The sequence below is a fragment of the Stylophora pistillata genome, chromosome 3 (genome assembly GCF_964205215.1).
Source record: "Stylophora pistillata chromosome 3, jaStyPist1.2, whole genome shotgun sequence".
In the NCBI taxonomy this organism is placed as follows: Eukaryota; Metazoa; Cnidaria; class Anthozoa; order Scleractinia; family Pocilloporidae; genus Stylophora; species Stylophora pistillata.
In genome coordinates this window covers 3,213,656-3,500,053 of record NC_142521.1, presented here as the reverse complement: position 1 = coordinate 3,500,053, position 286,398 = coordinate 3,213,656, and the positions used below count along the sequence as shown (strand labels likewise).

General features: G+C 38.9%; 17 protein-coding genes, 8 long non-coding RNA genes and 3 pseudogenes across 33 annotated transcripts in view; 25 read left to right on the top strand and 3 right to left on the bottom strand.

Annotated features, from left to right (window-relative positions):
- LOC148734132 (techylectin-5B-like) overlaps positions 1-22,536 on the top strand; it is a 78,475-nt gene extending 55,939 nt beyond the window's left edge. For 2 of the 4 annotated variants that reach the window (XM_088753702.1, XM_088753703.1), the window contains exons 2-5: positions 18,720-19,036; positions 19,904-20,053; positions 20,891-21,277; positions 21,793-22,536. In XM_088753702.1, coding sequence (XP_088609828.1) covers positions 18,730-19,036; positions 19,904-20,053; positions 20,891-21,277; positions 21,793-22,058 — 1,110 coding nt within the window. In that variant the 5' untranslated portion in view covers positions 18,720-18,729 and the 3' untranslated portion in view covers positions 22,059-22,536. Of the gene's footprint in view, positions 1-12,971; positions 13,188-14,166; positions 15,032-18,719; positions 19,037-19,903; positions 20,054-20,890; positions 21,278-21,792 lie in introns of those variants that run through there. The other 2 variants (XM_088753704.1, XM_088753701.1) reach the window with 2 other exon arrangements.
- LOC148734133 (tyrosine-protein kinase receptor torso-like) lies at positions 1,177-12,826 on the top strand. Of its 2 annotated transcripts, XM_088753685.1 has the most exons (13): positions 1,177-1,277; positions 2,933-3,028; positions 5,499-5,657; positions 6,506-6,542; positions 7,114-7,374; positions 7,801-8,239; positions 8,646-8,854; positions 9,504-9,688; positions 10,081-10,821; positions 11,237-11,448; positions 11,666-11,706; positions 11,964-12,060; positions 12,388-12,826. In XM_088753685.1, exons 3-13 carry the CDS (start codon positions 5,616-5,618, stop codon positions 12,578-12,580), a joined length of 2,457 nt encoding a protein of 818 aa, XP_088609811.1. In that variant the 5' UTR covers positions 1,177-1,277; positions 2,933-3,028; positions 5,499-5,615; the 3' UTR covers positions 12,581-12,826. The 2 variants fall into 2 exon arrangements, 1 of the variants encoding a protein (XP_088609811.1); XR_015998843.1 differs by lacking the exons at positions 1,177-1,277; positions 11,964-12,060; positions 12,388-12,826 and having other exon boundaries at positions 2,856-3,028; positions 11,237-11,524; positions 11,666-11,697.
- Positions 22,537-43,826: 21,290 nt separating the features above from the next.
- On the top strand, positions 43,827-44,776 carry LOC148734131 (uncharacterized). Its single transcript, XR_015998850.1, has 2 exons — positions 43,827-44,050; positions 44,415-44,776. It is a non-coding gene; the product is annotated as an uncharacterized LOC148734131 (long non-coding RNA).
- An 8,273-nt stretch (positions 44,777-53,049) lies between these two features.
- On the top strand, positions 53,050-55,951 carry LOC148734130 (microfibril-associated glycoprotein 4-like). Its single transcript, XM_088753714.1, has 4 exons — positions 53,050-53,417; positions 53,534-53,648; positions 53,946-54,326; positions 54,770-55,951. The coding sequence occupies exons 1-4, from the start codon at positions 53,196-53,198 to the stop codon at positions 55,033-55,035; spliced, it is 984 nt and encodes a 327-aa protein (XP_088609840.1). The 5' UTR covers positions 53,050-53,195; the 3' UTR covers positions 55,036-55,951.
- Positions 55,952-57,461: 1,510 nt separating this feature from the next.
- LOC148734129 (microfibril-associated glycoprotein 4-like) lies at positions 57,462-61,541 on the top strand. The gene is made up of 5 exons (XM_088751824.1): positions 57,462-57,501; positions 58,342-58,598; positions 58,682-58,796; positions 59,370-59,750; positions 60,623-61,541. The coding sequence occupies exons 1-5, from the start codon at positions 57,462-57,464 to the stop codon at positions 60,883-60,885; spliced, it is 1,056 nt and encodes a 351-aa protein (XP_088607950.1). The 3' UTR covers positions 60,886-61,541.
- A 791-nt stretch (positions 61,542-62,332) lies between these two features.
- LOC148734128 (tyrosine-protein kinase receptor torso-like) lies at positions 62,333-73,010 on the top strand. Its single transcript, XM_088753689.1, has 12 exons — positions 62,333-62,839; positions 65,221-65,285; positions 66,240-66,276; positions 66,844-67,104; positions 67,510-67,948; positions 68,354-68,562; positions 69,227-69,411; positions 69,841-70,578; positions 71,021-71,232; positions 71,450-71,490; positions 72,246-72,342; positions 72,655-73,010. Exons 2-12 carry the CDS (start codon positions 65,244-65,246, stop codon positions 72,782-72,784), a joined length of 2,391 nt encoding a protein of 796 aa, XP_088609815.1. The 5' UTR covers positions 62,333-62,839; positions 65,221-65,243; the 3' UTR covers positions 72,785-73,010.
- Positions 73,011-75,056: 2,046 nt separating this feature from the next.
- LOC148734127 (uncharacterized) lies at positions 75,057-84,649 on the top strand. 2 transcript variants are annotated; one of them, XM_088753697.1, is made up of 5 exons: positions 75,057-75,407; positions 79,178-79,494; positions 80,336-80,494; positions 82,508-82,602; positions 82,748-84,649. In XM_088753697.1, exons 2-5 carry the CDS (start codon positions 79,188-79,190, stop codon positions 83,411-83,413), a joined length of 1,227 nt encoding a protein of 408 aa, XP_088609823.1. In that variant the 5' UTR covers positions 75,057-75,407; positions 79,178-79,187; the 3' UTR covers positions 83,414-84,649. The 2 variants fall into 2 exon arrangements, with proteins under 2 accessions (XP_088609823.1, XP_088609824.1); XM_088753698.1 differs by having other exon boundaries at positions 75,061-75,407; positions 80,336-80,485; positions 82,748-84,648.
- A 2,263-nt stretch (positions 84,650-86,912) lies between these two features.
- On the top strand, positions 86,913-90,116 carry LOC148734126 (uncharacterized; annotated as a pseudogene).
- A 73-nt stretch (positions 90,117-90,189) lies between these two features.
- LOC148734125 (uncharacterized) lies at positions 90,190-92,496 on the top strand. Its single transcript, XM_088751823.1, has one exon. The coding sequence runs from the start codon at positions 90,190-90,192 to the stop codon at positions 92,494-92,496; it is 2,307 nt and encodes a 768-aa protein (XP_088607949.1).
- Positions 92,497-102,062: 9,566 nt separating this feature from the next.
- On the top strand, positions 102,063-103,006 carry LOC111346749 (putative transposon-derived protein F52C9.6). Its single transcript, XM_088751809.1, has 2 exons — positions 102,063-102,371; positions 102,671-103,006. Exons 1-2 carry the CDS (start codon positions 102,063-102,065, stop codon positions 103,004-103,006), a joined length of 645 nt encoding a protein of 214 aa, XP_088607935.1.
- Positions 103,007-105,194: 2,188 nt separating this feature from the next.
- LOC148734124 (uncharacterized) lies at positions 105,195-107,911 on the bottom strand. The gene is made up of 2 exons (XR_015998855.1): positions 107,724-107,911; positions 105,195-107,125 (listed from the first exon to the last, which is right to left on the bottom strand). It is a non-coding gene; the product is annotated as an uncharacterized LOC148734124 (long non-coding RNA).
- A 2,668-nt stretch (positions 107,912-110,579) lies between these two features.
- Positions 110,580-111,773, top strand: LOC148734123 (uncharacterized; annotated as a pseudogene).
- A 6,225-nt stretch (positions 111,774-117,998) lies between these two features.
- LOC148734122 (uncharacterized) lies at positions 117,999-119,555 on the bottom strand. The gene is made up of 2 exons (XR_015998853.1): positions 119,295-119,555; positions 117,999-118,458 (listed from the first exon to the last, which is right to left on the bottom strand). It is a non-coding gene; the product is annotated as an uncharacterized LOC148734122 (long non-coding RNA).
- Positions 119,556-120,558: 1,003 nt separating this feature from the next.
- LOC148734121 (uncharacterized) lies at positions 120,559-126,235 on the top strand. Its single transcript, XR_015998854.1, has 3 exons — positions 120,559-122,737; positions 125,549-125,613; positions 126,199-126,235. It is a non-coding gene; the product is annotated as an uncharacterized LOC148734121 (long non-coding RNA).
- A 606-nt stretch (positions 126,236-126,841) lies between these two features.
- LOC148734120 (uncharacterized) lies at positions 126,842-132,480 on the top strand. Its single transcript, XM_088753691.1, has 9 exons — positions 126,842-127,064; positions 127,425-127,914; positions 128,321-128,529; positions 129,163-129,347; positions 129,740-130,480; positions 130,896-131,107; positions 131,325-131,365; positions 131,623-131,719; positions 132,042-132,480. Exons 1-9 carry the CDS (start codon positions 126,857-126,859, stop codon positions 132,214-132,216), a joined length of 2,358 nt encoding a protein of 785 aa, XP_088609817.1. The 5' UTR covers positions 126,842-126,856; the 3' UTR covers positions 132,217-132,480.
- Positions 132,481-134,202: 1,722 nt separating this feature from the next.
- Positions 134,203-143,650, top strand: LOC111343914 (uncharacterized). The gene is made up of 5 exons (XM_088753699.1): positions 134,203-134,582; positions 138,250-138,566; positions 139,406-139,564; positions 141,582-141,676; positions 141,822-143,650. Exons 2-5 carry the CDS (start codon positions 138,260-138,262, stop codon positions 142,485-142,487), a joined length of 1,227 nt encoding a protein of 408 aa, XP_088609825.1. The 5' UTR covers positions 134,203-134,582; positions 138,250-138,259; the 3' UTR covers positions 142,488-143,650.
- Positions 143,651-150,512: 6,862 nt separating this feature from the next.
- Positions 150,513-156,988, top strand: LOC148734119 (uncharacterized; annotated as a pseudogene).
- A 5,890-nt stretch (positions 156,989-162,878) lies between these two features.
- LOC148734118 (uncharacterized) lies at positions 162,879-164,594 on the bottom strand. Its single transcript, XR_015998852.1, has 2 exons — positions 164,175-164,594; positions 162,879-163,338 (listed from the first exon to the last, which is right to left on the bottom strand). It is a non-coding gene; the product is annotated as an uncharacterized LOC148734118 (long non-coding RNA).
- A 1,597-nt stretch (positions 164,595-166,191) lies between these two features.
- Positions 166,192-180,273, top strand: LOC111341535 (tyrosine-protein kinase receptor torso). Of its 3 annotated transcripts, none has more exons than XR_015998846.1 (12): positions 166,192-168,487; positions 172,073-172,137; positions 173,027-173,063; positions 173,633-173,875; positions 174,276-174,714; positions 175,084-175,292; positions 175,951-176,135; positions 177,151-177,873; positions 178,318-178,529; positions 178,738-178,778; positions 179,041-179,206; positions 179,447-179,552. XR_015998846.1 is itself a non-coding variant. In XM_022948525.2 (12 exons), exons 2-12 carry the CDS (start codon positions 172,096-172,098, stop codon positions 179,589-179,591), a joined length of 2,373 nt encoding a protein of 790 aa, XP_022804260.2. In that variant the 5' UTR covers positions 168,015-168,487; positions 172,073-172,095; the 3' UTR covers positions 179,592-180,273. The 3 variants fall into 3 exon arrangements, 2 of the variants coding, with proteins under 2 accessions (XP_022804260.2, XP_088609816.1); XM_022948525.2 differs by having other exon boundaries at positions 168,015-168,487; positions 179,041-179,137; positions 179,447-180,273; XM_088753690.1 differs by having other exon boundaries at positions 168,015-168,487; positions 171,979-172,137; positions 179,041-179,137; positions 179,447-180,273.
- A 614-nt stretch (positions 180,274-180,887) lies between these two features.
- Positions 180,888-189,398, top strand: LOC111341549 (microfibril-associated glycoprotein 4). 2 transcript variants are annotated; one of them, XM_022948534.2, is made up of 6 exons: positions 180,888-180,968; positions 185,077-185,207; positions 186,268-186,583; positions 187,276-187,425; positions 187,943-188,329; positions 188,655-189,398. In XM_022948534.2, the coding sequence occupies exons 3-6, from the start codon at positions 186,274-186,276 to the stop codon at positions 188,918-188,920; spliced, it is 1,113 nt and encodes a 370-aa protein (XP_022804269.2). In that variant the 5' UTR covers positions 180,888-180,968; positions 185,077-185,207; positions 186,268-186,273; the 3' UTR covers positions 188,921-189,398. The 2 variants fall into 2 exon arrangements, with proteins under 2 accessions (XP_022804269.2, XP_022804268.2); XM_022948533.2 differs by lacking the exon at positions 180,888-180,968 and adding an exon at positions 184,019-184,118.
- A 22,809-nt stretch (positions 189,399-212,207) lies between these two features.
- On the top strand, positions 212,208-213,135 carry LOC148734117 (uncharacterized). Its single transcript, XR_015998847.1, has 2 exons — positions 212,208-212,409; positions 212,774-213,135. It is a non-coding gene; the product is annotated as an uncharacterized LOC148734117 (long non-coding RNA).
- A 10,899-nt stretch (positions 213,136-224,034) lies between these two features.
- Positions 224,035-224,982, top strand: LOC148734116 (uncharacterized). The gene is made up of 2 exons (XR_015998849.1): positions 224,035-224,256; positions 224,621-224,982. It is a non-coding gene; the product is annotated as an uncharacterized LOC148734116 (long non-coding RNA).
- Positions 224,983-233,059: 8,077 nt separating this feature from the next.
- Positions 233,060-233,702, top strand: LOC148734115 (protein glp-1-like). Its single transcript, XM_088751790.1, has 2 exons — positions 233,060-233,466; positions 233,583-233,702. Exons 1-2 carry the CDS (start codon positions 233,251-233,253, stop codon positions 233,700-233,702), a joined length of 336 nt encoding a protein of 111 aa, XP_088607916.1. The 5' UTR covers positions 233,060-233,250.
- Positions 233,703-233,733: 31 nt separating this feature from the next.
- On the top strand, positions 233,734-235,085 carry LOC148734114 (ficolin-1-like). The gene is made up of 2 exons (XM_088753712.1): positions 233,734-234,375; positions 234,820-235,085. Exons 1-2 carry the CDS (start codon positions 234,117-234,119, stop codon positions 235,083-235,085), a joined length of 525 nt encoding a protein of 174 aa, XP_088609838.1. The 5' UTR covers positions 233,734-234,116.
- Positions 235,086-237,176: 2,091 nt separating this feature from the next.
- On the top strand, positions 237,177-240,774 carry LOC148734113 (microfibril-associated glycoprotein 4-like). Its single transcript, XM_088753710.1, has 4 exons — positions 237,177-237,427; positions 237,511-237,625; positions 238,196-238,579; positions 239,456-240,774. The coding sequence occupies exons 1-4, from the start codon at positions 237,278-237,280 to the stop codon at positions 239,716-239,718; spliced, it is 912 nt and encodes a 303-aa protein (XP_088609836.1). The 5' UTR covers positions 237,177-237,277; the 3' UTR covers positions 239,719-240,774.
- A 148-nt stretch (positions 240,775-240,922) lies between these two features.
- On the top strand, positions 240,923-251,438 carry LOC111320528 (uncharacterized). The gene is given in 12 exon segments (XM_088753713.1): positions 240,923-241,668; positions 244,053-244,117; positions 245,072-245,108; positions 245,677-245,937; positions 246,351-246,789; positions 247,197-247,405; positions 248,070-248,254; positions 248,684-249,421; positions 249,864-250,075; positions 250,293-250,333; positions 250,591-250,687; positions 251,000-251,438. Coding segments are annotated over 11 exon segments (2,436 nt in total). The 5' UTR covers positions 240,923-241,668; positions 244,053-244,075; the 3' UTR covers positions 251,175-251,438.
- A 2,030-nt stretch (positions 251,439-253,468) lies between these two features.
- On the top strand, positions 253,469-261,210 carry LOC148734112 (microfibril-associated glycoprotein 4-like). The gene is made up of 5 exons (XM_088753705.1): positions 253,469-253,597; positions 257,401-257,717; positions 258,583-258,732; positions 259,569-259,955; positions 260,471-261,210. Exons 2-5 carry the CDS (start codon positions 257,411-257,413, stop codon positions 260,734-260,736), a joined length of 1,110 nt encoding a protein of 369 aa, XP_088609831.1. The 5' UTR covers positions 253,469-253,597; positions 257,401-257,410; the 3' UTR covers positions 260,737-261,210.
- A 21,361-nt stretch (positions 261,211-282,571) lies between these two features.
- Positions 282,572-283,522, top strand: LOC148734111 (uncharacterized). Its single transcript, XR_015999325.1, has 2 exons — positions 282,572-282,796; positions 283,161-283,522. It is a non-coding gene; the product is annotated as an uncharacterized LOC148734111 (long non-coding RNA).
- The last annotated feature ends 2,876 nt before the right edge of the window (positions 283,523-286,398 follow it).

Genomic DNA, 286,398 nt, shown 5'->3' with positions numbered 1-286,398 from the left:
ATGGCGTTTCTACTAGCCCTTTCAATATGAAGAATTCAAAATTCAAAAGAAATCCAGCGAGTTTTAAACGCTTGGCCGCGATTTTAACGCGTTATTTACCTGCGCGTAAGCACTCTTGGTAACTTTACAGAGATCGTCCTGCGCACCGCATTCCTCTCTTGTTGTTTTTCCATATTTGCACGCAGAAAATCTAGCCCCCCTCCCTCCCCCCTCCCAAAAGAGAGGAGAACTGTAAGTGGAAAAATAAATTAAAAAGGTAACACACTAAAAGTAGGGAACGATTTAGTCATTTTCACTGATCCTCATCAAATTTACACCAAGTGCTGTAAATATACGTAGATCTGCCAGTGCGAGGACTTCCAAATGCAAACTTAAATCGTACACTTTCAACGTAACAAAATCCTATTTATGACTTAAGTTTCCCTTAACAAATTCTGAATGAGGTTTTCCGCTACTTTATTGGTGCCAGTTTCTCGAAGCAAAATATAAATTTTCTTTCTGTGCTGGTAATTCTGGGAAATTTCTTCGATTTCTCATACAATACGGCATATTTGATATCTTAGAGCGCGGCATATTTGATAAAAATTGGAACCAAAAAAATCTTATTGCCTTCAACAGTGTAAACGTATTTCCAAATTGTACCTCATTTGTGAGCTGAACCCATAATCTCTGTGGAAATAACTAGCTTCATAAACCTTAGGATTTACCTGCGGGGTAACCAATCACACGATGTATACCTGCACATTTTTGTTATGGTCGGTTAATCAACATTGGGCAGCGGACTGCTCTGGTGACATATAATTTAGAGGCGCTGACTGTTTGCTAATTTTATGTGTCAGGAACTGCCGGTAACGCTCTTGGCTGGCAGTGCAACCACCCCTTCACCACCAGAGATCAAGATAATGATCACTGGGGTCAAAACTGCGCTATTCAGTTCAAAGGAGCCTGCTGGTACAATGCATGTCACCACTCGAATCTGAATGGCTTGTATCTTCGTGGCATTCACTCCTCCTTTGCTGATGGTGTGAACTGGTATCACTGGAAGCGATTTGGATACTCCTTGAAGAGAACCGAGATGAAAATAAGACCAATGAATTCCTGATCGTGCATGGCTTTCTTCAAGTGTTCGAATACCACGGACGCGCGACACGCGACACACGACACGGAACACACAACAAGGGCTTTGAACAACAGACTCTTTTCTGTATCTCTTTTTTTGTGGGGAAGGGTGAAATGTGCCAAACTCAAGCGAGACGGGAAGCACGTGACATGTGAAGGTACGACTATTTCGCTCAGTGACATAGGAAAATGTGATTCCCGCCTTGCTGGATACAGAAATGCTGTGCTCAATGCCTTGAATTAACCATACTGTCTAGATTTGAAGGCCATGGCCGAACCAGTTCCAGGGAATGCCTCGATAGTAGCGGGAGTTTGAATAAACGCCAGTTAGCGGTGGTCTGTCGCCGTCCATAAGATCTCCTACGGCCGTCTGTTGAGCCTGTGAGCGGGCTTTCGTGTTTCGGTTTTTTCCAACAGCACAGCCGCCTATTATACCATCAGCTGCCGCTTACGAAAAAAGTTATTGAAACCAGTACTCCTGAATAGTGGCAGCGAAGTGAAAGAGCAAGGGAGGCTTGGGTCGGGGCGGGTTGTTAGGCAACTCGACCTAGGCTTCCTCATTTTATCATTCCTCCGCTCTTTTCGCGCCCTTTTTTTTTTTTTTTTTTACCAACTCAACGCTTGAACAGCCTAGGTCGTGGCTTTTATTTCAAACTAATCCCGGAGAACTCAACACTTATATGAAACTGATATTTGATCAGGGCTCGGCCATTATAAACGGATCGTATCTTCCTGTGGTGATCCTGAAGACTTGTAATAACTCTTTATCCAATCCGCAGGATAAGCTAAATCAAGGCAGATGTGACCGAGTCGGGCTGACCATAAAACTCTAATCCCCTAACACCTCTATCTCGTTTCTTAATGCACTTAGGTGTGTCCTTTGTCATTAGAACTTGACCCTGGAATAATGTCTTTGGGCTCTAATATTTCCATACTTAGTGGTATGTTACTCTTTGCTTTTAACCGCCCATCGAGTTTACTTAAGTGAATTTAAGAAGCAGTTTTCGACCTCAAAGGAACCATTCACTTTAATGCTCATAACTCACTGAGTAAAAGCGCTGAAAGAAAAATACTGTTCTTCAGTAAATACAATTTGTTTTAGAATCGCATCATTGAATAAAATCTCGCATTCTGATTGGTCAACGAAGCGAGGTATTTAGCGTGGAATTGCGAGTTGAAAACGAGGCTAGGTGAAATTGTTTCGCATCTACGTAAGCATAACAATTTTAATTAATATTGTTTCCTTTTTTTTTCTCATTTTTATTCCGTGATGCGTTTCAACGAAAATCCATTATTTCACTCGTGAATTCCGCCTTAAATTGCACGCGAAAACCGATATCGCACGAATCTCGAAGCGATGAGTGCGATATCGGTTTTCGCGTGCAATTTAATGCGGAATTCCCTCGTCAAGTAATGAATTTTCCTGTAAAATGGAGTTATCGATGACGATGAGATTTGGTTCTTTTCTTTCCCTTACATGGTCAAGATATCGATCAAGTTAGTCGGTACGATTACTGGAAGCATCGATCAAGGAAGCATTTTCGCTTTTAGGGAGGGTTTTCTTCGGTTTCCTGGCAGCACTCAGGTTCTGATTGTTCACAACATTCTATAACAATCAAACTGCTAAACAAGAACAGGCGAGGACACAAGAAAACACAAGTTTACCCTATAACATTATCACCGTTATTATTATTATTGTTGTTATCGTCATTATTATCCTTATTTTAATTAATTTTTTTGCATTGTAAATGCTATAGAAATCTATATGAATTATTAATACAAGACAACTTAAGATCGTATTTTAATTATCAAGGAACAGCTTGCAAATGATTGTTTCGCACTATGAACGTTACGGCGATCTGATGTCCAAGATAACCGCGAGTACTTTCAAGACTGAGTCGTCGATAAGGTATTTCGAATTCATTCTCCATGGAGCCATAGTTATAACACATACGAGATAAGACAACTAGATATATAGATTCCCTTTTCAGCTTTACTATCTCATCAGTGGTATTCGGCTGATAGCCCTATCAAACAGCGTTTCATTAAGGGTTCAACTATTTGGCAAAGCAAAATAAACGATCTATAATTCAGGATCTAAATTTGAAATATAGGGTCAATTTTCTTGAAATTTCGGTTCTCTCCTAGATGGAAAACTCTTGAAAATGGCTTCTATTTGGCTCGCAAAGGTAGTAAACTGTCTTAAACTGAATACCTTAGGTTTTAAACGTGCGTACTTGTATTTATTTTTTGTTAGAAATGCTTTTGTTTACTACTTAATTTTACAGTGCTTTTGAGAGTCATAAAAAACTGAGGTCAGTTTCAATTGTCTGCAATCGTTAGGGAATCAGCTAGTTGGATTTTATGTAGTGTGCTCTTCAGAGATCACACAATGGGAACTTCAAGGGAAATTAAAACCATCTGCCGACATGTTCGATAGGAAAGAAGCTAATTGGGTTGTATATAGTGTGCTCTTCAAAGAAGATCACACAATGGGAACTTCAAGGAAAGTCGTAACCATCCGCCGACATGTCCTATATTTGGGATACTCCTATGATTTTTCGAACGTTTTGCTTACAGTTTCATTTTCGAGGACATTTGTAGAATAAGTTATTAGAACATCCATGTACATGTTCCATTTTGTGTTTTCAGTCGAAGCGATGGCTATCAACAAAATTTTTCAAGACGAAGAAGCGCTGAGTTATTCAGCTCGTCGTAAATAGACCAGAGAAAAACTGTGTCATTGAAACTTTTAAAGAAGAAAAGATTTCAGCAATTTTTAAGGTTGTACGTAAATTGCACCATTTCCTGTCGCCAAAGTCTCCATCTCAGCCCGGATTATGCGCCACGATACTTTAAAAAGCGATAAGATATGGTTTTGAACTGAAGCGAGAAAAAGGATTCAATACCCATTTTAAAAACGCGTGCAATTATCTACGTGGAATTGATAATAAGGTTGCTATGCAAAAACAAAAAAAAAAAAGCGTCTTTACTGATCTTGACTTTCATCTTCTGATCATATGCTTCCAGTGAGTATTTCTGCGAAAAGGTCGATTTCAAATTAAAAAAAGAACTAAGGTTCAGGCAAAATTTCACTGACAAATCGACACAGATGTAAAGGCTGAAACCGGCATAACCAAGCTGTCAATAGGTCAACATATGCAGTCTCGAATATGCAGCAGCCTCGACAGAAACACGAATTTTAATTGAGAACTCGGTATATCTCATTACAAGGCATATTCGCTTGTAAAAAACTTGCCTTATTGCTACGTTTCTCTTATATTCTTGACATTAAGTAAATGTTGTCTAAAAACTACCAGCCTCACGCCCGTTTCGAAATCAAAAGCATTACAAGAGCTGTTAGCTTCAAAGACCAGCCGACGAAAGGAAGAAGGAACGATATTAAGTTCTGAAGTGTCAAACGCCTTGATACACTGAATTTTATTAGTGATAGACAGAAATTTCAGTTTCTTATTAAAACTGATATCGAAACAAAGTCAAATGGATTTTCTTTTTAAACAAAACGCACAAAGAAGGATGCGGTTGCTGTATTTACATTCCGCGGCCATTTTGGCGGAGCGAGCCGAAATGTTTACAGAGTTCAACATGGAAAAGTGCCTGTTTTGTTTTTAGCTTGTTCAAAAATTCTCTTCTGCATTCTAAGTGGAGCTACTCATTTATTCTAGCGTTGTCGTCGTTTCGGGCGGCAGCTGGTACGGCGGAAGTTGTTCATTTTAAGATGAGCTGAATATTTGTGAAGTTTCGAAAACAGGAATCGCTCTCCTTGTTTCGGAAGTTTCTTTTGGCACAACTTTACGTTTTCATAAGCCACATGTCGGCCGAATTCTAAAGAGTTTTCATCCTTATTTTTGAGCCGCATGGGAGCATTCGTTTAGTTTTTAATTGACAGCCGTTATCTCGCTGGCCAATCAGATCATTTTAAAAATTGACATGATCCTCAATGTCAGTATAAATAAGCATGTCTTACAAGAAGATAAAGCACACACACGAGATCTTTGATCCTTTTTACAAAATAAGGGCTACATGTGGAAAAAAATGAAGAATTTGAGAGAAAACACTCAAAGAATGTATGAAGCAACGATTTGGCACCATTGAAACAAAAAAGTCTCTTCACATTCAGCAATACGCGCGCTCGCCTATTCATTCATCACTCTAAACTGCACAAGTAAAGTTAGTGTGGTCAGACAAGAAAATAAGACAAAACAATACAAATAACTTCGTACAATATTACAACAACGGTTAGTCCGAGGTTTAACATTTCCCAGAACAGCCAAACGAAGGAGGTCAATGAGCAGCTTATTTTGGCTAACAAAACAGCTATTTCTTTTCATGAAAGTTTTGTTTCTCTTTCTTCCAAGGGCTTGAACCTTTTTCAAAGATTTTCTGCTCCATGGTTATTTGATGACAATTTCTGTTTTTCACTGACCGCTATCACGTTCAATTCTTCATCGGATCCTGACTTCTGCGATATTACGATGGGAATACGACTTCATGTTTTAGTGGCCCTCATATTTCTGGTGAGTTTCTTAATTCATATTGTGGACAAAAACCATGCGCAACACTCAAAATGATCACAGTTAGCTAATTAGCTGAAAAGGGTTCTGTAATGTCTACAAAGTTTATTTAGTGTGAAGGTGTAGTCTGATCGTCCGGGTGAGTGTAGTCCTGAGAAGGACTGTTGTCGGTGGCAGTGACTGACGTTTCGACAACCTGTGCGGAAGTCATCATCAGAGTCACTTGACTCTGATGATGACTTCCACACAGGTTGTCGAAACGTCAGTCACTGCCACCGACAACAGTCCTTCTCAGGACTACACTCACCCGGACGATCAGACTACACCTTCACATGTTACCCCCGGGTTCAAACCATTTACTGCAAAGTTTATTTAGTTTTGATGAAGAACAAGTGTTTGTCAAAGTTCATAAACGTGTAACTACTTGATGCATGCATTGGTTCTCCTTTGCCGTAAGAGTGCTCCCGTCCTGTTAATCCCAACATAAATCCATTATATCCATCTATCTAACTGACTCACGACTAGAACCAAGATTTAAGCTTTTATTTTGTGCTGAGGTTATTTTCGACCTCGAATTCGAAGAGGACAAGATTTGCCTTTTTATGAGGCTTTCAAGTGTAATGACTGGTTAAAAATCTAGGAATGTAAAGTACATCGATGACTCTTTCAATTCAATGGAATTAAATAAATTCTGAAAGTGTAACAGCGATATAATGGTATCATCCACAGAAGGCAGTCATGTGTATCTCTGACTGTAGACAGAATCACTTGAAGACCTTGCCTCATTCCTGTTTATTAATTGAAATAAACCTGAAAAGTTTTCTGTTTTAGCCGATTTACTTACATTGCAGATTTACAAATACCCTGACGTTTCTGGAAACTCTCCAGGTATTAGAAAACACGTGTTTATGCTTTTGTAATGAAAGTATGTGACCAAAGACCAAACTAATCACATCGGTCAATCAGTGCAAAGGAAAAAAAAATCACAAGGAACTGAGAAAACTCAAAGTAAAATACAGTGAAACTATCTGAAGGGCGGGAAATACGGTTGACGAAGTTGCTGTCTGTTTTAGTTTTGAGCATGACTTAGTGAGAGACTGGCGAGAGTTTTTTTTTCAGCAATGAGAGAGCTAATATGAATGAAGCAACTGCAACTCAATCAAAGATTTCTCTCTGGTGTAATGTTATTGGTCAGTAAATGTGACTCCCTTTAGAACAAAAAACAATGATCCGGGCCAGGTCTTGAATATGGAAATTGCGATCAGGGGTCCACCGCAGTCATCACTGTCACGGCGGGGTTGCGCAAGCAGACAGTATGCGAGCTGAGACGAATGCTGAATTAGTGTCAAGGGAAAGATCATTTTATACGCCGATGAAAATCTTTCAAAAAAATTTCTTATGAAAATTAAGTATTTATAATTTTTTTGTTGTATTTATCTCTTTCTTTCTTTTTGTGTAGAATATCCCGGAAGTACCATGATGGTGTATTGGAGGCCATGTTCTGCCTCTGTGATTACTGTCTACAGCAGAAAAGTACCCTCAGAAGGCGACAAGTTAGATTGGAACGCTGTAAACGTATCGGAACATGAACGTAGTTATGCTCTTAACCTTAGTTGTAATACGGAGTATGAAATAGATGTCAAAGCTTGGAACTCTACGGCAGAGATGACCTCGGCGCTATTAAATCGCAGCAAGTCTCAGAAAGTGAGAACACCTGGAGGTAAAAAAAATATCATGAGGTTTTTCCTACCTTGCCAAGTCACGTGAAACGTCTGAGTGCAGTAAAATCGACTATAAAAGCCTTTTACTCACAATTATTTTGAAGAACTACTTACATTTCCCTGTCCTCGGTGTTGGTGTAATGAAAGAAAAATGGAATTTGTCCTATCTTTGCGACAACATTTCAAAGGAGTGACGGAAGAAATTAGATGTCGTTTAAATCTTTATCAAGGTAACCTGGTTTGCCATTCATATTCTTCAGAAAGTCAGTCTTGCCAATTTGTTCTTTTCTGGAGATCATTTCTGACCAACAACAACAACAACAACAAACAACAACAACAACAAAAAAAGCCCAGTTACTTCCTTTCGGAAAAAATGCTTACATTTGCAAGTTTTATTGATCAATTTTAAAATGTTTTCATTTCAGATAAACCGTCAGCTCCGATCATAGAAAACAAAGAAGTATACTTGACATCTAAGTGTGATGTGAACCTGAAGTGGAGTTCCCCAGACGACAATGGCTGCCCATTGACCATGTACACGATTCACTACAAAGATCTGCAATCTTCAAGTCAATATTATAAGATCAATGTTACCGTGGACACTACTTCGAGAGATCTCCCACCGCTAAAGTGCAACACTGAATACATCTTTAAAGTGACCGCTTGGAACGAATTGGGAGAAAGCGCTTACTCTGATGAATGGCGAATGAAAACAGGGACTTCAACTGATAATTTCACAGTACGAACACTCAGCATTGCTTTACCGTCAGCTTGCGGGCTCCTAATTCTCTCTACTTTTGGAATTGTTTGTTGGAGAAGGAGAAACAGAAAAACGAGGAAAAGTCGAGGCCATAAGTCCAGGTGGTAAGCTGGGACATCTCTATCAGTATCGCAAATAATCATGCTTCACTTTGGATAGGTTCTTTTCTGAAAAGAGTTAATTGCGCGCAAAAACATGAAATGTAGATAACACTTTTAAACAGGAGAAGTATCATAAAAATGCTACCATGGACACCAGGTGAGCATCAGTTTCAGCGGACTAACAGCTAGCTCACCCTTTAAAGTATCAAAAGGAACAAAAAACTTCAGGAAGAAATGGGGCAAATTAATACGAAGGGAGGGAGGGAGGTGAAGAGTAACCTGCTGACCGCTAACTTTTCCAAATGTTAATTATCTAATATTTTCAGGATGCTAAACCTTTTTATTTCTAAAATATGATATCTTATGGACAATTAAAGGCATTCCCTCATTAGGTGTATTTTTCTTTTAGGTCAAAATCCGACATTGTTCCTCTTCTTCTTAAGGAGATTCCACCCGAGCGGGTACTGTTTATGGAGGAACTGGGTCGAGGCGCTTTTGGCAAAGTCTATAAAGGCACTCTTAAAGAAATAGCGAAAGTTGAGGTGTTTTTTAAACCTCGAGAAGAAAGAGTAGTGGAACTTCGCGAAGGAAGAACAGTCGCAATTAAAGTCCTTCTAGGTAGGCGGAAAAAGAATCTATAAGTTCCCTCTGTAGGCAAATGGCTTTCTAACAATATTAACATGGGCTCATTAACAGACTGTAGCACTTCTTGATCCACATGCATCCTTTATAAGTGTGGATTCGTTTTTCATTTTAAGGGTTGCTGTGAACTCGAGAACACTTTTTCCACTCAGCGGATTGTGGCTTTCCAAAATGCTAGAAACAAATTCAAGGCCGTGTTCCAGGTTCCCTGATAGGCTGTTATACATTTGTGCAATAAGATAACCTATCTTTGCAGAAGACGTCTTTATCAATTTTCACAATTTTTCAAGTCATGGAAGGAATTAAAACATTCATGGACCTGAACAGTTTTGTTTACAGTTCCCTTAAGTGCAAATGTTTATATGAGAACTCTCGAAGCTTTCATTAGAACTAGGATTTCTGTATTTATCGAGTCTGCTAATTTGTAGGGGAATCCTAATTTTAGAGATCTAGTATTATTCTACTGATGCTCAAGCCTAATTTCAAATTTGACTTGCTCAAATTGGGAATAAAATTTACAGCACTACCTTCCTAGCTCTCCTAATTGTAAGTTGTGTTTGTGTCACTATTTTCTTTTTGGGTTTATTTGGGTGGCCGTTTAAACATTTCATTATTTTTCTGATAGAAAATGCTAGTGACGAAGGAAAGGAACTGTTTAAGAAAGAAATTGAGTTTATGAGCCGCGTTGGTTTTCACCGGAATATTCTCAACATGATTGGCTACTGGACGAGGTCAGAACCCATCATGCTCCTCTTGGAATATGTTCCACATGGAGATCTTCTTCAATGGCTAAGAAAAAGAAGCCGACAGGTGACGGAAGTTTGCTGCTTTAACACTGCTCTTTTATTAAAAAGTCTACTTTTCTGCTTGAAAAGCATAAGTTGTAAATCTATTCAATTTTCTTTTGATGAACGCAGAGGGATCGTTAAGGGAAAGAAGGGGGAGGTAGACAATCCTTCTCTTCCCAGGGGTTTTATTTCTGACTTCTGTCTTCAAGGAAATCCTTTGCTCAAACCATGCATAAGTAAAAATGATTAAAGATTCTAGTGAAGTAACAACTAGCTGATAACATTGGCAATTAAATGGACAATTGATATATCATTGGATAGTTCATTACATTTTCAATATATTTCTCATTAAAAGTGTGAAAGCAAGCTGAGTGCATTTTAACTCGCTCTGACGATGTGCGTCATAAATTGCAGATCAACTGCAAGAACGGCAGAGATGGAGTCATTCATGAGTCCGTGAAAGATATTTTTGCCACCTCAAAAATGTCAGAGAAGGATGCCTGTGATGAGGACGACGACAATACTGAAAAAGCCATCAAGAAAGAGAAATCAATGCCGAGAACCGAAAATGATCAAGAACTAATCTGCTCTTCGCAAATAGTCATCTCCGTAGATGAGGAACAATCCACTAAGGAGGAGAACGATCAAGTAATTTCACAAATGCCATGCGGGACGAACATGGCCTCCAAAGGTTTTGATAGGGCTCAGCCAACAACAGTTCAAGCTGTTACAGTGCAGCCTCAAGTTGTTAATACTTCTGGAAAAGCTTTAGAAAGTGGCAGAGGAGATCAATCAGAAAATACAGAAGAGAAAGAAGACGATAAAACCACGATCTCGTCCACAGCTGGGGAAGTTAGTGACGATACAACAAATCTTCCCGGTGGAATTTGCCACGAAAGTACAACTGAACACGTTTCGAACAGTGAGAACGCCGTGGAATATAACAAAGGCAAGGAAGGAAAAGTGAAAGATGAAATCATGTCAAACGGTGATGAAAAAAAAAATTCAACAGGAAGTCGAAATCCACGAAGTTTGCCAAAGCTCCCGCAAGAAAGAAAAACACAAAAGTCAGGGAAACAGCAAGGATTTGACAACGCCGTTGACTTCTCTGTTGACAATGTTCTTTGTTTTGCATGGCAAATAGCAAAAGGAATGGTATGTGCTTTGTTATGAGAACTTTCAGAAAGATCGTGAAAAGATAGAGAAACATATTCCCATATTGAAGTGATTGAAATCAAGCCGGAAGGAGGGAAGACCATGTTCCTTTAAATTCTCCAGTGATTCTCTTAAGCGCATAGATATCGACAGATTAATCATCAATGGAGCAGAGACTAATCGTCTCGCTCGGGTTTGTCAGTGAGCCTATATCTCCAAAAAGAGAAAAACTTAAAGAATAATTGGAGAGAGATACAGATAAGCTTATAAACGATACCTTATCTACGGCTTACCCATGGACACCTTCAGCGCAGAGGTTTTAAAAGAAGTGTACGCGCTCAGATTCTCTATGTTTACAAAACTGATTGTGAGTATGAGAAAAATTATTATTTGCTTCCGTTCTTTTTCCACACAGGCATACTTGACCAACAAAGGATTTGTCCATCGTGATCTGGCCGCGCGTAATATTCTTCTCGGTGAAGACAGAGTTGTGAAGATTGCTGATTTTGGCCTGTTACGTCACACTTATGGCGACATTTACGAAGTCAAGAACACCAAAAAACTGCCTATCAAATGGATGGCACTGGAGTCGTTAAATAACGGCACATACACTTCTAAGAGTGACGTGTGAGTAGTCACAGGCCTAGAGTATACTAGCAACTCAAAGAAATGAATTCAAAAGAAGCAATTGCATAAACCGAAGGTACTAATATAACAAGTTCAAAATTGTGTCAACTACTTACTGGAATACCATTAGGTAAAATACTTGGCTCGTTAATTATTCAAATTGAGACCTTTCTGAGTAGACTGAAATTTTATATTACTTACTCTTGTCTTTCTGCAGGTGGTCTTTCGGTATACTTCTTTGGGAACTGTGCACAATGGGTGAGTTATTACATTGCTTTAATTACATTAAAACAAAATGTAGCCAGTAGTTTATAGAATGACAGAGGCTATAAGTTTTCAACTGCTGTAATCATTATGCTAACTTTTCAAGTTCCTAGCTGCAATGCTGAGATCAAAGGAGGTTTGACGCTATTTTCCATTCGACCTAGACGCATATACTAAGCCATGTACGACTTGAGTTGAGATATCTTTTTTAAATCATCTTGAATACTTCTGTGTTCTCTTCTTTCATATAGGTGGCATTCCGTATCCTGGAATCAGTAACAGAGATTTGTACAGTAACCTGAAAACAGGGTATCGAATGAACAAGCCAGACATATGTTCGGACGAACTGTGAGCTTACAAATTCATCTATTACCTTCGTCATTAAGAATGAAATATTAAGCCCCAGTTACAAAGAATATCACTCACTCACTATATTTTTGGATAAAAAAACAAAAACAACAAAAAAAAAACACATACAACCATATGGTAAACGTGTTATCGCCATAGTACCATAGACTGGGTTAAGTGCATTTATTTCTTTAATAGAGCTTCACTTGTACTTAATTATTATATGCAAGTCGAGCGATATCGCTTTTATCTGTTTTAAGATTATGGATTTCATTTCGTTTAAAGCGTTGCTTCTTGACAATGATGCTGCGTATTTGTTCTTACCAGGTACGAGCTAATGCTTGACTGTTGGAAGGAGGATCCAAATGAGAGGCCATCTTTTGATCAGCTGCTGTCGAGAATGGAGACCATGATGACAAAGGACACTCCTTACTTGGATTTAAAAGAGGATGGTGAAGCTGATCCCTCCCACAGTGCGCCAAAATCTGAAAAAGATAGTTCAAATGTTATACATGATTAACATTTAGATGATGTAGCTTTCAAGATGCTACGAAGAGAATCGATAGGGTTGAATCGTAGGCACTGAAAACTTTTTTCTCAGAAATTTGATTCTTTAATTATATCTTTGTTTAAGAATTTTGGTTGTTTGAAGTCAGAGTATTAATAAAGAGAAAAAAGTTGTAGATTTGGAACGTACGTATTTTGAACGAGCTCCACGGGCTCCTTGACGCTACGTGGGTAAATAAAGTATTGATTGATTGATTGATTGTATAGAGTAATCGTTTTTGTGGAAGCAGGAAAAAAAGGAATTAGTTAACTTGCGATGAACAAGTATAGGCTCAAGTCAATTGCATTCAGTTCCTTGCAAAGCGGTCAATTTACGGTCTTGTCAGCGGGCTCCCTAGGCCACGCGGGTCGTTGAATTCCTTCACGTGCGAAATATGTTTTGCAAATAACCTCTACCGTTGATTTTCTACAACAGTTAAAACGGTAAAATTGTATATCATGGATATGCTCTTTTCTTTTGCCTGTATGTTGATTTTGCTTTAGTGAAGGCCGTTCAGGGATGCGAGGAACCTTAAAAAACGAATGAGCCGTTGAGGTGGGAAATATCCTCGTCGGGAAGTGTAAGTTACGGCTCAGAGTCAGGCTTTGATAAAAACAGTACAAGCATCTCCACAAACTTCACTCACCGTCACTTAAAACGTAGGGTTCGTCGAGTAAAGTAATTTTTAACTTGTTAAACCCTTAATCTATCTCGGCCAGCCATTAAAGCGTGGGAGAGATTCAGTTGCCGACATTTTACCTGTACATGTCTTTTTAAGGAAAGTTTTCTAAATTAAATTTCTAAATTTCTAAATTAAATTAAATTAAATTAAATTAAATTAAATATTGTTCACCAATGTACTACATGGATCAACGTCAGCTTTACGAACGTTGCCTGACTCCCAAACAACTAAAAAGACATCCCACATGTTTGGTTTCAAAATATTAACTAAATTATACGCTGCCACTCAACTGAATTATCAAAAGACATCATTTAAGTCGAAGCCTCAGACTCTTCAGAAAACCTTTCTTCGAATTGATCAAATTCTATTTATAATTCATCTATCGATGGTAGTTGCTCTGTCTTGTGTTTTCAGTTCATAATTGTCCTCTTGTAAACCGTTCCATTCTTAGATGCAGCCGATTCCCTGACCTTATACAACATTTCTGGACTGACCTAACAAAGGCCTTATCAAAGAGTGTAAGAGTCCCTTTCTGTAGCTATTCCGTCCATTTGAATTTGGAAAATTGGACCAGATGGATGATCTTATCTCTGCTTCAAATCGCTTTCAGACGCGGAGAAAAGTAACATCTAACCGTCAATTCCTAGCCTAGAAGAAAATTATGAAGGCTGAAAGTTTCTAAAGAAACTGTGGTGCTGCGTCGGTTGGGGTAACAAGATAATTGGTTATATCAACTAAGGTGAAATTGTAAATTGGCCACCGTAACGATTCGTTATGGTGGCCAATTCAAAATTTCAACTTAGCTGATATAACCAATTAGAAGAAAATTATTCCATATTTGTCAAGAAAGCCATTTCAAGTATAACAGCAGCTTGCAACAAATTCTATGACCGCAACGTTCCTTTTGGAATTACATGTGCCCTCGAAAATAAAAATTCAGAAATAAGGCACCGATTACCAATTGTTGCATCATTTATAACCTAATTCAGAACTAAAAATAACAATAGAACAAACGAAACTGGGCAAAAATGATTAAGAATTTGCTGCAGAAAAATATTTTTGGTAAGCTTCGAGTGTTTTTGAGTATGATAGAAGACAAATAAAGTGACAATAAACAAAATTTTTATTTAGATGGTAATTTCGTCGGGGACGTGACATGAGGCTTCGCATATACTCACATATGTTCCCAGTTGTTCACAATAATTTGAATGCCATGGAATTAGCCAATGGTCGGTGTGTCTGATCTTTCTGAATTCAGAAACGCAGCGGCTGAAGCCATGAAAAATAGATTGTTTTCTCTGATCCGCCCACCTTTCGCGATTGTTTATGCTATATGCTCAGATTGAGTAGCTAAAAACTTGGGAAAATATAAGAGTAATTAACGCTCGAGGAAAAATGTGACTAAATTAAATCTTCAGGCTGTTGAACGTTCTGAGGAGTACTCGTAATTTTGCTTCTTTTCCCTTGTTAACCTGTGCGAAAAACAAATATAAACTATTTGATGTTTTCACAATTTGGTTACAAACAAAAGGCTAAAACTGATGCTGCAGTGACAGCACTGTCATTCTCGCCTGCGCTTCGTATGGTGCTCTTTTGTTCTTACCACAGATCTTGACGTCATCTGTGATCTGTGACTGTGCGACAAAAGGAAAGAGAGTGGAATCAATTTGTTAATCTAACACAATCAGTTCTTCGGGCGTTGAACATCTTCAACCGTTCCAAAAAGAATTACGTTTTATTAGGTAAGGGAGAGACACTTCAATATTTTCTGCCTCACTGCATATTGTAATCCTTCATAACTAAAACCATTTATATATAGAATTATACGAGACTCTGTCGAGAGGGCAGATTTTCCTCAATTTTTTTTATCTTGAGTCTTTCAGTCTGAAACATCTGGCTGAGCGGACAATTCTATATTTCTAAAACTACAACTAATTAAAGGTAATATAACATAACAACATAACCTACAAGGAAATTAGTCTTCATCCATCAAGAAAGCATTTTAAGTGTAACAGCAGCTTGCAACAAATTTTATGACTTCTTAGACCTTTAACTATTGCGTCAAAGCTGACAGAAGGACACAAACGATGGTTTCGCCTCGAACCATATAAAATCCCGAGGGGGAAGTCGATTTTTGACCGCAAGCTTCCTTTGGGATTATAAGTACACTTGGAAATAAAAATTTAGAAATAAGGGACCGATTACCAATTTTTGCATCATTTATAACCAAATTCAGAACTAAAAATAACAGTAGAATAGACAAAGCTGGGCAAAAATAGTTAAGAATTTGCTGCAGAATATATACTTGGTAAGCTTTGGGTGTTTTTGAGTATGATGAAAGACATATTAAGATACAATGAACAAAATTTTTATTTAGATGGTAATTTCGTCAGGGATGTGACATGAGGCTTCGCATGTACTCACATCTGTTCCCAGTTGTTCACGATAATTTGAATGCCATGGAATTAGCGAGTGGTCGGTGTGTCTGATCTTTCAGAATTCAGAAACGCAGTGGCTGAAGTCATGCATAATAAATTGTTTTGTCTATAGAAGTATGAGAGAATCTGTGGAGGGGGCAGATTTTTCTCAATTTTTTAATATTGAGTCTTTCAACATGACAGACCTGGCTGAGGCGATTCTTTATTTCTAAAACTATAGCTGATTAAAACTTTGAACTAAGATGAGCTTCGTTAGATACTTACTGCAGATGCTTCTCAAATATTGCTCTGGTTCAGCAGAGCTGATTATACTTCTTGTTGCCTCAGTTTCGGTAAAATTAATTTTTTGAATTATCAATTTTTGATTTTCAAGTCGTTTCTGTTGATGGAAATTAAAGGTACGAATCCAGACACGCCTGAATTGTGCGCACCAAAGCTGCAAGGGACGCACCTTATTTTCCTGTATGTGTGTGTATGTGTGTGTGTGTGTGTGTGTGTGTGTGTGTGTGTGTGTGTGTGTGTGTGTATGTGTGTGTGTGCGTGTGTGTGTGTATGGAATTCGAATATTTTCTTTTATTTTTTATCCTTGGAGAAGGAAAATGCGATGAATCTTTACCGAGTTATGGCAAATTATCAGAGATACTCGTGTCACCGTATTCTAACCACGGTAAGGGTTTTCACGAAGTAAATCAACTGAATATTAAGTGGAAATTAACTATCAATCCTCGATTCCTCGCGCAATTTACTTACATTTGATTATTTTCTCAAGTCTCCCCTTACACCTTTAATTCATTCGTGCCCATTTCGAGGTGTTTGAAATTTACGCGAGCTCGAGTCTTTAGTCACCGTAAGTTCAGAAGAAGAAGTCGGAACACAACTGTCGCAGAGAATAAGCTCCCGGTGCGACTGAGCCGACTCGACTGAGCAAAATTGTACGTATGTGTAAAGAAATGAAATTGAGAACAAGGTGCTACGCGATAACAGTAAAATTCAAACTTCCCTTGATTCTGGGGCATGAGGAGATTTTGCGATTCTTCCTAATTTGCAAAATTATTCCATACGTTTGAAAGCGCACAAATATATATTTTACACCGAAACAACTTCTTGCGAAAACGCTCTTAATTTTTGAAAAGATGTTGCGAAGATAGATAGAGCTAGAAATACGAAAACAACGCAAAGTGACGAAACCATTTAAGTGCTCTTTATGACCAACATGTGATGCGATTGAAAGATCATTGCGTAAAATGTGAAAGCTAAAAAAAGGTCGAGGTGTGGAACGTTTAGTTTTTTGAATTGCTCTTCATTCCTTCTTAATTTTTTCCCTTTCTACAGCGTAATAGCATGGGATATTTTCAAGTTTCCTTGTCCTAATATGGGTGAAATGGCCTAAAAGTGGAATGATGAAACAATGTCAGTTATTGGAATTGTTTTCGCAACTTGTGACGTGGTATCAGGGCAGAGAAGACAATTGGCTCAAAAAGCTATAAAAATAGGGCTGGTCACCCCGTATCCTACTTTCTAGTTAGATAAACTTTATTTCGAGAGGATGGCACGGAGTAGTTCAAGTCAATAAGCTTGTGGCTCTCTATTTCAAAAATTCTAACAAGCAATGTACGTTAAATTCTGACGTAACTATCAATAAAAACTAGGAATATCTGTCTAATAAGAAGACGATCGAATTACGAGTAAAAATAAGATGTGATGAATTATATGTTAGACTATAAAATGATGCATTTTCTGTTGTAAATTAAGAAGGTTTTTTCTATAGTTGTTCTTAAAAGATTCTGATGATACAGAATTCCCGAGTTCTAGACTTATGCTATTCCAAAGTTTACAGGTAGTGACTGCGAATGATCTACCGCCTTCGGTCATACGATTAAATCTTGGGCAAATAAAATTAGTGTTGCTATATCTTGTAGGACGATTATGTTGCTGGCTATTAAGTATTAAAGAGCCTTCAGTACAAGGGGGTACTTCACGCTTGATAAGTTTGTACGCAAAGCAGCATTTAGCTATTTGAGATTCTTCATACAATGGGAGGCACTGAAGTGTATTGAACAGCTTGACATTAGACGCTTGGTTATCAGCATCAGAAATTACCCTGGCTGCTCGTTTCTGAAACTTTAAAACACGACCTAGACACTCCTTGCTAAAGCTAGTCGAGATCGATTGAGCTGACATAAAGCAGGACCGATCCAATCATAGAGTTATAGTACAATAATCAAACACAACAAATATATGAAATTCATATATCTGAACTGCGGTTATAGAAACGTATTTGTGCACGATCCTCGCAGTAAGAGCACTATTTAAGCAATAGTGGAAATCAGACCTGAAAAAATTAAGGCCTGTACGGGATTCGAACCGCTGACCTCTGCGATACTAGTGCAGCGCTCTACCAATAATCTTTGTGTCATGGGTAGGCAAGATCGTATCTTTTTCAATCAAGCCATCTCGTAATTGATCTTTGAGGCGAGACGTTTACCAGTAATGAGTATGGGTTTGGTCTTACTTTCGTTGATCGGAAGTTTGTTGGAAGCTGCCCATTCGGCAATTTCAACAACTGAGGAATTCAAGTTCTGCTCTAGTCTAACAATTGAGCTGTAATTCGCAAAGGAAGTCATCGTTGTATCGTCAGCGTACCAATCAATCGTAGATAAAGTAAGATAAAAGGGTAAGTCGTTGATAAAGACGATAAATAACAAAGGGCCGAGTATCTAAACCTCTACCCTAACCCTAAAAGATATAGCCTGTGTGCAAAACCTCCTTATTAGAGCTGCAGGACGCGTGTTCTCCGCCTACGAGAACATTTGAGACAAGTCGGAAAGAGACTTGTCAGTCTTACAGAACCCTCTCTTTCCCGTGGGCGTAAAACGCTCATACAGAAGCACTAATGATGAAGGCTTGCCCGCAAGAAACATTAGACCCTACCCTAAGGGCTCCTAAGTTTTGAATTTTCAAATTGAAAATTCTGCCGATGCAATATCAACAGGGGGAGTACGATGATGTGGAGAATTGCTCTTTATCTTCACCTCGCTATCATGATGAACTTGGGAACTGCTGATGATCAATGTACGGCCAGAATAGCTCCGATTGGAACAGCTCTTAAGGGCTTCATCTTCAAGGAGATAAATGTAACGGGCCCTTACATGTGTGATGTTGAGTGCGAACAAGAACGCATTTGCCAGAGCTATAATTACAATATCGAGGAGAAGATTTGTGAATTAAACAATCGTACGAAGGAGGCAAGGCCTGAAAATTTCCAAGCTGATCCTGCTCGGTTTTACGCCAAACGTTTGAACGGTAGAGGTGTGTATTTTCTTTTTAGAGCATGAAATGATTGTGAGATATTTATCGCTTTCTTCTGTGTTCCGTAGTGTCATGGCTAATTTGCTAGTGGTTATAAGCCAGACGTCACAAGAGGAGAGAACTCAACTTGTATCGATTGCGAATGTCGAACGACTAAGATACTCCGAAAAAACAACAACAACAATAACAACAAAAAAAAACAATTAGTAGAACTGGGAAACACCGGGTCAAAACTGGGTCAAGACGGAATTCTATTGTTACACTTTTCCTCTTTACAAAGATTCATAAATGATAAATTGACCCATCTCCTTTCGAAAAATAAAATACTCAAAGGCGAGTGCAACTAAAGTTGCGTTGAAATATTGGAGATCTCTCGGTGAAGCTTTTTACTGCGAAACGGCCGCAAGGGAGTTATCGCCGACAGAGATGAAGACATCCGAATAAATTATTAACTTTTTCTAGAAAATACCCTTTTTGCAATAATTTGTGCCCTTTTAAAGTTTTTAATTTCATATTTTTTAAGTGTAAGTTAAAATAATTTTTCTTTGATTGGATAAAACAACAACAACAACAACAAAAAAAAACAACAACAACAACAAGAACAACATTCGGCAATACTTTACCCGTGGAGGTTAGTACAGTCGAACGTCGATTATCAGGATATCAATTATCCGGACTTTTTCTCTTGTAACCTTAACTCGATAAGTATGGATGCCATATCATGTGGCGTGGAACTGCAAAGATCAAGCGAATTTCACATGAAAATATTCTAGACAGTGGTTTTATTTCGATCTTGCATGTACACTTTTTCAGCCCTTTCCCTTTAAAATTTATGGCAACTTGAAAGCCATGTCCATTTTATTTCAGTTCCTTTACGTACTATTCAGGAGTTACCAGCCCGGTCTTGTGGACAAATATTAAGCAGTGAAGGCACAAATTCCAAAGACGGCACGTATTGGTTGGATCGAGTTGGGAATGGGAAGGCACAGAAGAGGTACTGCAACATAGGCTCTATTGGTAAGGACACCCTGTTAAGCGAGAGTGAAGTATTTGTTGTTATGATTACATTGTAAAACGCGTAATAGATAAACAGCTTTAAAGAGGGTACCCTATACTTTTAACGTGAAGCGTGATTGTGCAATTTTTTTTTCTCTCGTATCGTGATTTAATTTATTCTATTCGTGAATCGTGGTTGAATGTAGTAAGATCTTTTCATGTCTACGTGAACGGATTTTTTTTATTTAAACGTGGCTCGTAAATTAAGGGCTGAATTAACTTGATTCGTGAACCATTTTGTTTTGCGTGATGAATTTCCGGCTATTTTATGGTTTTGGAAATGTATGTATTGTTCTCGGCTGTGGTCAGGTTTTGACAGGAGATGGACTTTATGGATCGATGAAAGTCATAAAACAGACAACTTATAGTTCTTAAACAAATAAAATAAGACAATGTGTAAAATAAGACTTGTCAAGACTAGAAAAAAGTAAAAATATTAATTCAACGTAATTGTCTCGAATTTCGCGTGAACGTGAGAGGGTGTTGGGTATTCGTGATGCGTGAAAAGGCCAAATATTTTTACGTGACTGAGTTTTGCAAAGGGATATAGGGGACCCTCTCTAAAGCATTTTCTGTATACTAGAGAGTTGATGGATGATTTTAAATCAAGTGACCCGAGCTAATCATACCATCTAAAATTGCTTCATGGTAGTCGCAAATTCAACCACTCAAACTTAGTTGTGAATAACCACAGGTTTTGCAGATGGGACAGTTCTAAGTCGTGTAAGTCTTGTTTGAATTATATATAGTGTTACTGAAAGGTGCCCTTTAATGAGGGTCTCTTACTTTCCTTTCAAGTGTTCAGAAACTGTGCTGAACTTTATAAACATCCTTATCGGCCAAGAACTGACGGTGTGTATACCATTAAACCTGACCAAATGTCTGCCTTTGATGTATACTGTGACCAAACAACTGCTGGCGGAGGATGGACAGTGTTCCAGAAGAGACTGGACGGCTCGGTTGATTTTTATCGTAACTGGAACGACTACAAACGAGGCTTTGGTGATCTGAATGGTGAATTTTGGCTCGGACTGGACAAGATTCACCGTCTGACCTCAGATAACAGCACCATACTGCGCGTAGACTTGGAAGACTTTGAAGGGAATACTCGATATGCTGAGTATAAAATGTTTGGTGTCAAGAGTGAAAATTACAAGTACAAAATGAGTTATGGTTCTTATTCAGGTAATCTGGTAACTTCCTTGTTATCATGTGATAGGTATACGGTCATTGGGGACGAATAAAACGGGACATTTCTTTGGGTTTATGATGCTTCTTAACCTAAAAGGAAAACATGGTGTGAACAATAAAATACATAAATTAAACAGGTTGATAGTAGAAAACGGAACAAAGAAGGGAAGAAATTCTTTTTTGGCTCTTGGAGCTTCTTAATTGCGTGGTTGGATACTCTACGTTAATCATAGAGACGATCAGAACGAAACATTTCTTTCGGTTTATGATGCTTCTTAACTTAAAAGGCGAACATGGTATGAAAAATAAAATAAATTAATTAAACACGCTGATAGAAAAAAGCAAAACAAAACAGGGTAGTAATTCTTCATCAGTTCATGGTTCTTCTTATCTGCGTGGTTGGATGCTCAGTGTTAAGCAAAGGGCAGTCAAATGCTCTGGAAACCAATTCATTTAAGGCCACTTTTTCCATCTTGAATAATTCCTCGTTTGTTGGTTGAATTTTCTAGGAGATGCAGGTAACTCTCTTTATTGGCATAGGAATAGGCCATTCTCCACTAGGGATCAAGATAATGATTATGACAAAGACGGTAACTGCGCTGTTGGGTTCAAAGGAGCCTGGTGGTACGACATTTGTCACGACTCGAATCTGAATGGTTTGTATCATCATGGACGCCACTCCTCCTTTGCTGATGGTGTGAACTGGTATCACTGGAAGGGACATCACTATTCGCTGAAGAGAACGGAAATGAAAATAAGACCAGTGGATTTCTAAATGTTCATGTTCTTAAGTGTTCAAGCACTGCATAATGTACAGTAGTTACTCAGAAAATACTGGCTCTGAACCATACCAAGGTATATCACGCATTTTTAATAGCCCATTTCCAAATTACCTTGGCCTCTCAGTTTCAAAGAGAGTCCTGGTGCTCATCCTTTCATATGATTACAAGTTTTCTTACACATGCAAATGAAACTCATTCTCATACGAATTGTTAACCACCAGGTCAGGGTTGGCATAACTTTTGACTGTAACCCCTAGTGTTTGATCAAGGAAAGCGTGACGTCACAAACGCGTTTACTTTTCCCTTGTCTAAACGCACGTATCGACGAATAAGAGTAATCTCTTTCCTTATAGAAACTTTTAGAAATCAGAACGCAACGTAACTTGAAACGAAACACAGCAAAGCAGTAGGAGAAAAGGAAAAAGATTATATGGGTGCTGCAAAATAAATTCAATGTTTTGGACTGCGTTACACTGTTTTGATTTGTCAATATTGCTTACCAACGTTCGCGGATCTTTATTACTTTATTGAGAATTACGGTCTAAACTTGTCTTCTATCCCAAAAGTGATCTTGATTACTGCGGGTCTTGTCCGAAACTGAAACGCTAACTATGATTTTCTTTCTAAAAAGCACTAATCACGGAGGCGTCAATCTGTTCAGAAAATATTTCGCAGCTTCTCTAGCTCGGAGGCAGTAACATTCAGCTTTAACGGATGCGGTTACACTGAGGGATACATGCTTTTCTTTTATTTATCTCTATGATCGTCGAGGAAGTGCGAAGCAGAAAATACCACAAGATGGCTGAAAAGGAATCTTTTTTCTCTATACAACTATTCTAGCCAAAGTTACAACTAGCTTGGTCTACTTAATTTCCTGAACACTTAGTTAAACTGATCTAAAAGAAATGAGCATCCTTAGAATCTTTTTTATGGATGTCGTAGACTACTCAGACCTCCTGGCCCATGCAGAAGCTTTGATGATCACCCACCACGGCTGATGCGTTTCTTATTTACGTTTTTCGTCTGTGAAAATGTTTGTATGAGTTGGGAATGGAGATGTGTTTTTCTTTTTACTCCTCTATCGCGTTGATCTGAATAAACGTTTAAAGAACGTATTTCTCTCATCAATTTACTAGTCATCATTCATATGATAAATTTTGGCTTTGTTTAAATGTTTTGCGCTTAGAATAAATTTGTCATCGTCACGTAAACGCCGAAGAGCATGGGTAAAATCATTCATAGATAGGACTCAAAGCTTTTGAAACAAGACTTAGAGAGGTTTTTTTTCAGAACTTAGCTAAAGCACTACGCAGTCGAGACAAGGAGCCTTTTTTTAACTCAAATAAGTCAACGAAAATCAGCAGTACTATGCTGAAATTAATATCGCTACCTTTTCAGAAGGGGAAATATTAGCATTAAATTTCGCAAGAAGGCTCTAAGGTTCCACATATTCTTAAGTGTTGTCGAAGGACGTAACGCGAGCTATGATACTTTAGTAAGGCATTCGTGAGTAAGCAACATCAGTGTTGAGGGAGTTGAACCTTTACATATACAGGCTTATTTCAAAATCTTTTTTAAGACCAGAAACTTTCGGCCCTTTGAGTTGAAACATTCCATTTAAACTGTCATAGGAAACTAGAAAGCAGCTGATATTCAAAACAGTAAATGAAAGAGGAGAATACATCGATCTCCTTGCGAAATCCAAGTGTGGAATTTCCTGTTTGACACATTATAATATTCCCGGAGGCGGAAGAACAGCTGGAGAAATAAGAAGTACGCAGTCGTGTTTCGACACCTGTGTTCTTACAACGTGGTTTCAAGTGCAAAGATCGTCTAACCAATCAGCGAACGACAAAATGTGACAGCTATGCTGAAGCTAGGGATGTAGGAAAGTTTGCAGAATCATTGTGTAGAGGGCTCATATTTCAACACGGAACAGCCCTGAGTTTGAGATCGAAGTTTAAAGATATATGGCACACTTAAAGTTTATCTGCGTACTGGTACTTCATTTTTTCATCTTATCGTCTTTGTTCACGCACGAAGAAGCTTTCACCTCCAATTATAGAGTCGGTAAAAGAACTTTCCAGGTAAATATTTGTTATATAATGCTTTTTACACAAGGGAGCTGGAATGTCAGACTAAGGAACTGTTTTTTTTCCGAGAATTGAACGGTCCGTTTGAAGTAATACACCGACCAATAGCAAGCTCTGAGAAGTACTGTAAGACTTTGAAGAGCTTTGTTTGGTGCCTGAACCTGTCTTTTTTTCTTGTTCGTCTTAAGCTTAAGGGCCTCGTTGAAAACCGTTCCCATTTGTTTGATATCTTCATTGAATATTCCAATGAGCAAGATATTTTTTTCTGAAAGATGAGTTAATCATTTTCCCATGAAATTATGTTAATGTTTTTTTCCTTTGTTATTAATCGCAGCTACAGCGAAAATTTGAGGTGGGATCGATAATCAAAAGTCGCATAATGGACTCAGGAACTGCGCGTATGCAGATACAGGAGGCAAAAGCAAAAGCCAATGGAACATGAAATTTTGGATCGACCAGGCCACTAGAAAATTGAGCATCACTTCATTTGACGTTTGCTGGCTTTTACTCACCGAATAGAGTTGCCGAAGCAAATAAGTTTAAGATTCCATTGCTGTTAGTTAAAGAGCCATAAGTTATGAAGAGGATTTTGATAAAGTAATGATAAACTTCCTTTAAGCTGTTAAAAATAAAACAAAAAACCCTTGTGGTTATCCATGAATACCTTACATAATTTCGGACGTCTATGGGGTAATGATGGCGGTCTGCCACGCAATATCGGCCTCTGTGTTTTTGCTATTTTTCTGGCTGACTGTGGATGAATACTCGTCTTGCAACACACCTAATTTATTAGTAATCAAACCTACAATCATTTTGTGCAAGCTGAATTCTGGAAAGGAATATGGTTTTCATAATTTGGAAGAACTTAGCTCTCGTCACTGCTGGTGTATGAGATACGCTGAGGTTGATACTTGCATTTTGGTAGACGATGTGGATGAATACTCGTCTGGCAACACACTTAACTTATCGATTATTAAACCTACAATCATTTTGTGCAAGCAGGACTCTGGAAAGGAAAGCGGTTTTAATAATTTAGAAGAACTCAGCTCTCGTCACTGCTGGTGCTTGAGAAACGTTGGGTAGATGATATGGTAATGTGCCCTGCATTTCTTAAACCTGCATTGTTTAAACCTGCTAATTCATTGTTCCATCATTTTGCCATCTTAAACAATAGCAAGTGCAAGCGTAAATAATTCTCTAACAGCCGAGTTTTATATTACGCTAATACGATGGCCACCAAACAGCTTTTACTTCTTTCGGGCGACGTTGAAACCAACCCCGGATGGCAAAGCGTGATTGACCTAACGGGAGATTATCTGCACGACTTCGCAAGGTCTGTTCACCAGAGATTAAACCTGAGTGTAGCACACATTAATATTCGCAGCCTTAGGAATGAAGTTGACGAGATAAAAATAGTGCTGCACATCTGCCGGTTTGACATTCTTGCGATTACTGAAACTCGCTTGGATCGGAAACTTTCCAATCGTCAACTCGAGATTGATAACTACAAGATTATCCGAAGGGACAGAGATGCTGACACCATCGGCGGTGGATGTTTATTCTACATCGCTAATCGGCATATATGCTCAACAGCGCTAAGCTCCTTGGAATCGAAGGACACTGAGGCTATGTGGCTTAAGACTCTGGTAAACTCGTTCGGTTTACGTCCATCCTCGCCTTAAACGAAGATCTTACGAGAATATCTCAGTGGTGCTGTAAAAACTCTCTTTTGATTAATCCGGACAAAACTAAGGTTCTAGCTGTTGGATTACCACAACTTTTAAAGAAACTGTCATCATTCAGTATAACACTTTTTGACAAGGAAATAACACCTATGCCTGTCGTTAAGGACTTGGGTGTTCTTCTCGACACACACCTCAGTTATAAACAACATATCACTGAGATTGCCTCTAAATGCTTTTTTAAATTGTACCAAATTAACAGAATCAAGCACCTCCTGGATAGGAAAACACTTCTGTTAGTAATAAATTCATTTGTCTTTAGTAAACTCCAATATTGTTCAACTGTCTGGAGTAATACCAGCAGCAGCAATATTGACAAGTTACAAAAAGTCCAAAACTTTGCTGGGCGAATCATTCTGGGACCAAGAAAGTATGACCATATTTCGGATGGGTTGCGATCGTTGAAATGGCTTCCTATTAGAGAGAAACTCATTCTAAATGACGCTACTATGATGCACAAATGTATTAACAAGCTTGTTCCAGACTATCTTGCTGATATGTTTAAATCACGTTCTCAAGTCCATAATAGACAAACTCGATCATCTGGTGCTTTGGATATACCTTTATGTCGCCTGTCAACAGGGCAGCGCTCCTTTGCTTTCAGAGGAGCCAAACTCTGGAACTCCTTGAATGATAACATTAAGTCCTTAAAATGCCCCAGGAATTTTAGACGTCATCTTGCAAATGTTTTATTAAGTTGATATATTATATTATTGATATATATTTTGTAATTATAATATTATTGTATTTACATTCTCAATTAATTTATATATTTGTATTTTTTTTTTATTTTTTTTTTTATTTTTTTTTTATTCTATTGAGCTGAAAAGCCCACTTAGGGAGCATCAATAAAGTGTATGTATGTATGTATGTATGTATTTATGTATGTATGTATTTTCATCGTAGGAACTGTTTATAGACCACCTTCAGATTCTCCATTCTTTGATAGATTTCAGGTCATACTCGAGAAACTCTGGATTAAACGCCGCAATGTAGTTATCATCGGCGACTTAAACTGCGATAGTACTTGTCTAACTGACGGTTTAATTTCCTCCACTTCTGGTCAAAAACTACAGGATTTGTTATCTCACTTTGACTGCACGGTTATCGATGATGAACCAACTAGGGTAACAAGGGTAACAAGTGATACGTCTACTCGGATTGACCTTGTAATAAGCAGCAAGCGTAACCTGATAAAGAAACACCACAACAATCGAGCTTGGAATCTCGGACCACCTGGTTTTACATGCATCAGTCCAAACAAGGATCAAGCGACCCACATGCAAGCTACAGTTAAAGAAACTGGAGAAAAGAACCCGAAAAAAATTTAGGTTTTAACGGGAATCAAACCTTCGCTGAAAATATTTTAGTTAGGTGATACCCACTCCGTGTATATTTCTGTTATTTCATTGGTTACTCGATGATGCAATTCCGTTTTTTTTTAATTAGTTGAGTCCTTCTCGTTCCTTTTCAGTTCGTAACTATTTTTCTCCCAGGTAGCTGGGCCAAAATTAAATTTTTTAGGCCAACAGCAATTTCTGCTCAATGGTAAATTAGTATAGGTAATCGCATGGGGCCGAGTAAAATTAAGGATTAATATCACATGTGTTTTCAGAAGTTGCTGAAATTGCCCGAGTCACGAAGCGACGAGGGAAATTTCTGCAACTTCTGAAAACACAAGTGATACTAATCCTTAATTTTACGAGGACCCATTGCGATTACTTGTTAATGAAATTGAGGGGAAAACTACGGAATTTCTGAATGCGCTCTTCAGTAATCAGTCATAGCCTGAAGCCATTTAAAGTTGCCAATCAATGGCCACAAACGCACCAATGAGCGGAATGAAATTTTATATTTGCACAAAGATACCAAGACTTTGTATAGGCTTTTGATTTTAGATATCTCTCCAGTGATGCCTGTATTACTTTCAGGCAGTCGGGCTCATATTCATCCCTGTTTTCTTTTCGTAACTCGGCATAAAACTGCGCCAGCGTTCGGTCGATGACATCGTTCTCGTACTCTTCTAAATTTGCTTGGAAGTTTCTTTCATTCGCCCACTTTTTAAAAACGTTCTTCCAGTACTCTGTGCTTTTCCTCGTGTTTTCGTTTTCACTCTTGTCTTTTAATTCTTCGATATATTCCTCGTCAACTATCTCGAAAGGAGACGCTATTGTTACAGAAAATCTTCAGCTGCAACAACTTTTCGATAGCATGAGCTGTTGCTAGGCAACCTGAGTACCAATCATGAGCTAGTAATTTTGCCCTCTTCTCAAGCAAAATTAAGAAAAATACCCTCTTCATTGACCAATCAGTATTCAGTAATTTTGTCTTCTATTTTATTACTAACAAAAACGGATTCTGAACATGAAAAGAATAAGATATCTGGCCAGTTGCTACAGTAAAACAAGGACAAGTCAAGTATGCACGTGTTCGTGACATAAACTTTACCTCTGCGAAGAAAATGAAAGCAGATCTAGATGCACTCTTAGACAGTCTGTCTGAGATGGCTGAAGATCTCCACACAGTTGACACAGATGCTAAATCTGTACGCCAGATCTTCAAACGGCATATTTAGTTAGAGCTTCATCAGTGTGATAATAAACTCTTGAAAAGGAGACAAAAGTCGGGACTTACGAGTAACAAAGGGGAGAATGCAATGAAAATCAATGTTAAGGATATTGAACGAAGGTAATCCAGTGTAACATTTTACTTTCTTGTCGTCACACTTTCGAAATTCATCCTCACTAGACGGCCGCTGCGTGGGCGATGGGTCTGGAGCAACAAGATAGTCAAACTCTTCTGTTTGAGCGCTGGAATCCACACACTTCGGAGGTTCTTCGACAAAACAGACATCATCAGAAACTTGCTGACCCTCTTCATTCAGTTTCTTCGCTGCGGCTTCCTCTGCCAGTACTCGTTCTCTCTCGAGTTACTTCTTCCGTTTCCTTTCTTTCTCGTTAGCTCTCCGGTCCCTTTCGGACGCTTGCTCGAGATTCTTTGTTGTAAGTTCTCGTTATGACCCAGCTTGGCAAGAGTACCATAATTATAACCCCATACATTAATTATGCACTTAGTCTTTGTTCAATGAAAACAATAGCGATAACAATAGAACTCCGCAGAGACTTGTAGTCTTTGTTTTAAAAATATGGATTTTTTTTTTCTATAAAGTCTTTTTTGAAACAGGGTAAATTTAGCGCGTTTTGGCTTTGCAAAACGAAAAACTCAAGTAGTTTTCCAGAGGTTTATAATTTTGAAATATAATTGAATGTTCAGTTTCGCTTTGAAAACGTATGGTTGGCCGGAAAATAACATGTCTACTGTCAGGGTGCAAGGTTTGCTCGGAAGCCTTTTAAGCTACCTTTACAAATAAAAATGTTTCGGGGAGAGAGCTTTCCGGCTTTAATTTGGAAAACGTCTGTTTTCTTTACCATCCACTCGCTAACAAATTGTTAAGTTAATGGAGGATTTTCCTGTAAATAAACTGGTAATTGTAGCCCTAAATCATTCGGGTTTTTGAGGCAGTCATTTTTCTATCTGTTAGAAAAAAAATAAAAATGTTATTGACCAGCATAGGTTGGTCCATATTGGGAAAAACTGTGCCCTCTGTCTTGAGTACCGCCCTTGGCCTACGGCCTCGGGCGGTATCCAAGACCACGGGCACAGTTTTCCCAATACAGACCTCCTGCTGGTCAATAACATATATTTAGTATATACTAAAACAGTGGATAGCATTGAAGGCGCGCTCTGATTGGCTAGTCAAACTCCGAATATCCTTTGCTATTTACCTCCGAGCAACTCGGGAAAAAATGGCGTCCCGGTTTGCATCCGTGACAAGCGAAGAAATCACTCAAATTAATTTTTGGTGGTGTGTATTATCTCACTGTTTTAGTATATATTAAAACAACTATTCACCTCATTGTCGGTGGTTAGTGCTGGATATTTACCTCGCCGCTTCGCGGCTCGGTAAATATTGCTCCAGTGAATCACAACGTTCACGAACTGATGTCTATAAAAATTTATTCAACTTCTTACTTTGTTAAACGAACACCATGAGAACTAAAATAAAAGTACAAACAAATTACAAACGAGATCGTGTAAATAATCAGATATAGATACATTTGATGCGACTCAAAAGTTACAAGACAAAGGAAAAATGATATTTTACAATTAACGGTACAATGATGTCATAAGCAACTTTCGCTTAAACTAAATTTTAAGTTATAACTTACTTCACAAAACGAGAAATCACAATTAAAGAAAGAAGGATACTATTTGCTTAATTAAATAAACTAAAAGGCGTAAATATATTGACCTTGGTGCCGCTATTACTAGAACAGTTAAAAAGAGTTTGAGCACGGCGGCTAAAACTTCGCTTTCAGTTGATAGATCTTGCGTTAACTGGTGACAAAAGAAAACAACGTAACCTTTATACAGCTTGCGGGTTGTCGCGGCGCTATTGTGAGCGCTTGCGATACGCGCGTGCAACAAATTAAAGGTTGCGCGCTGATGTTACGAGGCCGCGCGTGCAACTAAATTTAAAGTTCGCGCGCTGCTATATTGCGTCAGTTACAGTAAATATCTACCACTAACCACCTCCACTTCTGTGAATAGTTGTTAATTATCCGCCGTGTTATTTTCGCCGTGGTGGAAAGTGGCCTCTGACTTCCGCCGTGAAAAATTGGCGTTGTCTCGCTGTGAGTTGGCGTTGTCTTGTCGTGAGTTAGCGTTGTGTTGTCGTGAGTTCGTTGAGTTTTGCCGTGAATTGCGGTTGTCTTGCCGTGAGTTCGCTTTGTCTTGTTGTTAGTTTTGTTTTTGCCGAGACACTTATGGGCCACCGCAGTTCAGTCAACATCTGGCTGAGGCAAATCTGTATTTCTAAAATTATTATGGATAAAAACTTTAAACTTCGATGAGCCTCTCTTAACGTTGAATACCTACTGTAGGTACTTCTCAAATATTGTTCAAGCTCAGCAGCAGAACTGTATACTTCTCCTTACTTCATGTTTCGGCAAAATTTATTTCTTGAATTATCAATTTTTAGTTTTCATAGGAGATATTGGGCCTGAGGATACCCTTAGTTTTGGACTTTGCCAAGACCAGAAAAAGTTGTCTTTACTTAAGGGAGAGGTAAGGGAAGAAGTGAAGTGAAAAAGTTAAAATAGTTCAATATTCTTCAAGTCTGATAGATATCGAACACAACCCAGTTAATTGAATTTGCAGATGGCTTCTCGATTTGACACAGCAGCAATGCAAAGTTAGCTAATTAATTATGCCAAAAAACTCAGGAAATGGGGGTTTTCCCAGGGGGGGACCCTATATCCCCCTGGGAATTACATATTTTGAACTATTATTTTCACATATTTGTTAACTCATGATGCTTAGCATGTGTGCCAAGTTTGAGCCAAATCGGTGATTTGAGCGCTAATAAGGCAACTTGAAGTGATTTTATATGACTGAAGTGATAAAATCAAAGTTAGCAACAGTCTCTCCGTAAACCTTAAAAATATTTACAGAATCCCTTGCAGTAAACACAATAGTAATTTTGGTTACTTGTGTAGGCTCATAAGTCACCGTAGTCTAAAATATCCAGATTTCAAACCAATATAGCTAAAAATAATCAGACAGAATTACCACAACAATTATTGTTAAATTATACAGTCAAAGCTAGTGAATAAATAGCCAGGAACCAATTTAGCTTAAAATGTTTAGACAGAATTACCACAACAGTTAATGTCAAATTATATAGTCAAAGCTAGTGAATAAATAGCCAGGAAACCAATTTAGCTTAAAATGTTTGGACAGAATTATCACAACAGTTATTGTTAAATTATCCAGTCAAAGCTAGTGAATAAATAGCAAGGAAAACATTATGGGTTATATGCCCAACGTCAAACAAACCTATCAAAAATACACACATAAAGACACACATTTTTAATTTAAGAAAAGAGACGTGATTTACATAAAACTATCAATACATTTCCCACATAACTGATTAAAAATAACTTGATTATTTAATTATTTCACAAAGCCTCACAAATTAAAAAAATTGTTATCTCGGTAAACTTGTCTCCCATTTTCTTGCCACTTGCACTGTCAATTTTGGCATGAAAGTTGGGCAAGTCACATGCCTTTCCAACAGCATCCAAAATTGCTCGGTCCTTTTCAGGGACCAAACCAATTTGTTGTTCTCCTGCCTCAGTTAGACAAAACACTCCAATGCCATACTGAGAACCACATGCTAAGGTCTTTCTCCACTGTTGATCGGATGAGCAGGACGTTCTAAGCATTCAAGTTTTATCTTTCGCTTGGTAGCAGTATTACAGGTTTCAAAGCATTCATTGCTACCTCACAACTGTCCAGAAACTAACGAGTCACGACGAAATTCTCCAAGCTGATAACTGGCTCTGCAGTCTGCCATTTTAATTCTCCCAGCAACCTTTGCGCCGTTAACTAGTTTTTATGCTTCGAAGTTAGGAGTGGGACAACATTTTAAGGTTTCTCTTGCCAAGTACGCCCATGCTATCTGCTATTATCGAAAAATTTCCTTTACTTTACGTCGAATTTACCATTTCTTTCCGCAATGCAAGCAGGTAACCAGTCAATAGACACAAGGCGGACTTTTTCGATGGGTACGGATTGGAAAGAATGCAGGCCATAATGATAATCTACTCCACGAAGGAAAAGCACGTGCGTGGTGTTTTCATTGAAGCGGTCGCCCAGTTTAACTTTCAGAGTGAATTTTTTTTAAAGCTCTTTGATGATTTTTTTTTTCTTTGCACAGATAAATTAATTATTTCTCTGTACACTTTTCAGCAGGCTCGCGAGCACGTTATTCTCAGGTGCACTTTGGTCACGGGACAAACTTAAGTCACGTGATCAAATATTTCTAGCAGCCATGTTTGCTGTAAAAGGCTCTTCTTGGCTCAGAAGTAGTTCATGTATGTTGATCATCAAACTGACGAAGAAGAAATGTACAAAAGGACTATCAAAGTCTCAGGATAGATAAATATTAACGCCTTTAGTAGGTTCGTCGAGCTGCAAAGTTGAAATGTTTTCAGTTGGTCGAATACCATGGTGGAAGTAGCTAGTACAGATCAATAAGTTTATGCTGGAGAAATGGCCCACTTTCGTCATTCTTTTACTCTGGGTAAGTTAAGTGGATAAAATTTAGCTTCAGTCAAGTTTAGCTGACTTTTGATAATGTTATTTATACTGCTTAAGGTATAAGTGAGTGGCAAGAATTGAGCCTTGCTCCAGAATACCTTTCTATCGTTTTATCTTGATGATCTGATACTGTAGGTTTTATGTGATTCAATATTTATTATATCCTGATGATGATACACTGTGCCAAACCTTTTATAAACTTCAGTTCATCATGAAATACAAGACAGAAATTTTGTTGAAACAGGTAACTGTTTTAGTAAGAAAATGGAAGAGTATACAATGTCATATTTCCTACATCAGTGTTGCCTACACGTAGGAGTTACACATGCCAGCATAGGGGCTAGACAGGTGCATGACTATTTTCACATGGAGTTTCTTTGTATATATATGGAAGCCATTGCTCACCTCATAATAAAAATAATTAAACTACTAGTCCATCGCAGGGCTACCTCCCCCCTGCCAACCAGTACCCATATTAACTGGAAAAGGTAAGGCACTTTGAGCTTACAGTATCTTGCCCAAGAACATAATGAAATGCTCCAACACTAGACACCAAAGCTGGACTAATGTCGAGTCCAGTGCACTAACCATTCAGTCACCATGCCTCCTCCTCTAATCCTTACGATTAAAGTGGAATGAATGGGGTCAATTGGAATTAGGGTGGAACCCTTATAACATTGTGCAACCAATAGCGACTTAAGGCAAGTTAAGGCGACTTAAGACGACTTAAGGCATTTCACTTAAGGTCCCAGAGATGACACCACGCGAGATCAGCGCACTTTCTTTTATTTACATACAAACATACATACATAGGTTAATTGACCACTCCCCATAGGGGGCTTTTCAGGGTCAACACCCACCCATCCCACCCAGGGGAGGACATCCACCACACAGTAATCTCGTGCGTAGGAAATTAACGTCTCCTACCCCTAACCCTGCAGAAGACGGGGCCTACGGTTTATTCGTCCTTATTCGAGAAGATTAGAATATCTATCCATTTCTTGATTATAGAAAGGTAGCAAATTCTCCTCACTTATTTTAAGACCATGAGTATCAGTCCGACCGGGACTAGCTAGCTTTTATTTCTTGACATGACCGGGTGGGTAATTCTTTGATGGAGCCCAAAGGAGCTGAGATAAAATGTTCTAGGTTTAATATTTATGTACATCCTTCATTTAGTCAGTCAAATCGCTCCTACATTTGCAACCTTGCGTGAACAAACAAATTTGTTGTATTAAAGGGAAAAAAAAAGGAAAAAAATAATTACGATACGAAGTTGGTGTTCGCTTGATTCCAGACTTTGTTAACATGATTATAGGACAGATGTTGACGGAATTTCCAATGATTTATTTGGATATAAAAAGTCTCACAAAATATAACATTAAACTGCAAACTGGTATGGATAATTTATGATACTATGTGGCACCGAAAAGTAAACGAACGAATCAAACTGTAAAAAGTATCGATCTTGCGTCCTCATCTCTTGAGGGTCCCTTTAATTTTCCACATAAATATTAAACCTGGAACATTTTATCTCAGCTCTTTTGGGCTCCATCAAAGAGTTACCAGCCCGGTCATGTCAAGAAATAAAAGCTGGTGAAGGCAAAAACGCAATCAATGGGAGGTACTGGTTGGATCCAACTGACACTGGAAAGGAAGCTTTGTACCATTGCGACATGTTTCCTTTTGGTAAGTTGGTAACGACAAACTGAGCATTTGTTCATGAGAAAAGGATGAGACAGACCCCATTAAAAACTTCTCTATTAAAAATGGGGTTGGTTTTGGAAGTCGCGAACTAAATCCATGTTTGTCTTATCGTTCCCAAATTATCTTGTGGTCATGGTGGCTTATCATCTCTTCTAGCCAGACACTATGGTGAAATATACCGATATGGTTTCAAAATAGACGGTGTCTATACCATTAAACCGGATAACTTGCCTGGCTTTGAGGTATTTTGTGATCAGAAAACCGCTGGAGGAGGAGGATGGATAGTGTTCCAGAGGAGACGGGACGACTACAAATAAGGCTTTGGTGATCTCAATGGTGAATTTTGACTCGGACTGGACAAGATTCACCGTCTGACCTCAGATAGCAACACCATACTGCGCGTAGACTTGGAAGACTTTGAAAGGAATACTCGATATGCTGAGTATGACATGTTTGGTGTCAAGAGTGAAAATTACAAGTACGGAATGAGTCTTGGTTCTTATTTAGGTAATCTGGTAACTACCTTATTATCAAGTTATAGGTATACGGTCATTGGAGACGATTAAAACGGGATATTTCTTTCGGTTTATGATGCTTCTTAACCTAAAAGGCGATCATGATATGAAAAATAAAACGGATAAATTAAACACGCTGATAGCAAACAACGAAACAAAAAAGGGAAAAGTTACCGGATTTAATTAGTGACTTATCCAGACTGACAAATTTTTTCAACTCCAGAAAAGACCTTGACGTTGTCTTCACTCTTCGAGATATTACCGTTACTCAAATTATAAGTATTCTGAAGAGAGTTAGTCCAAATAAACCTGCTGGTATCGACAAGATTAATGCACGTGTACTCCGCTAGGCTGCACCAGTTGTCGCGCCGAGCATTGCAAGGATGCCGGATAAAGACGATAAACTATTCATTCTCAACCGGAACTTTTCCTAAACGTTGGAAAACAGACAGACAGACAGACGGACATCTATATTTATACAGGATAGCCCCTTCAGTGTAGTAAACACTGGTATCAACGGGGGTCCTGTTACCCACCCATCCCACCCCAGGGGAGGACATCCATCACACAGTAATCTCGTGCGTGGGAAATTAACGTCTCCTGCCCCTAACCCTGCAGGAGACGGGACCTCCATTTATTCGTCCCTATCCGAGAAGACTAGAATATCTAACCATTTCTTGATGTTAAAGAAAGGAAGCATATTCTTCTCAGTTAATTTTAAGACCCTGAGTGTTGGTCCGGCCGGTATTGAACTCTCGACCTCCCGCACAGCAGTCCGGCGCTCTCCCAATTGAGATAACCAGGCTATAGTTACCCCTTTAATCAAAAAAGAAGATGCAACCAATTCTTCTAGTTATTGTCCAATTTCTGCCCTGACTGTTTTATTTAAAGTTATAGAGCGTTTTGTTCATGATTCCTTGTATGACTTTCTTCAAGTGAACAACTTGATTTATTCCAGACAGTAAGGTTTTCCTAAGCATCATGGTACTGAGACTGCTCTGATTAGGATAGTGGATGAGCTCTTGTTGAACTTGGACAACAACACAGTGAATGGAGTACTACTCGATGACTACTGCAAAGCTTTCGACATGGTCGACCACAATTTATTGTTGATGAAGTTAGAGGCCTATGGCGTTACTGACAGAGCGTATAATTGGTGCCAGTCTTATCTTTCGGGTAGACGTCAGTTTGTCTGCATTGATAGAAAGAATTCTTCTTTGGCCTGTGTTAACCATGGGGTGCCACAAGGATCTATTTTGGGTCGTCTTTTCTTTATCGTATTTATCAATGATTTGCCACTTTATATCACAGCGCAGACAGATCTGTGTTCTGATGATATGACCATTACCTGCTCTGCCGACTATAAGTTTATGCATAACCTTGAACGTGACCTCAGTAATTCTGCAGCTGAAATCCAAAACTGGGCTGTGACAAATAAACTTCCCATTAATGTAGACAAGACAAATGTAATGATCGTGACTGGCAAGAGACTTGAATCCAAGTTGGATTTTCAACCATCAGTGAAGTTTAGTGATCATGAACTATTGGGAAATGTTTCTAATGCTACTCTGTTGGGTTTGGACATTGATAGTCAGCTATCGTTTAGTCAACATGTTGATAAAATTTGTAACAAGCTTTCGCAGCGTGTAGCGCTTCTTAGGTAGTCTCCCTCGCAGCCGTTGTTAGTCTCGTCACGGAACGCTCCTCCGAGCAAATGGGGAGAAGCGTAGCGTGACGAGACTAAAAACGGCGGCAAGGGAGACTATCTCTTAGGAAAAGATTATTGTATTACAACTTGATAATTCATCATCTAATTACCTACACTAGTGTTATCTGGTCATGTTGTGATAAAGAGTCTTTAAACAGAGTATTGAAGCCGTGCAAAAAAAGGGCGGCTAGGTTATTCTGTCTGCCGATACAGTTTCGCCATCTGAACGTTTATTCAATAAGTTAAAATGGATTCCTTTTTATGAAGAAAATAAGATAAGCTGTTGTTCTTTAGTTTTTAAACCTACTTAAGGTACCTTACCCAATAACTTAATTCAAAATTTTACTGTTAATAATCAAGTCCATTCTAGAAATACTAGGTATGCTAAATTTAACTTAGTTTTTCCAAAGTATATACGCGATACAGATAACAGTGTAGTCTAAATCATTTTACTATTTAGCTTAATATTTACTCTTATTTTTAATTGAGAGCCACAAGTTCATTAAGTTTTAGCTATTTAGTACTACCTTCTATAAATAAAGTGTTTACTCACTTACTTACTTACTTACTTACTTACTCACTAAGTAATTCATCTTCGGTTCGTGGTGCTTCTTAACTGCATGGTTGGATACTCTACGTTAAGCATGGGGCAAGCTAACTGCTTAAGAACCTTATGAATTCGTATAAGGCCACTTTTTCCTTCTAAATAATTCCTCGCTTTTGGTTTAATGTTTTAAGAAGTGCTGGTAACTCTCTTGGTCGGCATCGGGATAAACTATTCAGCACCGGAGATCAAGATATTGATAATAACATAGACAATAACTGGGCTCATGTGTACAAAGGAGCCTGGTGGTTCTGTTAATCTGAATGGTTTGTATTCAGTCGTGGATACCACCCCTCCTTTGCTGATGGTGTGAACTGGTATCACTGGAAGGAATTTCACCACTCGCTAAAGAGAACAGAGATGAAAATAAGACCAGTGGATTTCTAAATGTTCATGTCCTTAAGTGTTCAAGTACTACATAATGAACCTTACTAAGGTGTACCATGCATTTTTTACATGCAGCACATTTGGAATTACCTTTGGCCTCTTTTTTTTTAAAACGAGTCCTGGCGGGTGCTCTTGCTTTCATGCGATTATAAGTTTTCATACACATGCAAATTAAACTTATAGTCATGCGAATGGTTGAGCACCAGGCGTCGTTTTGAAAAAGAGGCCAAAAGGAATTCGGAAGTGGCCTATTAAACACGAAGGCGCGCTATAAAAGGAGAGGTGCCTTAGATGCCTCTGGACCATTTGTCAATCAAACGTCGTGTGATGTAGAACTCTAAGAGTCAAGTCAGCTTGAGCTATAGCTAATCCAAAGCAGTGAACAGAGGGCGCAATCCTCAAAATTGTTTTATGTCTTCATCACATTACATTCAAGAATTTTTGAGATTTGTATTTCCTTTCTCCAATGTAAACTGTCTTTATTTTTGGCGGTAAATTTGAAATCGAAGTGGGTGGTTCGCACGTTACATCATTACCACCATGCTGGTGGAAGTAAACATCTTATTAGCTCCTTTTGTTCGTCTACCAGGCATCTAAGGGACCTCTCCTTTTATAGCGCGCCTTCGTGTTTAAACATCAGTGCCATTTAGTTCTACCGTGACCTTACAAAGCGGAATTCATCGAATTCAATATCATTAAAGTAAAATATGTTCTTATTTTGCATTTATCGAGTTCAATTCAGTGAAGTTACATAAGGGTTGTGAATATCTCATTAGTATTTACTTCAGAGGGTAATGATTCTCTGGCGAGTAAAGCAAATGTGATCATGAAGTCACACTTGAACCTGTGCAACCTTTATTTTTTGTTTTTTCGGTAATTGGGGTTTTTCTCCAATGGTAAAATTTTAGCAAAAGAGGACTTTTTCCGTGTTTACGTAGCCTCCTCTGAACGCTAGGGGGCTTGGGAGAGTCTGAGAGTTAAGCAAACTTAGACTCATTCAAGAGTTGGCATAACTTTGGAGTGTAACCCCGAATATTTGACCAAGGAAAGCGTGACGTCACGACTGAGTTTACTTTCCCTCGTCTCAAAGCATCTATCGACGGATGAGACTAATCTCTTTCCTTTTAAAAAATTGAAATACGAGCCAACTTTTTTTTGCTAAGGTATTTTAGTTTCTCTCTGATGTTGCCCCGGCTTAGATCAAATTTCTCAAGTTAGTTGTAGCAAAAATATAAACCTAAAATTTATTGAGATTTTTATTAGCGTGTCACTGTTTTCATCCAAATAGGAAAATGTCGACTTTTTTCGCCTTTCTTTGTTCGACCTCCTAGATTGAAAGTCATCAAAAAATAACGCGAAAAGAAATGGTCTAGGTTATTTTTAGTGGCGCTGCCTCTGGTAAGAAAGGAATATTCTAGGCGAAGCACAAGGCGGAAGTACAGTCGACTCGTGGTAAATCGAACCTTGAAGGGAAATGGAAAAAGGTTCTAGTTATCGGAAATATCCATACAGTATATATTTTATTCAAATTAATTGTAAAGAAGTCAAGTGAATATGGAACATTTAGTCAGAACACCACGTAACTTGAAACAATACACAGCAAAGCGTTTGAGCGGTTGGAGAAAAGGGCGAAGATTATATGGCCTCTTCAGAATATATTCAATGTTTTGGACTGCAATCGCTGTTTGTTTTGATTTTTCACGTATTGAAAGACGTGGTTCTGGCGTTTTCGAGGGAAAAAGTGTGCATGGAATAACCATGAAACATAAAAATTACTTGTGACGAAAATTGCTTCGAGTTAACGGGAGATTCGAGTTATCGAGGGTTCAAGTTTCCCAAGGTAAACAAATTGCAGCCGACAAATGTATGAGGGAAACCAGGCAAAATCCATTTTGGTTCGTTAGCGAGGTTTCAAGTTATCGGGAGTCGACTGTGGTTTGGCAGTGCTTTTAGAGGAGGACATGGGCCGTGTTGGCTCGTCTCTCACGGCGTATTTGATGACGTAGTCTTTTGTTATGAAAAACCCGCTTCAGTTGGTATAACTATTTCTACTTCTCTTTTGCAGCAAATGTAAATTCTTTATTAAAATATCAGGTTTGAAAATCATAGCTAAGATTCCCAGCGTACGTTGAAGTGGAAGGCATCAATGGGATGATGGCTCTTACGGCTAACGTTTAAAATTTTGGTAATTTTATGTCTAACAGTAAATTTTTCTCCGTTTTGATTAAAAGAAACCTTTTCATGGTTAATTTTTTATGACTAGTGGTTAAAATTTGTCAATTTTTATACGCAAGTGCTAATTTTTTTTTCTGCTTTAAGCTAATTGAGACCCTTGCCCGGAGCCCATCCAGCCGAGGACTCCTGCCCTCCTATAAAGGTTTTTTTTTTTTTGTAGTTATTCCTCTATTTGTTAATGACACAATGTCATCTATTTCAAATGGGTTTCAGATGCTGGAAATAACGATTAAAATTCTCGTTCATTCTTGAATTTCAATGATACTGAAACAACAAAGGTGATAACTACAAATAGCATAATTCAGTAATCTCGCTCGTGATAACTTCATTTCAGCTTCAGCTTCATCGCAGAATATTCAGACTTTGTTCTTTCTTTAACAAGGATTTCAAATATTTCACCGCCAGTCCTGTACCCACAGGAAATGTAATCTATGATGGACAAAGAAGCACAGAGCGATTTCAAGCAGGTGGCGAAAAAAAAAAAATTACTTCTTGAAGGAGGTTGTCTTATTTGACGTGATACCGCTGCCACAAACTAGTCGTCTCAAAAATATTCTCACTAGATGTCAGTTTTTAATTCTGGCTTTCTTTAGGTTGTAAGTACAATTAAAACCAAAATTAAGAAAATTTCTTCGTTACAACTAAATGAAGAACTACAAATAACAATAAAATATGTTGAGAAAAACTAACAAAGAATTTTCTGTAGAATGACTTGGAAAGCTTTGGATGTGTATTTACTGATATAGGACCATCCAGAAGGCAACTTGCATGAATAATAAAAGGCTTTTCATGGCTAAATATATGAGGCTACCCATGTGTTCCTAGCTGTTTCTCGCTTTTTTTCATATCATGCAAAAATTATCTTTCCTGATCCTTCCACCTTTCCTGACTTTTCGTGCACTAGCTTGGGCTGAGTAACAAAATACTAAAAAAATAAGGTAGCAAGAGTCATCTACGCACAGGGGAAAAAATTTCTTGAATGAAATATATTACTTAAAGAGAAGTATGAGTAAAATTGGCAATCTTTACTTCTTCTGCCTTGTTAAAAACTATTAAATCCAAAAATTGACCATCTGATGTTTTTCCTTTTAACTTACAAACAAACGGCCAAAATAAAGACAGACGGCACTTTACTAATGTAAGTAGGAAGCTTTTCAAACTTTTCATCCTAGTTAATCCTAAATTGAGAGGTCCATAATTGCAAGGGACACGCGTCATTTTGTATTTAGAATGTTTTTTTCTATGGAAGTGAATTTTTTATTAATTATCCGTGGAGACGTCAGCTCAGAGCTAAGCCGACAAGTCATAAGCAAAAGTGTTCCCAGTCACACCTGAAGCAATTGGTTTTAAAGGTACATCGGCGTCATGCGGAATCCACGGTAAACCGTATGTGCCAATAACCAACGATGAATTAAACAAACACAAATAAAAAATGGACTGAGGCGTTTTCAAAACACCTTGTTTAAGTAAGAACTAAAGAATAATCCAGCTTTTCTCTATTGATCCGCTCAAAGCAGGCTAGATTTAAGGTACAAAGAAAAAACAAAAGATTATGAGGTTTTGCCTGAGCTGAGAATGTAAATTGGCTGTCTAAGAGTTTTTGGAGCTAAAGTTCCGAGCGGTAGTCCTCCGCCAGAGGAATTGTGGGTTGTGTGCGTTTTATGTACGGAGAATGGAGCTACGCCATTGATGGGAACATGGTAAAGAGGAAAACAAGAATAAATTAGTCGAATGAAACCGAAAAAGAAGCTGTCTGTCGTGTCTAAGATCTTTTAACATGTCCAAAGACATATCACCTTCCAACGGAGACAACAGGATAATCATAGATGTCCAAATACATTGTTAATCTCCGACTAAACTAAAACCATGCATGTGCTTATTTATACTTCCGTTGCACAATCAAATTTCGGTATTTACTACAAATCACAGAAACGCAAGAGTCCACTTGATTAATACTGAAATCCCTAATTTTCTACAAGTTAACACCCGTCTCACTCGTCTTTTGTTATTCAAAAGACAGGTGAGAAATGTCTTGTGTGTAAATGTTATTTTCTTAAGCTAGAATTAAATTTCGATTCCCGGGTTAATACATGCACGTACATGCGATAGGCCGCAAACCAATATAGGATCTTTCTGTTTTTATTATTTTTTCGGGCGTTCTTATATCGAAGCAGTCAACTGAAATGATTACATGAAGGAAGTTACCGAGGTAACGTGCGATCGTAGCCTAAAGAATAATCTCAATTTTGGAAACGAGCACGTGGCAATTAAAAGACCTTAGAGAAAGATAAAAACTATAACGATAAGTTTCGCTTTGAATCGCAACTACGTCACATAATCACAAAAATGATGAGTCAACCTAACCAGAAAATATTTCGCAGCTTCTCTAGAAAGTAGTAGCATTCAGCTTTAACGGTAGCGGTTATATTGAGATTATACATGTTTTTCTTTTATTTATCTCGATGATCATCGACGTAATACGGAACAGAGAATACCGCAAGATGGCTGAAAAGGATTCTTTGTTTTCCTATACAACTGATTCTAACCAAGTTACAACCAGCTTGGTCTACGTGGTCAACTGATCTTAAAAAAAAATTAGCATCTTTACAATTGTTTAATGGATGTCGTCGACTAATCAGACCTCCTGGCTCCTGCAGAAGCTTTGATAATAACCCACTACAGCTGATGCAGTTTCTTACCTTTTTTTGCGTTTTTCGTTTGTGAAAATGTTTGCACGAGTTGAGAGTGGAGATGAGTTTTTCTTTTTACTCTTCAATCGCGATGATCTGCACAAACGTTCAAAGAACAATATTTCTTTGCCATTCTCTTATCAATTTACTAATCACCATTCATTTGGTAAATTTGGCTCTAAGTTGAAATGTTTTGCGCTTTGACTAAAGTTGTTTAAATAGTCACGTTAACGCCGAAGAACATGGTTAAAACTATTGACAGATAGGACTCAAAGGTTTTGAAACAAGACTTAAGAGGTTTTTTTCAGAAATTAGCAAAAGCACTACTACCTAATCGAGACAAGGAGCCTTTTTTACTCAAATGTTGACTTAAAAGAATCAACTAAAATCAGCAGTACTCTGCCAAAATTTATATCTTTACCTTTTCAGAAGAGGAAATTTTAGCATAAAATTTCGCAATAAGGCTCTAAGGTTTCGCATATTCTTATACTTTGGCAATGTGTTCGTGGGTAAGCAACATCAGCCTTGAGGGAGTTGAACCTTTACATATAGAGGCTTATTTCAAAATCTTTTTTAAGACCAGAAACTCTCGGTCATTCGAGTTTAAAACGCAATTTAAGCTGTCATGGAAAACTAGAAAGCAGTTGATATTCAAAACAGTAAATGAAAGAGAAGAATCCATCGATCTCCTTGCGAAATCCAAGTGTGGAATTTCCTGTTTGACACAACGTAGATAATATTCCCGGAGGCACTCGTGAATGGGAAGAACAGCTGGAGAAACAAGATGTACGCAGTCGTGTTTCGCCAACTGTGTTCTCACAACATGGTCTCATTTGCAAAGATTGTCTTAACCAATCAGCGAACAACAAATGTGACAGCTATGCTGAAGCCAGGGGTGTAGGAAATTTTGCAGAATCATCGTGTAGAGGGCTCATATATCAACACGAAACACCACACATTCAAGTCAGTCTCGCCACCTTAATCTTGCATAACTCTGAGTTTGAGATCCAAGTTTAAAGACAAATGGCGCACTTAAAGTTTATGTGCGTACTGGTACTTCATTATTTCATCTTTTCGTCTTTGTTTGCGCGCGAAGAAGCTTACAGTACGTATAACAAAGTCGGTAATAGAACTTTCAAGGTAAATATTTGTTATAAAATGTTTTGTACACAGGGGAGGGAACTCGAATGTCAGACTAAGGATCTGTTTTCATAAAAATGTCCTTCAGTCAACTGAGAATTTAACGGTCCGTCGTAAGTAATACATCGACCGAGAGCAAGCTCTGAGAAGTACTTTAAGGCTTTCAAGGGATTTGCGGTTTGATGCCTAAAGGTGTCTTTTTTTCTTGTTCGTCTTAAGCTTATATTAAGAGACTCACTGAAAACCAGTCTCATTTGTTTGCATGAATTGATGAGTAGTAGTTAATGGTTTATTCAGTACCTTAATAGCGACATGGATCCCATGAAATGAAGTTGATTTTTATTTTCTGTGTTATGAATCGCAGCTACAACGAAAACTTGAGGTGGGACCGATGATCAAAAGTCGCGTAATGGACTCAGAAACTGCGCGTGCGCAGATACAGAAGACAAAAGCTGAGGACAGTGGAACATGGAATTTTGGATCGACCAGGCCACTAGAGAATTGAGGATCACTTCATTTCACGTTTGCTGGTTTAACCTATGGAATAGAATTACCGAAGCAAATAAGTTTAAAATTCGATTGCTGTTAGTTAAAGAGCCATAAGTTATGGAAAGATTTTGATATCATAAGAATAGAATGGACTTATAAAGTAATGAATGAACTTCCTGTAAGTTGTAAAAAAACCATTGTGGTTATCCATGAATAAATGAAATAATTTCGAACGTCTATGGTGTTTGGGCATCTAATATCAGTTTTTATAAAAGGCAATGATGTAATTTAGCTTTCTTTCAGAGACTTAAACTTTTTTTAATGCGTTTATTATGCCATGTGCCAATCAGTATAAACTTCAAGTTTACGTATAAATAAAGTTTATTACACAGCAGACGAGAAAAGATAAATACGGTCTGAGTTAGTTGGCTTAAAGCATTGATTTCCATTGAATTAAAAAAAATTACGCCTCTTCAGATAATGTGCTTGAGTTAAGCACATTATCTGAACAGTGCGAGTCACGCGTGAAAGAAGGAGCGCGAAAAAAAATTGTGTTTTCGCACTCTTCCTTCGCGCGTGACTGGCGTTTCGCGTTCGCCCAGCACTTGTCTCCTTTCGCCAGTAAAACTAAAAAAAATTACGCCCGGTGGACAGGTTATATAGGTCTGACTTTACTCTTGAGTGCATCCTCGTAAAATTTTGATGATGATCAGAAATCTCTGTGGAGGGTTCACCAGTGTTCTATTTGTTGACCCAAGCAAGCTAAGGCCTTTTTGACATTTATTCCAATGAAGAGGAAATTTACCTTTGACACTTCAAGACCTTCACACCTCCAAATTCTCAGATAATGTTTATCTCAAAATAGCGTAATTTCTCCATACATTCCTGTACTTTATTGGATTTAAATATAGAGGCAAGACCGTACAACACAGATAAGTTTAATTTGGCTAAAACGAAATTTCCGTTCTTTAGAAGAAAACCCGAAAGGTTTCTTTTCTCTCCCATGTCCGATTACACGTCCACTACATTACAAGTTACCATTTCTTTGGACTCTGTTTTTTCTATTGTTTTAATTATATCGTTTTGAAAATTATGCGTTGTATTTCCCCACAGTACAAGTAACAGTCCAGTGTCAGTTTGAATCACCCTCGAAGTCAACGGCAAAGTGGCATAAACCTGTCTTTGCATCCCTTTCGTGATCTAAAGCGCCTTTCATATTGAAAACGTCGGTTAACTCTTTTTTCTATGGATTCTTTGTCACGCCTTTCGGGCACGAAGTCGTCCGAGGCTTTGTTTATGTCGCTTTCCTCATCTACGTCAAGGAGCCCACGCAAATGCTCAGCTTCCAAGCCCAGGAACAGAACGAGAATGATACAAGCCATGAGAAGACTGGAACGAGCCAACATCAGGCAGAGAAATTATTCAAACCACGAAAATGGATTAGTTATTCTGCGAATAGCTATAAGGTGAGTGAGAAATGGGAATCAACTCAGATGATTTACACAGATTTCATATCATTTCGGGAACTGTTTGACGTAATTAAACAAGCTTGCCTTAGTTTGAAAAAATGCAATGTACCAACAAAACTTGACCGATTCATTCTCGTAACTGAACGGTAGCGGACACTTTGATGGACAAGGTAAGCTGTTATATCCTCATGTGATCTGAGTCGAAGTTAACAACTGAAGGACGTGTAAACCAGAAAAAAAGACGATCTTCTCATTCAAGACACAATGAAAGAAATTTTAGAAAAGGAGCCTGAAAAAATTCAGTTTTTGACTGGAATCAAACCTTAAAGTTTGCTGAAAAGACTCTAGTGGGCGATACTACCAACTGAGCTACGCAGCCACATGTCGAAAATGAGGCAAATTTTAGAGGCGGTTTCCTCATAGAGAAATCTTTGTCATCATAAGTTAATTTGATCTAGTCACAATTAATGTCAAGTTTTTTTTAAAATTTCTTTAATAATCATGTGCTTGCGAAGGTAATTGTTAATGAAGTGTAATTCATCTACTGTTCTAAGGAGTTGCGAGATGATATTAAAGCCACTGAAAGTATGCCGCAGATCAGAGCTTATCAAGATTTTATGAGAAGATATAAAACTGAAGTTGCGTGAAATCCTTAAAATTGGAGATATTAACGTTTTCTGCCAACTTTCCAGTAACAATAACTGGCAAGTACTCCCAGACTGGCAGCGGCGAAGTTTTCAAGGGGTATTTTTGCAGAAATTAACGAGACATTCAAAGAATGTTCTAAATGTCCATGATAAGCTTAACCCTTTTCCAGTAGGCAAAAAAACCTTATAATTTGGCCATACAAACTTAGGCTCACTTTGTTTGTCGTTATATGAAGTATCCCTTACAATATTTGCGGTTTTGAGACATCGTAAATTCAGACTTTGGGGTAAAGGTAAAGGTAAAGGTCTCTATTTCTCTAAACAACATACGTGTTTAGTTACAATTTTTTAAAGGTTGAAATCAGACAGGCGCCTCTGGCAGCCGTGTTTAGTCCGTAGCGATTTCACCTACCCACCCAACCCACCCCAGGGAGGACATCCATCACACAGTAATCTCGTGCGTGGAAAATTAACGTCTCCTACCCCAACCCTGCAGGAGACGGGACCTCCATTTATTCGTCCCTATCCGAGAAGACTAGAATATCTAACCATTTCTTGATGTTAAAGAAAGGAAGCATATTCTCCTCAATTAATTTTAAGACCCTGAGTGTTGGTCCGGCCGGTATTGAACTCTCGACCTCCCGCACAGCAGTCCGGCACTCTCCCAATTGAGCTAACCAGGCGGCGGTAGCCTGAATGGTCACGTGACCTAGATCACCCGCTCGTGTTTGGACTGGATGGGTTCAAATCGACTCGTTTTCTCGCGTTTATAAGTGTTTTTCGAGCCATTTTCCCTCTACACAAGCCCTCAGGACAGCATCATTGAGCTGGAATGTGGGCAGAGGTAAGCCCCTGAAAGAAAACAGAGGTGAGAGGTGGTTTCATATAGACTGGACCGCCAAAATGCTTTCATGCAAGCTTGGCGAGTTCACAAGTGAAGTCGTGTCTCTGGCCCATCTGTGGATGGCTACCAGGACCTACCAAGGCTTTTTGGGCCAGTTTTGAGTGGCAAAAGTCTCGATCGAGGTGATATTTTGCTGGTAGGACTGGGTGGCCCGACACTGCAAATAATTTGTTAAAATGGAAATGTGAGGTGTTGCCTTCTCGAGTTGTGGTGGAATTTCCCAGAGTTCTTTTCGGTCATAAACGAGGCAAAGGTTGTGTTTGCGACACCAGCTTTCGTCAATAACATAGACGATAATTGTGCTCATGTTTACAAAGGAGCCTGGTGGTACTATGCGAACCTGAATGGTTTGTATTCAGTCGTGGATACCACCCCTCTTTTGCTGATGGTGTGAACTGGTATCACTGGAAGGGATTTCACTACTCGCTAAAGAGAACAGAGATGAAAATAAGAACAGTGGATTTCTAACTGATCATGTCCTTAAGTGTTCAAGTACAGCATAATGAACCTTACTAAGGTATACCATGCATTTTTAACATGCAGCACATTTCGAATTACCTTTGGCCTCTTTTTTTAAAGTGAGTTCTGGTGCTCTTCCTTTCATGTGATTATAAGTTTTCATACACAGGAAATTAAACTCATATTCATGCGAATGGTTGAGCACCAGGCCTCGTTTTGAAAAAGAGGCCAAAAGTAATTCGGAAGTGGCCTATTAAATATCAGTACTATCAGTACCATTTAGTTCTACCTTCACGCCACAAAGCGGAATTCATCTAATTCAATATGATTAAGTAAAATATGTTCTTATCTTGTATTTATGGAGTTCAATTTAGTGAAGTTACATGAGGTTGTGAATATCTAATATTTACTCGAGAGAGAGTAATGTTTCTCTGGCGAGTAAAGCAAACTTGAAGCCACACTTAAACCTGTGCAATCTTTATTTTTCTTTTTTCGGTAATTGGAGTTTTGTCTAATGGTAAAATTTTAGCAATAAAAGACTTTTTCCGTGTTTACGTAACCTCATCTAAACGCTTGGGGAGTTGGGAGGATCTGAGAGTTAAGCAAACTGAGGCTAGGTTTACACTAGAGGAGAGTTTTCCGGATTCGTAAATGTTTCCGGATTCATCAATTTTGGAGTATTCGGATTCGTAGGCGTTTACACTGAAAGGATATTCGGATTCCTGACGGTTTACACACAACGACAACACCGGGAACATTCGAAATGGAATGGTTACCAAGCCCAGTGTTGTTTCGTCGTTCGATCGACAAAGTGAAAATGCCTCCCCCAAAAAAGGCTAGAGTAGATCCAGGTGCCACTGAGGCAAATTTGAGTTGGACATATGCCAAGCAGTCTACGTCGACGGCGATTAAGTGTGGCTGACGTTAAACTTCCTTGCAATAATAATTTGCGTTTCTTCAGAAATACTGCGGTACACATGATAAAATTTATCGCCTGAACCTGCAACAAGATTAGGCAACCGGAGACCGCCAGCAATGTAAGCACCAGATCCATTTTGGTTTCACCGCAAACTCAAAAGATTGCAGGCGGATATGATATCCGGATTCGAGAAAAAAAGCGGTTACACGACAAAACTTTCCGGATTCAAAAGTTATCGGATTCAAAGTTCCCACTTTAAATTCCGGATTCAAAATCTCCGGAGACACGACCAAACCGGGAAGTTTTTATTTCGGATTCGTCCACGTTCGTGTAAAGGGCAGAATGAATCTGGTACTAAAACGTTTCGGATTCATCACGAATCCGGAACAATTTCCTCTAGTGTAAACCTAGTCTTTAAATTCCGGATTCAAAATCTCCGGAGATACGACCAAACCGGGAAGTTTTTACTTCGGATTCGTCCACTTTCGTGTAAAGGGCAGAATGAATCCGGTACTAAAACGTTTCGGATTCATCACGAATCCGGAACAATTTCTTCTAGTGTAAACATAGTCTAAGACTAGGTTTACACTAGAGGAGAGTTTTCCGGATTCGTAAATGTTTCCGGATTCATCGATTTTGGAGTATTCGGATTCGTAGGCGTTTACACTGAAAGGATATTCGGATTCCTGACCGTTTACACACAACGACAACTCCGGGAACATTAGAAATGGAATGGTTACCAAGCCCAGTGTTGTTTTGTCGTTCGATCGACAAAGTGAAAATGCCTCCCCCAAAAAGGCTGGAGTAGATCCAGATGCCACTGAGGCAAATTTGAGTTGGACAGATGCCAAGACATCTACGTCGTCGGCGATTAAGTGTAGCTTACGTTAAACTTCCTTGCAATAATAACTTGCGTTTCCTCAGAAATACTGCGGTACACATGATAACATTTATCGCCTGAACCTACAACAAGATTAGGCAACCGGATATCGCCAGAAATGTTAGCACTGGATCCTCCATTTTGGTTTCACCGCAAACTCAAAAGATTGCAGGCGGATATGATATCCGGATTCGAGAAAAAAAGCGGTTACACGACAAAGCTTTCCGGATTCAAAAGTTATCGGGTTCAAAGTTCCCACTTTAAATTCCAGATTCAAAATCTCCGGAGACACGACCAATCCAGGGAGTTTTTATTTCGGATTCGTCCACTTTCGTGTAAATGGCAAAATAAATCCGGTACTAAAACGTTTCGGATTCATCACGAATCCGGAACAATTTCCTCTAGTGTAAACCTAGTCTAAATATATCGCGGCTCTCATTTGAAATCCCCAAAGTGCAAATATGATTTAAAAAGTGACAGAAATGCCCTATTTTTAAAGCTGGTAATGTTTAAACAGAGCGTAAAGCAAACGAAAATGTAATAACAGTGAGAATTTTAACGAGCAGTTTCAATGACGATTGTCATACAAGATGTGAAACCAGCTATTGAAAGTGCCACCCAAGATGACTTTTTTTATGATGACAAAAGCAGAAAGAAAACTTAGTTTTTGATTATAACAAAACACCTGAGGTACAACAAGGTCTTTTGGTCAACCTTTTTAATAAATCTTTTCCACTGTTCCGCCTGATTTTAAACCGAATCCTTAATAAAAATATTAACCCAAAAAACAGAAGGCATGATTACAACTGAAAAGTTTCCTTGAGATTTTATTGCTTTCATTGTCATTAAAATTTAAGACTTCGTTTGCTAAAATGATCTTCAGCAAAACCTCCGGCAAACTTTTCCGTCTCCGCACAAAAGACAACAAGCTTTATTTTCACTAATAAGTTTCTAATGAAAACGCATCAGTGAGAGCGAACTATTCCGGCTACGTTTCTAAACAGCTTCGGCATGGTTTGATATGATCTGTTAAGTATTTCTCTGTGGGACATAAACCTTTAAAACTTTGAAAAAGAAGCGTTTTTCCTTAATTCTGAAGTGGACAAGTATGATATTAACAGTTATTTGTCTGAAAAAAGTTAGATTGCCACGCCAGGACAGCACCTCATTGCTCGTCTTCATAAATTGATTAAGTGGACTAGTTATCTTCTGAAGCACGATTCTCCGCTGGAATTAACAAGCGATTATCTATTCGATTCACGCTTTGGTGAGATATTTCTCTTGCTGGACCGCTGATGAACGGCTCCTCTTGATCTTGGGCGTTCATGCTTCAGTTATTCTGTTTTTACTAACGACGCTTATAGATGAAATCTTGCTGGAATGAGAATCTTCTAAGAATGTAGATCTGCTAGTGACTTTGTAAAATGTCCTAGCAAAATCACGGTTTAATGTACTCTGTACTGCTTATATCATTTCTAAAGCATGTATGTGGACATTTCTGTAGATATTTAGCCTGAGAAGACTAGTCATACCCAAGTTGTAAAAGTTTTTGGCAAAAATTCAACTGTGAAGCGTTTTTAACTGACTATTAATTTTTTTTCCTGGTTGTGTTAGGTATTGCTAGTCAACATATTACACTTTGCAGCAGGAAGTTGTTACAAATTGCTTAGACCGGCAATCATTACAAAATTCTGCAGTCTTAACTACAAAATACGTAGCTCTCTGTTATTCCAAATTGCTGCAATACCTATCAAAAATACGTACGCTTTTACAAAATGCCGTAACTGTCATTACAAAATGCCTATATGTTCTTACAAAATGCATCGTTACTACAAAATGCCGCGGAACGGCGCCCGAGGATAGACGGGAATGCCTATGTGTGACACCTGCCGAAAGGGAGATACTCATTGCGTGTTTCTAGTGACAGATAATGTATTTCCAATACAATATCGAGATTGTGGCCACGACTAACATCCTTTTTATTTTGATTGGAAACAATTTCACACCTTGTTCTTGCACTGGTGAGTATCATAAGAAGTACTATTCGCTAGGGGAACATATTTACTTGAAATGTAGAGGTATCATGAAGTCTATTTACACTTATCAACTATTCTCCTCCGCAAAACTGAGACAAACAATGGAGAAAAGTAATCAAATTTCGGCCTATATGTTCATTACAAAGATTTTTCCTCTGTGAGCCTCAGATACGCCTCTGATGATGTCCGTAGTTACACTGTTGTTTGCTCAGTCATGGAATGGAGATAACTAGTCCAGTTAATTACTTGGTTTATCTGATAAATCGGATAATTCATCGGTCGGTAAGCAAGAAATCAAGAAGAAAAAAACAGGACAAAAATTTAAAAAATTAGAAAATGATATAGAAAGGTAGATTGGTATTTTGTAAACGTTATTAATCAGTATTTCAAGAAGTTTGGCTTTACGAAATAGCTTTAGTATCAGATGCGTTCGATCGTTTACATAATTAATTACGTCTCGCTCAATGTCGCGGTTGACGTAAGTACTTAACAAAAATAGACTAGCCATTCTTAGAGGGAAGACGATTTTCTTTAAGTTATGTATGATAGACTTACGATCTTCAGTACACGAAATGAAAAGGTACGTATTTGGGTAACGAGTTGATGCTCAAAGGCTAAAGGAAAACGCCAAAAGATAGCTGTAATCCAGGCTTTAACTGGATTTTACCCAAGCCTCCAATAATTTGTCACCTTCTAACATATTTAACTTATTCACTTATCAAGCTAATATTCATCTCCATAAGACAAGATCATCTTCAAGAGGCGACTATTTAGTTGAAAGTTCAAGATTAGATATACAAAAAAGGGCATTTTCAAGAAATGGTGTTAGAATCTGGAATAGCTTGTCTTGTGAAGTGCGCCAGCTATCAAAATACAATTTTAAGAGTAAAATTCATGATTTCCTCCTCCAGAGACTCGAAAAATTTGACGATTATATTGATTTGTCTACTTTAATAGTACAACTATAAGACCCCAGCTTGTTCTGTTCTCTTGCCATATCTTAAATGTATTAATGTAGTTGTAATTTGTCTACGGAATTTTGAATCTCTTATACCCTGTAAATATTTTTATTTTATAATATACGTATCAAACACTGCCGCCTCGGCTAGCCTTTGCTAACCGCGGGCAGTGCATATTTTTTGTAATAATAATAATAATAATAATAATAATAATAATAATGAATAATAAATAAATAATTCTGCTTGGGCTCCAGGTGGATTGTTTTGATCGCAGTTGGAGACAACTGATCGCCTATGATTTACCTCAAGTTCTATTCGTAAAAGAATATTGCATCTTTTTTGTTAAAGGTGACGAATGTCGCAACATCATTTTCAAACCGCCAATGATAAACAAGGCATTGAAAGATCATGTGATCAAGAGTGCAGAAGTGTCTGATGCAAGGCGCTGCCGAGTGATGTGTTATACGGAGCCTAGCTGTGTGTCCATCAATGTTGGACCCTTGGAGGGAGGAAAACTCAAATGCGAGTTGAACAACGCCACTGCTGAAAACCAGTTCAAGATATCTTTTGAGAATAAACCAACCTATACCTTTTTCGCTATTGAGGTAAAATTTAAGAGAGATCGTTGCATATCAAGATATTATTTCATGTTCTCTTGTTGCAAGTGTACGAATCTGAAGTCTAAATTTAATTTGCTACTATTGTTTTTCTTTTTTACCAGAATCCCTGCAGCAGCAGTCCCTGTTTGAACAATGGAACTTGTCAAGCTGGATTCACTAGGAAAGGTTTTCGATGTCTCTGTCGGAATGGATTCACTGGAGAATACTGCAGTGAAGGTTAAAGAAGTTTGTCAAGAGTGGCTTGTGAATAAGAGAAAACTAAGAGGACTAAAAATACCCATAGTTCTCTGACCAGAAATTGCACCAAAAAACACTTTTTCAAATCGCTCTGAGCTTACGTGCGCGAAACAATTCTCTTCTATGGCTAATAGATGGCTAATGGCCAATTAGCGCGCTTATTAAGCTACAATACGTAACCTTATTCTTTACTGCAGTGATGCATTCTACTGTTAGCGAAATACACAAACGAATCCATGAGATGAAATAGTATTATCATGTTTACACGCTTTCTAGTTTACAGAAACTGTGCTGAAATCTTCAAATCAGGGGCAACAAGAGACGGTGTTTATATCATCGGACCCGACAATTTTTCTACCTTTGAGGTGTTCTGTGATCAAAGAACAGCTGGTGGAGGATGGACAGTGTTCCAAAAGAGACAGGACGGCTCGGTTGATTTCTACCGCTACTGGGCCGATTACAAGCTTGGTTTTGGAAATTTGATTGGTGAGTTTTGGCTCGGACTGGAAAAGATTCATCTTCTCACCCCAGATAATAACAATATGCTGCGTGTAGACTTGGAAGACTTTGAAGGGGATACTGCTTATGCTGAGTATAACATGTTTGGTGTTATGAGTGAGGATGACAAGTACAAGCTGATCTTTGGTTCCTACTCAGGTAATCCGATAAATAAGCTCCTCAGCTTCTACCCCGTAAGACTGTAAGAACCTAGCATCGGTCTAGAATTGAAATGATAAAAAAGAATAAACAAATAGGTTTAATCCTTCCACAGAAAATCATTCACACTTTTCTGACCGCCGAAAGTGTCTGAAAGCCCGGCAAAGAATATTTATTTTCCTAAAACGTGAAGAGAAGAAAGTGGAGAGCCTGCGAAGAAGGATATAAAATAATAAGAGAAAAGGAAAGATACGAAAAGATATCCAAATCTTTTTCGAAAGTGCATGACTTTTATATAGCAGATGGTAGGATTCCAAATCTTAATCACTGGGCAGTCACGTGAACTCGCTTTTTGGAAAAGTTCAAATAAGGTTTTAGCCTCATTTGTTCTGTTACTGTTCTATCTAAAATATTTACTCCTTTTTGATGATTCTTTATCTCAGGAAATACTGGTAACTCTCTTGGCTGGCATAATAATCGGTCCTTCTCCACCAGAGATCAAGATAATGATTATTGCATCTGTAACTGTGCCACTTCATTCAAAGGAGCTTGGTGGTACAGCGGATGTCACTTTTGGAATCTGAATGGCTTGTATCATCATGGCGGAAAGCACGCCTCCTACGCTGATGGCGTCAACTGGAGGCACTGGAAGGGACATTACTACTCCTTGAAAAGAACCGAAATGAAAACGAGGCCCATTGATTTCTAATCTCGGCGATTATCTTCTCCAACAAAACCTAGCTAATATCACGCGTATCGAATCCGAGTCCCGTAAATCGTTGCGAAAACATGTGCCCATTATCTTTCGGTTTGCAAATGTTTAAAATCGCCAACTAGTAATTAAAGAGTGTTGTGAGGTATCCTAAAGAAAGCATCATTTTGAAATAAATCAACTTTTAAATTGAAAAATAAGCATAGCTTTCAGTATGGACTTGAGCAATTTATGAGTAGGTTGTGTTTGCCAGCTCGCTAAATAAAAGATATTTCTTGGTTGTGCACATACTGTCCTATAAGAAAAAATACGTAGTTTTTTCAGCCAGTTTGTAGATATAGCAGTTAGACATAAGCAGTGAAGTGAAATGTTATGAGTTGGAAACTTAAGGTTTCTGTTGATCTTGCATGAAACGAGCCGATTGTTTTGATTGATTGGTTGTTAAGCGGGATCTTAAAAAAAAAGGTTACCTAATCGTTCGAAAGTTGTCTTGAAATCATCTTCAAAATTCGACTATTACGCCATGGATGCGACCATTTTAAAAACTACTTGGTTACTTAGCTGCACACCAATCACATGGCAGGAACTGTTCGGCACTATCTACAAGCACCTGCTACTTTGGTTGTTTTATCTGAGAAATCATTCAGTCCGCCAAAAGATGAATGAAAGAGAAATGAGACTTGTCATGTCACATAGCTCGTTTTAGCTCGTTTGAAGACAATGGTTAACTCTGCAATGAGACGAAAGCTGCATATTAAGGTTTCACGAAACATAAAGAATGTCTGGAAAATAATGCAAAATTATTATCATAGCTCTCGTGATTTCTTTTATATATATACTGAACCAATCAGTGTTCGGTTTTGTATGTTAAATGCATCTAAACAGTGATTCTTGTCTTATCATGCTGGGGTTCGTAAAGTCATAGAAAATGTTATTCGCCACAGAAACTCCGAGAATAAAATTATGTTTTGTGGTAAAGAAAACACCTGCTTCTTATCTGCTAATAGACCAGCGGACGCCTAAAGGAGAATGGGAATGCTGAAATTAACATCTGCTGCTGTAGAGAGACACCCACTGGGTGTTTTTAATCACATTATCTCACACCCACTGGGTGTTTTTAATCACATTATCTCACACCCACTGGGTGTTTTTAATCACATTATCTCACACCCACTGGGTGTTTTTAATCACATTATCTCACACCCACTGGGTGTTTTTACTCACATTATCTCACACCCACTGGGTGTTTTTAATCACATTATCTCACACCCACTGGGTGTTTTTAATCACATTATCTCACACCCACTGGGTGTTTTTAATCACATTATCTCACACCCACTGGGTGTTTTTAATCACATTATCTCACACCCACTGGGTGTTTTTACTCACATTATCTCACACCCACTGGGTGTTTTTACTCACATTATCTCACACCTACTATGTTTTTAGTCACATTATCTCACACCCACTGGGTGTTTTTAATCACATTATCTCACACCCACTGGGTGTTTTTAATCACATTATCTCACACCCACTGGGTGTTTTTAATCACATTATCTCACACCCACTGGGTGTTTTTACTCACATTATCTCACACCCACTGGGTGTTTTTACTCACATTATCTCACACCCACTGGGTGTTTTTAATCACATTATCTCACACCCACTGGGTGTTTTTAATCACATTATCTCACACCCACTGGGTGTTTTTACTCACATTATCTCACACCCACTGGGTGTTTTTACTCACATTATCTCACACCCACTGGGTGTTTTTAATCACATTATCTCACACCCACTGGGTGTTTTTACTCACATTATCTCACACCCACTGGGTGTTTTTAATCACATTATCTCACACCCACTGGGTGTTTTTAATCACATTATCTCACACCCACTGGGTGTTTTTAATCACATTATCTCATACCCACTGGGTGTTTTTAATCACATTATCTCACACCCACTGGGTGTTTTTAATCACATTATCTCACACCCACTGGGTGTTTTTAATCACATTATCTCACACCCACTGGGTGTTTTTAATCACATTATCTCACACCCACTGGGTGTTTTTAATCACATTATCTCACACCCACTGGGTGTTTTTAATCACATTATCTCACACCCACTGGGTGTTTTTAATCACATTATCTCACACCCACTGGGTGTTTTTAATCACATTATCTCACACCCACTGGGTGTTTTTAATCACATTATCTCACACCCACTGGGTGTTTTTAATCACATTATCTCACACCCACTGGGTGTTTTTAATCACATTATCTCACACCCACTGGGTGTTTTTAATCACATTATCTCACACCCACTGGGTGTTTTTAATCACATTATCTCACACCCACTGGGTGTTTTTAATCACATTATCTCACACCTACTATGTTTTTAGTCACATTATCTCAAATAACATGTTGTATCACTTGTCAATTCGATATCGGAATTATGACCGTAAGTAAGATTCTTTACATTTTGGTCGGGAATATTTTCCTCCTGTATTCTTGCACCGGTGAGTATATGACATTTAAAAAGTTTTCCACTATGAAAGACCGTTTTACTTTCCAATCTCTCGATTAATTTAAGATGTACCATGTAGCCGTTAACAGTTACAACTGACAATACTTAGTTATCCCTAAATTAAAGCGGGTAATTATGTTAGAATGAGTCTCTGCCCAGAACTCAAGGTAAAGAAACACAGAGAACAAAACTCAATCAGTTTTTGGCTTCTTTAACATAAGTTGTCACCTTGAACATGCTTCCTCCGTTAGCCTTCGATGCATCACTAACATTGTGTAATCAAACTAACGCTGGCTCGATCTCACATACATTACAGATTAACTAACGTAAAACAGAGGCATATACAATTTAGGAGAAAACGAAACGGTCGATAAACTTATTATAGAATTAAGAAAAACTGAAATATCTCCATAAAAAACCCTCTACAGTATTTTGGTTTGAGATTTCTATTTTGCGGCATTTTCACAATCCAAGAATTACTAACAGGATGGTGAAACAAGATGAAAACATTTGTTGAATTTAGCGGCTGAAACGAAAACAAAAACATTGGGAGAGTAAACTGAGAACTGGTAATAAATACGACAAATCAATTGAAAGGATGATCCTAAGTACAAATGAAGTGTTTTCAGGAAATTAAACCTAGGAAGTTAAGAAGGCAGGAATTGGACCCTTACATCGAACGGGCTCGAGGAAAAATGCTTCAACCGATTTCTTAGGTTCTATTACACAGTAATCTATCGTTCGTAAAAGGATACTGTATATTTTTTGATACAGGTAACGATTGTCGCAACATCATTTTCAAAAAGCCAATTATAGGCAAGGCATTGAAAGATCATGTGATAAAGAGAGTAGAGGTAGCTAATGCAAGGAGCTGCCGAGTGATGTGTTATATGGAACCCAGCTGTGTGTCCATCAATGTCGGACCCTTGGAGGGAGGGAAAAACAGATGTGAGCTAAACAACGCTACTGTTAAAAACCAGTTTACGTTCTCTCTTGAAAATAGATCAGCATACACCTTCTATGCTATCGAGGTAAAATTTTACAAACATTGCTGCCTATATACGAATTTGGAAACTAGATTTCGTTTTCTATGAACTGAATTTTTCTTTACCAGAATCCCTGCAGTAGCAGTCCCTGTTTGAACAATGGCACCTGTCAAGCTGGTTTCACCAGTAAAGGTTTTCGATGTCTCTGTGGGCGTAGATTCACCGGAGAATACTGCGATAAAGGTGAAAGAAGTTTTTCAAAAGCTGCGTTTGTTAATCCAAATCTCTTTATACACCTAACACCCTGCATAGCAGGCGTCATGATTTCCTGGCGAGCGAGTGGTAGATATCCCAATGCAATATTTAACAATTTTTCACCGAAGCGGAAGTGAATAGTGGTGGATATTCGACCACTTTCGCCGACACTGAGGTACATTAGTATAAGCCACACAGAACCAAACCGAACCTCTTTTAAATTAGTGCCAAGCACTGTAAATGGCGGTTATTGACCAATTTACTTTCTGAAAGAGACGACAACAACAAAAAAACTTTGCTTTGTAAAACTCTTTGAGGACTAAAACCAAAACATCACGTGAGAAGCCTAATGACTCCCGGCAGAGCATGAACCGGTATGATATGAATCAGTTTTGCATTAGTTATTACCAAGTCACCAACTATGAAAGAACACAAATTTAACCTTGATGTTGTCATGAGTCGCTTTATTTTCTTTTATTTTTACCATTGCATTCGGCTACAAAAAAATTCATTACCGAATCCATAAAATGCAGAAAATCATCATGTTTACTCAATTTTTAGTTTACAGGAACTGCGCTGAAATCTACAAATCAGGGAAAACAAGAGACGGTGTGTACAAGATCAGTCCTGATAATTTTCTAGCTTTTGAGGTATTTGGTGACCAGACAGCAGCCGGAGGGGGATGGACAGTGTTCCAGAAGAGACTGGACGGCTCGGTTGATTTTTACCGCGACTGGAAGGACTACAAACGAGGCTTTGGTGATCTGAATGGTGAATTTTGGCTCGGACTGGACAAGATTCACCGTCTGACCTCAGATAGTAGTACCATACTGCGCGTAGACTTGGAAGACATTGAAGGAAACACTGCTTATGCTGAATATGACATGTTTGGTGTTATGAGTGAAAATGACAAGTACAAGTTGACCTGTGGCTCTTACTCAGGTGATTTTTAATAATATTATGTTTCCCAAAAGGACAGAGTCTCTAGTTTCATTCTTAGCTTTTGCATGGTTGTCAGTTAGTGGAGACGACCCAAAAAGCTTACTCCTGACGAGGGTGTAGTAGTTAAAAAAATTCAGTAGAAGAATAGGACAATCTTTATCCCGCACTAATTTGCTGCATTCCTCTCTGGTTGTTTTTCCATATTTGCACGCAGAAAATCCAGTCCCCCTGCCCCCTCCCAAAAAAGACCCTCCCCCTCCCAAAAGAGAAGAGAACTATAAGTGAAAAAATAAATTAAAAAGTTAAAACACTAAAAGCAGGGAACGATTTAGTCATTTTCACTGATCCTCATCCAAATTTACATTAAGTGCTGTAAATATACGTAGATCTGCAAGAACTTCCAGATACAAACTTAGATCGTACACGTTCAACGTAAGAAAATCCTATTTATGACTTAAGTTTCCCTCAACAAATTCTGAATGAGGTTTTCCGCTTCTTTATTGGTGCCATTTTCTCGAAGCAAACTATAAATTTTCTTTCTCTGCTGGTAATTCTGGGAAATTTCTTCGATTTCTTATACAATATTTGATAGCTTACAGCGTGGCATATTTGATAGAAATTGGAACCGAAAAATCTTATTGCCTTCAATAGTGTAAACGTATTTCCAAATTGTACCTCATTTGTGAGCTGAACCCATAATCTCTGTGGGAATAACTAGCTTCATAAACCTTAGGATTTACCTGCGGGGTGACCAATCACACGATGCATACTTGCACATTTTTGTTATGGTCAGTTAATCAACATTGGGCAGCGGACTGCTCTGGTGACATATAATTTAGAGGCGCTGACTGTTTGCTTATTTTATGTGTCAGGAACTGCCGGTAACGCTCTTGGCTGGCAGTGCAACCACCCCTTCACCACCAGAGATCAAGATAATGATCACTGGGGTCATAACTGCGCCATTCAGTACAAAGGAGCCTGCTGGTACAATGCATGTCACCATTCGAATCTGAATGGCTTGTATCTTCGTGGCATTCACTCCTCCTTTGCTGATGGTGTGAACTGGTATCACTGGAAGCGATACAGATACTCCTTGAAGAGAACCGAGATGAAAATCAGAGCAATGAATTCCTGATCGTGCATGGCTTTCTTCAAGTGTTCGAATACCTCGTACGCACGACACGCGACACGAAACACGCGACACGCAGCACGCAACACACAACAAGGGCTTTGAACAATAGACTCTTTTCTCTATCTTTCCTTTTTTTGTGGGGGAGGGGGGTGGAAAGGGTGAAATGTGCCAAACTCAAGCGAAACGGGAAGCACGTGACATGTGAAAGTACAATCATTTCGGTCAGTGACATAGGAAAATCTGATTCCCACCTTGCTGGATACGGAAATGATGTGTTCAATGCTTGAGTTAACCATACTATCTAGATTTGAAGGCCATAGCTAACCATTTCCAAGGAATGCCTCGATAGTAGCGGGGGTTTGAATAAACGCCACTTACCGATGGTCTGTCGCCGTCCATAAGATCTCCCACGGCCGTCTGTTGATCCTGTGAGCAGGCTTTCGCGTTTGGGTTTTTTCCAACGGCACTGCCGCCTATTGTACCATCGGCTGCCGCTTACGAAAAAAGTTATTGAAACCAGTACTCCTGGATAGTAGCAGCGATGTGAAAGAGCAAGGGAGGCTTGGGTCTGGGCGGGTTGTTAAGCAACTCGACCTAGGCCTCCTCATTTTATCATTCCTCCGCTCTTTTCGCGCCTTTTTTTTTTTTTTTTTTACAAACTCAACGCTTGAACAGCCTAGGTCGTGGCTTTTATTTCAAACTAATCCCGGAGAACTCAACACTTATATGAAACCGATATTTGATCAGGGCTCGGCCATTATAAACGGATCGTATCTTTCTGTGGTGATCCTGAAGACTTGTAATAACTCTTTCAGTCCAATGCGCTGGATAAGCTAAATCAAGGCAGATGTGACCGAGTCGGGCTGACCATAAAACTGTAATCTCCAAACACCTCTATCTCCTTTCTGAATACACTTAGGTATGTCCTTTGTCATTAGAACTTGACCCTGTAATAATATCTTTGGGCTCTAACATTTCCATACTTAGTGGTATGTTACTCTTTGTTTTATGCGCCCATCGAGTTTACTTAAGTGAATTTAAGAAGCAGTTTTCGACCTCAAAGGAACCATTCACTTTAATGCTCGTAACTGACTTAGTAAAAGCGCTGAAAGAAAAATACTGTTCTTCAGTGAATACACTTTGTTTTAGAATCGCATCATTGAATAAAATCTCGCATTCTGATTGGTCAACGAAGCGAGGTATTTAGCGTGGAATTGCGAGTTGAAAACGAGGCTAAGTGAAATTGTTTCGCATCTACGTAAGCAGAACAATTTTAAGGAATGTTGTTTCCTTTTTTTTCCTCATTTTCATTCCATTATGCGATTCAAGGAAAATCCATTACTTCACTCGTGAACTCCGCATTAAATTGCACGCGAAAACCGATATCGCACGAATCTCGAAGCGATGAGTGCGATATCGGTCTTCGCGTGCAATTTAATGCGGAATTCCCTCGTCAAGTAATGAATTTTCCTGTAAAATGGAGTTATCGATAACGATGAAATTTGGTTTTTTTTCTTTCCCTTACATGGTCAAGATATCGATCAAGTTAGTCGGTACGATTACTGGAAGCATCGATCAAGGAAGTATTTTCGCTTTTACGAAGGGTTTTCTTCGGTTTCCTGGCAACACTTAGTTTCTGATTGCTCACATCATTCTATAACAATCAAACTGCTAAATAAGAACAGGCGAGGACACAAGAAAACGCAAGTTTACCCTATAACATTATCATCGTTATTATTATTATTGTTGTTATCGTCATTGTTATCATTATTTTAATTAATTTTTTTGCATTGTAAATGCGATAAAAATCTATATGAATTATTAATACAAGACAACTTAAGATCGTATTTTAATTGTCAAGGAACAGCTTGCAAATGACTGTTTCGCACTAGGAACGCTACGGCGATCTGATGTCCAAGATAACCGCGAGTATTTTCTAGACTGAGTCGTCGATAAGGTATTTCGAATTCATTCTCTATGCAGCCGTAGTTATGACACATACGAGATAAGAAAACTAGATATGTAGATTCCCTTTTCAGCTTTACTATCTCATCAGGGGTTTTTTAGCTGATAGCCATATCAAATAGCGTTTCATTGCTAACATTAAAAGGTAGTAAACTGTCTTAAACTGAATACCTTACGTTTTAAACGTGCGTGCTTGTATTTATTTTTTGTTAGACTTAACTTTTGTTTACTACTTAATTTTACAGTGCTTTTGAGAGTCATATTGAAAACTGAAGTAAATTTCAATCATTGTCTGCAATCGTTAGGGAATAAGCTAGTTGGGTTTTATATAGTGTGCTCTTCAGAGAAGATCACACAATGGGAACTTCAAGGAAAGTTGTAACCATCTGCCGACATGTCCTATATTTGGGATACTCCTATGATTTTTCGAACGTTTTGCTTACAGTTTCATTTTCAAAGCCATTTGTAGAATAAGTGATTAGAACATCCATGTACATGTTCCATTTTGTGTTTTCAGTCAAAGCGATGGCTATCAACAAAAATTAACAAGACGAAGAAGCGCTGAGTTATTCAGTTCGTCGTCAATAGACCAGAGAAAAACGGTGTCATTGAAACTTTTAAAGAAGAAAAGTTTTCAGCGATTTTTAAGGTTGTACGTAAATTGCACCATTTCCTGCCGCCAAAATCTCTATCTCAGCCCGGATTATGCGCCACGATACTTTAAAAAGCGATAAAAATATGGTTTTTGAACTGAAGCGAGAAAAAGGATTCCATACCCATTTTAAAAACGCGTGCAATTATCTACGCGGAATTAATAACAAGGTTGCAATGCAAAAAAAAAAAAAAAATAATAATAATAAAAAACGTCTTTACTGATCTTGACTTTCATCTTCTCATCATATACCTCTAGTGAGAATTTCTGCGAAAAGGTAGATTTCAAATTGAAAAAAAGTATGTGAGTCAAAATGAACTAAGGTTCAGGCGGAATTTCACTGACAAATCAACACAGATGTAAAGGGTGAAACCGGCGTAACCATGCTGTCAATAAGTCAACATATGCAGTCTCGAATATGCTGCCTCGATAGAAACACGAATTATAATAGAGAACTCGGTATATCTCATTACAAGGCATATATTTACTTGTAAAAAACTGGCCTTATTCCTGCGTTTCTCCTATATTGTTGACATTAAGTAAATGTTATCTAAAGACTACCAGCCTCACTCCCGTTTCGAAATAAAAAGCATTACAAGAGCTGTTAGCTTCAAAGACCAGCCGACGAAAGGAAGAAGGAACGATATTAAGTATTGAACTGTCGAACGCCTTGATACACAGAATTGTACTCATGATGGACAGAAACTTAAGTTTCGTAGTAAAATTGATATCGAAACAAAATCAAATGGATTTTCTTTTTAAACAAAACGCACAAAGAAGGATGCGGTTGCTGTATTTGCATTCCGCGGCCATTTTGGCAGAGCGAGCCGAAATGTTTACAGAGTTCAACAAGGAAAACTGCCTGTTTTGTTTTCAGCTTGCTCGAAAATTCTCTTCTGCATTCTAAGTGGAGTTACTCATTTATTCTAACGTTGTCGTCGTTTCGGGCGGCAGCTGGTACGGCGGAAGTTGTTCATTTTAAGATGAGCTGAATATTTGTGAAGTTTCGAAAACAGGAATCGCTCTCCTTGTTTCGGAAGTTTCTTTTGGCATAACTTTATGTTTTCTAAAGCCACATGTCGGCCGAATTTTAAAGAGTTTTTTTATCCTTATTTTTGAGCCGCATGGGAGCATTCGTTTAGTTTTTGACTGACGGCCGTTGTCTCGCTGGCCAATCAGATCATTTTAAAAATTGACTTGATCCTCAATGTCAGTATAAATAAGCATGTCTTACAAGAAGATAAAACACACACACGAGATCTTTGATCCTTTTTACAAAATAAGGCGACATGTGGAAAAAAATGAAGAATTTGAAAGAAAACACTCAAAGAATGTAGGAAGCAACGATTTGGCATCATTGATACAAAAAAAAAGTCTCTTCACATCAGCGATGCGTGCGCTTGCCTATTCATTTATCACTCTAAACTGTACAAGTAAAGTTAATGTGGTCAGACTAGAAAAATAAGACAAAACAATACAAATAACTTCGAAGAATATTACAACAACGGCTAGTCCGAAGTTTAACATTTCCCACAACAGCCAAACGAAGGAGGTCAATGAGCAGCTTATTTTGGCCAACAAAACCGCTATTTCTTTTCATGAAAGTTGTGTCTCTATTTCTTCCAAGGGCTTGAACCTTTTTTAAAGATTTTCTGCTCTATGGTTATTTGATGACAATTTCTGTTTGTCACTGACCGCTATCACGTTCAATTCTTCATCAGATCCTGACTTCTGCGATATTACGATGGAACTAGGACTTCATGTTTTAGTGGCCCTCGTATTTGTGGTGAGTTTCTCAATTCACATTGTAGACAAAAACCATGCGCAACACTCAAAATGATTACAGTTAGTTAATTAGCTGAGAAGGGTTCTGTAATGTCTACTAAGTTTATTTAGATACAATGAATATATTAAGTTCATATATTTTGAACTGCGGTATTAAATACGTATAATGCACGATCCTTCGCAGTAGATAGCGCAATTTATGCAATAGCGAAAATCAGACCTGAAAAAAATCAGGCCTGTACGGGATTCGAACCGCTGACCTCTGCGATACTAGTGCAGCGCTCTACCAATTGAGCTAACAAGCCAACTGGGAGCAGGCCGTTAAGTTGATTCGTAATAAACCCGTGATGATAAATCAGATACAATGAATATATGAAGTTCATATGATTTGAATCCTGCACAGGCCTGATTTTTTTTAGGTCTGATTTTTCTGATTTTATCCACTGCGAAGGATCATGCATCATGCGTAAGCTTATTTAGTTTTGATAAAGAAAAAGTGTTTGTCAAAGTTCTCAAACATGTAGCTACTTAATGTATGCATTGGTTCTCCTTTGGCGTAAGAGTGCTCCAGTCCTGTTAATCCCAACATAAATCCATTATATCCATCTATCTAACCGACTCACGACTAGAACCAAGATTTAAGCTTTTATTTTGTGCTGGGGTTATTTTCGACCTCGAATTCGAAGAGGACAAGATTTGTCTTTTTGTGAGGCTTTCAAGCGTAATGAATGGTTAAAAATCTAGGAATGTAAAGTACATCGATGACTCTTTCAAATTAATGGAATTAAATAAATTTTGAAAGTGTAACAGCGATATAATGGTATCATCCACAGAAGGCAGTCATGTGTATCTCTGACTGTAGACAGAATCACTTGAAGACCTTGCCTCATTCCTGTTTATTAATTTAACTAAACCTGAAAAGTTTTCTGCTTTAGCTGATTTACTTACATTGCAGATTTACGAATATTCTGACGTTTCTGGAAACTCTCCAGGTATTAGAAAACACGTCTTTATGCTTTTGTAATGAAAGTATATGACCAAAGACCAAAGTAATCACATCGGCCAATCAGTGCAAAGGAAAAAAATCACAAGGAATTGAGAAAACTCCAAGTAAAATAGAGTGAAACTATCTGAAGGGCTCGAATATGGTTGACGATGCTGCTGCCTGTTTTAGTTTTGAGCATGATTGAGTGAGAGACTGGCGAGAGTTTTTTTGCACCAATGAGAGAGCTAATATGAATGAAGCAACTGCAACTCAATCCAAGATTTCTCTCTGGTTTAATGTTATTGATCAGTAAATGTGGCTCCCTTTAGAACAAAAAACAATGATCCAAGCCAGGTCTCGAATATGGAAATTGCGATCAGGAGTCTACCGCAGTCATCACTGTCAGGGCGAGGTTGCGCAAGCAGACAGTATGCGAGCTGAGACGGATGCTGAATTAGTGTCAAGGGAAAGATCATTTTATATGCCGAAGAAAATCTTTCAAAAAAAGCCCTTCTGAAAATTAATTATTTATAATTTTTTTGTTGTATTTATCTCTTTCTTTCTTTTTGTGTAGAATATCCCGGAAATACCGTGGTAGTGTATTGGAGGCCATGTTCTGCCTCTGTGATGACTATCTACAGCAGAAAAGTACCCTCAGAAGGCGACAAGTTAGATTGGAACGCTGTAAACGTATCGGAACATGAACGAAGTTATGCTCTTAACCTTAGTTGTAATACGGAGTATGAAATAGATGTCAACGCTTGGAACTCTACTGCAGAGATGACCTCGGCGCCATTAAATCACAGCAACTCTCAGAAAGTGGAAACACCTGGAGGTAAAAAAAAAGTCATGAGGGTTTCCTACCTTGCCAAGTCACGTGAAACGTCTGAGTGCAGTAAAATCGACAATAAAAGCCTTTTACTCAAAACTATTTTGAAGAACTACTTACATTTCCCTGTTCTCGGTGTTGGTGTAATGAAAGAAAAATGGAATTTGTCCTATCTTTGCGACAACATTTCAAAGAAGTTGACGGGAGAAATTAGGTGTAGTTTGAATCTTTATCAAGGTAACTTGGTTTGCCATTCATATGATTTAGAGAGTCAGTTTTGCCAATTTGTTCTTTTCTGGAGATCATTTCTGACCAACAATAAAAAAAAAAAAAAATCCGAGTTACTTCCTTTCGGAAAAATGCTTACATTTGCAAGTTTTATTGATGAATTTTAAAATGTTTTCATTTCAGATAAACCGTCAGCTCCGGTCATAAAAAACAAAGAAGTACACTTGGCATCTAAGTGTGATGTGAACCTCAAGTGGAGCTCCCCAGACGACAATGGCTGCCCATTGATCATGTACACGATTTACTACAGAGAACTTCAATCTTCAAATCAACAGTATAGAATCAATGTTACCGTGGATACTACTTCGAAAGATCTCCCTTCGTTAAAGTGCAACACTGAATACATCTTTGAAGTGACTGCTTGGAACGAATTGGGACAAAGCGGTCCCTCTGATGAATGGCGAATGAAAACAGCGACTTTGACTGATAAGTTCCTGGTACGAACACTCAGCATTGCTCTACCATCAGCTTGCGGGCTCCTTTTTCTCTCTGCTTTTGGAATTGTTTGTTGGAGAAAGAAAAGCAGAAAAACGAGGAAAAGTCGAGGCCATAAGTCCAGGTGGTAAGCTAAGACATCTTTATCAGTATCGCAGATAGTCATGCGTCGCTTTGGATAAGGTTCTTTTCTGAAAAGAGTTAATTGCAAAGAAATGAAATGTAGATGACATTTTTAAAGAGAAGAAGTATTATAAAAATGCTACCCTTGACACCAGGTGAGAACCAGTTTCAGCGGATCAACAGCTAGCTCACTCTCTCAAGTATCAAAAGGCATTATAAACTTCAGGAAGAAACGGGGCGTATCAATACGAAAGGAGGGGAGGGAGGTGAAGAGTAACCCACTGACAGTTAACTTTTCCAAATGTTATTTATCTAATACTTTTAGGATACCAAGCCTTTTTATTTCTAAAATAAGGTATCTTATAGACAATTAAAGGCATTCTCTCAGCAGGTTTTTTTCCTCTTTTAGGTCAAAATCCGACATTGTTCCCCTCCTTCTTAGGGAGATTCCACCCGAGCGGGTAACGTTTATGGAGGAGCTGGGTCGAGGCGCTTTTGGCAAAGTCCACAAAGGCACTCTTAAAGAATTACCGAAAGTTGAGGTGTTTTTCAAACCTCGAGAAGAAAGAGTAACGGAACTTCCCGAAGGAAGAACAGTCGCAATTAAAGTCCTTCTCGGTAGGCGCAAAAAGAATCTATAAGTTCCCTTTGTAGCCAAGTGACTTACTAATACTATTAACAGAGTGTAGCACTTCTTGACTCACGTGCATCCTTTATAAGTGAGGGTTTATATTTCATTTTAAGGCTTGCATCCTCCGGCGAATTCGAGAACACGTTTTCCACTCAGTGGATTGTGGCTTTCCAAACTGCTAGAAACAAAAGTGACCCTTCTGTTTTGGAGGGTAATGCAATAAAATCTACAACAGGGTTTGATACATTTGTACAGTAAGATAACCTCTCTTTGCGGCAGACTTCTTCATTAGTTTTCAAGAGGTCTCAAGTCATGGAAGGAATTAAAACATTCATCGACCTGAACAGTTTTGTTTGCAGTTCCTTTAACTGCAAATGTTTCTATGAGAACACTTGAAGCCTTCATCATAACTAGGATTTCTATATTTATTGAGTCTACTGATTTGTCCGGGAACCATAATTTTAGAGATTTCATGGTATTATGCTACTGATGCTTAAGCCTAATTTAAAAGTCGACTTGCTCAAATTGGGAATAAAACTCACAGCAATACCTTCCTAACTCTCCTAATTGTGAGTTATATTTGTGTCATTTTTTTCTTTTTTTGGATTTATGTAAGTCATATTTTAAACATTTCATGTATTTTTCTGACAGAAAACGCTAGTGACGAAGGAAAGGAACTGTTTAAGAAAGAAATTGAGTTTATGAGGCGCGTTGGTTTTCACCGGAATATTCTCAACATGATTGGCTACTGGACGAGGTCAGAACCCTTCATGCTCCTCCTGGAATATGTTCCACATGGAGATCTTCTTCAATGGCTGAGAAAAAGAAGCCGACAGGTGACGGAAGTTTGCTGCGTTAACACTGTTCTTCTATTAAGAAATTTACTTTCCTAGTTGAAAAGCGCAAGTTGTAAATCTATTCAAAGCATTTTTCAAACTGACCGAAATAATTGGCAAGAGACAGGAAATTTTCTTTTGATGAATGCAGAGAGATTGGGGAGAAGGGGGAGGTAGATAATCCTTTTCTTCCCAGCGCTTTTGTTTTTGACTTCTGTCTTCAAGGAAATCCTTTGCTCAAACCATGCATGGGCAAAAATTATTAAAGATTGAGCGGAGTAACAAATAGCTGATAACACTGACAATTAAATGGAGAATTGATATATCATTGGAAAGTCCATTACATTTTTAATACATTTCTCATTAAAAGTGTTAAAGCAAACTGAGTGCATTTTAACTCGTCCCGATGATGTGTGTCATAAATTGTAGATCAACTGCAAGAACGGCATAGATGGGGTCATTCATGAATCCGTGACAGATGTTTTCGTCACCTCAAAAATGTCAGAGAAGGATGCCTTTAATGAGGACTACGACAATATCGAAAAAGTCATGAAGAAAGAGAAATCAGAGCCGAGAACCGAAAATGACCAAGGATTAATCAGCTCTTCACAAATAGCCATATCTGTGAAAGAGGAACAATCCACTAAAAGCGATCAAGTGATTTCACAAATGCCATGTGGGACGAACATGGCCTACAAAGGTTCTGATAGGGCTCAGCCAACAACACTTCAAGCTGTTAAAGCGCAGCCTCAACTTGTAAATACTTCTGGAAAAGCTTTAGGAAGTGGGAAACGAGATCAAGCAGAAAATATAAAGGAGATAGAAGACGACGAAACCGCGATCTCGTCGACGGCTGGTGAAGTTAGTCACAACACAACAAATCTTCCTGGTGGAATTTGCCACGAAAGTATAACTGAACACGATTCGATCAGTGAGAACGCCGCGGAAGATAACAAAAGCGATGAAGGAAAAGTGAAAGATGAAACCACTTCAAACACTGATGAAAAAGAAAATTCAACACGAAATCCGCGACATGCACGAAGTTTGCCAAAGCCCCCCCGAGAAAGAGAAACGCAAAAGTCAATGGAACAGCAAGGATTTGACAACGAAGTTGACTTCTCTGTGGACAATGTTCTTTGTTTTGCATGGCAAATAGCAAAAGGAATGGTATGTGCTCTGTTATGAAAACATTTAAAAGATCTTTAAAAGATAGAGAAACATATTCACATATTAAAGTGATTGAAATCAAGCCGGAAGGAGACAAGACTATGTTCCTTTAAATTCTCTAGTGGTTCTCTTAAGCGCTCAGATGTCGACAGATTAATCATCAATGGAGCAGAGACTAATAGTTTCGCTCGGGTTTGTCAGTGAGCCTCTCTCTCCAAAAAGAGAAGCACTTGAAGAATAATTGGAGTGAGAAACACCAGGCTTAAAAAAGATCCCGTATCTACGGCTTACCCAGTGACACCTTCAGCGCATAGGTTCTAAAAGAAGTGTACTAAGCACTCAGTCTGAGTTTTTTCGCGATCGAATATGGATGCTCTATGTTGACAAAACTGATTGTGAGTATGAGCAAATTATTATTTGCTTCTGTTCTATTTCCACACAGGAATACTTGGCCAACAAAGAATTTGTCCATCGTGATCTGGCCGCACGTAATATTCTCCTTGGTGAAGACAGAGTTGTGAAGATTGCTGATTTTGGCCTTCTACGTCACACTTATGGCGACATATACGAAGTCCAGAACGCTAAAAAACTGCCTATTAAATGGATGGCGCTTGAGTCATTAATTAACGGCATATACACTTCTAAGAGTGACGTGTGAGTAGTCACAAGCTTAGAGTATACTAGCAACTCAGTGAAATTAATTCAAAAGAAGCACTTGCATAAACCGAAGGTACTAATGTTACAAGTTCAAAATTGTGTCAGCTACTTACTGAAATACCATCAGATTAAATACTTGGCTCGTTAATTATTCAAATTGAGAGCCTTCTGAGTAGACTGAAATTTTATATTACCTCCTGTTCTCTTTCTGTAGGTGGTCTTTCGGTGTACTTCTTTGGGAACTGTGCACAATGGGTAAGTTGTATATGAGAACGATCCTTCGCAGTAAAGCACTATTTGAGCAATAGTGAAAATCAGACCTGAAAAAAATTTCAGGCCTGTACGGGATTCGAACCACTGACCTCTGCGATACTAGTGCAGCGCTCTACCAATTGAGCTAACAAGCCAACTGGGAGCAGGCCATCAAATTAATTCGATATAAACCCGTAGATGATAAATCAAACAACAACAAACATATGAAACATATGTGTGAACTGCGGTTATGAGACGTGGGTTACGGGTTTATGTCGAATTAATTTGATGGCCTGCTCCCAGTTGGCTTGTTAGCTCAATTGGTAGAGCGCTGCACTAGTATCGCAGAGGTCAGTGGTTCGAATCCCGTACAGACCTGAAATTTTTTTCAGGTCTGATTTTCACTATTGCTCAAATAGTGCTTTACTGCGAAGGATCGTTCTCATATACGTCTCATAACCGCAGTTCACACATATGTTTCATATGTTTGTTGTTGAATGGGTAAGTTATAACATTGCTTTAATCACATTAAAACAAAATGTAGCCAGTAGTTTAAAGAATGACAGAAGCTATAAGTTTTCAGCAGCTGTAATTATTATGCTAACTTTTCAAGTTCCAAGCTACAATGCCGAGATCAAAGGAGGTTTTACGCTATTTTCCATTCGACCTAGATGCATATACTAAGCCATGGACGACTTGAGTTGAGAAATATTTTTTAAATAATCTTGAATACTTCTGAGTTCTCTTCTTTCATATAGGTGGCATTCCGTATCCTGGAATCAGTAACAGAGATTTGTACAGTAACCTGAAAACAGGATATCGAATGAGCAAGCCAGACATATGTTCCGACGAACTGTGAGCTTACAAATTCATCTATTACCTTCGTCATTAAGAGTGATTTATTAAGCCCCAGTTACAAAGAATATCACCCACTCACTATAATTTTGGATAAAAAAAAAATCACATACAACTTTGTGGTAAACGTGTTATCGCCATGGTACCATAGACTGAGTTAAGTGCATTTATTTCTGTTATAGAGCTTCACTTTGTACAAAATTATTATCTGCAAGTCGAGCGATATCGCTTTAATCTGTTTTTAGATTATTGATTTCATTTCGTTTAAAGCATTGCTTCTTGACAATGATGCAGAGTATTTGTTCATACCAGGTACAAGCTAATGCTTGACTGTTGGAAGGAGGATCCAAATGAGAGGCCATCTTTTGATCAGCTGCTGTCGAGAATGGAGACCATGATGATGAAGGACACTCCTTACTTGGATTTAAAAGAGGATGTTTAAGCTGATCCCTCCCACAGTGCACCAAAATCTGAAAAAGATAGTTAAAATGTTATACATGATTAACATTTAGATGATGTAGCTTTCAAGATGCTACGAAGAGAATCGATAGGGTTGAATCGTAGGCACTGAAAACTTTTTTCTCAGAAATTTGATTCTTTAATTATATCTTTGTTTAAGAATTTTGGTTGTTTGAAGTCAGAGTATTAATAAAGATTAAAAAGTTGTAGATTTGGCACGTACGTATTTTGAACGAGCTCCACGGGCTCCTTGACGCTACGTGGGTAAATGAAGTATCGCTCCGACGAAGGGCTAACGCTCGAAACGTCAGCTTTTGTAATCATTACGGTGGCCAATTTACCATTTCAACTTTTGTTGATATATCCAAATTATTTCGTTACTCCCACCGACGCAGCCCCAAACAGTTTCTTTCGAAACTATCAGTCTTTATTTAAATGAAGTATCGATTGATTGATTGATTGTATAGAGTAATCGTTTTTGTTGAAGCAGGAAAAAAAGGAATTAGTTAACTTGCAATCAACAAGTATAGGCTCAAGTCAATTGCATTCAGTTCCTTGCAAAGCGGTCAATTTACGGGCTTGTCAGCGGACTCCCTAGGCCACGCGGTCGTTGAATTCCTTCACGCGCGAAATATGTTTTGCAAATAACCTCTACCGTTGATTTTCTACAACAGTTAAAACGTTAAAATTGTATATCATGGATATGCTCTTTTCTTTTGCCTGTATGTTGATTTTGCTTTGGTGAAGACCGTTCTGGGATGCGAGGAACCTTAAAAACGAATGAGCCGTTGAGGTGGGAAATATCCTCGTCGGGAAGTGTAAGTTACGGCTCAGAGTCAAGCTTTGATAAAAACAGTACAAGCATCTCCACAAACTTCACTCACCGTCACTTAAAACGTAGGGTTCGTCGAGTAAAGTAATTTTTAACTTGTCAAACCCTAAATCTATCTCAGCCAGCCATTAAAGCGTGGGAAAGATTCAGTTGCCGACATTTTTCCGCTACATGTCTTTTTAAGGAAAGTTTTCGCCATATTATTCACCAATGTACTACATGGATCAACATCGGCTTTACGAACGTTGCCTGACTCCCAAACAACTAAAAAGACATCCCACATGTTTGGTTTCAAAATATTAACTAAATTATACGCTGCCACTCAACTGAATTATCAAAAGACATCATTTAAGTCGAAGCCTCAGACTCTTCAGAAAACCTTTCTTCGAATCGATCAAATTCTATTTATAATTCATCTATGGATCGTAGTTGCTCTGTCTTGTGTTTTCAGTTCATAATTGTCCTCTTGTAAACCGTTCCATTCTTAGATGCAGCCGATTCCCTGACCTTATATGACATTTCTGGACTGACCTAACAAAGGCCTTATCAAAGAGCGTAAGAGTCCTTTTCTGTTGCTATTCCGTCCATTTGATAATGGAAAATTGGACTAGATGAATGATCTTATCTCTGTTTCAAATCGCTTTCAGAGGCGGAGAAAAGTAACATCTAACCGTCAATTCCTAACCTAGAAGAAAATTATGAAGGCTGAAAGTTTCTAAAGAAACTGTGGTGCTGCGTCGGTAGGGGTAACAAGATAATTGTTTATATCAACTAAGTTGAAATTGTAAATTGGCCACCATAACGATTCGTTATGGTGGCCAATTTACAATTTCAACTTAGTTGATATAACCAATTAGAAGAAAATTATTCCATATTTGTCAAGAAAGCCATTTCAAGTATAACAGCAGCTTGCAACAAATTCTATGACCGCAAGGTTCCTTTTGGAATTACATGTGCCCTCGAAAATAAAAATTAAGAAATAAGGCACCGATTACCAATTGTTGCATCATTTATAAATTCAGAACTAAAAATAACAATAGAACAAACGAAACTGGGCAAAAATGATTAAGAATTTGCTGCAGAAAATATACTTTGTAAGCTTCGGGTGTTTTTGAGTATGATGGAAGACAAATAAAGTGACAATAAACAAAATTTTTAATTAGATGGTAATTTCGTCGGGGACGTGACAAGAGGCTTCGCATATACTCACATATGTTCCCAGTTGTTCAAAATAATTTGAATGCCATGGCATTAGCCAATGGTCGGTGTGTCTGATCTTTCTGAATTCAGAAACGCAGCGGCTGAAGCCATGAAAAATAGATTGTTTTCTCTGATCCGCCCACCTTTCGCGATTGTTTATGCTATATGCTTAGACTGAGTAGCTAAAAACTTGGGAAAATATAAAAGCAATTAACGCTCGAGGAAAAATGTGACTAAATTAAATCTTCAGGCTGTTGAACGTTCTGAGGAGTACTCGTAATTTTGCTTCTTTTCCCTTGTTATCCTGTGCGAAAAAAAAATATAAACCATTTGATGTTTTCACAATTTGGTTACAAACAAAAGGCTAAAACTGATGCTGCAGTGACAGCACTGTCACTCTCGCCTGCGCTTCGTATGGTGCTCTTTTGTTCTTACCACAGATCATGACGTCATCTGTGATTTGTGACTGTGCGACAAAAGGAAAGAGAGTGGAATCAATTTGTTAATCTAACACAATCCGTTCTTCGGGCGTTGAACATCTTCAACCCTTCCAAAAAGAATTACGTTTTATAAGGTAAGGAAGAGACACTTAAATATTTTCTGCCTCACTGCATATTCTAATCCTTTATAACTAAAACCATTTATATATAGAATTATAGGAGACTCTGTCGAGAGGGCAGATTTTCCTCAATTTTTTTGATCTTGAGTCTTTCAATTTGAAAGATCTGGCTAAGCGGACAATTCTATATTTCTAAAACTATAACTAATCAAAGGTAACATAACATATTAACATAACCTACAAGGAAATTAGTCTTCATCCATCATGAAAGCATTTTAACGGTGTAACAGCAGGTTGCAACAAATTTTATGACTTCTTGGACCTTTAACTATTGCGTCAAAGCTGACAGAAGGACACAAACGATGGTTTCGCCTCGAACCATATAAAATCCCGAGGGGAAGTCGATTTTTCACCGCAAGCTTCCTTTGGGATTATAAGTACACTTGGAAATAAAAATTTAGAAATAAGGGACCGATTACCAATTTTTACATCATTTATAACAAAATTCAGAGCGAAAAATAACAGTAGAAGAAACAAAGCTGGTCAAAAATAGTTAAGAATTTACTGCAGAATATATAATTGGTAAACTTTGGGTGTTTTTGAGTATGATGAAAGACATATCAAGATACAATGAACAAAATTTTTATTTAGATGGTAATTTCGTCAGGGATGTGACATGAGGCTTCGCATGTACTCACATCTTTTCCCAGTTGTTCACGATAATTTGAATGCCATGGAATTAGCGGGTGGTCGGTGTGTCTGATCTTTTAGAATTCAGAAACGCAGTGGCTGAAGTCATGCAAAATAAATTGTTTTTTATATAGAATTACGAGAGAATCTGTGGAGAGGGCAGATTTTTCTCAATTTTTTAATATTGAGTCTTTCAACATGAGAGACCTGGCTGAGGCGATTCTATATTTCTAAAACTATAGCTGATTAAAACTTTGAACTAAGATGAGCTTCTTTTGACGTTAGATACTTACTGCAGATGCTTCTCAAATATTGCTCAAGCTCCGCAGAGCTGATTCTACTTCTACTTGCCTCAGTTTCGGTAAAATTAATTTTTTGAATTATCAATTTTTGATTTTCAAGTCGTTTCTGTTGAAGGAAATTTAAGGTACGAATCCGGACGCGCCTGAATTGTGCGCACCAAAGCTGTAAGGGACGCGCCTTATTTTTCTGTGTGTGTGTATGTGTGTGTGTGTGTGTGTGTATGTGCATGTGTGTGTGTGTGTGTGTGTGTGTGTGTGTGTGTGTGTGTGCGTGCGTGTGTGTGTGTATGGAATTCGAATACTTTCGTTTATTTTTTATCCTTGGAGAAGGAAAATGCGATGAATCTTTACCGAGTTATGGAAAATTATCAGAAATACTCGTCTCATTATATTCTAACCACAGTAAGGGGTTCTCACGGGGTAAATCAACTGAATATTAAGTGAAAATGAACTATCAATCCTCGATTCCTCGCGCAATTTCCTTACATTTCATTATTTTCTCAAGTCTCCCCTTACACCTTTGATTCATTCGTAGCCATTTCGAGGTGTTTGAAATTTACGCGAGCTCGAGTCTTTAGTCACCGTAAGTTCAGAAGAAGAAGTCGGAACACAGCTGTCACAGAGAATAAGCTCCCGGTGCGACTGAGCCGACTCGACTGAGCAAAATTTTACGTATGTGTAAAGAAATGAAATTATGAACATTGCTCAGTACTTAGTTTATATGAGAACAAGGTGCTACGCGATAACAGTAAAATTCAAACTTCCCTTGATTCTGGGGCATGAGGAGATTTTGTGATTCTTCCTCATTTGAAAAATCACTCCATACGTTTGAAAATGTAAACGTGTTTTAAAAATGTATAGCGCCCAAATTTATATTTTACACCAAAACAACTTCTTGCGAAAACGCTCTTAATTTGTGAAAAGATATTACGAAGATAGATAGAACTAGAAATACGAAAACAGCACAAAGTGACGAAACCAGTTAAGTGTTCCTTATGACCAACATGTGATGCGATTGAAAGATCGTTGCGTAAAATGTGAAAGCTGAAAGAAGGTCGAAGTTTGGAACGTTTATTTTTTTGAATTGCTCTTCATTCCTTCTTAACTTTTTCCCTTTCTACAGCGTAATAGCATGGGATATTTTTCAAGTTTCCTTGTCCTAATATGGGTGAAGTGGCCTAAAAGTGGAATGATGAAACAATGTCAATTATTGGAATTTTTTTCGCAACTTGTGACGTGGTATCAGGGCAGAGAAGACAATTGGCTCAAAAAGCTATAAAAGATAGGGCAGGTCACCCCGTATCCTACTTTCTAGACAGATAAACTTTATTTAGAGAGGGTGGCACTGAATAGTTCAAGTCAATAAACTTGTGGCTCTCTGTTTAAAAAATTCTAACAAGCAATGCAGGCAATGTATGTTGAATTCTGACGTAACTATCAATAAAAACTAGTAATATCTGTCTAATAAGAAGACGATCGAATTACGGGTAAAAATAAAATGTGATGAATTATATGTTAGACTATAAAATGATGCATTTTCTGTTGTACATTAAGAAGGTTGTTTCTATAACTGTTCTTAAAAGATTCTGATGATACAGAATTCCCGAGTTCTAGACTTAAGCTATTCCAAAGCTTACAGGGAGTGACTGCGAATGATCTACCGCCTTCGGTCATACGATTAAATCTTGGGCAAATAAATTAGTGTTGTTATATCTTGTAGGACGATTATGTTGCTGGCTATTAAGTATTAAGGAGCCTTCAGTATAAAGGGGTACTACACGCTTGATGAGTTTGTACGCAACGCAGCAATTAGCTATTTTAGATTCTTCATCCAAATGGGAGGCTCTGAAGTGTATTGAACAGCTTGGCATTAGACGCTTGGTTATCAGCATCAGAAATTACCCTGGCTGCTCGTTTCTGAAACTTTAAAACACGACCTAGACACTCCTTGCTACAGCTAGTCCAGATCGATTGAGCTGACATAAAGCAGGACCGATCTAATCATAGAGTTATAGTACAATAATCAAACACAACAAATATATGAAATTCATATATCTGAACTGCGGTTATAGAAACGTATTTGTGCACGATCCTCGCAGTAAGAGCACTATTTAAGCAATAGTGGAAATCAGACCTGAAAAAATTCAGGCCTGTACGGGATTCGAACCGCTGACCTCTGCGATACTAGTGCAGCGCTCTACCAATAATCTTTGTGTCATGGGCAGGCAAGATCATATCTTTTTCAATCAAGCCATCTCGTAATTGATCTTTGAGGCGAGACGTTTACCAGTAATGAGTATGGATTTGGCCTTGCTTTCGTTGATTGGAAGTTTGTTGGAAGCTACCCATTCGGCAATTTCAACAACTGAGGAATTCAAGTTCTGCTCTAGTCTAACAATTGAGCTGTAATTCGCAAAGGAAGTCATCGATGTATCGTCAGCGTACAAATCAATCGTAGATGAAGTAAGATAAAAGGGTAAGTCGTTGATGAAGACGATAATAACAAAGGGCCGAGTATCTAAACCTCTACCCTAACCCTAAAAGATATAGCTTGTGTGCAAAACCTCCTTATTAGCGCTGCAGGACGCGTGTTCTCCGCCCACGAGAACATTTGAGACAAGTCGGAAAGAGATTTGTCAGTCTTGCAGACCTCTCTCTTTCCCGCGGGCGTAAAACGCTCATACAGAAGCACTAATGATGAAGGCTTGCCCGCAAGAAACATTAGACCCTACCCTAAGGGCTCCTAAGTTTTGAATTTTCAAACTGAAAATTCTGCCGATGCAATATCAACAGGGGGAGTACGATGATGTGGAGAATTGCTCTTTATCTTCACCTCGCTCTCATGATGAACTTGGGAACTGCTGACGATCAATGTACGGCCAGAATAGCTCCGATTGGAACAGCTCTTAAGGGCCTCTTCTTCAAGAAGATAAATGTAACGGGCCCTTACATGTGTGATGTTGAGTGCGAACAAGAACGCATTTGCCAGAGCTATAATTACAATATCGAGGAGAAGATTTGTGAATTAAACAATCGTACGAAGGAGGCAAGGCCTGAAAATTTCCAAGCTGATCCTGCTCGGTTTTACGCCAAACGTTTGAACGGTAGAGGTGTGTATTTTCTTTTTAGAGCATGAAATGATTGTGAGATATTTATCGCTTTCTTCTGTCTTCAGTAGTGTCACGGCTAATTTGCTAGTGGCTATAAGCCAGACGTCACAAGAGGAGAGAACTCAACTTGTATCGATTGCGAATGTCGAACGACTAAAATACTCAGAAAAAAAAAAAAAAAAAAAACAACAAGTAGAACTGGGAAACATCGGGTCAAAACTGGGTCAAGACAGAATCATATTGTTACACTTTTTCTCGTCACAATGATTCATAAATGATAAATTGACCCACCTCCTTTCGAAAAATACAGTACTCAAAGGCGAGTGCAATTAAAGTTGCGTTGAAATATTAGAGATCTTTCGGTGAAGCTTTTTACCGCGAAACGGCCGCAAGGGAGTTATCGCCGACAGAGATGAAGAAACCCGAATAAATTATTAACCCTTTTTAGAAAATACCCCTTTTGCAATAATTTGTGCCCTTTTAAAGTTTTTAATTTCATATTTTTTAAGAGTAAGCTAAAATTATTTTTCTGTGATTGGATAAAAAAACAAAAACAACAACAACAAGAACAACATTAGGTCATATTTTACCCGTGGAGGTTAGTACAGTCGAACCTCGATTATCCGGATATCAATGATCCGGATTTTGTCTCTTGTAACCTTAACTCGTTAGAAGCTAATTATGGACGCCATATCATGTGGCAAGGAACTGCAAAGATCAAGCGAATTTCACAGGAAAATATTCTAGACAGTGGTTTTGTTTCGATCTTGCATGTACACTTTTTCAGCCCTTTCTATTTAAAATTTATGGCAACTTGAAAGCCATGTCCATTTTATCTCAGTTCCTTTAGGTACTATTCAGGAGTTACCAGCCGAGTCTTGTATAGAAATATTAAGAAGTGACGGCGCAAATTCCAGAAACGACGAGTATTGGTTGGATCAATCAGGGAATGGGAAGGCACAGAAGAGATACTGTGACATAAGCTCTATTGGTAAAGAGGGTGAAGTATTTGTTTTAATGATTACATTGTAAAACGCATAATAGATAAACAACTTTAAAGAGGGTCCTCTATACTTTAAACGTGAAGGGTGATTGCGGAATTTTTTTTCTCGCGTATCGTGATTTAATTCTATCTCGTCTGCCCCAGGGATCCCATGAGATAGCTAGGCACATGCGCATAACCAGTGCTTTTCGCGCGCAAATCAGGTTAGCGCGGTGACTACTTATGCGAAGAAAATCTTCTATTTTTACCTTCAAGTTTCTTAATATCGGGTCTGCAATAAGATCACTGGGTAGAAAACACCTAGAATGACTACACCAGGTTTGGAACCCGATATTGAGTGCTCGAACGATGCTGTAGACCAACCTTTACAGAACACCATGGCGGCGATCCTCAGAGGACTTAACGATACTTTGGCACAATTGACCAAAGCTTCAGAAAAGCAGACAGCGACGCTCACCAGTCTTAAAGACAACATCCTCCTTCGTCCTGAATCAGACGAGGAGGCAGAAAAGGAAGACTCAAACATGAGCAATACACAACTAAATAGTACTGCCACGTTAAATAATGTGCTCGACCCTAGCGGCTCTTGCGTGGTGAAAGAATCTGCTGGCTCTGACTCAGAAAAGCAGAATGATGTCCTCGAAAGCCTGACTCAGGCATTTGTACAGACCAACGATAAATCTCCTGCCATAACAGAGAACGTTGCCAGCCAGTCTAATTGATAATATGGCCTCTGGAGGTCTTTCACCAGAAACGGTGAAGGAAAGAGTTGATAAATACCCTCCACCAGAAAACTGTAAGTTCCTGTGTACTACAACAATTAACGAGGAGGTTTGGGATCTGCTTCCCAGGAGGAGCAGAACAGTTGACCTTGCTTTTCCGAAGGTGCAAGAATTGCTTGTTCAGGGTTTATCATCCCTGTCGATTTTGGGGGACCAGTTGGTAAAAGACCTTCAAACTGGCAAACCCACTGACGTCCGTCAGGTCCTGGACCAGGTCATGGACAGCATTGCCCTTGTGGCTAATGCCAAATGCAATTATAAACTTAATATGAAACGACGAGAGCTAATCAAGCCCGACCTCAACCCCCCTTTCACAAGGTTTTGCAAAGAGGACATCAAGCCCTCTATTTGGGGATGAATTGTCAAAACATCTAAAGGATAAGGCAGACGCAAAGAAGGCGGGCCAGCAGATGCAGAGGACCTCTGACACTCGCACATCCAGCCATAACTATCTAAAGGCTGGGAGGCAGAAATTTCGACGCACAAATTTCAAACCATACCACTGGACATCTACTGGCCAGAAAACATCTCAGACACGCCCTTTTTTAGGGTACAGCCAGGGACACAAGAGTGCCCCGAAAAAACCCAGCCAATCCAACAACAAAGATTAAACGACAACCAGGGGAGGAAACATCCTAAATCATTTATGGATGGGGATTATTTGCATCAAATGGTCCGTATTTTTTCAGCAGGACAGCTGAAGAACCATGTTGGTTCCTGGGAATCCGTCTGCGCGTTATCCGATGCATGAACTGATTAAAAAACGGCCGCACTCTGTCGGCTCAAATTTCGCCAAGAAACATAGGGAAGGCGAGACCGTCGCAGAAGTCGTTACAGTCTATCAGATTGTAACGATATGCCCATCCAGAAAGTCGTAGAATAAGATTAAGCTGTCCATGTATTGTTATTAAAAACACGGAAAAGATGGGCAATTTTTTATCTATGTGTCTATACCCTGAGATGCGAATGCTTTCATCCAAAAAGCTGTAAAGTGAAAATGTTTAGAAATAGAAATCAATCGAAGTAGAGAGATTAGAAAAGGGGTTATTTCAGTACTAGCGGTGCTCTTAAAAAAACTGGAAAATGCATCAAGAAGAAAAAAGTTAGGTTTGAAAACTCTCGTAACTAGAAGGCAAAAAAAGTGGCTTCAAAGCCGTAATACTGGAATTAAATGAGAATATACTCCACTGAGGCGAACTTTAATGTTGTTGTTGGATTTATTCTACAGTCGCCGACTCATGTGGTAAAGTGGCTCAAATAATGAATAGGAAGCAGTTACTGGATGGCGTGTACTGGCTAAAAATTGAGAATGTGGAATTACAGGTAAGCAATGAAAGTAAAGAAAGGGTAAAGCACGATTTGAATATGTACCAGTATTGCAGGTGAAAGTTAAAATAACCAAGCCTTTTAAACCCACCTATGCTTGGCGGTGCAAACAAATTAAACTTCGATGTTCTTTCTTTAATAGGTTTACTGCCACATGGCTGACAACAACCAAGGCTGGACTCTTATCGCTCGATTTTCAAACAGCGATGGCAAGAATTGGATGCGTGACGATGGGAGATGGTGGTATGACCGGCCAACTGCTACTGGAACAACAAATAACCCATCCATGAACGACGATATGATCTCACCAGCATTTTGGTTGGTCAGCGGTAGAGAAATAAAGATCACGCGCAGTGATGACCCCAGCCACACTCCTCTGTTGCAGACCACAGGTAACTGTTTGGGTGGTCAAACATTCCGATCTAAAATCACAAGTTACGGAGACTTCAGAAATGGTAAAGTCTGGGCCAGTGATCAGTGTCTGGGAAATTGTATGATTCAATATGGCGGACAGTACAAGTCAACAGACGGGTTTCAACAGGCTGAGTGCAGTGGAAACATCCAAAGCGCCAACAGGATCGGCTTCTGGTGTGCCTGGGGTACTGGTGATGGATCAGTGATAATGATTGGTGGAGGAGGAATTAGCTGTGGACGTGCTGATCATGGGATTGGAATCACAGAAAAAGACGCTGCTTCTTTTGTTCTCCATGGAAGCAGTGAACATGAAGGTGAATATGACTTTGGTTATAGTGCTCAATATGGACACCCTCCATCACAGTCCTACTCGTTGAACTTATGGATCGGCTAAAAATAATCAGGCCTTTAATTTTTCAAACTTAGTTCAGAACTGAATAACTTTGTGGAGGATGAACTTATTCATTTAATGTCACATTGTAATCCAAGTTAAAAGAGCAGTTTAAAATGGTCAGTAATAGCGCATCTTTCTCCTCTCGTAACAAAGTGAAAATAACTTGACCATCACCTTGGTCGCAATGCTTTAATCTTTAAACATTCTGTGATCTGTTCAATCAACAAATTAATTGCCATTAGAACTTTCCGAGAAAATCGAATTCAGTAGAATTACTTTAAGTCAGACTTACAACTCATCGATCCTTCAAGGAAAAGGGAAGTACTAGTTGACGATTGTTTATTGATGTCAGAGATAAAATATGCAAGATATGTTAAATTGTTTAATCAGTCATTTCATTAAGAATTTCTGAAACTATATCGCGTACTTCGTGTTTTATTAGATTGGTAGAAATAATTAAATTACAAGATGAATAAATAAACGATGTGATAAATATATAAAACGCTTTGAAATGAAGAAAAGGTCTGAGGTTCCTTGATGTATAGTATCCACCAACAGTGTGTAAAATACAATGAATATATGAAGTTCATATATTTTGAACTGCGGTTTTAGATACGTATGATGCACGATATTCGCAGTAGAGAGTGCTATTTATGCAATTGCAAAAATCAGACCTTAAAAAAAAAAAAAAAAAAAAAAAAATCAGGCCTGTACGGGATTCGAACCACTGACCTCTGCGATACTAGTGCAGCGCTCTACCAATTGAGCTAACAAGCCAACTGGGAACAGGTTGTTAAGTTTATTCTTAATAAACCCGTGATGATAAATCAGATACGATGAATATGTAAAGTTCATATATTTTGAACTGCGGTTTTAGATACGTATGATGCACGATCCTCGCAGTAGAGAGTGCTATTTATGCAATAGCGAAAATCAGGCCTGTACGGGATGTACAGTAGCAAGTAGGATAAATATTGTAAGGAATATACAACCTTTTTTAGAGACACGTTTCGGCATGCTTATGCCATTTTCAATCAATGAGTAACTGAACGTGAGTAGATGAATAAAATATTTACAGTATGATGTAATACAAAAGCGGGTACTAATTACAGTGTGACAACAAACATGAAATTGAAGGTGTGAACTAAAATGCTAGAAAAGTGTTATAAAGCTGTAATTGTTTGTTGGGTTCAGGTTTGATCTTATTTAAATAAAAAAGCTTCTTTGAGTTTTAAATCAATTGAGTTGCTGGAAAAATCCAGAATGCGAAAGCAAGAAAGGGAGTATTTGTTGTTACAAGAAGGAGATGTGTTAAAATGCTTAACAATATGCGAGTTTTTATCGCTTTCCGTGCGCTCTTTTATCGTAGTAGAGAAGTGGCGACTAGTTTCGCCAATATAACGGGAGTTACATCCCGCACAAGAAAATCGAAAAGCTACCATAGATTTTAGAGCAACAGGAGTACGATCTTTAACACTGAACATGTTTTTAATTTTGAAAGAAGTGAAAACTAGTTTGATATTTAGGTCCGATTTACAGAAGCGCTTAGTGAGTTGTCGGAGTTTAAGGTTCGCTATTTTAGAATAATAGCCGACAAAAGGCAGTTTAAATTAAAGTGCCCCTGAGATCAAAATTTTCGTACATCATTTTTTCCCATTTTCATGTTCAGTGTGTCTCCTTCACCTAATCTGCCAAATTTCACTTTAGACCGAGCACCAAAAATATCTTTATATTCGGGCCGTTAAATTCACGATTTCGCTTCCGCTATCATTTGATCATGTTCCGGAAGTTGATCGCAAGACTCAGAGGAAGTGACGTCAAAGGCTCAACGCGAAAATCTTACATGGCAAAATGTCGTCTCCTCTACTAACTATGAGCAAACATAACAGAATGCTTTACTGTATTCTTACAAAAACTAAACAAAAATGACTGGGCATCGATGCGTAATTCAAAGCTGAAGTAATCGTGCAGACCATGCTGCAGGTATCTCTCTCCATCGGAGCCTTGCAAATAGATCAGAGCGGGAAAAACAGATGCGATTTGTGCGACCTCGCCGAGTAAATTCAAGAAATATTTGCGATCTACTCCGAACACTTCTCGGAAGACTGTTTCGAGAGATCTGTGTACTTTGAAGGATCTAGGCGAAGAATTCTGTCGGGTTCAGTGCCTACCGTTCAAGAAGAGAGGGAGAAGGAAAACCGTCCTCAGTGCGATCTCGTCGCCGGAAAGCGAAGTCTACGAACCTCCATGGATTTTGTCACCTTTACATATGAGCTGATCAATATCCACCTTTAACGACTCTCTGGCAGAATACCTTACACAAAGGAAAGTACTCGGTGAACATTGTAAACAAGAATGATAAAATTGCCGAGTTGAGGATTGAGATTTCTGACCTCAAAAAGCTCACTTTTATACAAAAGAGATGAAAAATATAATTCTGTGCTCTGATTCTAAAAAAATCTGGCTTTTATATCAGCGAAAGCAGAACAAACAGCTTAAGACACAGAGCGTAAAAACACTTTATGCAAATGTAGGCTTGCAGCCAAAAAAACCGAGAAAATGAAAATTTCTTTAAAAACCTGTCAAACTATCAACCATCTGACAGCCAAGTCAGCGTGCTATCAAAGGGTCTCAAATTCATCCCAAATCGGGCCAGCTTTTACGAGATTTATTCGCAAGACGAATGCGCCTCCGTTACACCTTTCACGGACAAAACAAAGAACCACTTCTGTTTCATATCGAACCAAAGGCCACCGGCTGAGTCTTCTATCGCCCCTCAGAGCTACTTGGGAAATTGTCATAACGCTACTTGCAGACTGCATCTAAGCCAAAAAATACTTTGTAACGCAACGAGGTCACGGCTCTAAAAGAGTTGAAACAAACTCTGCTTTAAACCTCACTGAAGCAACACAATAGTCATAATGAATAAGACAAAAAAAAACAAAAGAGGCCAAAGTGCAACTCAACAACAGAGTTTACTTCAAACCTCTCAAAGCACCGATAGCAAAAAACACGTAGGAAAGGGTTAATGAGATCATTGACCAAACGCATCGGGGAAAACACATTGATGGAGATGACTCTCACAAACTCCCAATTTCCGCCTTCGGATACACAATTAGCCATTGCCGAAAAATATATTTACTAATCACCCGATCATTTCTTACAAAAAGGGAAAATCCCTTACGACAAGCAAAAATACAGTTCGAAGGCGATAAAGCTGTCCCTCCCGCTTCCTGTACATCTATTTATCTATTTATTTTTGCGTTGCTATGTGAATTGACAGGTCGGTTCGTTGCTATGGGCGAGTGTTTTTCAACAGCGAGTCGAGTTGAGTTTTGGAGTATTGCGAGCGAATAAAGTGATTAAAATATACAAATATCGAACCAGCCGAGTATAAATTGTCGTTCGTCACCGACATTTGGTCCTTCGAGCCGGATACTGGGCGAAGTCAAGTGAAATATCGCCGAGTCAAGCTGTAAGTCACCTGAGTACATGTAACTGCGTGAATTATTATTATCGAGCCGTGTGGTTAAATACTGTGAAGATTCATTCAAGTTGCATTAAGATGAATGCCTCGAACAAAGGAGAAAACAAAACACCACGACTGTTTTCGCCAAGTGAGTCCACTAATTCAAGTAAACGTTCCGTTTTAAGAAAGAAATTGCAAGCCGAGAAGTTAGCCCTTGAACTAAAAATAGCCGAAGAAACGTTCGCAAATGAGATCGAATTTCTGCGAGCCGAACAACAGCAGCGTGCAAAGCTTTTGGAACTTCAAAAGAAAGCTGAAGAATCAAGATTGGAATATGAGTTCGAAGATACCATCGCCCAGGAAGAAGGTATGTCAAATAAAGGCGATATTGATGAAGAGTTGAATGAATTACCTGTAGACGGTGTGAACGATCGGGTCTCGCGCTTAGACCTGGGAATTACTGAAAACACTGTTGTCGAAAAACCTGACAACGAGGAAATTAAATCCATTAAACCAGAGGTCGTTACAGACGTCTCTAGTCAACCCTGTAAAAAGGAGAGATGTGAATCATCTATTGCTAAAGTTCAAGCTGAGTTGAAAACCTCTGCCACAGGAAACCTTAGCATGCAGACGTTGAAGACAGATCAGTTGTTTGAGAAAATACTGCCATACTTTGTGAAAATCGTTAAACCAAATTTGCAGAAATTTAATGGAAATCCACTAGAGTACTCAAAATTTAAAGCAGCATTTAACGTTGAAGTGAATAAAAGGGAGGTTTACGATGCAATAGAGAAGCTTAAATTTCTACTAGATTCTGTGGAAGGAAGTGCAAGATCATATCTAGCGAAATTCATGCCAGGTTCAGACAAATACGAGGAGGCATGGACTACGCTTCAGGAGCGTTTTGGCCGTGTAGACACAGTTGTGTCAGCTGGAAAGAAGCGTATTGACCAATTTCCGACCATAGTAAAAGAAAATAGTATGCAGACCAGGCAGTATCAAGAAATGGTTTCTGAGTTGATAGGCATTTTAAAGGAGCACGACTTCCTTCATGAGCTTAATTCGCAAGTCCCTGAAGCAACTGTTGCAAAACTACCTGCACGCCTATGCTGTAGATTGGCTGAGTTTGTTGAAGGAAAACCAAAGTTGTCAACGTGGGATTCATTTGCAAATTGGCTGGAAAAAGAGGCAAAAATCAGCGAGTCCAAGCAGCGGTGGATGCCAGAGAAGAGAGAGTGGAAGCGTTTAGATACATCTAAAGTTGATAGGCGTAGGTCAGCTGACAAATCACAATCTGGGCTGTTTGTAGGAGCCACAGGAGAAGCTTTACGCACCAGCTGCCGAACTAAGAGGTGCCCAGTTCACCAGTCCACTAATCACACTTTGCAGGAGTGCAAAAGGTTTAAAGGAATGTTGCCTAACGAAAAGGTGAAAGTTGTTGAGGAACACAAACTCTGCTTATGTTGTTTATTACCCGATCATCGTCTGAGTAAATGCCGTAGTAGGAATAGATGCAAAATTGAGAACTGCGACATGCGTCATCATACCCTCGTACATGAAGTCGACTTGAAATTTATTGAACGAGCAAAAGCGAAACGCGAATCTGAACGAGTGCCAGATGTTGAAAGTGAGCCTGCACAAGTATCCTTGGAAGGTGAAGACTCATCACCATGTCAGGCTGTGGAGCCCCACGAAGGGTATCGCCAGTCAGCGTACGCAGGTTGTGAAGCTGGTGGTCCCGCATTGGTGGAAGTACTTCCCATAGTTGTCTTTCGAGAAACACGAAAACAACAAGTGATGGCATTGCGTGACTGAGGCTGTAACACAACACTAATAGATGAAAGTTTAGCACTCTCACTCGGACTTCACGGCAAAGAGGTAGATCTTGAAATTCAAGGAGTAAATGTGCGGAAGGTGTTTACTTCCCAGCACATCACGAAATGCCATGTGGCACGAGTCGGAAGAGAAGAAGTTCAGTATTCCTTGCGAGATGTGAAAACAATCCCTGGCCTGAATGGTCCGGATCAGAAGTTGAAGTGGTCAACAATCAAGCAAGAGTATCAGCACCTGAAGGACTTGGACTTACGTGACACCGACACAGGTCCAGTGCAGCTCATAATTGGAACTAGCAACTCTGATTTGATTCTACCAAAAGAAATTGTTAAACCCTCTGGTCAACCAGAAATTGACAGATTGCCTTATGCAGTTGAAACCCTACTTGGATGGGCGGTGACTAACTGGTTACCTGGCGAGCGAGGAGTAGTTTCTCCATACAATGGGTTCAAGGTATACGAAAGAAGTTCAGTTGAAGATGAGGAGCTGAAGCAGCTGGTCGTGGCTCAGTCAGAGATAGAAACGTTAGGTGTGGTGAAGCCAGCAGATCCAACTCGTTCAATTGAGGATAAGCGAGCATTGTCACTAATGGAAAAGACAACCTTTAAGAATGCGAATGAAGATGCATACGAGTCAGGCCTACTTTGGAGGGAAGAGGAACCGTCTCTACCCAACAATTACGAAATGGCAAAGAAGAGGCTGCAATCCCTAGAGAAGAAGTTTGAGAGCTGTCCTGAGGTCAGAGAGAGATATGCAAAATCAATCCAGGATGACATTGAGAAAGGCTATGTGAAGAAACTGAGTGAAGAGGAAGTGCAGTGCGATAGTAAAGTGACTTGGTACTTACCACACAGATTTGTCATTAACCCCAAGAAACCTGATCGTCTCAGAAGAGTTTACGATGCATCTGCAAAATTTATGGGACAAAGTTTGAACGATAAGATCTATACAGGGCCAGATCTTCTGTCCTCTCTGTTTGGAGTCTTCCTCAGGTTTTGCGAAGGAAGAATTGCATTGGCTGCTGATGTGAAAGAAATGTACCATATGCTTCGCCTCCCTGACCATGACAAGCCGGCGATGAGATTCCTATGGAGGGACTCTCTAAGAGAAGAACCGACTGTGTATCAGTTCGAGAGCACAGTGTTTGAAGAAGTGTCTGCACCATCTAGAGCGAACTATAGTATGAGGCGAAATGCTGATGAGAATGGCAGAGATTTACCTCTGGGTGTGAAAACAGTCTACAAGCACTTTTATATGGATGATGGCCTACCATCAACAGATTCTCGTGAAGAGGCTATTGAAATGCGGAAGCAGATGACGGAGTTACTACGCCGTGGGGGTTTCCACTTGCACAAGTGGCTGACGAATGACCCAGACGTCTTGGCGACGATCCCGGAGTAAGATAGGTCTCCGAGATTCCTCGAGCTGAGTGAAGACAAGTTGCCAACAGACAGAACTTTGGGCGTCATTTGGGATGCCCAGGAAGATCTTGAGCCAAGCATTCTCTGTTTGGGATCCACGAGGACTCCTCCTCCCATTCACTATCAGAAGTAAGATCATCTTGCAGAATCTGAATCGTGTGAAGTACGGGTGGGATGATGAGTTGAAAGAAGTTGATCTTCGAGAGTGGCGTGAATGGCACAGGGAAGCAGAGAAGCTTGACGAAGTGAGAACTCCAATAACTTTACTTCAAGAACAGAAACCTAACCGAGCAACCGCAGTTCACGTATTTTGTGACGCCAGTCAGGATGCCTATGGCGCGTGTGCGTACCTAAGACGTGCGTATACAGATGATACAGTAGAGTGTGGTCTTATTGCTGGAAAAGGCCGTGTTGCCCCTTTAAAGTTACAGTCTATCTGCCGACTGGAGCTCATGGGAGCTCTAGTAGCCGTGCGATTAGCTCAAACACTGGTGAGAGAAATGACCATTAAGATAGAGAAGATAATCTTCTGGAGTGACTCCACCACAGTCTTCCATTGGATCCGCCAGATAAGTTCCACGTATAAAGCATTCGTCGGCAACCGGGTGTCTGAGATTCACACAGTTATGAGCAATCTGGAGGCCACGCTGGGGGCGGGCACAGTGAGTTGGAGATATGTACCTACAGAGGTTAATCCTGCAGATGACATCTCCCGTGGGCTAAGTCCCACAGAACTTTGCAAGGGTTTTCGTTACAGTAGTGGACCCAAGTTCCTGTATGAATCAGCAGAACTGTGGCCAGAGAATAAAGTTGACGCACCCTCCGAGATAAATGAAGCAAATGAAAGGAAGAAGGGAAGATGGGCTGGAGCATCTCAGGAGAATGAGATCCTGTTAGGATGGAAGAAGTATTCTTCTCTGACCAAACTAAGAAGAGTTACAGCTTATGTGATGCGATTCGCAAACAATGCAAGAATTAAGAAGGAAGCGCGTCTACTGGGAACACTTACTTCGAGGGAACTGAGAGCTGCTCAGAATTATTTGGTGAAGAGGGCACAATTTGAGTCATTCAGCGTAGATATACAGTGTCTAGAGATGGGTAAGGAGATCCACAAGAGAAGTAGAATCAAATCTCTTGATCCGCAGATGGAAGATGGATTCTTAGTTGTTGGTGGAAGACTGCAGAGAGCACAATACTTACCATACAAGGTACGACATCCCAAAATAATTGACTCACACCATGAGCTTGCACAGCTAATTGCGGAGGAAGTACATCGTATCTACCATCACCCGCCAACTGAACACTTGCATAATCAAATCAGGCAGGAGTATTGGATTATTCATGGTCGTCAGGTGGTGCGGAACGTGAAGTTCAAGTGTAACTACTGTTTTCACCAGACAGTAAAACCTCAAGAGCAACGAATGGGAAGTCTACCTGAGTGCAGACTTGAGCCAGGAATGGTGTTCAGGCACACTGGGGTTGACTTTTTTGGACCTATGTTAGTTAAGGAAAGACGCAATGAGATTAAAGTGTATGGTTGTTTGTTCACTTGCATGAGCACAAGAGCATGCCACCTCGAACTTGTGGATGATCTTTCAACAGATCATTTCATTATGGCATTGAAGAGATTCATTGCGCGACGTGGACGACCGCAGAGCATCCACAGCGATAATGGAACAAACTTCGTTGGTGCAAATAATGAGTTGCGGAAATGCATTAAACTACTGGATGAAGAAAGAATACAAAACTTCTGTGCACCCAAGGAAATTGAGTGGAAATTTCAGCCTCCTAGCGCCCCGCACTTTGGAGGAGCGTGGGAGAGACTGGTACAGTGTACAAAGAAGACGCTGAAGGCAATTCTGACACACAGGACAGTTTCCAAAGAAGTGCTAAGAACTGCTCTAGTTGAAGCAGAAGGTATACTAAACAGTCGACCGATTACTCATGTGTCCAATGATGCAGGGGATATTGAATCATTAACCCCAAATCATTTCTTGCTGTTGCGGTCGAATCCGAGTTACGAAGATGCGGAAGTTAGTGATAGAGAGATCAACTCGACGAAGATGTGGAGACGGTCCCAAGCGCTAGCAAACTTCTTTTGGAGACGTTTTACCAAGGAATACCTTCCTAGCCTCACAGAGAGGAAGAAGTGGAAAGAGAAGAAACAGAACCTCAAAGAAGGAGATGTTGTCCTAGTTGCTGAGCCAAATCATCCGCGAGGAGTATGGCCGTTGGGCAGAATCGTATCAACTCATCCTGGGCGAGATGGGTTAGTTCGAGAAGTTACAGTCCATACTCAGCACGGAGAGTACAAGAGACCGATTACTAAACTTTGTTTATTAGAGGAAGCGGAAGTGTAGAACTGTTAATCGTCTCGACAAACGTTGTGTCTCGACTAGGGGCGGGGATGTCCCTCCCGCTTCCTGTACATTTATTTATCTATTTATTTTTGCGTTGCTATGTGAATTGACAGGTCGGTTCCTTGCTATGGGAGAGTGTTTTTCAACAGCGAGTCGAGTTGAGTTTTGGAGTATTGCGAGCGAATAAAGTGATTAAAATATACAAATATCGAACCAGCCGAGTATAAATTGTCGTTCGTCATCGACAAAAGCGATACGACCACAAAAGCCACATGGAGAGTCCGTGCCGTTCTGTGTTTATCTTTTTTCGCATGACAAAAATTCATCGTTTGTCACCGCAAAACTATCCACAGAAGCTTCAGATGGTTTCTGGGACAATTCATCGTCTGAAAAAATCGCCATTTCCTGACTGACAACGAAACAGTTCTCAAAAAAGTAATATGTGTGATTCTCTGTGCAACGAACAAAGAGAGTTGCGACAAAGCAAAGCATAAGTTTGTTGAGCCTTTGACGTCATGATGACGTTTTTGCGAGCTCGGCTGGAACATGTTTTCAGCAATGGCGGACGATTTTTGGACGAATTTGAAGCGTTAAAAATTGGTCATCGAAGGTTTGTTTTGAGTTTTTAATGGCAAAAAGGGTCTTAACTTGACCCAATTCAACATTGCGTGAACAATTTAGGCCAAAATAAAATGGTCAATTTTCGTCTCAGGGGCACTTTAACGTGTATTATTGTCGTCAATGTTCCGGCTATTTTGAGAGGAGGACCCGTCAAGATACCGCTTGAAAGTTCCTTCAATAATATGCGAAGGAAAAGAATTACGTTTTAAAGTGTCGGAACGTTTCTTAAGATCGTTTTGAACACCGGAAGAGGTGTTGTTGATTTTGTAGATACGGTCAATAAGACTTTGGATTAGGCCAATTTTGTAACATGATGGAATAAAACTGAAGAAATTTGTTACGAGACCAGTGTAGGTTTTTTATGAAAAACTGAAAAAACACAATGACTCGAAGAGTTGTCGATAAATATATCAAGAAAGGAGAGTTCACCATCATGCTTTTTTTCGAAAGTGAATTTTATGTTGGGGTGCCGTGAATGGCAGATATTAGATCTGAGCCCGCGTAAAAGCGGTTTTGTGTGAAGATGCACGGAATCGAGGCACTTGGGCCAAACGCTTGGTAAATTCTCAAAGGTATCACTGTATATTTCAAGATAACTCGCATTTTACGCAATGTTTTTACTTTTATCGACAATCTGAAGCATTCAAAAGGCAAAGATAGCAATGGTTAGACATTGTAACGCATTTGGATGCAACAACCGGAGCGATAAACCACATTGCAAGCATCTTTCGTGGCATTCACTGCCACTGAGCAACAAGAAACTTCTGGCGACTTGGTTAGTCAAGATTAAATGGGAAAACACGCCCGTAAGTAAAAAATTCTTTTATGCAGTGAACATTTTGAAAAGGAAGACTTTTCCAAGTCATATGCTGGCCGGAAAGTAAGTCTTAAGTCAGACTCAGTTCCGACAATATTCAGTTTCTCCGAACAGAAAACCAAAAGGAAGGCTCCGAAGGCAAGACGCTCGATTGATGATGACTTTCCGGTCAAGATGTTGCAGTGTGGTTTATCGCTCCGGTTGTTGCATCCGAATGCAATACAATGTCTAACCATTGCTATCGTTGCCTTTTGAATGCTTCAGATTCTCGATAAAAGTAAAAAAAAATAGCGTAAGATGCGAGTTGTTTTTAAATATACAGTGTTACCTTTGAGAATTTACATAGCCTTTGGCCCAAGTGCCTCAATTCCGTGCATCTTTAAACAAAACCGCTTTTACGCGGGCTCAGATCTAATATCTGCCATTAATGTCATCAAAAAATGTCATCGCATCCTGTTCATTGTGGAAGACACAAAAAGTGTTGTCAACATAACGCCTATAAAGTAGAAGGCGAGTCAAATGGTTAATATTATTTAGCCATGTTTCCTCGTGGAAACCAAGAAAAAGATTAGCTAGAATGGGTGCTAACGGAGAACCCATCGCTACCCCATCAACTTGATCATAAAATTCTCCATTAAAAAGAAAATGAGTCTCAGCTGTAGCGAATGAAAACAGTTTAAGGTCGGATTTTTTTATCGAAAATTTAGGTTCATGCTTGAAAATAAGATCAACAGCAATATCGATAGTTTCATTTAACGGAATATTGGTAAAAAGATTTTCAACATCAAAGGAAATGAGACACTTGTTGTTGAGATCGAAACTGCTGAGCTCTTCAACAAAAGAGAATAAATCTGTGACGATTACTTGTTAGGTAAAAGTGGGGCGAGAAGAGAACTTAAGAGCCCCTGACTGTAAACATCGAGAATCGCTGGCCAAGCTGAAAAATCGAAAATTCTGATAATTTTCCTGGAAAACCCTTTTAGGGAGATGTATTAGAAAAAATATTTCAAAGTCTGAAAAATCAAATGTTTCCGGGAAAATGGGGGAAAACGAAAATTCGGGTTTTTACCTAATTAATTATGCAAAAAATACAGTAAAATTGAGCAACTTTAGTGTGCTAGTACTGAAGGAGGATGTTTCGTAAGAATCGGAGATGTTTTTACTTGAAAACATAATTCAGTTGATTTTTATTTATGGCACTTTTAGGAGCTTTGGTTTAATTTTAAAAATTACAAGATTTTTTAGCAAAGTACTCTCAAACACTTGTTGCAAAAAGCGAAAATTCGAGCAACTTCAAGCCTTCAAAACGCGTCTTGGTATGTGAGAAATCATGTCAAAATGCATGCTGGCACAAAGTTTGGTCCTTATACTAAAATAATATGAAATAAAAAATTTGGGTAATTCAGAAAAGTGCCGGCAAAATACAAGAGTTTACGACGCAATGTGGCCAAGGTCATGAATTTGCATGATACAAATCAGTTCTAGAAATCGTACTTGAGAGCTACGAAGTAAACAAGATAGTCAAAGTTGGTTAAAACAATTATTTGATATGGAAACGATATGAAATTATACAATAAAAAAGCCATAGACATTGCTGAAGAGGGCTGTAAATTGATGTGTAGATACGAAATTTTCTGTTAATTTGAATTGCAGAAGACTTTGTTATTGTTGACTTACTATTTCAACAGCACTACCTACACCTAACTATAGATAAGGGCCGCTGTATATTTCACCATTTTTGTTGACTAGGTGTTTATTCTGGACATTATTCTTAGTTGAATAGCTACGTTTTCTGCAACTGCGATAATATTTCTTTTGAAATATCTTGCATATCTTGAAAAATGTTGTGCGAGTAAACAAAGTCACGCAACACCGCATGCTTCTGCTGTGTAGTTTTTCACCCAAGATAACAGCCCAACTATCTTATCTTTCGGAAAAAGAGCCACATTTCTGTCACGAAAATTGATAAAAAGGACTTATGTCACGGTAACAATTATACCGTGTTGCAGTCTGGGCGATAATTCTCTATGATGTAATCACGGTCTTTTTGTTAAAGGTAAACACGTGCGAGGTTTTTCACGGAGCATAAAAAGAAAACGATGTCATTCTGTAGCTTTGCTTCTCTTCTTGGGGGGGGGGGGGGGGGGGCTTGTGGTGCAAGTTCTGGGATTCGTGTAGTGACTAGTGTTAGACAGTCTCGGGGAACGCGAAACTGTTCCCCCACGCAAAAGAAGATTAATGACATCAGTTTTCTGAACAACTTCAGATTTTATCCTGGTGGAATGAGGGTGTGGCAGACATTTGATAAAGGCCCCGGCAAATGCATCTCTTTGGAAGGAACAAATGGTAGACTTTACGTTATATCCTCTTTCCAGTTTCTAGCTATAATGTAGCGTGATCTCTCTTTAGTTTTGAGACTGAGAAATTCGGCGAGGGAAAGCTTGAAATCAAGATCACTTGAAAACATCAATTTCGAACGCTATACTGGAAAAAGAAACTTCTACTTTATTTAGGTAGCAGTGGGCAAGCTGCACCTAGCGCTATTTTCGCTGTGGGAAACGCACCAAATCTCGCTCTGGACAATTTTTAGGTGTGTTTGATTTTGTCGTTAATCATCTTTCATGTTAATATTTTCCACAGAACACCATTAACAAAATATTCCCTCGGCGAATTTAAAGAGATCGCCTCAAGGAGAAAACTTAAAGAGCCTACTAAGTGAAGCCTACCGGCCGTGAAGCGAAAGGCGATGTTCAAGTGTTTCCACGTCCAAAAGGGGGCGGCACGCGTAGTTTCCAAAGGCATTCTTCTCTGGAAAAGCAATTCGCGTTCAGAATATGCACAAAGACGGTTGAAAGGGAGACATTTCTTGATAAAGCGAAGGTTAAATATGCCGCAAGGCTCGAGGAAGGTTCAAGTTCCGTGCCAACTATTCCTCTACCTCTTGAATCCTGTTCTCGTGGCACTGAAGGCTTCGCTTTCATACAAGTTAAGAAAGCTTACCGGTTTAACGAAAAGCAACGAGAATATCTGGCTGTTAGATTTACCATCAAACAAGAAAGTGGCAAAAAGGTCGACGCGGAAATGGTTGCAACAGAAATGAGAAGAGCAAAGGGATCGAAAGGGAAGCGCTTGTTCAGTGTCTCCGAGTTTTTGGCGACTCAACAAGTAACTTCATTTTCTCCAGAATGGCACCAAAATGAAACAGCAGACAGCCCTCTGCGCACAAGCTGTAACTGAGGAAGATCTGGTTGCTATGGAGGAAGAGTTTAATTTGTCAAATGCTAAGGAGTCTATTTTTGAGCAGTTAAATTAAAGTGTAACCTGGGGTTGATCAGAGAAAAAAGACATCTTACATCGTTCTGCTCGAAGACCTTGTTAAATGCTGCTCATGCAGTGCAGTTTAACAGGCAAATGGCAAAAGGCTGCATCAAAAAAATTGAGTTTTATATGAACGTTGATATAAAATGGGGGCCATCTAGCATATTTTAGATCGGAGGAGCCATTTTAGTTCACGCGTAGTGTGAGCTCATTGACACCAACTTATCAATGAGGGTCCTGGGGCCTCCCCTCCGAGGAGAGCCTCCTTTTGTCTGTTTCTTAGTACGCCTTTCTTTGTTCAGAAAGACTGCTAGATAGGGTGTCCTGGGATATGCTCCCTCCCACGCAATTTTTTGAAATCTAGAGCTTCTGAAATCACCGGAAACGCGCTTCAGTCCTAGGAAAATTTGTCAACTTTTTTTTAATTACAAAGATTAAAATAAATAATAATGATAATAATAAATTGTTCTTGGTGGGGTTACAGCCCACTCAACCCCATAGCTCCGCGGTCCCCGGCGCAAACCGGAAATGAAAAAGTCCCCTTCGAACCGCACTTGGCAGTCAGCCTGAAGTCAAACAGGAACAGGCCGGCGAGATGTTGTTCGATAAAGACTCATTAAAGAGTTTATACAAATAATTTAAAACGAGATAAATAGGACTGGATGCTTTAGAATGGAGTTTTGACGAAATAAAGGATCGTGTCCGCTTTACTCGGCAACTTCACCTTTGATCCAACGTGACAATTGTCACGCAATTGAAACATTTTGCTTTTCCTCAAGACAGTATCGAGATAAAAAACAAAAACCTCATTGGCTTGAAAAAGAATTAACCGCTATTAAATACTGGTAATTATTCTTGTACATTTTATGTTGAAGCCGTCAAAAGAGCCCTTCCTACACCAGAACCGTTAGGCGGTACGATTTCTACAACTAATTTGCATCATGCAAATTCGTGGCTTCTGGCCACAGTGTGTCGCAAAGCTTTATGTTTTGCCGGCACGTTTCTGAATTACCCAAATTCTTTATTACATATTATTTTAGTATAAGGACCAAACCTTGTGCGAGCATGTAGTTTGACATGATGCCAAACATACCAAGACACGTTTTGAAGGTTTGAAGCTGGTCGATTTTTCGCTTTTTGCAACAAGCATTTGACAGCACTTAGTTAAAAAATCATATAGATTTTAAAATAAAACCAAAGCTCCTTAAAATGCCACAGATAAAAGTCACATTAATATACTTTGAAGTAAAAACACTCCCGATTTCTTACAAAACATCCTTCTTTAGTACTAGCACGCTAAAGTTGCTCAATTTTACTGTATTTTTTGCATAATTAATTAGGTAAAAACCCGAATTTTCGTTTTTCCCCATTTCCTCGGACACATTTTATTTTTCAAACTTTGAAATATTTTTTTTTGAATATATCTCTCTAAAGGAGTTTTCCAGGCAAATTATCAGAATTTTCGATTTTTTTAGCCTGGCCAGCAATTCTCTATATTTACAGTCACGGCTTCTTAAATACTTTGCTAAATTATAATTATAAGCTCCAACAGAAGATACAAAAGGTCTAAGAGGTGGTTGATTGTGATTTTCACGTTTCTTATGTAATTATAATTTTGGAAGGCCATACAAATTTGCTGGTTGTGAACCCTTGGGAAAAATCTTAGTATATGTATCATTATCAATAGAATGAAAAACGAGCACGATGGTAGACTCTCCTTTCTTGATATATTTATCGACAACTCTTCGAATCATTGTGTTTTTTCAGTTTTTCATAAAAAAACCTACACTGGTCTCCTAACAAATTTCTTCAGTTTTATTCCATCATGCTACAAAATTGGCCTAATCCAAAGTCTTATAGACCGTATCTACAAAATCAACAACACCTCCTCCGGTCTTCAAAACGATCAACTTTCCGACACTTTAAAACATAATTCTTTTCCTTCGCATATTATTGAAAGAACTTTCAAGCGGCATCTTGACGGGTCCTCCTCTCAAAATAGCCGGAACATTGATGACAATAATACACGTTACTTTAAACCCCCTTTTGTCGGCTATTATTTAAACAATAGAGTGTTTTAGTCGAGGAACTATCGCCTGATAGTTGCCCCGCGGAAATTTGATGGTTTTAAAACAAATATGGCAGTTTTAAGAACATCAAATTTCCAAGGGGCAACTATCAGACCGATAGTTCCGAGACATAAACACTATTGTTTTTATTGTTCACCGCTAAATTTTCTTCCGCGCCTACAGCTTGTCACAAATTTCAATAATTCGCAACCGTAGATAGGCTAAATAATACGTTATACCTGTCAGAATTGAAAAGTCATTGTTTTTCGATCTGCCTAACTTCGCGGCTGTCAAACTATTGAAAACTTTTCACGGATGAGTACCATCAATCCAGGTATTTTCCGCGGACGGGCACTATCCATCCGGGTATTTTCCGCGGGCGGGCACTATAGGCTGATAGTGTCTCTCCACGGATGAACACTATCACGTCACGTGATCGATTTAAACCAATAAGAACCGGAGAAAATTTAGTAGTGAAGTATAATCTAAAATAGCGAATCTTAAACTCCGACAACTCACTAAGCGCTTCTGTAAATCGGACCTGAATATCAAACTAGTTTTCTAGTCGGTTCTTCCTTGCCACGGAGTCTACTTCTGAATCTGTCAAGTACTGTGTGCTTCATGGAGCGCAACATGGAGTACACATTAAACAAACTCACGCGCAGGCGTTCATTTCATCACATCAACTCATTCAACATTATTTATAGCAAGTCTGCCGGCGATCAAGGATTGGCGAAGGGGGCAGGCTCGTGAGGCTGGGAGCCCCTAGTCATGAACTGGCACGTGCAGCGGGAACACTCAACTATAATGTCGTTCAAGTTTAGGAACTGAAGTGGGGAAACTGGTCCGGCAGCGGTGTTCTCACTGAGCAGTCCTTTTCAGGATCCACTCTGCTCACCCCATCAGGGGAGGGGGTTAGAAAAGGTGCCCAAAACATAGCCTACTTTATTTAATCTGCCTGGGAGGCCGCACCCAGGAGAGCACCACTTACAGCAGTAGGAAAAGAAAAGAAAAATTTAAGACATTACAATTTGGAACTTGGAACATACGCACATTCATGGACACAAACACGAACAGGCCAGAAAGAAGAAAAGCATTTTTGGCTCGAGAACTAAAGAGGTTTGACTTTGATATTGTTGCCCTCAGTGAGACCAGGAGAGCAGAAAAAGGCAAACTTAGGGAAGAATAAGGCAACTACACTTTTTTCTGGAAGGGTAAGGCACTAGATCAGCCGGGAATACATGGAGTAGGTTTTGCCATAAGAAATGACCTGCTTACCAAACTGACTGAACAACCAGTGGGAATCAATGTGAGACTTATGACCTTAAGAATTGGCTTGGAAAGAAATCAGAATGCAACAGTAACAAGTGCTTATGCGCCAACTCTTGATGCTGAATAGGAAGTTAAAGAGGCCTTTTATGCTGACTTGGATGAGTCCATTTCTGCCACACCAACTCAAGACAAACTCATCATACTAGGGGATTTTAATGCCAGAGTAGGAAGAGATCACAACATCTGGGAAGGTGTAATTTGAGAAAATGGAGTAGGGAAGGCTAATTCCAGTGGTAACATGCTACTAGCAAAATGTGCAGAGCATAACCTCCTAATTACCGACACTGTCTTCAGGCAAAGAGATTCAGTCAAAGTGTCATGGCAGCACCCAAAGTCAAAGCACTGGCACCTAATTGACTATGTGATAGTGAGAGTGACCAGCAAGATGTGCTTAGTACGAAGGCTGTCACTGCAGCGGATGAGTGCTGGATCGACCATCGGCTCATTTCATCAGTAATGCGACTCAAGCTCAAGGCTCTGAGCAAATGCCATAACAAGCCACAGAACAGAAAATACAATGTTACTGGCCTACCAGATGAGGAATGTATACAGAAATTAGTAAAGAAGCTGAAAGAGTATGCACCAGAATAACTACCTACAGATGTCACAGAACACTGGGAACAATTAAATTCTGTCATCAAAAAAACACGCGATGAGGTGCTTGGCTACCAAAACAGGAAACATAAAGACTAGTTTGATGAAAACAACTTGGAACTGCAACAGCTGATAGACAAAAAGAGAAATGCTTTTCTACAACTGAAACAAGACCCGAACTCTACTGTCAAGAAGCCCAGATATATGGAAGTTAAAGGTACTCTGCAAAGAAAAGAGAAATAAAAAATCAGTGGTGGAGGGAGAAGGCTGAAGAAGTACAAAGCTTAGCAGATCGAAATAATTTCAGAGCTTTCTTCAAGGCTACTAAAGAGGTATATGGCCCTTGTACGCAAGGCTAAGTTCCACTGAAAAGTAAAGATAGTACAACTGTTCTGAAAACCAACAAAGAAGTTAATGCCCGATGGAGAGAACATTCTGAAGGTCTATTTAATCAAGAGACCACATGCAATGCAGATGTGATCAACCTTATAACACAGCAGCCTATCAAACAGTCTCTGTGTGACACACCAACTCTAGATGAGGTAAAGAAGGCTATATTAAGAATGAACAGCAATAAAGCTGCCGGCCCAGATGGTATACCAGCTGAAATATATAAATATGGTGGTGAAAACTTACAAGAACAACTTCATCGGCTTATTATCAAAATCTGGGCAGAAGAAAAAATACCGCCTGAACTGAAAAATGCTAATATAGTTAAAATTTACAAGCGAAAGGGTAATCGGTCAGGATGTGGTAACTACAGAGGAATATCACTCTTAAGCACTGCCGGTAAGGTCCTATAAAGCGTACTTAATATGAGTCTCCAGGGTATCGCAAGGAAAATCCTTCCAGAAAGTCAATCAGGATTCAGACCAAATAGGGGAACAACTGACATGATCTTCTCTGTGAGACAACTTGAAGAAAAATGCATGGAACAGAACAAACCACTATACTTGGCATTCATCGACCTCACAAAGGCATTTGATATTGTTGCTAGAGAGCTGCTTTGGGATGTGCTGGCAAGATCTGGATGTCCTCGGAAATTTATTAATATGATAAAATTAATGCATGATCAGATGACAGCAACTGTGCTTGTAAATGATGGTGCTTCCGCACCGTTTGAAGTAAAGACAGGAGGGAAACAACGTTTTCCAAAGGCGCCGACACTGTTTTCCATCTTTATATCAGTCGTGCTCCTCATTGCATACCCAAGACTACCAGAACAGTTGATTGAAATTGCATTTCGCTTTTAGGGAAAACTCTTCAACTTGCGAAGATTACCGGTGCAAAAACTAAGATCTCTAAATCTGCAATGGTTGAATTCCAATATGCAGATGACAATGCCATAGCAGCACATACTGAGAAAGATCTACAAACTATACTGGATGCTTTTAACTAAGCATATACACAACTCTGCTTAAAGATAAATGCCAAGAAAACTCAAGTTCTCATCCAACCCTCTCCAAAAGACACAGTTAAAACTCCACCATCTATAAAAATTGGAGAAACAGTCCCGGAGAACGTGGATAACTTTACGTATCTCGGTAGCGCTTTATCTTCTCATGCAAATGTGGACACAGAAGTCAATCCTCGAATACAGCAAGCCGCTGCTGCTTTTGAGAAACTCCAGTCTAGAGTGTTTCAAGACCGAGACATAAGGTTAGACGCAAAAATCAAGGTGTATAAAGCCATAGTTGTAACCACCTTGCTATACGGATCTGAAACATGGACAATCTACCGCAGACACATAGCAGCCTAAGAAAAGTTCCAGCAACGATGTTTACGGAAAATGATGACCATTGAGTGGCAAGATAGGAGAAGTAATCTCAGTGTTTTGGAACAAGCAGCTATGTGTAGTGTGGAGAGTGTGATCGTGAGAAACCAGTTCAGATGGAGTGGCCATGTAGTGAGGATGGAAAACAATATACTGCCAAAACAGATGTTTTATAGAGAAATGAAAGAAGGTAAACGGGATGTAGGAGGGCAAAAGAGAAGATTCAAGGACGGCTGAAAAGTCACCTTAACCAGTGCGCTATTGACAATAAAAAATTGGGAAAATCTTGCTATGGACAGAACTATTTGAAGGAAAGCAATAAGAGATGGAGTGGAAAAGTTTGAGATTTTCGGCAACTTTTTAGAATTTTGGCAAGTTTTAGAATTTTCGGCAACTTTGGGCTTTTTGAGGTTCTTTGAAGCCACTTTCTTCACGTTTTGAGCAACATTGGTCAGTTTTCGATAAAAATTTATTCAATTTACTCTAAAATACGATAATTAGGGCCCCCTCCCATGGGTTGATTTTTGTGATGCCTTATCACGAGGTCAGCAGTTTCACGTTGCACGTTTTTTTAAGATGGCGGACAAGTACAGTGACTATTTGTTGATCAAGTGAAATGGAAAAAACCTCTGATATTATCACTGGAATTTGACAAACAAAGTTTTGATAAGAAGCAATGTGCGAATTTTTAATCTTTAACACCCAAAAAAGTACGAAAAGGAGAAAAATTTTGGCAACTTTTCGGCAACTTTTTCGAGATTCAGCAACTTTTCGACAACCTTTTGAAAAAAATAGCAAATTTTTGGCAACTTTTAGAACCTTTATCGGCAACTTTTTTGGGATTTATCAGCAAATTGTGTCTAGGCCTACAAAGTGGGGAATACATGTGTTTAGCAGTTAGTGTTCTGTGGAAGGAAAGCAAGACTACAAAGCTTTTCGTTGAAGGTAGGGTCACTTTTATGCTTTACAGTCCATTCAAAGGGTGACATTCGACAAGGTGGCCGCTTGATACAGGTTCTGCTACATGCTGTTCATTTTGTTTTCTGAGGGGTGCGACGATATCCTACATTGTTAAGTTAACAATTATGTAACTCGAAATAGCTGTAATCCAACCCGCCTATAGGGATGCGTTCACTTTCTTTGATTTGAATAGAGGTCAATCAATACACGTACCGATTGGCGTTCATTATTACCCCTATTCTATCTGTCTTCCCTACGGCTAAGCCAAGAAGAACGTGACACGGGAGAGGGGGTGTGAAATCTTCCCTCCACTTGAAGTTATTTTTTGTTTCCATTTCGAATATTGATTCTACAGTTACTGTCAGGCGCAAAGGAGACAAAAATGAGGAAAAGACTCAAGTGATCTCTGTATACGAAACTAAACAAATTGTGGCAAAAGGTATTATGATATCCATTGCGCCACACTGATTGACCAAAGTACCAGATCTTTTTCTTTCCCGTTCGAGGAAGGTACCGGGGCAGAAATAAATTGTGAAGCCCTCAGTTACCCGTCGTCTGTCATCACATGGAAACGCATACTCATGGCATTGCCAAGAGGTCGACATTCTGTTCATAACGGCACTTTAAGAATCCGTGACTTCTCCCAGACATTCCGGGCTGTACGTTTGTACTGGGCCGAACAAACCTGGATCCGTTTCAGCGACGATAGTGGCCCCGTTCGCCGATCACATAGTATGTCGGGTAACAAAACTAAGCCCGGCGAGGGTAGCCAGCGGCATGCAAGGACCAGGGAAACTCACTGGTTTGTTTGTCGACTGCAGGCCGCTGGCTACCCTCACCGGGGTTATTTTTGTTACCCGGCATACTATGCGATCGGCGAACGGGGCCACGATCGCTTCAACGAGACTAATTCGAAATTGGAAAGCCTATCGAACTGGAGATAAAAGCATCGCTAGTGAAAGATCTGTGGCAGGAATTGGGAATCGAGTGAATGGAAATGGAACTGCAACATCTCTGCTTTGATTTTCTGGAGGAATCGAGACTGGTGGTAGTTTTTTGGCGAAATTATTCGCTTCGGGCGACGGACACTTCTAAAATGGGTTTCCGGCCTTGTCTTAATTTTAGCAGTTGAACACCAAAATATCGCTAACTCGCCGAAGACGCTTCAAAATGGCCTGAGACGCTGGTAATCAACAAAGAAAAGAACAAGGCATTAAGGTAAGTCCATTTTATTTCAAAACAAGACATTTTTTCTCTCTTTCAAGGCAAACCGATAACATCCCATACAAACCTTTATAAATATGAAACGTTGCGCAACACTGTAAGAGTCACGTCCGCTTTTCTAGTAGTAAGCTTGGGCTGCCTGTGGTCCTACGGGCTCATCAAAATACGGCACATCTCCTAAAAATACTCAGCGCTACTACACAACAAAAGTCTAGTCTATATATACATATTCTCTTGCCGTACTCGGGGCTTGTCTGCTTCCACAATATATATTGATTTCGTTCCTTTTTGGACGGTTGTTTGAATGTATAAGAAATGCATTATAGTTCAATTAGTAGGATCTTTCTCGAGAAGAATTTCTAGAGATCTGAAATAGAGTTTCCTAAAACGGACATGAAAATGGCTCATACTTTCAAAAATACTTTCTTTTCAACTGAAAATTTTATTTCTGCTACGCAAAACTACTAGAGTACCGTAATGATTCGATTTTTGATTTCTAGGGCGCCTATTTACTCTTGGGTTACCTCAAGGGAGGGCGCTTACTGGAACTGAGGTTGCTTAAAAATGTAAGTTTCTTGTTTGAGAGACAGCAGAATGTGAAACAAACTTCGAGTTCTATTTGAAAAGGATAGAAAAGATTGGAAATTGAACGAACTTGTTTCACCCCTGGATCATTCCTTGCTTAAACGACTATAGCCATGCAATCGCCTCAGCATTTTAATACGGTATCTTTCGTTTGAAGGAACTGTGTACTGACATAATAGTTGAGAAACTGAGACCAAGACTACTGTTTTTGTGATAGGACTTTACCTGACCAATTAAAGGAAGATGGACCACGGCTGATCTCAATGTACATCTACTCTGTACAATGTTATGCCTGAAACAGAATAAGAGCGTTTATTGGAATATGGGGCGCTTATGTTATAGGGACGCTTATCAAAACGAGGGTGCATTCTAAATGGAGATGCCTATTAGAATAGAGGCGCTTATTACTAAAAAAAAATATTCAACGTTGGGGGCGCTTAGTAGAGAGGGAGCGCTTATTGGAAGGAGGGCGCGCGCTAAGTCGAATCATTACGGTACCCAAGCGCAAAGGCTTATGGACTAACATTAGACCACGAAAATAAGTGTACAAAAAAGGGGAATTTGAACTACTTCGAAGGACACCCATGATCATTGAATTTAAACAGCGGAAAGGTTAACAATGCAATCAAGGTTTACATTTCACTTGCTAGATTGATACCTGCTGGTCCATTACTGCTCCTAATTTGTTTGCTTTATGAAGGGACGATCTCACTTCATGCAGTTTACTGAGAATGAAAATACAACCTTTTCTCAAGGCTACTAATTAACAACAACCTCGAAAACTGGCTATTTGAAAGAAGGGAAACTAGAGAACTGACTGCCTCAAAGATGTTTTTAATTGCATCTATATCTTTCTTGGAAAAAAAAACCTTAATGCCAAAGAATCATCTTTAAAATAATAAGCGGGAGTTGTTATTGATAACTGATCTATTCTAAGCAGCATGGACTATGAAGCTGTATAATAAATAATTTACATGCTAAAAGAGCCAAATAGCATTTAATAATAGCTCTTGCAAATCACTTCCGATCTAGCCGATCAACCCACGCAGAGCGTTGTTCTCCTGTAGGGCATGAACCAATGCATGTTACTTCACGGCTAGAACAGCAATTATGCATCATGGTCTCGAATAGTTTGTAGAAAGTAGTCTTTTCCTTTGGTGTTAAACACTTTAAACGAGATTCAATGATTAAATGTTGTTACTTGAGAAGTTTGCACATGCGCTTACATCATTGCAATACTTTTCGTGGTATGGGCCTCCGCTTGTAACCAATGAATAATTAGTGCTAAATGAGTAGGCATGGAGTGTCACTCTGCGGCGCATTAGGGACGTCGACCTAAAACGTAGACACAATGGCGAAGCTGAGAAATACAAATTGCAAAACAAGGACACACTTTTGTTGATAGAATCTTACTGGTGGCTCCATATGTTTACCTACTATTTAGGCAGTCTCTTTAAAAGCGGTCTGATGCTTTTTGGGTAAAAACAGTGATCTTTGTTAATTTCAAAACAAGATTTCAAGAATTAAACTTAGTAAGTCACTTCAACGGATCTGCTTATTTCTTTTGTTATGTTTTGTTTTCTCACACGCGCAAATTTCGGTAAGGGGAGGTGTATTATATATATATATATATATTTTTAATTTTCATCCCACAGGAGAGGGGTTATAAACGTAGCTGAGAGGACATTGTAATTGTTGCATAATCAGCAATTCGCGCCGCCATTTACGTTTTTTCAAAATAGGATAGTTGTTACTCCTAGTTGTTACTCTAGTCTTTTCGTTGCCGCTTACAGCAATGATTACAAACGCTCGATCGGAGGGACGGGTTTGAACTAATGAAGAACCAACAAAAATACAAGCTTACAAAATGCATAAATATAAAACTGAGAGGCGGCTAAAGCGAACGCGATGAACATAATAACTGGGAACTTACATTGTATCGGCGCTGTAGGCCGCGAAAAGGCAACTCTAAACCAGATGTTCTCTTAAGACAAGATGTTCTCTCGACGAAATCAACGATGAAACTGAAAAGCTAGAATATTAACAACATGTAAATTATACCGAACGCGGGAAAGAAAGACAAAACGTATTACCGACGGAACGCTAATGAACTGCAATAAAATGCGGAGAATGCTAAATTCTACAATCGTTGCTAATTAGTGTACATTGTAGTGTGACCGTAATATATGCAGAATGCTAGCAGGTATAAAACTCGTGAATTTTAGCCCTACATTTTATTACTTGGATTAGTGTGTGCGCGAATAAAGAACTTTGTTTTTACAAAACCGAGTAGTTAACAGTAATAGCCAATAGCTGACAAAGTGCTATGGTATGCAAAGCATACTCTTCGAACTCAGAGAGTAAAATTCGTAGAGCTAGCATGTGCTGTCGTGTTGTGATGTTGTGTAAAAGGATAGGCAGCCATTAAATATAAAAACCGATGGGAAGAAAACTATTATTACACGTTATTACACTGGCGACGAGGATTTATTGAGCCCGTGGTTGTTAAATACCGCTTTAATTCTGCCGCTTGATCCCATGACGATCAAAATTCTCTCGCTCACCAATGGCAAAAGCGGTTCAAAAGCATCAAAATAGTATCCGACGCAGCTGACTGCAAAAGCAACAAACAACGCTGATTGTTTCTCCTTACTTACCCCGCGGCATCTGATATTCAACACGCCCGTTGACAAATGACCAAGTCATACTTGATGCCATAAAGCACTACCATATTGAGTTTGAAGCTAATACCCCCGTCCAACCTCACCCACCAAAACAAATCCACTTCTCACCTGGTGAAAGGGACATAATAAGTGAAGAAATATCTACACTTCTCCGTAAAGGAGTTTTGGAACAAACTGAATATGTAGAGGGGGACTTCCTCTCAACTATATTTGTGCGGCATAAAAAAAGATGGCAGCTACAGAATGATTTTAAATCTCAAACCTCTTAATGAATTTGTCTCGTACCACCATACCAAAATGGACACTATTCAAACAGCTCTTAAACTCATGCGTTCGGGGTGCTTTATGGCTTCAGTTGACCTTAAGGACGCATACTATTCTGTCCCTGTTGCTAAAGAGGACAGGAAATATTAAAAATTTGAGTTGCAAGGGAGTTATTATGAATACACATGCCTACCCAATGGCCTCGCTTGTGCCCTCAGGCTGTTCACAAAAATTTTAAAACCTGTTTACTCTCATATCAGATCAATGGGCCATCTTTGCATGGGGCACATAGATGACTCTTTCTTATTAGGATATGACTATGCTGCTTGTAAGAGGAATGTCCAGGACACGATTGACACATTCCAAACCCTGGGATTCGTAATTCATCCTGTGAAATCAGTTTTTATTCCCACACAAGAAATAGAATCTCTTGGGTTTTTACTTAGCAGTATTCTTATGACAACTAGACTTTCCCCTGCCAAAACTGCACGTCGCGTACGTATAGCCTGTCAGAATTTACTCATCTACCAAGCTTTAGTAAAACCTCACTTTGATTACCGTGACATTGTTTGGGGTAGCTGTGGGAAAACGCTACGAGACAAACTGCAGAAATTGCAGAATAGAGCAGCCCGTGTGTTGACATTCTCTAACTATGATGCTGATGCAACTGAGCTACTCGAGTTTTTAGGGTGGAAAAATCTTGCACGCCAGCAGGAAATCCATAAAGCAACCATGATGTTTAGATGTCTGCACGGGCTAGCTCCAAGGTATCTATATTCAAAGTTTACTCGGCGTGACTCTGCTTATGACCTCAGTGACTTTGAAAATAAGCTTAATGTTCCACTACCACGCACTAATTATTACAGAAAAAGCTTTAGCTACAATGGCGCCACATTATGGAACAGTCTACCACGCGATATAAGGAACACAGAGTCTCTGGGGTTATTCAAACGTAAGATCAATGACATTCTTTAAGTCTAACGCACGGCATTCACGGAAAACAGCTTTAGTGTTATAGTATGTAGTTTTAATTTTAAATATCTTAGTGTATGTGATATGTATTTTTATAGGCTTATGAATTGATCGTGTTTAAATAAAGATTAAATAGAAATAAATAGAAATAAACTACTCAAAACTGAGGTGACCATCAGAGAAACTGCCCACGTCATTAACTTGATAGTCTCAAGTCTACCTGCAGTGCAATTTGGAGAATTGTATTACAGGAATCTAGAAAAGAGTAAGGTCCTTGCACTGCAGGCTAGCAAGGGTAATTATGGTGGGCCATTAAATTTGTCTCAGGATGCCAAAGTAGATTTGTCTTGGTGGACAAATAATGTGGACTCTTCTTTTAAGAAGATTGTTCAGCCTAACCCTGACATGACCCTGACAACAGATGCCTCAACTAAGGGCTGGGGTGGCAGTGTATGAGGAACAGAAAACTCGTGGCCCTTGGAGTTTGGAGGAGCAAGGGTTTCATATTAACTACCTGGAGCTCAAAGCAGTTTGGTTAGGTCTCAAGTCTCTGTGTCATCACGTGAGACAGAAGCATATTAGGATTCAATCTGATAACACTACTACAGTAGCTTCTATCAATGCAATGGGGGCATCTAATCTGCAAATTGCAACAACATGGCCCGTAAAATTTGGCTGTGGTGTATTGAAAGGGAACTTTGGCTCAGTGCCAACCACATACCAGGCTCCATCAATGTAGTAGCTGACTCGGAATCTAGAGTATTCCACACCTCTACTGAATGGTCTCTACATCCAGATGTGTTTGATCACATTAATGAAATGTGGGGCCCTTTTGCAATAGATGTTTTTGCTTCCCGATGTAATTTTATAATACCTACGTATGTGTCTTGGAAACCAGACCCTAATGCAAAATGTGTAAATGCATTATTCATGCAATGGAAAGAACATTATTTTTATGCTTTTCCACCTTTCAGCCTGATAGCATTTTGTCTGCAAAAAGTAGAACAGGATCAAGTTACTGGTGTAATCTTAGTCCCTTTCTGGCAGACACAACCTTGGTTTACAACGCTCCTTCACCTTTTAATAGACAACCCAGTGTTGCTGTCTCAGCTGGACTATCTCTTGACACAACCTCACAACAATGCTCTACACCCCCTTCGCAAGCAGCTAAAGTTGATAGCTTGCAAGGTCTCGGGAAAAGCCTCCAGCAGCGCAACATATCAGAGAAGGCTGCAACAATCATCTTGCAGTCATAGTCAGATGGGACGCAGAATCAATATAAACTGTACATCAAGCAATGGATTGACTTTTGTTGTGAACGACAGGCTGATCCCTGTAACCCACCTTTAACCTCAGTATTGGATTTCTTGGTCAGCCTCCATGAGAAGGGCTTGAGCTACACTACCATTAACACTGCTCGTAGTGCCATATCAACAATTGCCCTTTCTGAAGACCAGAATACTATTGGTTGCCACCCACTTGTTTCTAGATTTATGAAAGGCATATACAAAGGCTCACCACCCGTTCCACGGTACCACTCGACTTGGGACGTTCAACCAGTGTCAAATTATCTGGCTTCCAAAAGCCCTGTGGATGGCCTTGACCTCAAAATATTGACCCACAGGCTGATTATGTTGATAGCTCTGGTGTCTGCACAAAGAGGACAGAGTCTTCACATCCCTGATATTGGACCAGGCTGTATGAAAGAACTTCCTGATGGTTACGAGTTCCTGCTTACTGCCCATATCAAACAGAGCAGGCCAGGCTACAAAGCACCTACAGTTGTTTTGAGAGCATACCCAGCCAATCTATCCCTTTGTGTTTGTACTTGCTTAAAAGATTATCTTAAGAGAACAAAGCCTCTCAGGGGTACGGAAACTAAACTTTTTGTCAGTTTTACTAAGCCATATAAACGGGTGTCCAGAGAGACTCTTTCTAGGTGGCTTCGCACTGTCATGATCTCTGCCGGGGTAGACACAACAATATTTAAGCCACACAGTACACGAGCAGCAGCTACTTTAAAGGCTAAAACAGCCTCTGTTCCAATCCAAGAAATCCTGTAGACTGCTGGGTGGTCATCATCGAAATGTTTTGATAAGTTTTATGACAAACCTGTGAAATCCTCCACATTTGCTTCCGCTATTCTCAAGACTGTTTATTCCTGAAATTGGACTTGTTGGCAAATGGTTTTTTGTACTACTAGCCTTAACGAAACATTTTCTAGACAGAATCTTTATTTAACATTTATGTTTCTTGACATTACTTTAATGTTACATACACCTGCATATGGTGTTTTAGGTTCCAATTGATACATAGATTGTAATACCTACATCACTCATTGCTCCTTTCCTCATGTTTTTTATTGTGGGGAGGATACTTATACCCTCAGTTGATATTTGTCATGTAAATCTGTTTGACTTACTACGTTTCAGTTAATAAACTGATTACAGTGATTCATCATTCAGTGTTTGTTCCTCATGTGACTGTCTTGGCTTTGAAATCTCATGGGATCCCTGGGGCAGTGCTGACGAGATAGAATTGAAAAATTAAACGAGACTTACCTGTAAGTTGAAGTCTGATTGGAATTCTATCGAGTCATCAAACTGCACCAAGGGATCACATGCCCACCCTTGGGCAACAAATCATACTTACATTTGATTTTACCCACCCATTTATTTGTAGTGCTATTGACATTACAGTTCTTATACAATCTACTTCATGGTGATCAGACTGTCACATTCGGCTGTAAATACTGGTTATGCGCATGCGTCTAGCAATCTCATGTGATCCCTTAGTGCAGTTTGATGATTCGATAGAATTCCAATCAAACTTCAACTTACAGGTAAGTCTCGTTTAATTTTTTAATTTTTTTTTTGTATTCGAGAATCGTGGTTGAAGGTAATAAGATCTTTTCATGTCCACGCAAACGGATTGTTTAATTTAAACGCGACTCGTGAATAAGGGCTGAATTAGCGTGATTCATGAAACATTTTGTTTTGCGTGATGAATATCCGGCTACCTTATGGTTTTGGAAATGTATGTATTGTTCTAGGATGTGGTTAGGTTTTGAGAGGAGATGGACTTGATATGGATCAATGTAAGTCATAAAACAGACAACTTATAGTTCTTAAACAAATAAAATAAGACTCCCGGTTAGCTCAATTGGTTAGACCGCTGGACTGCTGTGCGGGAGGTCGAGGTCGATGGTTCGAGCCCCGGCCGGACCAACACTCAAGGTCTTAAAATAATTGAGGAGAATGCGCTACCTTTCTATATAATATCAAGAAATGGATAGACATTCTAGTCTTCTCGGATAAGGACGAATAAACGGTAGGTCCCGTCTCCTGGATCTAGTAATTAGTTAATTTGGTTAGGCAGGGGACGTTAAAGAACACACTCACGAGATTACTGTGATGTGGTCTGGCCTGTTTACTGGGAATTGGGGGGAGGGGGCATCTTCAAATAAGTTTCCTTCGATTGTTTGTAAAATGCTGATGCAGTCCGGCCAAAGTCCCCCGAAAAGTGTTGTGATGCGCATTTGATCATATCCACATGTTAATTTGCGCAATACAAATATTAAATTATCACCATAATAAGAATATACTAAGAATATAATACTTGAGTTAAGGTTGTTATATTTATTTTGCTATATGCATCGGATTCGTGTTAGTTTTTATTATAATCAATGTCTTGATGGTCACATGTACACAACAGGATGGCATGATGGTTTGTCTTGAAAACGCTCCAATTTTGACACCGTTCGCGAAAGTCTCCGTTTTCATCAGCGGCTTTGGCATTTTAGTATGTACGATGGGCAAAAACGTGTCAAAAACGATGCGTTTTCAAACGAAATCGCATTGTGTGCATGGTGCCTCAGTTTGACCGGGCGGCAAAGTGCAGCCGCTCTAATTAGTTCGTTGTTTCAAAATAAAAACATCTGCATTAACTGTAAGAAGCTTTTTCTTTCAGCTGTTTTTGTTTGGGTTTGTTAGAGGATTGCAGTAGCAACCTAAACGATTTTGAATTTAATTCAATTTCAATTCTAAACAGAGTTTCGCAGCTGCGCAGAAGTGAAAGCATTTGGGTACTCTTCTGACGGCCATTACCTGCTTCATCTAAGCGACAGTTGCAAAGACCCAACGAGAATCTACTGCCATAATATGAGATCTAACACGCCGCAAGAGTTCATCACCCTTGAGTCTGGTACAGAGAACAACTTTGCTATTGTGTATGCGCAGATGCTCAGAAATAGGGGCGACTGTAGTGGTGCTGTGCAATCCACATTGTACTCATTTCGAGGCACCACTTACTTCAGCAAAGTGCGCCTTGATATCACAACCATGAAAATTTTGAGCAATGTTTCCACCTTCGCGCAGACTCAGGGAGGTAAAGACATCCCATATGGCAAAGCTGAGGATTGTTATTCGAGTAATTTCGGTAACTGCCGGAAAGGTCAGTTCAAGGTTGACTTTGACTTGAGCGTGACGAGACTTGGTGTTCGGAACTATGTGAACTGGAAATTATCGGGATGGCCGATAAGGTTGACGATGCCGGACTACCAGAAGTCGCCTGATGGTGCAGTGGTGTCTGCCAAGTGTGGAGGTGCATGTGGTTCATGTAAGCCATCTGAGGGATTTATCATATTGGAACCTTTGTGTTCTATTCCTGCTGGTAGGTATCAGGAATAAATTTTCCCCTTTTACAGCTTTCTTGACACAACTATGTTGTCGTGTGTTTATTCAGTAATAGATAACAGATGACGTCAACATTTGGTGAGAAGAAAAGTGGAAGTGGCGCCGAGTGTGTCACTGATTTTTTGTGATCTCTTACTGTCCTGACCCACGGCAATAGTGACGTCATCTCTGCCTGCCTCTCAGTTCGTCTGCATGTCTGTCTTTCTACCTGCATGCCTAACTTACTACAGAAAATGTTCAGAGGTGAAGTAAAAGCGAGAAAAACTTTAGAAAGCGCAAGAAAAGTCGAGTGAACAAGTCGCAATAGGTTTTAGTTCAGCAATCCTGCGTTTCTTTTGTCACACATTTAAAAAAACTTTCGGGAAAGTGGCTGTATGGCTGGCGGCTTTTCCAGCTCGTGTCAAAAAGGGTTTCCCCACACTGTTGACGTGTCATTTATTTGAATTTCTATTTCAGTTGTATACCACCATGGGAAAAATGCCTGGGGTGGTCATTACACGAGCGATGTCTGTCACCCAACACATGGCTGGATCAGAACAGTCGACACCAGGCTTAAAGTTGTTCCAGTAAACTACGTTCTTAAACCCACACAGGGAAAAGATCCCTACATGCTTTTCTATCGAAGAACAGATCTCATGCCTTAAGTTGGCAGGGCAGGGAAGGGAAGGGAAGGGAAGGGAAGGGAAGGGAAGGGAAGGGGGGGATGTCACTGGATCAGAACAGACGACACCAGGCTTAAAGTTGTTCCAGTAAACTACGTTCTTAAACCCACACAGGGAAAAGATCCCTACATGCTTTTCTATCGAAGAACAGATCTCATGCCTTAAGTTGGCAGGGCAGGGAAGGGAAGGGAAGGGAAGGGAAGGGAAGGGAAGGGAAGGGAAGGGGGGGATGTCACTGGATCAGAACAGACGACACCAGGCTTAAAGTTGTTCCAGTAAACTACGTTCTTAAACCCACACAGGGAAAAGATCCCTACATGCTTTTCTATCGAAGAACAGACCTCATGCCTTAAGTTGGCAGGGCAGGGAAGGGAAGGGAAGGGAAGGGGGGGATGTCACTGGATCAGAACAGAGGACACCAGGCTTAAAGTTGTTCCAGTAAACTACGTTCTTAAACCCACACAAGGAAAAGATCCCTACATGCTTTTCTATCGAAGAACAGACCTCATGCATTAAGTTGGCTGGGCAGGGAAGGGAAGGGGGGGGGGGGATGTCACTGGGAGAGGTTAGTAGCTTTAGAAAATGAAGCCGAGTTTACACTATCAAGATTTTCTTGAAAAGTTTCCGTGGTCGTTTCGGAGGGAAAACGTAACATTTTTCTGTTGATAAACATTTTATTTAGGAACACAGAACGCTTGCCCGTCAATATTCACTACGAGCTGGGAGATTTGTAATGGATGGAAATTTCGGAAGGAAATGCCTTTCAAAACAATATTTTCCCCTGTGAATTTTGGTTGACTGATAAATTTTGTTTGCTCGTGTATGCAGTAAACGATGTTTGCTTAGCATTCCTCTTGCAAGGCCAAGGGAAAATTGCATGTGTAAATTTGGCTGAACATTTTAGACATACTTGGTTATCTTTATAGCCGCTGGTCGGATCATGTTTTGTCACGCAATGCCTATGTGGATTGCGTAACGGACCAAGGAACGGCTTATTGGATAGCCTAATAGTAGGATCAGATGATCTATTTTAGGTACCACCAGTAAACATTTAGGGTTAGAAAACGTAAACTTACATTTTATCGATGGAACTTCCATAACACACTACGTAATTGACGTACATAACCATAACACAAGAGGTGAATAGTCGATTTAGTATGTACTAAAACAGTGAGATATAAATCACAAAAAGGTGATTCCAACTCATTTATTCCTGCAACGATTACATTATTTTTGGGGGCAAATCCCAAGCTAGTTGATCGAAGAATATCAGGAGTTTGAGTAGCCACTCAAAGCACTCCTTCAACGCTATCCACTGTTTAAGCATATACTAACGAGGCCTGTCGCGGTCACAACCAAGCACAGCAAAGCCCGCCAAGGTCAAACAAATTTTCGTTGTGATCTCGTTTCCAATAGAAATAAGGGACTAACGGAGACTTCTAAAGCATACTCCAAAGAATGTTCCCGGTGAGCTTTTCAGCAAAATATCTGTTCCATATCTTCAAGAAAATATAGAATTAATTCACGGCGCTGAAAACAACCGGGTGCAAATACTCTGAACGTATAATTTGGAGCCATACCTTCTTGACAAAAACTTCTCGAAAAGAATTGGAAAGAAGCAAAACCTTAAGTTTTAGGAAAAGATTAATATTATTCAGAGTTCTTTGAAGATACCTCTTAAAGACAAGTGTAGGTTAAGTAGCGTGGGATTGGAAATGATTGAGTGAAATTTATGAAAGAAAAAAAAGAGCCAAGCGAGTGCGAGACAGTAATAAAATTCTGATTCGTTGGGATAGGAAATGGAAATGGAAATGGAGATGGAAATGGATATGGAAATAGGAAATAGGACATTTTTATTAGCTGAAGTGTAATTTCCCAAGTCAATTGTAAAGGATAACTGAAATTCAATTTAAAAATCACCATGGACAATGACATGTAGATACGGAGATATAAAATGGAAGATGGCATTATTTTATAACTGTGGACAGTAGATCTAAATGTTTGTAAACAATGTCGATTTAGTAATTCGACAAGGCTGTTGCCTACAGCTTGAGGCCAGAAAAGGATTAAATCTTTGAAAACAGGAAAAAGGATATGATGTACTCTGAAACTGCTTGTCGAAGTCCTGTGGACGCTTGGAAAGCTGCTCTTATGACTAGAGTTCATCCTCATTAGTTACTAACTTCGAAACCAAATCGTCATGAAACAAGGATGTGTTGTGACGACATGGAATGAAGTGATGACTTCAAATCAAACATTTAATGTTTAGGAGAAAAAAACAAACAATGTAACTACAGTCGCACACGTTCTTGCAGAGGTGAACAAGTTTTGTGTAACTGAGGTAAAAGTTTTAACATCCAACACTCATTCGCGACTGGAATTACCAACGAACAGTACATTAAACACCATTTCTGGCAATCGCTAGTCATCCAAAACGAACATCGTGTCATGCGTGGAATTTTCACTGAGTTTGGCTAGTTAGCGCTATGATGGTCATAGTTTGAAAACAGGACCAAAAATTCGAAAGAGGGGTTTATATTTGTTGTAAAAACCTAAAAGTGGAGCAAACATAATAAGCCCTTCGGGAACTTGAAAGGGTAATATGCTATTAGTGCAAAGCTTTGCACCCTTCTGGATGGAAAGAAATGTATTTACCCGGGGTTAATATGTGTTTGTGAGGTGTTCGCGTCAAAGCGTCTCACGGTTTTTTACAGTGTCCTTGTTACAACTATTCAAACATTGATATTTGACTGAATAAATGACGCCTGTAAGACGTGTATGGATATGTCTCGTGTTATGACCCTTGGCTACTTGTATTGTGTGTGTGTGCGTGTGTGCGTGCGTACGTTCCTCTTCTCTTTTTGCAAAGCCCTTGATCGTCACTGGTATAACAAGCTTAGTGGTTGACAGTTCACTGCTAGTTTCCAAAATCGACTAGGCAACAATTCATATCGTTTTATTTCTCAAAAATTTACAAAGTTGGCATTTAACCTTAGTGACGATGTCCATAGCTTATTTAACTGAAATACATCTTCACTCCTTATGAACAGAATTCAAACATCAAGGATAGATACAAATCCGTTTTGGTTTGTTCATGATTAAAAGTTAACGCAGCGGTCGCTCGAAATATCTATGCTACTTCAGCCCTCTCCAACAAGTTCTTCTCCTCCTTCGTGCGACTAAGTGGGTAAGGTAGTTGAAGGGGTTCCCTCTTCGTCTCCATTCTTCTGCAGTCCTTCTAAACCTTTGGGGAGACTAGTATCTTCGACTTCGCTACCAGTTCCCTCGACGAATTCTTCATAAGTCGACTTTTCTTTGAAGGGTTTGCGACCCAGAAGGTCAATCACGTCCTCTCTATCAAGAACTTCTTTTTCCAAGAGTCGTAAGGCAATCTGTTAGGCAAAGAGATCAAGAAATACGTTTACGACATTGGCTAAGTAAGATGCAACCAGACGATAGTACAATCTCTGGTAATCAGCAAAAACTAACAACACATGGCCGAAGGAAAATCTTGAGGTCAGGCGGTCTGAACTGTCCTTAGAAGAGAATAATTGTTTTTTAGTTTAAGCCTAATAATCCTTTAAAAAAGAGTAATCAATAATAAGTTTTGATTCCAACGCTGATAGCCTCCGAACAACCTTTCTATCTCTTTTCCAACCTTTTTGTGGTATTTGGTAAACTGGCCAGTTGGGGTACTCTTAAATTGTTAGGGAGCAGCAGTCTTGTTACTTAATGATCCCATTCAACAAGGTAATAAAATTCGTTCAAAAAGACAGAAAAAGTAAAAACGGAATCTCAACTCATTTCTTACAGCCATGCGTATGGCGGGTCTTCTTATGGTTTTTATCAAAATGGAAGTTGTCAGTTTCTTAAGATCCCCCAAAAAGGAGGCTGAGTTAAACATATGCAAGTCATTCGCAGAAACAAAACTGTAATAGAGACCTTTCCTCTCGAAGCGGTCACGTCTAACCCTATTGATAACATAATGAACATAGCACGCATCGTCTGATTGGTCGGTTCAGTTTCCAAGCGGATGCTTTTTTCAGATTATAGAGCCGGCAGAGCCGGAATGTAACTAGTTACAAAAGTAATAGCACGCATTTTTCCGGGCTCTATAACGTGATAAAGCCACATCGGATGTTGGGACAACGCTCAGAAAGCTTATAAGTCTGAGATGATTTGGTTATAGAGCCCGGAAAAAAAGATTTTTAACCAGCTATTCCCCTACCTTTTCTACATCTTTCTTGTGTCTGGTGAGCAGATGAAATGTTCTTTCGTACGCTTTGTTGATGACTTCTCTGGCTTGTTCGTCTATGAGCTGTGCAGTCGCTTTGCTGTGGGGTTTATCAAAAGTGGGTTCTCCCTCGCGAGGCAAATCAAAAGACACGTTTCCAACCTTTCATTCATTAAATGTCGAAGGAAGGAATATTATTCTCGGCTAAGATTGCATTACTGGGAGAAGATAAATTTTCAGCAAGGTGCCCGTTTTGTGTTAAAATTTGAAACTTTCCAACGAAAAAAGATCAATCTGTGTCCCCACACTGAGAGCCGATGGAAAATACACACGAGCCAAAATATCAAACTGTGCTCCGAAGCCAACTTAAACAAGTCTTAAGTAAGACGGCCTCATCTTTCTGATATTGATGGCGTTTCAACTAGCCCTTTCAACATGAAGAATTCAAAATTCAAAATTCAAAAGAAATCCAGCGAGTTTTAAACGCTTGGCCGCGATTTTAACGCGTTATTTACCTGCGCATAAGCACTCTTGGTAACTTTACTGAGATCGTCCTGCGCACCGCATTCCTCTCTTGTTGTTTTTCCATATTTGCACGCAGAAAATCCAGCCCCCCTCCCTCCCCCCTCCCAAAAGAGAGGAGAACTGTAAGTGAAAAATAAATTAAAAAGGTAACACTCTAAAAGTAGGGAACGATTTGGTCATTTTCACTGATCCTCATCAAATTTACACCAAGCGCTGTAAATATACGTAGATCTGCCAGTGCGAGGACTTCCAAATACAAACTTAAATCGTACACGTTCAACGTAACAAAATCCTATTTATGACTTAAGTTTCCCTTAACAAATTCTGAATGAGGTTTTCCGCTACTTTACTGGTGCCAGTTTCTCGAAGCAAAATATAAATTTTCTTTCTGTGCTGGTAATTCTGGGAAATTTCTTCGATTTCTCATATAATGCGGCATATTTGATATCTTAGAGCGCGGCATATTTGATAGAAATTGGAACCGAAAAAATCTTATTGCCTTCAACAGTGTAAACGTATTTCCAAATTGTACCTCATTTGTGAGCTGAACCCATAATCTCTGTGGGAATAACTAGCTTCATAAATCTTAGGATTTACCTGCGGGGTAACCAATCACACGATGCATACCTGCACATTTTTGTTATGGTCAGTTAATCAACATTGGGCAGCGGACTGCTCTGGTGACATATAATTTAGAGGCGCTGACTGTTTGCTAATTTTATGTGTCAGGAACTGCCGGTAACGCTCTTGGCTGGCAGTGCAACCACCCCTTCACCACCAGAGATCAAGATAATGATCACTGGGGTCAAAACTGCGCCATTCAGTACAAAGGAGCCTGGTGGTACAATGCATGTCACCACTCGAATCTGAATGGCTTGTATCTTCGTGGCATTCACTCCTCCTTTGCTGATGGTGTGAACTGGTATCACTGGAAGCGATTTGGATACTCCTTGAAGAGAACCGAGATGAAAATAAGACCAATGAATTCCTGATCGTGCATGGCTTTCTTCAAGTGTTCGAATACCACGGACGCGCGACACGCGACACACGACACGCAACGCACAACAAGGGCTTTGAACAACTGACTCTTTTCTCTATCTTTTTTTTTGTGGGGGAAGGTGAAATGTGCCAAACTCAAGCGAGACGGGAAGCACGTGACATGTGAAGGTACGACCATTTCGCTCAGTGACATAGGAAAATGTGATTCCCGCCTTGCTGGATACAGAAATGCTGTGTTCAATGCCTTGAATTAACCATACTGTCTAGATTTGAAGGCCATGGCCGAACCAGTTCCAGGGAATGCCTCGATAGTGGCGGGGGTTTGAATAAACGCCAGTTACCGGTGGTCTGTCGCCGTCCATAAGATCTCCCACGGCCGTCTGTTGAGCCTGTGAGCGGGCTTTCGTGTTTCGGTTTTTTCCAACAGCACAGCCGCCTATTATACCATCGGCTGCCGCTTACGAAAAAAGTTATTGAAACCAGTACTCCTGAATAGTGGCAGCGAAGTGAAAGAGCTAGGGAGGCTTGGGTCGGGGCGGGTTGTTAAGCAACTCGACCTAGGCTTCCTCATTTCATCATTCCTCCGCTCTTTTCGCGCCCTTTTTTTTTTTTTTTTACAAACTCAACGCTTGAACAGCCTAGGTCGTGGCTTTTATTTCAAACTAATCCCGGAGAACTCAACACTTATATGAAACCGATATTTGATCAGGGCTCGGCCATTATAAACGAATCGTATCTTCCTGTGGTGATCCTGAAGACTTGTAATAACTCTTTATCCAATCCGCAGGATAAGCTAAATCAAGGCAGATGTGACCGAGTCGTGCTGACCATAAAACTGTAATCCCCAAACACCTCTATCTCGTTTCTTAATGCTCTTAGGTGTGTCCTTAGTCATTAGAACTTGACCCTGGAATAATGTCTTTGGGCTCTAATATTTCCATACTTAGTGGTATGTTACTCTTTGCTTTTATGCGCCCATCGAGTTTACTTAAGTGAATTTAAGAAGCAGTTTTCGACCTCAAAGGAACCATTCACTTTAATGCTCATAACTGACTGAGTAAAAGCGCTGAAAGAAAAATACTGTTCTTCAGTAAATACAATTTGTTTTAGAATTGCATCATTGAATAAAATCTCGCATTCTGATTGGTCAACGAAGCGAGGTATTTAGCGTGGAATTGCGAGTTGAAAACGAGGCTAAGTGAAATTGTTTCGCATCTACGTAAGCATAACAATTTTAAGTAATATTGTTTCCTTTTTTTTCTCATTTTTATTCCGTTATGCGATTCAAGGAAAATCCATTACTTCACTCGTGAATTCCGCATTAAATTGCGCGCGAAAACCGATATCGCACGAATCTCGAAGCGATGAGTGCGATATCGGTTTTCGCGTGCAATTTAATGCGGAATTCCCTCGTCAAGTAATGAATTTTCCTGTAAAATGGAGTTATCGATGACGATGAAATTTGGTTCTTTTCTTTCCATTACATGGTCAAGATATCGATCAAGTTAGTCGGTACGATTACTGGAAGCATTGATCAAGGAAGCATTTTCGCTTTTACGAAGGGTTTTCTTCGGTTTCCTGGCAACACTTAGGTTCTGATTGTTCACAACATTCTATAACAATCAAACTGCTAAATAAGAGGCGAGGACACAAGAAAACACAAGTTTACCCTATAACATTATCATCGTTATTATTATTATTGTTGTTATCGTCATTATAATCATTATTTTAATTATTTTTTTTGCATTGTAAATGCTATAAAAATCTATATGAATTATTAATACAAGACAACTTAAGATCGTGTTTTAATTGTCAAGGAACAGCTTGCAAATGACTGTTTCGCACTAGGAACGGTACGGCGATCTGATGTCCAAGATAACCGCGAGTATTTTCTAGACTGAGTCGTCGATAAGGTATTTGAATTCATTCTCTATACAGCCATAGTTATAACTCTTACGAGATAAGAAAACTAGATATGTAGATTCCCTTTTCAGCTTTACTATCTCATCAGGGGTATTCAGCTGATAGCCATATCAAACAGCGTTTCATTAAGGGTTCAACTATTTGGAAAAGCAAAATAAACGATCTATCATTCAGGATCTAAATTTGAAATATAGGGTCAATTTTCTCGAAATTTCGGTTTTCTTCTAGATGGAAAACTCTTGAAAATGACTTCTATTTGGCTCGCAAAGGTAGTAAACTGTCTTAAACTGAGTACCTTACGTTTTAAACGTGCGTGCTTGTATTTATTTTTTGTTAGACTTACTTTTGTTTAATACTTAGTTTTACAGTGCTTTTGAGAGTCATATTGAAAACTGAAGTAAATTTCAATTGTCTGCAATCGTCAGGGAATAAGCTAGTTGGGTTTTATATAGTGTGCCCTTCAGAGAAGATCACACAATGGGAACTTCAAGGGAAATTAAAACCATCTGCCGACATGTTCGATAGGGAAGAGGCTAGTTGGATTGAATATAGTGTGCTCTTCAGAGAAGACCACACAATGGGAACTTCAAGGAAAGTTGTAACCATCTGCCGACATGTCCAATATTTGGGATACTCCTATGATTTTTCGAACGTTTTGCTTGCAGTTTCATTTTCAAAGTCATTTGTAGAAGAAGTGATTAGAACATCCATGTACATTGTCCATTTTGTGTTTTCAGTCAAAGCGATGGCTATCAACAAAATTTTTCACGACGAAGAAGCGCTGAGTTATTCAGTTCGTCGTCAATAGACCAGAGAAAAACAGTGTCATTGAAACTTTTAAAGAAGAACAGTTTTCAGCGATTTTTAAGGTTGTACGTAAATTGCACCATTTCCTGTCGCCAAAATTTCCATCTCAGCCCGGATTATGCGCCACGATACTTCAAAAAGCGATAAAAATATGGTTTTGAACTGAAGCGAGAAAAAGGATTCCACACCCATTTTAAAAACGCGTTCAATTATCTACGTGGAATTAATAATAAGGTTGCTATGCAAAAAAAAAAAAAAACGTCTTTACTAATCTTGACTTTCATCTTCTCATCATATGCCTCTTGTGAGGTTTCTGCGAAAAGGTCGATTTCAAATCGAAAAAAAATGTGAGTCAAAATGAATTAAGGTTCAGGCGGAATTTCACTGACAAATCAACACAGATGTAAAGGGTGAAACCGACGAAACCACGCTGCCATAAGTCAACATATGCAGTCTCGAATATGCTGTCTCGACAGAAACACGAATTCTTAACGAGAACTCGATATATCTCATTACAAGGCATATTCACTTGTAAAAAACTGGGCTTATTCCTGCGTTTCTCTTATATTCTTGACATTAAGTAAATGTTATCTAAAGACTACCAGCCTCACTCCCGTTTCGAAATCAAAAGCATTACAAGAGCTGTTAGCTTCAAAGACCAGCCGACGAAAGGAAGAAGGAACGATATTAAGTTCTGAACTGTCGAACGCCTTGATACACTGAATTGTATTTATGATAGACAGAAATTTCAGTTTCTTAGTAAAACTGATATCGAAACAAAATCAAATGGATTTTCTTTTTAAACAAAACGCGCAAAGAAGGATGCGGTTGCTGTCTTTGCATTCCGCGGTCATTTTGGCAGAGCGAGCCGAAATGTTTACAGAGTTCAACATGGAAAAGTGCCTGTTTTGTTTTAGCTTGCTCGAAAATTCTCTTCTGCATTCTAAGTGGAGCTACTTATTTATTCTAACGTTGTCGTCGTTTCGGGCGGCAGCTGGTACGGCGGAAGTTGTTCATTTTAATTTGGATATATCAACAAAGTTGAAATGGTAAATTGGCCACCGTAATGATTACAAAAGCTACCGTAATGATTGGCCACCGTAATGATTAGCTTTTGTAATCATTACGGTGGCCAATTTACCATTTCAACTTTGTTGATATATCCAAATTATTTCGTTACTCCCACCGACGCAGCCCCAAACAGTTTCTTTCGAAACTATCAGCCTTTGTTCATTTTAAGATGAGCTGAATATTTGTGAAGTTTCGAAAACAGGAATCGCTCTCCTTGTTTCGGAAGTTTCTTTTGGCATAACTTTACGTTTTCTTAAGCCACATGTCGGCCGAATGTTAAAGAGTTTTTTTATCCTTATTTTTGAGCCGCATGGGAGAATTCGTTTAGTTTTTGATTGACAGCCGTTGTCTCGCTGGCCAAACAGATCATTTCAAAAATTGACCTGATCCTCAATGTCAGTATAAATAAGCATGTCTTAAAGAAGATGAAGCACACACACGAGATCTTTGATCCTGTTTACAAAATAAGGGCGTCATGTGGAAAAAAATTAAGAATTTGAAAGAAAACACTCAAAGAATGTATGAAGCAACGATTTGGCACCAATGAAACAAAAAAAAAAAAAGTCGCTTCACATTCAGCGATGCGTGCGCTTGCCTATTCATTCATCACTCTAAACTGCACAAGTAATTAAAGTTAATGTGGTCAGACAAGAAAAATAAGACAAAACAATAAAAATAACTTCGTAGAATATTACAACAACGGCTGGTCCGAGGTTTAACATTTAACATTTCCCAGAACAACCAAACGAAGGAGGTCAATGAGCAGCTTATTTTGGCTAACAAAACAGCTATTTCTTTTCATGAAAGTTTTGTCTCTCTTTCTTTCAAGGGCTTGAACCTTTTTTAAAGATTTTGTGCTCCATGGTTATTTGATGACAATTTCTGTTTGTCACTGACCGCTATCACGTTCAATTCTTCATCAGGTCCTGACTTCTGCGGTATTACGATGGGACTACGACTTCATGTTTTAGTGGCCCTCGTATTTCTGGTGAGTTTCTCAATTTACATTGTAGACAAAAACCATGCGCAACACTCAAAATGATCACAGTTAGCTAATTAGCTAAAAAGGGTTCTGTAATGTCTACTAAGTTTATTTGGTTTTGATAAAGAAAAAGTGTTTGTCAAAGTTCTCAAACATGTAACTACTTAATGCATGCATTGGTTTTCCTTTGCCGTAAGAGTGCTCCCGTCCTGTTAATCCCAACATAAATCCATTATATCCATCTATCTAACCGACTCACGACTAGAAACAAGATTTAAGCTTTTATTTTGTGCTGAGGTTATTTTCGACCTTGAATTCGAAGAGGACAAGATTTGCCTTTTTGTGAGGCGTTCAAGCGTAATGACTGGTTAAAAATCTAGGAATGTAAAGTACATCGATGACTCTTTCAATTCAATGGAATTAAGTAAATTCTGAAAGTGTAACAGCGATATAATGGTATCATCCACAGAAGGCAGTCATGTGTATCTCTGATTGTAGACGGAATCACTTGAAGACCTTGCCTCATTCCTGTTTATTAATTTAACTAAACCTGAAAAGTTTTCTGTTCTAGCTGATTTACTTACATTGCAGATTTACGAATATCCTGACGTTTCTGGAAACTCTCCAGGTATTAGAAAACACGTCTTTACGCTTTTCTAATGAAAGTATGTGACCAAAGACCAAACTAATCACATCGGCCAATCAGTGCAAAGGAAAAAGATCACAAGGAACTGAGAAAACTCAAAGTATAATACAGTGAAACTATCTGAAGGGCGGGATATACCGTTGACGAAGCTGCTGCCTGTTTTAGTTTTGAGCATGATTGAGTGAGAGACTGGCGAGAGTTTTTTTGCACCAATGAGAGAGCTAATATGAATGAAGCAACTGCAACTCAATCCAAGATTTCTCTCTGGTTTAATGTTATTAATCAGTAAATGTGGCTCCCTTTAGAACAAAAACCAATGATCCAGGCCAGGTCTCGAATATGGAAATTGCGATCAGGAGTCCACCGCAGTCATCACTGTCAGGGCGGGATTGCGCAAGCAGACAGTATGCGAGCTGAGACGAATGCTGAATTAGTATCAAGGGAAAGATCATTTTATATGCCGATGAAAATCTTTCAAAATAAGCCCTTATGAAAATTAATTATTTATAATTTTTTTGTTGTATTTATCTCTTTCTTTCTTTTTGTGTAGTATATCCCGGAAGAACCGTGATAGTGTATTGGAGGCCATGTTCTGCCTCTGTGATGACTATCTACAGCAGAAAAGTACACTCAGAAGTCGACTGGTTTGATTGGAACGTTGTAAACGTATTGGAACAGGAACGAAGTTATGCTCTTAACCTTGATTGTAATACGGAGTATAAAATAGATGTCAAAGCTTGGAACTCTACTGCAGAGATGACCTTGGCGCCATTAAATCACGGCAACTCTCAGAAAGTGATAACACCTGCAGGTAAAAAAAAAAGTCATGAGGTTTTTCCTACCTTGTCAAGTCACGTGAAACGTCTGAGTGCAGTAAAATCGACAATAAAAGCCTTTTACTCAAAAATATTTTGAAGAACTACTTACATTTCCCTATCCTCGGTGTTGGTGTAATGAAAGAAAAATGGAATTTGTCCTATCTTTGCGAAAACATTTCAAAGGAGTGACGGGAGAAATTCGGATGTGGTTTAAATCTTTATCAAGGTAACTTTCTGGAGATCATTTCTGACCAACAAAAAAAAAAAAAAAAAAAAACCCGAGTTACTTCCTTTCGGAATAATGCTTACATTTGCAAGTTTTATTGACCAATTCTAAAATGTTTTCATTTCAGGTAAACCGTCAGCTCCGGTCATAGAAAACAAAGAAGTATACTTGACATCTAAGTGTGATGTGAACCTGAAGTGGAGTTCCCCAGACGACAATGGCTGCCCATTGATCATGTACACGATTTACTACAGAGATCTTCAATCTTCAAGTCAATATTATAAAATCAATGTTCCCGTGGACACTACTTGGAGAGATCTCCCATCGCTAAAGTGCAACACCGAATACATCTTCAAAGTGACCGCTTGGAACGAATTGGGAGAAAGCGCTTACTCTGATGGATGGCGAATGAAAACAGGGACTTCAACTGATAATTTCTCTTACTCTGATGGATGGCGAATGAAAACAGGGACTTCAACTGATAATTTCTCAGTACGAACACTCAGCATTGCTTTACTGTCAGCTTGCGGGCTCCTAATTCTCTCTACTTTTGGAATTGTTTGTTGGAGAAGGAGAAACAGAAAAACGAGGAAAAGTCGAGACCATAAGTCCAGGTGGTAAGCTGGGACATCTCTATCAGTATCGCAAATAATCGTGCTTCGCTTTGGATAGGTTTTTTTCTGAAAAGAGTTAATTGCGCGCAAAAACATGAAATGTAGATAACACATTTAAAGAGGAGAAGTATCATAATAATGCTACCATGGACACTAGGTGAGCATCAGTTTCAGCGGACTAACAGCTAGCTCACCCTTTAAAGTATCAAAAGGAACTATAAACTTCAGGAAGAAATGGGGCAAATTAATACGAAGGGAGGGAGGGAGGTGAAGAGTAACCTGCTGACCGCTAACTTTTCCAAATGTTAATTATCTAATATTTTCAGGATGCTAAACCTTTTTATTTCTAAAATATGATATATCATAGACAATGAAAGGCATTCCCTCATTAGGTGTATTTTTCTTTTAGGTCAAAATCCGACATTGTTCCTCTTCTTCTTAAGGAGATTCCACCCGAGCGGGTACTGTTTATGGAGGAGCTGGGTCGAGGCGCTTTTGGCAAAGTCCATAAAGGCACTCTTAAAGAAATAGCGAAAGTTGAGGTGTTTTTTAAACCTCGAGAAGAAAGAGTAGTGGAACTTCGCGAAGGAAGAACAGTCGCAATTAAAGTCCTTCTAGGTAGGCGGAAAAAGAATCTATAAGTTCCCTCGTAGGCAAATGGCTTTCTAACAATATTAACATGAGCTCATTAACAGACTGTAGCACTTCTTGATCCACATGCATCCCTTATAAGTATGGATTCGTTTTTCATTTTAAGGCTTGCTGTGAACTCGAGAACACTTTTTCCACTCAGCGGATTGTGGCTTTCCAAAATGCTAGAAACAAATTCAAGGCCGTGTTCCAGGTTCCCTGATAGGCTGTTATACATTTGTGCAATAAGATAACCTTTCTTTGCAGAAGACGTCTTTATCAATTTTCACGATTTTTCAAGTCATGGAAGGAATTAAAACATTCATGGACCTGAACAGTTTTGTTTACAGTTCCCTTAAGTGCAAATGTTGATATGAGAACTCTCGAAGCTTTCATTAGAACTAGGATTTCTGTATTTATCGAGTCTGCTAATTTGTAGGGGAATCCTAATTTTAGAGATCTAGTATTATTCTACTGATGCTCAAGCCTAATTTCAAATTGGGAATAAAATTTACAGCACTACCTTTCTAGCTCTCCTAATTGTAAGCTGTGTTTGTGCCACTATTTTCTTTTTGGGTTTATTTGGGTGGTATTTTAAACATTTCATTATTTTTCTGATAGAAAATGCTAGTGACGAAGGAAAGGAACTGTTTAAGAAAGAAATTGAGTTTATGAGCCGCGTTGGTTTTCACCGGAATATTCTCAACATGATTGGCTACTGGACGAGGTCAGAACCCATCATGCTCGTCTTGGAATATGTTCCACATGGAGATCTTCTTCAATGGCTAAGAAAAAGTAGCCGACAGGTGACGGAAGTTTGCTGCTTTAACACTGCTCTTTTATTAAAAAGTCTACTTTTCTGCTTGAAAAGCATAAGTTGTAAATCTATTCAATTTTCTTTTGATGAACGCAGAGGGATCGTTTAGGGAAAGAAGGGGGAGTTAGACAATCCTTCTCTTCCCAGGGGTTTTATTTCTGACTTCTGTCTTCAAGGAAATCCTTTGCTCAAACCATGCATAGGTAAAAATGATTAAAGATTTGAGTGAAGTAACAACTAGCTGATAACATTGGCAATTAAATGGACAATTGATATATCATTGGATAGTTCATTACATTTTCAATATATTTCTCATTAAAAGTGTGAAAGCAAGCTGAGTGCAATTTAACTCGCTCTGACGATGTGCGTCATAAATTGCAGATCAACTGCAAGAACGGCAGAGATGGAGTCATTCATGAGTCCTTGAAAGATATTTTTGCCACCTCAAAAATGTCAGAGAAGGATGCCTGTGATGAGGACGACGACAATACTGAAAAAGCCATCAAGAAAGAGAAATCAATGCCGAGAACCGAAAATGATCAAGGACTAATCTGCTCTTCGCAAATAGTCATCTCCGTAGATGAGGAACAATCCACTAAAGAGGAGAACGATCAAGTAATTTCACAAATGCCATGCGGGACGAACATGGCCTCCAAAGGTTTTGATAGGGCTCAGCCAACAACAGTTCAAGCTGTTACAGTGCAGCCTCAAGTTGTTAATACTTCTGGAAAAGCTTTAGAAAGTGGCAGACGAGATCAATCAGAAAATACAGACGAGAAAGAAGACGATAAAACCACGATCTCGTCCACAGCTGGGGAAGTTAGTGACGATACAACAAATCTTCCCGGTGGAATTTGCCACGAAAGTACAACTGAACACGTTTCGAACAGTGAGAACGCCGTGGAATATAACAAAGGCAAGGAAGGAAAAGTGAAAGATGAAATCATGTCAAACGGTGATGAAAAAAAAAATTCAACAGGAAGTCGAAATCCACGAAGTTTGCCAAAGCTCCCGCAAGAAAGAAAAATACAAAAGTCAGGGGAACAGCAAGGATTTGACAACGCCGTTGACTTCTCTGTTGACAATGTTCTTTGTTTTGCATGGCAAATAGCAAAAGGAATGGTATGTGCTTTGTTATGAGAACTTTCAGAAAGATCGTGAAAAGATAGAGAAACATATTTCCATATTGAAGTGATTGAAATCAAGCCGGAAGAAGGCAAGACCATGTTCCTTTAAATTCTCCAGTGATTCTCTTAATCGCATAGATATCGACAAATTAATCGTCAATGGAGCAGAGACTAATCGTCTCGCTCGGGTTTGTCAGTGAGCCTATATCTCCAAAAAGAGAAAAACTTAAAGAATAATTGGAGAGAGATACAGATAAGCTTATAAACGATACCTTATCTACGGCTTACCCATGGACACCTTCAGCGCAGAGGTTTTAAAAGAAGTGTACGCGCTCAGATTCTCTTTGTTTACAAAACTGATTGTGAGTATGAGAAAAATTATTATTTGCTTCCGTTCTTTTTCCACACAGGCATACTTGACCAACAAAGGATTTGTCCATCGTGATCTGGCCGCGCGTAATATTCTTCTCGGTGAAGACAGAGTTGTGAAGATTGCTGGTTTTGGCCTGTTACGTCACACTTATGGCCAAATTTACGAAGTCAAGAACACCAAAAAACTGCCTATCAAATGGATGGCACTGGAGTCGTTAAATAACGGCGCATACACTTCTAAGAGTGACGTGTGAGTAGTCACAGGCCTAGAGTATACTAGCAACTCAAAGAAATGAATTCAAAAGAAGCAATTGCATAAACCGAAGGTACTAATATAACAGGTTAAAAATTGTGTCAACTACTTACTGGAATACCATTAGGTAAAATACTTGGCTCGTTAATTATTCAAATTGGGACCTTTCTGAGTAGACTGAAATTTTATATTACCTACTCTTGTCTTTCTGTAGGTGGTCTTTCGGTGTACTTCTTTGGGAAATGTGCACAATGGGTGAGTTATTACATTGCTTTAATTACATTAAAACAAAATGTAGCCAGTAGTTTATAGAATGACAGAGGCTATAAGTTTTCAACTGCTGTAATCATTATGCTAACTTTTCAAGTTCCTAGCTGCAATGCTGAGATCAAAGGAGGTTTGACGCTATTTTCCATTCGACCTAGACGCAGATACTAAGCCATGGACGACTTGAGTTGAGATATCTCTTTTAAATCATCTTGAATACTTCTGTGTACTCTTCTTTCATATAGGTGGCATTCCGTATCCTGGAATCAGTAACAGAGATTTGTACAGTAACCTGAAAACAGGATATCGAATGAACAAGCCAGACATATGTTCGGACGAACTGTGAGCTTACAAATTCATCTATTACCTTCGTCATTAAGAATGAAATATTAAGCCCCAGTTACAAAGAATATCACTCACTCACTATATTTTTGGATAAAAAAAAAAAAAAAAAAAACACATGCAACCATATGGTAAACGTGTTATCGCCATAGTACCATAGACTGGGTGTTAAGTGCATTTATTTCTTTTGTAGAGCTTCACTAGTACTAAATTATTATATGCAAGTCGAGCGATATCGCTTTTATCTGTTTTTAGATTATGGATTTCATTTCGTTTAAAGCGTTGCTTCTTGACAATGATGCTGCGTATTTGTTCTTACCAGGTACGAGCTAATGCTTGACTGTTGGAAGGAGGATCCAAATGAGAGGCCATCTTTTGATCAGCTGCTGTCGAGAATGGAGACCATGATGACAAAGGACACTCCTTACTTGGATTTAAAAGAGGATGGTAAAGCTGATCCCTCCCACAGTGCGCCAAAATCTGAAAAAGATAGTTAAAATGTTATACATGATTAACATTCAGATGACGTAGCTTTCAAGATGCTACGAAGAGAATCGATAGGGTTGAATCGTGAGCACTGAAAACTTTTTTCTCAGAAATTTGATTCTTTAATAATATCTTTGTTTAAGAATTTTGGTTGTTTGAAGTCAGAGTATTAATAAAGAGTAAAAAGTTGTAGATTTGGCACGTACGTATTTTGAACGAGCTCCACGGGCTCCTTGACGCTACGTGGGTAAATAAAGTATTGATTGATTGATTGATTGATTGTATAGAGTAATCGTTTTTGTGGAAGCAGGGAAAAAAGGAATTAGTTAACTTGCAATAAACAAGTATAGGCTCAAGTCAATTGCATTCAGTTCCTTGCAAAGCGGTCAATTTACGGTCTTGTCAGCGGGCTCCCTAGGCCACGCGGGTCGTTGAATTCCTTCACGTGCGAAATATGTTTTGCAAATAACCTCTACCGTTGATTTTCTACAACAGTTAAAACGGTAAGATTGTATATCATGGATATGCTCTTTTCTTTTGCCTGTATGTTAATTTTGCTTTAGTGAAGGCCGTTCAGGGATGCGAGGAACCTTAAAAAACGAATGAGCCGTTGAGGTGGGAAATATCCTCGTCGGGAAGTGTAAGTTACGGCTCAGAGTCAAGCTTTGATAAAAACAGTACAAGCATCTCCACAAACTTCACTCACCGTCACTTAAAACGTAGGGCTCGTCGAGTAAAGTAATTTTTAACTTGTCAAACCCTTAATCTATCTCGGCCAGCCATTAAAGCGTGGGAGAGATTCAGTTGCCGACATTTTTCCTGTACATGTCTTTTTAAGGAAAGTTTTCGCCATATTGTTCACCAATGTACTACATGGATCAACGTCGGCTTTACGAACGTTGCCTGACTCCCAAACGACTAAAAAGACATCCCACATGTTTGGTTTCAAAATATTAACTAAATTATACGCTGCCACTCAACTGAATTATCAAAAGACATCATTTAAGTCGAAGCCTCAGACTCTTCAGAAAACCTTTCTTCGAATTGATCAAATTATTGTCCTCTTGTAAACAGTTCCATTCTTAGATGCAGCCGATTCCCTGACCTTATATAACATTTCTGGACTGACCTAACAAAGGCCTTATCAAAGAGTGTAAGAGTCCCTTTCTGTAGCTATTCCGTCCATTTGAATTTGGAAAATTGGACCAGATGGATGATCTTATCTCTGCTTCAAATCGCTTTCAGACGCGGAGAAAAGTAACATCTAACCGTCAATTCCTAGCCTAGAAGAAAATTATGAAGGCTGAAAGTTTCTAAAGAAACTGTGGTGCTGCGTCGGTTGGGGTAACAAGATAATTGGTTATATCAACTAAGGTGAAATTGTAAATTGGCCACCGTAACGAGTCGTTATGGTGGCCAATTCACAATTTCAACTTAGCTGATATAACCAATTAGAAGAAAATTATTCCATATTTGTCAAGAAAGCCATTTCAAGTATAACAGCAGCTTGCAACAAATTCTATGACCGCAACGTTCCTTTTGGAATTACATGTGCCCTCGAAAATAAAAATTCAGAAATAAGGCACCGATTACCAATTGTTGCATCATTTATAACCTAATTCAGAACTAAAAATAACAATAGAACAAACGAAACTGGGCAAAAATGATTAAGAATTTGCTGCAGAAAAATATTTTTGGTAAGCTTCGAGTGTTTTTGAGTATGATAGAAGACAAATAAAGTGACAATAAACAAAATTTTTATTTAGATGGTAATTTCGTCGGGGACGTGACATGAGGCTTCGCATATACTCACATATGTTCCCAGTTGTTCACAATAATTTGAATGCCATGGAATTAGCCAATGGTCGGTGTGTCTGATCTTTCTGAATTCAGAAACGCAGCGGCTGAAGCCATGAAAAATAGATTGTTTTCTCTGATCCGCCCACCTTTCGCGATTGTTTATGCTATATGCTCAGATTGGGTAGCTAAAAACTTGGGAAAATATAAGAGTAATTAACGCTCGAGGAAAAATGTGACTAAATTAAATCTTCAGGCTGTTGAACGTTCTGAGGAGTACTCGTAATTTTGCTTCTTTTCCCTTGTTAACCTGTGCGAAAAACAAATATAAACTATTTGATGTTTTCACAATTTGGTTACAAACAAAAGGCTAAAACTGATGCTGCAGTGACAGCACTGTCATTCTCGCATGCGCTTCGTATGGTGCTCTTTTGTTCTTACCACAGATCTTGACGTCATCTATGATCTGTGACTGTGCGACAAAAGGAAAGAGAGTGGAATCAATTTGTTAATCTAACACAATCCGTTCTTCGGGCGTTGAACATCTTCAACCCTTCCAAAAAGAATGACGTTTTATTAGGTAAGGAAGAGACACTTAAATATTTTCTGCCTCACTGCATATTGTAATCCTTCATAACTAAAACCATTTATATATAGAATTATACGAGACTCTGTCGAGAGGGCAGATTTTCCTAAATTTTTTTTATCTTGAGTCTTTCAATTTGAAAGATCTGGCTGAGCGGACAATTCTATATTTCTAAAACTATAGCTAATTAAAGGTAATATAACATAACAACATAACCTACAAGGAAATTAGTCTTCATCCATCAAGAAAGCATTTTAAGTGTAACAGGAGCTTGCAACAAATTTTATGACTTCTTAGACCTTTAACTATTGCGTCAAAGCTGACAGAAGGACACAACCGATGGTTTCGCCTCGAACCATATAAAATCCCGAGGGGGAAGTCGATTTTTGACCGCAAGCTTCCTTTGGGATTATAAGTACACTTGGAAATAAAAATTTAGAAATAAGGGACCGATTACCAATTTTTGCATCATTTATAACCAAATTCAGAACTAAAAATAACAGTAGAATAGACAAAGCTGGGCAAAAATAGTTAAGAATTTGCTGCAGAATATATACTTGGTAAGCTTTGGGTGTTTTTGAGTATGATGAAAGACATATTAAGATACAATGAACAAAATTTTTATTTAGATGGTAATTTCGTCAGGGATGTGACATGAGGCTTCGCATGTACTCACATCTGTTCCCAGTTGTTCACGATAATTTGAATGCCATGGAATTAGCGAGTGGTCGGTGTGTCTGATCTTTCAGAATTCAGAAACGCAGTGGCTGAAGTCATGCAAAATAAATTGTTTTGTATATAGAAGTATGAGAGAATCTGTGGAGGGGGCAGATTTTTCTCAATTTTTTAATATTGAGTCTTTCAACATGACAGACCTGGCTGAGGCGATTCTATATTTCTAAAACTATAGCTGATTAAAACTTTAAACTAAGATGAGCTTCGTTAGATACTTACTGCAGATGCTTCTCAAATATTGCTCTGGTTGAGCAGAGCTGATTCTACTTCTTGTTGCCTCAGTTACGGTAAAATTAATTTTTTGAATTATCAATTTTTGATTTTCAAGTCGTTTCTGTTGATGGAAATTAAAGGTACGAATCCAGACACGCCTGAATTGTGCGCACCAAAGCTGCAAGGGACGCACCTTATTTTCCTGTGTGTGTATGTGTATGTGTGTATGTGTGTGTGTGTGTGTGTGTGTGTGTGTGCGTGTGTGTGTGTGTATGGAATTCGAATATTTTCTTTTATTTTTTATCCTTGGAGAAGGAAAATGCGATGAATCTTTACCAAGTTATGGCAAATTATCAGAAATATTCGTCTCACTATATTCTAACCACGGTAAGGGTTCTCACGGAGTGAATCAACTGAATATTAGTGGAAATTAACTATCAATCCTCGATTCCTCGCGCAATTTACTTACATTTCATTATTTTCTCAAGTCTCCCTTGACACCTTTGATTCATTCGTACCCATTTCGAGGTGTTTGAAATTTACGCGAGCTCGAGTCTTTAGTCACCGTAAGTTCAGAAGAAGAAGTCGGAACACAACTGTCGCAGAGAATAAGCTCCCGGTGCGACTGAGCCGACTCGACTGAGCAAAATTGTACGTATGTGTAAAGAAATGAAATTGAGAAGAAGGTGCTACGCGATAACAGTAAAATTCAAACTTCCCTTGATTCTGGGGCATGAGGAGATTTTGCGATTCTTCCTAATTTGCAAAATTATTCCATACGTTTGAAAGCGCACAAATTTATATTTTACACCGAAACAACTTCTTGCGAAAACGCTCTTAATTTTTGAAAAGATGTTGCGAAGATAGATAGAGCTAGAAATACGAAAACAGCGCAAAGTGACGAAACCATTTAAGTGCTCTTTATGACCAACATGTGATGCGATTGAAAGATCATTGCGTAAAATGTGAAAGCTAAAAAAAGGTCGAGGTTTGGAACGGTTATTTTTTTGAATTGCTCTTCATTCCTTCTTAATTTTTTCCCTTTCTACAGCGTAATAGCATGGGATATTTTTCAAGTTTCCTTGTCCTAATATGGGTGAAATGGCCTAAAAGTGGAATGATGAAACAATGTCAGTTATTGGAATTTTTTTCGCAACTTGTGACGTGGTATCAGGGCAGAGAAGACAATTGGCTCAAAAAGCTATAAAAAATAGGGCTGGTCACCCCGTATCCTACTTTCTAGTTAGATAAACTTTATTTAGAGAGGATGCCACGGAATAGTTCAAGTCAATAAGCTTGTGGCTCTCTATTTCAAAAATTCTAACAAGCAATGTACGTTGAATTCTGACGTAACTATCAATAAAAACTAGGAATATCTGTCTAATAAGAAGACGATCGAATTACGAGTAAAAATAAGATGTGATGAATTATATGTTAGACTATAAAATGATGCATTTTCTGTTGTAAATTAAGAAGGTTTTTTCTATAGTTGTTCTTAAAAGATTCTGATGATACAGAATTCCCTAGTTCTAGACTTATGCTATTCCAAAGTTTACAGGTAGTGACTGCGAATGATCTACCGCCTTCGGTCATACGATTAAATCTTGGGCAAATAAAATTAGTGTTGCTATATCTTGTAGGACGATTATGTTGCTGGCTATTAAGTATTAAAGAGCCTTCAGTATAAGGGGGTACTTCACGCTTGATAAGTTTGTACGCAAAGCAGCATTTAGCTATTTTAGATTCTTCATACAATGGGAGGCACTGAAGTGTATTGAACAGCTTGACATTAGACGCTTGGTTATCAGCATCAGAAATTACCCTGGCTGCTCGTTTCTGAAACTTTAAAACACGACCTAGACACTCCTTGCTACAGCTAGTCGAGATCGATTGAGCTGACATAAAGCAGGACCGATCCAATCATAGAGTTATAGTACAATAATCAAACACAACAAATATATGAAATTCATATATCTGAACTGCGGTTATAGAAACGTATTTGTGCACGATCCTCGCAGTAAGAGCACTATTTAAGCAATAGTGGAAATCAGACCTGAAAAAATTAAGGCCTGTACGGGATTCGAACCGCTGACCTCTGCGATACTAGTGCAGCGCTCTACCAATAATCTTTGTGTCATGGGTAGGCAAGATCGTATCTTTTTCAATCAAGCCATCTCGTAATTGATCTTTGAGGCGAGACGTTTACCAGTAATGAGTATGGATTTGGTCTTGCTTTCGTTGATCGGAAGTTTGTTGGAAGCTGCCCATTCGGCAATTTCAACAACTGAGGAATTCAAGTTCTGCTCTAGTCTAACAATTGAGCTGTAATTCGCAAAGGAAGTCATCGTTGTATCGTCAGCGTACAAATCAATCGTAGATGAAGTAAGATAAAAGGGTAAGTTGTTGATGAAGACGATAAATAACAAAGGGCCGAGTATGTAAACCTCTACCCTAACCCTAAAAGATATAGCCTGTGTGCAAAACCTCCTTATTAGCGCTGCAGGACGCGTGTTCTCCGCCCACGAGAACATTTGAGACAAGTCGGAAAGAGATTTGTCAGTCTTGCAGACCTCTCTCTTTCCCGCGAGCGTAAAACGCTCATACAGAAGCACTAATGATGAAGGCTTGCCCGCAAGAAACATTAGACCCTACCCTAAGGGCTCCTAAGTTTTGAATTTTTAAACTGAAAATTCTGCCGATGCAATATCAACAGGGGGAGTACGATGATGTGGAGAATTGCTCTTTATCTTCACCTCGCTCTCATGGTGAACTTGGGAACTGCTGATGATCAATGTACGGTCAGAATAGCTCCGTTTGGAACAGCTCTTAAGGGCCTCTTCTTCAAGAAGATAAATGTAATGGGCCCTTACATGTGTGATGTTGAGTGCGAACAAGAACTCATTTGCCAGAGCTATAATTACAATATCGAGGAGAAGATTTGTGAATTAAACAATCGTACGAAGGAGGCAAGGCCTGAAAATTTCCAAGCTGATCCTGCTCGGTTTTACGCCAAACGTTTGAACGGTAGAGGTGTGTATTTTCTTTTTAGAGCATGAAATGATTGTGAGATATTTATCGCTTTCTTCTGTCTTCAGTAGTGTCACGGCTAATTTGCTAGTGGCTATAAGCAAGACGTCACAAGAGGAGAGAACTCAACTTGTATCGATTGCGAATGTCGAACGACTAAGATACTCAGAAAAAAAAAAAAACAAAAACAACAAGTAGAACTGGGAAACATCGGGTCAAAACTGGGTCAAGACAGAATCATATTGTTACACTTTTTCTCTTCACAATGATTCATAAATGATAAATTGACCCACCTCCTTTCGAAAAATACAGTACTCAAAGGCGAGTGCAATTAAAGTTACGTTGAAATATTAGAGATCTTTCGGTGAAGCTTTTTACCGCGAAACGGCTGCAAGGGAGTTATCGCCGACAGAGATGAAGAAACCCGAATAAATTATTAACCTTTTTTAGAAAATACCTTTTTGCAATAATTTGTGCCCTTTTAAAGTTTTTAATTTCATATTTTTTAAGAATAAGCTAAAATTATTTTTTTGTGATTGGATAAAAAAACAAAAACAACAACAACAAGAACAACATTAGGTCATATTTTACCCGTGGAGGTTAGTACAGTCGAACCTCGATTATCCGGATATCAATGATCCGGATTTTGTCTCTTGTAACCTTAACTCGTTAGAAGCTAATTATGGACGCCATATCATGTGGCACGGAACTGCAAAGATCAAGCGAATTTCACAGGAAAATATTCTAGACAGTGGTTTTGTTTCGATCTTGCATGTACACTTTTTCAGCCCTTTCTATTTAAAATTTATGGCAACTTGAAAGCCATGTCCATTTTATCTCAGTTCCTTTAGGTAGTATTCAGGAGTTACCAGCCGAGTCTTGTATAGAAATATTAAGAAGTGAAGACGCAAATTCCAGAGACGGCAAGTATTGGTTGGATCTATCAGGGAATGGGAAGGCACAGAAGAGATACTGCGACATAAACTCTATTGATAAAGATGGTGAAGTATTTGTTTTAATGATTACATTGTAAAACGCATAATAGATAAACAACTTTAAAGAGGGTCCTCTATACTTTTTACGTGAAGGGTGATTGCGGAATTTTTTTTCTTGCGTATCGTGATTTAATTCTATCTCGTCTGCCCCAGGGATCCCATGAGATAGCTAGACACATGCGCATAACCAGTGCTTTTCGCGCGCAAATCAGTTTAGTACGGTGACTACTTATGCGAAGAAAATCTTCTATTTTTACCTTCAAGTTTCTTAATATCGGGTCTGCAATAAGATCACTGGGTAGAAAACACCTAGAATGACTACAACAGGTTTCGAACCCGATATTCAGTGCTCGAACGATGCTGTAGACCAACTTTCACAGAACACCACGGCGGCGATCCTCAGAGGACTTAACGATACTTTGGCACAATTGACCAAAGCTTCAGAAAAGCAGACAGCGACGCTCACCAGTCTTAAAGACGACATCCTCCTTCGTCCTGAATCAGACGAGGAGGCAGAAAAGGAAGACTCAAACATGAGCAATACACAACTAAATAGTACTGCCACGTTAAATAATGTGCTCGACCCTAGCGACTCTTGCGTGCTGAAAGAATCTGCTGGCTCTGACTCAGAAAAGCAGAATGATGTCCTCGAAAGCCTGACTCAGGCATTTGTACAGATCAACGATAAATCTCCTGCCATAACAGAGAACGTTGCCAGTCTAATTGATAATATGGCCTCTGGAGGTCTTTCACCAGAAACGGTGAAGGAAAGAGTTGATAAATACCCTCCACCAGAAAACTGTAAGTTCCTGTGTACTACAACAATTAACGAGGAGGTTTGGGATCTGCTTTCCAGGAGGAGCAGAACAGTTGACCTTGCTTTTCAGAAGGTGCAAGAATTGCTTGTTCAGGGTTTATCATCCCTGTCGATTTTGGGGGACCAGTTGGTAAAAGACCTTCAAACTGGCAAACCCACTGACGTCCGTCAGGTCCTGGACCAGGTCATGGACAGCATTGCCCTTGTGGCTAATGCCAAATGCAATTAGAAACTTAATATGAAACGACGAGAGCTAATCAAGCCCGACCTCAACCCCCCTTTCACAAGGTTTTGCAAAGAGGACATCAAGCCCTCTACAAAGCTATTTGGGGATGAATTGTCAAAACATCTAAAGGATAAGGCAGACGCAAAGAAGGCGGGCCAGCAGATGCAGAGGACCTCTGACACCCGCACATCCAGCCATAACTATCTAAAGGCTGGGAGGCAGAAATTTCGACGCTCAAATTTCAAACCATACCACTGGACATCTACTGGCCAGAAAACATCTCAGACACGCCCTTTTTTAGGGTACAGCCAGGGACACAAGAGTGCCCCGAAAAAACCCAGCCAATCCAACAACAAAGATTAAACGACAACCAGGGGAGGAAACATCCTAAATCATTTATGGATGGGGATTATTTGCATCAAATGGTCCGTATTTTTTCAGCAGGACAGCTGAAGAACCATGTTGGTTCCTGGGAATCCGTCTGCGCGTTATCAGATGCATGAACTGATTAAAAAACGGCCGCACTCTGTCGGCTCAAATTTCGCCAAGAAACATAGGGAAGGCGAGACCGTCGCAGAAGTCGTTACAGTCTATCAGATTGTAACGATATGCCCATCCAGAAAGTCGTAGAATAAGATTAAGCTGTCCATGTATTGTTATTAAAAACACGGAAAAGATGGGCAATTTTTTATCTATGTGTCTATACCCTGAGATGCGAATGCTTTCATCCAAAAAGCTGTAAAGTGAAAATGTTTAGAAATAGAAATCAATCGAAGTAGAGAGATTAGAAAAGGGGTTATTTCAGTACTAGCGGTGCTCTTAAAAAAACTGGAAAATGCATCAAGAAGAAAAAAGTTAGGTTTGAAAACTCTCGTAACTAGAAGGCAAAAAAAGTGGCTTCAAAGCCGTAATACTGGAATTAAATGAGAATATACTCCACTGAGGCGAACTTTAATGTTGTGGTTGGATTTATTCTACAGTCGCCGACTCATGTGGTAAAGTGGCTCAAATAATGAATAGGAAGCAGTTACTGGATGGCGTGTACTTGCTAAAAATTGAGAATGTGGAATTACAGGTAAGCAATGAAAGTAAAGAAAGGGTAAAGCACGATTTGAATATGTACCAGTATTGCAGGTAAAAGTTAAAATAACCAAGCCTTTTAAACCCACCTATGCTTGGCGGTGCAAACAAATTAAACTTCGATGTTCTTTCTTTAATAGGTTTACTGCCACATGGCTGACAACAACCAAGGCTGGACTCTTATCGCTCGATTTTCAAACAGCGATGGCAAGAATTGGATGCGTGACGATGGGAGATGGTGGTATGACCAGCCAACTGCTACTGGAACAACAAATAACCCATCCATGAACGACGATATGATCTCACCAGCATTTTGGTTGGTCAGCGGTAGAGAAATAAAGATCACGCGCAGTGATGACCCCAGCCACACTCCTCTGTTGCAGACCACAGGTAACTGTTTGGGTGGTCAAACATTCCGATCTAAAATCACAAGTTACGGAGACTTTAGAAATGGTAAAGTCTGGGCCAGTGATCAGTGTCTGGGAAATTGTATGATTCAATATGGCGGACAGTACAAGTCAACAGACGGGTTTCAACAGGCTGAGTGCAGTGGAAACATCCAAAGCGCCAACAGGATCGGCTTCTGGTGTGCCTGGGGTACTGGTGATGGATCAGTGATAATGATTGGTGGAGGAGGAATTAGCTGTGGACGTGCTGATCATGGGATTGGAATCACAGAAAAAGACGCTGCTTCTTTTGTTCTCCATGGAAGCGGTAAATATGAATCTGAATATGACTTTGGTTATAAGGCTAACACAGGAAACGCTCCATCACAGTCCTACTCGTTGAACTTATGGATCCGCTAAAAATAATCAGGCCTTTAATTTTTGAAACTAAGTTCAGAACTGAATAACTTTGTGGAGGATGAACTTATTCATTTAATGTCACATCGTAATCCAAGTTAGAAGAGCAGTTTAAATGGTCAGTAATAGCGCATCTTTCTCTTCTCGTAACAAAGTGAAAATAACTTCACCATCACCTTGGTCGCAATGCTTTAATCTTTAAACATTCTGTGATCTGTTCAATCAACAAACTAACTGCCTTTAGAACTTTTCGAGAAAATCGAATTCAGTAGAATTACTTTAAGTCAGACTTACAACTCATCGATCCTTCAAGGAAAAGGGAAGTACTAGTTGACGATTGTTTATTGATGTCAGAGATAAAATATGCAAGATATGTTAAATTGTTTAATCAGTCATTTCATTAAGAGTTTCTGAAACTATATCGCGTACTTCGTGTTTTATTAGATTGGTAGAAATTGTTAAATTACAAGATGAATAAATAAACGATGTGATAAATATATAAAACGCTTTGAAATGAAGAAAAGGTCTGAGGTTCCTTGATGTATAGTATCCACCGACAGTTTGTAAAATACGATGAATATATGAAGTTCATATATTTTGAACTGCGGTTTTAGATACGTATAATGCACGATCTTCGCAGTAGAGAGAGCTATTTATGCAATAGTGAAAATCAGACCTGAAAAAAAAAAAAAAAAAAAAAAAATCAGGCCTGTATGGGATTCGAACCACTGACCTCTGCGATACTAGTACAGCGCTCTACCAATTGAGCTAACAAGCCAACTGGGAGTAGGCCGTTAAGTTGATTCGTAATAAACCCGTGATGATAAATCAGATACGATGAATATATGAAGTTCATATATTTTGAACTGCGGTTTTAGATACTTATGATGCACGATCCTCGCAGTAGAGAGTGCTATTTATGGAATAGCGAAAATCAGGCCTGAAAAAATCAGGCCTGTACGGGATGTACAGTAGCAAGTAGGATAAATATTGTAAGGAATATACAACCTTTTTTAGAGACACGTTTCGGCATGCTTATGCCATTTTCAATCAATGAGTAACTGAACTTGAGTAGATGAATAAAATATTTACAGTATGATGTAATACAAAAGCGAGTACTAATTACAGCGTGACAACAAACATGAAATTAAAGTTGTGAACTAAAATGCTAGAAAAGTGTTATAATGCTGTAATAGCGCTGCGCGCCAGGTCTAAAAATAGATATGTCATCTTTGGATCCCCCGCTGGTTTAGGACAAACACTCGGAGTCTTTACAAAGACTTGTATGCGAAACGTGTCAGAAGCAAGACTATTTTCGCTCAAAAAATGCTCTAACTTTCTAAAATGGTTGCAGCTAGGCATTTTTGTTTGGGTACATGTAAGAGTGACTCAAGATATCCAGAAAGATTGCCAGATTCGCTTAATCTGCCTAAAGAAATGCTTAAAAACGGTCGGAAAGCCTTCATACCGTTCCCAAAGCCGAAGCATGCATGACTTGGAACTTTGTCAACGCCGGGTAAATGCGTGTTCTAGAAAGAATTTCTCAGTTGATAGTGTTAACTACAATACTTATATTTGTGCTGTACACTGAAATCCTTGACAAAAGCCTTTTCAAACCGCTTGTTTGGAAACGTTACATAGACGATGATCTTCTCGCTATGGAGTACAAACAAAGCAACAATAGAACGTTTCATTGAAAAAGCAAACAATCGTCATCCAACAATCAAATTTACGGCTGAAATTTCCGATAAGGAAACAACATTCCTGGACACTTACATCTATAATTATAAAGGCGAACGTTCGAAAAGGACGCAATCCTTGATGTGCGTATTCATTTTAAACAAATTGAGACATTTCAGTATACACACTATAGTTCCTGTCACCCACAAGGAGTTAAGAAAGGCTTAATAAAAGGAGAGGCCCTTAGACTTCTCAGAACAAACTCCTCTCAAACAATATTCGAAGAGAAAGTTGCAAATTTGAAAGCGCATTTGCAAAAGAGAGGCTACCCAGAGGCTCAAAGACATACTCGTGAGGGCCAAACTTTCAATAGGCTATTCAAAACACGCGCTGGGGAGTCGTGTAGGCCTGTCAACCCCCTTTTTACATTGAACTGTTAGATCCTTAAGTTTCACGCGATCGACTTTACTTTCCTTTAGTATCGTCGCCTGAAGCTATTTCCCATCATCTATACTTGAATGAACTACATAATGTTTTCCCGACTTGACGCAGTCACGAACACGTGCGATGAGGTCTGCTCATTTTCCGCTCAATTTCAAGCCTCTACACTTTAACCAACGCTTCAATTGTGTGTTTGTATAGTTCTCTTGGCCTTGCTCGAGCTTTGAGCCAGGAACAACGTCGTTTTGATTTAAAATACGAGCTTTAGAGGCGTTTGAACTAGAGATGGGCGCATCATCGCCCATATTCATTTACTCGAGAAGTCTGTTTGTTTGTCTTAATCGCTCTAGGGGGTCAAAATTTCGTGACGTCACAAACGCGCAGCGCCATTGTTTGTTAGGTTCAGGTTTGATCTTATAAAAAAGCTTCTTTGAGTTTTAAATCAATTGAGTTGTTGGCAAAATCCAGAATGCTAAAGCAAGAAAGGGAGTATTTGTTCTTACAAGAAGGAGATGTGTTAAAATGCTTAACAATATGCGAGTTTTTATCGCTTTCCGTGTGCTCTTTTATCCTAGTAGAGAAGTGGCGACTAGTTTCGCCAATATAACGGGAGTTACATCCCGCACAAGAAAATCAAAAAGCTACCATGGATTTTAGAGCATCAGGAGTACGATCTTTAACACTGAACATTGTTACGGTATTTTCCAAACCGCCAGAAAGATATAACTCGTACAACTCAACTACTTTATTGACTGACGTAATAACTACGAAGCGATATCGACAACCAGTACAATAACTATCTTTTTCACTTAGCTACGGAGCGATATAAATACTAATACAATCAGTATCCTTATAACTTAGAGCCCTTTACAAATAATATCACTTAAATCTCAGTGTACTACCGCACAACTCACAGTTCTCTTGAAAATCTTTAACAAAATGTCGACGTCCGTAATTCTTTCTCTCACGTAGCCTTCCACACGGCTTTCAATTCCAGTAAACAACTCTGTCCGGCTCTCGCTCCTCTGGGCTCTTCGCAACAGCAGTTATAGCTCACTAAAAGGCCTTCCTCTTTAAGCTAGCGTGACTCCTTATATATATTTCAGAAAAGTTCTAAAATGTTCTAGAGATCTGTAATATTGCTATTTTTAGAAATATTACACTATGATTACATCATAACAAAAATATGCTGAGTCACGGTTCTAGAAGGTTCTCCTTAAAGTTCTCGCTTAGTCATCATGACTAAATGTTCCAGAAACTTCTTCGTTCTATTTTTAATAATTACGTAACGCAACGCACTCTAGAAAAATATGGGCGCTCTCCATAACAACATGTTTTTAATTTTGAAAGAAATGAAAACTAGTTTGATATTTAGGTCCGATTTACAGAAGCGCTTAGTGAGTTGTCGGAGTTTAAGGTTCGCTATTTTAGAATAATAGCCGACAAAAGGCAGTTTAAATTAAAGTGCCCCTGAGATCAAAATTTTCGTACATCATTTTTTTCCATTTTCATGTTCAGTGTGTCTCCTTCACCTACTCTGCCAAATTTCACTTTAGACCGAGCACCAAAAATATCTTTTTTCGGGCCGTTAAATTCACGATTTCGCTTCCGCCATTATTTGATCATGTTCCGGAAGTTGATCGCAAGACTCAGAGGAAGTGACGTCAAAGGCTCAACGCGAAAATCTTACATGGCAAAATGTCAAGCAAACATAACAGAGTGCTTTACTGTATTCTTACAAAAACTAAACAAAAATTACTGGGCATCGATGCGTAATTCAAAGCTGAAGTAATCATGCAGGCCATGCTGCAGGTATTTCTCTCCATCGGAGCCTTGCAAGTAGATCAGAGCGGGAAAAACGGATGCGATTTGTGCGACCTCGCCGAGTAAACTTCAAGAAATATTTGCGATCTACTCCGAACACTTCTCGGAAGATTGTTTCGAGAGATCTGTGTACTTTGAAGGATCTAGGCGAAGAATTCTGTCGGGTTCAGTGCCTACCGTTCAAGAAGAGAAGGGAGAAGAAAAACCGTCCTCAGTGCGATCTCGTCGCCGGAAAGCGAAGTCTACGAACCTCCATGGATATTGTCACCTTCACGTATGAGCTCATCAATATCCACCTATACCAACTCTCTGGCAGAATACCTAACACAAAGGAAAGTACTTGGTGAACATTGTAAATAAGAATGATAAAATAGCCGAATTGGGGATTGAGATTTCTGACCTCAAAAAGCTCACTTTTATACAAAAGAGATGAAAAATATAATTGTGTGCTCTGATTCTAAAAAAAACTGGCTTTAATATCAGCGAAAGCAGAACAAACAGCTTAAGACACAGAGTGTAAAAACACTTTAAAATGTAGGCTTGCAGCCAAAAAAACCGAGAAAATGAAAATTTCTTCAAAAACCTGTCAAACTATCAACCATCTGACAGCCAAGTCAGCGTGCTATCAAAGGGTCTCAAATTCATCCCAACGCCCGTAACAAACGAATTTAAAATCGGGCCAGCTTTTGCTAGATTTATTCGCAAGACGAATGCGCCTCCGTTACACCTTTCGCGGACAAAACAAAGAACCACTTCTGTTTCATATCGAACTAAATGCCACCGGCTGAGTCTTCTATCGCCCTTCAGATCTACTTGGGAAATTGTCATAACGCTACTTGCGGACTGCATCTAAGCCAAAAAATACTTTGTAACGCAATGAGGTCACGGCTCTAAAAGAGTTGAAACAAACTCTGCTTTAAACCTCACCGAGGCAAAACAACAATAGTCATCATAAATAAGACAAAAAAAAACAAAAAAACAAAAGAGGCCAAAGTGCAACCCAACAACAGAGTTCACTTCAAACCTCTCAAAGCACCGATAGTAAAAAACACGTAGGAAAGGGTTAATGAGATCATTGACCAAACGCATCGGGGAAAACACATTGATGGCTTAGAAATGACTCTCACAAACTCCCAATTTCCGCCTTCGGATACACGATTAGCCATTGCCGAAAAATATTTTTACTAATCACCCGATCATTTCTTACAAAAAGGGAAAATCCCTTACGACAAGCAAAAATACAGTTCGAAGGCGATAAAGCGATACGACCACAAAAGCCACATAGAGAGTCCGTGCCGTTCTGTGTTTATCTTTTTTCGCATGGCAAAAATTCATCGTTTGTCACCGCAAAACTATCCACAGAAGCTTCAGATGGTTTCTGGGACAATTCATCGTCTGAAAAAGTCGCCATTTCCTGACTGACAACGAAACAGTTCTCAAAAAAGTAATATGTGTGATTCTCTGTGCAACGAACAAAGAGAGTTGTGACAAAGCAAAGCATAAGTTTCTTGAGCCTTTGACGTCATGATGACGTTTTTGCGAGCTCGGCTGGAACATGTTTTCAGCAATGGCGGACGATTTTTGGACGACTTTGAAGCGGTAAAATTTGGTCATCGAAGGTTTGTTTTGAGTTTTTAATGGCAAAAAGGGTCTTAACTTGACCCAATTCAATACTGTGTGAACAATTTAGGCCAAAATAAAATGGTCAATTTTCGTCTCAGGGGCACTTTAACGTGTATTATTGTCGTCAATGTTCCGGCTATTTTGAGAGGAGGACCCGTCAAGATACCGCTTGAAAGTTCCTTCAATAATATGCGAAGGAAAAGAATTACGTTTTAAAGTGTCGGAACGTTTCTTAAGATCGTTTTGAAGACCGGAAGAGGTGTTGTTGATTTTGTAGATACGGTCAATAAGAGTTTGGATAAGGCCAATTTTGTAGCATGATGGAATAAAACTGAAGAAATTTGTTAGGAGACCAGTGTAGGTTTTTTATGAAAAACTGAAAAAACACAATCATTCGAAGAGTCGTCGATAATTATATCGAGAAAGGATAGTTTACCATCATGCTCTTTTTCGAAAGTGAATTTTATGTTGGGGTGCCGTGAATTAATGTAATCAAAAAATGACATCGCATCCTGTTCATTGTGGAAGACACAAGAAGTGTCGTCAACATAACGCCTATAAAGTAGAAGGCGAGTCAAATGGTTAAAATTATTTAGCCATGTTTCCTCGTGGAAACCAAGAAAAAGATTAGCTAGGATGGGTGCTAAAGGAGAACCCATCGCTACCCCATCAACTTGATCATAAAATTCTCCATTAAAAAGAAAATGAGTCTCAGCTGTAGCGAATGAAAACAGTTTCTTAAGGTCGGATTTTTTTATCGAAAATTTAGGTTCATGCTTGAAAATAAGATCAACAGCAATATCGATGGTTTCATTTAACGGAATATTGGTAAAAGACTTTCAACATCAAAGGAAATGAGATACTTGTTGTTAAGATCGAAACTGCTGAGCTCTTCAACAAAAGAGAATGAATCTGTGACCGAATACTTGTTAGGTAAAAGTGGGGCGAGAAGAGAACTTAAATACTTGGCTAAACTATAATTATAAGCTCCAATAGAAGATACAATAGGTCTAAGAGGTGGTTGATTGTGATTTTCACGTTTCTTATGTAATTTGGGAAGGCCATACAATTTTGCTGGTTGTGAACCCTTGGGAAAAATCTTAGTATATGTATCATTATCAATAGAATGATAAAAGAGCATGATGGTAGACTCTAATTTCTTAATATATTTATCGACAACTCTTCGAATGATTGTGTTCTTTCAGTTTTTCATAAAAAAACCTACACTGGTCTCCTAACAAATTTCTTCAGTTTTATTCCATCATGCTACAAAATTGGCCTTATTCAAACTCTTATTGACCGTATCTACAAAATCAACAACACCTCCAGTCTTCAAAACGATCAACTTTCCGACACTTTAAAACACAATTCTTTTCCTTCGCATATTATTGAAAGAACTTTCAAGCGGCATCTTGACGGGTCCTCCTCTCAAAATAGCCGGAACATTGATGACAATAATACACGTTACTTTAAACTCCCTTTTGTCGGCTATTATTTAAACAATAGAGTGTTTCTGTCGAGGAACTATCGCCTGATAGTTGCCCCGCGGAAATTTGATGGTCTTAAAACAAATATGCTAGTTTTAAGAACATCAAATTTCCAAGGGGCAACTATCAGACCGATAGTTCCGAGACATAAACACTATTGTTTTTATTGTTCACCGCTAAATTTTCTCCCGCGCATACAGCTTGACACAAATTTCAATAATTCGCAACCGTAGATTGGCTAAATAATACGTTATACCTGTCAGAATTGAAAAGTCACTGTTTTCCGAACTGCCTAACTTCGCGGCTGTCAAACTATTCAAAACTTTTCACGGATGAGTGCCATCAATCCAGGTATTTTCCGCGGACGGGCACTATCGATCCGGGTATTTTCCGCAGGCGGGCACTATAGGCTGTTAGTGTCTCTCCACGGATGAACACTATCGCGTCACGTGATCGATTTAAACCAATAAGAACCGGAGAAAATTTAGTAGTGAACTATAATCTAAAATAGCGAATCTTAAACTCCGACAACTCACGAAGCGCTTCTGTAAATCGGACCTAAATATCAAACTAGTTTTCTAGTTGGTTCTTTCTTGCCACGGAGTCTACTTCTGAATCTGTCAAGTACTAGGGAGTTTAAGCAAATCACTACGGCTGGCGCTGCTACGGCTATCGTGGTTGACGAGGCTTGGGGAGAGTACGTCGCCGTAGCCCGCCAAAATTCAACTTTAAGCAACGCGAACTACAAACCTAGTACGGCTGAGAAGTTTAAAACCAATAAGCGTCTTCGCGATAATTTTTGCTCATCTAAAATCTCTAAACGACTTCGTTCAAAGAGACGAGGGATTTTATCTTACTTTGGTATGAGCAAGGGATTCTTAACGATGAAGAACCCCTGGTTTTGTACGAACAGTACAAGTCTCCAAGCTTAGACCTACCGTACAATGTACATCCACTTTTCGATCTGGACGAGATGGAAGATGATGAATGCCTTGCTGAATTTGGAGTGAAGAAGAGAGATATACCTGCACTCGCAGAAGCGCTTCAAATCCCAGACTGGATTACCTGTAATCAGCGGAGCAAAGCCGAGGGCACAGAAGCCCTTTGTATGCTGCTAAAGCGCTATGCTTACCCTTGCCGGTACAGTGATATGGTACCACGGTTCGCTCGTCCTGTCCCTGTTTTGAGCATGGTAACCAACGAATTGCTCGATTACATCTACACAGCTCATAGTCAACGAATTATCAATTGGAATCCTTCATTGTTGAACCAACCAGCTTTGCAAACCTATGCCTGAGTTATCTCCCAAAGAGTGTCACCATTACAGAACTGCTTTGGTTTTGTTGACGGAACAGGTAGGCCTATTGCGAGGCCTGATAATAACAAGAGAATTGTCTACAACGGTCATAAAAGAGTTCATGCTCTAAAGTTTCAGTCTCTAGTTCTGCCAAATGGGATTATTGGACACCTGTATGGCCCTGTTGGTAAGTACTTCTGTTCTTGAAGTTTCCCTTACATGTAAAAGGTGGTAGTCAGTGGCAGATCCAGGTGCTCATGAAAGGAGGCGGGGTGGGTCTAAGGAGGGTGGGACCTGCCCCTAAGACTGGTCAAAAGTGTAAGTCTAAAGATAAGTATTGTTTTCACTTGAGCTTTCTTGCTGACTGAATATTGCAGGGGGATAGGATGCATGGTAGGGGGTGAGGCTAGTCTGTGAAATATGGGAATCTAATTATTCACTAAGTATTGACATAGTTAACTGCAGATATTAAACATGATGTTTTTTCAATTTTTCCTAGAAGGAACAAGACATGATATTATTGCATAAGGATGTATTTTTGGCTGCTCTTTGTTTCTAACCACCACCGACTTACAAAAAGTTTCATTGAGAAAGATCCCTGAAGATTTCATTTTTGTAAACCCTTTACATTAAATAATTCTGCATGCAAAAGGTCAGAAAAGGTACATGTAAATACACTACAGTTAAATACATCCCAGTAGAGAAATCAAAATGTAACACCATAAATTTGACTTGAGAAAAAATGATACTGAGTTGTAAATGTCGTTTCTAAAAACAGGGAGACTCCCCCCCAATAAACAGGTGAGCCTATTTAATTTTCATTCCAAATCTCCACTAGTGCTACATGCGACATCCAAAATTAATCAGTGCAAAAGAAAATTAAAATTCAGAGTAGATGGTAATTAAATGCGTTCTTGTCTGACCAGCTGTTAATAGATTCCAACGTTTGGAAAAAAAATTGTAAGCGATCCTGTGCACAGAGTGAATTAAAATATTTAAGTTTACGTGTTGTAAAATTGCCAGTTTGGAGCTTATAAACACCAAAGCAAAGTTTCTACACGGTCCTTCATAACCCTCGTCATTCCTTGGCTTCAGCTATTTGAATTTCAAGTAGTCTTTGAGGTTTGAAAAGGAAAAGTTAGACTTTCTACTTACGCATTTCTCCTGCGGTTCGCTGCGTTCTCCATGCTTCAATCCTTCGATATACGTGGCTGCAAAAATAAAGGCAGATTCACTCGGTAAGGAACAGCAAGCTTGATAAATATTCACGATAAGCTATTTTTAAAGATGTTAAGTGTATTCCAAAAGTTAAAATTGCTCAGGAGAATGTATAAAGCGAGCAAAGAAGCGAGATGAGTTCACGTACCACAGACTACTCCGAAACCTTCCCACTCGCGTAGAAGGATTTCCCGCTACTGCTGGATGAGAACCACTGACATGCGCAATGACTCGTTTCTGGACAATTTTACTTCCGGTAGCCGTAGCAGCGCCAGCCATAGTCATGATTTGCTTAAACTCCCTACCGTGTGCTTCATGGAGCGCAACGTGGAGTACACATTAAACAAACTCACGCGCAGGCGTTCATTTCATCACATTAACTCATTCAACATTATTTATAGCAAGTCTGCCGGCGATCAAGGATTGGCGAAGGGGGCAGGCTCGTGAGGCTGGGAGCCCCTAGTCATGAACTGGCACGTGCAGCGGGAACACTCAACTATAATGTCGTTCAAGTTTAGGAACTGAAGTGGGGAAACTGGTCCGGCAGCGGTGTTCTCACTGAGCAGTCCTTTTCAGGATCCACTCTGCTCACCCCATCAGGGGAGGGGGTTAGAAAAGGTGCCCAAAACATTGCCTACTTTATTTAATCTGCCTGGGAGGCCGCACCCAGGGGAGCACCACTTACAGCAGTAGGAAAAGAAAAGAAAAATTTAAGACATTAAAATTTGGAACTTGGAACATAGGCACATTCATGGACACAAACACGAACAGGCCAGAAAGAAGAAAAGCATTCGTGGCTCGAGAACTAAAGAGGTTTGACTTTGATATTGTTGCCCTCAGTGAGACCAGGAGAGCAGAAAAAGGCTAACTTAGGGAAGAATAAGGCAACTACACTTTTTTCTGGAAGGGTAAGGCACAAGATCAGCCGGGAATACATGGAGTAGGTTTTGCCATAAGAAATGACCTGCTTACCAAACTGACTGAACAACCAGTGGGAATCAATGAGAGACTTATGACCTTAAGAACTGGCTTGGGAAGAAATCAGAATGGAACAGTAATAAGTTGAACAGTTAATAAGTACAATCGTTGCTAATTAGTGTACATTGTAGTGTGACCGTAATATATGCAGAATGCTAGAAGGTATAAAACTCGTGAATTTTAGCCCTACATTTTATTACTTGGATTAGTGTGGGCGCGAATAAAGAACTTTGTTTTTACAAAACCGAGTAGTTAACAGTAATAGTCAATAGCTGACAAAGTGCTATGGTATGCAAAGCATACTCTTCGAACTCAGAGAGTAAAATTCGTAGAGCTAGCATGTGCTGTCGTGTTGTGATGTTGTGTAAAAGGATAGGCAGCCATTAAAGATAAAAACCGATGGGAAGAAAACTATTATTACACGTTATTACACTGGCGACGAGGATTTATTGAGCCCGTGGTTGTTAAATACCGCTTTAATTCTGCCGCTTGATCCCATGACGATCAAAATTCTCTCGCTCACCAATGGCAAAAGCGGTTCAAAAGCATCAAAATAGTATCCGACGCAGCTGACTGCAAAAGCAACAAACAACGCTGATTGTTTCTCCTTACTTACCCCGCGGCATCTAATATTCAAGACGCCCGTTGACAAATGACCAAGTCATACTTGATGCCATAAAGCACTACCATATTGAGTTTGAAGCTAATACCCCCGTCCAACCTCACCCACCAAAACAAATCCACTTCTCACCTGGTAAAAGGGACATAATAAGTGAAGAAATATCTACACTTCTCCGTAAAGGAGTTTTGGAACAAACTGAATATGTAGAGGGGGACTTCCTCCCAACTGTATTTGTGCGGCATAAAAAAGATGGCAGCTACAGAATGATTTTAAATCTCAAACCTCTTAATGAATTTGTCTCGTACCACCATACCAAAATGGACACTATTCAAACAGCTCTTAAACTCATGCGTTCGGGGTGCTTTATGGCTTCAGTTGACCTTAAGGACGCATACTATTCTGTCCCTGTTGCTAAAGAGGACAGGAAATATTAAAAATTTGAGTTGCAAGGGAGTTATTATGAATACACATGCCTACCCAATGGCCTCGCTTGTGCCCTCAGGCTGTTCACAAAAATTTTAAAACCTGTTTACTCTCATATCAGATCAATGGGCCATCTTTGCATGGGGCACATAGATGACTCTTTCTTATTAGGATATGACTATGCTGCTTGTAAGAGGAATGTCCAGGACACGATTGACACATTCCAAACCCTGGGATTCGTAATTCATCCTGTGAAATCAGTTTTTATTCCCACACAAGAAATAGAATCTCTTGGGTTTTTACTTAGCAGTATTCTTATGACAACTAGACTTCCCCCTGCCAAAACTGCACGTCGCGTACGTATAGCCTGTCAGAATTTACTCATCTACCAAGCTTTAGTAAAACCTCACTTTGATTACCGTGACATTGTTTGGGGTAGCTGTGGGAAAACGCTACGAGACAAACTGCAGAAATTGCAGAATAGAGCAGCCCGTGTGTTGACATTCTCTAACTATGATGCTGATGCAACTGAGCTACTCGAGTTTTTAGGGTGGAAAAATCTTGCACGCCAGCAGGAAATCCATAAAGCCACCATGATGTTTAGATGTCTGCACGGGCTAGCTCCAAGGTATCTATATTCAAAGTTTACTCGGCGTGACTCTGCTTATGACCTCAGTGACTTTGAAAATAAGCTTAATGTTCCACTACCACGCACTAATTATTACAGAAAAAGCTTTAGCTACAATGGCGCCACATTATGGAACAGTCTACCACGCGATATAAGGAACACAGAGTCTCTGGGGTTATTTAAACGTAAGATCAATGACATTCTTTAAGTCTAACGCACGGCATTCACGGAAAACAGCTTTAGTGTTATAGTATGTAGTTTTAATTTTAAATATCTTAGTGTATGTGATATGTATTTTTATAGGCTTATGAATTGATCGTGTTTAAATAAAGATTAAATAGAAATAAATAGAAATAAACTACTCAAAACTGAGGTGACCATCAGAGAAACTGCCCACGTCATTGACTTGATAGTCTCAAGTCTACCTGCAGTGCAATTTGGAGAATTGTATTACAGAAATCTAGAAAAGAGTAAGGTCCTTGCACTGCAGGCTAGCAAGGGTAATTATGGTGGGCCATTACATTTGTCTCAGGATGCCAAAGTAGATTTGTCTTGGTGGACAAATAATGTGGACTCTTCTTTTAAGAAGATTGTTCAGCCTAACCCTGACATGACCCTGACAACAGATGCCTCAACTAAGGGCTGGGGTGGCAGTGTATGAGGAACAGAAAACTCGTGGCCCTTGGAGTTTGGAGGAGCAAGGGTTTCATATTAACTACCTGGAGCTCAAAGCAGTTTGGTTAGGTCTCAAGTCTCTGTGTCATCACGTGAGACAGAAGCATATTAGGATTCAATCTGATAACACTACTACAGTAGCTTCTATCAATGCAATGGGGGTATCTAATCTGCAAATTGCAACAACATGGCCCGTAAAATTTGGCTGTGGTGTATTGAAAGGGAACTTTGGCTCAGTGCCAACCACATACCAGGCTCCATCAATGTAGTAGCTGACTCGGAATCTAGAGTATTCCACACCTCTACTGAATGGTCTCTACATCCAGATGTGTTTGATCACATTAATGAAATGTGGGGCCCTTTTGCAATAAATGTTTTTGCTTCCCGATGTAATTTTATAATACCTACGTATGTGTCTTGGAAACGAGACCCTAATGCAAAATGTGTAAATGCATTATTCATGCAATGGAAAGAACATTATTTTTATGCTTTTCCACCTTTCAGCCTGATAGCATTTTGTCTGCAAAAAGTAGAACAGGATCAAGTTACTGGTGTAATCTTAGTCCCTTTCTGGCAGACACAACCTTGGTTTACAACGCTCCTTCACCTTTTAATAGACAACCCAGTGTTGCTGTCTCAGCTGGACTATCTCTTGACACAACCTCACAACAATGCTCTACACCCCCTTCGCAAGCAGCTAAAGTTGATAGCTTGCAAGGTCTCGGGAAAAGCCTCCAGCAGCGCAACATATCAGAGAAGGCTGCAACAATCATCTTGCAGTCATAGTCAGATGGGACGCAGAATCAATATAAACTGTACATCAAGCAATGGATTGACTTTTGTTGTGAACGACAGGCTGATCCCTGTAACCCACCTTTAACCTCAGTATTGGATTTCTTGGTCAGCCTCCATGAGAAGGGCTTGAGCTACACTACCATTAACACTGCTCGTAGTGCCATATCAACAATTGCCCTTTCTGAAGACCAGAATACTATTGGTTGCCACCCACTTGTTTCTAGATTTATGAAAGGCATATACAAAGGCTCACCACCCGTTCCACGGTACCACTCGACTTGGGACGTTCAACCAGTGTCAAATTATCTGGCTTCCAAAAGCCCTGTGGATGGCCTTGACCTCAAAATGTTGACCCACAGGCTGATTATGTTGATAGCTCTGGTGTCTGCACAAAGAGGACAGAGTCTTCACATCCCTGATATTGGACCAGGCTGTATGAAAGAACTTCCTGATGGTTACGAGTTCCTGCTTACTGCCCATATCAAACAGAGCAGGCCAGGCTACAAAGCACCTACAGTTGTTTTGAGAGCATACCCAGCCAATCTATCCCTTTGTGTTTGTACTTGCTTAAAAGATTATCTTAAGAGAACAAAGCCTCTCAGGGGTATGGAAACTAAACTTTTTGTCAGTTTTACTAAGCCATATAAACGGGTGTCCAGAGAGACTCTTTCTAGGTGGCTTCGCACTGTCATGATCTCTGCCGGGGTAGACACAACAATATTTAAGCCACACAGTACACGAGCAGCAGCTACTTCAAAGGCTAAAACAGCCTCTGTTCCAATCCAAGAAATCCTGTAGACTGCTGGGTGGTCATCATCGAAATGTTTTGATAAGTTTTATGACAAACCTGTGAAATCCTCCACATTTGCTTCCGCTATTCTCAAGACTGTTTATTCCTGAAATTGGACTTGTTGGCAAATGGTTTTTTGTACTACTAGCCTTAACGAAACATTTTCTAGACAGAATCTTTATTTAACATTTATGTTTCTTGACATTACTTTAATGTTACATACACCTGCATATGGTGTTTTAGGTTCCAATTGATACATAGATTGTAATACCTACATCACTCATTGCTCCTTTCCTCATGTTTTTTATTGTGGGGAGGATACTTATACCCTCAGTTGATATTTGTCATGTAAATCTGTTTGACTTACTACGTTTCAGTTAATAAACTGATTACAGTGATTCATCATTCAGTGTTTGTTCCTCATGTGACTGTCTTGGCTTTGAAATCTCATGGGATCCCTGGGGCAGTGCTGACGAGATAGAATTGAAAAATTAAACGAGACTTACCTGTAAGTTGAAGTCTGATTGGAATTCTATCGAGTCATCAAACTGCACCAAGGGATCACATGCCCACCCTTGGGCAACAAATCATACTTACATTTGATTTTACCCACCCATTTATTTGTAGTGCTATTGACATTACAGTTCTTATACAATCTACTTCATGGTGATCAGACTGTCACATTCGGCTGTAAATACTGGTTATGCGCATGCGTCTAGCAATCTCATGTGATCCCTTAGTGCAGTTTGATGATTCGATAGAATTCCAATCAAACTTCAACTTACAGGTAAGTCTCGTTTAATTTTTCAATTTTTTTTTTTGTATTCGAGAATCGTGGTTGAAGGTAATAAGATCTTTTCATGTCCACGCAAACGGATTGTTTAATTTAAACGCGACTCGTGAATAAGGGCTGAATTAGCGTGATTCATGAAACATTTTGTTTTGCGTGATGAATATCCGGCTACCTTATGGTTTTGGAAATGTATGTATTGTTCTAGGATGTGGTTAGGTTTTGAGAGGAGATGGACTTGATATGGATCAATGTAAGTCATAAAACAGACAACTTATAGTTCTTAAACAAATAAAATGAGACTCCCGGTTAGCTCAATTGGTTAGACCGCTGGACTGCTGTGCGGGAGGTCGAGGTCGATGGTTCGAGCCCCGGCCGGACCAACACTCAAGGTCTTAAAATAATTGAGGAGAATGCGCTACCTTTCTATATAATATCAAGAAATGGATAGACATTCTAGTCTTCTCGGATAAGGACGAATAAACGGTAGGTCCCGTCTCCTGGATCTAGTAATTAGTTAATTTGGTTAGGCAGGGGACGTTAAAGAACACACTCACGAGATTACTGTGATGTGGTCTGGCCTGTTTACTGGGAATTGGGGGGAGGGGGCATCTTCAAATAAGTTTCCTTCGATTGTTTGTAAAATGCTGATGCAGTCCGGCCAAAGTCCCCCGAAAAGTGTTGTGATGCGCATTTGATCATATCCACATGTTAATTTGCGCAATACAAATATTAAATTATCACCATAATAAGAATATACTAAGAATATAATACTTGAGTTAAGGTTGTTATATTTATTTTGCTATATGCATCGGATTCGTGTTAATTTTTATTATAATCAATGTCTTGATGGTCACATGTACACAACAGGATGGCATGATGGTTTGTCTTGAAAACGCTCCAATTTTGACACCGTTCGCGAAAGTCTCCGTTTTCATCAGCGGCTTTGGCATTTTAGTATGTACGATGGGCAAAAACGTGTCAAAAACAATGCGTTTTCAAACGAAATCGCATTGTGTGCATGGTGCCTCAGTTTGACCGGGCGGCAAAGTGCAGCCGCTCTAATTAGTTCGTTGTTTCAAAATAAAAACATCTGCATTAACTGTAAGAAGCTTTTTCTTTCAGCTGTTTTTGTTTGGGTTTGTTAGAGGATTGCAGTAGCAACCTAAACGATTTTGAATTTAATTCAATTTCAATTCTAAACAGAGTTTCGCAGCTGCGCAGAAGTGAAAGCATTTGGGTACTCTTCTGACGGCCATTACCTGCTTCATCTAAGCGACAGTTGCAAAGACCCAACGAGAATCTACTGCCATAATATGAGATCTAACACGCCGCAAGAGTTCATCACCCTTGAGTCTGGTACGGAGAACAACTTTGCTATTGTGTATGCGCAGATGCTCAGAAATAGGGGCGACTGTAGTGGTGCTGTGCAATCCACATTGTACTCAAGTCGAGGCACCACTTACTTCAGCAAAGTGCGCCTTGATATCACAACCATGAAAATTTTGAGCAATGTTTCCACCTTCGCGCAGACTCAGGGAGGTAAAGACATCCCATATGGCAAAGCTGAGGATTGTTATTCGAGTAATTTCGGTAACTGCCGGAAAAGTCAGTTCAAGGTTGACTTTGACTTGAGCGTGACGAGACTTCGTGTTCGGAACTATGTGAACTGGAAATTATCGGGATGGCCGATAAGGTTGACGATGCAGGACTACCAGAAGTCGCCTGATGGTGCAGTGGTGTCTGCCAAGTGTGGAGGTGCATGTGGTTCATGTAAGCCATCTGAGGGATTTATCATATTGGAACCTTTGTGTTCTATTCCTGCTGGTAGGTATCAGGAATAAATTTTCCCCTTTTACAGCTTTCTTGACACAACTATGTTGTCGTGTATTTATTCAGTAATAGATAACAGATGACGTCAACATTTGGTGAGAAGAAAAGTGGAAGTGGCGCCGAGTGTGTCACTGATTTTTTGTGATCTCTTACTGTCCTGACCCACGGCAATAGTGACGTCATCTCTGCCTGCCTCTCAGTTCGTCTGTATGTCTGTCTTTCTACCTGCATGCCTAACTTACTACAGAAAATGTTCAGAGGTGAAGTAAAAGCGAGAAAAACTTTAGAAAGCGCAAGAAAAGTCGAGTGAACAAGTCGCAATAGGTTATAGTTCAGCAATCCTGCGTTTCTTTTGTCACACATTTAAAAAAATGTTTCGGGAAAGTGGCTGTATGGCTGGCGGCTTTTCCAGCTCGTGTCAAAAAGGGTTTCCCCACTCTGTTGACGTGTCATTTATTTGAATTTCTATTTCAGTTGTATACCACCATGGGAAAAATGCCTGGGGGGGTCATTACACAAGCGATGTCTGTCACCCAACACATGGCTGGATCAGAACAGACGACACCAGGCTTAAAGTTGTTCCAGTAAACTACGTTCTTAAACCCACACAGGGAAAAGATCCCTACATGATTTTCTATCGAAGAACAGACCTCATGCCTTAAGTTGGCATGGCAGGGAAGGGAAGGGAGGGGGGATGTCACTGGGAGAGGTTAGTAGCTTAAGTTGGCAGGGCAGGGAAGGGAAGGGGGGGGGATGTCACTGGATCAGAACAGACGACACCAGGCTTAAAGTTGTTCCAGTAAACTACGTTCTTAAACCCACACAGGGAAAAGATCCCTACATGCTTTTCTATCGAAGAACAGACCTCATGCCTTAAGTTGGCTGGGCAGGGAAGGGAAGGGGGGGGGATGTCACTGGGAGAGGTTAGTAGCTTTAGAAAATTAAGCCGAGTTTACACTATCAAGATTTCCTTGAAAAGTTTCCGTGGTCGTTTCGGAGGGAAAACGTAACATTTTTCTGTTGATAAACATTTTATTTAGGAACACAGAACGCTTGCCCGTCAATATTCACTACGAGCTGGGAGATTTGTAATGGATGGAAATTTCGGAGGGAAATGCCTTTCAAAACAATATTTTCCCCTGTGAATTTTGGTTGACTGATAAATTTTGTTTGCTCGTGTATGCAGTAAACGATGTTTGCTTAGCATTCCTCTTGCAAGGCCAAGGGAAAATTGCTTGTGTAAATTTGGCTGAACATTTTAGACATACTTGGTTATCTTTATAGCCGCTGGTCGGATCATGTTTTGTCACGCAATGCCTATGTGGATTGCGTAACGGACCAAGGAACGGCTTATTGGATAGCCTACTAGTAGGATCAGATGATCTATTTTAGGTACCACCGGTAAACATTTAGGGTTAGAAAACGTAAACTTACATTTTATCGATGGAACTTCCATAACACACTACGTAATTGACGTACATAACCATAACACAAGAGGTGAATAGTCGATTTAGTATGTACTAAAACAGTGAGATATAAATTACAAAAAGGTGATTCCAACTCATTTATTCCTGCAACGATTACATTATTTTTGGGGGCAAATCCCAAGCTAGTTGATCGAAGAATATCAGGAGTTTGAGTAGCCACTCAAAGCACTCCTTCAACGCTATCCACTGTTTAAGCATATACTAACGAGGCCTGTCGCGGTCACAACCAAGCACAGCAAAGCCCGCCAAGGTCAAACAAATTTTCGTTGTGATCTCGTTTCCAATAGAAATAAGGGACTAACGGAGACTTCTAAAGCATACTCCAAAGAATGTTCCCGGTGAGCTTTTCAGCAAAATATCTGTTCCATATCTTCAAGAAAATATAGAATTAATTCACGGCGCTGAAAACAACCAGGTGCAAATACTCTGAACGTATAATTTGGAGCCATACCTTCTTGACAAAAACTTCTCGAAAAGAATTGGAAAGAAGCAAAACCTTAAGTTTTAGGAAAAGATTAATATTATTCAGAGTTCTTTGAAGATACCTCTTAAAGACAAGTGTAGGTTAAGTAGCGTGGGATTGGAAATCATTGAGTGAAATTTATGAAAGAAAAAAAAGAGCCAAGCGAGTGCGAGACAGTAATAAAATTATGATTCGTTGGGATAGGAAATGGAAATCGAAATGGAGATGGAAATGGAAATGGAAATAGGAAATAGGACATTTTTATTAGCTGAAGTGTAATTTCCCAAGTCAATTGTAAAGGATAACTGAAATTCAATTTAAAAATCACCATGGACAATGACATGTAGATACGGAGATATAAAATGGAAGATGGCATTATTTTATAACTGTGGAAAGTAGATCTAAATGTTTGTAAACAATGTCGATTTAGTAATTCGACAAGGCTGTTGCCTACAGCTTGAGGCCAGAAAAGGATTAAATCTTTGAAAACAGGAAAAAGGATATGATGTACTCTGAAACTGCTTGTCGAAGTCCTGTGGACGCTTGGAAAGCTGCTCTTATGACTAGAGTTCATCCTCATTAGTTACTAACTTCGAAACCAAATCGTCATGAAACAAGGATGTGTTGTGACGACATGGAATGAAGTGATGACTTGAAATCAAACATTTAATGTTTAGGAGAAAAAAACAAACAATGTAACTACAGTCGCACACGTTCTTGCAGAGGTGAACAAGTTTTGTGTAACTGAGGTAAAAGTTTTAACATCCAACACTCATTCGCGACTGGAATTACCAACGAACAGTACATTAAACACCATTTCTGGCAATCGCTAGTCATCCAAAACGAACATCGTGTCATGCGTGGAATTTTCACTGACTTTGGCTAGTCAGCGCTATGATGGTCATAGTTTGAAAACAGGACCAAAAATTCGAAAGAGGGGTTTATATTTGTTGTAAAAACCTAAAAGTGGAACAAACATAATGAGCCCTTCGGGAACTTGAAAGGGTAACATGCTATTAGTGCAAAGCTTTGCACCCATCTGGATGGAAAGAAATGTATTTACCCGGGGTTAATATGTGTTTGTGAGGTGTTCGCGTCAAAGCGTCTCACGGTTTTCTACAGTGTCCTTGTTACAACTATTCAAACATTGATATTTGACTGAATAAATGACGCCTCTAAGACGTGTATGGATATGTCTTGTGTTATGACCCTTGGCTACTTATATTGTGTGTGTGTGCGTGTGTGCGTGCGTACGTTCCTCTTCTCTTTTTGCAAAGCCCTTGATCGTCACTGGTATAACAAGCTTAGTGGTTGACAGTTCACTGCTAGTTTCCAAAATCGACTAGGCAACAATTCATATCGTTTTATTTCTCAAAAATTTACAAAGTTGGCATTTAACCTTAGTGACGATGTCCATAGCTTATTTAACTGAAATACATCTTCACTCCTTATGAACAGAATTCAAACATCAAGGATAGATACAAATCCGTTTTGGTTTGTTCATGATTAAAAGTTAACGCAGCGGTCGCTCGAAATATCTATGCTACTTCAGCCCTCTCCAACAAGTTCTTCTCCTCCTTCGTGCGACTAAGTGGGTAAGGTAGTTGAAGGGGTTCCCTCTTCGTCTCCATTCTTCTGCAGTCCTTCTAAACCTTTGGGGAGACTAGTATCTTCGACTTCGCTACCAGTTCCCTCGACGAATTCTTCATAAGTCGACTTTTCTTTGAAGGGTTTGCGACCCAGAAGGTCAATCACGTCCTCTCTATCAAGAACTTCTTTTTCCAAGAGTCGTAAGGCAATCTGTTAGGCAAAGACATCAAGAAATACGTTTACGACATTGGCTAAGTAAGATGCAACCAGACGATAGTACAATCTCTGGTAATCAGCAAAAACTAACAACACATGGCCGAAGGAAAATCTTGAGGTCAGGCGGTCTGAACTGTCCTTAGAAGAGAATAATTGTTTTTTAGTTTAAGCCTAATAATCCTTTAAAAAAGAGTAATCAATAATAAGTTTTGATTCCAACGCTGATAGCCTCCGAACAACCTTTCTATCTCTTTTCCAACCTTTTTGTGGTATTTGGTAAACTGGCCAGTTGGGGTACTCTTAAATTGTTAGAGAGCAGCAGTCTTGTTACTTAATGATCCCATTCAACAAGGTAATAAAATTCGTTCAAAAAGACAGAAAAAGTAAAAACGGAATCTCAACTCATTTCTTACAGCCATGCGTATGGCGGGTCTTCTTATGGTTTTTATCAAAATGGAAGTTGTCAGTTTCTTAAGATCCCCCAAAAAAGGTGGCTGAGTTAAACATATGCAAGTCATTCGCAGAAACAAAACTGTAATAGAGACCTTTCCTCTCGAAGTGGTCACGTCTAACCCTATTGATAACATAATGAACATAGCACGCATCGTCTGATTGGTCGGTTCAGTTTCCAAGCGGATGCTTTTTTCAGATTATAGAGCCGGCAGAGCCGGAATGTAACTAGTTATAAAAGTAATAGCACGCATTTTCCGGGCTCTATAACGTGATAAAGCCACATCGGATGTTGGGACAACGCTCAGAAAGCTTATAAGTCTGAGATGATTTGGTTATAGAGCCCGGAAAAAAAGATTTTTAACCAGCTATTCCCCTACCTTTTCTACATCTTTCTTGTGTCTGGTGAGCAGATGAAATGTTCTTTCGTACGCTTTGTTGATGACTTCTCTGGCTTGTTCGTCTATGAGCTGTGCAGTCGCTTTGCTGTGGGGTTTATCAAAAGTGGGTTCTCCCTCGCGAGGCAAATCAAAAGACACGTTTCCAACCTTTCATTCATTAAATGTCGAAGGAAGGAATATTATTCTCGGCTAAGATTGCATTACTGGGAGAAGATAAATTTTCAGCAAGGTGCCCGTTTTGTGTTAAAATTTGAAACTTTCCAACGAAAAAAGACCAATCTGTGTCCCCACACTGAGAGCCGATGGAAAATAAACATGAGCCAAAATATCAAACTGTGCTCCGAAGCCAACTTAAACAAGTCTTAAGTAAGACGGCCTCATCTTTCTGATATTGATGGCGTTTCAACTAGCCCTTTCAATATGAAGAATTCAAAATTCAAAATTCAAAAGAAATCCAGCGAGTTTTAAACGCTTGGCCGCGATTTTAACGCGTTATTTACCTGCGCATAAGCACTCTTGGTAACTTTACTGAGATCGTCCTGCGCACCGCATTCCTCTCTCGTTGTTTTTCCATATTTGCACGCAGAAAATCCAGCCCCCCTCCCTCCCCCCTCCCAAAAGAGAGGAGAACTGTAAGTGATGAATAAATTAAAAAGGTAACACACTAAAAGTAGGGAACGATTTGGTCATTTTCACTGATCCTCATCAAATTTACACCAAGTGCTGTAAATATACGTAGATCTGCCAGTGCGAGGACTTCCAAATGCAAACTTAAATCGTACACGTTCAACGTAACAAAATCCTATTTATGACTTAAGTTTCCCTTAACAAATTCTGAATGAGGTTTTCCGCTACTTTATTGGTGCCAGTTTCTCGAAGCAAAATATAAATTTTCTTTCTGTGCTGGTAATTCTGGGAAATTTCTACGATTTCTCATACAATGCGGCATATTTGATATCTTAGAGCGCGGCATATTTGATAGAAATTGGAACCAAAACAATCTTATTGCCTTCAACAGTGTAAACGTATTTCCAAATTGTACCTCATTTGTGAGCTGAACCCATAATCTCTGTGGAAATAACTAGCTTCATAAACCTTAGGATTTACCTGCAGGGTAACCAATCACACGATGCATACCTGCACATTTTTGTTATGGTCAGTTAATCAACATTGGGCAACGGACTGCTCTGGTGACATATAATTTAGAGGCGCTGACTGTTTGCTTATTTTATGTGTCAGGAACTGCCGGTAACGCTCTTGGCTGGCAGTGCAACCAGCCCTTCACCACCAGAGATCAAGATAATGATCACTGGGGTCAAAACTGCGCTATTCAGTACAAAGGAGCCTGGTGGTACAATGCATGTCACCACTCGAATCTGAATGGCTTGTATCTTCGTGGCATTCACTCCTCCTTTGCTGATGGTGTGAACTGGTATCACTGGAAGCGATTTGGATACTCCTTGAAGAGAACCGAGATGAAAATAAAACCAATGAATTCCTGATCGTGCATGGCTTTCTTCAAGTATTCGAATACCACGGAAGCGCGACACGCGACACGTTAACCGCCTCCTGGTAAGCCCAACTGGCAGAGCGCCGGACTATTGTACGGGAGGTCGAAGGTTCAAGCCCCGGCCGGACCAACACTCAGGGTCTTAAAATAACTGAGGAGAATTTGCTACCTTTCTATAATATCAAGAAGTGGATAGATATTCTAGTCTTCTCGGATAAGGACGAATAAACCGTAGGCCCTTTCTCATGCAGGGTTAGGAGTAGGAGACGTCAATTTCCCACGCACGAGATCACTGTGTGGTGCATTTCCTCCCTTGGGGTAGGATGGGTGGGTTTACTGGGTCCGCAGTAATTGGCGCAAGCGTTTGTGGCGTCCCTGCCTGTCGGCGAATCTAATAAATTAAACACACAACAAGGGCTTTGAACAATTGACACTTTTTTCTATCTTTTTTTTTTATGTGGGGGAGGTGGGGGGGGGGGAGGTGAAATGTGCCAAAGTCAAGCAAGACGGGAAGCACGTGACATGTCAAGGTACAACCATTTCGGTCAGTGACATAGGAAAATGTGATTCTCGCCTTGCTGGATACAGAAATTTTGTGTTCAATTCCTTGAATTAACCCGGAACTGTCTAGATTTGAAGGCCAGGGCTAACCAGTTCCAGGGAATGCCTCGATAGTAGCGGAGGTTTCAATAAACGCCAGTTACCGGCGGTCTGTCGCCGTCCATAAGATCTCCCACGGCCGTCTGTTGAGCCTGTGAGCAGGCTTTCGTGTTTCGGTTTTTTCCAACAGCACAGCCGCCTATTAAACCATCAGCTGCCACTTACGAAAAAAGTTATTCAAACTAGTACTCCTGGATAGTAGCAAAGTGAAAGAGCAAGGGAGGCTTGGGTCGGGGCGGGTTATTAAAGGCCCATTTTCATCCGAGATCCTTTGCAGTCGTTTGTTTTTATTTTGGAATCGCGCTATTGTTAAATGGCGAACTCTGATAATCATTTACAAACAGTATTAAAAAGAAAAACAAAGATTTGGTGAAGAACACAGTAAACAAATTTGCAGCTAAATATTTGAGACTGAAAAATCATAAATCGAGTCTGTGTATAAAACTTGTACAAAGCTTATTTGATGTTGAAGGAAATTGTTCGGCTTCAACACTAAATAAAATATAAACAAATAACCAATATTGGCCAAAACGGATTTACTTTACGCATTTCAATTATAGAATAATGACTTGTACAAATGAGATCGCTCACATACATATCTCAGGATCTCAAGTAAAAATCAGTCAAATAATTATTCTCACCTCGAAAAAATCTCCCCGGAGTCTCTAGTTCCATCGTAGGAACAATGCAATAACATTTCTGCAAAAGCACTGTCTTAAGTGTTACCGAAACCCATTGTTGTTTTCCTTGCCCTCCATAAATCATACGCAGACTCTCGAAGTCGAATAACCTTTGCCGAGCCGGGCAGACCCGGCCTTCCTCTAGACCGCTTCTTCGGCGGCATCAACTTTTCAAATGACGTTTTTCACCGTCATACATGTAAGAATTGAAAACTATTTACTGATATGGATACTACGATAGTTTGTTGTTCGCACATGATTCAAGATGGAACTTTGAAAGCCCTAATTAGTAAGATGGAAGAAGATATCAAAGCGATTCCGCAACTTCGAGGAAAATAGCGTATTTTTCATATATGAAAAATGATCTGGGCGCGCAAGGGATCTCGGTTGAAAATGGGCCTTTAAGCAACTCGACCTAAGCCATCCTCGTTTTACCATTCCTCTGCTCTTTTCGCGCTTTTTTTTTTTTTTTTTTTGACAAACTCAACGCTTGAACGGCCTAGGTCGTGGCTTTTATTTCAAACTAAGCCCGGTGAACTCAGCTTTTATATGAAACCAATATTTGATCAGGGCTCGGCCATTATAAACGAATCGTATTTTCCTGTGGTGATCCTGAAGACTTGTAATAACTCTTTATCCAATCCGCAGGATAAGCTAAATCAAGGCAGATGTGATCGAGTCGGGCTGACCGTAAAACTGTAATTCCCAAACGCCTCTCTCTCGTTTCTGAATACACTAAGGCGTGTCCTTTGTCCCAAGAACTTGACCCTGGAATAATACCTTTGGGCTCTAACATTTCCATACTTAGTGGTATGTTACTCTTTGTTCTTATGCGCCCATCGAGTTTACTTAAGTGAATTCAAGAAGCAGTTTTCGACCTCAAAGGAACTATTTACTTCAATGCTCATAATTGACTGAGTAAAAGCGCTGAAAGAAAAATACTCTTCTTCAGTAAATACAATCTTTTTTTAAATGGAGGAATCGATGACGATGAAATTTGTTTTTCACTTTGCCTTACATGGTCAAGATATCGATCAAGTTAGTCGGTACGATTACTGGGAAAATCAAGGGAGCATTTTTGCTTTTACGAAGGGTTCTCTTCGGTTTCCTGGCAACACTTAGGTTCTGTTTGTTCACAACATTCTATAACAATCAGAGCGCTAAACTAGAACAGGCGAGGACACAAGCAAACACAAATTTACCCTATAACATTACCATCGTCATTATCATTATTGTTGCTATCGCCATTATCATTATTATTATTAATTTTGTTTGCATTGTAAATGCTATAAAAATCTATATGAATTATTAATACAAGACAACTTAAGATCGTATTTATTATCAAGGAACACCTTGCAAATGACAGTTTCGCACTATGAACGCTACGGCGATCTGATGTCTAAGATAACCACGAATATTTCCTAGACTGAGTCGTCGACAAGGTATTTCGAATTCATTCTCTATGCAGCCATAGTTATAACACATACGAGATAAGACAACTAGATATATAAATTCCCTTTATCAGTGGTATTCAGCTGATAGCCACATCAAACAGCGTATCATTAAGGGTTCAACTATTTGGCAAAGCAAACGATCTACCATTCAGGATGTAAATTTGAAATATAGGGTCAATTTTCTGGAGATTTCAGTTTTCTTCTAGATGGAAAACTCTTGAAAATGGCTTCTACTTGGCATGTAAAGGTAGTAAACTGTCTTAAACTGAAGATCTTACGTTTTAAGCGTGCGTGGTTGAATTTTTTTTGTTAGACTTACTTTTGTTTAGTAATTAAATTTACAGTATTCAATTCTTCAATATGACACTCAAAAGCAAATTTAATTCCCTGCAATCGTCAGGGAATAAGCTAGTTGGGTTGTATGTAGTGTGCTCTTCCATAAGCTGAAGATCACACGATGGGAACTTCAAGGGAAGCTGTAACCATCTGCCGACATGATCTATATTTGGAACACTCCTATTATTTTTCGAACGCTTTGCTCACAGTTTCATTTTCAAAGCCATTTGTATACTAAGAGATTAGAACATCCATCTACATGTTCCACTTTGTGTTTCCAGTCGAAGCGACGGCTATCAACAAAATTTTCAAGGGCGAAGAGAAGCTGAGTTATTCAGATCGTCGCAAAAAGACGAGAGAAAAACGGCGTCTTTGAAGTGTTTAAAAACGAAAAGATTTCAGCGATTTCTAAGGTTGTACGCAAATTGCACCAAAACTATTTTCACGAATTCAAGCGGCATTCTCAGAAGTGAGAGACAATTTGCAATATTAGTGCACTGACCCTGACAGTTGATTTTTTTAAAATATCAAGTGGTGTAATATTTCTGGGATTCTGAATGTAAACCTCACTACATGTGATGCTTTGTTTCAGGATGACATGAAAACGATTAGCATTTTCATTATCCGAGCAATAAAACGACAGCGTTCATGTTTGCGGGCATGTTTTGGGCCCGATTCAGAATCATTTTAGCGCGAACTGTTAGGCGAGGGTTAGGACTACCCCTGAAAAGGAACCAAACATATTTGTTCCCGAGGAAATAAACTGTATTATTATCATGATAATTACTTTAGAGGGAATCGGGAAAATAAGAACCGTGAAAAGAATTGAGAGCAGAACTGTCTAAACGATCACTCGGGTGCGCGAGAGGGCTAAAATACATTTTCTACCGCCAAAATCTCCATTTCAGCCTGGATTATGCGCCACGATACTGTAAAAAGCGATATAAATATGGTTTTGAAAGTGAGGTTGCTACGCGGAAAAAACAATAGAAAATGTCTTTAATGATATTGACCTTCATCTTCTGATCGTATACTTCTTGTGAGGACTTCTGCAAAAAGATCGATTTTAAATAGAAAGAAAAAAATGGGAGTCAAAGTGAACTAAGGTTCAGGCGGAATTTCACTGAAAAATCAACACAGATGTAAAGGGTGAAACCGGCGTAATGACGCTGTCAATAGGGAATTTAAGCAAACCACGACGGCGACGGCAACGAGAACGTAGAAAAACAATAGATCTAATTGGCAGAACAATAGCCTAGCACGTACGTTTAAAACTTTGTACATTTCTTAGCCGTCCTTGGCAAAACAACAACGTGAAATCACCAAAATTTGTCTCGTCTGCGAACCGAAACCGCGGCGGCAAATTATTTTAATTTGCATTTGGAACTCTACGCTACTTTTATGCGTTATGTTGAGTTTGAGGTCTGGCGCCGTATGAGACGGTAAACATATGCAGCCATTTTCGAAATTCTAACTAAAAGTAGAAACTCATTTTTTAATCGACGTCTTCCGTTGCGTTGCCGTCGTGACTGCTCAAGTTCCCTAATAAGTCAACATATGCAGTCTTGAATATGCTGCCTCGACAGAAACACGAATTCTAATTGAGAACGCGGTATATCTCATTACAAGGCACGTTCATTTGTAAAAAACTGGCCTAATTCCTTCGTTTCTCTTGCATTTTGACATCAAGTGAATGTTATTGAAAAACTACCAGCCTCACTCCCTTCAAAAACTCCTTTCCGAAAAAAAAAAGCATTACAAGAGCTGTCAGCTTCAAAGACCAGCCGACGAAAGGAAGAAGGAACGATATTAAGTTCTGAACTGTCGAACGCCTTGATACACTGAATTTTATTTATGATAGAGAGAACTTTAAGTTTGTTAGTAAAATTGATATCAAAGCAAAATCGAATGGATTTGCTTTTTATAGAAAACGCGTAAAGAAGGATGCGGTTGGCGTATTTGCATTCCGCGGTCATCTAAGCGGAGCGAGCCGAATGTTTACAGTGCTCAATATAGAAAAATGCGTGTTTCGTTTCTAGCTTGCTCAAAAATTCTCTTCCGCTTTCTAAGTGGAGCTGCTCATTCATTCTGACGTTGTCACCGTTTCAGGCTGCACCTGGTACGGCGGAAATTATTCATTTTAAGATGAGCTGAATATCTGTGAAGTTTCGAAACCGGGAATCGCTCTCCTTGTTTCGGAAGTTTCTTTTGGCGTAACTTTACGTTTTCTTGAGCCACATGTCGGCCGAATTCTAAAGAGTCTTTTTAATCCTTATTTTTGAGCCGACTGGGAGCATTCACTTAGTTTTTGATTGACAGCTGTTGTCTCGCTGGCCATTCAGATCATTTTAAACACGAAGGCGCGCTATAAAAAGAGCCTTAGGTCCCACTGGACCATTTGTAAATCAACCGTCGTGTGATGCAGAACTCTTAGAGTTAAGTCAGCTTGAGCTACAGCTACTCTCCAAAGCAGTGAACAACGGGCGCATTCCTCAAAATTGTTTTATGTCTTCATCATAATACAAGAATTTTTGAGATTTGTATTTCCGTTCTCCAACGGAAACTATCTTTATTTGTGGAGGTAAATTTGAGATCGAAGTAGGTGATTCGCACGTTACCTCATGCCACCATGCTGGTGGAAGTAAACAATAGATATCACATTACCTCATTTTGTTCGTCTACCAGCATTTGAATTTGACTCGCACACGTCAACGGTGAGTGACAAATGAGCCTAGGTCTTCCCAGGGAAGACTTCCTTATATAGCACGCCTTCGTGTTTAAGAATTGACATGACCCTCCTGTCAGTATGAATAAGTTAAAAAAATTTGAAAGAAAACACTCAAAGAATGTAGAAAGTAACGATTTGGCACCATTGAAACCAATTAGTCTCTTCACATCCAGCGATGCGCGCGATCACCGACTCATTCATCACTTTAAAATGCACAAGTAAAGTTAATGTGGTCAGACAAAAAAATAAGACAAAACAATAAAATAATTTCGTAGAATATTACAACAATGGCTAGTCCGAGGTTTAAAATTTCCCACAACAGCCACTAGAAGGTGGAGGTCAACGATCAGCATACTTTGGCTAACAAAAGAGCTATTTCTTGTCATGAAATTTTTATATCTCTCTTTCTTCCAAGGGCTTGAGCCTTTTTTAAAGATTTTCCGCTGGATGGTTATTTGATGATAATTTCTGATTGTCACTGATCGCTGTCACGTTCAATTCTTCATCAGATCCTGACCTCTGCGATATTACGATGGGACTACTTCTTTATGTTTTAGTGGCCCTCCTATTTCTGGTGAGTTTCTCAATTCATATTGTGGACAAAAACCATGCGCAACACTCAAAATGATCACACTTAGCTAATTAGCTTAAAAGGGTTATGTGATGTCTATTTAGTTTACTCAGTTTTGATGAAAAAAAAAAAGACTGTATGTCAGATTTCTTAAACTTGTAACCATATATATATATCTTATTAACCAAGCGCAAGGGCCGTACTGGGAGAATATTGGCCCGAGGTCTTGACAGTACGGACCGAGTGCAGCGAGGTCCGTACACAAAAGATCGAGGACCGATATTCTTCCAGTATGGTCCCGAGCGAGCTTGGTTAACAAGAGATTTATTATACGACTGAAGTTCAAAGGGACACAAGTGCGGTGTCATTCGGGACCATTCGGGACAGTGCCCGGTCCAATACTGAGAGAATATTGACCGGCAATAGAGCATTTTGATTGGTTGGTTTTAGTTATTGGCCCTCTGACTGCCCAAGTCGTGTAATAAAACGTATGTATTGGTTTCCCTTTACCATGAGAGTGCTCCCGTTCTGTTAATCCTAACGTAAATCCATTATATCCATCTATCTAACCGATTCACGACTAGAACCAAGATTTAAGCTTTTATTTTGAGCTGAGGTTATTTTTGACCTCGAATTCGATTAGGAAAAGGTTTGCCTTTTTGTGAGGCTTTTAAGCGTAATGAGTGGTTAAAAATCTAGGAATGTAAAGCACACTGATGACTCTTTTAATTCAATGGAATTAAATAAATTGTGAATGTGTAACAGCGATATAATGGTATCATCCACAGAAGGCAGTCATGAGTATTTCTCTGATTGTGCCACAGAATTCCTGTTTATTAATTTAGCTACCACTGGAAAGTTTTCTGTTTAAGCTGATTTCCGTACATTGCAGATTTATGGATATTCTGACGTTTCTGGAAACTCTTCAGGTATTAGAAAACACGTCTTTATGCTTTTGTAATGAAAGTATATGACCAAAGACTAAACTAATCACAGCGGCCAATCAGTTAAAGGAAAAAATCACAAGGAGCTGAGAAAACTTAAAGTAAAAAAAAGTGAAACTACCCGAGGGGCGGGAAATACGGTTGACGAAGCAGCTACCTGTTTTAGTTTTGAGGGTGATTGAGTGAGAGACTGACGAGGGTTTTTACAACAATGAGAGAGCTAACATGAATGAAGCAAATGCAACTCAATCCAAGATTTCTCTCTGGTTTAACATTATTGATCATACAGTAAATGTGGCTCCCTGTAGAACAAAAAACAATGATCCAGGCCAGGTTTCGAATATGGAAATTGCGATCAGGAGTCCACCGCAGTCATCACTGTCAGGGCGGGGTTGCGCAAGCAGACAGTATGCGAGCTGAGACGAATGTTGAATTAGCGTCAAGGGAAAGATCATTTTATATGCCGATGAAAATCTTTCCAAAAAAGCCCCTATGAAAATTAATTATTTATAATTTTTCTATTGTATTTATCTCTTACTTTCTTTTTTATGTAGAATATCCCGGAAGTGCCGTTATGGTGTATTGGAGACCATGTTCTGCCTCTGTGATGACTATCTACAGCAGAAAAGTACCCTCAGAAGGCGACAAATCAGATTGGAACGCTGTAAACGTATCGGAACATGAACGAAGTTATGCTCTTAACCTTAGTTGTGGCACGGAGTATGAAATAGATGCCAAAGCTTGGAACTCGGCGCCATTAGATCACAGCAACTCTCAGAAAGTGAAAACACCTGGAGGTAAAAGAAAGAGTCGTGAGGTTTTTCTTACCTTGCCAAGTCGTGTGAAAGGTCTGAGTGCAGTAAAATCGATGATAAAAAGCCTTTTACTCAAAAATATTTTGAAGAACTACTTACATTTCCCTCTCCTCGGTGTTGGTGTGATGAAAGAAAAAAGGAATTTGTTCTATTTTTACGACAAAATTCTAAAGGAGCGACAGGAGAAATTAAATGCATTTTAAATTCTTATCAAGGTAACTTGTTTTGCTATTAATATGCTTTACAGAGTCAGTTTTGTCTATTTGTTCTTTCCTGGAGGTCATTTCTGACCAAAGAAAAAAAGAACCCGAGTTACTTCCTTTAGGAAAAAGGCTTACATTTGCAAGTTTTATTAATCAATTTTTAAATGTTTTCATTTCAGACGAACCATTAGCTCCGGTCATAGTAAACAAAGAAGTACACTTGGCATCTAGGTGTGATGTGAACCTGAAGTGGAGTTCCCCAGACGACAATGGCTGCCCATTGACAATGTACACGATCTACTACAGAGATCCTCAATCTTCAAGTCAAGATTATAGAATCAATGTTACCGGGGATACTACTTCGAGGGATCTCCCACCGCTAAAGTGCAACACTGACTACATCTTTAAAGTGACTGCTTGGAACGAATTGGGAGAAAGCGTTCCCTCTGATGAATGGCGAATGAAAACAGGGACTTTGACGGATAATTTCTTAGCAAGAACACTCAGCATTGCTTTACCGTCAGCTTGCGGGCTCCTGGTTCTCTCTACTTTTGGAATTGTTTGTTGGAAAAGGAGAAACAGAAAAACGAGGAAAAGCCGAGGCCATAAGTCCAGGTGGTAAGCTGGGACATCTCTATCAGTATCGCAAATAATCAAGCTTCGCTTTGGATAAGATTCCTTTCTGAGAAGAGTTAATTGCAAAAACATGAAATGTAGATACCGTGGACGTTAGGCGAGCATCAGTTTCAGCGGAGTAACAGCTAGCTCACTCTCTAAAGTATCAAAAGGCTTTATAAACCTCAGGAAGAAATGGGGGGCGTATTGATACGAAAGGAGGGAGGGAGGTGAAGAGTAACCTGCTGAAAGTTAACTTTTTCAAATGTTATTTATCTAATATTTTAAGGATGCTAAACCGTTTTATTTCTAAATTAAGATATCTTATAGACAATTAAAGGCATTCTCTCAGTAGGTGTTTTATTCTTTTAGGTCAAAATCCGACATTGTTCCTCTCCTTCGTAATGAGATTCGACCCGAGCGGGTACTGTTTATGGAGGAACTGGGTCGAGGCGCTTTTGGCAAAGTCTATAAAGGCACTCTTAAAGAAATAGCAAAAGTTGAGGTGTTTTTCAAACCTCGAGAAGAAAGAGTAGTGGAACTTCACGGAGGAAGAGCAGTCGCAATTAAAGTCCTTCTCGGTAGGCGGAAAAAGAATCAATAAGTTCCCTTCGTAGGCAAATACTTTCCAACAATATTAACATGAGCCCGTTAACAGAATGTAGCACTTATTCTTGACCCACATGCATCCTTTTAATTGTGGATTTATTTTTCACTGTAAGACTTGCATGCTCCTGTGAATTCGAGAACACTTTTTCCACTCAGTAGATTGTGGCTTTCCAAAATACTAGAAACAATATTCAACGCCGTGTTCCAGGTTTCCTGACAGGCTGTTATACATTTGTACAATAAGATAACCTTTCTTTGCAGCAGACCTCTTTATCAATTTTCACGAGTTTTCTAGTCATGAAAGGAATTAAAACATTCATCGACCTGAACAGTTTTGTTTGCAGTTCCCTAACTGCAAATGTTGATATGAGAACACTCGAAGCGTTCATCAGAACTAGGATTTCTATATTTATCGAGGCTGCTGATTTGTAAGGAAATCATAATTTAGAGATTTAGTATTATGCTACTGATCCTCAAGCCTAATTTCAAAGTGGACTTGCTCATATTGGGAATACAATTTACAGTGCTACCTTCCTAACTCTCCTAATTGTAAGTTGTGTTTGTGTCACTTTTTTCTTTTTTGGGTTTATTTGGGTCGTATTTTAAACATTTCATGTATTTTTTTGACAGAAAATGCTAGTGACGAAGGAAAGGAACTGTTTAAGAAAGAAATTGAGTTTATGAGCCGCGTTGGTTTTCACCGGAATATTGTCAACATGATTGGCTACTGGACGAGGTCAGAACCCATCATGCTCCTCTTGGAATATGTTCCACATGGAGATCTTCTTCAATGGCTAAGAAAAAGAAGCAGACAGGTGACGGAAGTTTGCTGCTTTAACGCTGCTCTTTTATTAAAAAAGTCTACCTTTCTGCTTGAAAAGCATAAGTTGTAAATCTATTCAAAGCATTTTTCAAACTGACTAAAATAATTTGCGATAGACAAGAAATTTTTTTTTGAGGAATGCAGAGGGATTGTCAGGGGAAGAAGGGCGAGGTAGACAATCTTTCTCTTCCCAGGGGTTTTGTTTCTGACTTGTGTATTCAAGGAAATCCGCTTGCTCAAACCATGCATAGGTAAAAATGATTAAAGACTGAGCGGAGTAACAACTAGATGATAACACTAACAATTAAGTATGATGCACGATCCTTCGCAGTAGATAGCGCTATTTATGCAATAGCGAAAATCAGACCTGAAAAAAATCAGGCCTGTACGAGATTCGAACCACTGACCTCTGCGATACTAGTGCAGCGCTCTACCAATTGAGCTAACAAGCCAACTGGGAGCAGGCCGTTAAGTTGATTCGTAATAAACCCGTGATGATAAATCAGATACAATGAATATATGAAGTCCATATATTTTGAACTGCGGTATTAAATGCGTATGATGCACAATCCTTCGCAGTAGATTTAATACCGCAGTTCAAAATATATGGACTTCATATATTCATTGTATCTGATTTATCATCACGGGTTTATTACGAATCAACTTAACGGCCTGCTCCCAGTTGGCTTGTTAGCTCAATTGGTAGAGCGCTGCACTAGTATCACAGAGGTCAGTGGTCCGAGTCCCGTACAGGCCTGATTTTGTTCAGGTCTGATTTTCGCTATTGCATAAATAGCGCTATCTACTGCGAAGGATCGTGCATCATACGTATTTAATACCGCAGTTCAAAATATATGGACTTCATATATTCATTGTCACTAACAATTAAATGGACAATTGATATCATTGGAAAGTTCATTACATTTTCAATGTATTTCTCATTAAAAGTGTTAAAGCAAGCTGAGTGTATTTTAACTTGTTCTGACGATGTGTGTCATAAATTGCAGATCAAATGCAAGAACGGCATAGATGGAGTCATTCGTGAATCCGTGACATTTTTTTTTGTCAGCCCAAAAATGTCAGAGAAGGACAATGACAATACCAAGAAAGCCATTAAGATAGAGAAGAGAGCCGCAAATGACCAAGGATTAATCAGCTCTTCGCAAATAGCCCTATCGGTGAACGAGGAACAATCCACTAAAGGGGAGAACGATCAAGTAATTTCACAAATGCCATGCATATGCGGGACGAACATGGCTTCCAAAGGTGTTGATAGGGCTCAGTCAACAACACTTCAAGCTGTTACAGCGCAGCCTCAAGTTGTTAATACTTCTGGAAAAGCTTTAGAAAGTGGCAGATGTGATCAAGCAGAAATTACAGAAGAGAAAGAAAACGATGAAATCGCAATCTCGTCCACAGCTGGTGGAGTTAGTCACAACACAACAAATCTTCCTGGTGGAATTTGTCACGAAAGTACAACTAAACACGATTCGAACAGTGAGAACGCCGCAGAATATAACGAAGGCAAGGAAGGAAAAGTGAAAGATGAAATCACATCAAACACTGATGAAAAAAAAAATTCAACACGAAATCGAACTGCGCGAAGTTTGCCAAAGCCACCGCAAGAAAGAAAAACACAAAAGTCAAGGGAACAGCAAGGACTTGACAATGCCGTTGACTTCTCCGTTGACAATGTTCTTTGTTTTGCATGGCAAATAGCAAAAGGAATGGTATGTCCTTTCTTATGAGAACATTCAGAAAGATCGTGAAAAGATGGAGAAACATATTCACATATTGAAGTGATTGAAATCAAGCCGGTAGGAGGCAAGACCGTGTTCCTTTAAATTCTCCAGTGATTCTCTTAAGCGCATAGATATCGACAGATTAATCATCAATGGAGCAGAGACTAATAATTTCGCCCGGGTTTGTCAGTAAGCCTCTATCTCCAAAAAGAGAAGCACTTAAAGAATAATTGGAGTGAGATACAAATAGGCTTAAAAACGATCCCTTATCTACGGCTTACCCAGTGACACCTACAGCGCAGAGGTTCTAAAAGAAGTGTACGCGCTCAGAGTCTGAGTTTTTTCTCGATCGAATATGGGTGCTCTATGTTGACAAAACTTATTGTGAGTATGAGAGAAATTATTATTTGCTTCCGTTCTTTTTCCACACAGGCATACTTGGCCAACAAAGGATTTGTCCATCGTGATCTGGCCGCACGTAATATTCTTCTTGGTGAAGACAGAGTTGTGAAGATTGCTGATTTTGGCCTGTTACGTCACACTTATGGCGACATTTACGAAGTCAAGAACACTACAAAACTGCCTGTTAAATGGATGGCGCTGGAGTCGTTACATAATGGCACCTACACTTCTAAGAGTGACGTGTGAGTAATCAAAAGCTTAGAGTATACTGGCAACTCAAAGAAATGAATCAAAAGACGCAATTGCATAAGCCGAAGGTACTAATATGTCAAGTTCAAATTGCGTCAGCTACTTACTGGAATATCATCAGGTTAAATACTTGGCTCGTTAATTATTCAAACTGAGAGTCTTCTGAGTAGACTCATAGTACTTACTGTTCTCTTTCTGTAGGTGGTCTTTCGGTGTACTTCTTTGGGAACTGTGCACAATGGGTAAGTTATGACATTGCTTTAATCACATTAAAACAAAATGTAGCCAGTAGTTTATAGAATGACAGAGGCTATAAGTTTTCAACAGCTGTAATCATTATGCTAACTTTTCAAGTTCCTAGCTACACTGCCGAGATCAAAGGATCCATTCGACCTAGATGCATCCACTAATAATTTTCATAAGCCATTGACAGCTTTTTCGACTTGAGTTAAGGAATATTTTTAAATAATCTCGAAAACTTTTGTTTCCCCTTCTTTCATATAGGTGGCATTCCGTATCCTGGAATCAGTAACAGAGATTTGTACAATAACCTGAGAACAGGATATCGAATGAGCAAGCCAGACATATGTTCTGACGACCTGTGAGCTTACAAATTCATCTATTACCTACGTCATTAAGAATGAAGTGTGAAGCCCCAGTTACAAAGAATGTAATTCACTCTCTATATGTTTTGATAAAAAAAATCGCATACAACCATATGGTAAACGTGTCATCGCCATGGTAACATAGATTAGGTTAAGTGCATTTATTTCTCTTAGAGAGGTTCACTTTGTACAAAATTATTATTTGAAAGTTGAGCGATATCACTTTTATTTGCTTTTATACTTTTGAGTTCGTTTCGTTGAAAGCGTTGTTATTTGACAATGATGCAGTGTTTTTTTCGTACCAGGTACGAGCTAATGCTTTACTGTTGGAAGGAGGACCCAAATGAGAGGCCATCATTCGATCAGCTGCTGTCGAGAATAGAGACCATGATGACAAAAGAGACTCCCTACTTGGATTTAGAAGAGGATGGTGAAGCTGATCCCTCCTAAAGTGCAACAAAATCCGAAAAAGATAGTTGAATATTATACATGATTAAAATTTGAATGAACAGATGAAGATTTTACTAGGAAATTTGATTCGTTAATTATATCTTTGTTTAAGAATTTTGGTTATTTGAAATCTGAGTATTATAAAAAGTAAAAAGTTAAGATTGTACAAAGTAATCGTTTTTGTGGAGGCAGGAAAAAAGGAATTAGATAACTTGCAATGAACAAGTATAGGCTCAAGTCAATAGCTCTTATTCCAGTTCTGAGTGCGTGGTTTAGTTGGAAGCGATTCTTTGCAAAGCGGTCAACTCACGGGCTTGTCAGCGGGCTCCTTAAGCCACGCGGCCGTCTAATTCCTTCACGTGCGAAATTTGTTTTGATTTTCTACAACGGTTAAAAAGGTAACATTGTATAACATGGATACGCTCTATTCTTTTGCATGTTTTGATTTTGCTTTGGTGAAGCCCGTTCTAGAATGCGAGGAACCTTAAAAAACAAACCAGAGTTTAGGTGCGAAATGTCTTCGTCGGGAAGTGTAAGTTACGGTTCAGAGTCAAGCTTTGATAAAAACAGTACAAACACCTCCACCAAGCTCACTTACTGTCACTTTAGAAGTAGGGTTCGTTGGTAACTTGTCAAACCCTTAATCTACCTCGACCTGTCATTAAAGCGTGGGATAGATTCAGTAGCCGCCATTTTTTCTGTACATGTCTTTTAAAGGAAAGTCTCCGCCATATTGTTCCCAATGTACTACATGGCTCAACGTCGGCATTATGAACATTGCCTGACTCCCAAACAAGTAAAAAAGCATCCCATTCCTCTCGCCACATGTTTGGTTTCAAAATAGTAACTAAATTATACTTTGCCACTCAACTGAATGACCAAATGACACGAGACCGCGCTAACCCAAAAGTGGGGCTAAACCGCTCCAGAACTGTTGAAAATGGTACCCACAGTTCGTTTTGAGCAGATTTAGTAAATGCATCTACATGGAAATTTTGGAGCAACGCGATCAGCAAAATTTAAGCTATTCAATTAATTAACCGTAGGTTAATTAATTGAATAGCTTAGAATAGCTTTGAATAGTTGAGATGTAACAATTTATATCGTCGCCGGACAAATGGACTAATCTGTCGGCAAAGCGTTTAACTTTCATTCAAAAATAATCGGTCTGTTTCTGCATCAAGAACGACGAGGAAAATCCTTCAAAATCCTTCACTTACTAATTCAGTATTGCGAGTGTCTCAATGACAATTTCCAGTGAGATTGCTTTGCAAGTTGTAAGAAAATCTTTTCACTTTCATTTAAGAAATGGATGAGGAATATCGCCCTTCCCCACTGGTCAAAGCTTTTAGAATCGCCTAACTTTTATTTTTCAAGGTATTTTGCTCACATTTCTTTACAACACGATTATTTACAGCACTTTAACTAAAGAAGTATTTGCACTGACCAGTCCTATTTAAGACCATTTTTAGTCGCTCTTCTTTATTAAGAAAAGGGGTTTACAAGCAAATTACAAGACGGAAGTAGTGCGGCAGAGTTTCTCAAGGACGTGGGTCTTGTTAGCTCGCTGTCCACGATGTTAATCGTGGCGCAGTCTCTGCAACGAAAATTAAACCCTTTTTTGTTGGTTCAATTATCTAATTTCTCCTTCACGGCGAATATAAATCCCTTGATTTAGATTAAGTTTGAAATCATTGCTAGGTTCCTTGCCATTTATATCAAAGCCTCAGACTCTTCAGAAAACCTTTCTTCGTATTCATCAAATTCTATTTGTTATTCATCTGTGAATCGTAGTTGCTCGTCTTGTGTTTTCAGTCCATAATTGTCCTCTTGTAAACTGTTCCATTCTTAGATGCAGCTGTTCCCTGACCTTATATAACATTTCTGGAATGAACCAGCAGAGAAATTATCAACGAGTGTAAGAGTCCTTTTATGTAGCTAATCCCTCCATTTGATAATGGGAAAATTAGACTAGATGCATGATCTTATCTTTGTTTCAAATCGCTTTCAGACGCGGAAAAAGGTAACATCTAACCGTCAATTCCTAACCTACAAGAAAATTAGTCTTCATCCGTCAAGGAGGCCATTTCAAGTATAGCAGCAGTTTGCAACAAATTTTACGACTTTTTGGACGTTCTACTATTGCTTTAAAGCTGACAGAAGGACACAAACGATGGTTTCGCCTCGAACCATGTAAAATCCCGAAGGGGAAGCCAAGTTTTGACCACTAGCTTCCTTTAAGATTATACGTAGACTTGGAAATTTAAAATTAAGAAATAAGGCACCGATTACCAATTTTTGCATCATTTCTAACTAAATTCAGAACTAAAATTAACAATAGAACAAACAAAGCTGGGAAAAAATCATTAAGAATTTGCTGCAGAATATATACTTGGTAAACTTCGGCTGTTTTTGAGCATTATGAAAGGAAAATCAAGAGACAATGAACAAAATTTTTATTTAGATGGTAATTTCGTCAGGGATGTGACATGAGGCTTCGCATGTACTCACATCTGTTCCTAGTTATTCACAATAATTTAAATGCCATGGAATTAGCGAATGGTCAGTGGCTCTGATCTTTCATCCTTTCAGAATTCAAAAACGCAGCGGCCGAAGTCATGCAAAACAGATTGTCTTCTCTGATCCGTCCACCTTTCGTAATTGTTAATGCTATAAGCCTAGAGTGAGTAACTGAAAACTTGAAAAATATTAGCAAGAGTAATAAACGCTCGAGGAAAAATGTGACTAAATTAAATCTTTAGGCTGTTGAACGTTCTGAGGAATACTCGTAATTTTGCTTCTTTTGCCGTGTTATCCTGTGCGAAAAATAAATATAAACCATTTGGTAATTTTATCATTTGGTTGCAAACAAAGCCCAAAACTGATGCTGCAGTGACAGCGCTGTCATTCTCTCTTCATTCCATACGTAAATTTGAAAAGATTTTGTAAATTTGAAAAGTGTTTTGAATATGCATAGATGCGCTCAATCATATTTTACACCAACAACAACTTCCTGCGAAAACGCTTTTAATTTTTTAAAAGATATTACGAAAATAAAAGGAGCGTGAAATACGAAAACAACGCAAAGCAACGAAATCATTTTAAGTGTTCTGTATGACCAACATGTGTTACGATTAAAAGATTGTTCCGTAAAAAGTGAAAGCTAAAAAAGGTCGTTTGGAACGTTCAGTGCGGCCAGTTTGTTGAATTACTCCCCATTCCTTCGTAATTTTTTCCCTTTCTAACGTAATAGGATGGGATATTTTTGAGCGATTGAGCGATATGAAGAAGGTGGCCAAAAATTTTACTTCCTGAAGGAAGTTGTCTTATTCGACTTATGAGTAGCCACAAACGAGTCGTCTCGAAAAAATCCTTATTGGATGTCGGTTTTTTTTTTAATCTGGCTTGCTTTGGGGTTACAAGTGCAATTAAAACCAAAGTTAAGAAAAACTCACCAATAACTCTTTTTTTCTTAACTTTTAGATAAAGAACTAGAAATAACAATAAAGCAAGCTAAACTAACAAATAATTTGCTATAGAATGACTTGGAAAGCTTTAGATGTGTATTTACTGAGGAGCAATCCAAGAGGCAATTTACATGGTAAAATATAAGGCTTCTCATGGCCGCTATAAATATGAGGCTACGCATGTGTTCACAGCTGTTTCTAGTTATTTTTTTTTTAATAATTTTAATGCCATGAAATTGGCGAATGATCGATTTCTTGGATCTTTTTAGAATTCAGAAACGCAGAGACCGAAGTCATACAAAAATTATATTTCCTAATCCTTCCACCTTTTGTGATTTTTCATACACTGGCCTGGGCTGAGTAACAAAATACTTAAAAGAAAAAGTAGTAAGAGTCATTTACGCTCAAGGGAAAAAGTTGACTGAATGAAATATTTCACCTGTTGAGAGAGTACAACTTTGCAGTTTTTATCCCTTTCGCCTTGTTAAAAACTACTGAAAACAAAAATTTACCATCTGACGTTTTTCTTTTTTTTTTTTTTCCTTTTTTCTTTTTATTATCATATTCGATTTGGCCGCTGGAAAACGCAGTGGCCAAAGTCACGCAAAAATTTTGTTAGTTGATCTGTCAACTAAGGGGATAATATTGTTTATGTTATAGGGCTGGACTGAGTAACTAAAATATCATCAAGACTAAGAGCATATTAGTTGATATGCTCCTGGCAAGAGTTATTTACGTGCAAATAAAAAGACTGAATTGACTAGATATTTTAAGCTCTTGAGCACTTTGAGGAAAGAGTGTGAAAGTTTATTCCTTGTTATTCTCTGTTAAAAACATAGATATACTAGCTGGTATTTTTCCTGTTTAGTCACAGAAAAAAAGGAAAAAAATGTGGTATAAATAGCAGTGATGCTGTTCGTTTGTTTTTACCACATCTTAACGTCATTTGTGATCTGATATAAACAGACACATGGAAGAATCAATTGTACCACCAAACAAGATCCGTCGTTCAAGTGCTGAATATCTTCCTCACTTTTAAAGAGAATTTACGTTTTAGAAGGTATAAGTAGGTTCCTCAGTCTCAAATAGTTTCATCCTCATTGTTAATTATAACCTCTTATAGCTAAAATCATTTGTATGATTATGTAACATGCAGAAAATCCAGTGAGGTAGCAGGTTGTTCAATTTTTGTTGGCTTCGCTCAGGTTTCAAGGTGAAAGATCTCTCTGGGGCACCGATGAGCTGTTTATAGACTTAAAATGCCTTAAATAGAACCTTTAGAAGACCTCAATATCAACGATCTTCAAGCTCAGGAGAGCTTTCTATCTCTCCTTAAGTCATTTCTGAAATTATATTTGTTACTCGTTTTCTAATGATGAAAATTTTAAGTATGCACCCATACGTACCTGAGTTTCGCGTGCCATAACTGTAAGGAACGCGCCGTCATGTTCATAATTTCTTTTCCAATGGAAGGCAAAAAAACTGTTGCTTATTGGTGGATCGATTACTGTGAATATACGAAAATCATATATGTGAACTGCGGTTTAAGTAATGAATATGAAAGCGATCTATGAACACTACGTAAGCAGTGGTGAAAATAAGGCCGGTGCGGTGGATTTTTACTGAGCTTGTTGTAAATTGGGGGAACTTGTCATCTTACCGTTTCTTAACAAAAGTAAAAGATTATAATGCGGTACACAATATTCACCGCCTGACCTCAAATATATTTACTACACGCTGCGTGTGGACTTGGAGGACTTTGAAGGGAATAGTTGTCATGCTGAGTATAATAGCTTTGGTGTCATGAGTAAGAATGAGAAGTACAGGTTGATCTTTCGTTGTTAATTTCCTTATCATGATCATGAGGTCGGGTTCGGTATTTGAAGACGATCCAAAACATTATCAAAATAAGTCTAACGAGGCTTTGGGAAGGAATGATATTTGGGAAATAACATTACACCTTCAGTCTTCCGTAGTCATCTCACTGAGTGTTTGTTCCTCTTTTGCTCTTACCACAGATCTTGACGTCATCTGTGATCTGTGACTCAGTGTGCAGCAAAAGGAAAAAGAGTAGAGGCAGTTTAACACGGTCCGTTCTTCAGGTGTTGAACATCTTCATTATTTCAAAAAAAAAATTGCGTTTTGTGAGGTAAGCAGGAAACTTTTAAATATCTTCTTCATCACTGCTTTTTGAAATTATGTTTAATATTATAACTGAAATCATTTGCATGTAAAAGTATCAGAGTACCTGTCGACAGAGTTCATTTTTCGATTTTTTTCGATCTTCTGTTTTTCAACATGAAAGATCTGGCTGAGGGAATTCTACATTTCTAAAATTATTGGTGATTAAAACTTTAAACTAATATAAGCTTCTTTCGAATCTTGATACCTAATGTGGCTTCTTTTCAAATATTGTTTAAGCTCAGCAGAGCTGTACACTTCTCTTTACTTCATATTTTGGTAAAATTTATTTCTTGAATTATCAATTTTTAGTTTTCATCGGAGATATTGGGCCTGAAGATACACTTAGTTTTGGGACTTTGTCAAAACCAGACAAAGTTTCTTTATTTAAGGGAGAGGTAAGGGGAAGGAGGGAAACGAAAAAGTTAAAACAGTTCAATTTTCTTGAGGTCTGATAGATATAGAACACAACCCAGTTGATTGAATTTGCAGTGGACTTCCCGATTTGTCACAGCAGCAATGCAAAGTTACCTAATTAACTATGCAAAAAATGCAGGAAATGGAGGTTTTCCCAGAGAGAACCCTATATCCTCCAGGGAATTACATTTTTTGAAATTATTAGCGGGGCTCACACGCGCGCTTCGCGCGCGTGGGGCAGAGCCCCATACCCATGGAATATGATCAACCTCTTTTCGTTTGGTTGTCACGTGACTGACCGAGCGTACGTGCCCTCAGATTGCACGGGTAGGGTAGGGGAGACTTTCAAAACGAAGAGAGGGGTGTCTCAGGCGAGTCTTGGCAAATGCACATATTTTATGTTATCATTAATATTACGAACTTGGGAGCTCCGCTTTTAGGCTTGTCTAGATCTATATATTATTTTCACTGTGATTTGTTAACTCATGATACTTAGCATTTGTGCCAAGTTTGAGCCAAGTCGGTGATTTGAGCATTATTGCCCCCTGCCCTTAGGGTACAATCCAAGTTGATGTTTTTCATGCCCTGACATGCACATGCAATTCTATTAGGTCGGTATGGAGATGTGGAGAATAACTGATTTTCTTATCCTCACTTCCTTGATGAACTTGTCAAACGCTTCTCATCAATGTGGCGTGAGAATGGCCCCAACTGGTACAGCTCTTAAAGGCTTCGTCTTCAAATGGATACTTGTAAAAGCTCCTTACATGTGTGATGTGGAGTGCGAAAAAGAGATCAATTGCCAAAGCTACAATTACGTCATGAAGGAGAAGATTTGTGAATTAAACAAACGCACAAAGGAGGCGAGGCCTGAACATTACCGCTTTGATCCTGCTCGGTTTTACGCTCGACGTTTGAAGGGTAGAGGTGTGAATTATGATGTGGATTGTTTCGTGCCTAAATCAAAGAGATTTCCTACACATTTTTTGTGACATTAGAATTTGTTGTGGAAATGAGCAAAGAAATATCAGTTTTTGAGACGGAGGTTTTTTAAGGAGTAAGCCATTTTGATTTACATTGGATGTAACACTCGAGAAATAGAGCGATAGCTATTTAATTCAGCTAGCTACCAGAGAATGAGAGTCACCAAGAGAGTCACATGCAAAAAGAACAAAATTGAGATGTCCTTATGGACGAATGATGGCACCACGCTAAATCAGCACACTTTCTTTTATTTGCATCATTTATTTAGTCAGTCAAATCCATCGTACATTCGTAACAATGCTTGAACAAACAAATTTGCTATCTTGAAGGAAAAAAAAAGAAAAAATAGTTACAGTACGAAGTTGGTGTTGGCTTGATTAAAGACTTTGGTAACATAAATTATATGAAAGATGTTGACGGAATTTTAAATGATTTACTGGGATACAAAAGTCTCACACACAGACCTACAGAGATATAACATTGAAATGTACCGGAATGGATAATTTATGATATTTTGTGGCATCGAAAAGTAAGCGAACGAACCAAACTCTTATAAGTATCGGTCTTGTGTCCCACCTCTTAAGGCTCCCTTTAATTTTCCACATAAATATTAAACCTGGAACATTTTATCTCAGCTCTTTTGGGCTCCATCAAAGAGTTACCAGCCCGGTCATGTCAAGAAATAAAAGCTAGTGAAGGCAAAAACGCAATCAATGGCAGGTACTGGTTGGATCCAACTAACACTGGAAAGGCAACTTTGTATCACTGCGACATGTTTCCTTTTGGTAAGTTGGTGACGGCAAACTTAGCGATAGTGGAACATTTGTTCATTAGAAAATTATTTGACAGGTCCTAGTATTTTCTCCCGACTTGTTTTGATAACTATACTTTTAAAAAATTATCTATAAAAAACGGAGTTTAATATGGAAGTCGTGAGCTAAATCCTTGTTTGTCTTGTCTGTCCCAAAGTATCTTGTGGTCATGGTGGCTTATTATCTCTTCTAGCGAGAAACTGTGGTGAAATATACCGATATGGTTTAGAAATAAACGGTGTCTATACCATCAAACCGGATAAAATGCTTGGCTTTGAGGTATTTTGTGACCATAAATCGAGTGACCCGAGCTAATAATACCATCTAAAATTGCTTCTTGGTAGTCGCAAATTCAGCCACTCAAGCTTAGTTGTGAATAACCACAGGTTTTGCAGATGGGACAGTTCTAAGTCGTTTAAGTCTTGTTTGAAATATATATAGTGTTACTGAAAGGTGCCCTTTAATGAGGGTTTCTAACTTTCCTTTCAAGAGTTCAGAAACTGTGCTGAACTTTATAAACATGCTGATTGGCTAAAAACTGACGGTGTGTATACCATTAAACCTGACCAAATGTCTGCCTTTGATGTCTACTGTGACCAAACAACTGCTGGCGGAGGATGGACAGTGTTCCAGAAGAGACTGGACGGCTCGGTTGATTTTAATCGTAACTGGAGCGACTACAAACGAGGCTTTGGTGATCTGAATGGTGAATTTTGGCTCGGACTGGACAAGATTCACCGTCTGACCTCAGATAACAACACCATACTGCGCATAGACTTGGAAGACTTTGAAAGGAATACTCGATATGCTGAGTATAAAAAGTTTTGTGTCAAGAGTGAAAATTACAAGTACAAAATGAGTTATGGTTCTTATTCAGGTAATCTGGTAACTTCCTTGTTATCGTGTGATAGGTGTACGGTCATTGGAGACGAATAAAACGGGACATTTCTTTCGGTTTATGATGCTTCTTAACTTAAAAGGCGAACATGGTATGAAAAATAAAATAAATTAATTAAACACGCTGATAGAAAAAAGCAAAACAAAACAGGGTAGTAATTCTTCATCAGTTCATGGTTCTTCTTATCTGCGTGGTTGGATGCTCAGTGTTAAGCAAAGGGCAGTCAAATGCTCTGGAAACCAATTCATTTAAGGCCACTTTTTCCATCTTAAATAATTCCTCGTTTGTTGGTTTAATTTTCTAGGAGATGCAGGTAACTCTCTTGGTTGGCATAGGAATAAGCCATTCTCCACCAGAGATCAAGATAATGATGATGGCAAACGCTATAACTGCGCTGTTACGTACAAAGGAGCCTGGTGGTACGCCAGTTGTCACGACTCGAATCTGAATGGTTTGTATCATCATGGATACCACTCCTCCTATGCTGATGGTGTGAACTGGTATCACTGGAAGGGACATCACTATTCGCTGAAGAGAACGGAAATGAAAATAAGACCAGTGGATTTCTAAATGTTCATGTTCTTAAGTGTTCAAACACTGCATAATGTACACTAGTTACTCAGAAAATACTGGCTCTGAACCATACCAAGGTATATCACGCATTTTTAATAGCCCATTTCCAAATTACCTTGGCCTCTCAGTTTCAAAGAGAGTCCTGGTGCTCATCCTTTCATATGATTACAAGTTTTCTTACAAATGCAAATGAAACTCATTCTCATACGAATTGTTAAGCACCAGGTCAGGGTTGGCATAACTTTTGACTGTAACCCCTAGTGTTTGATCAAGGAAAGCGTGACGTCACAAACGCGTTTACGTTTCCCTTGTCTAAACGAACGTATCGACGAATAAGAGTAATCTCTTTCCTTATAGAAACTTTTAGAAATCAGAACGCAACGTAACTTGAAACGAAACACAGCAAAGCAGTAGGAGAAAAGGAAAAAGATTATATGGGTGCTGCAAAATAAATTCAATGTTTTGGACTGCGTTACACTGTTTTGATTTGTCAATATTGCTTACCAAAGTTCGCGGATCTTTATTACTTTATTGAGAATTACGGTCTAAACTTGTCTTCTATCCCAAAAGTGATCTTGATTACCGCGGGTCTTGTCCGAAACTGAAACGCTAATTATAATTTTCTTTCTAAAAAGCACTAATCACGGAGGCGTCAATCTGTTCAGAAAATATTTCGCAGCTTCTCTAGCTCGGAGGCAGTAACATTCAGCTTTAACGGATGCGGTTACACTGAGGGATACATGCTTTTCTTTTATTTATCTCTATGATCGTCGAGGAAGTGCGAAGCAGAAAATACCACAAGATGGCTGAAAAGGAGTCTTTTTTCTCTATACAACTATTCTAGCCAAAGTTACAACTAGCTTGGTCTACTTAATTTCCTGAACACTTAGTTAAACTGATCTAAAAGAAATGAGCATCCTTACAATCTTTTTTATGGATGTCGTGGACTACTCAGACCTCCTGGTCCATGCAGAAGCTTTGATGATCACCCACCACGGCTGATGCGTTTCTTATTTACGTTTTTCGTCTGTGAAAATGTTTGTATGAGTTAGGAATGGAGATGTGTTTTTCTTTTTACTCCTCTATCGCGTTGATCTGAATAAACGTTTAAAGAACGTATTTCTCTCATCAATTTACTAGTCATCATTCATATGATAAATTTTGGCTTTGTTTAAATGTTTTGCGCTTAGAATAAATTTGTCATCGTCACGTAAACGCCGAAGAGCATGGGTAAAATCATTCATAGATAGGACTCAAAGCTTTTGAAACAAGACTTAGAGAGGTTTTGTTTCAGAACTTAGCTAAAGCACTACGCAGTCGAGACAAGGAGCCTTTTTTTAACTCAAATGTTGACTTAAATAAGTCAACGAAAATCAGCAGTACTATGCTGAAATTAATATCGCTACCTTTTCAGAAGGGGAAATATTAGCATTAAATTTCGCAAGAAGGCTCTAAGGTTCCACATATTCTTAAGTGTTGTCGAAGGACGTAACGCGAGCTATGATACTTTGGTAAGGCATTCGTGAGTAAGCAACATCAGTCTTGAGGGAGTTGAACCTTTACATATACAGGCTTATTTCAAAATCTTTTTTAAGACCAGAAACTTTCGGCCCTTTGAGTTGAAACACTCCATTTAAACTGTCATAGGAAACTAGAAAGCAGTTGATATTCAAAACAGTAAATGAACGAGGAGAGTACATCGATCTCCTTGCGAAATCCAAGTGTGGAATTTCCTGTTTGACACATTATAATATTCCCGGAGGCGGAAGAACAGCTGGAGAAATAAGAAGTACGCAGTCGTGTTTCGACACCTGTGTTCTTACAACGTGGTTTCAAGTGCAAAGATCGTCTAACCAATCAGCGAACGACAAAATGTGACAGCTATGCTGAAGCTAGGGGTGTAGGAAAGTTTGCAGTATCATTGTGTAGAGGGCTCCTATTTCAACACGGAACAGCCCTGAGTTTGAGATCGAAGTTTAAAGATATATGGCATACTTAAAGTTTATCTGCGTACTGGTACTTCATTTTTTCATCTTTTCGTCTTTGTTCACGCACGAAGAAGCTTTCACCTCCAATTATAGAGTCGGTAAAAGAACTTTCCAGGTAAATATTTGTTATATAATGCTTTTTACACAAGGGAGCTGGAATGTCAGACTAAGGAACTGTTTTCACCGAGAATTGAGCGGTCCGTTTGAAGTAATACACCGACCAATAGCAAGCTCTGAGAAGTACTGTAAGACTTTGAAGAGCTTTGTTTGGTGCCTGAACCTGTCTTTTTTTCTTGTTCGTCTTAAGCTTAAGAGCCTCGTTGAAAACCGTTCCCATTTGTTTGATATCTTCATTGAATATTCCAATGAGCAAGATATTTTTTTCTGAAAGATAAGTTAATCATTGTCGCATGAAATTATGTTAATGTTTTTTTCCCTTTGATATTAATCGCAGCTACAGCGAAAATTTGAGGTGGGATCGATAATCAAAAGTCGCATAATGGACTCAGGAACTGCGCGTACGCAGATACAGGAGGCAAAAGCAAAAGCCAATGGAACATGAAATTTTGGATCGACCAGGCCACTAGAAAATTGAGGATCACTTCATTTGACGTTTGCTGGCTTTTACTCACCGAATAGAGTTGCCGAAGCAAATAAGTTTAAGATTCCATTGCTGTTAGTTAAAGAGCCATAAGTTATGCAGAGGATTTTGATAAAGTAATGATAAACTTCCTTTAAGCTGTTAAAAATAAAACAAAAAACCCTTGTGGTTATCCATGAATACCTAACATAATTTCGGACGTCTATGGGGTAATCATGGCGGTCTGCCACGCAATATCGGCCTCCGTGTTTTTGCTATTTTTCTGGCTGACTGTGGATGAATACTCGTCTTGCAACACACCTAATTTATTAGTAATCAAACTTACAATCATTTTGTACAAGCTGAATTCTGGAAAGGAATATGGTTTTCATAATTTGGAAGAACTTAGCTCTCGTCACTGCTGGTCTATGAGTTACGCTGAGGTTGATACTTGCATTTTGGTAGACGATGTGGATGAATACTCGACTGGCAACACACTTAACTTATCGGTTATTAAACCTACAATCATTTTGTGCAAGCAGGACTCTGGAAAGGAAAGCGGTTTTAATAATTTAGAAGAACTCAGCTCTCGCCACTGCTGGTGCTTGAGAAACGTTGGGTAGATGATATGGTAATGTGCCCTGCATTTCTTAAACCTGCATTGTTTAAACCTGCTAATTCATTGTTCCATCATTTTGCCATCTTAAACAATAGCAAGTGCAAGCGTAAATAATTCTCTAACAGCCGAATTTTATATTACGCTAATACGATGGCCACCAAACAGCTTTTACTTCTTTCGGGCGACGTTGAAACCAACCCCGGATGGCAAGGCGTGATTGACCAAACGGGAGATTATCTGCACGACTTCGCAAGGTCTGTTCACCAGAGATTAAACCTGAGTGTAGCACACATTAATATTCGCAGCCTTAGGAATGAAGTTCACGAGATAAAAATAGTGCTGCACATCTGCCGGTTTGACATTCTTGCGATTACTGAAACTCACTTGGATCGGAAACTTTCCAATCGTCAACTCGAGATTGATAACTACAAGATTATCCGAAGGGACGGAGATGCTGACACCATCGGCGGTGGATGTTTATTCTACATCGCCAATCGGCATATATGCTCAACAGCGCTAAGCTCCTTGGAATCGAAGGACACTGAGGCTATATGGTTTAAGATTCTGGTAAACTCGTCCGTTTTCATCGTAGGAACTGTTTATAGACCACCTTCAGATTCTCTATTCTTTGATAGATTTCAGGTCATACTCGAGAAACTCTGGATTAAACGCCGTAATTTAGTTATCATCGGCGACTTAAACTGCGATAGTACTTGTCTAACTGACGGTTTAATTTCCTCCACTTCTGGCTTAAAACTACAGGATTTGTTATCTCACTTTGACTGCACGGTTATCGATGATAAACCAACTAGGGTAACAAGGGTAACAAGTGATACGTCTACTCGGATTGACCTGGTAATAAGCAGCAAGCGTAACCTGATAAAGAAACACCACAACAATCGAGCTTGGAATCTTGGACCACCTGGTTTTACATGCATCAGTCCAAACAAGGATCAAGCGACCCACATTCAAGCTACAGTTAAAGAAACTGCAGAAAAGAAGCCTAAAAAAATTTAGGTTTTAACGGGAATCAAACCTTCGCTGAAAATATTCTGGTTAGGTGATACCCACTCCTTGTATATTTCTGTTATTTCATTGGTTACTCGATGATGCAATTCCGTTTTTTTTTAATTAGTTGAGTCCTTCTCGTTCCTTTTCAGTTCGTAACAATTTTTCTCATATGTAGCTGGGCCAAAATTATATTTTTTAGGCCAATAGCAATTTCTGCACAATGGTAAATTAGTATAGGTAATCGCATGGGGCCGAGTAAAATTAAGGATTAATATCACTTGTGTTTTCAGAAGTTGCTGAAATTACCCGAGTCGCGAAGCGACGAGGGAAATTTCTGCAACTTCTGAAAACACAAGTGATATTAATCCTTAATTTTACGAGGACCCATTGCGATTACTTGTTAATGAAATTGAGGGGAAAACTACTGAATTTCTGAATGCGCTCATCAGTAATCAGTCATAGCCTGAAACCATTTAAAGTTGCCAATCAATGGCCACAAACGCACGAATGAGCTGAATGAAATTTTATTTTTGCACAAAGATACCAGGACTATGGATAGGCTTTTGATTTTAGATATCTCTCCAGTGATGCCTGTATTACTTTCAGGCAGTCGGGCTCATATTCATCCCTGTTCTCTTTTCGTAACTCGGCATAAAACTGCGCCAGCGTTCGGTCGATGACATCGTTCTCGTACTCTTCTAAATTTGCTTGGAAGTTTCTTTCATTCGCCCACTTTTTAAAAACGTTCTTCCAGTACTCTGTGCTTTTCCTCGTGTTCTCGTTTTCACTCTTGTCTTTTAATTCTTCGATACATTCCTCGTCAACTATCTCGAAAGGAGACGCTATTGTTACAGAAAATCTTCAGCTGCAACAACTTTTCGATAGCATAAGCTGTTGCTAGGCAACCTGAGTACCAATCATGAGCTAGTAATATGCCCTCTTCTCAAGCAAAATTAAGAAAAATACCCTCTTCATTGACCAATCAGTATTCAGTAATTTTGTCTTCTATTTTATTTCTAACAAAAGCGGATTCTGAACATGAAAAGAATAAAATATCTGGCCAGTTGCTACAGTAAAACAAGGACAAGTCAAGTATGCACGTGTTCGTGACATAAACTTTACCTCTGCGAAGAAAATGAGAGCAGATCTAGATGCACTCTTAGACAGTCTGGCAGAGATGGCTGAAGATCTCGACACAGTTGACACAGATGCTAAATCTGTACGCCAGATCTTCAAACGGCATATTTAGTTAGAGCTTCATCAATGTGATAATAAACTCTTGAAAAGGAGACAAAAGTCGGGACTTACGAGTAACAAAGGGAAGAATGCAATGAGAAACAATGTTAAGGATATCGAACGAAGGTAATCCAGTGTAACATTTTACTTTCTTGTCGTCACACTTTCGAAATTCATCCTCACTAGAAGGCCGCTGCGTGGGCGATGGGTCTGGAGCAACAAGATAGTAAAACTCTTCTGTTTGAGCGCTGGAATCCACACACTTCGGAGGCTCCTCGACAAAACAGACATCATCAGAAACTTGCTGACCCTCTTCATTCAGTTTCTTCGCTGCGGCTTCCTCTGCCAGTACTCGTTCTCTCTCGAGTTGCTTCTTCTGTTTCTTTTCTTTCTCGTTAGCTCTCCTTTTTTGAAACAGGGTAAATTTAGCGCGTTTTGGCTTTGCAAAACGAAAAACTCAAGTAATTTTCCACAGGTTTATAATTTTGAAATATAATTGAATGTTCAGTTTCGCTTTGAAAACGTATGGTTGGCCGGAATATAACGTGTCTACTGTCAGGGTGCAAGGTTTGCTCGGAAGCCTTTTAAGTTACCTTTACAAATAAAAATGTTTCGGGGAGAGAGCTTTCCGGCTTTAATTTGGAAAACGTCTGTTTTCTTTACCATCCACTCGCTAACAAATTGTTAAGTTAATGGAGGATTTTCCCGTAATTAAACTGGTAATTGTAGCCCTAAATCACTTGGGTTTTTGAGGCAATCATTTTTCTATGTGCTAGAAAAAAATAAAAATGTTATTGACCAGCACAGGTTGGTCCGTATTTGGAAAAACTGTGCCCTCTGCCTTGAGTACCGCCCTTGGCCTACGGCCTCGGGCGGTATCCAAGACCTCGGGCACAGTTTTCCCAATACAGACCTCCTGCTGGTCAATAACATATATTTATCCGCCGTGTTATTTTCGCCGTGGTGGAAAGTGGCTTCTGACTTCCGCCGTGAAAAATTGGCGTTGTCTCGCTGTGAGTTGGCGTTGTCTTGTCGTGAGTTAGCGTTGTGTTGTCGTGAGTTCGTTGAGTTTTGCCGTGAATTGCGGTTGTCTTGCCGTGAGTTCGCTTTTTCTTGTTGTTAGTTTTGTTTTTGCCGAGACACTTATGGGCCACCGCAGTTCGGTCAACATCTGGCTGAGGCAAATCTGTATTTCTAAAATTATTATGGATAAAAACTTTAAACTTCGATGAGCTTCTCTTGACGTTGGATACCTACTGTAGGTACTTCTCAAATATTGTTCAAGCTCAGCAGCAGAGCTGTACACTTCTCCTTACTTCATGTTTCGGCAAAATTTATTTCTTGAATTATCAATTTTTAGTTTTCATAGGAGATATTGGGCCTGAGGATACCCTTAGTTTTGGACTTTGCCAAGACCAGAAAAAGTTGTCTTTACTTAAGGGAGAGGTAAGGGAAGAAGTGAAGTGAAAAAGTTAAAACAGTTCAATATTCTTCAAGTCTGATAGATATCAAACACAACCCAGTTAATTGAATTTGCAGATGGCTTCTCGATTTGACACAGCAGCAATGCAAAGTTAGCTAATTAATTATGCCAAAAAACTCAGAAAATGGGGGTTTTCCCAGGGGGGACCCTATATCCCCCTGGGAATTACGTATTTTGAACTATTATTTTCACATATTTGTTAACTCATGATGCTTAGCATGTGTGCCAAGTTTGAGCCAAATCGATGATTTGAGCGCTAATAAGGCAACTTGAAGTGATTTTATATGACTGAAGTGATAAAATCAAATTTAGCAACAGTCTCTCCGTAAACCTTAAAAATATTTACAGAATCCCTTGCAGTAAACACAATAGTAATTTTGGTTACTTGTGTAGGCTTATAAGTCACCGTAGTCTAAAATGTCCAGATTTCAAACCAATATAGCTAAAAATAATCAGACAGAATTACCACAACAATTATTGTTAAATTATACAGTCAAAGCTAGTGAATAAATAGCCAGGAACCAATTTAGCTTAAAATGTTTAGACAGAATTACCACAACAGTTAATGTTAAATTATATAGTCAAAGCTAGTGAATAAATAGCCAGGAAAGCAATTTAGCTTAAAATGTTTGGACAGAATTATCACAACAGTTATTGTTAAATAATACAGTCAAAGCTAGTGAATAAATAGCCAGGAAAACATTATGGGTTATATGCCCAACGTCAAACAAACCTATCAAAAATACACACATAAAGACACACATTTTTAATTTAAGAAAAGATACGTGATTTACACAAAACTATCAATACATTTCCCACATAACTGATTAAAAATAACTTGATTATTTAATTATTTCACAAAGCTTCACAAATTAAAAAAAATTGTTATCTCGGTAAACTTGTCTCCCATTTTTTTGCCACTTGCACTGTCAATTTTGGCATGAAAGTTTGGCAAGTCACATGCCTTCCCAACAGCATCCAAAATTGCTCGGTCCTTTTCAGGGACCAAACCAATTTGTTGTTCTCCTGCCTCAGTTAGACAAAACACTCCAATGCCATACTGAGAACCATATGCTAAGGTCTTTCTCCACTGTTGATCGGATGAGCAGGACGTTCTAAGCATTCAAGTTTTATCTTTCGCTTGGTAGCAGTATTACAGGTTTGAAAGCATTCATTGCTACCTCACAACTGTCCAGAAACTAACGAGTCACGAAGAAATTCTCCAAGCTGATAACTGGCTCTGCAGTCTGCCATTTTAATTCTCCCAGCAACCTTTGCGCCGCTAACTAGTTTTTATGCTTCGAAGTTAGGAGCGGGACAACATTTTAAGGTTTCTCTTGCCAAGTGCGCCCATGCTATCTGCTATTATCGAAAAATTTCCTTTACTTTACGTCGAATTTACCATTTCTTTCCGCAATGCAAGCAGGTAACCAGTCAATAGACACAAGGCGGACTTTTTCGATGGGTACGGATTGGAAAGAATGCAGGCCATAATGATAATCTACTCCACGAAGGAAAAGCACGTGCGTGGTGTTTTCATTGAAGCGGTCGCCCAGTTTAACTTTCAGAGTGAATTTTTTTTTAAAGCTCTTTGATGATTTTTTTTTCTTTGCACAGATAAATTAATTATTTCTCTGTACACTTTTCAGCAGGCTCGCGAGCGTGTTATTCTCAGTTGCACTTTGGTCACGGGACAAACTTAAGTCACGTGATCAAATATTTCTAGCAGCCATGTTTGCTGTAAAAGCCTCTTCTTGGCTCAGAAGTAGTTCATGTATGTTGATCATCAAACTGATGAAGAAGAAATGTACAAAAAGACTATCAAAGTCTCAGGATAGATATATATTAACGCCTTTAGTAGGTTCGTCGAGCTACAAAGTTGAAATGTTTTCAGTTGGTCGAATACCATGGTGGAAGTAGCTAGTACAGATCAATAAGTTTATGCTGGAGAAATGGCCCACTTTCGTCATTCTTTTACTCTGGGTAAGTTAAGTGGATAAAATTTAGCTTCAGTCAAGTTTAGTTGACTTTTGATAATGTTATTTATACTGCTCAAGGTATAAGTGAGTGGCAAGAATCGAGCATTTCTCCAGAATACCTTTCTATCGTTTTATCTTGATGATCTGATACTGTAGGTTTTATGTGATTCAATATTTATTATATCCTGATGATAATACACTGTGCCAAACCTTTTATAAACTTCAGTTCATCATGAAATACAAGACATAAATTTTGTTGAAACAGGTAGCTGTTTTAGTAAGAAAATGTAAGAGTATACAATGTCATATTTCCTACATCAGTGTTGTCTACACGTAGGAGTTATCCATGCCAGCAAAGGGGCTAGACAGGTGCATGACTATTTTCACATGGAGTTTCTTTGTATATATGGAAGCCATTGCTCACCTCACAATAAAAATAATTAAACTACTAGTCCATCGCAGGGCTACCTCCCCCCCCCTGCCAACCAGTACCCATATTTACTGGAAAAGGTGAGGCACTTTGAGCTTACAGTATCTTGCCCAAGAACATAATGAAATGCTCCAACACTAGACACCAAAGCTGGACTAATGTCGAGTCCAGTGCACTAACCATTCAGTCACCATGCCTCCTCCTCTAATCCTTATGATTAAAGTGGAGTGAATGGGGTCAATTGGAATTAGGGTGGAACCCTTATAACATTGTGCAACCAATAGCGACTTAAGGCAAGTTAAGGCGACTTAAGACGACTTAAGGCATTTCACTTAAGGTCCCAGAGATGACACCACGCGAGATCAGCGCACTTTCTTTTATTTACATACAAACATACATACATAGGTTAATTGACCACTCCCCATAGGGGGCTTTTCAGGGCCAACACCCACCCATCCCACCCAGGGGAGGACATCCACCACACAGTAATCTCGTGCGTAGGAAATTAACGTCTCCTACCCCTAACCCTGCAGAAGACGGGGCCTACGGTTTATTCGTCCTTATCCGAGAAGATTAGAATATCTATCCATTTCTTGATTATAGAAAGGTAGCAAATTCTCCTCACTTATTTTAAGACCATGAGTATCAGTCCGGCCGGGACTGACTAGCTAGCTTTTATTTCTTGACATGACCGGGTGGGTAATTCTTTGATGGAGCCCAAAGGAGCTGAGATAAAATGTTCTAGGTTTAATATTTATGTACATCATTCATTTAGTCAGTCAAATCGTTCCTACATTTGCAACCTTGCGTGAAAAAACAAATTTGTTGTCTTAAAGGGAAAAAAAAAGGGAAAAAATAATTACGATACGAAGTTGGTGTTCGCTTGATTCCAGACTTTGTTAACATGATTATAGGACAGATGTTGACGGAATTTCCAATGATTTATTTGGATATAAAAAGTCTCACAAAATATAACATTAAACTGCAAACTGGTATGGATAATTTATGATACTATGTGGCACCGAAAAGTAAACGAACGAACCAAACTGTAAAAAGTATCGGTCTTGCGTCCTCATCTCTTGAGGGTCCCTTTAATTTTCCACATAAATATTAAACCTGGAACATTTTATCTCAGCTCTTTTGGGCTCCATCAAAGAGTTACCAGCCCGGTCATGTCAAGAAATAAAAGTTAGTGAAGGCAAAAACGCAATCAATGGGAGGTACTGGTTGGATCCAACTGACACTGGAAAGGAAACTTTGAACCATTGCGACATGTTTCCTTTTGGTAAGTTGGTAACAACAAACTGAGCATTTTTTCGTGAGAAAAGGATGAGACAGACCCCATTAAAAACTTGTCTATTAAAAATGGGGTTGGTTTTGGAAGTCGCGAGCTAAATCCAGGTTTGTCTTGTCGTTCCCAAATTATCTTGTGGTCATGGTGGCTTATCATCTCTTCTAGCCAGACACTATGGTGAAATATACCGATATGGTTTCAAAATAGACGGTGTCTATACCATTAAACCGGATAACTTGCCTGACTTTCAGGTATTTTGTGATCAGAAAACCGCTGGAGGAGGATGGATAGTGTTCCAGAGGAGACGGGACGATTACAAATAAGGCTTTGGTGATCTCAATGGTGAATTTTGACTCGGACTGGACAAGATTCACCGTGTGACCTCAGATAACAGCACCATACTGCGCGTAGACTTGGAAGACTTTGAAAGGAATCCTCGATAGTATGACATGTTCCAGAGGAGACGGGACGACTACAAATAAGGCTTTGGTGATCTCAATGGTGAATTTTGACTCGGACTGGACAAGATTCACCGTCTGACCTCAGATAACAGCACCATACTGCGCGTAGACTTGGAAGACTTTGAAAGGAATCCTCGATAGTATGACATGTTCCAGAGGAGACGGGACGACTACAAATAAGGCTTTGGTGATCTCAATGGTGAATTTTGACTCGGACTGGACAAGATTCACCGTCTGACCTCAGATAACAGCACCATACTGCGCGTAGACTTGGAAGACTTTGAAAGGAATCCTCGATAGTATGACATGTTCCAGAGGAGACGGGACGACTACAAATAAGGCTTTGGTGATCTCAATGGTGAATTTTGACTCGGACTGGACAAGATTCACCGTCTGACCTCAGATAACAGCACCATACTGCGCGTAGACTTGGAAGACTTTGAAAGGAATACTCGATATGCTGAGTATGACATGTTTGGTGTCAAGAGTGAAAATTACAAGTACGGAATGAGTCTTGGTTCTTATTCAGGTAATCTGGTAAATACCTTATTATCAAGTTATAGGTATACGGTCATTGGAGACGATTAAAACGGGATTTTTTATTCGGTTTATGATGCTTCTTAACCTAAAAGGCGATCATGATATGAAAAATAAAACGGATAAATTAAACACGCTGATAGCAAACAACGAAACAAAAAAGGGAAAAGTTACCGGATTTAATTAGTGATTTATCCAGACTGACAAATTTTTTCAACTCCAGAGAAGACCTTGACGTTGTCTTCACTCTTCGAGATATTACCGTTACTCAAATTATAAGTATTCTGGAGAGAGTTAGTCCAAATAAACCTGCTGGTATCGACAAGATTAATGCATGTGTACTCCGCTTGGCTGCACCAGTTGTCGCGCCGAGCATTGCAAGGATGCCGGATAAAGACGATAAACTATTCATTCTCAACCGGAACTTTTCCTAAACGTTGGAAAAGAGCTAAAGTTGCCCCTTTAATCAAAAAAGAAGATGCAACCAATTCTTCTAATTATTGTCCAATTTCTGTCCTGACTGTTTTATTTAAAGTTATAGAGCGTTTTGTTCATGATTCCTTGTATGACTTACTTCAAGTGAACAACTTGATTTATTCTAGACAGTAAGGTTTTCCTAAGCATCATGGTACTGAGACTGCTCTGATTAGGATAGTGGATGAGCTCTTGTTGAACTTGGACAACAACACAGTGAATGGAGTACTACTCGATGACTACTGCAAAGCTTTCGACATGGTCGACCACAATTTATTGTTGATGAAGTTAGAGGCCTATGGCGTTACTGACAGAGCGTATAATTGGTGCCAGTCTTATCTTTCGGGTAGACGTCAGTTTGTCTGCATTGATAGAAAGAATTCTTCTTTGGCCTGTGTTAACCATGGGGTGCCACAAGGATCTATTTTGGGTCCTCATTTCTTTATCGTATTTATCAATGATTTGCCACTTTATATCACAGCGCAGACAGATCTGTGTTCTGATGATATGACCATTACCTGCTCTGCCGACTATAAGTTTATGCATAACCTTGAACGTGAATAGTTAATTTATACCGTACGAAGGTGGCAAACGTAAAAAGTTTAAAATATTTAAAATATTTAAATAAATAATTGCGCGTGTTGAGTTCATAAACGTAAACTATTAAATAAATAGTTTCGCGCGTATGGAATCCGATTGTTTGTTCAAAGAGGGCTTCATCTTCTTTATGAAAAGCATTTCATGAACTAAACAGTCCAGTTTCCCGGTGCACTTTTTAAGTACGTTGAAATGCTTGGTCAGGTCGCCGATGGTGACCTTGAACGTGACCTCAGTAATTCTGCAGCTGAAATCCAAAACTGGGCTGTGACAAATAAACTTCCCATTAATGTAGACAAGACAAATGTAATGATCGTGACTGGCAAGAGACTTGAATCCAAGTTGGATTTTCAACCATCGGTGAAGTTTAGTGATCATGAACTAGTGGGAAATGTTTCTAATGCTACTCTGTTGGGGTTGGACATTGATAGTCAGCTATCGTTTAGTCAACATGTTGATAAAATTTGTAACAAGCTTTCGCAGCGTATAGCGCTTCTCAGAAAAATCAGAGTTTATCTGCCTCTTAGGTGGTCTCCCTCGCAGCCGTTGTTAGTCTCGTCACGCAACTCTCCTCCCCGCAAATGGGGAGAAGCGTTGCGTGACGAGACTAAAAACGGCTGCAAGGGAGACTATCTCTTAGGAAAAGATTATTGTATTACAACTTGATAATTCATCATCTAATTACCTACACTAGTGTTATCTGGTCATGTTGCGATAAAGAGTCTTTGAACAGAGTATTGAAGCCGTGCAAAAAAAGGGCGGCTAGGTTATTCTGTCTGCAGATAGAGTTTCGCCATCTGTACGTTTATTCAATAAGTTAAAATGGATTCCTTTTTATGAAGAAAATAAGATAAGCTGTTGTTCTTTAGTTTTTAAACCTACTTAAGGTACCTTACCCAATAACTTAATTCAAAATTTTACTGTTAATAATCAAGTCCATTCTAGAAATACTAGGTATGCTAAATTTAACTTAGTTTTTCCAAAGTATATACGCGATATAGAAGGTGGAAAGTCTTTCTTAGTTAGAGCTTGTAGACTATGGAATAAATTATCTTTAGAATGAATTAAGACGTAAAGATTCTCTTCCTGCATTTAAGAAGAGTTTTTTAAATGCAATTTTAAAGAACAGTGTAGTCTAAATCATTTTACTATTTAGCTTAATATTTACTTATTTACTTATTTTTAATTGAGAGCCACAAGTTCATTAAGTTTTAGCTATTTAATACTACCTTCTATAAATAAAGTGTTTACTCACTTACTTACTTACTTACTTAGTTACTTACTCACTAAGTAATTCATCTTCGGTTCGTGGTGCTTCTTAACTGCATGGTTGGATACTCTACGTTAAGCATGGGGCAAGCTAACTGCTTAAGAACCTTATGAATTCGTATAAGGCCACTTTTTCCTTCTAAATAATTCCTCGCTTTTGGTTTAATGTTTTAGGAAGTGCTGGTAACTCTCTTGGTCGGCATCGGGATAAGCTATTCAGCACCGGAGATCAAGGTAATGATAATAACATAGACGATAACTGGGCTCATGTGTACAAAGGAGCCTGGTGGTTCTGTTAATCTGAATGGTTTGTATTCAGTCGTGGATACCACCCCTCCTTTGCTGATGGTGTGAACTGGTATCACTGGAAGGAATTTCACTACTCGCTAAAGAGAACAGAGATGAAAATAAGACCAGTGGATTTCTAAATGTTCATGTCCTTAAGTGTTCAAGTACTGCATAATGAACCTTACTAAGGTATACCATGCATTTTTAACATGCAGCACATTTCGAATTATCTTTGGCCTCTTTTTTTAAAGCGAGTCCTGGTGGGTGCTCTTTCTTTCATGCGATTATAAGTTTTCATACACATGCAAATTAAACTTATAGTCATGCGAATGGTTGAGCACCAGGCGTCGTTTTGAAAAAGAGGCCAAAAGGAATTCGGAGGTGGCCTATTAAACACGAAGGCGCGCTATAAAAGTAGAGGTGCCTTAGATGCCTCTGGACCATTTGTCAATCAAACGTCGTGTGATGTAGAACTCTAAGAGTCAAGTCAGCTTGAGCTATAGCTAATCCAAAGCAGTGAACAGAGGGCGCAATCCTTAAAATTGTTTTATGTCTTCATCACATTGCATTCAAGAATTTTTGAGATTTGTATTTCCTTTCTCCAATGTAAACTGTGTTTATTTGTGGCGGTAAATTTGAAATCGAAGTGGGTGGTTCGCACGTTACATCATTGCCACCATGCTGGTGGAAATAAACATCTTATTAGCTCCTTTTGTTCGTCTACCAGGCACCTAAGGGACCTCTCCTTATATAGCGCGCCTTGGTGTTTAAACATCAGTACCATTTAGTTCTACCGTGACCTTACAAAGCGGAATTCATCGAATTCAATATCATTAAAGTAAAATATGTTCTTATTTTGCATTTATCGAGTTCAATTCAGTGAAGTTACATAAGGGTTGTGAATATCTCATTAGTATTTACTTCAGAGAGTAATGATTCTCTGGCGAGTAAAGCAAATGTGATCATGAAGTCACACTTGAACCTGTGCAACCTTTATTTTTTATTTTTTCGGTAATTGGGGTTTTGTCCAATTTTCGGTAATTGGGATTTTGTCCAATTTTAGCAAAAGAGGACTTTTTCCGTGTTTACGTAGGCTCCTCAAGGCCAACCCTCGAATGAGTCTCAGTTAAGCAAACTGAGACTCATTCAAGGGTTGGCATAACTTTGGAGTGTAACCCCGAATATTTGACCAAGGAAAGCGTGACGTCACGACTGAGTTTACTTTCCCTCGTCTCAAAGCATCTATCGACGGATGAGACTAATCTCTTTCCTTTTAAAAAATTGAAATACGAGCCAACTTTCTTTTGCTAAGGTATTTTAGTTTCTCTCTGATGTTGCCCCGGCTTAGATCAAATTTCAAGTTAGTTGTAGCAAAAATATAAACCTAAAATTTATTGAGATTTTTATTAGCGTGTCACTGTTTTCATCCAAATAGGAAAATGTCGACTTTTTTCGCCTTTCTTTGTTCGACCTCCTAGTTTGACAGTCATCAAAAAATAACGCGAAAAGAAATGGTTTAGGTTATTTTTAGTGGCGCTGCCTCTGGTAAGAAAGGAATATTCTAGGCAAAGTACAAGGCGGAAGTACAGTCGACTCGTGGTAACTCGAACCTTGAAGAGGCCATATAATCTTCGTCCTTTTCTCCAACCGCTCAAACGCTTTGCTGTGTATTGTTTCAAGTTACGTGGTGTTCTGACTAAATGTTCCATATTCACTTGACTTCTTTATAATTAATTGATAATTAATTTATAATTAATTGTGAGGCGTGAGTAGTCCAGTGGTCAGTGCGCTGGACTCTAGGTCAGATGGCCCGGGTTCAAGTCCTGGCTGGGGCTTGACGTTGTGTCCTTAAGCAAGACGCTTCACTCACATTGCTTCGTCTTCTCGGATAGGACGTAAAGCCGGAGGTCCCGTCTCCTGCACCTATCAATTAGTTAATTTCGGCAAGGGACGTTAAAGAACCCACATCACGAGATTACTGTGATGTGGTCTGGCCTGTTTACTGGGAAGGGGGGGAGGGGGCATCTGTAAAAATTTCTCCTTTATTAATTGTGAACTGCCGCCGGCAGTCTGGAAAAGTCCCCCGCTCAGTGTTGTAAAGCGCATTAGAGCATTTACATGGAAATGCGCTATAGAAATTGATCTTGATGATAAAAATTAACGGTAAAAAACTACGACGTTTCGAAGTCTGCATGACCTCATTATCAAGTAAAATGTTAAAACTGATGTAAAATTGTAGCTCAGAGATTATATACAAATAAAATGTGATAACTTCATTAGAATAATGAGCGTTCATTGTTATTGGTGTCAGATCGTGCAGTATATGTTTAAATAAATACTTTTGCACGTATTGAGTCAGACTGCGTGTTTAACTTTGGTTTTTGTTCGCGAATGAATAACATTTCGTGGATTAGGCAGTCCATTTTCCCGCGGCATTTCTTGAGGACGGAAAACATTTTCCGAAATGTTTTGCGAAATGCCGCGGGAAAATGGACTGCCTAATCCACGAAATGTTATTCATTCGCGAACAAAAACCAAAGTTAAACACGCAGTCTGACTCAATACGTGCAAAAGTATTTATTTAAACATATACTGCACGATCTGACACCAATAACAATGAACGCTCATTATTCTAATGAAGTTATCACATTTTATTTGTATATAATCTCTGAGCTACAATTTTACATCAGTTTTAACATTTTACTTGATAATGAGGTCATGCAGACTTCGAAACGTCGTAGTTTTTTACCGTTAATTTTTATCATCAAATGTATTTCTAAACATTCTCTGATTAGAAATTGATCTACATTATTATTATATTAATTTGAATAAAATGTATACTGTTTGGATATTTCCGATAACTCGATCCTCTTTCCATTTCCCTTCAAGGTTCGAGTTACTAGGAGTCGACTGTACTTCCGCCTTGTACTTCGCTCAGTATCCCTTTCTTACCGGAGGTAGCGCCACTTAAAGTAATCTAAACCATTTCTTTTCGCGTTATTTTTTGATGGCTGTTAATGTATGAGGTCGAACAAAGAAAGGCGAAAAAGTCGACATTTTCCTATTTGGATGAAAACGGTGACACGCTAATAAAAATCTCAATAAATTTTCGGTTTATATTTTTGCTACAACTATGACAAAACATATAATGCACGATCCTCGCAGTAGAGAGCGCTATTTATGCAATAGCGAAAACCAGACCTGAAAAAAATCAGGCCGGTACGGGATTCGAACCACTGACCTTTGCGATACTAATGCAGCGCTCTACCAATTGAGCTAACAAGCCAACTCGGAGCAGGCCGTTAAGTTGATTCGTAATAAACCCGTGATGATAAATCAGATACAATGAATATCTGAAGTTCACATATTTTGAACTGCGGTATTAGATACGTATAATATGCACGATCTTCGCAGTAGAGAGCGCTATTTATGCAATAGCGCAAACCAGACCTGAAAAAAATCAGGCCTGTACGGGATTCGAACCACTAACCTCTGCGATACTAGTGCAGCGCTCTACCAATTGAGCTAGCAAGCCAACTGGGAGCATGCCGTTAAGTTGATTCGTAATAAACCCGTTTTAATTTCGGTATTGCATAAATAGCGCTCTCTACTGCGAGGATCGTGCATTATACGTATCTAATACCGCAGTTCAAAATATATGAAAATATATATTATATTATGAAAATATATATATATTCATTGTATCTGATTTATTGTCACGGGTTTATTACGAATCAACTTAATGGCCTGCTCCCAGTTGGCTTGTTAGCTCAATTGGTAGAGCGCTGCACTAGTATCGGAGAGGTCAGTGGTTCGAATCCCGTACAGGCCTGATTTTTTTCAGGTCTGGTTTTCGCTATTGCATAAATAGCGCTCTCTACTGCGAGGATCGTGCATTATACGTATCTAATACCGCAGTTCAAAATATATGACAAAACAATAACTTGAGAAATTTGATCTACGTCGAGGCAACATTAGAGAGAAATCTAAAATACTTTAGCAAAAAAAGTTGGCTCGTATTTCAATTTTTTGAAAGGAAAGAGATTAGTCTCATCCGTCGATAGATCCGTTGAGACAAGGGAGAGTAAACTCAGTCGTGACGTCACGCTTTCCCTGGTCAAATATTCGGGGTTACACTCCAAAGTTATGCCAACCCTTGAATGAGTCTCAGACTAGGTTTACACTAGAGGAAATTGTTCCGGATTCGTGATGAATCCGAAACGTTTTAGTACCGGCCTGCTCCCAGTTGGCTTGTTAGCTCAATTGGTAGAGCGCTGCATTAGTATCGGAAAGGTCAGTGGTTCGAATCCCGTACCGGCCTGATTTTTTTCAGGTCTGGTTTTCGCTATTGCATAAATAGCGCTCTCTACTGCGAGGATCGTGCATTATATGTTTTGTCATAGTTGTAGCAAAAATATAAACCGAAAATTTATTGAGATTTTTATTAGCGTGTCACCGTTTTCATCCAAATAGGAGAATGTCGACTTTCTCGCCTTTCTTTGTTCGACCTCATACATTAACAGCCATCAAAAAATAACGCGAAAAGAAATGGTTTAGATTATTTTTAGTGGCGCTACCTCTGGTAAGAAAGGGATACTGAGCGAAGTACAAGGCGGAAGTACAGTCGACTCCTAGTAACTCGAACCTTGAAGGGAAATGGAAAGAGGATCGAGTTATCGGAAATATCCATACAGTATACATTTTATTCAAAATAATTATAAAGAAGTCAAGTGAATATGGAACATTTAGTCAGAACACCACGTAACTTGAAACAATACACAGCAAAGCGTTTGAGCGGTTGGAGAAAAGGACGAAGATTATATGGCCTCTTCAAAACATATTCAATGTTTTGGACTGCAATCGCTGTTTGTTTTGATTTTTTACGTATTGAAAGACGTGGTTCTGGTTTTCGAGGGAAAAAGTGTGCATGGAATAACCATGAAACATAAAAATTACTTGTGACGAAAATTGTTTCGAGTTAACGGGAGATTCGAGTTATCGAGGGTTCAAGTTTCCGAAGGTAAACAAATTGCAGCCGACAAATGTATGAGGGAAACCAGGGAAAATCCATTTTGGTTCGTTAGCGAGGTTTCAAGTTATCGGGAGTCGACTGTGGTTTGGCAGTGCTTGAAGAGGAGGACATGGGCCGTGTTGGCTCGTCTCTCACGGCGTATTTGATGACGTAGTCTTTTGTTATGAAAAACCCGCTTCAGTTGGTATAACTATTTCTACTTCTCTTTCGCAGCGAATGTAAATTCTTTATTAAAACATCAGGTTTGAAAATCATAGCTAAGATTCACAGCGTGCGTTGAAGTCGAAGGCATCAATGGGATGATGGCTCTTACGGCTAACGTTTAAAATTTTGGTCATTTTATGTCTAACAGTAAATTTCTCTCCATTTCGATTAAAAGAAACTTTTTCATGGTTAATTTTTTATGACTAGTGGTTAAAATTTGTCAATTTTTATACACAAGTGCTAATTTTTTTCTGCTTTAAGCTCATTGAGACCCTTGCCCGGAGCCCATCCAGCCGAGGACTCCTGCCCTCGTATAAAGGTTTTGTTTTTTTATAGTTATCCCTCTATTTGTTAATGACACAATGTCATCTATTTCAAATGGGTTTCAGATGCTGGAAATAACGATTAAAATTCTCGTTCATTCTTGAATTTCAATGATACTGAAACAACAAAGGTGATAACTACAAATAGCATAATTCAGTAATCTCGCTCGTGATAACTTCATTTCAGCTTCAGCTTCATCGCAGAATATTCAGTCTTTGTTCTTTCTTTAACAAGGATTTCAAATATTTCACCGCCAGTCCTGTACCCACAGGAAATGTAATCTACGATGGACAAAGAAGCACAGAGCGATTTCAAGCAGGTGGCAAAAAAAAAAAAATTACTTCTTGAAGGAGGTTGTCTTATTTGACGTGATACCGCTGCCACAAACTAGTCGTCTCAAAAATATTCTCACTAGATGTCAGTTTTTAATTCTGGCTTGCTTTAGGTTGTAAGTACAATTAAAACCAAAATTAAGAAAATTTCTTCGTTACAACTAAATGAGGAACTACAAATAACAATAAAATATGTTGAGAAAAACTAACAAAGAATTTTCTGTAGAATGACTTGGAAAGCTTTGGATGTGTATTTACTGATATAGGACCATCCAGAAGGCAACTTGCATGAATAATAAAAGGCTTTTCATGGCTAAATATATGAGGCTACCCATGTGTTCCTAGCTGTTTCTCGCTTTTTTTCATATCATGCAAAAATTATCTTTCCTGATCCTTCCACCTTTCCTGACTTTTCTTGCACTAGCTTGGGCTGAGTAACAAAATACTAAAAAAATAAGGTAGCAAGACTCATCTACGCACAGGGGAAAAAATTTCTTGAATGAAATATATTACTTAAAGAGAAGTATGAGTAAAATTGGCAATCTTTACTTCTTCTGCCTTGTTAAAAACTATTAAATCCAAAAGTTGACCATCTGATGTTTTTCCTTTTAACTTACAAACAAACGGCCAAAATAAAGACAGACGGCACTTTACTAATGTAAGTAGGCAGCTTTTCAAACCTTTCATCCTAGTTAATCCTAAATTGAGAGGTCCATAATTGCAAGGGACACGCCTCATTTTGTATTTAGAATGTTTTTTTCTATGGAAGTGAATTTTTTATTAATTATCCGTGGAGATGTCAGCTCAGAGCTAAGCCGACAAGTCATAAGCAAAAGTGTTCCCAGTCACACCTGAAGCAATTGGTTTTAAAGGTACATCGGCCTCATGCGGAATCTACGGTAAACCGTATGTGCCAATGACCAACGATGAATTAAACAAACACAAATAAAAAAAGGACTGAGGCGTTTTCAAAACACCTTGTTTAAGTAAGAACTAAAGAATAATCCAGCTTTTCTCTATTGATCCGCTCAAAGCATGCTAGATTTAAAGTACAAAGAAAAAACAAAAGATTATGAGGTTTTGCCTGAGCTGAGAATGTAAATTGGCCGTCTAAGAGTTTTTGGAGCTAAAGTTCCGAGCGGTAGTCCTCCGCCAGAGGAATTGTGGGTTGTGTGCGTTTTATGTACGGAGAATGGAGCTACGCCATTGATGGGAACATGGTAAAGAGGAAAACAAGAATAAATTAGTCGAATGAAACCGAAAAAGAAGCGGTCTGTCATGTCTAAGATCTTTTAACATGTCCAAAGACATATCACCTTCCAACGGAGACAACAGGATAATCATAGATGTCCAAATACATTGTTAATCTCCGACTAAACTAAAACCATGCATGTGCTTATTTATACTTCCGTTGCACAATCAAATTTCGGTATTTACTACAAGTCACAGAAACGCAAGAGTCCACTTGATTAATACTGAAATCCCTAATTTTCTACAAGTTAACACCCGTCTCACTCGTCTTTTGTTATTCAAAAGACAGGTGAGAAATGTCTTGTGTGTAAATGTTATTTTCTTAAGCTAGAATTAAATTTCGATTCCCGGGTTGATACATGCACGTACATGCGATAGGCCGCAAACCAATATAGGATCTTTCTGTTTTTATTATTTTTTCGGGCGTTCTTATATCGAAGCAGTCAACTGAAATGATTACATGAAGGAAGTTACCGAGGTAACGTGCGATCGTAGCCTAAAGAATAATCTCAATTTCGGAAACGAGCACGTGGCAATTAAAAGACCTTAGAGAAAGATAAAAACTATAACGATAAGTTTCGCTTTGAATCGCAACTACGTCACATAATCACAAAAATGATGAGTCAACCTAACCAGAAAATATTTCGCAGCTTCTCTAGAAAGTAGTAGCATTCAGCTTTAACGGTAGCGGTTATATTGAGATTATACATGTTTTTCTTTTATTTATCTCGATGATCATCGACGTAATACGGAACAGAGAATACCGCAAGATGGCTGAAAAGGATTCTTTTTTTTCCTATACAACTGATTCTAACCAAGTTACAACGAGCTTGGTCTACGTGGTCAACTGATCTTAAAGAAATTTGCATCTTTACAATTGTTTAATGGATGTCGTCGACTAATCAGACCTCCTGGCTCCTGCAGAAGCTTTGATAATAACCCACCACAGCTGATGCAGTTTCTTACCTTTTTTTGCGTTTTTCGTTTGTGAAAATGTTTGCACGAGTTGAGAGTGGAGATAAGTTTTTCTTTTTACTCTTCAATCGCGATGATCTGCACAAACGTTTAAAGAACAATATTTCTTTACCATTCTCTTATCAATTTACTAATCACCATTCATTTGGTAAATTTGGCTCTAAGTTGAAATGTTTTGCGCTTTGACTAAAGTTGTTTAAATAGTCACGTTAACGCCGAAGAACATGGTTAAAACTATTGACAGATAGGACTCAAAGGTTTTGAAACAAGACTTAAGAGGTTTTTTTCAGAAATTAGCAAAAGCACTACTACCTAATCGAGACAAGGAGCCTTTTTTACTCAAATGTTGACTTAAAAGAATCAACTAAAATCAGCAGTACTCTGCTAAAATTTATATCTTTACCTTTTCAGAAGAGGAAATTTTAGCATAAAATTTCGCAATAAGGCTCTAAGGTTTCGCATATTCTTATACTTTGGCAATGTGTTCGTGGGTAAGCAACATCAGCCTTGAGGGAGTTGAACCTTTACATATAGAGGCTTATTTCAAAATCTTTTTTAAGACCAGAAACTCTCGGTCATTCGAGTTTAAAACGCAATTTAAGCTGTCATGGAAAACTAGAGAGCAGTTGATATTCAAAACAGTAAATGAACGAGAAGAATCCATCGATCTCCTTGCGAAATCCAAGTGTGGAATTTCCTGTTTGACACAACGTAGATAATATTCCCGGAGGCACTCGTGAATGGGAAGAACAGCTGGAGAAACAAGATGTACGCAGTCGTGTTTCGCCAACTGTGTTCTCACAACATGGTCTCATTTGCAAAGATTGTCTTAACCAATCAGCGAACGACAAATGTGACAGCTATGCTGAAGCCAGGGGTGTAGGAAATTTTGCAGAATCATCGTGTAGAGGGCTTATATATCAACACGAAACACCACACATTCAAGTCAGTCTCGCCACCTTAATCTTGTATAACTCTGAGTTTGAGATCCAAGTTTAAAGACAAATGGCGCACTTAAAGTTTTTGTGCGTACTGGTACTTCATTATTTCATCTTTTCGTCTTTGTTTGCGCGCGAAGAAGCTTACAGTACGTATAACAAAGTCGGTAAAAGATTTTTCAAGGTAACTATTTGTTATAAAATGTTTTGTACACAAGGGAGGGAACTCGAATGTCAGACTAAGGATCTGTTTTCATAAAAATGTCCTTCAGTCAACTGAGAATTTAACGGTCCGTCGTAAGTAATACATCGACCGAGAGCAAGCTCTGAGAAGTACTTTAAGGCTTTCAAGGGATTTGCGGTTTGATGCCTAAACCTGTCTTTTTTTCTTGTTCGTCTTAAGCTTATATTAAGAGACTCACTGAAAACCAGTCTCATTTGTTTGCATGAATTGATGAGTAGTAGTTAATGGTTTATTCAGTACCTTAATAGCAGCATGGATCCCATGAAATGAAGTTGATTTTTATTTTCTGTGTTATGAATCGCAGCTACAACGAAAACTTGAGGTGGGACCGATGATCAAAAGTCGCGTAATGGACTCAGAAACTGCGCGTGCGCAGATACAGAAGACAAAAGCTGAGGACAGTGGAACATGGAATTTTGGATCGACCAGGCCACTAGAGAATTGAGGATCACTTCATTTGACGTTTGCTAGTTTAACCTATCGAATAGAATTACCGAAGCAAATAAGTTTAAAATTCGATTGCTGTTAGTTAAAGAGCCATAAGTTATGGAAAGATTTTGATATCATAAGAAGAGAATGGACTTATAAAGTAATGAATGAACTTCCTGTAAGTTGTAAAAAAACCATTGTGGTTATCCATGAATAAATGAAATAATTTCGAACGTCTATGGTGTTTGGGCATCTAATATCAGTTTTTATAAAAGGCAATGATGTAATTTAGCTTTCTTTCAGAGACTTCAACTTTTTTAATGCGTTTATTATGCCATGTGCCAATCAGTATAAACTTCAAGTTTACGTATAAATAAAGTTTATTACACAGCAGACGAGAAAAGATAAATACGGTCTGAGTTAGTTGGCTTAAAGCATTGATTTCCATTGAATTAAAAAAAATTACGCCTCTTCAGATAATGTGCTTGAGTTAAGCACATTATCTGAACAGTGTGAGTCACGCGTGAAAGAAGGAGCGCGAAAAAAAATTGTGTTTTCGCACTCTTCCTTCGCGTTCGCCCAGCACTTGTCTCCTTTCGCCAGTAAAACTAAAAAAATTACGCCCGGTGGACAGGTTATATAGGTCTGACTTTACTCTTGAGTGCATCCTCGTAAAATTTGATGATGATCAGAAATCTGTGTGGAGGGTTCACCAGTGTTCTATTTGTGGACCCAAGCAAGCTAAGGCCTTTTTGACATTTATTCCAATAAAGAGGAAATTTACCTTTGACACTTCAAGACCTTCACACCTCCAAATTCTCAGATAATGTTTATCTCAAAATAGCGTAATTTCTCCATACATTCCTGTACTTTATTGGATTTAAATATAGAGGCAAGACCGTACAACACAGATAAGTTTAATTTGGCTAAAACGAAATTTCCGTTCTTTAGAAGAAAACCCGAAAGGTTTCTTTTCTCTCCCATGTCCGATTACACGTCCACTACATTACAAGTTACCATTTCTTTGGACTCTGTTTTTTCTATTGTTTTAATTATATCATTTTGAAAATGATGCGTTGTATTTCCCCACAGTACAAGTAACAGTCCAGTGTCAGTTTGAATCACCCTCGAAGTCAACGGCAAAGTGGCATAAAGCTGTCTTTGCATCCCTTTCGTGATCTAAAGCGCCTTTCATATTGAAAACGTCGGTTAAGTCTTTTTTCTATGGATTCTTTGTCACGCCTTTCGGGCACGAAGTCGTCCGAGGCTTTGTTTATGTCGCTTTCCTCATCTACGTCAAGGAGCCCACGCAAATGCTCAGCTTCCAAGCCCAGGAACTGAACGAGAATGATACAAGCCATGAGAAGACTGGAACGAGCCAACATCAGGCAGAGAAATTATTCAAACCACGAAAATGGATTAGTTATTCTGCGAATAGCTATAAGGTGAGTGAGAAATGGGAATCAACTCAGATGATTTACACAGATTTCATATCATTTCGGGAACTGTTTGACGTAATTAAACAAGTTGCCTTAGTTTGAAAAAATGCAATGTACCAACAAAACTTAACCGATTCATTCTCGTAACTGAACGGTAAGCTGTTATATCCTAATGTGATCTGAGTCGAAGTTAACAACTGAAGGACGTGTAAACCAGAAAAAAAGACGATCTTCTCATTCAAGCCACAATGAAAGAAATTTTAGAAAAGGAGCCTGAAAAAATTTAGTTTTTGACGGGAATCAAACCTTAAAGTTTGCTGAAAAGACTCTAGTGGGCGATACTACCAACTGAGCTACGCAGCCACATGTCGAAAATGAGGCAAATTTTAGAGGCGGTTTCCTCATAGAGAAATCTTTGTCATCATAAGTTCATTTGATCTAGTCACAATTAATGTCAAGTTTTTTTTTAAATTTCTTTAATAATCATGTGCTTGCGAAGGTAATTGTTAATGAAGTGTAATTCATCTACTGTTCTAAGGAGTTGCGAGCTGATATTAAAGCCACTGAAAGTATGCCGCAGATCAGAGCTTATCAAGATTTTATGAGAAGATGTAAAACTGAAGTTGCGTGAAATCCTTAAAATCGGAGATATTAACGTTTTCTGCCAACTTTCCAGTAACAATAACTGGCAAGTACTCCCAGACTGGCAGCGGCGAAGTTTTCAAGGGGTATTTTTGCAGAAATTAACGAGACATTCAAGGAATGTTCTAATTGTCCATGATAAACTTAACCCTTTTCCAGTAGGCAAAAAAACCTTATAATTTGGCCATACATACTTAGGCTCACTTTGTTTGTCGTTATATGAATTATCGCTTACAATATTTGCGGTTTTGAGACACCGTAAACTCAGACTTTGGGGTAAAGGTAAAGCTAAAGGTAAAGGTCTCTATTTCTCTGAACAACATACGTGTTTAGTTACAATATTTTTAAGGTTGAAATCAGACAGGGGCCTCTGGCAGCCGTGTTTAGTCCGTAGCGATTTCACCTACCCACCCAACCCACCCCAGGGGGGACATCCATCACACAGTAATCTCGTGCGTGGGAAATTAACGTCTCCTACCCCAACCCTGCAGGACACGGGACCTCCATTTATTCGTCCCTATCCGAGAAGACTAGAATATCTAAACATTTCTTGATGTTAAAGAAAGGAAGCATATTCTCCTCAATTAATTTTAAGACCCTGAGTGTTGGTCTGGCCGGTATTGAACTCTCGACCTCCCGCACAGCAGTCCGGCGCTCTCCCAATTGAGCTAACCAGGCGGCGGTAACCTGAATGGTCACGTGACCTAGATCACCCGCTCGTGTTTGGACTGGATGGGTTCAAATCGACTCGTTTTCTCGCGTTTATAAGTGTTTTTCGAGCCATTTTCCCTCTACACAAGCCCTCAGGACAGCATCATTGAGCTGGAATGTGGGTAGAGGCAAGCCTCTGAAAGAAAACAGAGGTGAGAGGTGGTTTCATATAGACTGAACCGCCAAAATGCTTTCATGCAAGCTTGGCGAGTTCACAAGTGAAGTCGTGTCTCTGGCCCATCTGTGGATGGCTACCAGGACCTACCAAGGCTTTTTGGGCCAGTTTTCAGTGGCAAAAGTCTCGATCGATGTGATATTTTGCTGGTAGGACTGGGTGGCCCGACACTGCAAATAATTTGTTAAAATGGAAATGTGAGGTGTTGCCTTCTCGAGTTGTGGTGGAATTTCCCAGACTTCTTTTCGGTCATAAACGAGGCAAAGGTTGTGTTTGCGACACTAGCTTTCGTCACTAACATAGACGATAATTGTGCTCATGTGTACAAAGGAGCCTCGTGGTACTATGCGAACCTGAATGGTTTGTATTCAGTCGTGGATACCACCCCTCCTTTGCCGATGGTGTGAACTGGTATCACTGGAAGGGATTTCAGTACTCGCTAAAGAGAACAGAGATGAAAATAAGACCAGTGGATTTCTAAGTGATCATGTCCTTGAGTGTTCAAGTACTGCATAATGAACCTTACTAAGGTATACCATGCATTTTTAACATGCAGCACATTTGGAATTACCTTTGGCCTCTTTTTTTAAAGTGAGTTCTGGTGCTCTTCCTTTCATGTGATTATAAGTTTTCATACACAGGAAATTAAACTCATATTCATGCGAATGGTTGAGCACCAGGCCTCGTTTTGAAAAAGAGGTCAAAAGTAATTCGGAAGTGGCCTATTAAATATCACGGTACTATCAGTACCATTTAGTTTTACCTTCACGCCACAAAGCGGAATTCATCTAATTCAATATGATTAAGTAAAATATGTTCTTATCTTGTATTTATCGAGTTCAATTTAGTGAAGTTACATGAGGTTGTGAATATCTAATATTTACTCGAGAGAGAGTAGTGATTCTCTGGCGAGTAAAGCAAACGTGAAGCCACCTTTAAACCTGTGCAATCCTTATTTTTCTTTTTTCGGTAATTGGAGTTTTGTCTAATGGTAAAATTTTAGCAATAAAAGACTTTTTCCGTGTTTACGTAACCTCATCTAAACGCTAGGGGAGTTGCGAGGATCTGAGAGTTAACCAAACTGAGACTAGGTTTACACTAGAGGAGAGTTTTCCGGATTCATCAATTTTGGAGTATTCGGATTCGTAGGCGTTTACACTGAAACGATATTCGGATTACTGACCGTTTACACACAACGACAACTGTGGGAACTTTCGAAATGAAATGGTTAGCAAGCCCAGTGTTGTTTCGTCGTTCGATCGTCAAAGTGAAAATGCCTCCCCCAAAAAAGGCTAGAGTAGATCCAGATGCCACAGAAAAAGGCTAGAGTAGATCCAGATGCCAAGCAGTCTACGTCGTCGCCGATTAAGTGTGGCTGACGTTAAACTTCCTTGCAATAATAATTTGCGTTTCCTCAGTAATACTGCGGTACACATGATAAAATTTATCGCCTGAACCTGCAACAAGATTAGGCAACCAGAGACCGCCAGCAATGTAAGCACCAGATCCATTTTGGTTTCACCGCAAACCCAACAGATTGCAGGTGGAAATAATATCCGGATTCGAGAAAAAAAGCGGTTACACGACAAAACTTTCTGGATTCACAAGTTATCGGATTCAAAGTTTCCACTTTGACTAGCTTTACACTAGAGGAGAGTTTTCCGGATTCGTAAATGTTTCCGGATTCATCAATTTTGGAGTATTCGGATTCGTAGGCGTTTACACTGAAAGGATATTCGGATTCCTGACCGTTTACACACAACGACAACTCCGGGAACATTCGAAATGGAATGGTTACCAAGCCCAGTGTTGTTTCGTCGTTCGATCGTCAAAGTGAAAATGCCTCCCCCAAAAAAGGCTAGAGTAGATCCAGATGCCACTGAGGCAAATTTGAGTTGGACATATGCCAAGCAGTCCACGTCGACGGCGATTAAGTGTGGCTGACGTTAAACTTCCTTGCAATAATAATTTGCGTTTCTTCAGAAATACTGCGGTACACATGATAAAATTTATCGCCTGAACCTGCAACAAGATTAGGCAACCGGAGACCGCCAGCAATGTAAGCACCAGATCCATTTTGGTTTCACCGCAAACTCAAAAAATTGCAGGCGGAAATGATATCCGGATTCGAGAAAAAAAGCGGTTACACGACAAAACTTTCCGGATTCAAAAGTTATCGGATTCAAAGCTCCCAATTTAAATTCCGGATTCAAAATCTCCGGAGACACGACCAAACCGGGAAGTTTTTATTTGGGATTCGTCCACTTTCGTGTAAACGGCAGAATCAATCCGGTACTAAAACGTTTCATATTCATCACGAATCCGGAACAATTTCCTCTAGTGTAAACCTAGTCTTTAAATTCCGGATTCAAAATCTCCAGAGACACGACCAAACCGGGAAGTTTTTATTTCGGATTCGTCCACTTTCGTGTAAACGGCAGAATGAATCCGGTACTAAAACGTTTCGGATTCATCACGAATCCGGAACAATTTCCTCTAGTGTAAACCTAGTCTGAGACTCATTCAAGGGTTGGCATAACTTTGGAGTGTAACCCCGAATATTTGACCAGGGAAAGCGTGACGTCACGACTGAGTTTACTCTCCCTCGTCTCAACGCATCTATCGACGGATGAGACTAATCTCGTTCCTTTCAAAAAATTAAAATACGAGCCAACTTTTTTTGCTAAAGTATTTTAGATTTCTCTCTGATGTTGCCTCGACGTAGATCAAATTTCTCAAGTTATTGTTTTGTCATATATTTTGAACTGCGGTATTAGATACGTATGATGCACGATCCTCGCAGTAGAGAGCGCTATTTATGCAATAGCGAAAACCAGACCTGAAAAAAAATCAGGCCTGTACGGGATTCGAACCACTGACCTCTGCGATACTAGTGCAGCGCTCTACCAATTGAGCTAACAAGCCAACTGGGAGCAGGCCATTAAGTTGATTCGTAATAAACCCGTGATAATAAATCAGATACAATGAATATATATATATTTTCATAATATAATATATATTTTCATATATTTTGAACTGCGGTATTAGATACGTATAATGCACGATTCTCGCAGTAGAGAGCGCTATTTATGCAATACCGAAATTAAAACGGGTTTATTACGAATCAACTTAACGGCATGCTCCCAGTTGGCTTGTTAGCTCAATTGGTAGAGGGCTGCACTAGTATCGCAGAGGTCAGTGGTTCGAATCCCGTACAGGCCTGAATTTTTTTTTTCAGGTCTGGTTTCCGCTATTGCATAAACAGCGCTCTCTACTGCGAGGATCGTGCATATTATACGTATCTAATACCGCAGTTCAAAATATATGAACTTCATATATTCATTGTATCTGATTTATCATCACGGGTTTATTACGAATCAACTTTACGGCCTGCTCCCAGTTGGCTTGTTAGTTCAATTGGTAGAGCGCTGCATTAGTATCGCAGAGGTCAGTGGTTCGAATCCCGTACCGGCCTGATTTTTTTCAGGTCTGGTTTTCGCTATTGCATAAATAGCGCTCTCTACTGCGAGGATCGTGCATTATATGTTTTGTCATAGTTGTAGCAAAAATATAAACCGAAAATTTATTGAGATTTTTATTAGTGTGTCACCGTTTTCATCCAAATAGGAAAATGTCGACCTTTTCGCCTTTCTTTGTTCGACCTCATACATTAACAGCCATCAAAAAATAACGCGAAAAGAAATGGTTTAGATTATTTTTAGTGGCGCTACCTCTGGTAAGAAAGGGATACTGAGCGAAGTACAAGGCGGAAGTACAGTCGACTCCTAGTAACTCGAACCTTGAAGGGAAATGGAAAGAGGATCGAGTGATCGGAAATATCCATACAGTATACATTTTATTCAAATTAATTGTAAAGAAGTCAAGTGAATATGGAACATTTAGTCAGAACACCACGTAACTTGAAACAATACACAGCAAAGCGTTTGAGCGGTTGGAGAAAAGGGCGAAGATTATATGGCCTCTTCAAAATATATTCAATGTTTTGGACTGCAATCGCTGTTTGTTTTGATTTTTCACGTATTGAAAGACGTGGTTCTGGCGTTTTCGAGGGAAAAAGTGTGCATGGAATAACCATGAAACATAAAAATTACTTGTGACGAAAATTGCTTCGAGTTAACGGGAGATTCGAGTTATCGAGGGTTCAAGTTTCCGAATGTAAACAAATTGCAGCCGACAAATGTATGAGGGAAACCAGGGAAAATCCATTTTGGTTCGTTAGCGAGGTTTCAAGTTATCGGGAGTCGACTGTGGTTTGGCAGTGCTTTTTGAGGAGGACATGGGCGGTGTTGGTTCGTCTTTCACGGCGTATTTGATGACGTAGTCTTTTGTTATGAAAAACCCGCTTCAGTTGGTATAACTATTTCTACTTCTCTTTCGCAGCAAATGTAAATTCTTTATTAAAATATCAGGTTTGAAAATCATAGCTAAGATTCCCAGCGTGCGTTGAAGTCGAAGGCGTCAATGGGATGATGGCTCTTACGGCTAACGTTTAAAATTTTGGTCATTTTATGTCTAACAGTAAATTTTTCTCCGTTTCGATTAAAAGAAACCTTTTCATGGTTAATTTTTTATGACTAGTGGTTAAAATTTGTCAATTTTTATGCGCAAGTGCTAATTTTTTTTCTGCTTTAAGCTAATTGAGACCCTTGCCCGGAGCCCATCCAGCCGAGGACTCCTGCCCTCGTATAAAGGTTTTTTTTTTATAGTTATCCCTCTATTTGTTAATGACACAATGTCATCTATTTCAAATGGGTTTCAGATGCTGGAAATAACGATTAAAATTCTCGTTCATTCTTGAATTTCAATGATACTGAAACAACAAAGGTGATAACTACAAATAGCATAATTCAGTAATCTCGCTCGTGATAACTTCATTTCAGCTTCAGCTTCATCGCAGAATATTGAGACTTTGTTCTTTCTTTAACAAGGATTTCAAATATTTCACCGCCAGTCCTGTACCCACAGGAAATGTAATCTACGATGGACAAAGAAGCACAGAGCGATTTCAAGCAGGGGGCAAAAAAAAAAAATTACTTCTTGAAGGAGGTTGTCTTATTTGACGTGATATCGCTGCCACGAGCTAGTCGTCTCAAAAATATTCTCACAAGATGTCAGTTGTTTAATTCTGGCTTGCTTTAGGTTGTAAGTACATTTAAAACCAAAATTAAGAAAATTTCTTCGTTACAACTAAATGAAGAACTACAAATAACAATAAAATATGTTGAGAAAAACTAACAAAGAATTTTCTGTAGAATGACTTGGAAAGCTTTGGATGTGTATTTACTGATATAGGACCATCCAGAAGGCAACTTGCATGAATAATAAAAGGCTTTTCATGGCTAAATATATGAGGCTACCCATGTGTTCCTAGCTGTTTCTCGCTTTTTTTCATATCATGCAAAAATTATCTTTCCTGATCCTTCCACCTTTCCTGACTTTTCGTGCACTAGCTTGGGCTGAGTAACAAAATACTAAAAAAATAAGGTAGCAAGACTCATCTACGCATAGGGGAAAAAATTTCTTGAATGAAATATATTACTTGATGAGAAGTATAAGTAAAATTTGCAATCTTTACTTCTTCTGCCTTGTTAAAAACTATTAAATCCAAAAATTGACCATCTGATGTTTTTCCTGTTAACTTAACGGCCAAAATAAAGATAGACGGCACTTTACTAATGTAAGTAGGCAGCTTTTCAAACCTTTCATCCTAGTTAATCATAAATTGAGAGATCCATAATTGCGAGAGATACGCCTCATTTTGTATTCAGAATGTTTTTTTCTATGGAAGTGAATTTTTTATTAATTATCCGTGGAGATGTCAGCTCAGAGCTAAGCCGACAAGTCATAAGCAAAAGTGTTCCCAGTCACACCTGAAGCAATTGGTTTTAAAGGTACATCGGCCTCATGCGGAATCTTCGGTAAACCGTATGTGCCAATAACTAACGATGAATTAAACAAACACAAATAAAGAAGGACTGAGACGTTTTCAAAACACCTTGTTTAAGTAAGAACTAAAGAATAATCCAGCTTTTCTCTATTGATCCGCTCAAAGCATGCTAGATTTAAAGTACAAAGAAAAAACAAAAGATTATGGGGTTTTGCCTGAGCTGAGAATGTAGATTGGCCGTCCAAGAGTTTCTAGAGCTAAAGTTCCGAGCGTTAGTCCTCCGCCAGAGGAATTGTGGGTTGTGCGCGTTTTATGTACGGAAAATGGAGCTACGCTATTGATGGGAACATGGTAAAGACGAAAACAAGAATAAATTAGTCGAGTGAAACCGAAAAAGAAGCTGTCTGTCATGTCTAAGATCTTTTAACATGTCCAAAGACATATCACCTTCCAACGGAGACAACAGGATAATCATAGATGTCCAAATACATTGTTAATCTCGGACTAAACCAAAACCATGCATGTGCTTATTTATACTTCCGTTGCACAATCAAATTTCGTTATTTACTACAAGTCACAGAAACGCAAGTGTCCACATGATTAATACTGAAATCCCTAATTTTCTACAAGTTAACACCCATCTCACTCGTCTTTTGTTATTCAAAAGACAGGTGAGAAATGTGTTGTGTGTAAATGTTATTTTCTTAGGCTAGAATTAAATTTCGATTCCCGGGTTGACACATGCACGTACATGCGATAGGCCGCAAACCAATGTAGGATCTTTCTGTTTTTATTATTTTTTCGGGCGTTCTTATATCGAAGCGGTCAACTGAAATGATTACATGAAGGAAGTTACCGAGGTAACGTGCGATCGTAGCCTAAAGAATAATCTCAATTTTGGAAACGAGCACGTGGCAATTAAAAGACCTTAGAGAAAGATAAAAACTATAACGATAAGTTTCGCTTTGAATCGCAACTACGTCACATAATCACAAAAATGATAGGTCAACCTAACCAGAAAATATTTCGCAGCTTCTCTCGAAAGCGGTAGCATTCAGCTTTAACGGTAGCGGTTATATTGAGGTTATACATGTTTTTCTTTTATTTATCTCGATGATCATCGAGGTAGATGATCATCAACAGAGAATGCCGCAAGATGGCTGAAAAGGAGTCTTTTTTTTCCTATACAACTGATTGTAACCAAGTTACAACGAGCTTGGTCTACGTGGTCAACTGATCTTAAAGAAATTTGCATCTTTACAATTGTTTAATGGATGTCGTCGACTAATCAGACTTCCTGGCTCCTGCAAAAGCTTTGACAATAACCCACTACAGCTGATGCAGTTTCTTACCTTTTTTTGCGTTTTTCGTTTGCGAAAATGTTTGCACGAGTTGAGAGTGGAGATAAGTTTTTCTTTTTACTCTTCTATCGCGATGATCTGCACAAACGTTTAAAGAACAATATTTCTTTGCCATTCTCTTATCAATTTACTAATCACTATTCATTTGGTAAATTCGGCTCTAAGTTGAAATGTTTTGCGCTTTGACTAAAGTTGTTTAAATAGTCACGTTAACGCCGAAGAACATGGTTAAAACTATTGACAGATAGGACTCAAAGGTTTTGAAACAAGACTTAAGAGGTTTTTTCCAAAAATTAGCAAAAGCACTACTACCTAGTCGAGACAAGGAGCCTTTTTTACTCAAATGTTGACTTAAAAGAATCAACGAAAATCAGCAGTACTCTGCTGAACTTTATATCTTTACCTTTTCAGAAGAGGAAATTTTAGCATAACATTTCACAATAAGGCTCTAAGGTTTCGCATATTCTTATACTTTGGCAATGTATTCGTGGGTAAGCAACATCAGCCTTGAGGGAGTTGAACCTTTACATATAGAGGCTTAATTCAAAATCTTTTTTAAGACCAGAAACTCTCGGTCATTCGAGTTTAAAACGCAATTTAAGCTGTCATGGAAAACTAGAAAGCAGTTGATATTCAAAACAGTAAATGAACGAGGAGAATCCATCGATCTCCTTGCGAAATCCAAGTGTGGAATTTCCTGTTTGACACAACGTAGATAATATTCCCCGAGGCACTCGTGAATTGGAAGAACAGCTGGAGAAACAAGATGTGCACAGTCGTGTTTCGCCAACTGTGTTCTCAGAACGTGGTCTCATGTGCAAAGATTGTCTTAACCAATCAGCGAACGACAAATGTGACAGCTATGCTGAAGCCAGGGGTGTAGGAAAGTTTGCAGAATCATCGTGTAGAGGGCTCATATATCAACACGAAACACCACACATTCAAGTCAGTCTCGCCACCTTAATCTTGCATAACTCTGAGTTTGAGATCCAAGTTTAAAGACAAATGGCGCACTTAAAGTTTTTGTGCGTACTGGTACTTCATTATTTCATCTTTTCGTCTTTGTTTGCGCGCGAAGAAGCTTACAGTACGTATAACAAAGTCGGTAAAAGATTTTTCAAGGTAAATATTTGTTATAAAATGTTTTGTACACAAGGGAGCGAACTCGAATGTCAGACTAAGGATCTGTTTTCATAAAAATGTCCTTCAGTCAACTGAGAATTTAACGGTCCGTCGTAAGTAATACATCGACCGAGAGCAAGCTCTGAGAAGTACTTTAAGGCTTTCAAGGGATTTGCGGTTTGATGCCTAAACCTGTCTTTTTTTCTTGTTCGTCTTAAGCTTATATTAAGAGACTCACTGAAAACCAGTCTCATTTGTTTGCATGAATTGATGAGTAGTAGTTAATGGTTTATTCAGTACCTTAATAGCAGCATGGATCCCATGAAATGAAGTTGATTTTTATTTTCTGTGTTACGAATCGCAGCTACAACGAAAACTTGAGGTGGGACCGATGATCAAAAGTCGCGTAATGGACTCAGAAACTGGGCGTGCGCAGATACAGAAGACAAAAGCTGAGGACAGTGGAACATGGAATTTTGGATCGACCAGGCCACTAGAGAATTGAGGATCACTTCATTTGACGTTTGCTAGTTTAACCTATCGAATAGAATTACCGAAGCAAATAAGTTTAAAATTCGATTGCTGTTAGTTAAAGAGCCATAAGTTATGGAAAGATTTTGATATCATAAGAAGAGAATGGACTTATAAAGTAATGAATGAACTTCCTGTAAGTTGTAAAAAAACCATTGTGGTTATCCATGAATAAATGAAATAATTTCGAACGTCTATGGTGTTTGGGCATCTAATATCAGTTTTTATAAAAGGCAATGATGTAATTTAGCTTTCTTTCAGAGACTTCAACTTTTTTTAATGCGTTTATTATGCCATGTGCCAATCAGTATAAACTTCAAGTTTACGTATAAATAAAGTTTATTACACAGCAGACGAGAAAAGATAAATACGGTCTGAGTTAGTTGGCTTAAAGCATTGATTTCCATTGAATTAAAAAAAATTACGCCTCTTCAGATAATGTGCTTGAGTTAAGCACATTATCTGAACAGTGCGAGTCACGCGTGAAAGAAGGAGCGCGAAAAAAAATTGTGTTTTCGCACTCTTCCTTCGCGCGTGACTGGCGTTTCGCGTTCGCCCAGCACTTGTCTCCTTTCGCCAGTAAAACTAAAAAAATTACGCCCGGTGGACAGGTTATATAGGTCTGACTTTACTCTTGAGTGCATCCTCGTAAAATTTTGATGATGATCAGAAATCTGTGTGGAGGGTTCACCAGTGTTCTATTTGTTGACCCAAGCAAGCTAAGGCCTTTTTGACATTTATTCCAATAAAGAGGAAATTTACCTTTGACACTTCAAGACCTTCACACCTCCAAATTCTCAGATAATGTTTATCTCAAAATAGCGTAATTTCTCCATACATTCCTGTACTTTATTGGATTTAAATATAGAGGCAAGACCGTACAACACAGATAAGTTTAATTTGGCTAAAACGAAATTTCCGTTCTTTAGAAGAAAACCCGAAAGGTTTCTTTTCTCTCCCATGTCCGATTACACGTCCACTACATTACAAGTTATCATTTCTTTGGACTCTGTTTTTTCTATTGTTTTAATTATATCATTTTGAAAATGATGCGTTGTATTTCCCCACAGTACAAGTAACACTCCAGTGTCAGTTTGAATCACCCTCGAAGTCAACGGCAAAGTGGCATAAAGCTGTCTTTGCATCCCTTTCGTGATCTAAAGCGCCTTTCATATTGAAAACGTCGGTTAAGTCTTTTTTCTATGGATTCTTTGTCACGCCTTTCGGGCACGAAATCGTCCGAGGCTTTGTTTATGTCGCTTTCCTCATCTACGTCAAGGAGCCCACGCAAATGCTCAGCTTCCAAGCCCAGGAACAGAGAATGATACAAGCCATGAGAAGACTGGAACGAGCCAACATCAGGCAGAGAAATTATTCAAACCACGAAAATGGATTAGTTATTCTGCGAATAGCTATAAGGTGAGTGAGAAATGGGAATCAACTCAGATGATTTACACAGATTTCATATCATTTCGGGAACTGTTTGACGTAATTAAACAAGCTTGCCTTAGTTTGAAAAAATGCAATGTACCAACAAAACTTAAACGATTCATTCTCGTAACTGAACGGTAGCGGACACTTTGATGGACAAGGTAAGCTGTTATATCCTCATGTGATCTGAGTCGAAGTTAACAACTGAAGGACGTGTAAACCAGAAAAAAAGACGATCTTCTCATTCAAGCCACAATGAAAGAAATTTTAGAAAAGGAGCCTGAAAAAATTTAGTTTTTGACGGGAATCAAACCTTAAAGTTTGCTGAAAAGACTCTAGTGGGCGATACTACCAACTGAGCTACGCAGCCACATGTCGAAAATGAGGCAAATTTTAGAGGCGGTTTCCTCATAGAGAAATCTTTGTCATCATAAGTTCATTTGATCTAGTCACAATTAATGTCAAGTTTTTTTTAAAATTTCTTTAATAATCATGTGCTTGCGAAGGTAATTGTTAATGAAGTGTAATTCATCTACTGTTCTAAGGAGTTGCGAGATGATATTAAAGCCACTGAAAGTATGCCGCAGATCAGAGCTTATCAAGATTTTATGAGAAGATGTAAAACTGAAGTTGCGTGAAATCCTTAAAATCGGAGATATTAACGTTTTCTGCCAACTTTCCAGTAACAATAACTGGCAAGTACTCCCAGACTGGCAGCGGCGAAGTTTTCAAGGGGTATTTTTGCAGAAATTAACGAGACATTCAAAGAATGGTAAAGGTAAAGCTAAAGGTAAAGGTCTCTATTTCTCTAAACAACATACGTGTTTAGTTACAATTTTTTTAAGGTTGAAATCAGACAGGCGCCTCTGGCAGCCGTGTTTAGTCCGTAGCGATTTCACCTACCCACCCAACCCACCCCAGGGAGGACATCCATCACACAGTAATCTCGTGCGTGGGAAATTAACATCTCCTACCCCAACCCTGCAGGACACGGGACCTCCATTTATTCGTCCCTATCCGAGAAGACTAGAATATCTAACCATTTCTTGATGTTAAAGAAAGGAAGCATATTCTCCTCAATTAATTTTAAGACCCTGAGTGTTGGTCCGGCCGGTATTGAACTCTCGACCTCCCGCACAGCAGTCCGGCGCTCTCCCAATTGAGCTAACCAGGCGGCGGTAGCCTGAATGGTCACGTGACCTAGATCACCCGCTCGTGTTTGGACTGGATGGGTTCAAATCGACTCGTTTTCTCGCGTTTATAAGTGTTTTTCGAGCCATTTTCCCTCTACACAAGCCCTCAGGACAGCATCATTGAGCTGGAATGTGGGCAGAGGCAAGCCTCTGAAAGAAAACAGAGGTGAGAGGTGGTTTCATATAGACTGGACCGCCAAAATGCTTTCATGCAAGCTTGGCGAGTTCACAAGTGAAGTCGTGTCTCTGGCCCATCTGTGGATGGCTACCAGGACCTACCAAGGCTGTTTGGGCCAGTTTTCAGTGGCAAAAGTCTCGATCGATGTTATATTTTGCTGGTAGGACTGGGTGGCCCGACACTGCAAATAATTTTGTTAAAATGAAAATGTGAGGTGTTGCCTTCTCGAGTTGTGGTGGAATTTCCCAGAGTTCTTTTCGGTCATAAACGAGGCAAAGGTTGTGTTTGCGACACCAGCTTTCGTCAATAACATAGACGATAATTGTGCTCATGTTTACAAAGGAGCCTCGTGGTACTATGCGAACCTGAATGGTTTGTATTCAGTCGTGGATACCACCCCTCTTTTGCTGATGGTGTGAACTGGTATCACTGGAAGGGATTTCACTACTCGCTAAAGAGAACAGAGATGAAAATAAGACCAGTGGATTTCTAATTGATCATGTCCTTAAGTGTTCAAGTACTGCATAATGAACCTTACTAGGGTATACCATGCATTTTTAACATGCAGCACATTTGGAATTACCTTTGGCCTCTTTTTTTAAAGTGAGTTCTGGTGCTCTTCCTTTCATGTGATTATAAGTTTTCATACACAGGAAATTAAACTCATATTCATGCGAATGGTTGAGCACCAGGCCTCGTTTTGAAAAAGAGGCCAAAAGTAATTCGGAAGTGGCCTATTAAATATCAGTACTATCAGTACCATTTAGTTCTACCTTCACGCCACAAAGCGGAATTCATCTAATTCAATATGATTAAGTAAAATATGTTCTTATCTTGTATTTATCGAGTTCAATTTAGTGAAGTTACATGAGGTTGTGAATATCTAATATTTACTCGAGAGAGAGTAATGTTTCTCTGGCGAGTAAAGCAAACTTGAAGCCACACTTAAACCTGTGCAATCTTTATTTTTCTTTTTTCGGTAATTGGAGTTTTGTCTAATGGTAAAATTTTAGCAATAAAAGACTTTTTCCGTGTTTACGTAACCTCATCTAAACGCTAGGGGAGTTGGGAGGATCTGAGAGTTAAGCAAACTGAGGCTAGGTTTACACTAGAGGAGAGTTTTCCGGATTCGTAAATGTTTCCGGATTCATCAATTTTGGAGTATTCGGATTCGTAGGCGTTTACACTGAAAGGATATTCGGATTCCTGACTGTTTACACACAACGACAACACCGGGAACATTCGAAATGGAATGGTTACCAAGACCAGTGTTGTTTCGTCGTTCGATCGACAAAGTGAAAATGCCTCCCCCAAAAAAGGCTTGAGTAGATCCAGATGCCACTGAGGCAAATTTGAGTTGGACATATGCCAAGCAGTCTACGTCGACGGCGATTAAGTGTGGCTGACGTTAAACTTCCTTGCAATAATAATTTGCGTTTCTTCAGAAATACTGCGGTACACATGATAAAATTTATCGCCTGAACCTGCAACAAGATTAGGCAACCGGAGACCGCCAGCAATGTAAGCACCAGATCCATTTTGGTTTCACCGCAAACTCAAAAGATTGCAGGCGGAAATGATATCCGGATTCGAGAAAAAAAGCGGTTACACGACAAAACTTTCCGGATTCAAAAGTTATCGGATTCAAAGTTCCCACTTTAAATTCCGGATTCAAAATCTCCGGAGACACGACCAAACCGGGAAGTTTTTATTTCGGATTCGTCCACGTTCGTGTAAAGGGCAGAATGAATCCGGTACTAAAACGTTTCGGATTCATCACGAATCCGGAACAATTTTCATCTAGTATAAACCTAGTCTTTAAATTCCGGATTCAAAATCTCCGGAGATACGACCAAACCGGGAAGTTTTTACTTCGGATTCGTCCACTTTCGTGTAAAGGGTAGAATGAATCCGGTACTAAAACGTTTCGGATTCATCACGAGTCCGGAACAATTTCTTCTAGTGTAAACCTAGTCTAAGACTAGGTTTACACTAGAGGAGAGTTTTCCGGATTCGTAAATGTTTCCGGATTCATCAATTTTGGAGTATTCGGATTCGTAGGCGTTTACACTGAAAGGATATTCGGATTCCTGACCGTTTACACACAACGACAACTCCGGGAACATTAGAAATGGAATGGTTACCAAGCCCAGTGTTGTTTTGTCGTTCGATCGACAAAGTGAAAATGCCTCCCCCAAAAAGGCTGGAGTAGATCCAGATGCCACTGAGGCAAATTTGAGTTGGACAGATGCCAAGACATCTACGTCGTCGGCGATTAAGTGTAGCTTACGTTAAACTTCCTTGCAATAATAACTTGCGTTTCCTCAGAAATACTGCGGTACACATGATAACATTTATCGCCTGAACCTACAACAAGATTAGGCAACCGGATATCGCCAGAAATGTTAGCACTGGATCCTCCATTTTGGTTTCACCGCAAACTCAAAAGATTGCAGGCGGAAATAATATCCGGATTCGAGAAAAAAAGCGGTTACACGACAAAGCTTTCCGGATTCAAAAGTTATCGGGTTTAAAGTTCCCACTTTAAATTCCAGATTCAAAATCTCCGGAGACACGACCAATCCAGGGAGTTTTTATTTCGGATTCGTCCACTTTCGTGTAAATGGCAAAATAAATCCGGTACTAAAACGTTTCGGATTCATCACGAATCCGGAACAATTTCCTCTAGTGTAAACCTAGTCTAAATATATCGCGGCTCTCATTTGAAATCCCCAAAGTGCAAATATGATTTAAAAAGTGACAGAAATGCCCTATCTTTAAAGCTGGTAATGTTTAAACAGAGCGTAAAGCAAACGAAAATGTAATAACAGTGAGAATTTTAACGAGCAGTTTCAATGACGATTGTCATACAAGATGTGAAACCAGCTATTGAAAGTGCCACCCAAGATGACTTTTTTTATGATGACAAAAGCAGAAAGAAAACTTAGTTTTTGATTATAACAAAACACCTGAGGTACAACAAGGTCTTTTGGTCAACCTTTTTAATAAATCTTTTTCAACTGTTCCGCCTGATTTTAAACCGAATCCTTAATAAAAATATTAACCCAAAAAACAGAAGGCATGATTACAACTGAAAAGTTTCCTTGAGATTTTATTGCTTTCATTGTCATTAAAATTTAAGACTTCGTTTGCTAAAATGATCTTCAGCAAAACCTCCGGCAAACTTTTCCGTCTCCGCACAAAAGACAACAAGCTTTATTTTCACTAATAAGTTTCTAATGAAAACGCATCAGTGAGAGCGAACTATTCCGGCTACGTTTCTAAACAGCTTCGGCATGGTTTGATATGATCTGTTAAGTATTTCTCTGTGGGACATAAACCTTTAAAACTTTGAAAAAGAAGCGTTTTTCCTTAATTCTGAAGTGGACAAGTATGATATTAACAGTTATTTGTCTGAAAAAAGTTAGATTGCCACGCCAGGACAGCACCTCATTGCTCGTCTTCATAAATTGATTAAGTGGACTAGTTATCTTCTGAAGCACGATTCTCCGCTGGAATTAACAAGCGATTATCTATTCGATTCACGCTTTGGTGAGATATTTCTCTTGCTGGACCGCTGATGAACGGCTCCTCTTGATCTTGGGCGTTCATGCTTCAGTTATTCTGTTTTTACTAACGACGCTTATAGATGAAATCTTGCTGGAATGAGAATCTTCTAAGAATGTAGATCTGCTAGTGACTTTGTAAAATGTCCTAGCAAAATCACGGTTTAATGTACTCTGTACTGCTTATATCATTTCTAAAGCATGTATGTGGACATTTCTGTAGATATTTAGCCTGAGAAGACTAGTCATACCCAAGTTGTAAAAGTTTTTGGCAAAAATTCAACTGTGAAGCGTTTTTAACTGACTATTAATTTTTTTTTCCTGGTTGTGTTAGGTATTGCTAGTCAACATATTACACTTTGCAGCAGGAAGTTGTTACAAATTGCTTAGACCGGCGATCATTACAAAATTCTGCAGTCTTAACTACAAAATACGTAGCTCTCTGTTATTCCAAATTGCTGCAATACCTATCAAAAATACGTACGCTTTTACAAAATGCCGTAACTGTCATTACAAAATGCCTATATGTTCTTACAAAATGCGTCGTTACTACAAAATGCCGCGGAACGGCGCCCGAGGATAGACGGGAATGCCTATGTGTGACACCTGCCGAAAGGGAGATACTCATTGCGTGTTTCTAGTGACAGATAATGTATTTCCAATACAATATCGAGATTGTGGCCACGACTAACATCCTTTTTATTTTGATTGGAAACAATTTCACACCTTGTTCTTGCACTGGTGAGTATCATAAGAAGTACTATTCGCTAGGGGAACATATTTACTTGAAATGTAGAGGTATCATGAAGTCTATTTACACTTATCAACTATTCTCCTCCGCAAAACTGAGACAAACAATGGAGAAAAGTAATCAAATTTCGGCCTATATGTTCATTACAAAGATTTTTCCTCTGTGAGCCTCAGATACGCCTCTGATGATGTCCGTAGTTACACTGTTGTTTGCTCAGTCATGGAATGGAGATAACTAGTCCAGTTAATTACTTGGTTTATCTGATAAATCGGATAATTCATCGGTCGGTAAGCAAGAAATCAAGAGGAAAAAAACAGGACAAAAATTTAAAAAATTAGAAAATGATATAGAAAGGTAGATTGGTATTTTGTAAACGTTATTAATCAGTATTTCAAGAAGTTTGGCTTTACGAAATAGCTTTAGTATCAGATGCGTTCGATCGTTTACATAATTAATTACGTCTCGCTCAATGTCGCGGTTGACGTAAGTACTTAACAAAAATAGACTAGTCATTCTTAGAGGGAAGACGATTTTCATTAAGTTATGTATGATAGACTTACGATCTTCAGTACACGAAATGAAAAGGTACGTATTTGGGTAACGAGTTGATGCTCAAAGGCTAAAGGAAAACGCCAAAAGATAGCTGTAATCCAGGCTTTAACTGGATTTTACCCAAGCCTCCAATAATTTGTCACCTTCTAACATATTTAACTTATTCACTTATCAAGCTAATATTCATCTCCATAAGACAAGATCATCTTCAAGAGGCGACTATTTAGTTGAAAGTTCAAGATTAGATATACAAAAAAGGGCATTTTCAAGAAATGGTGTTAGAATCTGGAATAGCTTGTCTTGTGAAGTGCGCCAGCTATCAAAATACAATTTTAAGAGTAAAATTCATGATTTCCTCCTCCAGAGACTCGAAAAATTTGACGATTATATTGATTTGTCTACTTTAATAGTACAACTATAAGACCCCGGCTTGTTCTGTTCTCTTGCCATATCTTAAATGTATTAATGTAGTTGTAATTTGTCTACGGAATTTTGAATCTCTTATACCCTGTAAATATTTTTATTTTACAATATACGTATCAAACACTGCCGCCTCGGCTAGCCTTTGCTAACCGCGGGCAGTGCATATTTTTTGTAATAATAATAATAATAATAATAATAATAATAATGAATAATAAATAAATAATTCTCCTTGGGCTCCAGGTGGATTGTTTTGATCGCAGTTGGAGACAACTGATCGCCTATGATTTACCTCAAGTTCTATTCGTAAAAGAATATTGCATCTTTTTTGTTAAAGGTGACGAATGTCGCAACATCATTTTCAAACCGCCAATGATAAACAAGGCATTGAAAGATCATGTGATCAAGAGTGCAGAAGTGTCTGATGCAAGGCGCTGCCGAGTGTATACGGAGCCTAGCTGTGTGTCCATCAATGTTGGACCTTTGGAGGGAGGAAAACTCAAATGCGAGTTGAACAACGCCACTCCTGAAAACCAGTTCAAGATATCTTTTGAGAATAAACCAACCTATACCTTTTTCGCTATTGAGGTAAAATTTAAGAGAGATCGTTGCATATCAAGATATTATTTCATGTTCTCTTGTTGCAAGTGTACGAATCTGAAGTCTAAATTCAATTTGGTACTATTGTTTTTCTTTTTTATCAGAATCCCTGCAGCAGCAATCCCTGTTTGAACAATGGAACCTGTCAAGCTGGATTCACTAGGAAAGGTTTTCGATGTCTCTGTCGAAGTGGATTCACTGGAGAATACTGCCGTGAGGGTTAAAGAAGTTTGTCAAGAGTGGCTTGTGAATAAGAGAAAACTAAGAGGACTAAAAATCACCCATAGTCCTCTGACCAGAAACTGCACCAAAAAACACTTTTTCAAATCGCTCTGAGCTTACTTGCGCGAAACAATTCTCTTCTATGGCTAATAGATGGCTAATAGCCAATTAGCGCGCTTATTAAGCTACAATACGTAACCTTATTCTTTACTGCAGTGATGCATTCTACTGTTAGCGAAATACACAAACGAATCCATGAGATGAAATAGTATTATCATGTTTACACGCTTTCTAGTTTACAGAAACTGTGCTGAAATCTTCAAATCAGGGGCAACAAGAGACGGTGTTTATATCATCGGACCCGACAATTTTTCTACCTTTGAGGTGTTCTGTGATCAAAGAACAGCTGGTGGAGGATGGACAGTGTTCCAAAGAGACAGGACGGCTCGGTTGATTTCTACCGCTACTGGGCCGACTACAAGCTTGGTTTTGGAAATTTGATTGGTGAGTTTTGGCTCGGACTGGAAAAGATTCATCTTCTCACCCCAGATAATAACAATATGCTGCGTGTAGACTTGGAAGACTTTGAAGGGGATACTGCTTATGCTGAGTATAACATGTTTGGTGTTATGAGTGAGGATGACAAGTACAAGCTGATCTTTGGTTCCTACTCAGGTAATCCGATAAATAAGCTCCTCAGCTTCTACCCCGTAAGACTGTAAGAACCTAGCATCGGTCTAGAATTGAAATGATAAAAAAGAATAAACAAAGTGGTTTAATCCTTCCACAGAAAATCATTCACACTTTTCTGACCGCCGAAAGTGTCTGAAAGGCCGGCAAAGAATATTTACTTTCCTAAAACGTGAAGAGAAGAAAGTGGAGAGCCTGCGAAGAAGGATATAAAATAATAAGTGAAAAAGGAAAGATACGAAAAGATATCCAAATCTTTTTCGAAAGTGCAGGACTTTTATATAGCAGATGGTAGGATTCCAAATCTTAATCACTGGGCAGTCACGTGGACTCGCATTTTGGAAAAGTTCAAATAAGGTTTTAGCCTCATTTGTTCTGTTACTGTGCTATCTAAAATATTTACTCCTTTTTGATGATTCATTATCTCAGGAAATGCTGGTAACTCTCTTGGCTGGCATAATAATCGGTCCTTCTCCACCAGAGATCAAGATAATGATCATTGCATCTGTAACTGTGCCACTTCATTCAAAGGAGCTTGGTGGTACAGCGGATGTCATTTTTCGAATCTGAATGGCTTGTATCATCATGGCGGAAAGCACGCCTCCTACGCTGATGGCGTCAACTGGGGGCACTGGAAGGGACATTACTACTCTTTGAAAAGAACCGAAATGAAAACGAGGCCCATTGATTTCTAATCTCGGCGATTATCTTCTCTCCAACAAGACCTAGCTAATATCACGGGTATCGAATCCGAGTCCCCTAAATCGTTGCGAAAACATGTGCCCATTATCTTTCGGTTTGCAAATGTATAAAATCGCCAACTAGTAATTAAAGAGTGTTGTGAGGTATCCTAAAGAAAGCATCATTTTGAAATAAATCAACTTTTAAATTGAAAAATAAGCATAGCTTTCAGTATGGACTTGAGCAATTTATGAGTAGGTTGTGTTTGCCAGCTCGCTAAATAAAAGATATTTCTTGGTTGTGCACATACTGTCCTATAAGAAGAAATACGTAGTTTTTTCAGCCAGTTTGTAGATATAGCAGTTAGACCTAAGCAGTGAAGTGAAATGTTATGAGTTGGAAACTTAAGGTTTCTGTTGATCTTGCATGAAACGAGCCGATTGTTTTGATTGATTGGTTGTTAAGTGGGATCTTCAAAACAAAGGTTACCTAATCGTTCGAAAGTTGTCTTGAAATCATCTTCAAAATTCGACTATTACGCCATGGATGCGACCATTTTAAAAACTACTTGGTTACTTAGCTGCGCACCAATCACATGGCAGGAACTGTTAGGCACTATCTACAAGCACCTGCTACTTTGGTTGTTATATCTGAGAAATCATTCAGTCCGCCAAAAGATGAATGAAAGAGAAATGAGACTTGTCATGTCACTAGCTCGTTTTAGCTCGTTTGAAGACAATGGTTAACTCTGCAATGAGACGAAAGCTGCATGTTAAGGTTTCACGAAACATAAAGAATGTCTGGAAAATAATGCAAAATTATTATCATAGCTCTCGTGATTTTTTTTATATATATACTGAACCAATCAGTGTTCGGTTTTGTATGTTAAATGCATCTAAACAGTGATTCTTGTCTTATCATGCTGGGGTTCGTAAAGTCATAGAAAATGTTATTCGCCACAGAAACTCCGAGAATAAAATTATGTTTTGTGGTAAAGAAAACACCTGCTTCTTATCTGCTAATAGACCAGCGGACGCCTAAAGGAGAATGGGAATGCTGAAATTAACATCTGCTGCTGTAGAGAGACACCCACTGTTTTTTTACTCACATTATCTCACACCCACTGGGTGTTTTTACTCACATTATCTCACACCCACTGGGTGTTTTTAATCACATTATCTCACACCTACTATGTTTTTAGTCACATTATCTCAAATAACATGTTGTATCAGTTGTCAATTCGATATCGGAATTATGACCGTGAGTAAGATTCTTTACATTTTGGTTGGGAATATTTTCCTCCTGTATTCTTGCACCGGTGAGTATATGACATTTAAAAAGTTTTCCACTATGAAAGACCGTTTTTCTTTCCAATCTCTCGATTAATTTAAGATGTACCATGTAGCCGTTAACAGTTACAACTGACAAGACTTAGTTATCCCTAAATTAAAGCGGGTAATTATGTTAGAATGAGTCTCTGCCCAGAACTCAAGGTAAAGAAACACAGAGAACAAAACTCAATCAGTTTTTGGCTTCTTTAACATAAGTTGTCACCTTGAACATGCTTCCCCCGTTAGCCTTCGATGCATCACTAACATTGTGTAATCAAACTAACGCTGGCTCAATCTCACATACAGCACAGATTAACTAACGTAAAACAGAGGCATATACAATTTAGGAGAAAACGAAACGGTCGATAAACTTATTATAGAATTAAGAAAAACTGAAATATCTCCGTAAAAAACCCTCTACAGTATTTTGGTTTGAGATTTCTATTTTGCGGCATTTTCACAATCCAAGAATTACTAACTGGATGGTGAAACAAGATGAAAACATTTGTTGAATTTAGCGGCTGAAACGAAAACAAAAACATTGGGAGAGTAAACTGAGAACCGGTAATAAATACGACAAATCAATCGAAAGGATGATCCTAAGTACAAATGAAGTGTTTTCAGAAAATTAGACCTAGGAAGAAAAGAAGGCAGGAATTGGACCCTTACATGAAATGGGCTCGAGGAAAAATGCTTCAACCGATTTCTTAGGTTCTATTACACAGTCATCTATCGTTCGTAAAAGGATACTGTATATTTTTTGATACAGGTAACGATTGTCGCAACATCATTTCAAAAAGCCAATTATAGGCAAGGCATTGAAAGATCATGTGATAAAGAGAGTGGAGGTAGCTAATGCAAGGAGCTGCCGAGTGATGTGTTATATGAAACCCAGCTGTGTGTCCACCAATGTCGGACCCTTGGAGGGAGGGAAAAACAGATGTGAGCTAAACAACGCTACTGTTGAAAACCAGTTTAAGTTCTCTCTTGAAAATAGATCAGCATACACCTTCTATGCTATCGAGGTAAAATTTTACAAACATTGCTGCCTATATACGAATTTGGAAACTAGATTTCGTTTTTTATGAACTGAATTTTTCTTTACCAGAATCCCTGCAGTAGCAGTCCCTGTTTGAACAATGGCACCTGTCAAGCTGGTTTCACCAGTAAAGGTTTTCGATGTCTCTGTGGGCGTAGATTCACCGGAGAATACTGCGATAAAGGTGAAAGAAGTTTTTCAAAAGCTGCGTTTGTTAATCCAAATCTCTTTATACACCTAGCACCCTGCATAGCAGGCGTCATGATTTCCTGGCCAGCGAGTGGTAGATATCCCAATGCAATATTTAACAATTTTTCACCGAAGCGGAAGTGAATAGTGGTGGATATTCGACCACTTTCGCCGACACTGAGGTACATTAATATATGCCACACAGAACCAAACCGAACCTCTTATAAAATAGTGCCAAGCACTGTAAATGGCGGTTATTGACCAATTTACTTTCCGAAGGAGACGACAACAAAAAAACTTTGCTTTGTAAAACTCTTTGAGGACTAAAACCAAAACATCACGTGAGAAGCCTAATGACTCCCGGCAGAGCATGAACCGATATGATATGAATCAGTTTCGCATTAGTTATTACCAAGTCACCAACTATGAAAGAACACAAATTTAACCTTGATGTTGTCATGAGTCGCTTTATTTTCTTTTATTTTTACCATTGCATTCAGCTACAAAAAAATTCATTACCGAATCCATAAAATGCAGAAAATCATCATGTTTACTCAATCGTTAGTTTACAGGAACTGCGCTGAAATCTACAAATCAGGGCAAACAAGAGACGGTGTGTACAAGATCAGTCCTGATAATTTTCTAGCTTTTGAGGTATTTTGTGACCAGACAGCAGCCGAAGGGGGATGGACAGTGTTCCAGAAGAGACTGGACGGCTCGGTTGATTTTTACCGCGACTGGAACGACTACAAACATGGCTTTGGTAATTTGAGTGGTGAATTTTGGCTGGGACTGGACAACATTCACCACCTGACCTCAGATAATAACAAGATGCTGCTACGAGTGGACTTAGAAGACTTTGAAGGGAACACTGCTTATGCTGAATATGACATGTTTGGTGTTATGAGTGAAAATGACAAGTACAAGTTGACCTGTGGTTCTTACTCAGGTGATTTTTAATAATATTATGTTTCCCAATAGGACAGAGTCTCTAGTTTCATTCTTAGCTTTTGCACGGTTGTCAGTTAGTGGAGACGACCCAAAAAGCTTACTCCTGACGAGGGTGTAGTAGTTAAAAAAATTCAGTAGAAAAATAGGACACTCTTTATCCCGCACTAATTTGCTGCATTCCTCTCTGGTTTTTTTTCCATATTTGCACGCAGAAAATCCAGCCCCCCACCCCCCTACCAAAAGAGAAGAGAACTATAAGTGAAAAAATAAATTAAAAAGTTAAAACACTAAAAGCAGGGAACGATTTAGTCATTTTCACTGATCCTCATCCAAATTTACTTCATGCTGTAAGTACATTACATCATGCTGTAAATATCCGTAGATCTGCAAGAACTTCCAGATACAAACTTAGATCGTACACGTTCAACGTAAGAAAATCCTTTGTTACTTAAGTTTCCCTCAACAAATTCTGAATGAGGTTTTCCGCTTCTTTATTGGTGCCAGTTTCTCGAAGCAAATTATAAATTTTCTTTCTCTGCTGGTAATTCTGGGAAATTTCTTCGATTTCTTATACAATGCAGCATATCTGATAGCTTAGAGCGCGGCATATTTGATTGAAATTGGAACCGAAAAACCTTATTGCCTTCGACAGTGTAAACGTATTTCCAAATTGTACCTCCTTTGTGAGCTGAACCCATAATCTCTGTGGGAATAACTAGCTTCATAAACCTTAGGATTGACCTGCGGGGTGACCAATCACACGATGCATACCTTGCACATTTTTGTTATGGTCAGTTAATCAACATTGGGCAGCGGACTGCTCTGGTGACATATAATGTAGAGGCGCTGACTGTTTGCTTATTTTATGGGTCAGGAACTGCCGGTAACGCTCTTGGCTGGCAGTGCAACCAGCCCTTCACCACCAGAGATCAAGATAATGATCGCTGGGGTCATAACTGCGCCATTCAGTACAAAGGAGCCTGGTGGTACAATGCATGTCACCACTCGAATCTGAATGGCTTGTATCTTCGTGGCATTCACTCCTCCTTTGCTGATGGTGTGAACTGGTATCACTGGAAGCGATTTGGATACTCCTTGAAGAGAACCGAGATGAAAATAAGACCAATGAATTCCTGATCGTGCATGGCTTTCTTCAAGTGTTCGAATACCTCGGACGCGCGACACGCGACACGAAACACGCGACACGCAGCACGCAACACACAACAAGGGCTTTGAACAATAGACTCTTTTCTCTATCTTTCCTTTTTTTGTGAGGGAGGGGGGTGGAAAGGGTGAAATGTGCCAAACTCAAGCGAAACGGGAAGCACGTGACATGTGAAAGTACAATCATTTCGGTCAGTGACATAGGAAAATCTGATTCCCACCTTGCTGGATACGGAAATGTTGTGTTCAATGCTTGAGTTGACCATACTGTCTAGATTTGAAGGCCATAGCTAACCAGTTCCAAGGAATGCCTCGATAGTAGCGGGGGTTTGAATAAACGCCACTTACCGATGGTCTGTGACCGTCCATAAGATCTCCCACGGCCGTCTGTTGATCCTGTGAGCGGGCTTTCGTGTTTGGGTTTTTTCCAACTGCACTGCCGCCTATTATACCATCGGCTGCCGCTTACGAAAAAAGTTATTGAAACCAGTACTCCTGGATAGTAGCAGCGAAGTGAAAGAGCAAGGGAGGCTTGGGTCGGGGCAGGTTGTTAAGCAACTCGACCTAGGCCTCCTCATTTTATCATTCCTCCGCTCTTTTCGCGCCTTTTTTTTTTTTTTTACAAACTCAACGCTTGAACAGCCTAGGTCGTGGCTTTTATTTCAAACTAATCCCGGAGAACTCAACACTTATATGAAACCGATATTTGATCAGGGCTCGGCCATTATAAACGGATCGTATCTTTCTGTGGTGATCCTGAAGACTTGTAATAACTCTTTCAGTCCAATGCGCTGGATAAGCTAAATCAAGGCAGATGTGACCGAGTCGGGCTGACCATAAAACTGTAATCTCCAAACACCTCTATCTCCTTTCTGAATACACTTAGGTATGTCCTTTGTCATTAGAACTTGACCCTGTAATAATATCTTTGGGCTCTAACATTTCCATACTTAGTGGTATGTTACTCTTTGTTTTATGCGCCCATCGAGTTTACTTAAGTGAATTTAAGAAGCAGTTTTCGACCTCAAAGGAACCATTCACTTTAATGCTCGTAACTGACTTAGTAAAAGCGCTGAAAGAAAAATACTGTTCTTCAGTGAATACACTTTGTTTTAGAATCGCATCATTGAATAAAATCTCGCATTCTGATTGGTGAACGAAGCGAGGTATTTAGCGTGGAATTGCGAGTTGAAAACGAGGCTAAGTGAAATTGTTTCGCATCTACGTAAGCATAACAATTTTAAGGAATGTTGTTTCCTTTTTTTTCTCATTTTCATTCCGTTATGCGATTCAAGGAAAATCCATTACTTCACTCGTGAACTCCGCATTAAATTGCACGCGAAAACCGATATCGCACGAATCTCGAAGCGATGAGTGCGATATCGGTTTTCGCGTGCAATTTAATGCGGAATTCCCTCGTCAAGTAATGAATTTTCCTGTAAAATGGAGTTATCGATAACGATGAAATTTGGTTTTTTTTCTTTCCCTTACATGGTCAAGATATCGATCAAGTTAGTCGGTACGATTACTGGAAGCATCGATCAAGGAAGTATTTTCGCTTGTACGAAGGGTTTTCTTCGGTTTCCTGGCAACACTTAGTTTCTGATTGCTCACATCATTCTATAACAATCAAACTGCTAAATAAGAACAGGCGAGGACACAAGAAAACGCAAGTTTACCCTATAACATTATCATCGTTATTATTATTATTGTTGTTATCGTCATTGTTATCATTATTTTAATTAATTTTTTTGCATTGTAAATGCGATAAAAATCTATATGAATTATTAATACAAGACAACTTAAGATCGTATTTTAATTGTCAAGGAACAGCTTGCAAATGACTGTTTCGCACTAGGAACGCTACGGCGATCTGATGTCCAAGATAACCGCGAGTATTTTCTAGACTGAGTCGTCGATAAGGTATTTCGAATTCATTCTCTATGCAGCCGTAGTTATGACACATACGAGATAAGAAAACTAGATATGTAGATTCCCTTTTCAGCTTTACTATCTCATTAGGGGTTTTTTAGCTGATAGCCATATCAAATAGCGTTTCATTGCTAACATTAAAAGGTAGTAAACTGTCTTAAACTGAATACCTTACGTTTTAAACGTGCGTGCTTGTATTTATTTTTTGTTAGACTTAACTTTTGTTTACTACTTAATTTTACAGTGCTTTTGAGAGTCATATTGAAAACTGAAGTAAATTTCAATCATTGTCTGCAATCGTTAGGGAATAAGCTAGTTGGGTTTTATATAGTGTGCTCTTCAGAGAAGATCACACAATGGGAACTTCAAGGAAAGTTGTAACCATCTGCCGACATGTCCTATATTTGGGATACTCCTATGATTTTTCGAACGTTTTGCTTACAGTTTTATTTTCAAAGCCATTTGTAGAATAAGTGATTAGAACATCCATGTACATGTTCCATTTTGTGTTTTCAGTCAAAGCGATGGCTATCAACAAAAATTAACAAGACGAAGAAGCGCTGAGTTATTCAGTTCGTCGTCAATAGACCAGAGAAAAACGGTGTCATTGAAACTTTTAAAGAAGAAAAGTTTTCAGCGATTTTTAAGGTTGTACGTAAATTGCACCATTTCCTGCCGCCAAAATCTCTATCTCAGCCCGGATTATGCGCCACGATACTTTAAAAAGCGATAAAAATATGGTTTTTGAACTGAAGCGAGAAAAAGGATTCCATACCCATTTTAAAAACGCGTGCAATTATCTACGCGGAATTAATAACAAGGGTGCAATGCAAAAAAAAAAAATAAAATAATAATAATAATAAAAAACGTCTTTACTGATCTTGACTTTCATCTTCTCATCATATACCTCTAGTGAGAATTTCTGCGAAAAGGTCGATTTCAAATTGAAAAAAAGTATGTGAGTCAAAATGAACTAAGGTTCAGGCGGAATTTCACTGACAAATCAACACAGATGAGAGGGTGAAACCGGCGTAACCATGCTGTCAATAAGTCAACATATGCAGTCTCAAATATGCTGCCTCGATAGAAACACGAATTATAATAGAGAACTCGGTATATCTCATTACAAGGCATATATTTACTTGTAAAAAACTGGCCTTATTCCTGCGTTTCTCCTATATTCTTGACATTAAGTAAATGTTATCTAAAGACTACCAGCCTCACTCCCGTTTCGAAATAAAAAGCATTACAAGAGCTGTTAGCTTCAAAGACCAGCCGACGAAAGGAAGAAGGAACGATATTAAGTATTGAACTGTCGAACGCCTTGATACACAGAATTGTACTTATGATGGACAGAGACTTAAGTTTCGTAGTAAAATTGATATCGAAACAAAATCAAATGGATTTTCTTTTTAAACAAAACGCACAAAGAAGGATGCGGTTGCTGTATTTGCATTCCGCGGCCATTTTGGCAGAGCGAGCCGAAATGTTTACAGAGTTCAACAAGAAAAACTGCCTGTTTTGTTTTCAGCTTGCTCGAAAATTCTCTTCTGCATTCTAAGTGGAGTTACTCATTTATTCTAACGTTGTCGTCGTTTCGGGCGGCAGCTGGTACGGCGGAAGTTCTTCATTTTAAGATGAGCTGAATATTTGTGAAGTTTCGAAAACAGGAATCGCTCTCCTTGTTTCGGAAGTTTCTTTTGGCATAACTTTATGTTTTCTAAAGCCACATGTCGGCCGAATTTTAAAGAGTTTTTTTATCCTTATTTTTGAGCCGCATGGGAGCATTCGTTTAGTTTTTGACTGACGGCCGTTGTCTCGCTGGCCAATCAGATCATTTTAAAAATTGACTTGATCCTCAATGTCAGTATAAATAAGCATGTCTTACAAGAAGATAAAACACACACACGAGATCTTTGATCCTTTTTACAAAATAAGGCGACATGTGGAAAAAAATGAAGAATTTGAAAGAAAACACTCAAAGAATGTATGAAGCAACGATTTGGCACCATTGATACAAAAAAAAGTCTCTTCACATTCAGCGATGCGTGCGCTTGCCTATTCATTTATCACTCTAAACTGTACAAGTAAAGTTAATGTGGTCAGACTAGAAAAATAAGACAAAACAATACAAATAACTTCGAAGAATATTACAACAACGGCTAGTCCGAAGTTTAACATTTCCCACAACAGCCAAACGAAGGAGGTCAATGAGCAGCTTATTTTGGCTAACAAAACCGCTATTTCTTTTCATGAAAGTTTTGTATCTATTTCTTTCAAGGGCTTGAACCTTTTTTAAAGATTTTCTGCTCTATGGTTATTTGATGACAATTTCTGTTTGTCACTGACCGCTATCACGTTCAATTCTTCATCAGGTCCTGACTTCTGCGATATTACGATGGAACTAGGACTTCATGTTTTAGTGGCCCTCGTATTTGTGGTGAGTTTCTCAATTCACATTGTAGACAAAAACCATGCGCAACACTCAAAATGATTACAGTTAGTTAATTAGCTGAGAAGGGTTCTGTAATGTCTACTAAGTTTATTTAGATACAATGAATATTTTAAGTTCATATATTTTGAACTGCGGTATTAAATACGTATAATGCACGATCCTTCGCAGTAGATAGCGCAATTTATGCAATAGCGAAAATCAGACCTGAAAAAGATCAGGCCTGTACGGGATTCGAACCACTGACCTCTGCGATACTAGTGCAGCGCTCTACCAATTGAGCTAACAAGCCAACTGGGAGCAGGCCGTTAAGTTGATTCGTAATAAACCCGTGATGATAAATCAGATACAATGAATATATGAAGTTCATATGATTTGAATCCTGTACAGGCCTGATTTTTTTTAGGTCTGATTTTTCTGATTTTATCCACTGCGAAGGATCATGCATCATGCGTAAGTTTATTTAGTTTTGATAAAGAAAAAGTGTTTGTCAAAGTTCTCAAACATGTAGCTACTTAATGTATGCATTGGTTCTCCTTTGGCGTAAGAGTGCTCCAGTCCTGTTAATCCCAACATAAATCCATTATATCCATCTATCTAACCGACTCACGACTAGAACCAAGATTTAAGCTTTTATTTTGTGCTAGGGTTATTTTCGACCTCGAATTCGAAGAGGACAAGATTTGCCTTTTTGTGAGGCTTTCAAGCGTAATGAATGGTTAAAAATCTAGGAATGTAAAGTACATCGATGACTCTTTCAAATTAATGGAATTAAATAAATTCTGAAAGTGTAACAGCGATATAATGGTATCATCCACAGAAGGCAGTCATGTGTATCTCTGACTGTAGACAGAATTACTTGAAGACCTTGCCTCATTCCTGTTTATTAATTTAACTAAACCTGAAAAGTTTTCTGCTTTAGCTGATTTACTTACATTGCAGATTTACGAATATTCTGACGTTTCTGGAAACTCTCCAGGTATTAGAAAACACGTCTTTATGCTTTTGTAATGAAAGTATATGACCAAAGACCAAAGTAATCACATCGGCCAATCAGGGCAAAGGAAAAAAATCACAAGGAATTGAGAAAACTCCAAGTAAAATAGAGTGAAACTATCTGAAGGGCTCGAATATGGTTGACGATGCTGCTGCCTGTTTTAGTTTTGAGCATGATTGAGTGAGAGACTGGCGAGAGTTTTTTTTGCACCAATGAGAGAGCTAATATGAATAAAACAACTGCAACTCAATCCAAGATTTCTCTCTGGTTTAATGTTATTGATCAGTAAATGTGGCTCCCTTTAGAACAAAAAACAATGATCCAAGCCAGGTCTCGAATATGGAAATTGCGATCAGGAGTCTACCGCAGTCATCACTGTCAGGGCGAGGTTGCGCAAGCAGACAGTATGCGAGCTGAGACGGATGCTGAATTAGTGTCAAGGGAAAGATCATTTTATATGCCGAAGAAAATCTTTCAAAAAAAGCCCTTCTGAAAATTAATTATTTATAATTTTTTTGTTGTATTTATCTCCTTCTTTCTTTTTGTGTAGAATATCCCGGAAGTACCGTGGTAGTGTATTGGAGGCCATGTTCTGCCTCTGTGATGACTATCTACAGCAGAAAAGTACCCTCAGAAGGCGACAAATTAGATTGGAACGCTGTAAACGTATCGGAACATGAACGAAGTTATGCTCTTAACCTTAGTTGTAATACGGAGTATGAAATAGATGTCAACGCTTGGAACTCTACTGCAGAGATGACCTCGGCGCCATTAAATCACAGCAACTCTCAGAAAGTGGAAACACCTGGAGGTAAAAAAAAAGTCATGAGGGTTTTCCTACCTTGCCAAGTCACGTGAAACGTCTGAGTGCAGTAAAATCGACAATAAAAGCCTTTTACTCAAAAATATTTTGAAGAACTACTTACATTTCCCTGTTCTCGGTGTTGGTGTAATGAAAGAAAAATGGAATTTGTCCTATCTTTGCGACAACATTTCAAAGGAGTGACGGGAGAAATTAGGTGTAGTTTGAATCTTTATCAAGGTAACTTGGTTTGCCATTCATATGATTTAGGGAGTCAGTTTGCCAATTTGTTCTTTTCTGGAGATCATTTCTGACCAACAATAACAAAAAAAAAAAAAAAAAAAAATCCGAGTTACTTCCTTTCGGAAAAATGCTTACATTTGCAAGTTTTATTGATGAATTTTAAAATGTTTTCATTTCAGATAAACCGTCAGCTCCGGTCATAAAAAACAAAGAAGTACACTTGGCATCTAAGTGTGATGTGAACCTCAAGTGGAGCTCCCCAGACGACAATGGCTGCCCATTGATCATGTACACGATTTACTACAGAGAACTTCAATCTTCAAATCAACAGTATAGAATCAATGTTACCGTGGATACTACTTCGAAAGATCTCCCTTCGTTAAAGTGCAACACTGAATACATCTTTGAAGTGACTGCTTGGAACGAATTGGGACAAAGCGGTCCCTCTGATGAATGGCGAATGAAAACAGCGACTTTGACTGATAAGTTCCTGGTACGAACACTCAGCATTGCTCTACCATCAGCTTGTGGGCTCCTTTTTCTCTCTGCTTTTGGAATTGTTTGTTGGAGAAAGAAAAGCAGAAAAACGAGGAAAAGTCGAGGCCATAAGTCCAGGTGGTAAGCTGAGACATCTTTATCAGTATCGCAGATAGTCATGCGTCGCTTTGGATAAGGTTCTTTTCTGAAAAGAGTTAATTGCAAAGAAATGAAATGTAGATGACATTTTTAAAGAGAAGAAGTATTATAAAAATGCTACCCTTGACACCAGGTGAGAACCAGTTTCAGCGGATCAATAGCTAGCTCACTCTAAAAGTACCAAAAGGCATTATAAACTTCAGGAAGAAACGGGGGGCGTATCAATACGAAAGGAGGGGAGGGAGGTGAAGAGTAACCCACTGACAGTTAACTTTTCCAAATGTTATTTATCTAATACTTTTAGGATACCAAACCTTTTTATTTCTAAAATAAGGTATCTTATAGAAAATTAAAGGCATTCTCTCAGCAGGTTTTTTTTCCTCTTTTAGGTCAAAATCCGACATTGTTCCCCTCCTTCTTAGGGAGATTCCACCCGAGCGGGTAACGTTTATGGAGGAGCTGGGTCGAGGCGCTTTTGGCAAAGTCCACAAAGGCACTCTTAAAGAATTACCGAAAGTTGAGGTGTTTTTCAAACCTCGAGAAGAAAGAGTAACGGAACTTCCCGAAGGAAGAACAGTCGCAATTAAAGTCCTTCTCGGTAGGCGCAAAAAGAATCTATAAGTTCCCTTTGTAGCCAAATGACTTACTAATAATATTAACAGAGTGTAGCACTTCTTGACTCACGTGCATCCTTTATAAGTGAGGGTTTATATTTCATTTTAAGGCTTGCATCCTCCGGCGAATTCGAGAACACGTTTTCCACTCAGTGGATTGTGGCTTTCCAAACTGCTAGAAACAAAATTGACCCTTCTGTTTTGGAGGGTAATGCAATAAAATCTACAACAGGGTTTGATACATTTGTACAGTAAGATAACCTTTCTTTGCGGCAGACTTCTTCATTAGTTTTCAAGAGGTCTCAAGTCATGGAAGGAATTAAAACATTCATCGACCTGAACAGTTTTGTTTGCAGTTCCTTTAACTGCAAATGTTTCTATGAGAACACTTGAAGCCTTCATCATAACTAGGATTTCTATATTTATTGAGTCTACTGATTTGTCCGGGAACCATAATTTTAGAGATTTCATGGTATTATGCTACTGATGCTTAAGCCTAATTTAAAAGTCGACTTGCTCAAATTGGGAATAAAACTTACAGCAATACCTTCCTAACTCTCTTAATTGTGAGTTATATTTGTGTCATTTTTTTCTTTTTTTGGATTTATGTAAGTCATATTTTAAACATTTCATGTATTTTTCTGACAGAAAACGCTAGTGACGAAGGAAAGGAACTGTTTAAGAAAGAAATTGAGTTTATGAGGCGCGTTGGTTTTCACCGGAATATTCTCAACATGATTGGCTACTGGACGAGGTCAGAACCCTTCATGCTCCTCCTGGAATATGTTCCACATGGAGATCTTCTTCAATGGCTGAGAAAAAGAAGCCGACAGGTGACGGAAGTTTGCTGCGTTAACACTGTTCTTCTATTAAGAAATTTACTTTCCTAGTTGAAAAGCGCAAGTTGTAAATCTATTCAAAGCATTTTTCAAACTGACCGAAATAATTGGCAAGAGACAGGAAATTTTCTTTTGATGAATGCAGAGAGATTGGGGAGAAGGGGGAGGTAGATAATCCTTTTCTTCCCAGCGCTTTTGTTTTTGACTTCTGTCTTCAAGGAAATCCTTTGCTCAAACCATGCATGGGCAAAACTTATTAAAGATTGAGCGGAGTAACAAATAGCTGATAACACTGACAATTAAATGGAGAATTGATATATCATTGGAAAGTCCATTACATTTTCAATACATTTCTCATTAAAAGTGTTAAAGCAAACTGAGTGCATTTTAACTCGTCCCGATGATGTGTGTCATAAATTGCAGATCAACTGCAAGAACGGCATAGATGGGGTCATTCATGAATCCGTGACGGATGTTTTCGTCACCTCAAAAATGTCAGAGAAGGATGCCTTTGATGAGGACTACGATAATATCGAAAAAGCCATGAAGAAAGAGAAATCAGAGCCGAGAACCGAAAATGACCAAGGATTAATCAGCTCTCCACAAATAGCCATATCTGTGAAAGAGGAACAATGCACTAAAAGCGATCAAGTGATTTCACAAATGCCATGTGGGACGAACATGGCCTCCAAAGGTTCTGATAGGGCTCAGCCAACAACACTTCAAGCTGTTAAAGTGCAGCCTCAACTTGTCAATACTTCTGGAAAAGCTATAGAAAGTGGCAAACGAGATGAAGCAGAAAATATAAAACAGATAGAAGACGATGAAACCGCGATCTCGTCGACGGCTGGTGAAGTTAGTCACAACACAGCAAATCTTCCTGGTGGAATTTGCCACGAAAGTATAACTGAACACGATTCGATCAGTGAGAACGCCGCGGAAGATAACAAAAGCGATGAAGGAAAAGTGAAAGATAAAATCACTTCAAACACTGATGAAAAAGAAAATTCAACACGAAATCCGCGACATGCATGAAGTTTGCCAAAGCCCCCCCGAGAAAGAGAAACGCAAAAGTCAATGGAACAGCAAGGATTTGACAACGAAGTTGACTTCTCTGTGGACAATGTTCTTTGTTTTGCATGGCAAATAGCAAAAGGAATGGTATGTGCTCTGTTATGAAAACATTTAAAAGATCTTTAAAAGATAGAGAAACATATTCACATATTAAAGTGATTGAAATCAAGCCGGAAGGAGACAAGACTATGTTCCTTTAAATTCTCTAGTGGTTCTCTTAAGCGCTCAAATATCGACAGATTAATCATCGATGGAGCAGAGACTAATGGTTTCGCTCGGGTTTGTCAGTGAGTCTCTCTCTCCAAAAAGAGAAGCACTTGAAGAATAATTGGAGTGAGAAACACCGGGCTTAAAAAAGATCCCGTATCTACGGCTTACTCAGTGACACCTTCAGCGCATAGGTTCTAAAAGAAGTGTACTAAGCGCTCAGTCTGAGTTTTTTCGCGATCGAATATGGGTGCTCTATGTGGACAAAACTGATTGTGAGTATGAGCAAATTATCATTTGCTTCTGTTCTATTTCCACACAGGAATACTTGGCCAACAAAGAATTTGTCCATCGTGATCTGGCCGCACGTAATATTCTTCTTGGTGAAGACAGAGTTGTGAAGATTGCTGATTTCGGCCTTCTACGTCACACTTATGGCGACATTTACGAAGTCAAGAACGCTAAAAAACTGCCTATTAAATGGATGGCGCTTGAGTCATTAAATAACGGCATATACACTTCTAAGAGTGACGTGTGAGTAGTCACAAGCTTAGAGTATACTAGCAACTCAGTGAAATTAATTCAAAAGAAGCACTTGCATAAACCGAAGGTACTAATGTTACAAGTTCAAAATTGTGTCAGCTACTTACTGAAATACCATCAGATTCAATACTTGGCTCGTTAATTATTCAAATTGAGAGCCTTCTGAGTAGACTGAAATTTTATATTACCTGCTGTTCTCTTTCTGTAGGTGGTCTTTCGGTGTACTTCTTTGGGAACTGTGCACAATGGGTAAGTTATAACATTGCTTTAATCACATTAAAACAAAATGTAGCCAGTAGTTTAATGAATGACAGAAGCTATAGGTTTTCAGCAGCTGTAATAATTATGCTAACTTTTCAAGTTCCTAGCTACAGTGCCGAGATTAAAGGAGGTTTTACGCTATTTTCCATTCGACCTAGATGCATATACTAAGCCATGGACGACTTGAGTTGAGAAATCTGTTTTAAATCATCTTGAATACTTCTGTGTTCTCTTCTTTCATATAGGTGGCATTCCGTATCCTGGAATCAGTAACAGAGATTTGTACAGTAACCTGAAAACAGGATATCGAATGAGCAAGCCAGACATTTGTTCCGACGAACTGTGAGCTTACAAATTCATCTATTACCTTCGTCATTAAGAATGAAATATTAAGCCCCAGTTACAAAGAATATCACTCACTCACTATATTTTTGGATAAAAAAAAAATCACATACAACCATATGGTAAACGTGTTATCGCCATGGTACCATAGACTGAGTTAAGTGCATTTATTTCTTTTATAGAGCTTCACTTTGTACAAAATTATTATCTGCAAGTCGAGCGATATCGCTTTTATCTGTTTTTAGATTATTGACGTCATTTCGTTTAAAGCGTTGCTTCTTGACAATGATGCAGAGTATTTGTTCTTCGCAGGTACGAGGTAATGCTTGACTGTTGGAAGGAGGATCCAAATGAGAGGCCATCTTTTGATCAGCTGCTGTCGAGAATGGAGACCATGATGATGAAGGACACTCCTTACTTGGATTTAAAAGAGGATGTTGAAGCTTATCCCTCCCACAGTGCGCCAAAATCTGAAAAAGATAGTTAAAATGTTATACATGATTAACATTTAGATGATGTAGCTTTCAAGATGCTACGAAGAGAATCGATAGGGTTGAATCGTAGGCACTGAAAACTTTTTTCACAGAAATTTGATTCTTTAATTATATCTTTGTTTAAGAATTTAGGTTGTTTGAAGTCAGAGTATTAATAAAGATTAAAAAGTTGTAGATTTGGCACGTACGTATTTTGAACGAGCTCCACGGGCTCCTTGACGCTACGTGGGTAAATAAAGTATTGATTGATTGATTGATTGATTGTATAGAGTAATCGTTTTTGTTGAAGCAGGAAAAAAAAGGAATTAGTTAACTTGCAATGAACAAGTATAGGCTCAAGTCAATTGCATTCAGTTCCTTGCAAAGCGGTCAATTTAGGGGCTTGTCAGCGGGCTCCCTAGGCCACGCGGGTCGTTGAATTCCTTCACGTGCGAAATATGTTTTGCAAATAACCTCTACCGTTCATTTTCTACAACAGTTAAAACGGTAAAAATTGTACATCATGGATATGCTCTTTTCTTTTGCCTGTATGTTGATTTTGCTTTGGTGAAGGCCGTTCTGGGATGCGAGGAACCTTAAAAACGAATCAGCCGTTGAGGTGGGAAATATCCTCGTCGGGAAGTGTAAGTTACGGCTCAGAGTCAAGCTTTGATAAAAACAGTACAAGCATCTCCACAAACTTCACTCACCGTCACTTAAAACGTAGGGTTCGTCGAGTAAAGTAATTTTTAACTTGTCAAACCCTAAATCTATCTCAGCCAGCCATTAAAGCGTGGGAAAGATTCAGTTGCCGACATTTTTCCGCTACATGTCTTTTTAAGGAAAGTTTTCGCCATATTGTTCACCAATGTACTACATGGATCAACATCGGCTTTACGAACGTTGCCTGACTCCCAAACAACTAAAAAGACATCCCACATGTTTGGTTTGAAAATATTAACTAAATTATACGCTGCCACTCAACTGAATTATCAAAAGACATCATTTAAGTCGAAGTCTCAGACTCTTCAGAAAACCTTTCTTCGAATTGATCAAATTCTATTTATAATTCATCTATGGATCGTAGTTGCTCTGTCTTGTGTTTTCAGTTCATAATTGTCCCCTTGTAATCCGTTCCATTCTTAGATGCAGCCGATTCCCTGACCTTATATAATATTTCTGGACTGATCTAACAAAGGCCTTATCAAAGAGTGTAAGAGTCCCTTTCTGTAGCTATTCCGTCCATTTGATTTTGGAAAATTGGACTAGATGGATGATCTTTTCTCTGTTTCAAATCGCTTTCAGACGCGGAGAAAAGTAACATCTAACCGTCAATTCCTAACCTAGAAGAAAATTATGAAGGCTGAAAGTTTCTAAAGAAACTGTGGTGCTGCGTCGGTTGGGGTAACAAGATAATTGGTTATATCAACTAAGTTGAAATTGTAAATTGGCCACCGTAACGATTCGTTATGGTGGCCAATTTACAATTTCAACTTAGCTGATATAACCAATTAGAAGAAAATTATTCCATATTTGTCAAGAAAGCCATTTCAAGTATAACAGCAGCTTGCAACAAATTCTATGACCGCAACGTGCCTTTTGGAATTACATGTGCCCTCGAAAATAAAAATTCAGAAATAAGGCACCGATTACCAATTGATGCATCATTTATAACCTAATTCAGAACTAAAAATAACAATAGAACAAACGAAACTGGGAAAAAATGATTAAGAATTTGCTGCAGAAAAATATTTTTGGTAAGCTTCAAGTGTTTTTGAGTATGATGGAAGACAAATAAAGTGACAATAAACAAAATTTTTATTTAGATGGTAATTTCGTCGGGGACGTGACATGAGGCTTCGCATATACTCACATATGTTCCCAGTTGTTCAAAATAATTTGAATGCCATGGAATTAGCCAATGATCGGTGTGTCTGATCTTTCTGAATTCAGAAACGCAGCGGCTGAAGCCATGAAAAATAGATTGTTTTCTCTGATCCGCCCACCTTTCGCGATAGTTTATGCTATATGCTCAGATTGAGTAGCTAAAAACTTGGGAAAATATATGAGTAATTAACGCTCGAGGAAAAATGTGACTAAATTAAATCTTCAGGCTGTTGAACGTTCTGAGGAGTACTCGTAATTTTGCTTCTTATCCCTTGTTATCCTGTGCGAAAAACAAATATAAACTATTTGATGTTTTCACAATTTGGTTACAAACAAAAGGCTAAAACTGATGCTGCAGTGACAGCACTGTCACTCTCGTCTGCGCTTCGTGTGGTGCACTTTTGTTCTTACCACAGATCTTGACGCCATCTGTGATCTGTGACGGTGCGACAAAAGGAAAGAGAGTGGAATCAGTTTGTTAATCTAACACAATCCGTTCTTCGGGCGTTGAACATCTTCAACCCTTCCAAAAAGAATTACGTTTTATAAGGTAAGGAAGAGACACTTAAATATTTTCTGCTTCACTACATATTCTAATCCTTTATAACTAAAACCATTTATATATAGAATTATAAGAGACTCTGTCGAGAGGGCAGATTTTCCTCAATTTTTTTGATCTTGAGTCTTTCAATTTGGAAGATCTGGTTGAGCGGACAATTCTATATTTCTAAAACTATAACTAATCAAAGGTAACATAACATAACAACATAACCTACAAGGAAATTAGTCTTCATCCATCATGAAAGCATTTTAACGGTGTAACAGCAGCTTGCAACAAATTTTATGACTTCTTGGACCTTTAACTATTGCGTCAAAGCTGACAGAAGGACACAAACGATGGTTTCGCCTCGAACCATATAAAATCCCGAGGGGGAAGTCGATTTTTCACCGCAAGCTTCCTTTGGGATTATAAGTACACTTGGAAATAAAAATTTAGAAATAAGTGACCGATTACCAATTTTTGCATCATTTATAACCAAACTCAGAGCGAAAAATAACAGTAGAATAAACAAAGCTGGGCAAAAATAGTTAAGAATTTACTGCAGAATATATAATTGGTAAGCTTTGGGTGTTTTTGAGTATGATGAAAGACATATTAAGATACAATGAACAAAATTTTTATTTAGATGGTAATTTCGTCAGGGATGTGACATGAGGCTTCGCATGTACTCACATCTTTTCCCAGTTGTTCACGATAATTTGAATGCCATGGAATTAGCGGGTGGTCGGTGTGTCTGATCTTTCAGAATTCAGAAACGCAGTGGCTGAAGTCATGCAAAATAGATTGTTTTGCATATAGAATTATGAGAGAATCTGTGGAGAGGGAAGATTTTTCTCAATTTTTTAATATTGAGTCTTTCAACATGAGAGACCTGGCTGAGGCGACTCTATATTTCTAAAACTATAGCTGATTAAAACTTTGAACTAAGATGAGCTTCTTTTGACGTTAGATACTTACTGCAGATGCTTCTCAAATATTGCTCAAGCTCAGCAGAGCTGATTTTACTTCTTCTTGCCTCAGTTTCGGTAAAATTAATTTTTTGAATTATCAATTTTTGATTTTCAAGTCGTTTCTGTTGATGGAAATTTAAGGTACTAATCCGGACGCGCCTGAATTGTGCGCACCGAAGCTGTAAGGGACGCGCCTTATTTTCCTGTGTGTGTGTATGTGTGTGTGTGTATGTGTGTGTGTGTGTGTGTGTGTGTGTGTGTGTGTATGTGTGTATGTGTATGTGTGTGTGTGTGTGTGTGTGTGTGTGTGCGTGCGTGTGTGTGCGTGTGTGTGTGTATGGAATTCGAATATTTTCGTTTATTTTTTATCCTTGGAGACGGAAAATGCGATGAATCTTTACCGAGTTATGGCAAATTATCAGAAATACTCGTCTCACTATATTCTAACCACAGTAAGGGGTTCTCACGAAGTAAATCAACTGAATATTAAGTGGAAATTAACTATCAATCCTCGATTCCTCGCGCAATTTACTTACATTTCATTATTTTCTCAAGTCTCCGCTTACACCTTTGATTCATTCGTAGCCATTTCGAGGTGTTTGAAATTTACGCGAGCTCGAGTCTTTAGTCACCGTAAGTTCAAAAGAAGAAGTCGGAACACAACTGTCACAGAGAATAAGCTCCCGGTGCGACTGAGCCGACTCGACTGAGCAAAATTTTACGTATGTGTAAAGAAATGAAATTATGAACATCAGTACTTATTTTATATGAGAACAAGGTGCTACGCGATAACAGTAAAATTCAAACTTCCCTTGATTCTGGGGCATGAGGAGATTTTGTCATTCTTCCTCATTTGCAAAATCATTCCATACGTTTGGAAAGGTAAACGTGTTTTAAATATGTATAGCGCCCAAATTTATATTTTACACCAAAACAACTTCTTGCGAAAACGCTCTTAATTTGTGAGAAGATATTACGAAGATAGATAGAACTAGAAATACGAAAACAGGACAAAGCGACGAAACCATTTAAGTGTTCTTTATGACCAACATGTGATGCGATTGAAAGATCGTTGCGTAAAATGTGAAAGCTAAAAAAAGGTCGAAGTTTGGAACTTTTATTTTTTTGAATTGCTCTTCATTCCTTCTTAATTTTTTCCCTTTCTACAGCGTAGTAGCATGGGATATTTTTCAAGTTTCCTTGTCCTAATATGGGTGAAGTGGCCTAAAAGTGGAATGATGAAACAACGTCAATTATTGGAATTTTTTTCGCAACTTGTGACGTGGTATCTGGGCAGAGAAGACAATTGGCTCAAAAAGCTATAAAAGATAGGGCAGGTCACCCCGTATCCTACTTTCTAGACAGATAAACTTTTTTTAGAGAGGGTGGCACGGAATAGTTTAAGTCAATAGACTTGTGGCTCTCTATTTAAAAAATTCTAACAAGCAATGCAGGCAATGTATGTTGAATTCTGACGTAACTATCAATAAAAACTAGGAATATCTGTCTAATAAGAACACGATCGAATTACGAGTAAAAATAAAATGTGATGAATTATATGTTAGACTATAAAATGATGCATTTTCTGTTGTACATTAAGAAGGTTGTTTCTATAATTGTTCTTAAAAGATTCTGATGATACAGAATTCCCGAGTTCTAGACTTAAGCTATTTCAAAGTTTACAGGGAGTGACTGCGAATGATCTACCGCCTTCGGTCATACGATTAAATCTTGGGCAAATAAAATTAGTGTTGCTATATCTTGTAGGACGATTATGTTGCTGGCTATTAAGTATTAAGGAGCCTTCAGTATAAAGGGGTACTTCACGCTTGATAAGTTTGTACGCAACGCAGCAATTAGCTATTTTAGATTCTTCATGCAAATGGGAGGCACTGAAGTGTATTGAACAACTTGGCATTAGACGCTTGGTTATCAGCATCAGAAATTACCCTGGCTGCTCGTTTCTGAAACTTTAAAACATGACCTAGACACTCCTTGCTACAGCTAGTCCAGATCGATTGAGCTGACATAAAGCAGGACCGATCTAATCATAGAGTTATAGTACAATAATCAAACACAACAAATACATGAAATTCATATATCTGAACTGCGGTTATAGAAACGTATTTGTGCACGATCCTCGCAGGAAGAGCACTATTTAAGCAATAGTGGAAATCAGACCTGAAAAAATTCAGGCCTATACGGGATTCGAACCGCTAACTTCTGCGATACTAGTGCAGCGCTCTACCAGTAATCTTTGTGTCTTGGGCAGGCAAGATCGTATCTTTTTCAATCAAGCCATCTCGTAATTGATCTTTGAGGCGAGACGTTTACCAGTAATGAGTATGGGTTTGGTCTTGCTTTCGTTGATCGGAAGTTTGTTGGAAGCTGCCCATTCGGCAATTTCAACAACTGAGGAATTCAAGTTCTGCTCTAGTCTAAAAATTGAGCTGTAATTCGCAAAGGAAGTCATCGATGTATCGTCAGCGTACAAATCAATCGTAGATGAAGTAAGATAAAAGGGTAAGTCGTTGATGAAGACGATAAATAACAAAGGGCCGAGTATCTAAACCTCTACCCTAACCCTAAAAGATATAGCCTGTGTGCAAAACCTCCTTATTAGCGCTGCAGGACGCGTGTTCTCCGCCCACGAGAACATTTGAGACAAGTCGGAAAGAGATTTGTCAGTCTTACAGAACCCTCTCTTTCCCGCGGGCGTAAAACGCTCATACAGAAGCACTAATGATGAAGGCTTGCCCGCAAGAGACATTAGACCCTACCCTAAGGGCTCCTGAGTTTTGAATTTTCAAATTGAAAATTCTGCCGATGCAATATCAACAGGTGGAGTACGATGATGTGGAGAATTGCCCTTTATCTTCACCTCGCTATCATGATGAACTTGGGAACTGCTGATGATCAATGTACGGCCAGAATAGCTCCGATTGGAACAGCTCTTAAGGGCTTCGTCTTCAAGAAGATAAATGTAACGGGCCCTTACATGTGTGATGTTGAGTGCGAACAAGAACGCATTTGCCAGAGCTATAATTACAATATCGAGGAGAAGATTTGTGAATTAAACAATCGTACGAAGGAGGCAAGGCCTGAAAAATTCCAAGCTGATCCTGCTCGGTTTTACGCCAAACGTTTGAACGGTAGAGGTGTGTATTTTCTTTTTAGAGCATGAAATGATTGTGAGATATTTATCGCTTTCTTCTGTCTTCAGTAGTGTCATGGCTAATTTGCTAGTGGCTATAAGCCAGACGTCACAAGAGGAGAGAACTCAACTTGTATCGATTGCGAATGTCGAACGACTAAGATACTCCGAAAAAACAACAACAACAAAAAAAAAAACAATAGGTAGAACTGGGAAACACCGGGTCAAAACTGGGTCAAGACGGAATTCTATTGTTACACTTTTCGTCTTTACAATGATTCATAAATGATAAATTGACCCATCTCCTTTCGAAAAATAAAATACTCAAAGGCGAGTGCAATTAAAGTTGCGTTGAAATATTGGAGATCTCTCGATGAAGCTTTTTACCGCGAAACGGCCGCAAGGGAGTTATCGCCGACAGAGATGAAGACATCCGAATAAATTATTAACTTTTTTTAGAAAATACCCTTTTTGCAATAATTTGTGCCCTTTTAAAGTTTTTAATTTCATATTTTTTAAGTGTAAGTTAAAATAATTTTTCTTTGATTGGATAAGAAAACAACAACAACAAAAAAAGAAAAAACAACAACAACAACTACAAGAACAACATTCGGCAATATTTTACCCGTGGAGGTTAGTACAGTCGAACCTCGATTATCAGGATATCAATTATCCGGACTTTTTCTCTTGTAACCTTAACTCGATAAGTATGGATGCCGTATCATGTGGCGTGGAACTGCAAAGATCAAGCGAATTTCACATGAAAATATTCTAGACAGTGGTTTTATTTCGATCTTGCATGTACACTTTTTCAGCCCTTTCCCTTTAAAATTTATGGCAACTTGAAAGCCATGTCCATTTTATTTCAGTTCCTTTAGGTACTATTCAGGAGTTACCAGCCCGGTCTTGTGGAGAAATATTAAGCAGTGAAGGCACAAATTCCAAAGACGGCACGTATTGGTTGGATCGAGTTGGGAATGGGAAGGCACAGAAGAGATACTGCAACATAGGCTCTATTGGTAAGGACACCCTGTTAAGCGAGAGTGAAGTATTTGTCTTTATGATTACATTGTAAAACGCGTAATAGATAAACAGCTTTAAAGAGGGTACCCTATACTTTTAACGCGAAGCGTGATTGTGCAATTTTTTTTTCTCTCGTATCGTGATTTGATTTTTTCTATTCGTGAATCGTGGTTGAATGTAGTAAGATCTTTTCATGTCTACGTGAACGGATTTTTTTATTTAAACGTGGCTCGTAAATTAAGGGCTGAATTAACTTGATTCGTGAACCATTTTGTTTTGCGTGATGAATTTCCGGCTATTTTATGGTTTTGGAAATGTATGTATTGTTCTCGGCTGTGGTCAGGTTTTGACAGGAGATGGACTTTATGGATCGATGAAAGTCATAAAACAGACAACTTATAGTTCTTAAACAAATAAAATAAGACAATGTGTAAAATAAGACTTGTCAAGACTAGAAAAATGTAAAAATATTAATTCAACGTAATTGTCTCGAATTTCGCGTGAACGTGAGAGGGTGTTGGGTATTCGTGATGCGTGAAAAGGCCAAATATTTTTACGTGACTGAGTCTTGCAAAGGGATATAGGGGACCCTCTCTAAAGCATTTTCTGTATACTAGAGAGTTGATGGATGATTTTAAATCGAGTGACCCGAGCTAATCATACCATCTAAAATTGCTTCATGGTAGTCGCAAATTCAACCACTCAAGCTTAGTTGTGAATAACCACAGGTTTTGCAGATGGGACAGTTCTAAGTCGTATAAGTCTTGTTTGAATTATATATAGTGTTACTGAAAGGTGCCCTTTAATGAGGGTCTCTTACTTTCCTTTCAAGGGTTCAGAAACTGTGCTGAACTTTATAAACATCCTGATCGGCGAAGAACTGACGGTGTGTATACCATTAAACCTGACCAAATGTCTGCCTTTGATGTATACTGTGACCAAACAACTGCTAGCGGAGGATGGACAGTGTTCCAGAAGAGACTGGACGGCTCGGTTGATTTTTATCGTAACTGGAACGACTACAGACGAGGCTTTGGTGATCTGAATGGTGAATTTTGGCTCGGACTGGACAAGATTCACCGTCTGACCTCAGATAACAACTCTATACTGCGCGTAGACTTGGAAGACTTTGAAGGGAACACTGCTTATGCTGAATATGACATGTTTGGTGTCAAGAGTGAAAATTACAAGTACAAAATGAGTTGTGGTTCCTATTCAGGTAAATTGGTAACTTCCTTGTTATCATGTGATAGGTATACGGTCATTGGAGACGAATAAAACGGGACATTTCTTTCGGTTTATGATGCTTCTTAACCTAAAAGGCAAACATGGTGTGAACAGTAAAATAGATAAATTAAAAAGTTTGATAGTAGAAAACGGAACAAAGAAGGGAAGTAATTATTTTTTGGCTCATGGAGCTTCTTAATTGCGTGGTTGGATACTCTACGTTAATCATAGAGACGATCAGATCGAAACATTTCTTTCGGTTTATGATGCTTCTTAACTTAAAAGGCGAACATGGTATGAAAAATAAAATAAATTAATCAAACACGCTGATAGAAAAAAGCAAAACAAAACAGGGTAGTAATTCTTCTTCAGTTCATGGTTCTTCTTATCTGCGTGGTTGGATGCACAGTGTTAAGCAAAGGGCAGTCAAATGCTCTGGAAACCAATTCATTTAAGGCCACTTTTTCCATCTTAAATAATTCCTCATTTGTTGGTTTAATTTTCTAGGAGATGCAGGTGACTCTCTTACTTGGCATAGGAATAAGCCATTCACCACTAGGGATCAAGATAATGATTATGCCAAAGGCTATAACTGCGCTGTTGTGTACAAAGGAGCCTGGTGGTACAACAAGTGTCACTTCTCGAATCTGAATGGTTTGTATCGTCATGGATACCACTCCTCCTATGCTGATGGTGTGAACTGGAATCACTGGAAGGGACATCACTATTCGCTGAAGAGAACGGAAATGAAAATAAGACCAGTGGATTTCTAAATGTTCATGTTCTTAAGTGTTCAAGCACTGCATAATGTACACTAGTTACTCAGAAAATACTGGCTCTGAACCATACCAAGGTATATCACACATTTTTAATAGCCCATTTCCACTAGTACCTTGGCCTCTCAGTTTCAAAGAGAGTCCTAGTGCTCATCCTTTCATATGATTACAAGTTTTCTTACACATGCAAATGAAACTCATTCTCATACGAATTGTTAAGCACCAGGTCAGGGTTGGCATAACTTTTGACTGTAACCCCTAGTGTTTGATCAAGGAAAGCGTGACGTCACAAATGCGTTTACTTTTCCCTTGTCTAAACGCACGTATCGACGAATAAGAGTAATCTCTTTCCTTATAGAAACTTTTAGAAATCAGAACGCAACGTAACTTGAAACGAAACACAGCAAAGCAGTAGGAGAAAAGGAAAAAGATTATATGGGTGCTGCAAAATAAATTAAATGTTTTGGACTGCGTTACACTGTTTTGATTTGTCAATATTGCTTACCAACGTTCGCGGATCTGTATTACTTTATTGAGAATTACGGTCTAAACTTGTCTTCTATCCCAAAAGTGATCTTGATTACTGCGGGTCTTGTCCCAAACTGAAACGCTAACTAAAATTTTCTTTCTAAAAAGCACTAATCACGGAGGCGTCAATCTGTTCAGAAAATATTTCCCAGCTTCTCTAGCTCGGAGGCAGTAACATTCAACTTTAACGGATGCGGTTACACTGAGGGATACATGCTTTTCTTTTATTTATCTCTATGATCTTCGAGGAAGTGCGAAGCAGAAAATACCACAAGATGGCTGAAAAGGAGTCTTTTTTCTCTATACAACTATTCTAGCCAAAGTTACAACTAGCTTGGTCTACTTAATTTCCTGAAAACTTAGTTAAACTGATCTAAATGAAATGAGCATCCTTACAATCTTTTTTATGGATGTCGTAGACTACTCAGACCTCCTGGCCCATGCAGAAGCTTTGATGATCACCCACCACGGATGATGCGTTGCTTTTTTACGTTTTTCGTCTGTGAAAATGTTTGTATGAGTTGGGAATGGAGATGTGTTTTTCTTTTTACTCCTCTATCGCGTTGATCTGAATAATGTTTAAGAACGTATTTCTCTCATCAATTTACTAATCATCATTCATATGATAAATTTTGGCTTTGTTTAAATGTTTTGCGCTTAGAATAAATTTGTCATCGTCACGTAAACGCCGAAGAACATGGGTAAAATCATTCATAGATAGGACTCAAAGCTTTTGAAACAAGACTTAGCATAGAGAGGTTTTTTTTCAGAACTTAGCTAAAGCACTACGCAGTCGAGACAAGGAGCCTTTTTTTTTAACTCAAATGTTGACTAAAAAAAGTCAACGAAAATCAGCAGTACTATGCTGAAATTAATATCGCTACCTTTTCAGAAGGGGAAATATTAGCATTAAATTTCGCAAGAAGGCTCTAAGGTTCCACATATTCTTAAGTGTTGTCGAAGGACGTAACGCGAGCTATGATACTTTGGTAAGGCATTCGTGGGTAAGCAACATCAGTCTTGAGGGAGTTGAACCTTTACATATACAGGCTTATTTCAAAATCTTTTTTAAGACCAGAAACTTTCGGCCCTTTGAGTTGAAACACTCCATTTAAACTATCATAGGAAACTAGAAAGCAGTTGATATTCAAAACAGTAAATGAACGAGGAGAATACATCGATCTCCTTGCGAAATCCAAGTGTGGAATTTCCTGTTTGACACATTATAATATTCCCGGAGGCGGAAGAACAGCTGGAGAAATAAGAAGTACGCAGTCGTGTTTCGACACCTGTGTTCTTACAACGTGGTTTCAAGTGCAAAGATCGTCTAACCAATCAGCGAACGACAAAATGTGACAGCTATGCTGAAGCTAGGGGTGTAGGAAAGTTTGCAGAATCATTGTGTAGAGGGCTTATATTTCAACACGGAACACCACTGAGTTTGAGATCGAAGTTTAAAGATATATGGCACACTTAAAGTTTATCTGCGTACTGGTACTTCATTTTTTCATCTTTTCGTCTTTGTTCACGCACGAAGAAGCTTTCACCTCCAATTATAGAGTCGGTAAAAGAACTTTCCAGGTAAATATTTGTTATATAATGCTTTTTACACAAGGGAGCTGGAATGTCAGACTAAGGAACTGTTTCACCGAGAATTGAACGGTCCGTCTGAAGTAATACACCGACCAATAGCAAGCTCTGAGAAGTACTGTAAGACTTTGAAGAGCTTTGTTTGGTGCTTGAACCTGTCTTTTTTTCTTGTTCGTCTTAAGCTTAAGAGCCTCGTTGAAAACCGTTCCCATTTGTTTGATATCTTTATTGAATATTCCAATGAGCAAGATATTTTTTTCTGAAAGATAAGTTAATCATTTTCCCATGAAATTATGTTAATGTTTTTTTCCTTTGTTATTAATGGCAGCTACAGCGAAAATTTGAGGTGGGATCGATAGTCAAAAGTCGCATAATGGACTCAGGAACTTCGCGTACGCGGATACAGGAGGCAAAAGCAAAAGCCAATGGAACATGAAATTTTGGATCAACCAGGCCACTAGAAAATTGAGGATCACTTCATTTGACGTTTGCTGGCTTTTACTTACCGAATAGAGTTGCCGAAGCAAATAAGTTTAAGATTCCATTGCTGTTAGTTAAAGAGCCATAAGTTATGAAGAGGATTTTGATAAAGTAATGATAAACTTCCTTTAAGCTGTTAAAAATAAAACAAAAAACCCTTGTGGTCATCCAGGAATACCTAACATAATTTCGGACGTCTATGGGGTAATCATGGCGGTCTGCCACGCAATATCGGCCTCCGTGTTTTTTGCTATTTTTCTGGCTGACTGTGGAAGAATACTCGTCTTGCAACACACCTAATTTATTAGTAATCAAACCTACAATCATTTTGTGCAAGCTGAATTCTGGAAAGGAATATGGTTTTCATAATTTGGAAGAACTTAGCTCTCGTCACTGCTGGTGTATGAGATACGCTGAGGTTGATACTTGCATTTTGGTAGACGATGTGGATGAAAACTCGTCTGGCAACACACTTCACTTATCGGTTACTAAACCTACAATCATTTTGTGCAAGCAGGACTCTGGAAAGGAAAGCGGTTTTAATAATTTAGAAGAACTCAGCTCTCGTCACTGCTGGTGCTTGAGAAACGTTGGGTAGATGATATGGTAATGTTCCCCGCATTTCTTAAACCTGCATTGTTTAAACCTGCTAATTCATTGTTCCATTATTTTGCCATCTTAAACAATAGCAAGTGCGAGCGTAAATAATTCTCTAACAGCCGAATTTTATATTACGCTAATACGATGGCCGCCAAACAGCTTTTACTTCTCTCGGGCGACGTTGAAACCAACCCCGGATGGCAAGGCGTGATTGACCAAACGGGAGATTATCTGCACGACTTCGCAAGGTCTGTTCACCAGAGAATAAACCTGAGTGTAGCACACATTAATATTCGCAGCCTTAGGAATGAAGTTGACGGGATAAAAATAGTGCTGCACATCTGCCGGTTTGACATTCTTGCGATTACTGAAACTCACTTGGATCGGAAACTTTCCAATCGTCAACTCAAGATTGATAACTACAAGATTATCCGAAGGGACGGAGATGCTGACACCATCGGCGGTGGATGTTTATTCTACATCACCAATCGGCATACATGCTCAACAGCGCTAAGCTCCTTGGAATCGAAGGACACTGAGGCTATATGGCTTAAGATTCTGGTAAACTCGTCCGTTTTCATCGTAGGAACTGTTTATAGACCACCTTCAGATTCTCTATTCTTTGATAGATTTCAGGTCATACTCGAGAAACTCTGGATTAAACGCCGTAATGTAGTTATCATCGGCGCCGGACTTAAACTGCGATAGCACTTGTCTAACTGACGGTTTAATTTCCTCCACTTCTGGCCAAAAACTACAGGATTTGTTATCTCACTTTGACTGCACGGTTATCGATGATAAACAACTAGGGTAACAAGGGTAACAAGTGAACAAGTCTACTCGGATTGACCTGGTAATAAGCATCAGGCGTAACCTGATAAAGAAACACCACAACAATCGAGCTTGGAATCTCGGACCACCTTGTTTTACATGCATCAGTCCAAACAAGGATCAAGGGACCCACATTCAAGCTACAGTTAAAGAAACTGCAGAAAAGAAGCCTGAAAAAATTTAGGTTTTAACGGGAATCAAACCTTCGCTGAAAATATTCTAGTTAGGTGATACCCACTCCGTGTATATTTCTGTTATTTCATTGGTTACTCGATGATGCAATTCCCTTTTTTTTTTAATTAGTTGAGTCCTTCTCGTTCCTTTTCAGTTCATAACTATTTTTCTCATAGGTAGCTGGGCCAAAATTATAGTTTTTAGGCAAACAGCAATTTCTGCACAATGGTGAATTAGTATAGGTAATCGCATGGGGCCGAGTAAAATTAAGGATTACTATCACTTGTGTTTTCAGAAGTTGCTGAAATTGCCCGAGTCGCGAAGCGACGAGGGAAATTTCTGCAACTTCTGAAAACACAAGTGATAGTAATCCTTGATTTTACGAAGACCCATTGCGATTACTTGTTAATGAAATTGAGGGGAAAACTACTGAATTTCTGAATGCGCTCTTCAGTAATCAGTCATAGCCTGAAGCCATTTAAAGTTGCCAATCAATGGCCACAAACGCACGAATGAGCTGAATGAAATTTTATTTTTGCACAAAGATACCAGGACTTTGGATAGGCTTTTGATTTTAGATATCTCTCCAGTGATGCCTGTATTACTTTCAGGCAGTCGGGCTCATATTCATCCCTGTTTTCTTTTCGTAACTCGGCATAAAACTGCGCCAGCGTTCGGTCGATGACATCGTTCTCGTACTCTTCTAAATTTGCTTGGAAGTTTCTTTCATTCGCCCACTTTTTAAAAACGTTCTTCCAATACTCTGTGCTTTTCCTCGTGTTTTCGTTTTCACTCTTGTCTTTTAATTCTTCGATATATTCCTCGTCAACTATCTCGAAAGGAGACGCTATTGTTACAGAAAATCTTCAGCTGCAATAACTTTTCGATAGCATAAGCTGTTGCTAGGCAACCTGAGTACCAATCATGAGCTAGTAATTTTGCCCTCTTCTCAAGCAAAATTAAGAAAAATACCCTCTTCATTGACCAATCAATATTCCGTAATTTTGTCTTCTATTTTATTACCAACAAAAACGGATTCTGAACATGAAAAGAATAAAATATCTGGCCAGTTGCTACAGTAAAACAAGGACAAGTCAAGTATGCACGCGTTCGTGACATAAACTTTACCTCTGCGAAGAAAATGAAAGCAGATCTAGATGCACTCTTAGTCTGTCAGAGATGGCTGAAGATCTCGACATAGTTGACACAGATGCTAAATCTGTACGCCAAATCTTCAAACGACATATTTAGTTAGAACTTCATCAATGTGATAATAAACTCTTGAAAAGGAGACAAAAGTCGGGACTTACGAGTAACAAAGGGAAGAATGCAATGAAAAACATTGTTAAGGATATCGAACGAAGGTAATCCAGTGTAACATTTTACTTTCTTGTCGTCACACTTTCGAAATTCATCCTCACTAGAAGGCCGCTGCGTGGGCGATGGGTCTGGAGCAACAAGATAGTCAAACTCTTCTGTTTGAGCGCTGGAATCCACACACTTCGGAGGTTCTTCGACAAAACAGACATCATCAGAAACTTGCTGACCCTCTTCATTCAATTTTTTCGCTGCGGCTTCCTCTGCCAGTACTCGTTCTCTCTCGAGTTGCTTCTTCCGTTTCCTTTCTTTCTCGTTAGCTCTCCGGTCCCTTTCGGACGCTTGCTCGAGATTCTTTTGTTGTAAGTTCTCGTTATGACCCAGCTTGGCAAGAGTACCATAATTATAACCCCATACATTAATTAACAATAGCGATAACAATAGAACTCCGCAGAGACTTGTAGTCTTTGTTTTAAAAATTTGGATTTTTTTTTTCTATAAAGTCTTTTTTGAAACAGGGTAAATTTAGCGCGTTTTGGCTTTGCAAAACGAAAAACTCAAGTAATTTTCCAGAGGTTTTTAATTTTGAAATATAATTGAATGTTCAGTTTCGCTTTGAAAACGTATGGTTGGCCGGAAAATAACATGTCTACTGTCAGGGTGCAAGGTTTGCTCGGAAGCCTTTTAAGTTACCTTTACAAATAAAAATGTTTCGGGGAGAGAGCTTTCCGGCTTTAATTTGGAAAACGTCTGTTTTCTCTGACATCCACTCGCTAACAAATTGTTAAGTTAATGGAGGATTTTCCCGTAATTAAACTGGTAATTGTAGCCCTAAATCATTCGGGTTTTTGAGGCAATCATTTTTCTATGAGTTAGAAAAAAATAAAAATGTTATTGACCAGCATAGGTTGGTCCGTATTGCGAAAAACTGTGCCCTCTGTCTTGAGTACCGCCCTTGGCCTACGGCCTCGGGCGGTATCCAAGACCTCGGGCACAGTTTTCCCAATACAGACCTCCTGCTGGTCAATAACATATATTTATCCGCCGTGTTATTTTCGCCGTGGTGGAAAGTGGCTTCTGACTTCCGCCGTGAAAAATTGGCGTTGTCTCGCTGTGAGTTGGCGTTGTCTTGTCGTGAGTTAGCGTTGTGTTGCCGTGAGTTCGTTGAGTTTTGCCGTGAATTGCGGTTGTCTTGCCGTGAATTGCTTTGTCTTGTTGTTAGTTTTGTTTTTGCCGAGACACTTATGGGCCACCGCAGTTCAGTCAACATCTGGCTGAGGCAAATCTGTATTTCTAAAATTATTATTGATAAAAACTTTAAACTACGATGAGCTTCTCTTAACGTTGGATACCTACTGTAGGTACTTCTCAGATATTGTTCAAGCTCAGCAGCAGAGCTGTACACTTCTCCTTACTTCATGTTTCGGCAAAATTTATTTCTTGAATTATCAATTTTTAGTTTTCATAGAAGATCTTGGGCCTGAGGATACCCTTAGTTTTGGACTTTGCCAAGACCAGAAAAAGTTGTCTTTACTTAAGGGAGAGGTAAGGGAAGAAGTGAAGTGAAAAAGTTAAAATAGTTCAATATTCTTCAAGTCTGATAGATATCGAACACAACCCAGTTAATTGAATTTGCAGATGGCTTCTCGATTTGACACAGCAGCAATGCAAAGTTAGCTAATTAATTATGCCAAAAAACTCAGGAAATGGGGGTTTTCCCAGGGGGGACCCTATATCCCCCTGGGAATTACATATTTTGAACTATTATTTTCACATATTTGTTAACTCATGATGCTTAGCATGTGTGCCAAGTTTGAGCCAAATCGGTGATTTAAACGCTAATAAGGCAACTTGAAGTGATTTTATCTGACTGAAGTGATAAAATCAAAGTTAGCAACAGTCTCTCCGTAAACCTTAAAAATATTTACAGAATCCCTTGCAGTAAACACAATAGTAATTTTGGTTACTTATGTAGGCTCATAAGTCACCGTAGTCTAAAATATCCAGATTTCAAACCAATATAGCTAAAAATAATCAGACAGAATTACCGCAACAATTATTGTTAAATTATAAAGTCAAAGCTAGTGAATAAACAGCCAGGAGCCAATTTAGCTTAAAATGTTTAGACAGAATTACCACAACAGTTAATGTTAAATTATATAGTCCAAGCTAGTGAATAAATAACCAGGAAACCAATTTAGCTTAAAATGTTTGGATAGAATTATCACAACAGTTATTGTTAAATTATACAGTCAAAGCTAGTGAATAAATAGCCAGGAAAACATTATGGGTTATATGCCCAACGTCAAACAAACCTATCAAAAATATACACATAAAGACACACATATCTAATTTAAGAAAAGAGACGTGATTTACATAGAACTTTCAATACATTTCCCACATAACTGATTAAAAATAACTTGATTATTTAATTATTTCACAAAGCCTCACAAATTAAAAAAACTGTTGACTCGGTAAACTTGTCTCCCATTTTTTTGCCACTTGCACCGTCAATTTTGGCATGAAAGTTTGGCAAGTCACATGCCTTTCCAACAGCATCCAAAATTGCTCGGTCCTTTTCAGGGACCAAACCAATTTGTTGTTCTCCTGCTTCAGATAGACAAAACACTCCAATGCCATCAGTGAGAACCATATGCTAAGGTCTTTCTCCACTATTGATCGGATGAGCAGGACGTTCTAAGCATTCAAGTTTTATCTTTCGCTTGGTAGCAGTATTACAGGTTTGAAAGCATTCATTGCTACCTCACAACTGTCCAGAAACTAACGAGTCACGACGAAATTACCCAAGCTGATAACTGGCTCTGCAGTCTGCCATTTTAATTCTCCCAGCAACCTTTGCGCCGCTAACTAGTTTTTATGCTTCGAAGTTAGGAGCGGGACAACATTTTAAGGTTTCTCTTTCCAAGTACGCCCATGCTATCTGCTATTATCGAAAAATTTCCTTTACTTTACGTCGAATTTACCATTTCTTTCCGCAATGCAAGCAGGTAACCATTCAATAGACACAAGGCGGACTATTTCGGTGGGTACGGATTGGAGAGAATGCAGGCCATAATGATAATCTACTCCACGAAGGAAAAGCACGTGCGTGGTGTTTTCATTGAAGCGGTCGCCCAGTTTAACTTTCAGAGTGAATTTTTTTTAAAGCTCTTTGATGATTTTTTTTTTCTTTGCACAGATAAATTAATTATTTCTCTGTACACTTTTCAGCATGCTCGCGAGCGTGTTATTCTCAGGTGCACTTTGGTCACGGGACAAACTTAAGTCACGTGATCAAATATTTCTAGCAGCCATGTTTGCTGTAAAAAGCTCTTCTTGGCTCAGAAGTAGTTCATGTATGTTGATCATCATACTGACGAAGAAGAAATGTACAAAAAGAGTATCAAAGTCTCAGGATAGATAAATATTAACGCCTTTAGTAGGTTCGTCGAGCTACAAAGTTGAAATGTTTTCAGTTGGTCGAATACAATGGTGGAAGTAGCTAGTACAGATCAATAAGTTTATGCTGGAGAAATGGCCCACTTTCGTCATTCTTTTACTCTGGGTAAGTTAAGTGGATAAAATTTAGCTTCAGTCAAGTTTAGTTGACTTTTGATAATGTTATTTATACTGCTCAAGGTATAAGTGAGTGGCAAGAATTGAGCCTTTCTCCAGAATACCTTTCTATCGTTTTATCTTGATGATCTGATACTGTAGGTTTTATGTGATTCAATATTTATTATATCCTGATGATAATACACTGTGCCAAACCTTTTATAAACTTCAGTTCATCATGAAATACAAGAGAGAAATTTTGTTGAAACAGGTAGCTGTTTTAGTAAGAAAATGGAAGAGTATACAATGTCATATTTCCTACATCAGTGTTGTCTACACGTAGGAGTTACCCATGCCAGCATAGGGGCTAGACAGGTGCATGACTATTTTCACATGGAGTTTCTTTGTATATATATGGAAGCCATTGCTCACCTCACAATAAAAATAATTAAACTACTAGTCCATCGCAGGGCTACCTCCCCCCTGCCAACCAGTACCCATATTTACTGGAAAAGGTGAGGCACTTTGAGCTTACAGTATCTTGCCAAGAACATAATGAAATGCTCCAACACTAGACACCAAAGCTGGACTAATGTCGAGTCCAGTGCACTAACCATTCAGTCACCATGCCTCCTCCTCTAATCCTTATGATTAAAGTGCAGTGAATGGGGTCAATTGGAATTAGGGTGGAACCCTTATAACATTGTGCAACCAATAGCGACTTAAGGCAAGTTAAGGCGACTTAAGACGACGTAAGGCATTTCACTTAAGGTCCCAGAGATGACACCACGCGAGATCAGTGCACTTTCTTTTATTTACATACAAACATACATACATAGGTTAATTGACCACTCCCCATAGGGTGCTTTTCAGGGCCAACACCCACCCATCCCACCCAGGGGAGGACATCCACCACACAGTAATCTCGTGCGTGGGAAATTAACGTCTCCTACCCCTAACCCTGCAGAAGACGGGGCCTACGGTTTATTCGTCCTTATCCGAGAAGATTAGAATATCTATCCACTTCTTGATTATAGAAAGGTAGCAAATTCTCCTCACTTATTTTAAGACCATGAGTATCAGTCCGGCCGGGACTAGCTAGCTTTTATTTCTTGACATGACCGGGTGGGTAATTCTTTGATGGAGCCCAAATGAGCTGAGATAAAATGTTCTAGGTTTAATATTTATGTAAATGATTCATTTAGTCAGTCAAATCGCTCCTACATTTGCAACCTTGCGTGAACAAACAAATTTTTTGTCTTAAAGGGAAAAAAAGGAAAAAAATAATTACGATACGAAGTTGGTGTTCGCTTGATTCCAGACTTTGTTAACATGATTATAGGACAGATGTTGACGGAATTTCCGATGATTTATTTGGATATAAAAAGTCTCACAAAATATAACATTAAACTGCAAACTGGTATGGATAATTTATGATACTATGTGGCGCCGAAAAGTAAACGAACGAACCAAACTATAAAAAGTATCGGTCTTGCGTCCTCATCTCTTGAGGGCCCCTTTAATTTTCCACATAAATATTAAACCTGAAACATTTTATCTCAGCTCTTTTGGGCTCCATCAAAGAGTTACCAGCCCGGTCATGTCAAGAAATAAAAGTTAGTGAAGGCAAAAACGCAATCAATGGGAGGTACTGGTTGGATCCAACTGACACTGGAAAGGAAACTTTGTACCATTGCGACATGTTTCCTTTTGGTAAGTTGGCAACAACAAACTGAGCATTTTTTCGTGAGAAAAGGATGAGACAGACCCCATTAAAAACTTCTCTATTAAAAATGGGGTTGGTTTTGGAAGTCGCGAGCTAAATCCATGTTTGTCTTGTCGTTCCCAAATTATCTTGTGGTCATGGTGGCTTATCATCTCTTCTAGCCAGACACTATGGTGAAATATACCGATATGGTTTCAAAATAGACGGTGTCTATACCATTAAACCGGATAACTTGCCTGGCTTTGAGGTATTTTGTGATCAGAAAACCGCTGGAGGAGGATGGATAGTGTTCCAGAGGAGACGGGACGACTACAAATAAGGCTTTGGTGATCTCAATGGTGAATTTTGACACGGACTGGACAAGATTCACCGTCTGACCTCAGATAGCAGCACCATAGTGCGCGTAGACTTGGAAGACTTTGAAAGGAATACTCGATATGCTGAGTATGACATGTTTGGTGTCAAGAGTGAAAATTACAAGTACGGAATGAGTCTTGGTTCTTATTTAGGTAATCTGGTAACTACCTTATTATCAAGTTATAGGTATAAGGTCATTGGAGACGATTAAAACGGGATATTTCTTTCGGTTTATGATGCTTCTTAACCTAAAAGGCGATCATGATATGAAAAATAAAACGGATAAATTAAACACGCTGATTGCAAACAACGAAACAAAAAAGGGAAAAGTTACCGGATTTAATTAGTGACTTATCCAGACTGACAAATTTTTTCAACTCCAGAAAAAGTCTTTGTCTTCACTCTTCGAGACATTACCGTTACTCATAAGTATTCTGAAGAGAGTTAGTCCAAATAAACCTGCTGGTATCGACAAGATTAATGCACGTGTACTCCGCTTGGCTGCACCAGTTGTCGCGCCGAGCATTGCAAGGATCCCGGATAAAGACGATAAACTATTCATTCTCAACCGGAACTTTTCCTAAACGTTGGAAAACAGCTAAGGTTACCCCTTTAATCAAAAAAGAAGATGCAACCAATTCTTCTAATTATTGTCCAATTTCTGTCCTGACTGTTTTATTTAAAGTTATAGAGCGTTTTGTTCATGATTCCTTGTATGACTTTCTTCAAGTGAACAACTTGATTTATTCTAGACAGTAAGGTTTTCCTAAGCATCATGGTACTGAGACTGCTCTGATTAGGATAGTGGATGAGCTCTTGTTGAACTTGGACAACAACACAGTGAATGGAGTACTACTCGATGACTACTGCAAAGCTTTCGACATGGTCGACCACAATTTATCGTTGATGAAGTTAGAGGCCTATGGCGTTACTGACAGAGCGTATAATTGGTGCCAGTCTTATCTTTCGGGTAGACGTCAGTTTGTCTGCATTGATAGAAAGAATTCTTCTTTGGCCTGTGTTAACCATGGGGTGCCACAAGGATCTATTTTGGGTCCTCTTTTCTTTATCGTATTTATCAATGATTTGCCACTTTATATCACAGCGCAGACAGATCTGTGTTCTGATGATATGACCATTACCTGCTCTGCCGACTATAAGTTTATGCATAACCTTGAACGTGAATAGTTAATTTATACCGTACGAAGGTGGCAAACGTAAAAAGTTTAAAATATTTAAAATATTTAAATAAATAATTGCGCGTGTTGAGTTCATAAATGTAAACTATTAAATAAATAGTTTCGCGCGTATGGAATCCGATTGTTTGTTCAAAGAGGGCTTCATCTTCTTTATAAAAAGCATTTCATGAACTAAACAGTCCAGTTTCCCGGTGCACTTTTTAAGTACGTTGAAATGCTTGGTCAGGTCGCCGATGGTGACCTTGAACGTGACCTCAGTAATTCTGCAGCTGAAATCCAAAACTGGGCTGTGACAAATAAACTTCCCATTAATGTAGACAAGACAAATGTAATGGTCGTGACTGGCAAGAGACTTGAATCCAAGTTGGATTTTCAACCATCAGTGAAGTTTAGTGGCCATGAACTAGTGGGAAATGTTTCTAATGCTACTCTGTTGGGGTTGGACATTGATAGTCAGCTATCGTTTAGTCAACATGTTGATAAAATTTGTAACAAGCTTTCGCAGCGTATAGCGCTTCTCAGAAAAATCAGAGGTTATCTGCCTCTTAGGTAGTCTCCCTCGCAGCCGTTGTTAGTCTCGTCACGCAACGCTCCTCCGAGCAAATGGGGAGAAGCGTTGCGTGACGAGACTAAAAACGGCTGCAAGGGAGACTATCTCTTAGGAAAAGATTATTGTATTACAACTTGATAATTCATCATCTAATTACCTACACTAGTGTTATCTGGCCATGTTGTGATAAAGAGTCTTTGAACAAAGTATTGAAGCCGTGCAAAAAAAGGGCGGCTAGGTTATTCTGTCTGCCGATAGAGTTTCGCCATCTGTACGTTTATTCAATAAGTTAAAATGGATTCCTTTTTATGAAGAAAATAAGATAAGCTGTTGTTCTTTAGTTTTTAAACCTACTTAAGGTACCTTACCCAATACCTTAATTCAAAATTTTACTGTTAATAATCAAGTCCATTTTAGAAATACTAGGTATGCTAAATTTAACTTAGTTTTTCCAAAGTATATACGCGATACAGAAGGTGGAAAGTCTTTCTTAGTTGGAGCTTGTAGACTATGGAATAAATTATATTTAGAATGAATTAAGACGTAAAGATTCTCTTCCTGCATTTAAGAAGAGTTTTTTAAATGCAATTTTAAAGAACAGTGTAGTTTAAGTCATTTTACTATTTAGCTTAATATTTACTTATTTACTTATTTTTAATTGAGAGCCACAAGTTCATTAAGTTTTAGCTATTTAATACTACCTTCTACAAATAAAGTGTTTACTCACTTACTTACTTACTTACTTAGTTACTTACTCACTAAGTAATTCATCTTCGGTTCGTGGTGCTTCTTAACTGCATGGTTGGATACTCTACGTTAAGCATGGGGCAAGCTAACTGCTTAAGAACCTTATGAATTCGTATAAGGCCACTTTTTCCTTCTAAATAATTCCTCGCTTTTGGTTTAATATTTTAGGAAGTGCTGGTAACTCTCTTGGTCGGCATCGGGATAAGCTATTCAGCACCGGAGATCAAGGTAATGATAATAACATAGACGATAACTGGGCTCATGTGTACAAAGGAGCCTGGTGGTTCTGTTAATCTGAATGGTTTGTATTCAGTCGTGGATACCACCCCTCCTTTGCTGATGGTGTGAACTGGTATCACTGGAAGGAATTTCACTACTCGCTAAAGAGAACAGAGATGAAAATAAGACCAGTGGATTTCTAAATGTTCATGTCCTTAAGTGTTCAAGTACTGCATAATGAACCTTACTAAGGTATACCATGCATTTTTAACATGCAGCACATTTCGAATTACCTTTGGCCTCTTTTTTTAAAGCGAGTCCTGGTGGGTGCTCTTTCTTTCATGCGATTATAAGTTTTCATACACATGCAAATTAAACTTATAGTCATGCGAATGGTTGAGCACCAGGCGTCGTTTTGAAAAAGAGGCCAAAAGGAATTCGGAGGTGGCCTATTAAACACGAAGGCGCGCTATAAAAGTAGAGGTGCCTTAGATGCCTCTGGACCATTTGTCAATCAAACGTCGTGTGATGTAGAACTCTAAGAGTCAAGTCAGCTTGAGCTATAGCTAATCCAAAGCAGTGAACAGAGGGCGCAATCCTTAAAATTGTTTTATGTCTTCATCACATTACATTCAAGAATTTTTGAAATTTGTATTTCCTTTCTCCAATGTAAACTGTGTTTATTTGTGGCGGTAAATTTGAAATCGAAGTGGGTGGTTCGCACGTTACATCATTGCCACCATGCTGGTGGAAGTAAACATCTTATTAGCTCCTTTTGTTCGTCTACCAGGCACCTAAGGGACCTCTCCTTTTATAGCGCGCCTTGGTGTTTAAACATCAGTACCATTTAGTTCTACTGTGACCTTACAAAGCGGAATTCATCGAATTCAATATCATTAAAGTAAAATATGTTCTTATTTTGCATTTATCGAGTTCAATTCAGTGAAGTTACATAAGGGTTGTGAATATCTCATTAGTATTTACTTCAGAGAGTAATGATTCTCTGGCGAGTAAAGCAAATGTGATCATGAAGTCACACTTGAACCTGTGCAACCTTTATTTTTTATTTTTTCGGTAATTGGGGTTTTGTCCAATGATAAAATTTTAGCAAAAGAGGACTTTTTCCGTGTTTACGTAGGCTCCTCAAGGCCAACCCTCGAATGAGTCTCAGTTAAGCAAACTGAGACTCATTCAAGGGTTGGCATAACTTTGGAGTGTAACCCCGAATATTTGACCAAGGAAAGCGTGACGTCACGACTGAGTTTACTTTCCCTCGTCTCAAAGCATCTATCGACGGATGAGACTAATCTCTTTCCTTTTAAAAAATTGAAATACGAGCCAACTTTCTTTTGCTAAGGTATTTTAGTTTCTCTCTGATGTTGCCCCGGCTTAGATCAAATTTCAAGTTAGTTGTAGCAAAAATATAAACCTAAAATTTATTGAGATTTTTATTAGCGTGTCACTGTTTTCATCCAAATAGGAAAATGTCGACTTTTTTCGCCTTTCTTTGTTCGACCTCCTAGTTTGACAGTCATCAAAAAAATAACGCGAAAAGAAATGGTTTAGGTTATTTTTAGTGGCGCTGCCTCTGGTAAGAAAGGAATATTCTAGGCGAAGTACAAGGCGGAAGTACAGTCGACTCGTGGTAACTCGAACCTTGAAGAGGCCATATAATCTTCGTCCTTTTCTCCAACCGCTCAAACGCTTTCCTGTGTATTGTTTCAAGTTACGTGGTGTTCTGACTAAATGTTCCATATTCACTTGACTTCTTTATAATTAATTTGAATAAAATGTATACTGTTTGGATATTTCCGATAACTCGATCCTCTTTCCATTTCCCTTCAAGGTTCGAGTTACTAGGAGTCGACTGTACTTCCGCCTTGTACTTCGCTCAGTATCCCTTTCTTACCGGAGGTAGCGCCACTTAAAGTAATCTAAACCATTTCTTTTCGCGTTATTTTTTGATGGCTGTTAATGTATGAGGTCGAACAAAGAAAGGCGAAAAAGTCGACATTTTCCTATTTGGATGAAAACGGTGACACGCTAATAAAAATCTCAATAAATTTTCGGTTTATAGTTTTGCTACAACTATGACAAAACATATAATGCACGATCCTCGCAGTAGAGAGCGCTATTTATGCAATAGCGAAAACCAGACCTGAAAAAAATCAGGCCGGTACGGGATTCGAACCACTGACCTTTGCGATACTAATGCAGCGCTCTACCAATTGAGCTAACAAGCCAACTGGGAGCAGGCCGTTAAGTTGATTCGTAATAAACCCGTGATGATAAATCAGATACAATGAATATCTGAAGTTCACATATTTTGAACTGCGGTATTAGATACGTATAATATGCACGATCTTCGCAGTAGAGAGCGCTATTTATGCAATAGCGCAAACCAGACCTGAAAAAAATCAGGCCTGTACGGGATTCGAACCACTAACCTCTGCGATACTAGTGCAGCGCTCTACCAATTGAGCTAGCAAGCCAACTGGGAGCATGCCGTTAAGTTGATTCGTAATAAACCCGTTTTAATTTCGGTATTGCATAAATAGCGCTCTCTACTGCGAGGATCGTGCATTATACGTATCTAATACCGCAGTTCAAAATATATGAAAATATATATTATATTATGAAAATATATATATATTCATTGTATCTGATTTATTGTCACGGGTTTATTACGAATCAACTTAACGGCATGCTCCCAGTTGGCTTGTTAGCTCAATTGGTAGAGCGCTGCACTAGTATCGGAGAGGTCAGTGGTTCGAATCCCGTACAGGCCTGATTTTTTTCAGGTCTGGTTTTCGCTATTGCATAAATAGCGCTCTCTACTGCGAGGATCGTGCATTATACGTATCTAATACCGCAGTTCAAAATATATGACAAAACAATAACTTGAGAAATTTGATCTACGTCGAGGCAACATTAGAGAGAAATCTAAAATACTTTAGCAAAAAAAGTTGGCTCGTATTTCAATTTTTTGAAAGGAAAGAGATTAGTCTCATCCGTCGATAGATCCGTTGAGACGAGGGAAAGTAAACTCAGTCGTGACGTCACGCTTTCCCTGGTCAAATATTCAGGGTTACACTCCAAAGTTATGCCAACCCTTGAATGAGTCTCAGACTAGGTTTACACTAGAGGAAATTGTTCCGGATTCGTGATGAATCCGAAACGTTTTAGTACCGGCCTGCTCCCAGTTGGCTTGTTAGCTCAATTGGTAGAGCACTGCATTAGTATCGCAAAGGTCAGTGGTTCGAATCCCGTACCGGCCTGATTTTTTTCAGGTCTGGTTTTCGCTATTGCATAAATAGCGCTCTCTACTGCGAGGATCGTGCATTATATGTTTTGTCATAGTTGTAGCAAAACTATAAACCGAAAATTTATTGAGATTTTTATTAGCGTGTCACCGTTTTCATCCAAATAGGAAAATGTCGACTTTCTCGCCTTTCTTTGTTCGACCTCATACATTAACAGCCATCAAAAAATAACGCGAAAAGAAATGGTTTAGATTATTTTTATTGGCGCTACCTCTGGTAAGAAAGGGATACTGAGCGAAGTACAAGGCGGAAGTACAGTCGACTCCTAGTAACTCGAACCTTGAAGGGAAATGGAAAGAGGATCGAGTTATCGGAAATATCCATACAGTATACATTTTATTCAAATTAATTATAAAGAAGTCAAGTGAATATGGAACATTTAGTCAGAACACCACGTAACTTGAAACAATACACAGCAAAGCGTTTGAGCGGTTGGAGAAAAGGGCGAAGATTATATGGCCTCTTCAAAATATATTCAATGTTTTGGACTGCAATCGCTGTTTGTTTTGATTTTTCACGTATTGAAAGGCGTGGTTCTGGCGTTTTCGAGGGAAAAAGTGTGCATGGAATAACCATGAAACATAAAAATTACTTGTGACGAAAATTGCTTCGAGTTAACGGGAGATTCGAGTTATCGAGGGTTCAAGTTTCCGAAGATAAAAAAATTGCAGCCGACAAATGTATGAGGGAAACCAGGGAAAATCCATTTTGGTTCGTTAGCGAGGTTTCAAGTTATCGGGAGTCGACTGTGATTTGGCAGTGCTTTTAGAGGAGGACATGGGCGGTGTTGGTTCGTCTTTCACGGCGTATTTGATGACGTAGTCTTTTGTTATGAAAAACCCGCTTCAGTTGGTATAACTATTTCTACTTCTCTTTCGCAGCAAATGTAAATTCTTTATTAAAATATCAGGTTTGAAAATCATAGCTAAGATTCCCAGCGTGCGTTGAAGTCGAAGGCATCAATGGGATGATGGCTCTTACGGCTAACGTTTAAAATTTTGGTCATTTTATGTCTAACAGTAAATTTTTCTCCGTTTCGATTAAAAGAAACCTTTTCATGGTTAATTTTTTATGACTAGTGGTTAAAATTTGTCAATTTTTATGCGCAAGTGCTGCTTTAAGCTAATTGAGACCCTTGCCCGGAGCCCATCCAGCCGAGGACTCCTGCCCTTGTATAAAGGTTTTTTTTTTATAGTTATCCCTCTATTTGTTAATGACACAATGTCATCTATTTCAAATGGGTTTCAGATGCTGGAAATAACGATTAAAATTCTCGTTCATTCTTGAATTTCAATGATACTGAAACAACAAAGGTGATAACTACAAATAGCATAATTCAGTAATCTCGCTCGTGATAACTTCATTTCAGCTTCAGCTTCATCGCAGAATATTCAGACTTTGTTCTTTCTTTAACAAGGATTTCAAATATTTCACCGCCAGTCCTGTACCCACAGGAAATGTAATCTACAATGGACAAAGAAGCACAGAGCGATTTCAAGCAGGGGGCAAAAAAAAAAGAAGTTACTTCTTGAAGGAGGTTGTCTTATTTGACGTGATATCGCTGCCACAAACTAGTCGTCTCAAAAATATTCTCACAAGATGTCAGTTGTTTAATTCTGGCTTGCTTTAGGTTGTAAGTACATTTAAAACCAAAATTAAGAAAATTTCTTCGTTACAACTAAATGAAGAACTACAAATAACAATAAAATATGTTGAGAAAAACTAACAAAGAATTTGCTGTAGAATGACTTGGAAATCTTTGGATGTGTATTTACTGATATAGGACCATCCAGAAGGCAACTTGCATGAATAATAAAAGGCTTCTCATGGCTAAATATATGAGGCTACCCATGTGTTCCTAGCTGTTTCTCGCTTTTTTTCATATCATGCAAAAATTATCTTTCCTGATCCTTCCACCTTTCATGACTTTTCGTGCACTAGCTTGGGCTGAGTAACAAAATACTAAAAAAATAAGGTAGCAAGAGTCATCTACGCATAGGGGAAAAAATTTTTTGAATGAAATATATTACTTGATGAGAAGTATAAGTAAAATTTGCAATCTTTACTTCTTCTGCCTTGTTAAAAACTATTAAATCCAAAAATTGACCATCTGATGTTTTTCCTGTTAACTTAACGGCCAAAATAAAGATAGACGGCACTTTACTAATGTAAGTAGGCAGCTTTTCAAACTTTTCATCCTAGTTAATCATAAATTGAGAGATCCATAATTGCGATAGATACGCCTCATTTTGTATTCAGAATGTTTTTTTCTATGGAAGTGAATTTTTTATTAATTATCCGTGGAGATGTCAGCTCAGAGCTAAGCCGACAAGTCATAAGCAAAAGTGTTCCCAGTCACACCTGAAGCAATTGGTTTTAAAGGTACATCGGCCTCATGCGGAATCTTCGGTAAACCGTATGTGCCAATAACTAACGATGAATTAAACAAACACAAATAAAGAAGGACTGAGACGTTTTCAAAACACCTTGTTTAAGTAAGAACTAAAGAATAATCCAGCTTTTCTCTATTGATCCGCTCAAAGCATGCTAGATTTAAAGTACAAAGAAAAAACAAAAGATTATGGGGTTTTGCCTGAGCTGAGAATGTAGATTGGCCGTCCAAGAGTTTCTAGAGCTAAAGTTCCGAGCGTTAGTCCTCCGCCAGAGGAATTGTGGGTTGTGCGCGTTTTATGTACGGAGAATGGAGCTACGCTATTGATGGGAACATGGTAAAGACGAAAACAAGAATAAATTAGTCGAAGGAAACCGAAAAAGAAGCTGTCTGTCATGTCTAAGATCTTTTAACATGTGCAAAGACATATCACCTTCCAACGGAGACAACAGGATAATCATAGATGTCCAAATACATTGTTAATCTCGGACTAAACCAAAACCATGCATGTGCTTATTTATACTTCCGTTGCACAATCAAATTTCGGTATTTACTACAAGTCACAGAAACGCAAGTGTCCACATGATTAATACTGAAATCCCTAATTTTCTACAAGTTAACACCCATCTCACTCGTCTTTTGTTATTCAAAAGACAGGTGAGAAATGTGTTGTGTGTAAATGTTATTTTCTTAGGCTAGAATTAAATTTCAATTCCCGGGTTGACACATGCACGTACATGCGATAGGCCGCAAACCAATGTAGGATCTTTCTGTTTTTATTATTTTTTCGGGCGTTCTTATATCGAAGCGGTCAACTGAAATGATTACATGAAGGAAGTTACCGAGGTAACGTGCGATCGTAGCCTAAAGAATAATCTCAATTTTGGAAACGAGCACGTGGCAATTAAAAGACCTTAGAGAAAGATAAAAACTATACCGATAAGTTTCGCTTTGAATCGCAACTACGTCACATAATCACAAAAATGAGAGGTCAACCTAACCAGAAAATATTTCGCAGCTTCTCTCGAAAGCGGTAGCATTCAGCTTTAACGGTAGCGGTTATATTGAGGTTATACATGTTTTTCTTTTATTTATCTCGATGATCATCGAGGTAGATGATCATCAACAGAGAATGCCGCAAGATGGCTGAAAAGGAGTCTTTTTTTTCCGATACAACTGATTGTAACCAAGTTACAACGAGCTTGGTCTACGTGGTCAACTGATCTTAAAGAAATTTGCATCTTTACAATTGTTTAATGGATGTCGTCGACTAATCAGACTTCCTGGCTCCTGCAAAAGCTTTGATAATAACCCACTACAGCTGATGCAGTTTCTTACCTTTTTTTGCGTTTTTCGTTTGCGAAAATGTTTGCACGAGTTGAGAGTGGAGATAAGTTTTTCTTTTTACTCTTCTATCGCGATGATCTGCACAAACGTTTAAAGAACAATATTTCTTTGCCATTCTCTTATCAATTTACTAATCACCATTCATTTGGTAAATTCGGCTCTAAGTTGAAATGTTTTGCGCTTTGACTAAAGTTGTTTAAATAGTCACGTTAACGCCGAAGAACATGGTTAAAACTATTGACAGATAGGACTCAAAGGTTTTGAAACAAGACTTAAGAGGTTTTTTCCAAAAATTAGCAAACGCACTACTACCTAGTCGAGACAAGGAGCCTTTTTTACTCAAATGTTGACTTAAAAGAATCAACGAAAATCAGCAGTACTCTGCTGAACTTTATATCTTTACCTTTTCAGAAGAGGAAATTTTAGCATAACATTTCGCAATAAGGCTCTAAGGTTTCGCATATTCTTATACTTTGGCAATGTATTCGTGGGTAAGCAACATCAGCCTTGAGGGAGTTGAACCTTTACATATTGAGGCTTATTTCAAAATCTTTTTTAAGACCAGAAACTCTCGGTCATTCGAGTTTAAAACGCAATTTAAGCTGTCATGGAAAACTAGAAAGCAGTTGATATTCAAAACAGTAAATGAACGAGGAGAATCCATCGATCTCCTTGCGAAATCCAAGTGTGGAATTTCCTGTTTGACACAACGTAGATAATATTCCCCGAGGCACTCGTGAATTGGAAGAACAGCTGGAGAAACAAGATGTGCACAGTCGTGTTTCGCCAACTGTGTTCTCAGAACGTGGTCTCATGTGCAAAGATTGTCTTAACCAATCAGCGAACGACAAATGTGACAGCTATGCTGAAGCCAGGGGTGTAAGAAAGTTTGCAGAATCATCGTGTAGAGGGCTCATATATCAACACGAAACACCACACATTCAAGTCAGTCTCGCCACCTTAATCTTGCATAACTCTGAGTTTGAGATCCAACTTTAAAGACAAATGGCGCACTTAAAGTTTATGTGCGTACTGGTACTTCATTATTTCATCTTTTCGTCTTTGTTTGCGCGCGAAGAAGCTTACAGTACGTATAACAAAGTCGGTAAAAGATTTTTCAAGGTAAATATTTGTTATAAAATGTTTTGTACACAAGGGAGCGAACTCGAATGTCAGACTAAGGATCTGTTTTCATAAAAATGTCCTTCAGTCAACTGAGAATTTAACGGTCCGTCGTAAGTAATACATCGACCGAGAGCAAGCTCTGAGAAGTACTTTAAGGCTTTCAAGGGATTTTCGGTTTGATGCTTAAACCTGTCTTTTTTTCTTGTTCGTCTTAAGCTTATATTAAGAGACTCACTGAAAACCAGTCTCATTTGTTTGCATGAATTGATGGGTAGTAGTTAATGGTTTATTCAGTACCTTAATAGCAGCATGGATCCCATGAAATGAAGTTTATTTTTATTTTCTGTGTTATGAATCGCAGCTACAACGAAAACTTGAGGTGGGACCGATGATCAAAAGTCGCGTAATGGACTCAGAAACTGCGCGTGCGCAGATGCAGAAGACAAAAGCTGAGGACAGTGGAACATGGAATTTTGGATCGACCAGGCCACTAGAGTATTGAGGATCACTTCATTTGACGTTTGCTAGTTTAACCTATCGAATAGAATTACCGAAGCAAATAAGTTTAAAATTCGATTGCTGTTAGTTAAAGAGCCATAAGTTATGGAAAGATTTTGATATCATAAGAATAGAATGGACTTATAAAGTAATGAATGAACTTCCTGTAAGTTGTAAAAAAACCATTGTGGTTATCCATGAATAAATGAAATAATTTCGAACGTCTATGGTGTTTGGGCATCTAATATCAGTTTTTATAAAAGGCAATGATGTAATTTAGCTTTCTTTCAGAGACTTAAACCTTTTTTAATGCGTTTATTATGCCATGTGCCAATCAGTATAAACTTCAAGTTTACGTATAAATAAAGTTTATTACACAGCAGACGAGAAAAGATAAATACGGTCTGAGTTAGTTGGCTTAAAGCATTGATTTCCATTGAATTAAAAAAAATTACGCCTCTTCAGATAATGTGCTTGAGTTAAGCACATTATCTGAACAGTGCGAGTCACGCGTGAAAGAAGGAGCGCGAAAAAAAATTGTGTTTTCGCACTCTTCCTTCGCGCGTGACTGGCGTTTCGCGTTCGCCCAGCACTTGTCTTATTTCGCCAGTAAAACTCAAAAAATTACGCCCGGTGGACAGGTTATATAGGTCTGACTTTACTCTTGAGTGCATCCTCGTAAAATTTTGATGATGATCAGAAATCTCTGTGGAGGGTTCACCAGTGTTCTATTTGTTGACCAAAGCAAGCTAAGGCCTTTTTGACATTTATTCCAATAAAGAGGAAATTTACCTTTGACACTTCAAGACCTTCACACCTCCAAATTCTCAGATAATGTTTATCTCAAAATAGCGTAATTTCTCCATACATTCCTGTACTTTATTGGATTTAAATATAGAGGCAAGACCGTACAACACAGATAAGTTTAATTTGGCTAAAACGAAATTTCCGTTCTTTAGAAGAAAACCCGAAAGGTTTCTTTTCTCTCCCATGTCCGATTACACGTCCACTACATTACAAGTTACCATTTCTTTGGACTCTGTTTTTTCTATTGTTTTAATTATATCATTTTGAAAATTATGCGTTGTATTTCCCCACAGTACAAGTAACAGTCCAGTGTCAGTTTGAATCACCCTCGAAGTCAACGGCAAAGTGGCATAAAGCTGTCTTTGCATCCCTTTCGTGATCTAAAGCGCCTTTCATATTGAAAACGTCGGTTAACTCTTTTTTCTATGGATTCTTTGTCACGCCTTTCGGGCACGAAGTCGTCCGAGGCTTTGTTTATGTCGCTTTCCTCATCTATTTCAAGGAGCCCACGCAAATGCTCAGCTTCCAAGCCCAGGAACAGAACGAGAATGATACAAGCCATGAGAAGACTGGAACGAGCCAACATCAGGCAGAGAAATTATTCAAACCACGAAAATGGATTAGTTATTCTGCGAATAGCTATAAGGTGAGTGAGAAATGGGAATCAACTCAGATGATTTACACAGATTTCATATCATTTCGGGAACTGTTTGACGTAATTAAACAAGCTTGCCTTAGTTTGAAAAAATGCAATGTACCAACAAAACTTAACCGATTCATTCTCGTAACTGAACGGTAGCGGACACTTTGATGGACAAGGTAAGCTGTTATATCCTCATGTGATCTGAGTCGAAGTTAACAACTGAAGGACGTGTAAACCAGAAAAAAAGACGATCTTCTCATTCAAGCCACAATGAAAAAAAATTTTAGAAAAGAAGCCTGAAAAAATTCAGTTTTTGACGGGAATCAAACCTTAAAGTTTGCTGAAAAGACTCTAGTGGGCGATACTACCAACTGATTTACGGAGCCACATGTCGAAAAGGAGGCAAATTTTAGAAGCGGTTTCCTCCATTCTCACAGAGAAATCTTTGTCATCATAAGTTAATTTGATCTAGTCACAATTAATGTCAAGTTTTTTTTAAAATTTCTTTAATAATCATGTGCTTGCGAAGGTAATTGTTAATGAAGTGTAATTCATCTACTGTTCTAAGGAGTAGCGAGATGATATTAAAGCCACTGAAAGTATGCCTCAGTTCAGAGCTTATCAAGATTTTATGAGAAGATATAAAACTGAAGTTGCGTGAAAATCCTTAAAATTGGAGATATTAACGTTTTCTGCCAACTTTCCAGTAACAATAACTGGCAAGTACTCCCAGACTGGCGGCGGCGAAGTGTTCAAGGGGTATTTTTGCAGAAATTAACGAGACATTCAAAGAATGTTCTAAATGTCCATGATTAGCTTAACCCTTTTCCAGTAGGCAAAAAAACCTTATAATTTGGCCATACAAACTTAGGCTCACTTTGTTTGTCGTTATATGAAGTATCCCTTACAATATTTGCGGTTTTGAGACACCGTAAACTCAGACTTTGGGGTAAAGGTAAAGGTCTCTATTTCTCTAAACAACATACGTGTTTAGTTACAATTTTTTTTAAGGTTGAAATCAGACAGGTGCCTCTGGCAGCCGTGTTTAGTCCGTAGCGATTTCACCTACCCACCCAACCCACCCCAGGGAGGACATCCATCACACAGTAATCTCGTGCGTGGGAAATTAACGTCTCCTACCCCAACCCTGTAGGACACGGGACCTCCATTTATTCGTCCCTATCCGAGAAGACTAGAATATCTAAACATTTCTTGATGTTAAAGAAAGGAAGCATATTCTCCTCAATTAATTTTAAGACCCTAAGTGTTGGTCTGGCCGGTATTGAACTCTCGACCTCCCGCACAGCAGTCCGGCGCTCTCCCAATTGAGCTAACCAGGCGGCGGTAACCTGAATGGTCACGTGACCTAGATCACGCGCTCGTGTTTGGACTGGATGGGTTCAAATCGACTCGTTTTCTCGCGTTTATAAGTGTTTTTCGAGCCATTTTCCCTCTACAGAAGCCCTCAGGACAGCATCATTGAGCTGGAATGTGGGCAGAGGCAAGCCTCGGAAAGAAAACAGTGGTGAGAGGTGGTTTCATATAGACTGGACCGCCAAAATGCTTTCATGCAAGCTTGGCGAGTTCACAAGTGAAGTCGTGTCTCTGGCCCATCTGTGGATGGCTACCAGGACCTACCAAGGCTTTTTGG

Excerpts from the sequence above, each read along its gene's own strand:
- LOC111341549 (XM_022948534.2), top strand. The coding sequence starts at position 186,274 with ATGGAGATGTGGAGAATAACTGATTTTCTTATCCTCACTTCCTTGATG. Across the intron at positions 187,426-187,942 it reads CTGCGACATGTTTCCTTTTG|AGTTCAGAAACTGTGCTGAA; the intron begins GTAAGTTGGTGA and ends TTTCCTTTCAAG. Across the intron at positions 188,330-188,654 it reads GAGTTATGGTTCTTATTCAG|GAGATGCAGGTAACTCTCTT; the intron begins GTAATCTGGTAA and ends TTAATTTTCTAG.
- LOC148734130 (XM_088753714.1), top strand. The coding sequence starts at position 53,196 with ATGATAAACAAGGCATTGAAAGATCATGTGATCAAGAGTGCAGAAGTG. Across the intron at positions 53,418-53,533 it reads ATACCTTTTTCGCTATTGAG|AATCCCTGCAGCAGCAGTCC; the intron begins GTAAAATTTAAG and ends CTTTTTTACCAG. Across the intron at positions 54,327-54,769 it reads GATCTTTGGTTCCTACTCAG|GAAATACTGGTAACTCTCTT; the intron begins GTAATCCGATAA and ends TCTTTATCTCAG.
- LOC148734133 (XM_088753685.1), top strand. The coding sequence starts at position 5,616 with ATGGGAATACGACTTCATGTTTTAGTGGCCCTCATATTTCTG. Across the intron at positions 6,543-7,113 it reads CGTTTCTGGAAACTCTCCAG|AATATCCCGGAAGTACCATG; the intron begins GTATTAGAAAAC and ends CTTTTTGTGTAG. Across the intron at positions 7,375-7,800 it reads GAAAGTGAGAACACCTGGAG|ATAAACCGTCAGCTCCGATC; the intron begins GTAAAAAAAATA and ends TTTTCATTTCAG.
- LOC148734114 (XM_088753712.1), top strand. The coding sequence starts at position 234,117 with ATGGACAGTGTTCCAAAGAGACAGGACGGCTCGGTTGATTTCTACCGC. Across the intron at positions 234,376-234,819 it reads GATCTTTGGTTCCTACTCAG|GAAATGCTGGTAACTCTCTT; the intron begins GTAATCCGATAA and ends TCATTATCTCAG.
- LOC148734120 (XM_088753691.1), top strand. The coding sequence starts at position 126,857 with ATGACTATCTACAGCAGAAAAGTACACTCAGAAGTCGACTGGTTTGAT. Across the intron at positions 127,915-128,320 it reads CGAGACCATAAGTCCAGGTG|GTCAAAATCCGACATTGTTC; the intron begins GTAAGCTGGGAC and ends TTTTTCTTTTAG. Across the intron at positions 131,720-132,041 it reads GACATATGTTCGGACGAACT|GTACGAGCTAATGCTTGACT; the intron begins GTGAGCTTACAA and ends TGTTCTTACCAG.
- LOC148734112 (XM_088753705.1), top strand. The coding sequence starts at position 257,411 with ATGATGTGGAGAATTGCCCTTTATCTTCACCTCGCTATCATGATGAAC. Across the intron at positions 257,718-258,582 it reads CAAACGTTTGAACGGTAGAG|TTCCTTTAGGTACTATTCAG; the intron begins GTGTGTATTTTC and ends ATTTTATTTCAG. Across the intron at positions 258,733-259,568 it reads CTGCAACATAGGCTCTATTG|GGTTCAGAAACTGTGCTGAA; the intron begins GTAAGGACACCC and ends TTTCCTTTCAAG.
- LOC148734127 (XM_088753697.1), top strand. The coding sequence starts at position 79,188 with ATGATGTGGAGAATTGCTCTTTATCTTCACCTCGCTCTCATGATGAAC. Across the intron at positions 80,495-82,507 it reads AAGCTCTATTGGTAAAGAGG|TCGCCGACTCATGTGGTAAA; the intron begins GTGAAGTATTTG and ends TTTATTCTACAG. Across the intron at positions 82,603-82,747 it reads TTGAGAATGTGGAATTACAG|GTTTACTGCCACATGGCTGA; the intron begins GTAAGCAATGAA and ends TTTCTTTAATAG.
- LOC111343914 (XM_088753699.1), top strand. The coding sequence starts at position 138,260 with ATGATGTGGAGAATTGCTCTTTATCTTCACCTCGCTCTCATGGTGAAC. Across the intron at positions 138,567-139,405 it reads CAAACGTTTGAACGGTAGAG|TTCCTTTAGGTAGTATTCAG; the intron begins GTGTGTATTTTC and ends ATTTTATCTCAG. Across the intron at positions 139,565-141,581 it reads AAACTCTATTGATAAAGATG|TCGCCGACTCATGTGGTAAA; the intron begins GTGAAGTATTTG and ends TTTATTCTACAG.
- LOC148734125 (XM_088751823.1), top strand. The coding sequence starts at position 90,190 with ATGCCCAGGAAGATCTTGAGCCAAGCATTCTCTGTTTGGGATCCACGA.
- LOC111341535 (XM_022948525.2), top strand. The coding sequence starts at position 172,096 with ATGGGACTACTTCTTTATGTTTTAGTGGCCCTCCTATTTCTG. Across the intron at positions 172,138-173,026 it reads TAGTGGCCCTCCTATTTCTG|ATTTATGGATATTCTGACGT; the intron begins GTGAGTTTCTCA and ends CGTACATTGCAG. Across the intron at positions 173,064-173,632 it reads CGTTTCTGGAAACTCTTCAG|AATATCCCGGAAGTGCCGTT; the intron begins GTATTAGAAAAC and ends TTTTTTATGTAG.
- LOC148734113 (XM_088753710.1), top strand. The coding sequence starts at position 237,278 with ATGTGTTATATGAAACCCAGCTGTGTGTCCACCAATGTCGGACCCTTG. Across the intron at positions 237,626-238,195 it reads CGGAGAATACTGCGATAAAG|TTTACAGGAACTGCGCTGAA; the intron begins GTGAAAGAAGTT and ends CTCAATCGTTAG. Across the intron at positions 238,580-239,455 it reads GACCTGTGGTTCTTACTCAG|GAACTGCCGGTAACGCTCTT; the intron begins GTGATTTTTAAT and ends TTTATGGGTCAG.
- LOC148734115 (XM_088751790.1), top strand. The coding sequence starts at position 233,251 with ATGATAAACAAGGCATTGAAAGATCATGTGATCAAGAGTGCAGAAGTG. Across the intron at positions 233,467-233,582 it reads ATACCTTTTTCGCTATTGAG|AATCCCTGCAGCAGCAATCC; the intron begins GTAAAATTTAAG and ends CTTTTTTATCAG.
- LOC148734129 (XM_088751824.1), top strand. The coding sequence starts at position 57,462 with ATGTTGTATCACTTGTCAATTCGATATCGGAATTATGACC. Across the intron at positions 58,599-58,681 it reads ACACCTTCTATGCTATCGAG|AATCCCTGCAGTAGCAGTCC; the intron begins GTAAAATTTTAC and ends TTTCTTTACCAG. Across the intron at positions 59,751-60,622 it reads GACCTGTGGCTCTTACTCAG|GAACTGCCGGTAACGCTCTT; the intron begins GTGATTTTTAAT and ends TTTATGTGTCAG.
- LOC148734128 (XM_088753689.1), top strand. The coding sequence starts at position 65,244 with ATGGAACTAGGACTTCATGTTTTAGTGGCCCTCGTATTTGTG. Across the intron at positions 65,286-66,239 it reads TAGTGGCCCTCGTATTTGTG|ATTTACGAATATTCTGACGT; the intron begins GTGAGTTTCTCA and ends CTTACATTGCAG. Across the intron at positions 71,491-72,245 it reads TTGGGAACTGTGCACAATGG|GTGGCATTCCGTATCCTGGA; the intron begins GTAAGTTGTATA and ends TCTTTCATATAG.
- LOC111346749 (XM_088751809.1), top strand. The coding sequence starts at position 102,063 with ATGAGTCTCCAGGGTATCGCAAGGAAAATCCTTCCAGAAAGTCAATCA. Across the intron at positions 102,372-102,670 it reads GTGCTTCCGCACCGTTTGAA|ATAAATGCCAAGAAAACTCA; the intron begins GTAAAGACAGGA and ends CTCTGCTTAAAG.